At 35.7% G+C, this 288,358-nt stretch overlaps 1 protein-coding gene and 2 long non-coding RNA genes across 7 annotated transcripts; 2 read left to right on the top strand and 1 right to left on the bottom strand.

The window, feature by feature from the left end:
- The first annotated feature begins 27,313 nt into the window (after window positions 1-27,313).
- LOC308650007 lies at window positions 27,314-93,302 on the top strand. 4 transcript variants are annotated; one of them, XR_014022211.1, is made up of 7 exons: window positions 27,314-27,575; window positions 30,933-31,054; window positions 54,901-55,011; window positions 56,995-57,137; window positions 57,871-58,027; window positions 92,057-92,273; window positions 92,410-93,302. It is a non-coding gene; the product is annotated as an uncharacterized lncRNA (long non-coding RNA). The 4 variants fall into 4 exon arrangements; XR_014022212.1 differs by having other exon boundaries at window positions 57,024-57,137; XR_014022213.1 differs by lacking the exon at window positions 30,933-31,054 and having other exon boundaries at window positions 57,024-57,137.
- Window positions 93,298-144,134, bottom strand: LOC308650009. Of its 2 annotated transcripts, none has more exons than XR_014022216.1 (3): window positions 143,945-144,134; window positions 143,009-143,081; window positions 93,298-94,468 (listed from the first exon to the last, which is right to left on the bottom strand). It is a non-coding gene; the product is annotated as an uncharacterized lncRNA (long non-coding RNA). The 2 variants fall into 2 exon arrangements; XR_014022217.1 differs by lacking the exon at window positions 93,298-94,468 and adding an exon at window positions 119,801-120,065.
- Window positions 144,135-210,947: 66,813 nt separating this feature from the next.
- On the top strand, window positions 210,948-256,465 carry LOC308650419 (thyroid receptor-interacting protein 11-like; the record flags this gene model as incomplete). The annotated part of the gene is given in 6 exon segments (XM_081296437.1): window positions 210,948-211,143; window positions 219,660-220,081; window positions 220,248-221,123; window positions 254,614-256,027; window positions 256,030-256,184; window positions 256,187-256,465. Coding segments are annotated over 6 exon segments (3,342 nt in total).
- Between the last annotated feature and the right edge of the window lie 31,893 nt (window positions 256,466-288,358).

Raw genomic sequence — 288,358 nt, forward strand, 5'->3', positions numbered from 1 at the left:
AATTCAGGTGAAAAGCTAAGCATAGTTACTCTTTGCATTTCTGCTTTCTAATTGAATTGAACCCCTCCACTTACTTAGGAATGAACGATATCATCAATATTATTGGGGAGAAGTGTTTAAATTACTAGGGACTAACTTACTAGTATAAAATTGAATTCATATTCAAAGGCAAGGATGAGCTAGTAAAAGTGGGAAAAACTGAGAATCGATGTCTAAGACTCAGTCTAGTGTCACCTCCAGCACATTTTCCTTGATCTCCTGCTGCTAATTTTATTAAACTTCTTCTAAGGACACTTTTAGTGTTTTGTACTATGATTGTATTTTTTTTCCTTATCCATCTTTGGAATTTTTTTTGAGGACTGAGTTATTCACACTCTCGAATTTATATCATATAACTACCAGCATTCTACAGAAATTCCACTCTCATCTTACTTATTTATTCAATCCTTTTTACCAGAAGTTTCCTTTGCTCCTCTACACCACAGACTGTCTTTGTAAATGCATTTATAGGTATGCTTTTATTTGTATGGTCAACAGGCACAACGACTGAGTGTGCAAGTATTATAACTTACACATATGGTAGTATCATAGATTATTCTCTGCTCTTTCCATTTCAATTTGTATTGTATTATTTTTAAAATATATTTATGCTATTTTGTTATGTCTAGTTATTTGTTTCTAACTGTAGGAAAGCATTTCATACCAAACTTCCAGGAGGACAGAACCTATATTGCACCCAAATCCTTGCTCACATGTAAAGGATTGAACTAAAAATCTCAGTGTCTGGGCCATAAAGAAGTTAGGTGAGAATTTCTCTGGCTTGGATACTGAGAGAAAGATTGCTCATTTATACTAATTTGATTATATATTGCCTAATTACTCTCCAGAATGGTATGTTTTCAATTCATGTATTTTGATGGCCTATATATTCCTTGAAGGCGAGGAGAGAATTTTACTCTGTATTTCTACAGTGTCTAGCTCAATGCAGAGAAAGTGATTAATGCATATTTGTTGAATAAATATATGGGACCAGATATTCTAGTGTTTAATTTCAAAGGCATTTGCGTGGTGGGATATAAATGAGACCCACATCACACAATTGACCTACATGGAGAGTCCTGTTTCAGTTTACCAGTGTGTGGGGAGAAACACTATTTAAAAGCTGCCAGAGCTTAGGGACTCTGTGTCCTGTCTTTGAACTGCTGTTTCCGCAGAGGAGTGGAAGTGCTTTCCATTATTCTGAGTAAAAAGGACATGCTCTGTGGGGCTTCCCATAATTGTTCCAAGAGCCAGCAAACTGGACTTCCAACACCACTTCTCCCAGAAATCAACATTGTTTCCTCTCTCACTCTACCTTCCGGTTTAAAAAAAAATAAAAAATGAAAAGAAAGTTCCTGTTTGTGATGAACAGAGGTCAGGTTCTCCGTGGGAATGTTCACAAAGAATGAACATCCTTGTCCAGACAATGTCACGGTGTCATGGAGCACGTTTTACCCATGTGGAATGTGCACAGCCTGGGATATCATTAGGGGATGACAGACTTGTGGCCACACCATGGGTCAATGCCAGACCAATTGGAAGATGATCATTGGTGACTATTTAAAATAAAATGATGTAGGTTCCTGGTATGAAATCAAGGTTGCAGTAGTAAGAGAGTAGTGTTATTGCTTAAAATAAAACTTAAGTATTCCCAAGCATTAGACTACAACCTAAAGCAGCCCAGTTAAAAAATATGTTTTTTCAATTTTTTTCTGCTTTGAAGACAAATAAGGTAAGATTTCAAATAGTAAAATCCATCATTTAGTGTTATCTCCATTTTTTTATTTTTTAAAAAGGGATTGAACCCAAGACCTCACACATGCTAGGCAAGTTGTCTACCTCTGAACTACATTCCAGCCCTTGATCTCTAATTTTTAAGTTTTCTACCTGTTTTGAAATTTTAAACTTCACATTTAGTGTCTAAAATATTTTGTCTGAAGCAGTAAAAGAAAATGTTTAATACTAAATGATGAGATGTTAAAATAAACACATGTAGCATCAACAACTAACATTTTCATTTGATAACTGCGAACTTGAGAGTACCTGAGAAACTGGGGACCTATATTCCAGAATCAGCCTTGATGAGTGGCTGTGTGATCTTAGACTTTGTCTCACTGAACAGGGCTTCTGTCTCCATAAAATAAAGAGGGTACACTGAACAATATTTAAACCTATTCTTGTGAATTTGGAAAAACTATGGAAACTTCATTAAATCTTACTTATTTCCTACAAGAGGGATTGGATCAAACTAAATATTTAACTTAGAATTTTGCATTAGTTTTCAAATTACAATGATCTCCAGGAACGTTTACCAAAGAATGGGGAGTTTTAACTTTTCCATCCATCAGCAGGTTATATTTTCTAATAAGAGTATTTGTTCATAGAAAAAATGAAAATAAAAACTCTCTGCAGCAATGGGTACAATTAAATTACAAAGGATAACTTTCCTACAATATATAAACATGGTCTCTATAACCTTCTCTTAATAAGAATTGACTTACCACCTGATCAAAAGAGTCATTAACAAGAAATATCTCAAAGGTGCCCGCTGACAAATCATTAATCTCTGAAGTTGTAATTAGTCATCCCATATTCTTTGGCACTAAATGATGGCGCCAACATCTGAACTATAATCTGGCTGCATTTCTTATGCTATGTACATTTGGGTCGTTGCTCTGTACCCTGTCTTACTGACACACTAAGGTGGGAAGAACAGAAGAATAACAGGACTGGGTCTCTTACCTCTGATGCATCCATGAGTCACTATACCAAGCTATACTATTATAAGATTTCTTGTTCTATGATGGAAACCCATTTGTTTAAAAAATGACTAAGTCAAGTAGAAAGTAATGGATAATTATTTAAAACAGAGATCTGACTTCACTTGATGTAATATTTCTGAAGTATTGTCTTTTTTCTCTACTCATAGTTATCTGCCAAAATACTTTCATTAGCCATGTTAAGAAAAATTCTCTATTTAAAGGAGGATGAGAAGGAGGAAGAGACAATATGCTGTGAAATGTTTTGTCAACTTGGGCTGTTGTAAAAAAAAAGAAATACTACAAAGTGACTTAAATTACAGAAATTTGTTTCTCACACTTCAAGGACTGGGAAATCTAAGATCAAGGTGCCAGCTATGTAGGTTTCATTCTGAGATCTTCCTTCAGGGCCGGTAGGTGGCTGCCATCTTGTATGCTCATATGACCTCTCTTTTTTGTTTGACTGGGGTGAGAGCGGCACTAATTGCATCCTGAGAGCCCTAGCTTCATAACCAACTCTAACCCTTGTTACTTACCAAAGGCTTCATCTCCAAATATCATCACATTGAGGATTAGCACTTTAACATGAATTTTTGGGTGACACTTTTAGTCCAAAGGAAAAGACAGTTTTTTATGAGTCTCTTACAGTTCTGCATGCTTTCATGAAAAGAAGAACGGATGCACTTTTTTTTTTTCTTTTTCTTTTTCCCCTTGATTGTCCTTTCAAAGATGTTACAAAGCAAACAGATTTGGAAAACAAGTAACATCTTTCTCTGGACAAAAGGGCAGATTTGGTTTTTGTGCAGCTTAATAAGGACAATATATTTCCTGAAGCAAGACAGTCAGATTTGCTGCAGTCCATTTCTAAAGACAGAGGTTTCCTAAACTCAGGATTTGTCTCCTTACATCTGCTATGTTGGTCTTTGTCATGTTACTCTCTGGGAATTGGGACTTGGGGGAATTAGAGCAACAAAATACTGATATCTTGGCTATGGCTACTGCTGTGAGCAATAAAACTGTCTTTTGTCACACTCGGGTCTCTTGTCTCCTGCTAATCCCTAAATTTATGGTAGGCTAAGTTGTAAGTAAGGTAAAATCTAAGACCCTTCACAGGTCTTGATAGTATCTAAAGCAGAAAATAAAAACTAAACAAACCAGACACATACTGAGATGTGATAAGTAAAAAAGAAAAAAAAATCTACATACCGATATATAAGTCCTAAGCTAAAATGAAGGGTAGTATTAATACAACATTAAACATTTTAATGTTCCACTTGTTATTGCATCCAAGGCTCTTATGTAACATCATAGTCATTAATTATCTCAGAATAATTCAGAGCCAAACCAAATTATCAAGGAAAGCCATATCATAGGGAGAACATATTCACTTCAGTGGAAATAGAATAAATGTCAATAAAACACTCTTCATGATTTTAATCTAAACTAATTCAATCAAGTATCATATATTAATGAATTAAACAATTATTTTATTGGGTAAAGTTTATTTGTCATGTATGTATATATTACTGACAGTGAAATCAGGTATTTCTCCTGGCACCAAGAACTATACTAATGTAAAGGACAGGAAAAGTCTCTGTGTGAAGGAAGAGTAAATTCTCACCTGAAAGATGGTAAATAGTAAACAAATGTATATGGCTTCAGGTAGTGAAAAGTATTTTTACAGAGAAAGAAAAATCACCAGGGGGTAGAGAGTGGAAAGGGCCTATGGGGAAGACTTATGAATGTCCTAAAAAGAGTAAGACTTGGAAGTGTGGGGGAGGGCCTTTCAGACAGACAAAATACAGCCAGTCAAGGACAGGCATGAACATAGCTTGCTTCCAGAAAAGCGAAGAAAACAGTATGACAGAATCAAATAAACCAAGTGAGCAAGTGGTAGGAGATAAAATCAGAGCAGAAGGCATAACACATTCATGTGTGACCCTGTCAGCCACAGGAGGCTTGCACGTTACCCTAAGTGTTGTTGGAAGTCCTTCAAGTGTGTCAACAGGGGATGCTTGTCCAGTGAACAGACTGCAGTGAGGTAAGCATGGGAAGCACTTTAGAAGGCTATTGTGCTAGTCCAGGCTTTACAAGAGGTGATGGTGACGATGATTATAAGAGGTGACCCGAGGCAGTTAGAAACAGCCCTAATCTTAGAGGAACATTTTGCAGGTAGTCTCTGAAGATGTGCTCATAGGCTGGAGGAGTACTGAAAAAGAATTTTTTAAAGGATGATTCCCAGGTTTTTGCCTGAGTAATGAACTGAGCAATGGTGACTGACAAAGGAAGAGGAAATGGAAGAAGAGTAGGTTTTTGAGGAGAATTCTGAGTTACTTTTTGCTATGTAATGTTGACTTTGCTGTAATGCACTGAAGCTGGGTTGTTGAGTGGGCAGGTTATGTATAAGTGCATTGTTTCAGTTGTCAAACGATATTAAATCTGTTTTTATTTTTAAGCAGAGGAGAAAACAAATAGTTAAGAATGGTTCTTATTAAAGAAAGCACTATCTTACCCAACAGGATTTAAGTCTAATTTTTATCCTTTAAACTGCACTAAAAATGTTAACCAATGCTTAGATAGTGTCTGCTTTCTTCTCATCACTGATGTAAACTTACTCTTTCTAATCACTCTTTTTAAGACCTAATATTTAATTATACCATAAAGCTTTGAGATGGGTTTGTCCTACCCATGAGGAAATGAGGCTCCGAGGAATTAAGGCTTGCTCACAGTCAGGCAACAAGAAACTGGTGGAGTGAGACTTCCTCCTGAGCAATCTGGCTCAGAGCCTGGGCTTCTAATGACTGGGCAATCACAGGCCCCCTTCAGAAACACAATGTCTTACCAGAAAAGGCAAGCGACCTGCAATGGCTTTATAAGCTTTCTTGTTATTGTTGTTTTAAGTGGCCCAATAAAATTTTATTGGGGGAGGAAAGAGGGACATCTCTTAGTTAAGAAGAGAATGTGAAATCTTCATTCCTGTGTATGATTTTTTTAATTAAAAAAATAGCTTAGGGAATAAAAATAAATACAACCACACTGCAATGCTCTAGTTAAAAATACAGCCACACAGAGGGGAATGCTAATCAACTCTGAATTTTCAGAGAGCAGAGCTCTGTTTCTGAAAGAAGTTTTGTTTGAAAGACAAAGACTAAGAAGGAAAGTAGTGGTAAAGTTTCTTCAGGAGGCAAGTACTATTCATTGAGCCAAGGGCAATCCACCAGTTCTCAAAAAAGTTTAGGATACCCGCCATTCTCCAAATTCAAGATAAAGAAAAGCCATCTGAATAAAAGATGTCAATCATATGACGGGGGCCAAAACCTTATGGGATTGGGATGAGGGCCCTGATATGGCTGGTTTCTTTGTCTACCCACTCATTGTCCTCCAGCTAGAAAAAAAATTAAGCTTGATTCCATGAAAATATACTGAGCAGCTACTATGTACTGGCACTATTCGTGGCCTTGAGGATATGAGATGAAAGAAATCAAGACCCCCAAGACTGAGTATCTTCTTTCTAATAGGAAAGACAAGTGAACAGATAATTAAACTGTATGGCAGCTACAGTTATTATGATTTGGGGGTCAGACAGGGGATAATTAAAGGAGAGATGATAGTTCAGTTGGGCTTTGAATGATGAATATTGATGCTCTGTAGCAGTTAAACAAGATAGAGTCATTAACAGACATTTTAAGCAAAAGAAAACACATAAGAAGGTTTTGAATGACAAAATACTAGAGATACCTGAAAATTGATGTTTTAGTTAAAATGAATGTTCAGTTTAATATAGTCAAAAATAAACATACATGAAAGTAAGAAAATTAAAAATCCTAATATCTCTAATCACTCCCTTGTTCCCACTAGGTTATGGTCAGGAAAGCTACTGGAAAGAGCAACTCTTTCCTATAAAATGTGAATTGTTTCATCTGATCAGTGGGGGATAGAGCCTTCAATAGCATTTACTTTTTTTGTGCAGGTGTGTTCAGTTCTGTTCCTGTGTCCATGTGGGAAGTACCCTAGAACATGTGGAATGTCACTGTCTGCTTTCACTTCTAGAGCCTGATGAGTACAGATGTCTTGGTAGCAGTCAGTTTGCAGATGTCCCCTTGGGATGGATTATCTGGAAGTGAGATCTTGATGGAAATATTGGGAAATACATTTGGTTTCACAATCAATGCACAATATCTAACATAGAACTAGCAGCATGAAAGCTGTTAACATTGTCATTTCTATCTGCTTTCTGTATTTATTTGCCAGTTAAGTTTCATCAAAACTTGCCATGAGTAGGACACAAATAATCACGCCTTCCTCAAGAGAGTGGATACAAACATTATTTGACACTAAACACTAAATTTTTTTTAAACAATACTTAATACACACTTGGTGAAGAGTAAGCGTTAATTTCTCTTCATATTCCTGCTTCTAAAAGCACTTCAGAATCTTAGATGGGGAGGTTTGCAAAGAGATTTCGATCTCCATTTGCCTTTTATTAATGCAGGGACTGTGTCCCAGTTTCCTGTATTTTTGCCTAAGGAAAGGGATTTACTACTAGAATTTACTACTAGTGATTAAATGTCAAATTTTAAAATAATGCAAATTCTTTCCACAGTTATAATTATTGAAAATTTCTACACTGACTAGGGTCTGTAATCTACAAAGTTCCATCAATGTTCAGGAGTCAGCCTTCTAGAGAGACATGAGTTTACCTATCTACTACTTGACAATAGTTCAAACATCATGCCTCCTTCCTCACCCCAATCTATTCCCTATTAAAAACCTCACTTCCCAATGGTTAATGGGTACAGGAGAACAGTTGGATAGTAGGAATAACTTGTAACATTCTATAGCACAGGTGGAAATCACCATGGTTGGATAAGTGTCCCCCAAAGGTGCTGTGTTAAAGGCCTGGTCATCAGTCCGGGGTGCCATTGGAAGCTCGTATAACTTTTAGAAAGTGCCACCTCGTGGGAGGAAAATGGGCCACTGGTGATGTGCCTCTGAAGGGGATATGTGAACCCAGTGCCTTCCACTCTCTCTCTCTTTCTGCTTTCCAGCCACCATGAGGTGAGCAGCTTCCCCTGGTACATGGCCCATCATGATGTACTACCTCCTCACTGGCCCAAAGGCAATGGTGCCAAGCAGCCATAGGCTTAATGCTCTGAAATCATATCACATTATAAGATGTACAATTATTTCATATCAATTAAAAAATTTAAATCCAACTTTTTCTCAGTCCTTCCTTCCTTAGTAATTGGCACCCAGTTCAATATTGATTAACTGAACTCCATATATAGACAAAAACAGATCACCTGTCTACTTGACACTTTACTCCATTTGAAAGGAATTACTCAAATTTAGCATACCCCAAATGGTACTCTTGATTTTTCCTCCAAGCCCCTACTACTGCTTTTAAACTTTTGCATCTCAGGATAAAATATCTTGGACTAGGAATATAGCTCACTGGTAAAATATTGCCTAGCAGGCATGAGGCCCTGTTTGTGTTTGACTTCCAGCACTGCAAAAGTAAATCAACCAATCAATCAATCTCTATGTACCGAACTATTAAGTAAAAGTTTTAAGAGGTATTTTTTTTCTAATATTCCCTTCCCTATTCAACATGTCATCCAAGAGCAAATTTTCGTTATACTTCTAGAATATCTCTCAAATTCATCCACCTATCTCTGAATCTTCACCACCTGTACCATAGTTGCAGATACCTTTATATCTGCCTAATACTCTCATAAAGCCCTTTTTATTGGTTTCTTGATGGTACCTTATCTTTCTTCAGTGCAATTTGCATAAAGCAGAGTAATTATTTTAAAAATTAAAAAAAACAGATTATGTTCTCAGCCTAGCATCTTCAAAAACTTTTCATTGTATTTGAAATAAAATCCCCCCCAAAAACCAATTAATATATCATACTAATTTCTTCTTAGTTCTTTCTTTGTATAATTACATTCTTTTCTTTATGTATCTACACTAAGTTTTTCCCATTATATTCCCTTTTTTAAAAAATGAAACTTTTTAGCTGTAGATAGACAAAATGCCTTTATTTTATTTACTTATTTTTATGTGGTACTGAGGATTGAACCCAGTACCTGGTACATGCTAGGTCAGCACTCTAGCATTGAGCCACAACTCCTGTCTTCCCCATTATATTATTAAATCAATATTTGTCCAATTTGTGGCTACTGTACAAGCTGTCTGCCCTCCCTACAGAGCCTTTCCCTCTATTCTTCATGTGGTTCTTTCTACTTCTTTTGTCCTAGCTAATAAGAATTTTCAGAGAGATATGCCCAAACCAATCTAGGTAATGACACCTCTCCCAACATTTTTATATGTCACATCACCTAGTGCCCCATTTCTTCTATGGAACTTATCAATACCAGAAATCATCTTGTTAGTTTGCTTATTGTCTTTCTCTTTTGCTTCATAGCATATTTCTTATTCATTTTATTATCCTTAACATCTATCACTGCTTAGCATATAATACATGTAAAATAAATATTTTTTGAAGCAGTAAATAATTGAGGTTATGTTTAGAGTCTTGAAAGATTGAAACATAAATTTCAGAGATACAAAACATTTAAAGATGATGAAAAGGTCCAAAATATGGTCATAAATGTGGAGAACAATTGCAAGTTATTGGTGAAGGAGGTTAAGGTCTACTGAGACTAAACAGATGGATGTCATCCATATGACAATCACCCACACTGAAGATGTGCCCTGGATGTGAAGAAAGTGTACAACTGGTGTGCTTCTCTTCTTGCCTTTTTTAAAGTTTCTGAAAAAAACTTCCCTGGAATGAGATTCCTCTTGGTATAACAGAGTCAGAGTTATATTGGCCTAAATTCTGTCATAGTTTTTACTTACTAAATTCATGGAGTTTGAGTTCCCATAAACCCAGTGGTGAGCTTATATTAACAACTGGCTTCTTGGGAGAAAGAAGCCCTGAATCATAGCATGTACCAATTTCCAAGTTATAAATATTCTCATCATGGTTGATTTCAAGATACAAACATGGCATCAGCTGAGGCACAAAATTCCTGAAAGTTTAACAGCTGATTCTTGTGAGACTGTATAAGCTTATTTCTGAAAACTATTGTGGATAAATTACATAAGCTATTCCCTCCAACTCTCATCAGTTCTCTCCTTTCTCCCCTGCTTCTTTAAAAAAAAAAATGTTGCCATCTTGACTAGTAGCTGTTCATCCTATCTAATATGCTGAAGAGGATAATTGGGTTTCCTTTAGTATGTGTTTAGTATCACAAGTGGGTTTTCAATGAAGATACTGAAACTGTCAGGATTCTAAATTTGCATGAATATCTTCTTATAACCGAAAGAGGGCTAGTAATTTTATAGTAATAATTTTTAAAAATAATTTTTCTTCAATAATAGGAGGGTCTCCCAAATATTATTAAGACTCCCCAAATTCTGACTTTGTCCCTATATGTAACAGAATTTATTACTATAATAAACAGAAAAAATGAGCATCTTTAATATTCTTCATATGACTACCATAATTACTTTGGGTTTTATGCTTCTTGAATCTCTGCAGGAATTAAACATATACCCACACCATTCACATACTCCTATCATGAATAATGTTCCTGTGGTCATTATTGCTCTGATTTTTTTTTCTCTCTCTCTATAACCTGAACTCATCTATTGGAGGTATTAAAATCTGTACTACTTGGTCTCAGACAATATAGAGTCCAGTCTCTTTCAGCAAATCCAGCTCATACACAGGTATACCTTTGATATCATTATTCCAAAATACTTCACTCATACTGTCTCTTGCCTTTATGGTATCAGGTAATCCCTATAATTTTCCATTGTGGGTGTTCTATGACAATTCACAGTCAATTTGGGGTGATGAAACTCAAAGTTAAAGATGGACATCTTCTAAACAAGGACTACCTTCTGACTCTACTTTTTAAGACCAGAGTCAAATTTTATCTTTGAAACTGAGAGAAAAAACTAAAGACAAGGATTTTACAAAGTAAAATTATACCTGTCAAAGAAGGCATTGACAATACTTTTTAAAGTACATGGTTTTAAAGGCTAAGAACTCTTAAGTGTTTTGGGCCAGATCATGATTGGTCCCATAATATTTTTAACCAAAACTGTGAAAGTCCATAGAAAAATAGATATAGGTAAATGTGAACATTGAAAGCATTGGGTGGGCCAGTCTAGAAAGAAGGAGTATAACCACTGATTTAAGCGTGCAATGCAAATTTCCAACATAATCAGCTGCCTGAATCCCTTGCCTCAGCTTAGCCAATACATTTTCACCTGTTAGTAATTAGGAGTTATTTTGAAAACTTTCCTGATTCTTTTTTCAACAGTACCTATAAATCAAATTGCAGAAAAATAAATCTGATTTTGAAATCATTTTGGAAATATTTCCTTTTTTATGCATTTTGCTGGTATTCAGTGTTTACAGATTTAGAAAAGGGAATATGAGAATTATAACCAACTGTGACAAAACCAAAAGAAAAAGAAAAAAATCTCCAAAAAAAAAAAAGACCACAAAGTAGAAGCAGTACCATGAATTACAAAGAACACTACAAAAGACATGAAAGAACAAGTTCCATTGACTTAAAATCAGAACATAAGAAAAGATAGAATTACTAAGGAGATTTTTTTTTTTAAAAAAAGAAAGAAAAGAGATGATTTTTTTTATACTCTGAAAAAGGATTCTTTTTTCTTTAAAGAGAGAGTGAGAGAGGAGAGAGAGAGAGAGAGAGAGAGAGAGAGAGAGAGAGAGAGAGAGAATTTTTAATATTTATTTTTTAGTTCTCGGCTGACACAACATCTTTGTTTGTATGTGGTGCTGAGGATCGAATCCGGGCCGCACGCATGCCAGACGAGCGCGCTACCGCTTGAGCCACATTCCCAGCCCTGAAAAAGGATTCTTAGCTTTAAAGTTAAGTGATTTAATTTAGTCAATGCCCACGTTAAATTTGAGTTAGTTATAAAAATTCAAATTCCATGCAGCTGTTGAGGAATAATTTAGTTCTGTAAAATAAATCTATAGTATCTGAGTGGGTCCTTCCATGATCCTTCAAGTCTGCTTGTATATCACATGTTTTTTTCTTGTTATGTTTGTCCTACTGTTCTGGAAACCTCCTTTCATCTCTTAATAGTCTTCAAGACTTAATCTTCCTCCCAAAAGTTCCATTTAGAGTTGCTTTTCATTTTTGCTTGATTTCCCTTTTATCAATTTGCTCTACACCTCTAATAGCACTTATTTTACTCTCATATATTTGGGTCAGTTATTTTCATCTTTCTTTCCCAGTAGCTTACTTTTAAAATGGAGGCACTGACTTATGGCTCTTTGTGACCCATAGTGCCTAAAAGCAGTATGAAAATCAAACTCTTAACTTCAACCATGAACTATCTCAATGAGGACTATTAAGAGACATATTTATAGGAAAGTTCTAAATGTTTCTTGATGATCTGATGTTACATGAGGATTTCTCTAGAAATATCTGATATTCCAGGTGTTCATAGGAGTTGGAATTTCAAGCCATTTGTTAAGGATAAACATTTGTGAAAGGAAGAAGAAAGTATAAATGGGTGAGAAGATGAACTATGATGCAGGCCCACAAAGGCCCAGGAAACCTTGTGGGGATCTCAGGGATAAATGTTGTCTATCTGAACCTCCCTAGTCAGGCCATGCTTGCTTAGTTAGTTATTAAATGTGAGGTGCTTTAAGAGATTTATATATATTATCACATTTACACCTAATAGTAACACTTGGAGGTTGTAATGTTATTGGTATTATATTCATTTCATCCTTAAGTTTTCCAGAGAGAAATCTCAGGCACAAAGAAGCTAAATGTCTCAAGATCACAAAACTAGGACATTTAATCCCAAACAGCCTCACTCTAGAGTCCAGTGAATGAAACACTATGTTACTACATTTAAGGAAAGGAAATGCTGTCAAAGCCTTATATAAACTAGGTCATAAAACCTAGTTCAAATTAATTTGAGAGCAGGACACTTTCCTGGCTGCTCCATGGTGTGAAACCAAGAAAGTGAACAGAGAATTTCTCAGCAAGGTGGGTGAACAGAAAAAAAATGTGTGTGTGTGTGGAGCCGGGGTGGAGTGGGGTGGGGAGATTTACTGGAATTTAATACTGGACACTAAAGCAGATTGGGTACTCAGAAGGGTGGATATAACAAAATAAGAAAGAAATCTCCAGTATCAGAGTCACTAACAGGGCCAGAGGCATCAGACACAGTGATCTCTCTGCAAGCACAGTGAACAGATAAGGGAATTAAAGAAAACTGCATTTTTAGGAGGACTGAGGTATGGCTGGATACAGAGAGTTTAGAGATCAAAGACACTACCAGACTAAACTGAAAGACACACTGCACAATAGCCTTGTACAGGCAAGAAACTTCCAGCAGCTTATGGAGAACAGAGGAAGAAATCATTTTACCACCAGGACGCATGGTCTGGCAGCTGAGGAAGCCAAGTCCTGGCAGATCCCAGTCTGGCCTGAAATACAGGCCTGGAAAATGCACACTGTACGACATAAAATGTGCCTACGTGACCAGGCGAAAATTACACGTGGAGAGGGATTTACACAGGAGACAACTGGTCTCGGGCTGCACCCAGCTCTCCTCCTCCCCCTCCAATCTCACTGCTTGCTAGACTGGCTAGGAGAGAGCCAGAATTCAAAAGAGTGGGGAATGGAGAAACTGAGCTTGGAGACTAAACCCCAAACAAGGAAACATGAGGTCCCCAAACCACATGATAGATTAAGAATTGGCTCCTCCACCATCTGAGTGGAATGCAAGGGAGATCCTGGTGTGCAGTCTTCCAGAGTGGACTGTCAATTGCCGGGCCCTGGAGGTGTACTTATTTGGAATCTCCAGGCCTCCAGCAAAGAGCCTGGAGCCCATCTAAGCCTAAACTCCTACTCCAGGAGTTCCACGAATGGGATTACCTCTCTGATTTTAACAACCCGTCCCTGAGAGTGGAGCAAGCATCATACTCCAGACAGCCACACCTGGTGGCTGAGAAGGGAAGCTGAGAATCTTTTCAACTCCAATGGGATCAATTCTTTAACTTGTCATGAAGGAAGATATTTTTTTCCCCTTTCTTTTCTCTGTTTAATTGTGAACTTAATGGTTCATGGACATTTATACATGTTCTGAATGTTTTTTTTCTCTTCTCACTTTTAGCATTTTTGACAACAGTTATTTTTCATGGATCAGTATTTTTACAATCATGAAATTTGATTAGTATATTTTAATTTTGTTTTGTATTCTTTTATTTCTTAAATTTTTACTTTATATATATTTTCTCTCACTTATCTATTTCCCTTGAATCTCTTTCTTTTCTTCTAATAGCCAATGTCTGTTTTTCTTTTACTCTTCCTTTAAATTTTTAACGTCTATCCTTTCTACTGCTCATAATCATCATGCTCTACACTTCTGTTCTCTCCCTAGCCATCATTTGAAAATGTAAAATATTTTGCAAACTTACTGTTTTTATTGTTGGCAATAATTGGACATATCATTTCTGTTTAATGTGACAACTTGGTACACATCATAGCAGGAAATATTTGATTTAATAATGTATAATGTTTGCATTGGTTGTTGTTATTATTTGTCTCCCCCAAAAGAATAAGGTAGTGGAATCCTTTAGGAACACTATAACTGTCTCACATCTATATTGTTAAATGGGTAAATATACAATTTTTACATTGTATACAATAAATATACAATGTAAAAAAGCAAGGGAAAAAAACTACTCCAAACAAACCAAAATGCTTCAATAGCAGAATTCATCACTGCCGCAGTCCGGCTGCAGCAAAATAGCCAGAGGGTGATGAGCAACTTGTGTAGATTGATACAGCAGGAGTGGGAGCCTTTTATTATAGGAAAACAGAGGTATTTATACATTCCACATAGCTTATCTGGCATTTTGCCAGGCGCCATCCAGACTTGTTTACAGACTAACAATTCCCCCTTTTGTTTAATTTAAATAATGACCATAGTGGTTTTTACACAAACACCATAAATAATCTGCTACAAACAGAAAGGGAGGATACAAAATGCCACAATACCAAGCCAATTGATGGCTCCATGCAAGAAGCCCTTGGAAAAATTATACCAGCAATGACACCATTAGCAAAGATACCGAGTTACAATTTGTTGTAGATTACAGTTTGTTGTCTCAGTCCAAGTAAAGCAGTGTCTCAATAGATTAACTCACAGTCCAGGTAAATCACAGTCCAGGTAAGTTCTGCAGGCAGCTAGCTTAAATCCAAAGTCTCGTTCGTTTTTCAGCCGAAGTCTCATCTGGTTTTCAGCAACACTGGAAATTCTTCCACCTTCGTCTTTACCGGCACTGGGATGAAGGCAGGAACTCCAGCAATGATGCTGAAGAAAATCCTGTAGCATTCCACTAAGAAAACAACCTTCTGAACAATTTAGTACATTATCTCCAGGTTTTTTACATTTGAAATAAGCCTTAATGGTGTTCATTACTCATCAGCCTCCAGGTGTGGGAGAACCACTGTAGCTTAGTTATTGGCATTGAAAATGATCAAACTTCAGGGAAGCAGACCGTCTTCTGCCTGCAGCTTCACGGGCAGCCCCAGATGGCCCTGGGGAGAGTCCCGGACCCAAACTGCTTCCAGGCACAGGTTTGGATTTGGGCTCTCGCAATGGCATCCTGCTGGGGGGGGGGGGGAAGAGCTGGTTGCCGCGGCTTGGAAAGCCCTTGCTTCGCCATGACTGGCTTGTGCATGTGCATGTGGCAGCCGCCACTCTGATTTATGCACCCTCCGGTAACGAAAAGTATTTAGTAGTAGCCTTTTGCAATTTTTTTCCTGATAATCCTTCCTCCTCTGAACTTTCTTCTTTCTGACTAGAGTTCCTGGGCTTCTATCAACACATGCCCTAACTATTCTTGGTTCCACTGGGGTGCCTCCTTCCCTTAGTAATTTACTTCTTACCCCTTCCATATTTTCGTCACAAAGACAATACAACATTTTAAGACAAAACAAGAAACAAACATACTGTTTCAATCTTCTCCATTTTCTTAAAATGGCCATTTTTCCTCTCGCTCTATCTGTCTAGAGACGAGCAGATTTGCTCCCATCCTATCTACGGACGGGCAGCTTTTTTTCGTCAACTTACCCCCCGAGTGTCCCGGGGCTCCCCGTACGGGCCACCATCTGCCGCAGTCCGGCTGCAGCAAAATAGCCGGGGGGGTGACGAGCAACTTGTGTAGATCGATACAGCAGGAATGGGAGCCGTTTATTGAAGGACAACAGAGGTATTTATACATTCCACACAGCTTATCTTAATTAACATAAACTCGAAACAGCAGTCAACCAATAAGGAATCTCCACACTTAATGGCTCGCTGGCTTTACTTCACAAACCACTCCCTCTGGCATTTTGCCAGGCGCCATCCAGACTTGTTTACAGACTCTAACACATCACCACCACAGTGCAAGAAATGTTAGGGAAGAAGCTTAGAATGTACACAGTGAAATTAATCTGCAAGATAAAGGGTGATATAAGAGGTTATCAGAGAGAAAATACAAGAAGTGAACAATCACTTCAATAAACAGAGATTTTTAAAAACTCAAGCAGAATTCCTCAAAATGAAGGAATCGATAAACCAAATTAAAATTTCAATGGAAAGCATTACTAGCAGACTACACCACTTGGAAGACAGAGTTTCAGGCAATGAAGACAAAATTTTACTTCGTGTCATTTTGATTTATTTCTGATTTTTAATTTGAATTAATTTCTCTTTGACTATTCTAATGTAGTTCCTCCTTTTGTTGCTTTTCACTTTTATTTTTCATTTCTTCTTCATGAAATACTTTATTGATTATTTTTGAGTACATTGAAAATAAAGACCATGGAGAAAGACCATGGAGAAAAGTCCATGGAGAAAAGATGTTAAAAGACTATGAACAGAACTTCTAAGAAATATGGGATAACATCAAAAGACCTAATTTAAGATTTACTGGGACAGATGAAGGCTCAGAGATACAAATGAAAGGAATGAATAATCTTTTCAATGAAATATTATCAGAAAAGTGTCCAAAGCTAAAGTATGAAATGGAATATCAGATACAGGAGGCTTACAGGACACCAAATATACAAAATTACAACAGAACCATACCAAGGCACATTATTATGAAATGCCTCACATACAGAACAAGGATAGAATTTTAAAGGCTGGTAGAGAAGAAGAAAAAGAGGGAAAGAAAACCAGACTCTCAGCTGATTTCTCAATTCCGACCCTCAAAGCTAGGAGTTCTTAAAATAATATATATCAGCCTCCGAAAGAAAATGGATGCAAGCTAAGAATACTAGACCCAGCAAAATTTAGCTCAGAATTAACAATTATATAAAAACATTTCATGATAAACAAAACTTAAAAGAATTCACAACTAGAAAGCCTGCTGTATAAAACATATTCAATAAACTATTTCATGAAGAAGAAATGAAAAATAAAAGTGAAAACCAACAAAAGGAGGGACTATATTAGAAAAATAGTCAAAGAGAAATTAATCCAAATTAAATATCAGAAATAAATCAAAATGACACGAAGTAAAAATCATATCTAAATAATAACATTGAATGTAAATGGCCTAAATATATCAAAAGATGTAGAATAGAAGATTGGATTAAAAAATAAGACCTAACAATATGCTGTCTCCAAGACATCATCTCATAGCAAAGACTGAAGGTAAAAGGATGGGAAAAACCATGGAACTCATACACAAGCAGGAGTTTCTATCTTCATATCAGATAAGTGAACTTCAAGTCAAAGTTAATTGGAAGGTACAAAGAAGGACATTTCATACTGCTTAAGGGAATAAGACATAATAATAATAAACAGTCATAACAATCATAAATATTTATGCCTCAAACAATGGAGCACATACACATATCAAACAAATCCTTCTCAACTTCAAGAATAAAAGAGACCACAACACAATAATATTGGGTGACTTTAACATCTCTGCCACCACTGGATAGGAACCTCCAAACAAAAACTAAATAAGGAAACTATAGAACTAAAAATTACAAAAATAATTTAGGCTTAAAAGACATATATAAAATATTTTATCCATCAATGACTAAATACACTTTTTTCTCAGCAGCACACAGATCCTTCTCTGAAATAGAACATATCTTAGGCCACAAAGCAGCTCTTAGAAAATACAAAAAAATAGAGATAGTACCTTGCATTGTATCATATCATAATGTAATAAAATTAGAAATCAATGATAAGATAAAAAACAGAAGCTACTCAAAAACCTGGAGATTAAATAATACACTATTAAATGATGAATGGATAGCAGAAGAAATCAGGGAATAAAAGAATGGTGATACAACATATCAAAATGTCTAGAACACTATGAAGGCAGTGGTAAGGGAAGAGTTCATTGTATTGAGTTTATTCATTAAAAGAATAGAAAGGCAACAAATAAATAACCTAACATTACATCTTAAAGCTCTAGAAAAAGAAGAACAAATCAATACCCCAAATAGTAGAATACAGGAAATAATTAAAATCAGAACTAAAATCTATGAAATTGAAACAAAAGAAACAATCTGAAAAGACAACAAAAAAGTTGGTTCTTTGAAAAAATAAAATTGATAAACCCTTAGCCAAGCTAACAGAGAGAAAGAGAGAAAACTCAAATTACTAAAATTAGTAATGAAAAAGAAAATATCACAATGAACACTACTGAAATACAGATGATAATCAGAAACTATTTTGAAAATTTATACTCTAAAAAAATAGAAAATCTTGGAAAATATGGACAAATTTCTAGAGACATATGACCTTTCTAAATTGAATAAGGAGAACATGGAAAATTTAAACAGATCAATTGCAAGAAACCAAATTGAAGACACCATCAAAAACATCAAAAAAGAAAAGCCCAGGAGCAGACAGATTCTCTCTCCACCAAGTTCTACCATCCCTTCAAAGACGAACTAACACTAATTCTCCTCAAATTATTCCATGAAATGGAAAAGGAGAAAATCCTTTCAAACTGATTTTATGAAGCTAGTATCACTCTGATACCAAAACCAGACAAAGACACATCAAGGGAAGAAAATTCTTAATAAAATCCTGGGAAATTGCATACAAAAACAAATTTAAAAAATAGTGCACTATGATCAAGTGGAGTTTATCCCAGGGATGCAACGTTGGTTCAGCATACAGAAATCAATAAACATAATTCATCACATCAATCACATTAAATACAAGAATCATATGATTAACTCAATAGATGCAGAAAAAGCATTTGACAAAATACAGAATCTATTCATGCCCAAAACACTAAAAAAAACTAGGGATAGTAGGAATATACCTTAACATTGTAAAAGCTATATATGTTAAACTTAAGGCCAACATCATTCTAAATGGAGAAAAATTTGAAAACATTCCCTCTAAAACTGAATAAGACAGGGATGTCTTTTTTCACCACTTCTATCCAACATAGTACTGGAAACTTTGATCTGAGCAATTAGAGAAAAGAAAGACATTAAACAATATGAATAGGAAAAGAAGAACTCACACTATCCTTATTTGCCACAACATGATTCTTTATTTAGAAGACCCAGAAAACTCCACCAGAAAGCTTCTACAACTTAAAAATGAATTCACCAAAGTAGCAAAATATAAAATTAACACCCATAAATCAATTGTATCCTATACATCAGTGATAAATCAATTGAAAGAGAAATTAGAAAAACTATCCCATTCACAGAGGCCTACAATAAAAAAAAATATTTGGGAATCAACCTAACAAAAGAGGGGAAAGACCTCTACAATGAAAAATACAGAACAGAAAGAAATTGAAGAAGAACTGAGAAGATGCAAAGATACCCTCTGTTCTTGGATGGGCAAAATTAATATTGTCAAAATGGCCTTACTGACAAAAGTGCTATCCAGATTTAATGCAATTCCTATTAAGTTTCAGATGACATTCTTTATAAAAATAGAAAAAGTGTTCATGAAATTCATTTGGAAAAATAAGAGGCCCAAAATAGCTAAAACAATTCTTAGCAAAAATAAAGCTAGAGGCATCACAATACTATACTTTAAATTATACTAAAGAGTTATAGTAACAAAACACTATGGTATCAGCACCAAAACAGACACAAAGACCAATGGTACAGAAAAGAAGACGTAGAGACAAACCCACATAAATAAAGTTATCTCATATTAGACAAAGGCTCTATAAACGTACATTGGAGAAATGATAGCCTCTTCAACAAATGGTACTGAAAAAACGAAAATCTGTATGTAACAAAATGAAATTAGACCCTATTTCTCACCCTGTACAAAACTTAACTCAAAGTGGATCAAGGACCTAGGCATTAGACCAGAGCCCCTGAGCCTACAAGAAGAAAAAGTAGGCCAACTCTCAATCATGTCAGTTTAGAAACTGAATTCCTCAACAAGAATCCTAAAACAAAAGAGTAAAATCAAGAATCAATAAACAGGATGGCATCAAACTAAAAAGCTTCTTTATAGCAAAGGAAACAATTAAGAACATGAAGACAGAGCCTACAGAATGGGAGAAAATTTTTGTTACTTGTATCTCAGATAAAGCATTAATCTCCAGGATATAAAAAGAACTCAAAATTAACTTAATATAAAAAAAAACCAAATAACTCAATTAATAAATAGGAAAAGTAACTGAACTGATGCTCCATAGAAGAAATATGATCAGTCAACAAATATATGAAACATTTTCAACATCTCTAACAATTAGAGAAATGCAAATCAAAACTATACTGAGATTTTATCTCACTCCAGTCACAATGGCAATTATCAAGAATACAAGCAAGAATAACTGTTGGTGAGGATGTGGGGAAAAAGATATACTCATACTTTGTTGCTGAAACTGGAAATTGGTGCAACCACTCTGGAAAGCAATATGGAGATTCCCAGAAAACTTGGAATAGAACCACCATTTGACCCAGTTATTCCACTTCTTGGTATATATCCAAAAGACTTAAAATGAGCATACTATAGTGATACAGCCATATCAATGTTTATAGCAGCTTAATTCACAATAGCTAAGCTATGGATCCAATCTAGGTGACCTTCAATAGATTAATGGATAAAGAAAACATGGTACATATACACAATGAAATATTAGCCATAAAGAAGAATGAAATTATGGCATTTGCCGGGAAATGGATGGAACTAGAGACTATCATGCTAAGCAAAATAAGCCAATCCCCAAACACCAAAGGCTGAATGTTCTCCCTGATAATGTGGATGCTGACTCACAATAGGCGAGGGATGAGGAGGAAGAAGGGGAGGTTCGTCTAGTTGGACAGGGCAGAGTGAGGAAAAAGGAGGGTGTATGGGAATGGGAAAGACAGTAGAATGAATTGGACATAACTTTCCTATGCTTATATACCAGTGTAACTCCACATCATGCATAACCACAAAAAATGAGAAGTTGTACTCCTTGTATATATGTTATGTCAAAATACATGCTACTGTCATGTATAAATAAAAAGAACAAATAATAAAAAAGAAAATGCATACCAGAAAAAGAAGAAATTAATTTGGAGTTCATAAAATAAAGCACAAACTGAATTCTATGACAGTCTTGGTAATGACTCAGTTTGTGAAAATTCATGGGAAGACAGGGAAGCGATATGGACAGATACTTTAATAGTTTCCCCAAAGAAAAGTGTGCTAGGATTTGTACACATGAACTATAAATTAGAACACTGGAAATGAAAATAATGCTTCTAAATCCAAAATAGGTTCACCAAGAATACATCTAATTTTTTTTTTACCAATATGTTTAATCACTGATAGATAAGTACAGTGGGATTGTGCTGTAAAAAAATTCCTGTATGTTCTCTTGTTAAAAAGACTAAAAACAAAGTTTAGATAAGACTAAATTTAGGCAGAAAACGTAGGACATTTACCTTAGTCTGTTTCTATTGCTAAATTGTAACGTTACAGATAAGATTATACGTGGGTTATTTAGATCATGGTTCTGGAGGCTGCAAGTCCAAAATTGGTCTGCCATTTCCGGAGAAGCCCTCATGTTGTGAAATACCATGGTGAATAGCATAAGGGCAAGAGAATGTGAGCAGAAGGGTCAACACACAAGGGAAAGCCAGGCTTTCTACTAGGACTAGCAATCTACTCTCAAAGTAATTAATAGTTCCCACAGGAACTAACCCATGCATTCAAGAAAGACATAGATCCTTCTTACCAACCTAAAGACCTTTAAAGGCTCCACCTCACAGCACTGCCACAACAGCCATCACATTCTAACATTAGTGTTGGAGGGGACAAATCCTAGTCCACTCATAGCAGATTTTAAGAAAGTCACAGGTGTTACCATTTTTACTGATATTACGATTTTAGGAGCTTTTCAAAGAACCATTCAATTGACAATTATTTGCGGGGAGTATTGGTGATGTATGGGATATCAAGAAGGCCAAAAATCTTATCTGAGTAAAGTTCTTGGTTTTCAATCCCATGGAGTTTGCATTCTCCACACTGGGGAGAAACTAAATAACACTATAGATGTGTTATGGGGCAAAGCCTGTCATGGAGCTGAAGCAGTCATAGCTCAACAATTGTGAATATGCAAGAAGGATTTCAGTAACAGCACTCAAATTAGCACACATAGTTTATTAGAAGGTATAGGAAGAAAGAAAAGAGGACACTCTCATAGTAGAGACTGAGTCCTCTCAGAGAAGAAAAGGATACCATGTCTCTCCTGCCCTCAAATTTTATTGGGGTCCAGGGAAGTTTCCACTGAGTCCTGCCCAGATTTATCTCTTGACTTTTGGCTGGCAGTAGAATGACATCAGATTTTAAGTTCCCACTGTGCCTGGTAAAAGTCCAGGACAACTCAAGCTCACTGAACCATGATGACCAGTTCTGATTAGAACCTGTTCTTACAGATTTTTATGGCTAAGGGGAATCAACCTTATTTCACTGAGTTTCTGAGTTCTGGGATCTGGTCTGTGTAAGGGTCACGAAAGCCTTCCTTCCCCCACAGGTACTGTGTTTTGTTTTATTTTTTAAACTGTTTTTAACTGAAATTTCAAGTCATCAGTTTAACTACAGATAACAGGTTCTTTGCTGAGGAATGTAACATTCCTATTGACTGAAGCCAGCTAGGGATGCAGGTCAAGTGATTTTTAAAAGGTAGCATGTGGGAGCGGCACAGGGGACCCAGATAATAGAACTATTCCCTTTACCTCATATTCCCACCACTCAAGTCTGTCTGTTACCTATCATTCCTGGGGAGCTCATTGTGTAACCGATGGAAATTATGGAAATAATTTACCTGGGAATGCTATCACATTGACTTTTAAAAATGGTTTTCGCATTACCTTCTGCCATCAATCATCAGATACAGTAATATAATTCAGGGTCAGTGAAGCCAGAGTATAATTAACTTTGCTCAGGGATACTAGTACCTAGGTCCTCTTAGGAATAATACTGAAAGAACACAGGGAAGGAAAGAGCAGTTCTGAAGAATCCATAATCTTCAAAAGTAGAAGCAGCATTTTTTCCCCCCAGTTTTGCACTAGGAATCTTTCCCAGTGTGCAATGTGGAAACAAATTATACCTCTGTGATGAAGCATTGAAAGATTTTAAGCTTAATGAAAATACCTGAAGAGTGCTCTATGTGTAGTAATATTTTAAACTTTTGAAAACAGTGGACAGAGTAAGCCTTTCACTGTCATTTAGATCGTATGAAGCATCAACCTTATAAGCAGAGAGAGCATTTACTGACTTGCTGGCTTGTCATAAAGCAAGATTCCAAGAAAATAAAGGAAGCTACATAATGACACATACTCCAAATTTTTTCCAAAATGGATTTTTTTTTCCAGTGTTGAGGATTGAACCCAGGGCCTTGCACTTGCTAGGAAAACACTCTACCACTGAGCTACTTCCCCAGCCCAGAATAGTTTTTTATTTTCTCTTTTCCTTATTGATTAAAACTATTATAATAATTAGGAAAAATAAGAAAGTCTACAGAAGAAAATTTGGCACACCATTCAAGATTTCTTAAAGTTGAATCATCTAAAAAAAATTTTATGTTCACTAACTGACATCTCCAGGATACAATAATTTGAAGTTGAGAGGAAAAAAAAAGGTGATGCTAGGTCGATAAATTGTAGAAAGAATTAACACTTGGTTTCTCTGTGCTTTATTAAAAATGTCTAAATGATGAAAAGTAGACATAGTAATTAGAATGAAACCCTGAATTAGAGGCTATATATTCTTCATGGGGAATAGGGTTTTCCCCTAGCTAATTATTTTTATTTATGTTTATTTTCAACATATCCCCCTATGAATGTGTGAATAATAGAATCTTTTTGTTTTACAAATTAGGAGAGATTAGGAGACACAACAAAACACAAAGGTCAAGTTACCTTCGACCAATCTTCCTCCACAAAGGACATCAAATAGAATGTTACCTTATGGACTGTGTTTTTTACTGAGGAATAATAAAAGTAGCAACGTGTCCTAGTTCTCTCCTATATTCATTGCATATTTTCCTCTTTCCTTCTCCTTCTCCCTGTGCCAATTTTCTTTCTCTTCCCACTTGTAATTTGTACATAAAGAAAATAGTCATTGCTTCATGGAATCCCATGACATTGCAAGATGAGACGAGCAGTGGCCCAGAAGGAATGGCAGTAGTTGCATATAGACCACAGGGTTGACAGTTAAGTATTTAATTAAATTAGAGTTTTCCACAGAAATTGTAGAATGTCTAAAATTGAATCCCAGTGGCGGGGAGTGGGGATGCGGGGGTGGGACTCTTGGGCAATCATAGCAGAAAAATCAAGAGTTAGATATTTTGTTTGTTTTTAAAAAAGGTATTGGGCAAGTAACTTACTAAAAAAAAATAGTATCAAACAGCAATCAGTTTTAGATGTTTTAAATCCAAACACACCCCCCCCCCCACACACACAGAAATCCTTTCAGCACCTGCAATAGCAATACCTGCACTTTTTCTATAGGAATACAACACCATGCATGGGGATAGAAGTCTTGCGTCAGAGATTATGGCAGTCAACAGCTGCATGAGGACACTGGCCACATAAAGACACAGCCTGGGAAAGAGCAAGTTGAAGGAACAAGGGGTTGCCCTTCTTTATCCTCTACTCCCAGAATTACCCCTTATGTGAACCCCTAAAAATACTCTTAGCACTCAAGTTGAATTTCCTATAACCAACTGGAAACAATAAATTATTTTGGCTATCACTTTTGTTATTGGTAGAACTCCCAGGAGGCTTTGCCTAAGTAGTTTTGCCCAGAAGAATACATCTGTGAATAATTGGATTTCAGGTATCATGAACAAAATGGTCATAATATACTTAGAAATGTTTTTATTAGTTGCAGATTATTTTATTTATTGATTTTTATGTGGTGCTGAGGATCAAACTCAGTGCCTCACATATGCTAGGCAAGTGTTCTGCCACTAAGCCACTATCATAGCCCATGATATAGTTTTGATTTTTTTAACTCAAATCCCTTCACATCTTATAGGCCTGATTTTATGTGCACATATATATGTATGTACCTATTTTTTATAGATATGAGCCATACTTGAGTTAGCACAAAGTTTATCCAGTAACTAAATCAATGGTTAAGCCAATGATGATTCCCCTTTCTATTTGTCAGTTTAAATACTGAAGCTTATCTTAGTTTTCTTATTTTTTTCCCTTCTCCCTTGGTGGAGGGTATGTTTAATAGATTTAAATATTCTCCTATGTTCTTGAAGAAGAGTCAAGAGGTGATTTTACTTTGCTGGTATTAGGTAATAATATAGAGTTACATTGCTTTTTTAAAAGTACATATATATTGCATTGGAAGGAACAGAAAATAAACTAATGGAGTAAAACAGAGATGAGAAAAACACTTACATAGGACCTGACATATAATTTCAACAAGAAAAAAACAATGGATTGATTTTTTTTAAGTAGATGATTTTGGAAAAAAAAAAGTTTAATTATTTTTAAAACACTAAAGTTGGGCCCTACCTTCCACTATATACAAAGGACTCCAGTTGAATTGTATGCTTAAATGTGAAAGGTAAGTATAAAAAAAAATTAGAAGGGACTTTTTATTTCCCAGAAGTGGGAAAATATTTCTTAACAAAGTTTTTAAAAGCTCAAATCCAAAAATGAAAAAATAATAGGCTAGTTATATTAAATTTCTCTATAAAAAACAACAGAAAGTGTACAGAGAAACTAGATATTTGGAATTGGTAAATACTATTAAGAGATCATTATTTAGAATATATGATGGATTTCTACAAATCAATAATTAAAGAGAACAAAACCAGTGGAAACAAAAAGCTCAAGATGATGAACAAACAATCTCTGCAAAGGAAAGTCCAAATGCCTGACAAACATATAGAGATGCTCAAATTCACTAATGATGATGAAAGCTCACAGGACCAGGAAGGGAAGTGTCCATGTGCCTTATGAATCTGCAATACTGTCCCTGAAGTGCATTTTTTTCCAGATAATTATCCATAAATGGATATGTAAGAAGAAGTTCATCATAGTAGAGTGTGTGTGTTTGTGTGGGTGTGTGTGTTTTCATAAAATTAGAATCCCCTATGAGTCTACTGCTAGCTAAAGGAATAGATATGTGAAGTGCTCCTTATGGAGAATTCTATGCAGTTTTGGAGGCACTGATTAATGTGGATGGGCTGAAAGCTGAGCGTCGAATGAGAAGATAAAATGAAAATTTTAAACTCAATTTATGCAACATGAACACATAAAATAATGCCACATACTTAAGTATGTAAATCAAGTACATCAGAGGGAGTGGTTGTATCGTGAGGATCAATGGTGAACAAGAGTGAGGATTGAGGGAAAACGTAAAAACTGAAATGGAGAAGGACCTTACCTAGACTGATGCTATGAAGTGAGAATGAAAATTGAAGAACTTCAAAATAAGCAATAAAATATTAATACATGAAAAATTATATTGTTATCTTTCATGAAAATATATTACTTCATTTAATGTAAGCCCCCAGTAGCTTCCTTTCCCTAGTTGCCTCTCTCTGGGGTTTGTCACATGATTTCATACCCCAAAATATTGTTTATTCAATTTCCTTTTCATGGAAGTCTATTTCTCCTCCTTTGGGCTTGCTGAACTGTCACTTCTTAGGGATATTTTATTATACTTTCTGATACTGATAGCCCAATGTCACTGATTGGGCATTTTTAAGAAAAAAGTTTATTTTGACTCAAGGTTCTGGAGATCCAAGGTCTGTCAATGACCTTTTGCTGGCAGAGTCCTGATGTGACTCGGGGCATCTCATGGTAAGAGATAGAGAGTGTACATTGGTATGTCTGCTGGTTTCTCTTTTCTTACAAACAAACCATCATGGGGGCTCAACCCCATGACCTTATTTAATTCTAATCATCTCACCTCTGAATACCTTAGTAGGATTAAGTTTCTACCTTCTTATTCTCTCACAATAAGAATTAAACTTCAGCATGAGTTTTGGAGGTGACAAGCCATAGTCAAACCTGGGCAAGTATGATCCGTATTCATCTTTTTTTAAAGATCCTGTTCCCTTATTTGTTATCAAAGCCTCTACTTTGGTTCCTTGTTTACACTAATAGCAACTTCCAGTTATTGTATTTTCCTTTTCACAAACATTTGTCTTCTACTTGCAGATTATGAACTCCATTGGGGAAGATGCTGTGTCTACGTTGCTCATTGCTACATCTGAAGCTCTAGCACATAGTGAGTGTTGACAACATCCTAGGATGACCAAGGGAGTAAATGAATGAATGAATGAACTGTAGGCACAGAAGTTCATTGTTTTCAGAACTTGGGTGTAATTTTGTTTTTAATCAAATTGAAAGAATATATTTAAAATGTGTAAAGACAGATGTGAGAGAATTTTTATAAGATCATCTTCTGGTCACTTACTATATTAAAAAAAGAATTTATTCATAAGACTTAGGAAGTATTCACTTGTTAGATGTAAATGAATGGTTTTACCTTGCAAATATATACAGTTTATATAAATGGAGCACTATTCTAGTTTATTTTTCATTGCTATAACAGTAGATCTGATGCTGGGTAACGTAAAAAGAAAGGAGGCTTACTTGACTCAGAATTCTGGTGGATGAAAAGTCCAAACCGCATGGCACCACCGTCTGGCTGTCACAATATGGCAGAGAAACAAAGGGAATCAGTCACATGCAAAAGGGGTCAGGAACAAGAGAACAGGGGGGACCCAGGATCACTCTCACAGGAACTCATTAGGCCTGGATGTCAAAACCTACTTTAAGAGACCAGCACTAAACCCTTCCTGAAGGCAGTCATGGCCCATTCACTTCCCTTAGCCTCACTTTTAAAGATCCCCCCACCCTTCCATATCATTACCACACTTAAACATAAGTTTAGGAAGGGACTAATCACATCCAAACCATAGCAGGTGCTAGATTTAATTTAATTATTAATAACATCTTCATTGTTCAATATCTGTATTATATTCAAAATACCAGTATTCTTGATATTATAAAATTATAGGCTTCAAGTAGTGAAAAAAAGAGAAATTAATATTTTAAAATAAATTCTGCTTTGCCTTCTGAGATTTAAAGATTCCCATAAAATCAGCAGAGGCTTATAATACTAACCTCCTTTGTTATGTGAGAACTGTGTTCCTTGGAGAAACTGAGTCACAAGAGGACTGTTTAAGGTCACTCCATGAGTTAATAACTTTGCTCGGAATGAAAACCCCGAGTGCTGACTCACTGCATTCTAGGTGGTAAGCACTTGCCCGCAATCCTCAGCTGCCATGCCCAGGCAGTCTGAGGTCAGCAACTGATTTAAAGAAATCACAACTGTCTTCAATCATAGCAGATGGGAGTCTATAGGTAGTGACATGTGTTCTCTGGTAGATGTATTTTTCTTAAAAAAAAAAAAAAAAAAAGGACAATAAGTAAAACAATCAAAGCAGGAAGAAAGAGAAAAGATTTTTAAAATTTTATTTACATTGCACAAGCTGTATAAAAATCCCAAAGCCCAAAAGCCTTAAAATATCTATGCACAACATCATGTTTTACCAGGATCAAAATTCTCAGTTCCCCACTGCTATAAAGGAACATCAGCATTTTCCTACTTTAGTGTTTTCCTGCTCTTATAAATGCTTTTAATTGTAAATTAAAAGTGGTGGTACTTTTATATTCCAAGATCAATTGTATTCACTCATTTAAGCAGTTATTTATTACTCACATTTTGTGTGTGTGTGTGTGTGTGTGTGTGTGTGTGTGTGTGAGGCAACCTGCTACTGTTAAACATATCCTTGCTGTCATGGAGCTTACCTTTCTCATTCTCTGTGACCATTAACAGAGTAAAGCATGCTTGTCCAGGAGGTGAGCATAAAGGAAGAGACCTGATGCATTTTTTCCTCTTTTCCTACTTCTGAAAAGAAATGTGAATATTATTACACCATTGTGATAAAAATTTAATATTTTCCTTTAAAATTATTATATTTGAAAAGCGTATCATGTCTGCTAAAGTTTAAAAAGAAACAAAAGTTACTTAAAAACATGCAAAATTCTTGCTACATACAATGAAATGAGCTCTAGTTTTTGGTACTGAATTATGTGCTGTGTTTCTTGTCAGAAATGACAAGTCAGACTCATTTAGAAGGATGTAGATGTACATCTTTTAAAAGTCAGACTGTGTACAGCAATGAGAGACCTAAATGGAACTGAAACATTTACTTGATTATGTTCACTCGACCATAGTATATTATTCAGCCATACAAGTTGATATTCAGAATCAATTGATAGATGATCATGTACAAATAAGTGACTTTGATCACAGTTTAGAAAACACACATGCCTTCAAGTGGAAACCTGATCATTAAAAAAGTATAGTCCTTCTGAGGTCAAGGACATATAAATCTGTTTCTCATGATAAATTATGATTCAGGATTTGAAAACTGTTTAGAAATGGTGTCATATTTTCTTACAAATTTGGTTATAAGAACATTTTTTGAAAAAGATAAATATCCCCAAATGGAATAAATTTTACTGAAAAGGAGAATGCCCCCACTTAGGAGTTTCATGCAAATAACTTCAGTGACTAATGGACACAGTATAAAAATATGCTTTGTGGAAATCCATATACACGAATAGAAGTGAGGCCCTGACTCAGAGTTCCCAGCTTTTAATCATTATTTTAGTTCACATTCCCATATCCTATTTGTGAAGAAATTACAATGAATTAAAACCAAAGATAGAAGTCCTCAAACTTCAGCAAACAATTCTGTGAGAGACATGATATGGTGGAAACAGATTTATAGTTAGAAAAACTGATAAAATCCAAGCACATATTTTTCTTCTTTAAGTTTCTTTATCTGTTTAGTAAAGGAGGAATAATAATGCTTAGCCTTTGGAGTAGAATGTGATGATAATGATGATTGAGGATGTTGCTGATGGTAATGATAATGATGCTATTGGTTGACATGGTAGATGTGGTTGGGAGGGTTAATATCATTAAACTAACTTGGCTAGGATAAGACATACCCAGATGACTGGGGAAAAGCTTAATTCTGGGTATTTTGTGAGAGTATTTTTAGAAGAGATTAGCATTTGGATCAGTGACTAAATAAGATCACCATGCCCAATGCAAAGGATCCTCTGTCAATCCTTTGAGAGCCTGATTAGAACAAAAAGGTAGAAGAATGGAAAGATTGTCCTTCTCCTAGATCTCAGAGGTCCATCTTACCCTGCTCCTCAACATCAGTGCTACAGATTCTGGAGCCCCTGGAACTGGGACTTACACCATCAGTCCTCAGTTTTTAGGACCTGAAACTCAGACTGGGACTTACTCCATTGATTCCCTCAGTCTTAGATATTCCCAGCTGGGCTGGAACTATATATACCACCAGCTACCCTGGGTTTCCAACTTTCAAAAGACAAGTTCCAGGACTCCTTAGCCTCCATAATCATATGAGCTGAAGCCTCAAAATGAATTTATTTCTTTATATCTCTTTGTAGCCTGTTGGTTCTGTTTCTCTGGGGATCTCTGACTAATTGAGTGGTGATGACATCTGACATTTGTGTTCTTGTCATGTGGCAGACTCAGTGTTAAGTGATCTCCTTCCCTGCATTGCCTAGTACTGTAGTAAGAATATGAGCTTGGATGGATGTCAGAGAGGACTGGGTTCCAGAAATGGCTCTACAGATACTATATACTCTTAGGTAAGTCAGCTTATGTCTGTAAAAATCAGTTCATCTGTAAAATAGGCCTAATAGTCATAGTGCATTCCTAAATACTTTCTGAAGGGCAAGTAAATATAAATGTATGTACTACCCCTCCACAATGTCTGGCATATGTTAAGTCCCTTCTTTCCTCCTTGATATGACACTGGAACTCATCACCAATTCTGATTCAATGAAGGGGAATTATTAAATCGAACACTGACTTGGATTTCTTGATGCACTGAAAGAATCAATCACTCCTCAAACAAACAAAAAACAAAACAAAACAGAATCAACCCAACCAACACCTTGATCTTGAACTCTAAGCTTCTAAAACAGCGAAAAATACATTCTGTCTAACCCATGGCCTTTCTCTAAGTTCAAGGGGCCAGTTTGCCCGGGCAGTTCTTGTGGCTGACAGCTGTGTCACCAGAGCAATTGCAGGCATTCACCATATAAACTTCACATGACAACTCAGAGGCCTGCTTTTCTTTGGCTAAAAGATTGTATTATTCAAGAGAACATTTGTGTGTTTCATTTTTTACATATGCTGGTGGCTCAGAAAATGCACAATGAGTAAACCCAAGCCCAAAATGTGTTGGCAAGAAAAACAGATAAATATCGCTGGTGAAGGAATGAACAGGAATGCAAGAAATGTGAGAGGTACACATCCTTCCACATAGCACAGGGTGTCTCCCCTATTCAACTCCTGATAGGGGCTTGTATTAATGCTTCTTTGATTGAAAAAGTTTATACTTCGCTAGCTCCTAAAAAAGAAATATATACAGCTTCCACTGTTATTTAAGAAAGTAGTCAGATCACCATATATTTGGAAAAGAAGTTCAACATTTGTATGCAAGCCCCAAGGCATTTGAGCTTTCGCAAGACCCAATACAAAACTAAGCAGGCTACTTTAAAAGAATAACCAGTAATGGAACAAATATGTGGGTAGAGGGGGCAACAGAAGAGCTTCAATTGTGGAAGTCAGGGTTGTTTTACAATGTGAAAAAGTGGCCACTGAAATAGTCCGTAGAAAAGCAGCAGGAAGTTTGAATAATAAGACTTCCCAAAATAAGTTATCAAAGAAGAAGTTGAAGATATTATAGAAATTCTCAATTGTTATTCTAATTTTGCCTGACATTTAGCAGACCTATTAATAACTACCCAGACTCTTACAGATATAATTCAGAGAAGAAAATGATCACTTCACCCCGCCCCCATCTACTCTTACTAACAATTCCTCTTTGTGCCCCTTTGCCTGTGCCGCTTTCTCTTCCAGGAAATGATAAAATGCCCACCTTATCTTTGCTGTCTGAAAAATTTCTCATTTCTTCAAGAGCCAGATCACTGTTACTTTCTCTGTGGTGAATTTCCTCACCTTCACAGATTTGCCCTTCCCTCAACTCTGCCTTCCATCCTTTTGTGTTAGCATAGCTCTGCATGAATCTCCACCAAAACCCAGTGTATAGTAGGTCACAGTTCCATGTGCTAACTTCTCTTGCTCCCTCAGCACAGTGGGAGACACCTGAAGGTGAAGACTATATTTTTAAATCAATGCCTCACTCTGTGCTTGCCACAAGATAGATACTCAAGGAAGATGTGAACAAAAAAAGGTCAACTTCAGATACATATAAAAATATTTCAAATACAATCCATATACATATCTGTTGCATACATCTCGATACATTCTCACTGGGAAAAAAATTCAAACTATGCAGAACTTTAGTGAGCAAAATGGGTGCCATCACTGATCCACCTTTCTCCATCCCCAGCCACTGCAAACACTTTAATTTCCTTCTTTCCCACCATCTTTCAGTTACCTGCAAATTTGTATCTGTATATTTTCTTTTTTACCTAACTAGCATTTTCTAAACCTACTGAAGCTACAATATTCCCTTTTTTTCACTTAATAGTATGTATATGGATATTTTCATGTCAGAAGCTAGTGTTTAATGGTACTAATTATATAGTATTCTGTAATTTGGATTTACTATGTTAAATAACCAATCATCCATTAAGGACTTATTGATTTTGCTAGCATAATTAATAAAGCGTTGATCATCTTTTTGTCTACTTGTGCTAAAGCACATGTGCTAGAATATTTTTAAAATAGACCACCAGTAATGGAATTCCAATAAAGGAGAAATTTAGAAAGGAAACTATGGGTATATTGAAACTATGGGTAGATACGAACGTTTTTTCTTCTTAAGAGGTTACACCAATTTCGACTATATTTGACAGTGAGAAAATGTACTTTTCAGTGAATTCCAAGTAATTGTTCTTATCATCAATCTCTGAATATGTGTTATTCTAATAGAAAATATTATGCACTTTATTTTCCTAATGATTTGTGAGAATGAATATAACTTCCAGTGTCTCTTGGCTGTTATTGTAGTTTGGATCTGTAATGTCCCCCACAGGCTCATGTGTTGAAGAACTGATCTCCAGTGCATTAATGTTCAGAGATGAGACTTAGTGACTTTGTGGAAGTGATTACATCATGAAAGCTTGGATCTTATCATCAGAGTAATTCACTCATATGCACATAATTAAATGGGCTTTTGGGAGGTGATGAAAACTGTAGGAGGTGGAACCTGCTTGCAGGAAATAGTTTACTAAGGCATACCCTGGAAAGGTATCCCTGCTCCCTTCCTCTCTCCATCTCTGCCTCCTGTTCTCCACAAAGTGAGCAGCTTTGCTTTGCTATGCTCTTCGGCCATGATGTTCTGCCTCACCTATGGCCCCAGAACAATGGAACCAGCAGACCATGAATGGAAGTCCTTAAAATCATGAAATAAAATAGTTTTTCCTTTAAGTTGATTTTCTCAGGTTATGGTCATTGTGATGGACAACTGAGTAACACAGGCACTAATATTTTTTTTTAGAATTTTTAAATATTATTTTTGCCCATTTTTCTGAAACTTGAGTTGCTGTTAATTTATTTCCTTAAAGAACTTATTATACAGTTTGATATTATTATCACTATTCTGTTGAATAAGTCATGCACTTTCTCCCAATTTTAACTTGAATTTTAACATTGTTTTATCTCATAGAAGTTTTGTGTGTGTGTGTGTGTGTGTGTGTGTGTGTGTGTGTGTGTGTGTTTGCTGTTTGTAGGGGCAGGTACTGGGGATTAAACCCAGGATCTTGCACATTCTAAGTGAGCACTCTACCACTGAGCTGCATTCTAGGCCTAAAAGTTTTTTTAAAACATATTCTTTTAGCATAGGGTCACATTTGTTAACCTATTCCTTATATTTTCTAGGCTTTTTAAAACCTAGTTTAGGAAGGTTTTTAATATCTTGTTATAAAAAAATTCTCCTATATTTTGTTTGTTTATATTATATGTCTTGATTTTTATGTTCAGTTTTTTTTTGTTGTTTGGAGTATTTTGTCTACCATATAATATGAAACATCTTACTTAGATTTCTAAATGACTAAACCACTGTCACAAACTATTCATTGGATAGCCCTCATCTTTGTGTAGACTTGATTTGAAGCACTGACATCTATTAAACATTAAGTACTTGCATTTATAGGCTAGTTTCTGTGCCACCTTCATTCCACTCATCTCTTTCTTTTTATTTGCTTCAAACATAACAAAGTCTTAATTACTTTAATTTCATAGAGTCTTTCTGAATCTTATAAGGAAAGTCCTCTTTCATTCTTTTTTTTGGGGGGGAGGAGGTAGTGGGGATTGAACTCAGGGGCACTCAGCCACTGAGCCACATCTCCAGCCCTATTTTGTATTTCATTTAGAGACAGGGTCTCACTGAGTTGCTTAGTGCCTCGCCATTGCTGAGGCTAGCTTTGAACTCACTATCCTCCTGCCTGAGTCTCCTGAGCTGCTGCGACGACAGGCATTTGCCACAGTTCTTGGCCTTTTTCATTCTTTTAAAAAATGCTTTTGCTATTAAAGTTTTCTCCCTACCTGTAAGTTGAAGTAATTTATCAAGTTTTATTAAAAAACTTGAAGTAGAATTTTCATTGGCATTCCATGATCTATAAATTAATTTCAGGAGAACTGATTTACTTATGAAATTGAGTTTTCCCATCTAGGAAAATCTTAATGTGATTTTGTGCAGATCATTCAATTTCCCTGTACTTTAATTTCCTCATATATAAAATAGGGATTCTAAAAGTACTGTTATCAAAGAGGTACTATGAGGATGAGGTGAGATAATATAAGGAAAGACTGTAAGAGTCTACCTGATATTTACAGAATGTTGGTAAATTATGCTTGTTGTTATTATAATTATTATTATACTGTTTTCATTAAAATTGTATAATTTTATTCATATTGTTCTTAAATATTACTTATTAGATTCAATTTTAGGTATTTATACTTTCTTATATTTCTGTTATATAAAATATTGATTTTTTTCATTGATATCATTACTGGGCGTGTTTACTGTAACTCATAATTTTTAATATTTGCCAGATGAATTTCTTAGATTTTTCAAGATGAATAATCATACTGCCTATAAAAAATGACTTTCTAAGATTTATACTTCAGATTTTACTTTCTCGTTGAGTTGGCAACCATCACAGACTCAAATGTCTATCAAGGCAAATTAACATCAACCAGTAAAGCAGGAGCTGAGTCAAAGGGGGGAAGGAAAGTAGTGGGAACTGTAGTAAACTGAGGAATGCATTCCCTGTCTAAAAGCATAAAAATATTGTGAGGAGGCCAAGCAGAATAGATCCACAGGCTATGCTTGGTCCAAGGAATGCCATTTTTTGGCTCCTGATTTGCATAGTTATCACACTAGATTAGCAGTTCTCATTATGTGGTCTGGTGACTCCTGGAGTTCTCAACACCCTTTCAAGGTCAAAACTATTCTCCTAATAATACTAAGACATTTTTTTGCCTTTTTCTCTGTTGATATTTACACACACAGACATACTCTTTAGTATAAATCAAAGCAGTGGCTCCCAATGTAATGGCTCCCAGTGATCATTATTGTAGTTTTCATTGCCATATGCTCACAGTAGAGTCAGGGGAAGCCAGTTTAAGAATATTATTGATGCAACAATAAAAACATTTTGATTTTAAAATGTCTTAACCCTCAAGTACATCCTTTTAATATCCTTTATGAAGGAATAGGAGTAGGCATAAAGCACCTCCGGTGCTTGCTGAGTAACAATGGCTATCTGGAGGAGAAGCAGTAGTGTGTGGCTCACCAGCTGAACTATCTCCTTTCTTCATGAATCCCCATGTTTATTTGGAGCTAAGACAGAAGACAAATTATGGATGGTGTTGGCACTTAGGTGTTTAGGATAATTTTTCTCAAAAATAAAGCAAGTCAGACTTTAATGGAAGGAAAGCAACTGACAGTATTTGCTGCCATGTTCATACTTAGGCTCTTAAATAAAAATAGAAATTTGAAAAATCCTCTATCTAAGAGCTTCCCCATAAAAAAGATGTTTCTGCTGCGATCAGTGGTGAGGTTAATGAATTTTATTTTTTGATATTATATAACCAGATGCATCATCATTTATAAGATCTGTGTTACTAAATGACTCAATATAAATGACTCAATATTTTTCCATGATTAACGGACAGTGTTGCAAAACCATGCACAGGTAAAGGGTCCATTCAAAGTGTAAGAAAGACCAACAGATTGTAACGTTCCAGAGTGTGAAAAGTTTATTGACAGGGTTTCAGATTCCACCATTGCAACAAATTCTTAAGAGTGACAGCTTGTTGAATTTGGACATAATATGAAGAATAATTATAGTGATTCAAAAAGGCAACTTTTATTTTTTTCCAACTACATTAACTGTGTGAAGCTGTATTTTCTTCATTTAGCCTAAATAACATAAAATAGAATGCAGAAATCAACATGAGATTCCATTATCTTATATTAAGCTAGATATTATAAACTGTTTCATAATAAAAGAAGGTAAATGATATTTTCTCACTAATTTTTTTCTCTGGAAAATGTTTTTCATAAAATTTTTATTTATATTACTATAAATAGTATATTACTTCTAAGATTACCCGTATGATGAATTTATTGCCATTTTAATGTATTAATCAGCAGGTATTTTTAAATTCTTTTAATTTCCAAAGCAACAACTATTAACCAAAATAAACTATTTACATAAAAACTCTTGAGTATCCTTAATAATTTTTTTTAAAAGAGGATATTTATTTTTTAGTTTCAGGTGGACACAATATTTTTTATTTTTATGAGTTGCTGAGGATCGAACCCAGTGCCTCATGCATGCTAGGTGAGCACTCTACCACTGAGCCACATCCCCAGCCCAATAATTTTTGAATATAAAAGAGTTTTGAGACTAAAACTTGTGAGAACTATTACACTAGACTCAGTTTACAGACATATACATAGCAAAAGCAATTATTTTAAAATATATAATATCATTTTTTTGTTCCTAAGGATGCTGTTGTCCTTGGTTGAAAAAATTTGTATCCCATGAAAATTATAAAGGAAAAATTTAAAATTGAAGGAGATAATTAGTATAAAATTTTATTGTAGACTTTCGTTTATTGAACTACTGTTAAGGACAATGTTGAACTTTAACAGAGCCCAATGCTTTCAGAAAATAGCAATGATTAATCTTCTTTAAGTTTTCATTTTCTTTGTTCTTTAAATTTTTTAATTGACAGATGACAATTGTGTGTTTTTATGGGATACAATGTGATACTTTCATCTATATACACATTATAGAAAGATATAATCAAGATAATTAACATACCCACCACTTTATTAATTTATCATTTTTGTGTGCAATGATAATATTCAAAATCTATTTTGAAATATGTATTATTATTAACCGTGGTCACTACATTGTGTAATAAATCATTATAAATTATTCTTGACTGAAATTTTGTTCTGTTAACCTAAGTATCATATCGAGAAATATTCCTCCAAGATTAATATACAGCATTATAATGAGTATAAATATGCCATGGTAAATTGTGATTATATTCAAGGAGGTTGGGACCAAAGAAAATTTTTTTTTTTGTGGTGCTGGGAATTGAACCCTGGACCTTGTGTATGCAAGGCAAGCATTCTACCAACTGAGCTACATCCCCAGCCCCCAAAAGATTTTTTTATTAACAAAAGGAGAAATTCATGTGAACTGCTTGAATATAGTTTATTGGTCTTGGAAACCTGAGGCAGGTGTTGGCATTAGTCCTTGGTAGAGGGAGGTGCCACCGCTAGGCAAGTGATCTGTCAAGAACATCTTATCTGCATTGCTGCATTCTTAAAGAATGTTAAAGATAAACTTTGTTACATAAATATGTACATACCTCTGAGGCATGAAAAGCATGGGGTGTATGCAGAATGAGAACAAATTTCTTATAGGGTTTACAGAAAGTCTGAGAAACAGTGGTTACTCATCTCAGTACTGAAATAAAATCATAGTACATGTAAATTTATAAAATTTTCTGAGCACAATCAAATATAGACAGTAAAATTTGAGATTGAAAGTTTTCTGTATAGTTTGAAAAAGTCAGAAAAACTATCAATAGTTTGCAAATTTTAAGGTTTAGTAAATTATTAGAATTGTTAATAGAATGAGTATCTTACTATTGGAGGGCATATCTCTTTCATGCTTTTTTTTTAACTGTGTCTGAAGGAAACGTGTAAACATTTTAGATTCTGCAATGCTATGTAAAAATGTGATATGGAAAATTCTATACAGAGCAAAATCTCATAGTGACATACTCTATACTATTATTCTGCAGCAACTTTTTTTGAATAGAGTACTATTTATGATGTGACAGTCCCTTTCATGAGAGAGAAAATTAAAAAAAAAAAAAGTACTGGACTTAGTAAAACACATTTAGTCAATGTGTTAGTCAGCTTCCCCTCACTATAACGAATATCTGAAATAAATCAGCTCAAAAGTAGGAAAGGTTTTTTTGCTCACAGTTTTGGATGTTTCAGTTCATGATTGGTTGATCTTGTTGCTTTGGGCCTGTAGTAAGATAGCACATGATGGCAGCAGCATGTGGCAAAAACATTCGCCTCATGGCCAAGATGGAAAGACAGAGAGGAAAAAGAGGTATTGGGGTCCTACCATGTCCTTTAAGGGCAACTCTCAGTTATTGGAAGACATTATATGAGGCCCCATCTCCTAAAGTTTCCACCACACTCAACAGTACTAAGCTAGGGAGCAAGCACCTTTATACATGAGATTTGGAAGATACTTTACAGCCAAACTATAGTACCTCATGTGATAACCCTCTGCCACGCAGCTCCAGACAATCTGAGAGAAGCTTTTCAGGACTCTGTGAATCAGTTCTGAGCATTTCAGAATATATAAGATGGAAGGCAATGACTATGAAGCCTTCTTCATGTCTTCATCAATGTTATCCTTTCTTATAAAAGTTAGCTTTTATATAAGGCATCAGGTTAGTTCCAGACAGAAAAGAACCAATCATCTACTCCATACATAGGCAAAATTCTGTCATGAGAAGAGCACTTGCCACGAGTCCCAGGACTTGAAGTCTCAGCTTCCTTATTAATTAACTGTAGTGCTCTGGAAGAGAGTCCCATCCCCCTGGTTTCTTCCGATGCATCATCTAGGTAACAGAAAGATTGAATCAGAGCAACCAGGAGATTTCTTGTGGTGGAATGACAACTACTATGTTCCAGCTGTCATTATTAAAGGAACATTTTTTACTAGTATGAATATCTCTGTTTATAAAAGACAAAAAAAAATGCTGTTAATAGTAGAAAGCAAGCTCAAACTTCTGAAAGCAAAACAAATTGTGATATTTGCCAGATGAAATATATACCCCACACAGAAATACAGAAAATACATTTAAAAGAACATTAACAACAAAACATAGCTAATTCAATTTCTCTCCCATTTTCTCTCTCCAGTAATCCTTCTTTAGTTTTTACCAGGAATGTACGGCATGACCAAAGTTAACAAAAGCTGTTCTCTGCGCATGGTTAACTCCTAGCCAATGATCAAGGGTGAAAGGCAATGACCATGTATTAAAGGGTTAGAGCTGCATGTCAGGGGATGGTCCACTCCCACTGAGAACAAGGCAAAGCCCTGGGACCCTGTGACCCTGGGTCTGTTTCTTTGTAAAGTTCAAAAACAGACTCAGTGAAGTGCTTAATAACAAACTTATCCACAGGCGCCTGAGAATGGATTTACTCTACAGGAAATTAAATCATGGCTATTGAGGGCTTGAGTTCAGCTTCTTCTTCTTTTTTTTTTTTTTAAATCCAGTTTCTTACAACATGACTCAAGGCCCATTTTCATTACACCACTTGCTTCTTCATTTGCACTTATGGAACACTGATCTTAAACCACCAAAATATTAGGTTAAAAAAAAAAAGATGTGTGTCATGAACAAAGTTTTGTTTTTTCTTTGACAAAGTTTTTTGCTCTGAACAACAAAAATAAAACTTAAAGAGCAATGCCAAGACAACAGCACAAGCAAACTTGATTTCTGGTATTGGAAACAGAGAAGAACTAAAATAAAACAGCACGTTTCAAGGTGCTGTATGGCCACAAGTCTCCCTTAAATTAATGTCACACAGACGCAGATGCAGCCCATTTGTTATAGCAGAAATAAGAAGTTGTCCAGCTTGTTCTTTTTAATCTTGGAATTGGAAAGGTAAAGCCAATAAAAATGATAGAGCATAAAATTCTGTGCTGAATAGATTTTACATCCTAATTTACAAGTTTGCTTGGAAACATTTATTCTTCAAAGAGGAGACATTTGGCTGTAATTTTCCAACTCTATTGAGCAAGAACTGATAAAAAGGAGGAAGAGAAAGAGGAGGAGAGGAATTATAAAAAGATCTTCTTGTATCAATAATTTCAAGCAGAATTTAAACAATTTTTTAGGAAGTAAATAGCAAATAATAAAAAAATCCAATAGTTTTTTTTTTCCCCTTGATTTTGAATGAGAAATGCCCTCACCCACAATATGTTCCACAGTTAAAGACCTTTCCTTATTTTCCATTTTATTGGTCTGATTTATTAATTTCAACTACTCTAAACCTTCCTTTCCCAATCTCTTTCCCTGGCCTTCCTCCTCCTCCAGCCTTAGTTTTCTCCTGTAGGCATTCGAAATTAGGACACTGCCTCCAAAGTCCCCAAGGAAACTGTACATGGAAGCCCTGGTGTGGGCGAGTGTGAGTGGGCAGTGTGCAAGGAGAAGTTGGGAAAGCAGCCATGCTTAGACCAAGGTGAAAAGAATTAGACAAACAGCTTCAGAGAAAACAGCGACAGGTGGCTTGGCTTCTAGGTAGTTCTCCTATTCCTGTTCCAGTCTTTAAATATGTGGCCGCACCCTCCATCAGTTGTAAAAGATTCCTTAATTCTCTAGGATAGCCCTTCTCTTCCTGATCTTTCATTTTTAGCTGACTTCATCCAAAGGAACCTTGACAGGTAGCTCCCTGTGCACATCATGCATGTTAATGAGGGGTAGGGGCTCTGCTTCTCAACTTTACAAGATTGGATTCTCAGTTCTTACCAGCTGTGATTCTCCAAAAGTTACTGAATTTCTTATTCATTCCTGCAATTGGAAATGGGCAATAACAATGCTTATTGAATATAATGAGAATAAATTGACATATGGAATACTGGAAAATGATAGCATTTCTCTGCATAAACAGGCATAGAATAGAATTTAATTAAAACTTGCTATAGACATAGATACCAAGGCTCAGGAGAGTTTGGAATATGGGCAACAGAATCTGAACCCCGATTAGCCTGACTTTAGCCCTCATATTTTCTTTGTTCCATGCTAATTGTGCTAATTACCCAAGACACTCGAGGTATGTTTAAGTCAGGGAAAGAAGAATAGAAGAGAACCTTGAAACATGTGGAAAGTGGAAGGCATCCTTTTGAAAATGAAATAGGAGAGTCTCTCTATGGACAACTTTTTCTGAATTTCCTGAGAAAGTGTGGGATGTGTGGGCACTTTTGACTGGAGATGTTCTATGTGAACATTTATGTAAACGTTCTATGTAACCTACATGAGCTACTTTTTTGAATTGCAGTGTATATTTAAATGACATAGCTCATTATTTCTGGAGTCAGAAGAAATTTGTCCACTGTTCTCTCCCTGACCCTCCTAGTTTATTACAGGAGAGGTTATGAGGCAGAGAACATACCCTGCTCCTTCCTGGCCCTGCACTGTGAGGTAAGCCCTTATTTCTGTCCCCTGTCCCATATGATGCCAGGGGCTTGGGAATAGCACGCCCAGATCCCCATTTCAACTTTACAATCTCTACCTTAGTGCATGCATTAATTGAAGCCACCCTCGAGAAACATTCTGCTCTCTTAATAATTTTTTTTTTTTTCAGAACCTGAGATCCTTAACGATCTTTTGGTCTACTTAATGTGCTCACAGGTATCCGGAAGGTCATCTGTCACCATTTATATCTTATTGATTTCTTTGCATACCCTTCAGTTTTTGTTTTATTTTGCTACTCTGTTCTTTGTTTATAAACATTCAGAGTTGTTTTAAATTTGTGGTAGGTTGTTTTCATCAACCTTACATAAAATGACATATTTTGGACCTTTAATACCTTTTGTTTTTAATTCATACTCTTAAATGTTATTATTAAAACCATAACTGTAATTTTCATATCTCTGACACGTTTGCCTATACTTTGACTTTAAAACTGTTTTTTTCATAAATGTATCTCTTATTTAACATTTAGGTTTTTTTTAAGTTTTGTTTTCTTAAATGACAGGGTATTTTGTGTGTTAATAAAATATTTTATCCAATTTTTAAAATAGTTACATGAGACATGATCTTCTATAATTTTTTTAGGCTAATACTTATTAGTATGGTTCTTAAGTCAGAAAAGCATTTCAAAATATCTGATAATTTTATAAAATTCAAGTTACAATGTCCACATGTAAAGCTTTATTAGAACATAGTCATAGTCACTTGACTATAAATTTTGCTACAACAGCAAAATTTAGTATTGGCAATGGTTTTCAGAACTTAAAATATTTACTATATGGATCTTTATGGAAAACATTTGCCTACCACATTCTCTGTGTCAGCTTGGAGTTTTTAAAAGCTAAAATAAGCCTGGCATTTTGCCACATGCCTGTAATCTCAGCTAAACAGGAGGCTGAGGCAGGAAGGTCACAAGTTCTGTGGAGACCCCTTCTCTATGACTTGCAGATGGCTGCCTTCCTGCTGCATCCTCAAATGGCCTTTTGCCTGTTTGCCCCTATGGTGTCACTCTTCCCAAATTTCCTCTTATAAGGATACTAGTGAGATAGGACTAGGGCCCATCCTGCTGCCCTCATTTTCACTTAGTCACATCTTTAAAGCCCTATCTCCAAATAAACTCATATTCTGAGATGAGGGGTCTCTCTCTCTCTCTCTCTCTCTCTCTCTCTCTTCTGTCTTCTTCTTTTCTTCATTTCTTTAATGAGCTGCTATTGAATAATAACATTTCATTGTGCATTGTATCATTCTATTGCCTTCTTTGTAAAAGAATTTTCTCATTTTAGTTTTTACTGTAAACATTTCTATGAAACTTCTATTACCATAATATCAAAAACACAAATTTGGAAAATCAGTCTCTCTCTCTCTCTCTCTCTCTCTCTCTCTCTCTCTCTATATATATATATATATATATATATATATATAAAACCATCCCTAGAAGTGCAGTTCTTTGATAGAAACGTTGATAGGAACTGAACAGGAAAAGTCTGCACAGGAAACCAATACTTCTAATTATTATAAAGGCCTTTATCTTTTCCATCTGTCCCCCAAGCTGCCTTTTAAGGAAATAAAATATATTTGGGATAATTTAAGAAATGCTTCTGATTCAAGGAAAAAAATCAGGCCTCATGTGTTTTCCATAAAACAGCAATTTAAGCTCTATTCCAAGAGGATAAAAATATTTGTGAAAGAAAATTATAATTTTAATTACTAAAATCAAAGGAATTATATAGGAGAACGATTATTTTTTCCTAAAGGAGGATATTTAAGAACCGATGATTTTTTTCCTGACAATTTCCAAAAATCATTGAGTGATTATTCACAAATGAAAAACACACATTATTATATAGGGTCTGAGGCCAGACAAGTTTGTTTACAGAGATGTCATTGCATTTCAAATGTATGATGCTTATCACATGCATAGGCTCCAAAGTAGGCAGAGGGGTTAAAGGAGACTTTTTCTTCTAAAGCTGACCAGAAAGCAATCTTGAAAGCATAGCTAAGATTTTTTTCAGATAAGGAAGAAGAAGTACTTGGTGCCCTTTTACAAAGGTTGTGGTGACCCTGATTTTTCAGGAGCTTTTTTTTTTTCTTTGTACAAATGTCCAGGACCCACCCCAGAGTTTGAAATCCATTAGCAGAGATGGGCAAGGTGTACTTTAAAAACTAATGATAACTGGCTAGTTCCCCTGTACCTGTACTCAAACACTCTAGCTATATTTTAGACTCTTGGCCCAAATTTCATCTGTTGGAATTCTGGCCTTAATTTGATTCTGTTTTCTGTAGTCCCCAGATGAATGGTATAAATTAGAAGAGTTAATGATAATTGTGGAATGCTTTAAAAGCAAACTAATTAAGTTTGCAATAATAGCTAAATTTTTGATTTTTTTTTCTCTCTTGGAAATAATAGCTCAGTATTATATTTGGCTTTTGAAAGTTTCTATTGTATTTATTTATGCTATTCTCTTTTTCTGAAAAATTTATAATTAGTCATCTGAAGAAACATCAAAGGATTTCTGACTGAAGGAATTTTAGAGATAATATAACCAAAGCACCAGTCCGTAAGAGTTGAAGAACCTGATAAATGAAACACTGAGATAATGTCACATATAAGTAATCTCAGAGCATGAACCTGAAGCCATGTCTGCTAATTTTCCTCATACTCTCCTAATGTACCATGAAAAATATAAACATTCAGATAACATGTCTATATGTGTCATCTTTCTGTTACTGAAACAAAATGCCTTAGATCAGCAACTTATAAGGAAAAAAAGTTGCTTTGGAATCAGTTTTGGAGGTTTCAGTCCATGGTCAGCTAGCCTTGTTACTTTTGGGCTGTGGTGAGGCAGTGCAACATAACTGAGGAGTGTTCAGTGAACAGTTCACCTTATGGCCAGGAACCAGAAGGGGGCAGGGGGGAAAAAGGGGAAGGATCCCACTATTCCCTTCAAGGGCATTCCCCCAATGATCATAAGACTTCCCACAACACACCATTTCTTGATGTTTCTGATGCCCTCCCCCTCCTAGTGCCAAGCTGGGGAGTAAACCTTTAACATGTGGGGCTTTGGGGGATATTTCAGACCCAAATCATAGCAATTTCAATTATCTTTAAGAGAAAATACAGCACCCTTTGGAAATGTTGATCCTTATTTGATGTAGTTTAATTTTATTCAAAGTACAATGAAAAAATTATCAGGAGGGTTACCATTATGTCTTGGGAGGTCAAATGGACATTCAGACAAGACTTTGGCAAAGGAAACAGCTTCAACATGCTCAGAGATTCCAGAGATTTCTTTTCCAGTTTTCCAAATACTTGGAATTTTTTGTCAGTGTACTTTAAGAAAGAAAAGAGAGTGAACTTGCCCTTATGATTTGGTTTCATAGTGTTACTCTCTAAGCACACGGAAGACAAGAACTGCAGTTTGTTCATCTTTATATTTTAGTAATCTGAACTAGTTGAGAAGTTGCCATGATAATTGATCTTTTTTTATTTTCCTATGACAAAATCTCAGAGTCGAACTAGCTAATTATTGTAAAGGCCTTTATCCTTTCCATCTGTCCCCCAAGGTATTTATAAAATGCCTGCATTTTTCTCTCTCCCAAATTTCCACATTAGGTAGCATTAGGTTGCAGTTTTAGGAAATTGTGAAAGTTCCTTTCACTTTCCCTCTCTCTGTCTCCTTATCTCTCCCTTTTCCTTCCTCTCTTCCTTTCTCCTTCTTTCTCTCTGCCTCTGTCCCTCTTGTCTTCTACCTTTTTTTCAAATGACTAAGGACAGAACGGAGGAAGGTTCTTTAAATATACATATTTTTTTTTAAAATTTCTAATAAGTAGTAGTGTATCTATCTATCTGTCTATCTATCTATCTATCTATCTATCTATACTTTTTAGTTGTAGTTGGACACAATACCTTTATTTTATTTATTTATGTTTATGTGGTGCAGAGGATTGAACCCAGCGCCTTGCACAAGCTAGGCAAACACTCTATCTCTGAGCCACAACACCAGCCCCAAGTAGTAGTTTTAAGTGCTTAATATATACGTCTTTTTCTCCCCTACTAAGTATAAACATTTCTCTCCTGTTGAAAGCAAAGTTAAGAAGATTGTTTCAGTTTTTTGCTCTTTAGGTATAAAAATAAAAAGCATTTGCTGTTAACAGGATAATAGGTGAAGGATTTTAGTTTATAGCAATTGCTGCTTTATGATAAGCATTGGTAATGATCTTGAAAATATTATGACTTTTTCTCTATGTAAAAATTTTGTCGTTTGGAAGCTGTACCAGTCAGGGTTCTTCAAAGAAATAGAATGAGTAAAAAGCATATATAAGGATGTCTATAAGAAGATTTATTTAAAGGAATCAATTCATGCTGTTGTGGGGACTGGCAATCTGTAGGGCAGCCATGCAGGTTGAAAACTGTTGGTCAGACAGAAGCTGATGCAGTCTTAGCTGATGCATTTCCCTCAAGGATATGTCACTGTTTATCTTCAAGACCTTTCAACTGAAAAAGACAGGTCCACCACATTATGGAAAATAATCTTCTTTACTTAAAGTCAGTTGACTGCAGTTGCCAACCACATCTACAAAATACAAAATAAAGCAACACCTAGATTAGTGTTTGAATAACTGAGTATTCTAATCTAGCCTTGTTGACAGATAAACCCAGCCATCAAACCATCAAAGAAAGTAAGTATTTAGAACTAGCCATATAGTTTTTATTAATTATAGAAATTATAAATTTCCAAAGCAAGAATAGCACAATAAAAATGCTTCTAAAAGCATTCAAAGAAATCAACTACCCACTGATATTTTTTATGGTGAGTAATTGAAATACTAATTTTAAAATCAGCTAGAAGGTTTGAGTGTTAGCACTGTATCTGAAAAGTGGTCTTGTGTCATAGATTTTCAACTTTTACATTAAATTCCTTCCATTTCTGGAAGTAAAACAAGCAAGGGGCTTTGGTGCATAATCTGAGTGAGAAGAAGAAAAAATGAGGCTTGCAGGATTCCTATAGCATATACAGTTTTCTCTTTTTACCTGCCACAGTTTCTCCACTGTTGTTAAGTTTTTGTGTAACTTTAATCAACATCACCTGCTTTAGGCAGAGGCTGTGTATGCAAAGACATCATGTACACCATTGTAAGAACTTCCATTTTCAGACGAGAATAAAACAAAATAGGAGTGGGATGCCTTGGGATTCCATTTCCATTCCTTAGTTTTATTTAAGAATCCATTTACCTAATATGATTCTTCCCAGCGGCTAAGGAAACAACTCTGTCACTTCTGAAGCCCTGAAAAAAACAGTGTCAGGCCCCAGGGTAAGCTTGTCTTTTGCTTTCTATCCAGATATGCAAATTGCTTATCTCAGGGCAGAGTTGTTTACACAACCTCCAAACAAATGTGCTTATCTTTATCATTAGTTCCACCAACAACAAAAATTACTCATAGTCACTGACCTATCTTTGGCAACCTGCCCTTCCAATAGGCTGCCAAAAAGATATTAAAAAGTTTGTAACTTCTGCTAACATTTCCGAACCACTTGAAATCCAACTGAAAACTCTGATCCCTTGCCCTGCTGAGATGTGAATATTTGTCACCTGCTGTCGCTTAGCTTCTATCATTTATTATGGTAGAATGGCCTGATGGATTATGTATTTCTAAAAGGATGACTCCACACTAAAGTGAACCGAAACTAGAAAGGCAATATATTTATGTTACATTCTGTGCTCAGCATAAATAAATTTAGACATGCATATGACAGTTCTGATAAGCCAAAACAAACATTGGAACTTCTTTAATAATATGTTTTTAGGAAAAAAAAAGTTCAAAGTTTTGGATGGGTAATGAGGCTATTTATAAGGAAAGTTATTTTTAAAGACCACTGATAAAAGACTGAACTTGGCTGGGTTCTAGGTTGGTGCTGTAACTGACACGATACTGAAGAAGGTATTTGAGATCTCTGGGCCTTAATTTCTTCCTCTGCAGAAGTGAGAGTAATGCAGTGGCTCTTGGACTTGTATTCATGGATCAGTAAAGAAAAAAAAAAGGATTTGGCATACTGCTTCCAACTTTTTTTGGGGGGGGGGCGGGTCATATAAGGACACTTTTAAAATATAAACATCCAACTAGTGTCCTCATCATTATAGAAAAAAAATTGAATAACTTAAGGTGGGAGTAACACAATATCAGAATATCAGTCTTTTGGATGCAATAAATCTAAATTGAAGAAAAAAATGACTGTTTTATCCTTGTTTATTTCATTTCTCCATAGAGTTGTAAAAACTCTATGCAAGTTGAGCACCTGCTTCCAGCAGTGTTTTGGAAAAACCAATGAGAACGGTCTCCAAGATCAACTGTCCCAGGTGCTGCATTGTGGCCTAGAATCCTAGAATCACATTACTGGCTTCCTTTGTTGTTGATGTTGTTTATTTACAATCCATTTTCCAACATAGACACTTACTTACTTGAATTTTTATGTAAGTATGTAATTATATACTGTAGGTGAGGCTATGGATATACAAGTCACTCTTCTTTGTAGCTGTGTCTGTGTGAGAAGGTAATAGCCATACATGGTGAGAGACCTTTTTTATGAAGGTTATCATCATGGTGCATGAATATCAGCAAGTAGACTTCAAGAAGGACCCAGATTCTCTCAGGTTAATATTGTGTCTGACCTTGGAGAACTCCATGATTTGCTACCTATGTACAGCTACATAAATAATCTACCTGGCATTTGCAGAAATGGCATGCTTTTCCTAAAAGCATTTTATACGTAAATAAAATCTAGCTTTAACAGTTCTTTAAAATTAAAGAAAGAAATCACACTTGCATTTTTTTCTGAAAGAACAATGTACAAACTTTAGCTGCTTTCAATAACTGGGATCATGCTTATAAACCCCAAATTCTGTGACTTGGATCCCCAATGAAGGGAACAGTGTGAACTGTTGACCTACTGAATGCCCTTACACTACCATGTTGGACTTCCATAATTAACATTGTATGTAGTAGAAATTGGACGATTTTGCAAGCTTTATCTGATGTCATCTTTAACAATAAACATCTTTGAGATTCATTATTCTGCCTAGCAAAATTACCCAGTTTTGTTAAAAAACAAGAAGACCTGGTAAAATAATTTGCATGATGTAGAAGAGTTAAACCTGAAAGCAGACCTGCTACCTACCTCACAACCCATCTAACTGCCTACTGATCTGCCCACCATTTCTATGATTGTCTGCTCCATCAATATTCTTGTCTCATTTATCTCCTCATTTATTTTGTCACCACTGCATCAAGGCATACACGACTAATTAATAACTCTAACACATAGGTGGTCCAAACCAGAAAAATCAAGGCTTTAGAATTAGGGTTTAGAAAGAAAAAAGCTTTGAGTGAATCTTGAAAATTTTTTCCTTCAACACAGTTTATGATTTGAAGATTTGATTTCATAACATGTTCTGTGTCTCTTGGGATTTTGTTTTGCTTTGCTGGGGATCAAGTCCAGGGCCTTGCACAGGCCAGGCAAGCACTCTCCCATTGAGCTACACTGCCAGCCCTGTGTCTTCTTAGAGATCGTCTTTCTTATATGCAGACTTTTATCCATTTGGGGACAGCTTTGCTCTGAAATGCTAGATGATGTGGGACTGCACATGATATAAATTTAGTGCCTATGTAATCAATTTGACTGTCTATTATTTTATGTCCCTTCTACTTATCTAGCCATGTTCCACAGCTGTATCATACTGATACCTCTTCAACAAAGTGAAAGGGAGTCAACTCTTCAGTATTGGTTACTCTACATCTTGTTTATTCCTACATGAGATCAACACTTAATTAGGGTGTTCTCAGACCAAAAAAAAAAAAAAAAAAAGGATAGTCACAACCACTCAAAGCAAAACTAAATTCCTTAAATTAACATTGCTTTAATAATGGCATGGGCCAGGTTTGCTTAGAAGCGGATTCAGAGATGACAATTTCCCTGTAGACAGCTTATCCATGAATTCCCTTGTAATTACCCACTTTGATGGGTAAGAGAAGCAGGACTAGATACAAATAGTAGTTGTGAGAATCTTCAGCCAATCCCACAGAAGTCTCTGAAAGTAGGATTGCACTTCCAAGAAGTTCTGAATTGAGGAGACAGGGCTGGCCTTTGTACTCCTGCCTTGGTCATTTATTGGGTGTAGGCATTCCTAGAGGCCTCAGTTGAGAGCCACCAGAATCTTCACTATCAGCAGGTGTGGGAATGAGTGCCTTGAACTTTAATGGGGCCATGGATGGTGCCCCAAGGCGTTCACAGCAGTCTAGCCTTGCTCAGATCCATTTTAGTTTGAAAATAAGAGTTCATTCCTTAGAACAGCTTCTCTTTGCTGTGTTGTAAGGCAGGGACTTCATCATTTTTAGGCATTCACTTTGAACAGGAATAGCAGTTTTCTTCTGCAGGCGCACAAGGCCGTAAAGAAATATGGAGATACAAAACTGTTCAAGTACAATTGACCCCAAAGTTCCCCTGCCAATTTTCAGGGCCTATTCCTTCCCAACTAGTTCCCCATAGGACATAGTTGAGGACTCACCCTTCTCTGAAATATGCATATTTAAAGCTTAGGCCTGATTTTCAGCTTTATGTGCCTCTGGCTACAAGAATGAGTCTTTTTTATATGTTGCCAAGAAGGCCTCTGGCTTTCAGATTTCACTTTAATTGGCAATTAATCACCCTCAACATTTTATTGTCTTTTCCAAATGTCTCAGTAGCTTCTGGCAATGAATGTATGACTCCATAATCTTTATAATTACTACTTTTCCTGAACCTCTCAGACACCTGAGATGGTTCCATCATCAGCATATTCTGTCCCACTTGTATCTTGCTCCAGGTCATCACTGGTAAAAGTTGTAGCATTTGTACACTGAGAACTCATGTGTGGGTGGGGCTGTCTAAACTCCACGTAATATCAGGTCCTCATTGTCACTGGGTTGATTCAACTCCAAAATTTGAATTGAAAACTGATTCTTAGGAATTAGCTCTCTCAGAGGAATAGACTCTGATAGAGACTTAAGGGCAAGAAGGACACCTTTCAAGTAAAGAGGGAAGCCAGAGGAACATGTATATGAGAATGAGATTTTAAGTAATCTCATGTTGAAGCAGGAGATTGTGCCTTATACCCCGTACCTAAAAATTACTGATTGTGAGCAACATCACCTTGAGCAAGGCAGCTCCTTTGGGCAGATGGAGATTTCTTGGAAAATGATTCTGAACATCATCAGTAGGCAAAGATCTGAACAACTAAGAGATTGAATACTTTAGTCTGGAATGAGAACCCATACTTACTGTACCAGATACATATTTAAAAGTAAATTCTTCACCATCTTCCCTTCCACTAGGTTGCCAAAAGATACTAAAAAGAGTTTTAATCTCTGCTACCCCAATACCAATTTCAAATATGTAGTGTTTTGAAGCCTAGAAATATTTAACATCTATTTTCTTCTTCAGACTGAGTCATTTATTTATCTTGGATTCAACAAATGTATTAAAAAATAACTATGAGTATTTATCAAGTATTGGAATAAGTGATAGAGACAGCAATGTGTTTGTGACAAGAGGACACCAAGATAGGGTAAGGTCCTTTCCTTACCCTTTTGTGAGGAAGGAAGGCATGAACCTTTGTTTAATCCATTAAGCAAATATTTATATTAAATATCTACTGTTTTGATAGAGTAATACTCTGACTACTAGATACACAATAAATAATATCCTACTCTCAAAGATACAATACATTCATGGGAAAGACAGAAAATGTGAAAATATAAAATAACAAGATCATTTTAAGTAGTGATAAGTGCTATAAATAAAATAACAGAAGTAATGTGTTAGAAAGTGGTGGGGGGGGCAGAGGAAGGTCTAGAAGGACATTGCAAAACAGGTAGCATTTGAGATGAGATGGATGATGAGAACCAATGAGTCATGTGAAGGCCACAGAGACATATGTTCAAGCACAGGCAACCCCCGAATGCCCTATGGGGACCAGAGGAAGGCCCATGGATGTATGGCTGGACAGAGTGAGAAGGGAAGGCAAATGGCTGGGTTGGTGGCTTACTTTGTAGATCATGCTAATGAGTTTGGATCTCTTTCTAAGTACTGGAAAATCTTGGAGGATTTTAAGTAGGCACGCTAAATCTAACATAAGTTTTTAAGAGAGATTGTTATGGCTAGGGTGAAAAAAAATTTTGTTGCTGCCAGCATGGATTAAATTTTAAGGAAAAGGGATTATTTTATTTTATTTATTTATTTTTGGCGGGGATGGGTCATGTTTCTGGAGAACCAAAATTGAGGGACTGTGTGATGTGATGAACTCTTGCAAACAAGCCCTGAGGCAGCTCAGGGATCACATGACAAGAGACAGGAATCACATGTGTGTGTGTGTGTCCTCTGGTCTCTCTCCTCCGGCTCATACAATCACATCCTGTTTAACCATGGAGGCTTCACCCTGATGAACTTTTCTAATTCTTACAGTCTCCACAAGCTGCACCTCCAGATGCTGGGTAGATAAGTTTCCACCCTCTTAGTACATCCCGATGGGGATTAAACTGCAGCATGAGTTTTAGAGGGCACAAATCATGCTGAAACCATGGGGATAGATGGGAAAGCAGATTCTCCAAATGGAGGGATATTGCAGGGTCATTTGTACATTAATGATATTGGAAATGGAGATTATTGAACATTTAATGAATATATTTTGGAGATTGAGATGAGTAACTGATAGACTGGGTTCAGGGGTGAAGAAAAAATAAAGGTCAAAGATGATTCTATTTTCATTGGAGCATACAATTAACAAATAGAATTATTATGAAAGTACCACTTCTTACAAGGATGATGCAGTTGAGAGTATTGGGAAGATACTACTCTCTCCCTGGAGGAAATGTTCATGGAAGGCATTTTGTGAAGGTAATACTGGAGCAGAGATCTGCTGCAGCATAAGAATGGACTGGTCCTGTGAAGATATGGGGCAGTGGGAGTACATTAAAGGGAAAAGTCCTGACACCAAGATGAGAGGTTGGTAGAAACAGGAACCTGTTACGGCTGGAGCACAGGGAGTGGGAAATGATCTGAGATGTGGTTGAACAAAGAAGCAAGAACCATAAAATAGCTACTTATTACTTTGTTACTAAATCTGCATTTAAATAAGAAAAATCATTGATTATATAAAAATGTCTGAGTGGGAACTGGAAGACAACCAGGATGACTGGGGGCAGAGTGAGGTTTTCAGAACTCTCAGTGTCTGGCAGAGCTGATTTGTTTTACCACTTCTTATTTCATAGGGCCACTTAAAGATCTTTTAATTGTGCTTCAGAGTTCCATATGACTGAATAAATAAAAAATTTACTTGTGGTTTATAATTTTAAATTTAGAATTAATATTTGGCAGGTTTACTCACAATAATAAAGGTCGCTATTTTGAACATTTTTGTGAGGTAATGCAAACATTATGCTCATTTTATCAATGAGTTAAAATGAGTCATGGAGTTGAACCCACTTTTAAGAATTAGAAACAAAACAAAACAAACTCTGTGATACTCAATACACCATATTTTATAGTAAGTTCATCTAAACAGTTCAGTGGACTTGGTCAGAATGAATTCCTAAACAATGGAGAAATTAGGATTAGCATTTAGGTTCCTTGTTTCTTAGCCCAGAGTCCCTCTGATGCACCCTCCCTTCCCTGTAAATGATGAGCTCTCACAGACAATAATGCTTAGCAGAATGTAGTCTTGGGCTCTACTTAGGGTGAACCAGAGTACATGCAGTAATGCAGAGCACAGCATTCTCTGTGGTAAGAAATGTCTAAAGGTAAAGTGAGGAGGAAGAAGGAAGCAGGAAGTTTGCCAGATACTTAAAGGAGAATGTTGTTTAAGCCTATCTTCCCTACTCTCATTTCTAATCTGTCCATTTTCTGGAAAATGTCCACTTTCCTATGACTGAGACAAAAATTCAACTTCTGGTGTCTCACACATTTATTTTACAAATGAGGAAGTTGGTCTTTATACTGCCTCTTTTTCCCCATAATTCTTTCTGTTTTAGGTTGAGAATTAATTAATTAATTAATTAATTAATTAATTAATTAATTTCAGCAGTTAGGTCTTAAGCATTTGGAATGTAGAAATGACATCTTCATGCATTTGGTACAGGACACATTATGTTGTATGAATACTCACATTTGGAGAGGTAATTTAGTGTTTTTTTTTCCTCTTAAGGAAACAATTATAAAGTCATAGCAATTATTAGTTAATAAATGCTCATCAAAAGAATATGAGTGTCCCACTGAAGTTGAATCTCAGCATGTTCAAATGGGTGCACATGGGCTGGAGAAATTAAGTTGCACAAATATTGTAGCCAACTTGGTAGAAAGGAGTGTAGACTAAAGTATGTAACAAAAACAGAACTTCTTCCACTTCTCTTGAAATTATTCTTTAAAAACATTAACTTGAAACTCAGCTGAATAATTCTGCATTACTTTGTCTATACCAGCATTAGAACGATTTGTATTGATTTGCCTTTCTGGCAGTAAAGTTGTTTGTGTTAAGTTAGCTTTCCATTACTCTTACAAAATGCCTGAGATAAATCAGCACATAAAAAGGAAAAGTTTATTTTGGCTCTTGGTTTCAGGTCATGTGGCTTGGCCCCATTCATTGTCTTTGGACCTGAGATGGCTTGAATACATGGTGGAGGAAGCCATTTACCTTATTGCAACCAAGAAGCAAAATGAGAAAGAATACGGTAAGTGTCCCACAATTTCCTTTGAGGGCATTCTCCCCAATTACCTAACATGCTTCTACTAGGCCCCACCTCCTAAGGGTTCCATCACCTCCCAATGGCATCAGAGGCTGTGGACCAAGTCTTTAACTCATGGGCTTTTGAGGGACATCTCAGTCTAAACCATGGCAATGTCTTACTTCAAAGTAATCTAATGCCTTGTAATAGAAAATCAACTTGACTCTTTTCAGTTGTCTGTTTAGGTATATGTAGATTCTTCTGCAGTATAAATTTTTGGGACATTTGTGAATAATCACAAAATTTCCTTAAGATCTTTGGTTTTCTTATATGAAACAAACAAACAAACAACAACAACAACATAGTCCTTTGTCATCTCAGTGATAAATTAATTGCTACTATTAGATGGAAGATACTCAAGTCAATGATTAAAAAAAAAAGAGATCATTCAGATTTAATTCCAAGAATAAATTTTAATAGCAGAGGTAGGAAAGTTAGATGTGTATTTAAAACACGTTGATTCTAGTAGTTTATGATAATGGCATGATAGCTAGTATTAACAGCATGTGGTTATTCATTTTCAACATCTATTTGATGTGGTTGAAACAAACTATACAATGGAAGCCAATAATTTCCATTTATTTGTTCTCTTCCCAAAACCTTCCCAATTGATCATAGCTTCTCAGCTGACATCCTCCTATAGTCCCCCCCCCCCCCCGGAATCCTGATCAGACACATTTGAAAACATCTTTTCTTTGAGGTTTACAAAATTTCACATGCTGTGTAGCTTTGTGCTCATTCTCACTCTGTTTGATGAGTGATAAAAATCACAGTGGATGCTTTGTTATCCTGAGATTATGAAAAATATTAATTTATTAAACTAAACATTTTTCAGACATGGGTTATTAAGAAAGGGGTGGGTAGAGTTTGAAGTTTTCCACACAGAGAATTGATAATATTTGAGAAATTGGAAATGCAAATTATCCTGATTTAATCTTTGAACATTGCATTGAATTATAATACTCTATCTCATAAATAAGCATACATATTATGCCAATTTTTTTTAAAATTAGATTTTTCAATTTGAGGTTTATTTTGAAGGGGGTTAAAACTAAAAAAAAAAAACCCAAATATAGTATGCTAAGCATCAATAATGTAGCAGATAACACTTTGTATGCATCTTCTGTTATATCATATCATCTGTGCATTATACATGCATTCGTACCTCTTACCCTGCTTTGAAGACTAAAATAGTTTGCATAATTCATTTTTATTAAACAACTAGCTCAAAATATGCATTATAAAAAGTAAGAATGAGCTTCATTCAACTCACTGTAATGACACTCCAGGAAATAACTTTGAACTTCACTAAGAATATTGTCAGAAGTCAGTGAGATTCTTTCTGGTCATAACAGAAAATGCAAAAATTGAAACTTCTTGCACAAACTTAAAACCAAAACATCATATAGACTTTCTGTGTTTTGGACCCAACTCGACTCTGTCTATTTGGATAAAAAACTATTGGATGAACATTTTTTTGGTAAGTTGTCAACAGTGGAACGTGCAAACAGATGTGTTTCTGCTATTTTCATTATTTTAGGGAAATAAAAGCAGCTGTGCTGGGCTTGTGTGCTAGGGCTCAGGGAGTTGGGAAATCTAGCAGTGTAGACCAGGATTGATATCATGAACATCTTCAAATAAGGTCATTGAGTGTGAATCCTGGGTACTGTTCAAGAATTCACTTCTTCTGGAATTTTTGGTTTAGTTTTTCCTGTATCAAATTCCATGTGGAAATGCATGCTGAAGCTGGGTACAGTCTCTATGTCTTTGATTTGCATGAGACTATAAGGAAGATGATTCCAGGAGCTGCACTTTTTTAGAATTTGAGATTCTTTTACATAAAATAGTGAATATTGCTTATTATATTTGCGGGGCAATAGGTAGAAACTAATGATAGTGATTTGATATAGTTCTGTCATGACTTTCCAGACTAGGAGGACTAAATATGTGTTTTCTAGACACAATACACACGGTGGGGAAGAAATCCAGCCTATTTGGTGAAAGAAAAATAAATCAAAGTATAAAAACAGAGCCTCCTTTTATGCACTTGCAGAACTGACAGTAACCAGATGGTAAGTTTTTTTTTTTTTTTTTTTTTTTTTGCATCAAATTGGTGTTTTATGTGTAGAAGGACTATTTTGGGTCCAGTTTGGGAAATTTGTCACAGAAATTCACTTGTCTCAAGTTTTATTTCCATCTGTAGGAGTCTGGTGTTTGTGTTTGTGTGTGTGCTTGTGTATCGGGGGAACTTTTCTGTGTGTCTGTGTGTATGTGCAGGGCTATTTTTGCACATGGTTGTGGGCTTTTGCTGCCTTTCTGTGTAGCAGAAGTTATCCCTTGGCAGAGAGAACGGAGACAAGATGTGAGAATGATGAAATTGGATTTCTTTTGTTGTGATCTAACATTTGACCTAGGATTATATCCATAATTGCAGTAAGAAAAGATTAAAGTGAAGAGACTGATAAAAGGGAAAAGTGACATGTTTATGCAGATTTTTCTAAGCACTATATTTAAATATTGACAACATGGAGATATTTTCTCAAAGGGAGGATTTTGAAAAGACAATTAAAAAATCACTAAATTCAAGAATGTATCTTTTACTTTAAAATAAAGATACTATGCTTTCTTTCAGTAACTATGAGAGTAGGTCCCTGCTGTAGGCTTACCCAAAATTTCCAAGTGAGATATAGTTACAGGTATTTCTAATAAGAATAAAATTCTGTTGTGTCTTTGTGTTCATTTTCATAAACTGCTTGTGAATAGAATCTCCTAAAACCCTTTAATTTGTTTTTCTTCTTTTCATAGATGTCAAAAGTCTCAGTTTGTTAAGTAATTTTAAGAGGGGATAGGAAGAAGAGCAAATTTGTGGCTGGGTTCCAAAAAAGCCTTGGCATGAGCTCCAAATCTTCTGCCCACACTTGCAGTTGTGGAGAGCTACTCAGGAAGAGCATTTCTTTCACAGGTGAATATTTTTGATTCTACAAGTTCCGTTCAAATGTTCATTTTAATTTTTATAACGTTCTCTTTCCCTCCTTGTTCTCTGTTTTCTCTTTTATTTCTGGCTTTAAAATGACATTAACATAAGCTGATATTTGACCAGATCCAGATAAATTAAGTGTAAGAAAATGGTTTAAACACTTCAATCACAAAATGGTTATTAGGAATGCTGGTTAACAAGGGATTTATTATGTTTCCAGCTTTAAATCAGATAATTCCGTAAACCAGTCTGCAACAGGTGAGCAGTCATCATATATCTTGCCACTACTGAGAACAACAGATTGAAAAGAACTTCACAAAGACCAAAGCCATGGGACTATAGAGGATGGTGGGCTATATTCTTCATATATAGAAGAATCTGGACCACCCGACTATGTAAGGAACTTACTCTAAGGCAGGGGATCTTTGCATTTCATACACAATAGCCCTTGAAAATCACTATGGACAGATTACTGTTTAGTGTTGCCCATTTCTCCCTGTTTTAAGTTACAGATTTTAGGACGCTTACTGTCATCTGATTCAACTCTTTTAAACTTAGTGTATATGGAGGAAGACACAGACTTGTCTTTCATTTTATAGATTGCCAGATGCTGAGCAGGACTCAGAGGGGATTTAATGTGCTTTGTGTATAAAAGCAGTTAACACAGTAAAAGAAAGGATGAACTAAGGGAGAGATGACTAATAATGCTCTCCTCACCCATGATAATAGCATTTTACCTCTTAAATCACCATTGGACATAGCATGCATTTTTCTAGCCTCTGCTGTGGCTACGTAGGGTTGTATAACTTGGTTCCAGCTTCTAGAGCAGAAACAGCATATGCACTTCCATATTTTTCTATTCAGGGGCTGCCTTCTCCCTACTCCATTTCTCTTTCTCATCTATGGGAAGGTAGGTGTTGGGGCATCCATTGACAAAGCAGATACCACCCATCATGAAGTTGAGAGCACTAAAGTATATGGTGTCTTTGGTCATTGATGCTTTGGAGTTACCATATGTGTCAAGTGACTTATTTGGGGGTCTGTACATCAAATATCAAGCTGATATCATATTCAAGGTAATCTAAATGAAGAAAAAGTGTCTAACTGACCCAACATGATTAAATCACTTTTGTTATTAAATCATGTTCATTTGAAGAGTTTTGGGCTTTTTACTTTCTTCAGAGTGGTTCCAAACTTCCTCTGGAGTCTACAATGGCAGAGTCACACATACACAGCTATCTCCCCCTTTCCCTATGCTCATGTCACTTGAGGACTGAGGTGGGATATGGGATGGAAGTGGGAAAAATTGGAGGACAGGAAAAAAATGAGTTAACTTATTTATATCCTCTATGTATTTCTCATGTGTCATTTGAATTGAGGTGGCAAGTACTTACATCATTGCATATTTTGGTAAATATCAGTTTATAGTGGACAAGATCATCAAGAGCTTAATTTCAAATGAACATAAAAATGGTAAAAGGAGACCTTCACTTAACAAATCTAGGCAAAGTTTAGTAGTAACACACTATGAGAGAGCTAGAACAATGAGGGCCAGAGATTTTTCTGGTCATGGAAATACAGAAATTTCTAAAGGCCAATTCTTTTGACCATGGTGGATATCATGCCAGGAAATTAGATATTCTTCTTCTTGTTTGTGTCCTCTCCTTTTCTGGCCTGGAGATTATCTTGGATTACGTGGGTGAGATTCAAATGCTACTACATATCTCCTTACAAGAAGTAGGCAGAGGGAGATCTGATACACAGGAATGCTGATGTGAAGATAAAAGCCGAGGTTGGAGGGACATATCCACATGCCAATATATGATGGCAGCTACCAGAAGTTAGGGGTGAACCTTTAGAGGGAACATGGTATTGCTCGCCTCTAGATTTTGAAATTCTAGTCTCCAGAACCATAAAAAAATACATTTCTGTTGTTTTATGCCACCATGGTAATTTTTAATAGCAGCCATAGGAAATGAATACAGTAAACAAATTATAATCATATCAAACACATTGAATTATCTTCTTTTTACCTAAGTGTACGCAGCAAGGTTACTCCTTCATTCTTTACTTTAACCAATAATTAGGGTTCTCTTCAGGTTATTGACTATTACATTTGTGCGTGTGCACGTGTGTGTGTGTGTGTTTGTGTGTGTGTGCAAGCATGTGTGTTTTTGTATTGCTGCTGACTTTGCCTTGTCAATAGTTAGGCATACAGGGTGGTGCTATAGCAATCTTTTCTACACGTATAATTCTTTCTGGCTCTTCACAACGTCAGTTTTTGTAGCCAATTTTTAAAAGAAAAAAAAAGCTATGAGTAAGTTAATTATTTGAAGTGATTTCATCTATTAGCGTTATTATTTGCTGATACATGCAAACACAATTATCACCCCACCTGGCCTGGCAGTATGACAGATATTTGATGGATGAAATGTTTTACAATGCATCTCATTCTTCTAAGTATTGCATAGGCCTTATTAAGGGTCGTTTCCTATGATTTAAGAAAGCAAACTCCTGAGATTTAGAAGTCAGCAAGCTGGTGTACTGACAGGGTCATTTAAAATCTTTGCTGTCATTAAACCTATATTCTTCTGGGGGAGACAATCAAGTGAGGTAGGAATAATATTTGACAAGTATTAAACTAATGTGATTGAATCTCTCTCACTTACACATCATGTTCCATAATAGTGATCTTCTTGGTGTAGCCCTTGGAAATTAGATAATGACAAATGTTTCTTCAGAAAAAGAAAGACAAATGGTAGTGAAAATTGAGTTGCAAAGCAGGCAGGCAGAATATGTCCTTGAGTCAGTGGCTGATGAACAGAACAGGATAGAGAAGACCAAGACATGGGGCTGGGGATGTGGCTCAAGCGGTAGCGCGCTCGCCTGGCATGCGTGCGGCCCGGGTTCGATCCTCAGCACCACATACAAACAAAGATGTTGTGTCCGCCGGGAACTAAAAAATAAATATTAAAAAAAAATTCTCTCTCTCTCACTCTTTCTTTAAAAAAAAAAAAAAGAGAAGACCAAGACATGTTGGGTGGCAGGGGAGAGTCAGACATGGAACACATGCCCATGAAGGAAAACAAAGAGAACAACGGATTTGTCCCCAGTCCCCATTGGCTCTCTAGGAGGAGTCCACTGAAGAGTGTCCACACAAAAAGTGGAGGAGTCGTACTAGGTAAGTTGGTGAATTGGTATAGACAGGCTGATCCAGTGTGTTGTTTACTCTCCTGAAGCTTCCTCAGGCCTGCTGCAATATGAATGCTGAGTTGACAGCCCTGTCCCTGGCCAAGCCAAGTAGTCTCAACCACAATTCTTCAAATACAGATGTCAGCAGCAAACAGTTCCAGAAAACCCAAGGGTGGGACCCAGCCAACCATAGATCACTGGATCCCAGCCAGTATAAAAACAGGCAGCATAGGATGGTGGTTATGGGGCAGACTGACTGGGCACAATTCTTGCCCCTGCCATTTACAGGGGTTTAATTTTATACAAAAAACATTTCCTCTGTCTGCCTCATTTTCTTCATAAAATAAGACTGATAAAAGTATTTACCTCATGGAGCTGTTACAATGATTGAATTAAACAATGCTTGTGACCAATTTAGAATAATAGGATCATAATAAACATTGAACATAGTTGAGTTACCCCAGAACCAGCATGAGGACGGGGAATCTCCTTTCCATGTTGCTACAGTGATGTATGAATTCCTCTTCCAACTTGAGGAAAGCAAGGTGTTGAGGAAATATTTAAAAGATGAAATATTTATTCCAAATCAAACTGGAAGAGGCAATTTAAATCCTTGGATTAAATTAAATTTCAAAGTGAAATATATTACATATAATTTCTATTATTTTTCCTTACTACTAGCTGGTTAATAGATTAGTTAATAGACCATGGAAAGAAATTCTATCTTCTTTGCCTCTATAAATTGTTGTATGAGTAAAAGCCTGGCCTTGGTTCCCAGTAAATGAATGAAACCTTTCTGATAGCAATTATTTTTGACAAAAGCCAATAACTAGGAATGAGGTAGCAACATTAGGTCCAGGGAAAAACTCCTTGAAAAGATAACATTGGGATTTAGACTTGAAGTTAAGAAGGACCCATGATGACATATTTGGAAGAAGAGCTTTTTCAGACAGAAGGCAAGAAATGCCTTCTATTTCACATGTCCACACTGTAAGCTCTGGAAGCTGTTGTAAACTTATATTCTTGTATTCAATAGCATGTACTGAAATGACCTTTTGGTGTTGGGTATTCTATTTGGAATTGTAGGTAAACTTGGGACTCCAGTATATTTTGGGATCTGGCTGTACAACCCTGTGATGAGAGCTGAGGGCACAGGGTGAAAGGTGACAAGATACAGGCCTCCAAGATAGAGGAACCCCATGATGAACTGCTGTGTTTTAGGAATAGAAGGAGAACCAAAATGACAAGGTTGAGAAGATGGAGCACACACCATGGAGGGATTTGTAGATCATGATCAAGGGTCTAGGTTTTATTCTCATTAGTTAATGAGAAACCACTGGATATTTTTGAGAGTAAGGTAATCTGATCTACATTTTTACAAATCAATTGTTTTTCTGGAAATATTATAAGGGGAACTTCAATGGAAGGGTTGTAAATTAGGAGGTCATCCAGGCAAGTGAACATGATGCTTTGGACTAAGGTGATGGCAAAAGAAATAGTTAAAATGTCATATATATATATATTGTTTTCTTTTTTCAACTGATGTCAGTTACAAATGCATCTAATACACCTGCCTCTGAATATCACAGTTCAGCAACACAGTGCACTGTAGATTACGGGTTATTTTACCCCATGATTGTGCATGACTGACTGGGACTTGTGGCTTGCTGCTGTTGCTCAGCACTGCAAAAGCATATTATAGCTAACTTGGGAAAAGATCAAAAGCCAAAATTTGAAGTAAGGTTTCTACTGGATGGGTATCACTTTTGCACAATTGTAAAGTCCAATTATCATTAAGTCAAATCATTATAATTTGGGGACAGTCTACATGGAAAATGGCACATGGTAACAGAGTAGTCACATGTAGTAGTCACATGTGGCTGGTGTCTATTGTTTTAGACAGCATGCATCTAACATCTGTAGAGAAGATGGGACATTTGGAGTAGGTTTGGGTATCACTGTGTTGTCACTGGATGAACAGCATCTACCCAAAAGCTCAAGTGTGAGAGATTTAGGAAGGTGAGTTTTATCTGCCTGTGGTTGGGACTCAAGATGAATCAGAGAACTTGAAAACAATGGTGAGAGTAAAAGAGAAATTTCATAGTGAAGAGTGGCAATAATAGTCCGGATGCAGAAATGGGAAGTCCTAAACAAATAATTGAGTTATTGTGGTAAAAGAAAAGGAAACATATCTGCTTCAGGATGATTATTAAAAGTTTATTCAGGTTTTGCTCAAGGCTGAGGGGATTTGCTATTTTCTCCCAATTTCCTGTAACAGTTTCAGTGGGAAAAAAAAAATTACCCTTTCAGAGGTTCTTATAATCTATGATATATTTAACAACACTTGCCATTTGTTACAACTCAAAATCCAAAGCAGTGGTTTCCATTTTTGTTACCTTGAAATGTGAACGAGTCAAAATCTTTAAAATAGTACAGGGAGGCAGCCATCACCAAGCAGTGTTGGGAACAGTACTCTGCCCTTTCTTCTAATAAATATAGTGTGAGCTCAGAAGGCACATGAAACAGAACCCAATGCCTTTGTTAGATAAGAACACTAATTTTAGTGAGGCGGGGCAGTATTCATTTACATTCTGGGTACTTCTGAAGAAGCAGGAGTTGGGATGTGTCAGAACTGATAAAAGGCACACAGAAACAGGCTGCCTGTTTTTTGTCTGTAGGGGAGAACACATCTGTGACTATAGACATTTTAGACTTTCTGGGAAAAACTCAAGACACAATCTTTATATGGAAATTTTGAGTGATTAGATTTAAAATAAGTATAGCACCAGAGTTTTGTCTATGTATTTTATTTTTATGGTGAAATATGTCAAATCTTAGAAAGGTGGTATACAAATATTTATAAGTAGAAAAGAAAAATATTAAAAAATTGCATTAAAAGCAGAAAATCCTTTTACATATTTTAATCAATTGTCTATTTGAGAAATGGCCTAATTTCACCATATCTGTTAGCATCTGATGATATCATATGTGACAAAAATCAGCACATGTTTTTCTATATAGTCTTATATTAACCCCTCCTGATTACATTAGCCAATTACCTGAAAAGATAGAACACTTAAGCTATTATTTAGATTTTTTTGTTGTTGTTTTTTATTAAACAGTCAATAAGTATTTAGTGAATTTTGTCGATGTACATTACAATAAAGAAGATAAATATTCTCTCCTTGATTTTGATTCATTGTTTTCTCCCAAATTTGAACATCTTTTCAAATTTAAACACTGAAATTTAGCATTTGTTTCACAAACAGCAAAAGATCAATTCATATGGGCCATAGAGCAAAACTAGGATTTTGGGTCTAGTTATACAAAGTCTCTCTAATGATGTACAGATCTGTATAATTCGTATTTGGTCAAGATTAGCCCCTCTACAGGTGGGGGAAGGTGGGCGGAGAGTGTGGGAACCATTTGGGCTATGATTTGGGAACAGGGTTCAGGGCTCATGAGTGAAGTAACAGCTATTGTGCAACTAATAGGTTTTGAAGGCCATAGACAAAACTGGGTATTTGTTACAGGAAAATAAAATACTTTCCATTTCTGCATTTGTTTCAGGTTAAATAGATGTTTAAATAATTTTTGAAAAAATATGTATAATTATTCATTGAAACTATTAATTTTAGTTTTACTTAAACAATTTCAAGGTAATTTTTGTTTTGTTTTATCTTCAGACAGACTACAGCTTCTCACTTGATTCTAATTTGGGGTCTTTTCTTCATAGGGTTTCAATAGGTCTAGCTCAGGAGTATTCACAGCAAGATCTGAAGTTCATGGTGGAGAATCTCTATGGAGTGGTCACTATTGCATGCCTGGTTCTATGTTCTGGAAACCAGTCCTTAGATGGAATGGTGCCTAATGTCAAACTTCTTAACCCCCAGTCAGGCTTCAGAGAAAGAATGCTTTCTCTTCAAGAACATTCTTTGGAATTTAACTTAGAAAACCTTGACCATATCAGTAGGAAAGGAGCTATAAACCATAAGTAATTAAGATGTTATTTGTTAAGACTTGATTTTGTGCTACCTAACAGGATAGAGATTCATGAAGAGCAGCTAAAGAAACTAAATAACAAAAAGAAAAAGAAAAAAAAAAACAGAGAAAGATGCTTGGGAACCTCAGCTGTCATCATTTTTAAAGTATAATTTTGCTAAAAACCATCTGCTAATGATCTTATACCACTATATACATTTATTTTATTTAAAGAACTGTTTCCTCTGCTTCTTCCAAGTTATTTTCTCAAAATATTTTCCATAGAACCAGAAACAAACAGTTTGGCAAAAATGAAATGTCAAAGCCAGGCCATGATAATGGAAAATGGAGCTTAAATAATTTATATTTGCCCAGGTTTTACTTTTACTTTTTGGTTTTGCTTATAAAAGTTTTGTTGAATTTAGTTTCTTTTATTTTTTTATTTGTTTTGCTCTTTTTAAAGACAAAGATATAGAGGAACTCAACTAAAATATATTTTTAAAAAATATAGAGAAAATGTCTGAGGAATGAAGTAAATAATACATCATGTATTTAAGATAGCTAGTTACTGCATTGGTTAGTCACTCTATTAATACTAAAAAAAAAAAAAGTACAAATCCAGTATGCAATAAGATTCTAAGAAATAATAATGATCAAGGAAAAAAGAAATGAAATTAATTGGTAGCATTTAAACCAGTTACACTTGGTTACTAAAGTTTCTTTTAAAAAGGGAGGGGGAATTATTACTAAGGCCAAAAGAAGAAAACATGTATAGTCAGATTGATGTTCAAAGTTAACATCACCTGTAATTTTTATATGCTCTGATGTAAGCTTCACTGTCAAGTTGTTAAAAAAAAAAAAGATTCTATCTCCATTTATGGGAGTCAGTGGCCTGTGGCAATCTATAAGGGTGAGAGAGAAAAAAGAGCAGGATTAGTGAATGTGTCACTCTCCCATGCTACCAAACCATGGGACCTGCAAATCCCAAGAAAGAGGGAGACTCATACAAGGTCACTTGGGATTAGGCATGCAAACTAATGGCCTTACTAATTGTTCCAAGGGGTCCTGTGATTGGGCTTGAAGCCAGCACACTTCAGCCAACAAAGCCTCTCAATTAGGTACAGTCTCAATGCCAAGTTCTTCAGCAAGAGCATGTGAAAGGGCTTCTTTTGACTTTTGATCAAGTTCATTTAAAATCTTTGCCATGGGACCCTGAAAATCACCATAAAAAATATGTCTGAAATGTCTCATACCTGGGAATGCTAATATTTGGTACTTCCTCTTATAAGTATTGTGGGTTCACAGTACTTTCCCTATGGATTCAAGATTAAATATTGCTGTGGATCTGGGTAGAGACAGGACATCCATCTACCTTTGCCTGTAGTGCTGATCTGTCAGGTTTTAGAGGCAGGGACCTTGCCTTGTACCTTTATGTGTATATAGATCCCAACACACAGTAAACACTTAATGCTGTTTTGGTTGGATGGACAAATTAAACACCAGGTTTCTTGAGTTTGCAAAATATGCACAAAGCTCCCCCGCAAAAACAAAAACAAAAACAAATAGGTAGTCTAAAGTTTGGTATACCCTTTTCTATCTGATTTTCCCGGTACCCATGGTGAGACCTGACATGTTTGTACTTTTAGGATACCAGAAGAGCCTTTTGTACCCTAGGAAATCCAGCCCAATGGCAGTGTGCCTGCTTCATGGAGGTTGTCCAATCCCTCCTGCTTTGAAATGTTCATTTGTATCAGAATGTGAAGTCTCCTGCTTTGGATGCAATCATAGAACTATGGGGAAGGTTTTCACTTCAGCACACTTCATTTTCTCTGAGTATAAGAAAATCAAGGTTTGATTAACATCTAGTACTGGATAATTTGTTTTCAAGTCTTATTTGTATTTTCTATTGAATTATTTATGATAAGTTTTACGATCCAAAAGAAGCATTCAGACTTGTTCTCTCTAAGAGGTGCACTCCCCAATTCCAACTCTACAGAGGTAGACATAATAAGGGAAGAGACTGAACCAAAAGGCAAAAAAGTCAGAACAGACAGGTAATTTCTGTGGCGCATGCACAAAATCCTCAGCCTTTTCTGCTAAGCTACCCCATGTGAAACAAAACATGATCTCAGAGAAAGGAAATAAAGCTGTTGTTTTTTTCTGATGAAGGATGCAGGAATTTAAGAGGTACTGAACACTCAAATCTTCACCATGAAGATTTGGAAAGTATAAAAATGTACTTACAAATTCAAATAATATCTGCCAACTCAAAAAAAAAAGTAGCAAGAATCTATAAAAGATGCCATCTATCAGATGAAAGAAGTAGTAGAGGCTATGGCAGAATGATAAATTTATGCCTATTTCAAAGTCTAAAGTTGTTCAAATTCTTGGACCTAGCCCCCCACCCATATCTTGAGCCAAACATGCTGATCACTATGGGTAGCCCTTGGCCATTATTTTAAATCCATGAATTCTACTGTAGTGTTTTGTTTAGTTTCAGGATATGGGGGCAGGTTAGGACAATATTTCCAAATGGGAGTCAAGCTTGGACCTGCATGCTGTCATGTGGAATTTTAAAAAGGTTTGATTTCCAAAGAACCAAAGATTCAACCATGCTAAGCAGGATCTTATCCCTTCTAATTCAACAAATACTCAGTTCACCACTATGACCCAGCTAAATCCTTAATCTTGACCTTTATTCAGTATGCCTCTCTTGGAGTGCCCCCTGGAGGTGACAGTCCTTTATTAGCAGGCTGGCTGCTGCCACTTACTGTCCTCTGAGAGAAGTGGTCCTGGTGTTACAAGGCTAAGAAAGTAATAACAATAGAAAAATAAGAGCAACATTTATGATTCTTCTTATATATCTTGTTCAATAAATAAGTATTTAGGGTTTATTATTATACATTGAATTGTGATAGGTTGTCTAGAAAATACAGAAATCACAAACATGACCCCCTCTCCCCTCTTTGGGGAAACTAAAAACATACCCAAAGCAACCATTTTCCTGCCTTTCTGATATCTAACAATTCTCTTGCACTAATTTTTCTATTATTACTGCTTAAGTAATGTTATTCTTCAGATTTTTTTCAAATTCTTTTCCCACTTTACATTCCTTTATATATTTACATTCTTTCTTCTGGTTCCAATTACAGCCCAGTAAAGATTTCCACCTTATAATCTCTTTATCTCTACACTGGGTCCTTGTGAGTGACAAACTCTTGCTTTCAATTTTCTGCTGGAATTCTCAACTAGAATGTTTTAAAGTTACTTCAAATCCAACATGTGTGAATGATCATTTGAGGACATAAGCATTTAGTGCCAAATGAGCATTACCAGCATTAAGTGGTTTGATTCTAGAAGATCCCTTTGGCTGAATTATTTGGGAATGTCTAATGCAGAAGTAGGAGTTTGAGAGAGGGCAGAACTTTGAATAAGAGTATTTGGTTGGGTAACTTGGAACAAGATCAAAAGCCCATATATCCCTGTGTCTTTCAGCTCAGCCTTTTTCTGCATACTTCTCCATACTTTTGAGACATAAGCTCAATTTTGACCTCTATTACAACTCAGATTGGAAAAAGAAATATGGAAAAATTGCTACATGGTGTTTTCATTCTCTCATTTTATCTACTTTTTCCCCTTGTAATTGGAGAGACTGGAGATTAGAGACCAGATGAGCAAAGAAGGATCCAACTACATTAAGCTCACGTCAAAAAGACACATACTTTCTCTAACATTTGTAGATTCCTTTACCTCCCAAATCAAAAAGGGTGATCCTGAATCTCAGTGGAGAATCAGCTCTTGGATACCAGGCATGTTCTTTATTCACTCTGCATCCACTTAAGAGCATGGATCCGGCCCTGCATTTGTCCCAGACAAAGGATGAAAGTAGCCTCTCAGTCTCACAGCCCTCTCTGCAGCTCCTGAAAGGGCTGCTGTTCTTCCCAGCCCCTCCCACAGTGTGGAACTTCTAACCTGAGCTACTCTTAGCCCAGTTGGACTCTTATAATCCCACCAGGCAAGCTCTTTTGATGCTTACTTCAAAATAAAATACATGTTTTCTTCTTTTTATCTTATGCAATGTTGCTGTTTAGAAGGAATATGGAGAGGCTTTTTTGTTCCTGGAGTAATCACAGTAGTTGCTTTTCTTGTATAAAATTGTAGATAATTAAGAACATGATTTTTTAAAATCTATGATTGAGTACACCATGCAAATCTTAACTGTGTGGAACTTGTTCATGAGAAAGAAGTATCTTTTTTACTGTGATAGCCTCAGGGGTGAAATGAGTTTTACTGTGAAGACCTACAGAAAGGCAATAAATACAGTGCTGAAAATTCAATAAAAATCAATAGGTTCCATTGAAGAGTTCTAATGTCCTATGTTTTTTTTTTTCTTCCTACATTGACAGTTACAAGATTTTAAAAACATTCATTCATTCTTTGGTAGCCTTTGAATAGAAAATTGTCCATTTGCAAGGCAGGTAAATAAATACCTTTTAACATTTGTCAACCAGGATCGTGAAAGAGATCTTTTGTAATTGCATTGACTGGAGTTAATTGGACAAGACTATATATCATAACTTGCTTGCCATAATACTGGCTTTGTTCTTAATTGAAGTGTTATTTCGTGAGCTTGTTTAATGAAGGCCTATGTATTGTCTTTTGTAATGCCAAAAAAAAAAAAAAAACCCAGGAAAAAAAATTAGCCCCGATGAATGAATGAAGTTAACATATATTTGATGAAAGAGAGGGAGTTTCTCAATTTTCTTTAGTTTAAAAGATGGTGTTTGCTTTGAGAAGTAATAGCACATTTGTTTTGCTATTAAGAGTAAAGCAAGACAATGCTGCAATTGGCTTACGTGTTGATGAGATGATCATTGGCTTTTTGAAATGCTTCCTACAGATACATACAGCTCCTATCTGTAAAGAACAAGTACAGAACAGGAACTTCCATGAACTGTTTCAAACTTTAGGACACAAATATGATTATAATATGATTATCTTTGCCCCTATTTCACCCAATCAATCACTTATTCTGCTATACTTCTTTCTAGAAAGTAAAACAAAATGGTATCGCTCTTTAAGACTTCCCCCACCACCCACAAGAAGAAGAAGAAGAAGAAGAAGAAGAAGAAGAAGAAGAAGAAGAAGAAGAAGAAGAAGAATCATCCAAGAATCTAGGATCTTAGTCTGGAGAAAACAAGTGTGTGGATTTGTCCTGAATCCAACACCAAGCACAGAGAGAACTATCTGTCTGATTAGATTCCTTCTGCCATTGCTCCCTGACATACAATATCAATGCTAAGGACTGAGCCTTTACAGTTTAATGGAGAGTATTGGGTCACCATGGCTAATCCTCATACACACTAAGATAAACACACTGGGCAATTGAGGTACCTTGCATTTTGTGCCAAGATTTTAGCTCTTTGGGGTTCATATAATCATGCTTAGCCACTGTTCTGGAAAGCACATTAAAGTATGGAGAGAGAATTCCAGACAAATAGAACAGCAAGGGTTAGAACAAGAGATAGGAGAGGGGTGGCTATGTCCAGAGAGCAAAACACTGGAAGCTATATCACTTGTTAATGGCAGTTAACTCTGGACTATAGAATTATGAGTGATTTTGTTTTTCTTACACTGTTTTTATTTGATTTATTTTCTTTTTCTTATACTCTTTTCAATTTTCTTAGTTTTATACAAGGAAAACACATTATCTTATTATGTTAAAGTGTTTAAGTATCCAAGAAAGTGAAAAAAATCAGTGACACTGTAAAAAATTAAGACTAGAAGTAATATTATTTTAAAAAGTGGTACAGAGCAGTACTAAAGCTGGATAACAGAAGGGAAGGGAGAACATGAATTTAGGGTGGTTTCTAAAATGTTGATGTAGGAATCCAGGTAGAATGAAGAGATGCCCGAGAGCTGACAGATGCTGAGGAGAAGGTTATAGAGAAACAAGAACAAATACAGGGCTGAATTCAGGGCGAAAGTTTCTCTAGCCTGTCTCCCCATCTCCTAGGTGCCATCCACACTAATGCCTGGGAGTTATCACTAGCCATTCATGCTCTCCTTTCAAGTTTTTCTTTTTGTCTTTGATTTGGACATGATATTTCTAAGTGTACATTTTAAAATTCACTTTCTTGGTGTTTTCTGAGCTTCATGGATCTCTAAAATTTCTTCTGTTTCATTTTCTTTTTTTTTTCACTTCTAGTGTTTCAATTATGTATAGGTTAGATCTTTTGACATTGCCACGGTGTTCTTTGAGATATATATGTATACACATACGCACACATGTACACACACACACACATATGTATATATTTTAATTCATTTATTCTTTCTATGTCAGTTTGGGAAGTTTCTATTGACTTATCTTTAAGCTCACTGATTCTTTCCTCTAGTGTATCGATGAGTCCACCATGCATCTTCATTTCTGTTGAAGTGATTTTAATTTCTACATTTTCCTTTTGATCTCTTTTTAAGAGATTCCATCACATTTATTACATTACCAAGTTGCTTTGTATGCTTTCTACTTTTTCAGTTGAAATTTTTAACATTGTAACCATAGTTAATTTAAATTTCCTGTCTGATTATCCCCAAACTGCTATCATATCCAGATCTGGGTCTGATGCTTATTTCTCTCTTCAAAAATTTTTTGACTTGCCTTTTAGGATGCCTTATAATTTTTTGTGGAATATATGGGATATTAGCTTTAAAGTTCTCTTTTAGTGTAAGGTATCATGTTAATCTGCTGTAAGTTGGTTTGGGCCATGTTTAATATTTGCTGCAGTTATAAGTGCTAGAGGCTTCAAATTCCTCTAGTGTCCTTGATTTTGTCTCTCTTATTGACTCTGGGTTTCCATAGGAACTCTTCCGTAGACAGTCTCTGCATCTGGCAGCTCTTAAATTGCAATCCACTGTTATTTTATCAAAGCCTTCTTGGTATAGTGGTAAAATGTGAGGAAAGTAAGTAGTCAATAATCTTCTGAATAAATCTCAGCTTTTTTACTGGCCCTGAGTTAAGGACTAAGACTTTCACAAGTATTTCTTCACCTTTTCCCTCTCCATATGAGACAAGAAGGCTAGAAAAGGCAGGAGTTGTGGGGAGTGCCCTGTTCACACGATTGATAAGGCTCTGTTGAAGTTTTTTTCTCCTAGAATTTGTCCTATGTTTCGGAGACCACTCTATGGCTCTTCCCTCCCCCCATAGCCAGAGCCACAGGGGGATTCTCTTGGCTTATCAGAGAAGAGCCTAGTGGGATTTCTGGAGGTAGAACCCCTGGAAGTGTGGGCAATTCTCTAATATTCCCTATGGAGTTTATCATTCTCCTGCTAGATTACATTCAGCTTCCAGCAGTTCATTCAGATTACCATTTTAAGTCTCCCTAATAGTGCATGGTTCCAGAGGTTTCTTTTCCATGTGAATATAGCTAGCCTTTCACTCTGGATTTTCCTGTCTTGCTAGATTTGCGAGTGGTGGCTTGCCATATAACCTGTTTTCTGATGGACTCAAGAATAAGTCATTGATTTTCAGTTTCTTTCCTGTTTCTTGTAAGTGTAACAGTGCCTCTTTGAAATTGAAAGCCCCCAATTGCTTTTTGCTTTCTGATTTCCTGATAATCTCTGTTTCTCTGTACCAGCTTCCTTATGCTGCGAATGGAAAGTGAAAAGCTGCCACTAACTCCAGGTTTTGGTGGGCACCAATGAAATTGGCATTGTCTTCTATCTCTGGCTAGCTAGCACAGCCAGACTAAATCTACATATGCCTATTTCCTGGCTTTTCTTCTTATGGATTTTATTGACTCAATAGAACAGGCAGAGGCAGATTAGCTGCATTCCTGGTTTTGGCTGATCTGTGATTAAATTCATTTTCCCTTTTCCTATTGTTTTCTCTTACTTCTGATATGGGAAGGTGACCTAATTCAGTCAGTCCAAAGTCCATCAGGGTTCTAGACTGAAGTGCTATTAATGGGTGGAGAGATGGGATATCTATTTACTTTTTTTTTTTGTTATGAGGTGCTAAGGGTTGAACCCAGTGCCTCATTCATGCTAGGCAAGTGATCTACCACTGAGCCACAACCCCAGCCCAAGATGAGATATCTTCAAAGTTTTAAAAATATCAGGGATGATGGTAGAAGTCCTCTCACTTATCTTCATTCTTTGTAACCATTAATCAAAGCTTCCTGGGTTCATCTTCTTTCAAATTCAACCATTCTTTTTATCCCCACTGATATCACTTTCTTTCAGATTTCTTGGCCTCCAACATAGATCATGTCAGAAATGTCTCAAATGGTTTCTGTGTGCCCAAATCTCCTCAAATAAGGGTGATTATACATCTTAGAATTTTGGGGACACTCCCAGTTTATGCCTGCTTTTCAGTGTTTTTACTTTCAAAGTGTTCCGGTTTGGTAAAAACTTTGTGATCACCCTACCTGGAATCAGCCTTGCCTGATCCACTTGCCTGATCCTTCTGACTTCTGGTTTTTCTAATTTGTAAATATGATCAAATGCTTTCCTATATAAACTACTTAACTTCCTTTCTCAGTCCCTATGGTGAAGTCTTAATGCCTTATCATACAAGAGTATTCATGGTCTTCTATCCATAATACTATAATGTCTTTATTTAAAAAAAAACCTCTTTTAGCTTCTACCACTTTTCTGAAGCCCCATTTGTGTTTATTTTATTTATAATAGAGTATGGAATAACTGTGGTATTCTGAAACATTCTAAATGGAAAACGAGCACAAGAACACAGTAACAAAGAGCCTTTCATGCTGCAGGGAGAGTATCCTGTTGGCATGGAGAACCTCCAGCACTTGGGACCGCTAAACTGCAAATCTGTGAAAAGAAAAAAAGATTTTTATATTCAGAAACTGCAAATCTGTGAAAAGAAAAAGAAGATTTTTATATTCAGAAACACTGAAAACTTTTAAAATAGTCACTTTGCTATATACATGTTTGTGTCCCTGAGTATGTATGTATGTCTTATTTAAAAGTTATGGGTGGAGGCTTTGCTTGATTTATGCAAGTTTGCTCTCTTTAGAGTGCTGAGTCTGTTTCTCTTGCAAAGAATTAGCCAGTCCGTATACTTAAGGGATACACAACAATGTAGACACATTATTTATTAAACATTGAATATTTTTTACTGGTTGGGAAATGGTATAACAGTTAATGTGATAAGCACTAAAATTAATTAATGAATTGCAGCATATGTGGTTTTTCTCAGAAACCACTCACCACTATCATTCCAGCATTTTTTTTCTTAAGTTTAAGCCTAGAGAACAGTACTGGGAGGACTACTGAAGACATCCTATTATTTGGTTCAGGAATTGGGGGAATTCTTTTGTGTTCCAATATCCTTAGCTGGGAGAAGAAAAATGCATGCAACCATGTTGAGAAGAAATTATCCTGCACACTTAAGTAATGGATGAAGAATTTGGGAGAAGCAAGAGGTGTTGATAGTTGTTCAATGGAGGCTTGACATTGAGGTTCTAGTATTGATTACTTTGTTACAATGGAGAAATTTTGCTTTATTCCCCTGGGAGTTGCTGACCATCCCTATGTAATCTGTCAAGGTTTATGAGCAGGGGATCTTCCTAGGATTCCTTTGAAGGGACAGAAGCCTGCATACTGCAGAAGTGACAATGACTGCCTCCTCTCGCAGACAGTTCTCTCAACTGAGAAACCTCAAGAAAACCCCTCAACTGATTGCTGATTGATGCTGCAACTCTTCCAAGATGGTGTTTGCTAAGCTGCTTGGCAATCGTAATTTGTTGATATTTTTTATCCGACTCCACGCCCCCACACTTTGTATTTGTCCTGCTTATTAGTTGGACTTCAACTAGTGGCCTCCACACCAGCTCTACTTGTGTCCTGATTTTGAAAGGAGACAGCCATTGTGTCCTTTTTGGGTGGAATACCACAGACAAAACATGAAGATTCTCTGCCACTCAGATTCAGCTAATACCCACCTTCCTTGTTCTCTCTTCCTGCCTCCACTTTGTTTTAATAGGTGTACTTTTATTCAGGTATGGTAAGACCAACAGTTGAAGAGATAACTGCCACTGAAAACGTAGTTTATTATATTCATTGACCTCAAAAGAAGAATGAGAGGTCATGCTATGGGGGGGAAATGGTGGACACCTGCATGTATCATCAGCAGAAGGAGAAGAAGAAACTGTTGACAAGAGATTTTATCAGAAAGAATGGGCATAAACAGAGTAAGCAGACATAGAATTGGCTAATTTCAGTAGGTTTTGGTATACAGGGGCTGCCTGTCATTGCCTGGCATCTACACTGGGGTGATTAGGGCAGATGTGTAGTGGCCTGGAATATAAGAGCCTGGTAAGGCAGGTGGTTGGAAAAGTAGACTTAAAATGGATCAACTAGTATTTGAAAAGAGGCTCGTCCTAGAGAGAGATGGTACAAGGAAGGCAGAAGGACAAGACTTGATGTCTTAGGCATATTGTCAAGTTGTCCGGACTGATATGTGTCGAACATAAGTAAGGCAGACATTAAAGCATTAAGATATTAACTATAAACTCTGCATCATACATTTTATATTATAAATGATAATCATATATCACAAATATCAAACTAATTTAAGTGACTATGCATTATTACACATGACATTGACCATTCTTGGGAACCTCCTACTGGATAGATCAGGATTCTTTTTCATAATCTATTTAGAGCACCACTTCCTTCTTATGAACTTGCTCATAATCATCATTTGTATCTCTTCTTCCTCCTCAGTCCCTCTGCCACAACTTTCCCAAGTTTCTTTTATTTGTGTTTTCATTCCAGTGCTGGGGTTGAGCCCAGGGGCCTTTTCAAGTTGCTAAGGAGGAATGATCATTAGTCATTCTCCCTATTCAGTCTCTAGAGCAAGTGTACTTTTATAAGGATGGGTGCATGTGAAAATCGCTGGGAAGTTTCCTCTGAGAATGTATTCTTGGATGAATCCCTCACCCAACTTCACGTATAAAATATATCTACCCAGGGGAATATTTGAACCTAAGGTGGCTTTTTTCAAAGCATATAAAATCAATTGTGTAAAATATTGACTTAAAGCAAAAACAAAAACAAAACAAATTAAAAAATCAAAAGCAAACACAAAAGGCAAACAAAAACCTAGGTATTTTCTATCTCTACTTCTTGGGGGTAAGCACTGTTCTTTAACAAAATGACCTTGGTCATGATGCCATAACATGGTTGCATTTGCTAATCTAACCCAGAATCTGAACAGTACTGACACTGGGCTTCTACATTCTTCTTCAAGTCAAGATTTTCCCCACTTCTTACTGATAACAGCACTCCTAAACTTAAGTTTCTATCTTAAGTCTCATCTGTCTTCTCTTCCCACCCAGCCAATTTCACAATATTTTGCACATCGGGCATCAGAAATCTGCCTTGATGTATATTTCAAGTTTGTGCAGTGGTATCCAGCTATTTAGATCTGCTGAACGGTCTCAGCCAGTACAGAAGCCCAGTCTTTGTACATCATGAATTTCCTAAATGGTGACGACAAGCATTGCCTATGCTGCCAAGTAACTCCTTCTGTTATTGGCTGAGTCTGTTGCTGACTAGCTGCAATATTTAGCCCTAATGGTGGAGTCTATCCCTAAATTATTAGCCATTATCTAATTTTAAATCTCACTTTGGGTACCTAGCCATGCCTAGATAATGAGTTATAAGATAACATATTAAACATTCTAACTAGATTTACTCTTTTTTCACACACTTTATCTCAAACAAATTGGTTTTGCAACTAATTGGACACAGGGTATTGCTCCTATTACTTTCAGAGGAGCTGGGTGTCCTTCTATCTACAAATAATCCTTCCACTTGAGCTTTGAATGTTCCTGCTCCTTACTCCTTAGAACTTTCACATATGATGATTTGGTAAATACTTGCCTTCCACAATAGACTATAATTTCTAGTAGAGATCTTATTCTAAATTTGATTCCCATTAAATCCCTTAATGCTTGGTAGAATGCCTGGAGCATAGTAATTGTTCAACAAATATCTGTTAAATAAATGAATGAAAATGTTAATGTTCTTGAAAGTGCAGAACTGTGTAGTGTAAGCTCCATTTTAAAATCTACTATCATGTTACTCAGACTCTCAAAATAATTTAAATGATGAATGAGTATGCTCTTGGGGAAATATATAACTTAACAGCATGTTAGAATTAGTGGGCTTCAGATGATTAATCTTCAATTTTGGAGAAAAGTATTCTGCATTGGTATTGAGACAAATAAAAGAAGACATATCCTTGGATACATGTTGAGACCAACTCTCATTTTTTACATTTCTAACCTCATCTTGATAGTTAGTACCCAATTTCATTATTTGAAATCTGTTTAGATAATTTTTTTCCTTTCCATGTTGGCAACAAAACAGAATCAGATTGATTAAAGAACTCAACACAGTTTCTACTCATTGTACAAGCCAACAAAGGCTCATTCTGGGTGCATTTTTGGGTTGGTGTACATCTCTCTCATTTATTATGGAATTTAACTGTCATTTCCTGCTTCCACCAAGAAACTTAAACTCCAATTGCTACATCAATAACTCAAAAGGTCAGAGCTGTTTCATTCTCTTCATTCATAAACAAGAAATCCTTACTTATTTCCACAAAAAATTTCAAACAAGTCCTGAAAACCTACAGCTGCCTCAATTTTGTTTGTTCCATTAACAGTGCTACCCAGTAGAACAGCACTAAATAGTAGCCCCTTTAATGGCAACCCTAAATGCATCCACATATGTAATTTCAATTTTCTATTAGTCATATAAAAAGATATGCCAAATAGTTGAAAATAACTAAGTAATATATTTAATTTCAATATTAAAAATATACTGATAATTACTATGAAAAGTCATTGAGATATTTTATGTTTTTTCCTCACTAAATCTTTGAAATCTGGTGTGCACTTTACACTAATAGTATGTTTCAGTTTTAAGAGCTTAATAGCCACATGTGACTGATGGTTATAGATTGAGCAATAGAGTTCTACAATATGCTTTTGTGCTATTGTTTCCCATCAGCCAGAAGAGATGCCCACATTTATCTCTACTGCAGCCATTGGTACCCTAGTGAAAAAAGGCCAACTGTGAAACTTCTGACAAGTGTTAACAGATTCAGTAAGTTAGACTTTTCCAAATGCTTCAGTTTTCTGCAGAGCCCTGCTAACAGCTTTGATTCAGAGTTGCTGGGGTCAGGCTGCTCTTTTTGTTACAGTTACCACTGTACATCCCTGTCCAGTTCAGTGTGACCCTAGCACATGGGGAATTCTTCTCCCTTTTGTGTTCAGCACAGCCATGAGTGATCTTGCCCAAACGGATTCTGCACCTTAATCCTACAGTTCTTTGTAGATTGACTCAAATTTGTTTTTGTTTTTCTTACTTTGGGTAATTCAACAGATCAGATAGCATCCTCCCAGGCCAAGCACCTATAGATATTAATACCTACAGTGATACACTTTAAGGTTTTAATAGGATGAATGTATTTGTGAAGAATTAATGAACCAAGCTGGGCATGATGGCATATACCTGTAATCCCAGCAATTTGGGAGACTGAGGCAGGACAACTGCACGTTTGAAACCAGTCTTAGCAACTGATTGAGATCCTGTCTTAAATTTTAAAAAAGAATTAATGAATCAACCTATATTATGAGAACTGTATACATTTTCTTATACTTTTCTGAGTAATAAATGCTGAAGATTGTAGTGTGGATTCTGACCTTAGTCTTAGATAATTTTCTTGATTTTCAGACTGTGTTATTTAGACCTAATGGCTCCTCAGAACCTGCCCCAGGGACACTGTGTGTGGGGAAGTAGACAGTCTGGATAAAGGGTGTCAGGCAGCAGGCTCCAACCTGTCCTTCCCCATCCTCCCATCCCAAGCCCATTCTTTGTCTTCAATTGTTTTTCTTTTAATGTTTCTGGGCAAGACCTATTATGAATAAATGTTTTCTGTGCCAGATTTTTAGAAAACCATCCACCTCAGGGAATTGTCTCTGTTTTGATTCAGTCTGAGTCTTTTTTTGTTTTTTCATGTTTCCCATATTGCATTTTTATCCTAACATCTGGGCTGAGATGTCCACTTTCTCCTTAGGGGCTTTACTACTAAGTACTTAGTCTTTTCTTGTGCAGTTGCTCAAAGAAAAAGTCTTTTAGTACGGCATCATTTAAGCTCATTTTTATTGTTTTCTGTTTATTAAAATAATGCATACCTACTGTGGGAAAATGAAAAACAAATTAAAAAAATAAAATAATAAAAATCACCCACAATTGCATCACATGGAGATAAATGGTGTTAATATTTTGATATATTTCCTTGTGAATTTTAGTTTGTATATAACTAAATTAGAATCGTGTTTTACTTGTTTTTCATTATTGTGATCTTGTTTTTATTCCATTAAAGCACAAATAACTCTTATTAGCTTTTTAAATTCCTAATTTTATGTATGTCTCTTAATTTACTTAACGATACATCTATTTTTGGAGGTAGCAAGTGTTTGTGACTTTTCTGGTTTTCTAAATTTATTTTCTAGGAATGGAATTACTAGGTAAATAACTTTCTAAATGCTTGCCGTATATATATATTGCCAGAATATTGCCCTGCACTTTCAAATATAACCCCAGGAGGCTAGGTATGTACCAAATTAGCCTCATTCTTTGTGCTTGGAGTTCAATACTTTTGAAGTGTTGAAGTCATTTCAACAGCAATTAGCTTTTTAAAAATTGACAATTCCTTTTTAAAATTGACATGTCATTATAGCTTACTATGGGATATAATAAAAGAGAGTTCAGACTGCTATAACACAATACCAAAGTACCATAGATCAGATGGCTTATAAAAAATAGGAATCTGTTTCTTACTGCTATAGAGGATGGATGTTCAAGATCAGGGTCATAGCATACTTGAGTTCTGGTGATGACTGTTGTCAAGTTGTAGACCTTTGACTTCTCACTGTATTTTCATATGGCAGAAAGAAATCATGAGGGAACTCTCTGAGGCTCCTTTTAAAAAGTACAAATCCTGTTTATAAGGGCTTCACCCTAATGATCTAATCACCTCTCAAATGTCTCTCCTAATTCCCATCACACTGAGGAGTAGGATTTCAAAATATGAATTTTGGAGGGACACATACATTCAGTTTATAACAATTAGACATTTTGTCTAATTTTGTTTTTAAGAACATTTTATTTATTAATATTATTGAGTGTTGGTCTATCATATTCATTAATAAATACAAGTAACCCAATTTGTGTTCACTTTTTAATTTTGTTAGTTATTTTGTTTGTTTGTCTTGGTTGTGTGTGTGTTTGTGTGTGTGTGTGTGTGTGTGTGTGTGTAACAGCACAAGTTTGGTCATAAGCACTGTTTGAATCCACTTTATTTCTTCACATTAGCCAGACTTAAACCACATGCACAACTTCTATTACATTGAAGTCTCATAAACTTACATCTCCAGCTCAGGGAGCCCAAAATAGAGAAAGACTGTCTTGAAGATACACGTTGAACATATTTTTATCTAATAGAAGGGAAAATAGATTTTAAGGATAAAACCCATCAAATTAAAAAAAATTAAAGAAATTTATTAACAGATTGAACTAAGAGAGACAGAGACAGTACAAAATTAAGAGGCCTTTGGAACTCCTAAAACTACTATGGAAAAAAGAAAGGTAGAAAATATTACTCAAATGCAAATATAGGTCACATTTTATGGAGAAAGAGAGATGACTCAGAGGGCAGAGCTAAGAGCCTAGAAGATAGTAAAGACAAAAATTCCTAGAGAATAAGACTAAGTCCTAATCAAAGGAATGTAAGCATGTTCCTTGATATATTTCAAGTGCTAGGGACCAGGGGCTGCCTCGAACTTCTTTTGATTAGGAATGTTTGTTGCAGGTATCCTGTGCTTATCTCATCATTGTTCGGTGCTGGGGGATGATGGCTAATTGTGTGTCAGTTTGGGCCACAGGGTGTTCAGTTATTTGGTTAAACATTGTGCTGAATGTTTCTGTGCTGGTGTTTTGGATAAGATTAACATTTAAATTGGTAGACAAAGTAAAGTAGATTGCCCTTCCTACTTCCAGAGAATAAGAGAGAATTCTCTCTGATTACCTTTGAGCTGGGACATTTTTTTCCTTACCCTCAGACTTGAACTGAAATATCAGGTCTTCCTGAGTCTCAGGCTTGCTGGCCATCGAACTAGAACTACATGGTTTTCCTGATTCTCGTGGCCTTTGGACTTGAACTGGAACTATACCATTGGTAATGGAACTAGAGCTTGCTAACTGCAGATCTTGGTATTTGTCATCCTCTATAATCATGAGCCAATTTTTACACATCTTTTAACACACACATACACATACCCTATTGGTTCTATTTCTCTGGAGAGCCCTAATACAGGAAATAGATGACTTGTGACTTTTCTTCATGGATCTTCAACTGAGAGAAACTGTGTCTAAGGAACTGTACCCAAAGGACTGCACTTGAGGTGCCACTTGTGAAACTAGGCCTGATTTAGAGGAGTTTCCATTTTGTTTGCTAAAAAGATTCTCTTTTTGAGCTGTATGTAAACTTATAAGAAGTCTGGCTTCCCTGAGGCTATCATGTTATGAGGGCGCAAAGGCACTTCATAAGGCTAGTAGGTAATTTCTCAGGCTGAAAGTCTCAAATGGTTCCAGCTGGCCATCAGATATGTTGAGTTAAGACATGTCCCAGGGATTCTATCCCTGAACTATTGAGTTATCTCCAGGTTCCAAGTCATCCAAGCAGAAGACCCAGACATTGTAGGGCAATAAAAAGCCATATCTGCCATGCTCTATATGAATTATTGACATATAAAATCTATGAGCAAATAAAAAGGTCATTTATGTTATTTAAATTTTTGAGGCATTTGTTATACAACAGCAGCAAATGGAGTACTTTTCACAATGCACATGGCTAATATCAAACATGAGACTCAATTTTCTAATCTATTGTCAATTTCGGCATTCTTTTTTTTTTTTTTTTTGGCTTCCATCCAATTTTCTCTACATTTACTACAGCAACTTTCATTTAGACTACAAATTTTCTGTGTAGATCAGTTCCTTCCTAACTGATCATTCATTTTCTACACTAAATCAGATGATTGTTTTCAATATAAAAATTTGATTGTTTCCTCTTCTCATTCCTTACCCCAGTCTTACATACCTCTGTTTCCCTATTGTTCTTATGGTAAACTAATATATTAGTATATTAGTTATAATTATTCCTTATCCTACCTGCTTCTCCAGATTCATGGTTTCATACACCGACTCTTGAGCTCCACACTCTAAATATACTCCCTTTTCCTACCTAGTTTCCATCATTTAATTTGTAAAAAATATCCTATTGCTTCTGTTATTCAAGTAATTCAATTACTGGTTTAATATGTTAGTGCTTCAAACCTATCATGCTCTCCCTTCCTTTTGCTCACCAAAAAAAAAAAAAAAAAAAAAAAAAAAAAATGCCACTTGTTCATAGAAACAGAAAGGAAAGCTGCCACGGTGCAATATACTGAAGGTACTCGGCATCCAGGCTCTGAGGGAAGAAAGGGTTGGCTATGGGGTAAAAGTTAAAGGTTTTGGTCTATGGTATAAATGTCTACAAGGTCAGGTCTTGTCCACTATAGGATTTGTGGAGGAAGAAAGAGAAGGACCAGGGGAGAGAAAATGGACTGAGTCAGCTACTGCCTACTAGAAATGACCTTTGCCTTACCTGTCCATACCCAACCATAATATTTGCACCTTAAGCTGAGAAGGCAACCCATAAATCAGGGATCTCTGAGGTGGGGAGGCCCAAAATCCTAAGAGAAAAGGTGAATAATCTCTGCATCTAGGTATCTCCAGGGAGACAGAAAGACCTAGGCATCCCCTGATCCTCACACTCTGGAACAAAGATGAGCTCTGAGGCTCAGTCCATGATTATAATAGATGTAAATATGACCAATAAATTCTTCAGAAAAAAAAAGCCCAAACAAATAAATACACAAAGAGAAAGAGTTGGTCATGATGAAAGCAAGGGTTAAAGGCTCATCGCACTCTTAGAAATCACCCCTGTTAACCAACATATTTTTCATTCATCCTTCAGCTAGCAGCTCAGTCACTGCTTGCCCAGAAAAGTGTTTCCCTAATCCAGAAGTTAGGTCAAATCTCTGCATTTTATGCTATTGTAGCACTATTTACCTCCCTGGAAATCACTGATCATATTTTTAACTTTATTCTTTAATTTATATCTAATCCTATTCTTTCTCCTAATTCCCACCCCCACTAGATTATAAATTCGGCGAAGGCACAGCCTTAATCTGTTTTTGTTTTTCTTTGTGCTTCTAATGCCTAGCAATCAGTAAAAACTGATAAATCCTTATTGATTATAGGAATTCAGACACAAAACTGTATATAGTAAGCATATAGATCTTTTGCTTTCTTAATTGTTTTGGATAATTTAATGCTTAAAAATTGACAGATGTTCTTTTAAATGTTTTTGTAATTCTTGTATATGCATACACATGTGTTCCTTCACACACACACACACACACACACACACACACACACACACACACACTCTCAAGCCATCTGGGGGTACTGTGCTGCTTTCAAGATGAACAAATAACCCATATTTTTTATAAATATTTAATTATTCCTTAAAATATCTTTTTTGGACAAATCTACTTCTTATCCACTAGTTTGAAGGTCTTCCTTTAATTAAAATAAATAATAATACCTTCTAACTTGGAATGATCTCTCATTGTGCATTGGTTTGAGCCATGAATAGCTCTCACCCTACCCATGCTTGATTTCTCCTTGACCATTTTATGAGTTTTGCCAACCAAACTCTCAACTCCATTACTTTTTGTAAGCTACATAATGTTTTATTTGGGCCCAGTTTTGTTCTCATAGACTTCCGAGACTACTTAACCAGCTATTTGGTCCATGACCACAGGCAAGGACCAGCCCCACTCACTTTCATATTGAACAACTAGCCCTGGAATTTCAGGTTTCATTATAGGCCAAAAGAAAAGAAGACTCAGTAACATAAACATAAAAATGAATTAAAGAAAATCTTTGTTATGCCTTATATAATTTATAGAACTTTTAAGTTATACTATGGTTATGAATGCTTTGTGTAGTAAATCTGTGTAGAAAATCTTTCATATTTTTGAGATATTCACATCCATCTACATAAACATATTCATGGTGATTTCTCATATTTCATTGCTCATTCTTTTCCCATTTCTAACTTTGTTTTCTCCATGGTTTTAAAATTTGATTTATAAAATTTTCTAACTTTTCCTTCAAGATTCTTACCTTGAGTTTATTAAGTCTACCATCTTTGGATTGTCACATGATGTATTTCTGCTTTAATATTCATATTTTTCTTTCCTAGAGTTTATGTTTGTTTTGTTTTTCACATGACTTTTTAAGTTGGATATGTTAATACATCTGGTTGGTGTATTTAAATTTATCCTCTTAAATACTACAAATATTATATATACATATATATATATATATATATATATATATATATATATATTTCTATTACATATTTTTAATTGACAAAAATTATATGTTTGTGGTGAACAACATGATATTTTGAAATATGTACACATTCTTAAATGGCTAGAATTAACATAGGCATTACCTAACATATTTATCATTTTTTGCGTGTGTGTGTGTATGTGTGTGGTAAGAACTCTTCACATCTAATCTCTTAGCAATTTTGCAGTGTGCCACATATTGTTATCAGCTGTAGTCAACATGTTATACAATAGATCTCTTGAATTTATTCCCCCTGTGTACCTGAAATTTTGTATCCTTTGACCAACATCTCCCTCCTTATACCTCCCTTCAAGTCTCAACACTTGGTCTCTACCACTCTACTCTGTGCTTTTATGAGTTAGACTTTTCAGATTCACATGTAAGTGAAATTCTGTGGTGTTTTTCTTACTGTGCTTAACTTTTTTCACGTCACATAATGTCCTCTGAGCTCATTCACATTCTTGAAAACATACAGAATAGGGGAATGTATTGGTAGATCACACATCTGAAAAGGAATTTATATCTAAAATATATAAAAACACACACACAACTTGATAGAAAGAAAAAAAATAACTGATTTAAAAAGTAAGCAAAAGACCTGAGTAGACATTTCACAAAAGCAGACATACAACTGTCCAACAGGTGTATGAAAATGTTAATTGTCACAAATCATCAGCAAAATTAAACATAAAGTGACAATGAGCTATCACCTTGCACCTGTTAGAATGAATATTATCAAAAAGATAACAAGTGTTGGTGAGGACACGGAGTTAAAGAGACTCTTGGACACTGTTGGTAGGCATGTAAATCAGTACAGCCATTATGAAAAACAGTGTAGCAGACCCTCAAAAAATTAAAATGGAACAATCTCATTATTAAGTATATATCTAAAGGAAGTTAAATTAATGTGTTAAATGAAATTAATGTGTTAAAAGAAATATGTGCAATCCCATGATTTTTCAGCACTATTCATAATAACTAAACTATGGGATCAGTTTAAGTGTCCATCAGTGGATGAATAGCTAAAGAAAATGTGGTATATATACACAATGAAATACTATTCAGCCTTAAAAAACAAAAACATCTGTAGTTAAAACATAATTATTGTTTAGGTACCTATTTTGTTACATACCATGTTCCCATTGTTTTAATGTTTAAAATTACCTGTATTACCATCTTAATATTTACCTTAATCCAAGTTTTTTTTTTTTTTTTTTGGCAGGGGGCGCGGAATATTGTAAAACTTCAAAAAGGTTTTTGTGCTTTGGGTAGTTTGTCACTTAATTTAAATTACATATGTGGTTTAGTACTATTATAGTCAACTACTTTGGTCTATTCATTCTCAACTTTTGGGAATATATAGTTTTCCTTATGTTCTCGTATATGAATAGCTGTTACACAGAGAGTCCACTGGATTAATTATTTTATTCTAACTATATTCATTTTAAATTTTCCAAATTTGATTTCAAAGGCTGAGAAAGGAGTGTAAGAAACTTTCATTAGTCATGTTTTCCCTTTACTTGTCTGTATTTTAAAATGTTAGCTTCTTATAGTTGGATGCTTTATGTCCATGTTTATCATGACTGTTGATATTTTTGCTATGGATTGTATATTTTTCAAAATATGAAACAAATTCTTGATTGATAAGTGATTTCTCTTTTGCAAAATGATCTTTTAATTTTAGAATAGTTTTAGATTTTTAGAAAAGTTTAATGGTAATTGTTCTCCCCCAGTTCCTCTATTTTTAACATCTTACATTATCATGACACACTAATTACATTAAAAAACCAATATTAGTACCTTACAACTAACTAACTATCACTCTGTTCAGACTGCACAAGTTTTTTCAACTAATGTCTTTTTTTGCATTTCAAACTTTCATCCAGGATACCACATTATATTTTTCTGTTGTGTCCCCTTAATCTCCTCAAGTTTGTGAGAGTTTCTCAGTCATCCTTTGTTTTATATGGCCTTGAAAATTTTAGAGTGCCCCTGGATTTGGTTAGACTGGAGACATGACATTATTGTGATGTTAATCTTTATCACCTGAGAAGACTTATATTGCCCAGTTTTCTCCTCACTTAAGTTTTCTTCCCCCTTTCACAGTATATCATTTGGAAGCAAATTATTAGGAACAATCCATATTTAAGATGGGTGTGGATGGGTTATGTACCATCTTCTTGAAGGGAGATGTTTTTCACATTTAATTTTTTTTGAGATTTCCTTAATTTGTACTTGATTTGTGAATTTCCCTGTCTAGCTTTTTCTAATTTTTATTGATTTGTATTCTTTCATTTTTAGTATTCTGCTTTTATGTTTGGGTTTTATGTGTTGTTTATCAAAGGGATTTCTAAGGCCTTTATTGACTGAATTTTAAGGGATGCTGCTTGCTTCTAGCATGTTCATCAGAAATGCAAACCCTGACACAGCTCACGGACACGGGGAGTAGCATGGAGTTGCTCTGTGTAACAGTGGAGCACTCAGCTGTCTTCTGCTGACAGATGAATTTTTCTGGAGAGGATCAGCCTTTTTCACATATCACTGAAGAGAAAGGGGCACTTTAAGCCTCTTTTGGCAGAGTGAGTCATTCCGAAGCTAAGAATGTGACCTAAAAAGAAATCTCTTATTTTGTAACACAATACTCTTTCAGGTTCAAATTTTAATAGCTACCATTTGTGTGTCTGGTATTACCCTGGAAGCTGTACACATAACATCTTATTTTATCTTCCCAACATTTCTAAGGGTAAGCCTAGTTCTTCCCATTTTACAGATGACACACCAATGTTGGTGAAATAATTGAATGTAACTTTCCTTTGCTTGTACATGAATACACCATCAGTGAAACTCCACATAATGAACAATCTCAGAATGGAATCCTAATTAGAATAAGTAATACTCCATGTATGTCTGATATATTAAAATACACTCACCTATAATATATATCTAAAAAGAACCAATAAAAAAATTTAAAAAGTGTCATTTCAGGCTCAGAGACAAATAGCCTTCATAGTACTATCTTGCACCAGTTAAGTCATACAAAAATCATCAAGGAATGGTTAATGTAGACACACCAAAGAAAACAGAGTTGAAATTACAGCATGAGATGATAAGGAGTGAAGAAAGTTTACTTACCTTAAATGAATTCATTTTGACAAACACTGGATCAGTCTCTGCTATTTGGAAATCCATGAGGCGTTATAAGAGTAAATTGAACAAAACTTTGCACATCACGAGCTCTCAGATTGTGATTAATAACCACAATTTTACATTTTGTAAGAATGGGAATCTACAAAACATGAGATTGTATCATGAAAATGAGAGTTACAGTGCAGAAGACTGACTACATTGGCATTTAAATAGCATTTTCTGCCCCTGAATTAGTGATTCAGAAGAAATGGACTCAAGTGGCATATTGTTTTTAATCAGTAAATTTTAAGTTTCAAAGGACTTAAAAAATTTATAGATTATTCAACTTCTAATTAGTATATAAGCAATATTTTTTAAATCTTAAAATTAGTCTACTTGCACAAACTTTTGTAGAAACTTTCCAAACCTTTCAGAAAATTACCAAAAATTAACATGGCATGGTAAAAGATTTCTAATAATTAATAATTACCTTTCTAACATGATTATACGAGGAGATACTGTGAGGAATATCTTTAAGAAATTATGTTTTCTTATTTAAAAACATAGTGTATTTTAAGGAAATAAATATATTGTTGATGGGTCAGTCAGTGTTTGCAGTGCACAAGTTTACTTGAAAAAGTTAAAACTTGCTATAATATTTTCCAAAACTTATGTAACCAAAATATGTTTAAGTCTTAGCTTTCAAAATGCATTTGAAGATAAAACATTGCAGATTTTTTAAGATCAAAACTTCATATGCAATCTTTTATCTGATATGGAATAGTGTATTTCGGATTTCAGTGAGATTATTTTCAAATCTGGTATTTGTTGAAATGGTATTTGCTGAAAAAATTCAACAGTCTGCACACATTATCTAATTTAGTAACATTAGAAGTTATGCCAAGTTTCCTGCATGCAGTCTCTGTCCCTCTGCAAAACTTGTAAGGGGAATCCTGGCAGACGCAGGCAGTAGTGTACTGAACTTTAAAATTTTTTACGTTTGATTCATGAAGGTCCATAGAAAAGTATCGTATTTAGATTATGGGATGTGATATTAAGCTCTACCGCATGTTTTTATTATACCCCAATTTACAACAAATCAAAAAAGATAAAACTTTATGAGACTACAGTTAATTCTTGTAAGATGCTTGCTAGTAAAAAAAAAAAAAATCATTCTCTGCTTTCATTTATTTTTATTTTTATTTTAAAATCTAAAGCCATGCCAGGAAGAGAAAGACAAGATGAGAAACCCAAAATCAAGGTCAGCATTATTGTAGTCAAGGGCAGCATATAAAATAAACCAGAAAGAACATTGTCATGCCTGTCATCCAGGTGTATCCCCCTTTTCCTAAAACAAAAACCCTTTATTTGTCTTAGGGATATTATCTTTATGAAATAGAATTCAAAGAAATTGTCTCTGCTTATTTGTCTTCCAAAAATGTGCTTCATATGGAATCTGTTTCTTTTTCTCATTTCTATCCTCCGATAAAAATATGAAAGAGATTTAGATCTTGCCTAGACACCGAACACTTAGTTAATATGAGAAAGGCTAAAAAGAAAAAAAAATTTAAAAAAGGCTTAAATTTGACAAGCACCCACACATTTATTAATGCACATACCTGCGGTATCAAAACCTTTTGAATTTTAACTCATTGGAAAGTAGTTTTAAACTCCTAGGAAAGTAAAACTCATAGTTTTAAACTCATAGTTTAAACTCATAGGAAATTATTATGAAGCTTTCAAAAAAGATTCTCTATTTTTTTCTAATTTTCAGCTGAGTGGAAGGTATTTCAAGAGCTTTAAAAACACAAAGGTAGCATTTTGACATTGCTTTCAGCACTAGATACCCAAAGAGCCTCTTAAATAATTCTGCTAACTGTGCATTTCTCGGAAATGTTTTTTAAAAATGCGAGGAATGTTAGAGAGGAAACAAAAACATGCAGAATATTTTTATTGTAGTCCATTCTAGAAAAAACAAGCTGATAGCCCCAAAAGCAAAGAAAACTATCGAATGACACTAAGCATATCTTCAGTTAAGCTCCATTTAAAAAATTATCTTAATGAATGAATCAAGTGAATAGACAAAATTAACACAAATAATTGTTCTCTATTACAGAGATAAAAAAGAAGAAATTGAATTAAAAATAGTTGAGATGGGAATGGTAAAAAGAAAGTTTAACTATAATTCGTCAGGATTATAAAATATGAACTTATTGAATAAAAACAGAAAATGATAAAATAAAATAAAATCACCATAATAATTTTGTAACATTGTGCCTTAAAATTAATTAAAACAAAAAAAGGTCCCTCCCTCAAGTTAAAGGCTTGTAATAAGCAACAGAATTGAGGCCACTCAAATTAAATACTTAACTAGTATATCCTGCATTTCCTCTCAAGTAAGCCTGATCCAGCCAGATCTTTGAAAAATGAATGAATAGCATAACAGTAAATCCATGAATCTGAATTCAATTCACTCATCTGATGGAAGCAAAGTTGAGTTCTAAGAAACCTTTAATACCTACCAATTTACAATGAATTATAGAATCCAATTGTTTCCTACAACCCAGTTCAGTTCATCATGTGTATCTACCACCAGCCACTTTGCAGTTTTGCTGTGATCCAATGGTCCACACAATAGTTGTGGGTCAAAAAAACGGAAGAAGAGAAAAAGACTTTTCTATATCAACATAACTTTTCTATATGAACACAGTAGCTTAACAAATTATTAATGCAATAATAAAAAAGACATGATGTTAAACTGCCTAAGATACTGGCAAAGGGAAGAGTGACTGTACTTAGGTGATTTTGGTTGGATTTTGCCTTGTGTTTCCTGCTTTTTCTTTCTCTACCCTCCTGCCGCTTCATCCCCTATGGACCACATACAGGCAGCAAGATTAGCATGGTAGGTTATGAAGTATATGTGGAAGCACAGTCCATCATTGAGTAGCACTTAAAATGACATCATGTCACCACCAAGACATGATGTTTTGTGTGCCAAACATGAGACTTGTTTGAGAAATAGTGTGTGAGTTTTAGTGTTTTTGTTTTAATTTCCCTGGATACCTTCCTGCTCTGTAAAATAAATCCCTCAACACTAAGTCTGATTCAAATCAGATTTTCCTCTAGCTTTCCTTTTCTTAGAGCTTCATCCTGGTGTCACACACTGCTGTGATTAGACAGATCTCCCAGAAATCAGAATGCACATTTCACTGTCCCCAGGGAAATAATAAGCCAAAGAATTTTTCACTATGGTTCCTCCTTCATTCATTTATTCATTCCTCCATCTACGAATTTATTTATATATTTATTCAGTATGTTCAGGAGAAATTTGCAATACAGAGCCTCCAGAGTTTAGTAACTGGATGTAAGTGGATGCAAGGAAAGCCTATTCCAATTCTGGTTTTGATAAAAACTTGACTTTGCCAAAAAAAAAGTATCAGCAACCAGAAAGAAAGTCAGATGGTCTCCTTTGCACCCCTCTGTCACCCTGACTCCACCAAACTTACTAAAGGGTCCCTGTGTTGGGGCCTGCTATCCTCTCCTCCCCAGTCCCTTTTTCTACAGTCTTGTCTTTAGTGCTGCTTAGGAGGTTGCTCCTACTCCAGCAATTTCACTTACAATTTGTTTGAGAGTGATAATTTCAAATTAGAAGCTAAAACTACACAATGTTCTTTTTACTATGTAAATGACTGTTTTAACTCTGTATTCCAAAAGATGCCCTTAAAAGAAAGTGGTTGGATAAGCGAAATGTCTTTAGGTATTTTACGATGCACAGTGAAATGTTTAATAAGCAAATTGAATTTGGCATGTAATTTTCATCCTAAGGAAAGACTTCTTTCTATGAAAATATGTTATTTTATTATGTCATACCTTATAGCAGAAAGGAAATACGTAATTTGTAGAATAATGAAATAAAATGGGATGAAGAAATGATATTTTTGAAAAAGGTGAGCCACTGTTTAAAAGGTATGAAACCAAGACAATGTCGAGCTATTTTCAATGCACACATTGTATTTTTACAAAGTATATTAAAGCAAGTACATTATAGGTAAAACAAGCTGCTTCCTATGGAGGGTATGTGATTGTTTGCCAGACAAGTGATAAAAATAAGTTTTGACTTGGTGTTGTTTCTTCTTTTTTTCATAGATGAACAAACTCCGCACTTGAACTCAATAGTTCAAAGCCCACTTTTTTTTTGAGTTACCAACTGGTGATCAGAGCAGACTTAATTCCAAGAAACCTTGAGTGGCATGTAGGCAAAAAGTAAATACTGGTGATTCTGTGCTGCCTTCTCATGAAAAACTATTGTGGAAGGATAAATAAAATCTTTCAATCCCCATATCTTTTGGAGACTTTAGAAATGGTAAATATCACCCTTTTATTACAAATTTGTAAACAAATACTAAATGAATAATGATTATTTTCTCTGCTTGTTTATGTTCAGACAAGGCATAATCTTATTATATTGTCTGTCTCTAAATTTTCTTCATTTCTTTCAGAACACATTGAAGCTAAATAGAAGACACGAAGAGTTTCAGAAGAAATAACTCGTGGTTTTATAAATGCAGTTTATTAGGCTCACACCATGTTCTTAAATGACAACCACATTGGCCAGTATCATCTTCTAACATTGATATTATCACAAATTACTAAGTGTTCTCTATGTCAACAGGGTAAACAAACTGAAACATGGGCTTAGAGCAAACATATGGTTTTCCTACAAATATGGGGGGAAAAAACCACACACACACACACACACACACACACACACACACACATATACAGAAAGCCATCATAAGGACAAATGAGCAGGGCACGGTTGGCAAACGCCTGTAATCTCAGTAGCTCCGCAGGCTGAGACAGGAGAATTGCAAGTTCAAAGCCAGCCTCAGCAACAGCGAAGCACTAAGCAACTCAGTGAGATCCTGTCTCTAAATAAAATACAAAATAGGGCTGGGGATGTGGCTCAGTGGTCGAGTGTCCCTGAGTAGTTCAACCACCCCCCTCCACCCTCCACCCCAGAATAAAGAAGGACAAATGAATGATAGTGTTCCAACATCTGGGAGGCACAGCATGGTGATGGTGGCCCCACTGCTGGATGTTTAAGATGACTGATTTCCATTAGAACCTGCTTCCTTCTCAGAATTATTTTTAGATACATATGATTGTGTAACATGAGAAAAGAATTTGGCACATCATGAAACAATAATCTAAGGGGAATTCATGACTACCAATGCTCTAAACAATCAGGAATAATAAAAATAGATTAGAATTAAAATACAAGGCAATTATTATGGATGCATGCAAACATAATTTTACATTCCATAAGAAATTTGTGAGTGTGTGTGTGTGTGTGTGTGTGTGTGTGTGAGAGAGAGAGAGAGAGAGAGAGAGAGAGAGAGAGAGAGAGAGAAAGTACTGGAAATAGAATCCAGGATTATCATTGAGCTCCATTCCACCCTTTTTTACTTTTCATTTTGAGACAGGGTCTCACTAAGTTGCTTAGGGCCTCTCTAAGTTACTCAGGCTGACCTTGAACTTGGATTGAACTTGCAATCCTCTGGTGTCAGCCTTCCAAGTGGCTGAAATTACAGGGTGCACTGGCAAGAAATATTTTTTAATGACATTACAAAAACAAACAAACAAACAAACAAACTGTTAATTCCTCTTCTCTAGACTATCTTAAAATATATCTTAACTTTTAAGAGAAAACAATCTTGTATTTCCTTTAGCAACAATAGTACTTTCTGTGTTATTAGTAATATGGGAGTATTCAATGTTCTAAACACTTTATTTCTAAGTTGCTAAGTTCTCATTCCTTTAGTGTGTAAAAGTCTTATTTTCTTAAAGATATAAAATGAATGAAAATGTTTGCAGAAAAAAATAAGAGAGCTAGTCTAGTGATCTCTTCTCAATTGCAAACTTTTTTTTTTCCTTCATAAGTAATTTGAAAACAAATAGTAAATGTTTCCCCCACACAATATTTTGCAAATGTTAATTAATCAATAAGAAAATAGTTTTTAAAATGTAGAAATTGTAAAAAGCATGAATTTTAAAATAAATAAATATAGTCACTGCTGAAAGATCAAGAAAAAAGATGTGAGACAAGTATAAAAGTGAAATAAATATTCATTGCTGAAAAATCAGAAAGGAAAAATGATTAAAGAATAAAAACAAAATAATTGATGACCCATGACCCAAAGATAACTGATATTAATGTGGGTTCAATGTATGCATTACTCAGTGTCTACTTTTAGCAACTCTGGAAGTAAAATAATGTATTACATTTCTTTATTAGTTCAATTGACAGAACTTAACTTTGATTCATCTTTCCTAAGTTTTTTTTAAAGGGATTTCTTTAAAAAATCCCTGACCAGTTCTAACCATAAGAGATTCAGGTTTCATGGTAGCTTCTTCTGTCTTCTAGGTCTATCTCAGATATGGTCCTTGTAGCCAATCTCTTTCCCTGGAGTCCTTTAGAGACAGCTGTCTGTTTGACTTTCCAGGTCTCTGACCTCTGGCATGTTCTTTCCACCATCAGCTTCCTCTGTGCTTCTCCTGTGGAACCAGAATTCAAATTTGTGCCATTCAGATAAGGAGTCAGCAGCCAACTGTTTTTGTAAAGGTTCATATAATACTTATGTTAAGCTATGTGAGCTAAGATTCAAGATCATGAGAATCATGTAGGTACTTATATAATGAGGGAGAAAACAATTTTCTGCACACTTTTTAGTTGATAAAATTTAAATACAATAATAATAGTAATTTAGTACTACAGTATTTAAATTATTTCAACTACGACAAAAATATTTTAATACAACTCTACTAATGAGAAAATAAATCTTGTGTTTTGAGAGAGGGTTATAACATTTTGCTTGACTAGAATTCAAACTTAGTGTTCCCTATCATTAAAACTAATTACAAATATTTATCTGCTAATATTGTCTGTAATAAAATTTTATGTATTTCATCTTTCAAAATGTCTTTCCACACAAATTGTATTGCCAAATGCTGTTATCACTCACTAGCATATGATTTTAATCATATTTAAAACTTGCAACACACTAACAAAATTCTATAGATTCTTCTTTTGTTATCTGGCTGTTAGCATGTCATTACATTTCAGATGAATCATTTACACTTGAAGGTTAGGTGAAAGCTTCTCAACTGCATAATAAATGGATTTTGAAATATGAAATTTCCTTTCTACTTGCATGGAAATATGAAAAGTGCTCCTGGAACTGTAGTTTGAGCTCAGAAAATATGCCCACTGCAAAATTTGTGTTGTGATGGAAATCTTGACTCTTGTTTTAACTTTTGCCAGTACATAATTTATAATCTTCATTCAAGAAAACATTAGTTGCCAAAATGACTGTACCTCAGTATAAATTTCATATATAAACTCTATATTGGTTTGTAATTTTAGAACAATTCATTAAGCAATGATCAGGTCTGCAGCAAAAGTTAATTTAAAAAGCTATTTGGAATTAAAGGGCAGTTCATCTTCTTTAAAATAATTTTGCAAGCTTAGGAAATTTGTACAATTGAGCCATTTTCTGCTCCACATGTATTTTTCCCACCATTACTTTTTACACATCATAGCAGATTCCATATCAGATCATAACAGATTAGAACTTTTTCAATTGTTTTGAAAATATTTTGTCTTGTAAATCGAATGTAGACTATTCACAGACCATCATTTTTCAGTTGTGTCAAACTTGGCAAGAATACCTCAAATAAGTAACAACTGAGCAGTGTTGGTAACATCTGCTAAGTCATCAAAATAAGAAAAACCACTAAAAATATTTTTTTTTAGTTTTAATTCATTTTTCAATTGCTATAATTAAATATGAATTAATAAATTTACATTTGTAAATGGGTTTCCTTGCTTGGATAACAAATGAGCAACTGGATACTTACTTTGTTGCATTATGAAGAAATCCTGCTGTGATGAAATAATCCACACAGAATTTTCTAATTTTTTGATTATTGTTTTTTTTTCTTTTTTTTTTTTGAGTTGAATATATTGTAGCACAAGCTTAGCTTGATAACACTGAAGTATACTGCTTTTGTCTAGCATAGCTGTAGTGTCATTTCATAATAAATTCAATTATTCACTATCTAATTCAATAATAAAATCACCTATACTCCTCTGTGCCTTTTTTAAAGGTGCAACTTTCAAAGTCTGATTTTCTCCTCTTTGTTTTCACAAGGCTATTGTGCACTTGCAATTTATAAAATATTATGTAAAATAGAAGTATGAATGGCATTTGAGATGCTGTTACATCTCTGTAATTTGTAGAATTACTGAATGGGTGTGAAGTGATACTGATGTCACATATGGTCTTTATTGCAAGTACTTATCATTGTCAGTGTAGCACAAAAAGCAAAAGAATATAATCAATAAACAAATGAATGTGATATGTGGTAAACATCTAAAATATAGTTGTGTCCCAATATTATTTTATTTATATACTAAAATTTGAATTTCATATGATTTTCATGTTTAATGAGGTATTATTCTTTAGAATCAATTTACTTGTTTAGACCGAATGCTTCATATTGATGTCATTTTTCTTTCCATCCATCAAAAAGAAGAAGGGGAAGAGTTACTTATGGTATAGCCCTCTAAAGCTTGTGACTTGTGGTCAAAACTATCCTGTTTTGTCTCTTTGGCTTCCTCATGATTCTAATTTTGCACTGATAATAAGAAGGAAGAGCTTCTGTAGTTCCCAGTTCAGATTTAGGATTAATAATATTTTAGGATTATTGGTGAGAAAATTTAATGACTTATTCTCCATAAAAAATTATGAAATAAAGTAGTATGATGATGGAAAAATTTTAAGTATCTGGGTTACTCAATCTTAGTCATGTTCAGTGGTGTTGGTATAAACTTTTGCATGTATTATGTATAGAATTAAAGCTCTCTACATCTCTGTCTCCCCACTTCCAAGTGCTTACTTTTAGAAGAGAAAATTCTAAATGATTTAATTGGAGACACTGCTTCTCAGGAAAGGATTTAAGACTAAGTCACTTGAACCTAGTAAGATGTCTTTGGAATGACATCACATTCAATTGGCATAAAAGGGTCAAATTCCCTTTAGAAGAATGATAGAGAATAATGATATTATTAGAATAATGATGATAGCTTATTTCTAAGAAAAGGATAGGCTGAAATAAATAAAGATGAAAATAAAATAGCTTTTATTTCATAAATCACGCATGCCTATATGTATGCATGTGTACATGTGTTTGCAACATGAAATTTGGTTTAGTGATCTTACTGTCCATCTTGATGAAGATTATCTTCTTGAAGATCTAGTGTGAGAAGAAGGAAATTTTCCTGTGAAGGACATACTAAAGCAAATTGAATTAACTTTTATTTATAATCATGCAGTTAAACTGCATCCTGACTTCCTGAACAAAAGAGAATCTCAGAAACATTTGTTATGGTTTAAATATGAGATGCCCCCCCCCAAATCATGTATGAGACATTTGAAGAAAGATCATAGGTGAAATGACTGAGTTACAAGAGCCTTCGTCTAATCAATGTATTTGACCACTTGAATAGATGAACTGAGTGGAAACTGTTGGCAAGTAGGGTGTTGTTGGAGGAGGTGGGTCACTAGGGTTGTGGCTTTTGGGTATATATTTCGTCCCTTGTGATCCAAGTTTAGTCTCTCCTTTTATTAATTTTCATGTTCTGAGCTGCTTTCTTCCTTCAGGCTCTTCTGTCCTATGTTCTATCTCATCTTGGGCACAGAGCAATGGAGCTGGCCCTCTATGGACTGACACCTTTGAAATGGTGAGCCCCAAATAAACTTTTCCTTCCTTCTGTAACATGGTTCTTGTCAGGTCTTTTGGACACAATGGCAAAAACAAACAAACAAACAACACACTTAACTAAAACAATTTTTGACCTAAATCAGGTTTGCTATTTGAGTTGCAATTGAATGGGCCAAAAGGAGAAGCTTCTACTTGCTGAGGAAAGCTTACAAAACTAGCCAGGAGGAAAAGAACTGAAATGAAGAACACGGAGAATTTATTTATGAAAATTGATTCTAAAGAAAGAGTGAGGGTAGAAAAGAAGGAATTTTGTGAGGATTTTGAGTCTGAAAGTATACAGGAGTAACTACTCCTCTAACGATATCAGGAGCTCCAATTTTCCTTTCCTCTCGTTGTATTACCGCCCAGAAATTTGCCCATTTCATCATGATCTCTGCATATCAGCATGTTTAATGAGGTAGAATCTATTGAGACAAGGGGATTAGGGAGGAAGACTGAGAAATGGTCAGAACAGTTCACAGAGTATGTTTTCAGTGGAGGGTAGCAATATTTCAGACCTTTCAGGAGATTTTTTCAATGCTTTGAGTGTACATCATTGATTTTCGGGCTATTCTGCAATCTATATGGGTAGGAAACTACAGGGAATGCAGATGAATCTTGTCTATAGCAAGGAAAATGAAATTTGTCCCTTAGAGATACAATCAACTTAAAATTTCACAAAATATTTCATTGGCCTTCATCAGTGGTTCCCAAAGTGTGATGCAGAGACCACAAACATCCCAGGGACCCACTCCAGAGGTCCAAAAGGTCTCAAGTGTTTTCACGATAATACTAAGACATATCTGCCTTTTTCACTTTTATTCTATCACAAGTTTATAGTGGAGTTTTCCAGCTACATGACATATGATATCACCACATATGAATGCTGAAGCAACTCTGAGATTCCAGATGTTTTCTGTTAAGCCAGACATTAGAGAGATTTGCAAAAATGTAAAACAATGCCACTCTTCTCACTAAATTTGTGTTTGTTTTGGAAAATATGGCTAATTTTCATAAATATGTTACTTACGTTATGAGTTAAAGTATTATCTTCCACTTCAAAATTGTATAAGTATTATATTTCTTATAGTATTTCAGGGTTCCACCTTTTGTACTTAGTCTCTAATGTATTTAGCATTTATTTTGCTGCATAACATGAAGTAGGAGTCTTTCTTTTTTTCCTTAAGTGATTAGCTAGCTCATTCACTAAATAATCTTTCTTTTATTAATCATTTAAAAAGCCATCAGTACTACAAATTAGAGTTGCATGTATACATGGTTGTTTGGGGTCTTGTGTATTACGTTGATCTGTCTATTTTAGTGATAGTAACGGAATTTAAAATTTATTAAGATTGTGTAAGGTGTTTAAATGTGTGGTGCTATCAATGCACCCTCACTATTTTTTTTCACGTTTCTTTTCCAAAATAAAATCCTTCTAAAGAAAAGCTTATAATGTTCAAAATTGCAAGTAAATATATGAATTCTATGTAAATTGTCAGAGTTGCAACTCTACTATAACCATGCTGAATAATTACTACAGAGTGCTTTTCATTGATATGTTAGTTTAGGTATGACTTGTCTTAGTCAAAGTCTCAACTTGTCTCGCGTAATACAAGATGTTAACAAAAGTATTCATGTATTTTTCAAAGATTTATCTGTACTTACTGCTTTCCCCCCAAATCACTAACCTCTTTTTTTTTTAAAGAGACAGAGACAGAGAGAGAGAGACAGAGAGAGAGAGAGAATTTTAATATTTATTTTTTAGTTTTCGGCGGATACAACATCTTTGTTTGTATGTGGTGATGAGGGTCGAACCCGGCCGCACGCATGCCAGACAAGCGCGCTACCGCTTGAGCCACATCCCCAGCCCCCACTAACATGTTTTTTTACAAAGAATTATTACTTTTAAAAAATTGTAAATTTTTAATTTTTAGCAAGATTGGTATCTAACGTGCTGATTAGAAAAACAACCACTATTGTCCAAAATTTTCTCTGTTGTTATGAGTTGTTGGTTTCCATGAGTATGTAGGAATTTGCCTTGGAAGTTTATTCTACTGCTGTTCTGTGAGAGCAGTGAAGAATGGCATCATAGAGACAACACAATTTGCCAATGCCATTAAAGATCGAATTCTCTAAAATTGGGTTCTTTGCCTAAAAGATAAAACATTAACACACATGAAACTAACTACCTTTGGTATTAGCAAATTAAGGCAAGCAGCAACAGCTGTAGAATTTTAGGCACATATTTGAGTAGCTACTCCATACTTCCTTGTCATTGTAATTATTCATTCATTTATTTGTGCAAAATATTTCCTAAAGGCCTCTTTTAAGATGTTTTAATTTTTTTCTTTTTCAGTTTAATTTATGTAATATGAAACTACATCTATAATGTCTATATAGCTCTTCACATGAGTGTTTCTATTCTTTACTCAGTTCTTCAGGCTTTTCTATGTCTTGGCATAGCTAACTTATTCCACATTTCACCGCTTTTGAAATTCTAAGAAGGGTTTCCTGTGCTTTGTTGGCCTCTTCCCACTTTCTTTCTTCTCTTTTTCTCCCCAGATTCTTCTGGGCAGTAATATCAAATAACTATGAGGACATCTGATATTTCCAGAGAGAGGATTTTCTTGTTGAAAAAAAAAAAAAACTTTTTGGAAACAGGAAATCATTTTAAGTTGACCACATTTAGAGTTCCAAAACTAAAAGCTTTGGAAAGTTTTATTGCTTTTTGATGTTAGCATCATGTAGGCTCCCATAAATTTGTCTGGATATCTTTCTTAGAATTATTACTTTTAAAAATTGTATAATATAAAAATATTCTGCAGAATATAGCTTCACATATGTGCTGATAGTTTTATCTATCTATCTATCTATGCAATTAACTGTATATAAAATAACAGATATATATGGCAAAAAATTAAAACTAGAGTGATAATTTGCAGTAATATATAATGCTAGATACAGGTGCTCCATGGGGGATTTTTAAAATATGTAATACATTTGGATTTGTGCACTTGCTTCAGAGGATATAAAATTTTTTTTTAATAAAACATAGTTTAGAAGAAGGTAAGGAATGTAACAATACAATTGTAATCTGTTAGTTTATATGGAAACAATTGACAATTGAACCACATTGGCTCAAGTAATCCATTCCTAAGTCAGAAACTGCATAGAAAACGGATTTAAATATAATGAAATCAAAGGGAGTTGGATAACATTCCCTTTCTACTTCATTTGCCTCTTCCTAATCAAATGTAAATTTTCAAGCAAAAGGGACAAAAAAATGGTAAATTACCTTTCACAATTCTCTACTCTTGGTTGCTGCGGGCAGGACTCATCAGGAAGATTGTAATACAAGCTAAAAGTTCATTTTTTGGAAGGTCATATCTTATGCACCGCCATGTCATTTTGAGCTCCTTTTACATGACCAAACTTGAGAAACTGAAGGAAAACGAAATGTGCATCAGTATTTATTTTCTGTATGTGTCACATATAAATGAGACACATGAAGAGCAAGAACCACCTTCTCTGGTGACCTAAGTTTGGATCTGCCTAAGAGAATGAATGACTCTGCACCAGACACTCTAAGGCTTGAGCAGCCGAGCAACCACAGCCCATGAGAGCTCACTCTAAGGGACAGTGAAATCCAGGGCAGTGTATTCTGCTTCCAGGCTCTGAGAGGCACTGAAGAAAATATGATCCCCTCTGTCATTATACAGATCAAATTCTCAGCCTTCTGAAGGGGAACACTGAACACAATGATTGTTTGGAAGAATTCCTAGGACAAGCACCCCTCCTTTCTCCACTGGTAATTTCCAGTCATGGAGTTCCCATGGACAGTATTCACTACTGTATGCACAGTGTGTACACTGTCATGTCCAACGAATAATTAGACAACTGTAACAATTGTTATGAACTGCCCCATACCATAGGTATCATCATACTGAACATTCCAGCTTCAAAGAGTCATGGGACCAATCTGAGGGTTTTGGAGGCTAGCAGATGTGTAGGGAGCTCTGCTGGGAGATGAGTGTCATTGGAGCTGTTGCTTAGTCAGAAACCACTAGTAACCATAAGTCACTGAGAGCAGAGGAAAGTATGGGAAGCAGTGGAAGGAGACCCGTTTTGCCTTACATCATTCCCTAAATGGAATTTCCATTGAAAAATGTAAAAACAAAGCATAACTCCCAGCTTTTTGCTGTGTCAGAGTTTATAAGTGGCAGATTTAGAATTGAAGGTCAAAGGGGAAAAGCATAAATCAAGGAGGTGACTCATGATTTATCATTTGTTTTAGTACAGTCAAGCTTGTACTTTGGTGTATTTACCGTGAGCTTGGCATAATGCTAAATTTCATCTGTTTGTGGCTCAATTTTAAATATCTAGAACTTAAATTGTCATCTTTTTAGGGTTTGGGAGGAAGAATTGATTCAAATGAGTTCAGTTCACCTAAACCTGGATTATATCAGAATCGAGGCTTCTACACTGAAGAACTTTTAGCACCTAATGAGTGCTCAGTAAATTATACTTGACTAATCACAAAAGGGAATGCCTAAACATGATTCAGAGTTCCCATTTCATAATTTGTCTCTGAAGGATTCCTCTAGCTGGGAACTCTACTTATGTTCATTTTTTCCAGCTCATTACCTTATCCTAGATATTTCCATTCAGAAATTCTAGTAAGGGTGATTTTAATCATATTACATTGAAATTCATGCCAGGACTAGCTGGTATTCTCAGGGTGCTACAGCAGGTATTGTATGTGTATAAAAGCCATATTTTAAAAGAAAGTTTCCAATTATAAGGAAAGCAAGTGCTGCTGCCAGCTAAACTGACAGTCCCTGCAAATATAATTTGCCAGGTAAAACAGTCTTCTTCATCCTAGACCACTGCTTACGAAATGGCTTGGACCGTCTGTTTAAAATTATAGCCTCAGAGTTTCCTTGAACTGTGTTGGGGATATCTTTTCCAAGTTTGGTATTCTCAGTGTGCCAACTTAACCTAAGTCCTTTATACTTAGCTACTACTTTTCACCAAAATATCCAGGATCTTTACGTTTAAAAAACAAGTTTAGGATATTGAAAGCTACTTGCACACTGGTAGTTTGTTGTCAGAACTAATTGGATGATATAAAATTGTTTGTTACTGAATTTAAAACCTCAGGAGGTTATGTCTAATTCTTCCTAGTGAATTGAGATGGATACCAATGCCAAACTTTGTGTGCTAAGATTTCTTGCTATTGCCATTAAGACAATGTCTTTCCTTAGCTACGGACAGTGGCAAAATTCTAAAATTTTTTTTTAATTAATGAAAATTCTGAAAGACTCAGACAACTATATTGAAAAAAAGAAAGCAACCATATCTTATATTCTCCAACAACTATGTTGATATATGTATTTTTGTCAGTCTAGCAAAATCTATTTTACGTATCTGTTCTGTGCTTTTGTTGTAGTTATCTGTGAAGCAGATATTTAGGGAGCATATGTTAGCCTAACTCCTAGATTGCTCACTTCTTACTTTATGTTATCCTCACCCAAATTGCATAAATTAGGAATCATAATTTATCGATGAGGAAACTAAAGTTAAGATGAGTTCAGGATAGGCATCGTGTCCCAATGCCTATAATCCTAGTGGCTCAGAAGGCTGAGATAGGAAGAGCTCAAGTTCAAAGGCAGCCTTGACAACCCAGTAAGACCCTTTCTCAAAATAAAAAATAAAAAGGGCTCAGCGGTTAAGCCCCCTTCGTTCAATCCATGGAATGAAAAAATAGAATAAAATAGAAAAAAAAAATAAAATAAAGTTGAGTTCAGTAAGTCACAAGCCATACAATTAGTAAAGGATGGATTGAGATTCACATCCAGGTCTGTCTGATTTCAATGGCTATTTTTAAGTATATTTTTCCTATATATTGTTAATATTGCAAAGAAAGTCCAAACACAAAAATGTTTGGGGATAGATCATGCACAAGGGTAACAAACACTTTTCTAAGAGAGAGGAGGGAAAAATAAACCCTTAGTTACTTTTCATGGATCCTAGTAATCTGGGCATTTACATTTAAATTCAACACAGCTCTAGACTATTGAGACCTAAAGCAAATGTCACCTTTGTCACAGACATTTGTCAACCCTAATTGAACCACTATGTTCATTTCTCACGTGTGTAGAAGCAAACAGATGTGCAGACCCTGCAAAGCACAGAGGAGCTTATGTTGGAGACTGTTTTGTCCCAAACTTAACATTCAAATTCTCTGGGGAAATATGAAGTCACTGAAGTTGTAGGCAGTTCTAATAAGATCTCAAAGGGTTTTTAATATTTTTCTCCAACATATGGACAACTATTAAGAAACAGGCTATAGTCCAAATATATTCATTTTGATTTAAAATGAACTGGAATCGATGGATTCAGATTTCCTTACTACAAGGGTAATTATATACAATTTTAGCTTGGACTCAGGAGTCAGGTGGCACATGTTGAAAATCTCACCTATATCAACAAGTATTCTTTTCCTTCATTTCTTTGAAAAGGTAGGATGATAATATCTCTAACACGGCTGTGACAGTGGATAATACATGTGAAACTCAGGACTGTGCCTGACTAATTGTTTGCATTTGAGAAATGTCATCAGTTCAACACTGGAACAGATTAATTAATGGACTCCATAACTTGTGAATATATTTTCTTTATTTTTTAATAGAATTATCTACATTTCATCCTGCTGAAGCTGATTTAAAATTTAAAAAATCTTCAAATACAATCAATTTAAGAACATTGTTCCTAGACTTTCATCACATTGTTCCCCGTAGTACACGTACTTCTGATGATTTGATTCAACATTAATAGCTCTCATGTTCTTATTTTGCATCAGTTGCCATAATTTAAAATACTAATCATATCTCATAGTATCAAGTTATTTTAATAATGTACCCAGAAGATTTCAAATTGCAGTGTTGAAACTACAAAATAAGAACCATCCAGCAATGAACAAATAATGAAGTCAAATGTGCATTGGTGAGTCAGAAAAGATGGTTCTAAGACCTTGTCCCTTAGTTGGTTTTTGACCTTGGGAAAAATGTTGGGAAAACCACTCACAGTCTCTCACAGTCTCGGGTCTCTGACTCAGCTTTCTCAAGTGTAAAATAAAGATCATAATATCTGCTAGGCTTTTCTCCAAGGGTATTGTGAAATAAGATAAAATATGTGAAAGCCCTCTGTAAGCTCTATAGTTTGAAAGCATTAAGAACTTGTTTATTTAATTCTTCATTGTGTGAGATAAGATAAAATAAGCACAAGGTCCTGTAAACTATATAGTGTGAAGTGCACCTGAGGGTGTAGGTAAGCTTATTAATTAATCCTTCCTGATGCGGGCACTGGGTGATGATCTGGGGTTTTGCCACAGTATAGTGATTTTCCAGGAAAGATAGTACACAACACCAAGTGAAATCAGATAAAGGTCAAATAAATGGTCTTGGGAGTATACACTGTAGGTGTCCAGAGTAGGAAGGAAAGTCAGGGAGTGGCTGGAAGCTTCAGGAAACACAAAGAAAATGGGCGGTTTGACCCCAGCAGGGAGGCTGATTGGATGAAATTAGCCTAAAACAGAAGCTGCTTAGGGTTCTGGTGGGGGTGGGGGTATCCCTGTGGGATGAACAGCCCAGTGATCAAACATCACCAGTACTGAAGACCACAAAGGCTGCAGAATGTGGAATGGACGTTCTGGATGTGACAGAGCCTTCCTGCCGAGAAGCAGTAGGAGATGGAACTTGCAAGCTGAGGCAGTCTAAATGGAATGCCAAGAGAATGACGTGCTTTGTTAGCACATCACATTTAACAGGAAGGCCACTGAAGGGTTTTTGAGCAGAATGATGTGGTAAAAACTGTGAACTCTTGCTTCAGACAAACCTATTACTAGTCCAAATTGGCCAATGCTTTCAGCCAATATTTTTTTAGGCAACGAGCATGGTGCAGTGGAAAAAGTGTTCGACTGGGAGTCAAAGAAGGACCTTTGGAATGTGAGGTCATTTTTCTGGACCTACCATTGGGCCAGCGGGGCAGGCAAAGCCATCCCTTATATCCTGACTCTTTCCTGACACTTCTGGAACTGTATCTGCTACATTTTTGCTTCATTGAATTCCTATCAGTGTTACTTCAGGTCACACAAAAGCAGATGAAAAGGGGTTTTCACCTTAAAGTGCTCAAAGGGATTTGAAACTGCCTTGACTGCTATTAATTCTTTTTTTCCACTTTGATTGCTCAATCTCAGTTGGTCACATTGCCTTTCAGTATTGAGTGTGTTACCACATCACAATTAGAAGCACATGATTACATTTTAAAGTGACGATTTCCTGCGCAGATTCATCACTGAAGTGGCCTTTGTGGCCAGCAAATTCCAATTCATACTTAATGCTGTTTTAACCTTAGATAGATTCTTACTATTCAAATTATCTTAAGTCAACTTTTGTGTAGAATCTGAAAATAATTTCTGTATTTGCTAAGGATTATGTCAATACTATTTCTGGCCCTTTCTGGGCCAAAAGCATTTGGTTCAAAGACTATTGGTGGATCCCATATTGACTACTGATTATTTAGGGAGGATGTGCTAGCAGTAATATTTTTCTTTTCTTTGTTTCTTTAACCAGGAAAAGTAAAATTATTCTGCCATCTGTCTTCAGTTTGTCAAAACTGAGAAGAGGAGTGAACTGATGTTTTCACATATTCTTAATTTTTATCTCAGCTTCTAGAGAGTGGCAGAAACTTGACCTCTCATACAAGTATTGAGATTTGGAATCACCATTGTGTAAGCCATGCTCTGCACAAACTAATTAGTACACAAACTACAAATCTGCTACAACTCTTCAGTCAATACATAGGACTGAGGAGAGTACACTAGTGAAATTATTAATAAGGTATGAAATAGAAGTATGAAATAAACCCACGGCCATGGTAAAGAATCAAGAATCACAATTACTTTCTAGTTTATTCTTCTTACTAAAAATGCTCAGAAGTGAAATTATTTGGAATTGGGCATCAAGATGATCATCATATATTCTTAGGTTTTCAACTAAACATAGTAATTCTGCTATGATATCTCTTTGGAGAATTACTTACATAATTTCTTGTCTTTTAGATAAGTTCGAGGTAATTAAAAGGGTTTTTTTTGGGAAAAAAAAAGTCTAAATCCTGTTAAGAAAATCAGGAACTGTTACTGAAACAAGATAACAAAAACAAAAACAAACAAGAAAAACAAACAAAACCTCATGGACTCCTAGTGATCCTAAAAATATCTCCTGTCACTTTGTCACTTTTTGAAAATCATACTTTTGTAAATTGCATTTCAAAGCCAGCACTTCTCCAAGATGATGAAATAAGTTGAAAACTGAATGTTTTCAACCAAAGAAACAATGTTTTTGCTGGAGGGGAGAAGAAAGGGAAAGATAAAATACTTAGAACTATACTTATTTCCAGGTAAAGTTATGAATTCTCACTTTTTAAACTCAAGAGGTTCCTAATTTTGTGCTTATCTATGGCAAGATCTAGTGGTAAAAAAAAAAAAAAAAAAAAAAAAAAAACAAAAAAACAAAAAAAAAACAACATGGTACTGTTTGTATTCAAATGGGGGGGAAGGCATGCATATATTTTCATATATATATGAGTATGATTATGGATTTGTGAATCATAAAGCATGTTTAGGAAACAAAAGAGAAAGGGTGTATTTTAATAGATTGTCACAGAAATCTGAACACAGATGAGAAACTAGACTGTGGATTAATTAAGCCAAATAGTTCATAAAAAGACAAGGCTGCATAGTTTAGAAGGAGGATAAGAGAGTGGAAGAAAACAATTACCCTTGTGTCATATGCCTGTGTGACCCTCCAGAACCACTCTCCTCCTCCTCCATCTGCCCCCAGTCTCAAAAATGGATGGGCATTGACACCATCCACAAGCTCCATTGTAATCTGGCTTCTGGATGAGTTCGGGAACTAGTTACCTTTCAGGTTCTGTTAACTCCTTCTTTTCCTCAGCACTGTGAGTGCTCACAGTGGATGGCAGCTGGCCTGCATTCCTGCCCTATCTGTGGTGGTTGTCTTCCACTACACTCAAACACTTTTAATCTGTCACTTTATAGACAAATATTCATACAATTATCTCTTTTCTGCTGGGACCTTGGTTGATACTTTAATTGGTACCAGAAATTTCTTCAGGAAACAGACTTCTTGAAATGTAATCTTGGATTGGTGCATCATATATTTGAGGAATGTGTGACGAACTCATTTTGGGGGATAGAAGGAATCAGATAGGGTCTACGGCATATGGTGGCATAATAAATATTCAGGCATTCAATAGGGTTCACTTGGGATAATGTGCTAGCAGAAATCCAGTGCTCTGACAGTTATGATTAAAGTCACTTAACTTCTTAGAGTCCTAGAGAATACAAAACCATGAACACATAATTAAGAATGTACACAGAAGTTTTCCTGAGTAACTTGGAAGAGACTCTTCTGTCCTATAGTTGCAGGGAAGATGGAACTGACAACTAAGCTCAGGGTATGATTATAAATGTTGCAGAGCTGTAGAACTAATTATAAACCTGACCTTCCAGATTTCTCTCTGTTAAGGGAAAGGTAGTTGTCAAGAAGCAATGAAATCCTGCCTCATTAGATGGGAACATTTTGGTAGATATGGATGAAGGAACAAACTATGACTCTTCAAATTCTCTTTAAACTTCCTTGTCTCCCAAGCAAATATTGATGCTTTTCCACCTCATACCTACAGACCTATAATAAAAACCAGAGCCAGCAGGGCTTAAACTGAAGATATAGGACCTATCCATTCACTACTAGAGGAATTAGGATTCAAGTCACCCCATTGGCCAAAAAAGTCCTCATCCAGCGGAAGTATCTGCAGAGGCTAAGGGAACATGGAATTGGTGGTAGAAGCAGGAGTTGTGATTCTCAGTTTATCCTGTTGGCTAGGTGTAGAGGCAAATTTAGAAGCTGCGTTTTATGGCCCCCATTATTTTCTTCTTCCCTTTTCCCCACTTCTGTGAAGAAAGCAGTAGTAGTAGCTTCAGGAGGAAATGTGACTGAAGTGATATTGCCCCGTGATGAGACTTCTCTTTCTCAGGTTGCAGACATAGGATTTCCACCCAGAAGAAAAGAATATCATACACAAAGTGACAAAAGGGTTGACTCATCTGGTACTACAACAAAAAGCCTCCATGTCCTCTGACTTCTGGACAGCAGGGAGACAGGAGAGGTGGGAAGTAGGGAAAAGAGACACTAGGGACTTCATCTGTGGCTCCCTTCTGATGGAGTTCCCTAGAGCTGGTCATATCCTCCATGGAAACTTCTGCTTCTCTCCGTGTGGACTGTTTTCACCTCTTTCCTCCCCATATCCCATGGTGTGGAGAGGAGAACAAGGTCTCTAATCCTGCTGGTTCTGGGTCCCAGTATGATCCGATCTGTTTCTTAAACTACATTCAAATCTTGGTCATTTGTCTCTTTGTAAATAAACCCTAAGTTACTCTGATGTGAGTGGACCATCTGTTTCCTGTGAGGAAGGTCCCTAACTGACACTTAGATGACTGATAACAAACATGCCAAAACCAACTTTAAAACATGTGGAGGCTGACTTGGCAAGCTTCACTATAAAAGGAAAAAAAAAAAAAGAGTTCACTAAGAATTTTCCTCTATTGTGAATTTTTTTTTTTTTGTGAAAAAGACATCACTGGGTCATCTAAGAGGTCATAGGTTTTGGCCTCCAATCACTTCTGAAATCATGCTGTGCTACTGCTGACGTCTTCTATGAGTGTTGCTAAATGTCCTGGCCAAGGAGAAACTGGGGTCCAATGTGACACTGTGGAGAAAGAGACCATGTCTTTAGCTGCTTTGCTTCTCTAATACCCAACAATACACTCTCATTAGTGAAGGTAACATCTTGATGAAACTTTAAAAGGTCTAACTCACACAGTTTGCCATCAGTAAAAAACCATGAACCATAATGATCTTTCCAATTCCTCCTCTTCTCCTTTCACATCTAAACACTCAGTCTAAATAAGTTTGACACTGTTTTGCAAATCATGTTCTCTAAGAACTTTCAAATAAGATGCTAAATTTTACTGATTTATTTAATGTCCTTCATGTATTTCTCTGGTGACTAATGGCAAATAATAAGAGAAGGTAAGTCATCAGCAATTAAGTTTGCTATCTGGTTACCTATCTACTAATGGGTTAATAAGCTCTACCTAACTGTGGAAACACATTCCCAGTAATTAAAATCCATTAGGTTTTCTGGCTCTTACCTAAAACCCCAAAACAAAACAAACAAAAATAAAGGAAAATGTTGTCTTGTGCTAGAATTAGATACGATGTTTTTCTTTTATTGCCTAATATTTTCCTTAATTCAGCCAACATTTGAACACTGACACATGCTAGCTTAGGTAGTGGTGATGAAAAAGAAAAATGATAAAAAAAAGAAATAACATGAATCCTCCTTTTAGTGAGTTTCTAATCCAGTTGGTAGGAAGCAATTACACAATGGGCCATATACTGTGGCAAGATGAGCCAGGGACATGTGTAGGACGGGCATCTAAGTCTGATGAGAGATGATCCAAAATGCCTTGGGACATCACATAGGATGAAAGCATAAACAGAGTTAGGTCAAGAAAGGAGACAGGGATATTCAAGGAGAGGAATGAACACATACAAAGTTGCAAAGAATTGAAAACAGCATAAAATGTTCAGGACACTGTCTGAGGTACAACAGGAGAAAGGGGGTATTATGGGAAGATGACTCATCATGAAGCAAGTAGAGGGGGCAGAAATCAGACCACAAAACTTGGAGCAGGCTAACATGTTTACATTTTATTAGGAAATTTATAGGGGGGCCTGTCATTTAGAATACTGTTTGCTGCAAGCATCAGAACATCTTATGGTAAGCGGCTTAAAAATAAAGAAATGCACTGGTTTGTATAACTGACAACCCAGGATGGAATTGGATTTAGAATTAGCTAAATCAAGGAGCTTCCTGTGACTTCCTGAAGATTTCTTTGCCCTGTATTCTGTTCAGTCTCAGACTTTGGAAATGCCCCAATGGAGCAAAAACTCTCAGTCCTTGAACTCCCATGTGTACACTACAAGGTCCAGGGAAAGAAAAGAAGTTTCTATCCTAGCATTTGAGCAAGTGTTCCAATAATAACCCAGATTCAAACTTTTTGGGTCACTTGTTCACCCTTAAACCAACCTGATTCCCCCAGGGAGTGGGGAAATTTCTCATGAGGCACAAATGTCAAATTCTCAAAACTTGCACATTTCCCATTAAAAAAATGATGCATTATAGTTGTACATACTGATAAGGTTTGTATTATTTGCACATGCACACAAAATACAATATGATAATATAATTTGGCCAATATCACTTTCCATCACTTTTTCCCTCCCTCCCTCCCTCTTAACCCTTGGTCTTTTTCCTCTACTGATCTCCCTTTGATTTTTAGGAGATACTCCCTACTTTTCTTTTCCTTTTTCCTCTCTAGCTTCTGTGTGTGTGAGAGAGAACATACAACCCTTAACTTTCTGAGTTTGACTTATTTCACTCTTGTTTCATCTATTTTCTTGTAAATGACAAGAATTCATTTTTCTTTATGAATGAAAAAAAAATCCATTGTGTATCTATACCACGTTTTATTTATTCATTCATCTGTTGATGGACACCTATGCTGGTGTCCATATGAATTGTGAATTGTGCAGCAATAAACATGTGTATGCATGTATCACTGTAGTGTGATGACTTTGATTCTTCAGGATAAATACCAGCAAGTCATATAGCTGGGTCATATGGTGATTCCATGCCAACTCTTTACATTTTAATAAAAAGCACAACTAATTCTCTCCTAAAGGAAGGCTTTACTTCTTTCCACATAACTTTTCTCTTTTGCACATAGCTCACTCATCTGATTATACATTAACTGCATTATCTTCTTCATTAGATTTCATATTCTTTAAGGATAATATTAGTGCTTTTTTTCTTGGCTATCCTAATATACCTTCTACTGCTTGCAGGACCAGAAGTTCAGTGAATATTCTATATACAAGTAAGATATGCTTTCCAAATTAAGTTAGAAAAAGTGCTTTCATCATAGTCATTTTATTTAAATAAATGAGGAAAACTGTGTCTTGTCTAAAAGTTATTGGGGTCCACTGACGATGTTCTTTCTATAGAGATCATCTCCATTCCCTATCTCGATTAATGTCTTAAACTATGGAGTTGAGAATTTGCTTATAAAATTTGTAGACAATTCTTAATTTGCAGGGGTAACAGATACTTGGCTAGATGCAACCTGGTCTTAATAATTTAGAAAAATTACCCCAAAAAATCTAATGAAGTTTATTATGTTTATTTAGGCAGCTGTGACCAAAAAACCTGACAAGAACAATTTAGAGGAGTAAACATTTATTTTGGGCTCACAATTTCAGAGTTTCAGTCTATGGTTGGCCAGTTCCATTGCTATGGACCTTAGGTAAGGCAGCATCCCATGGTAAAAGGGTCTGGTGAAGGAAAGCTGCTCAGCTCTTGGCATCTTGGAGAGAGAAGGGAGGTGGGGGGAGGAAGGAGAAATAATCCCAAAAGGCATGCAGCCATAATTTATTTCCTTTAGGAATGTCCCACCTGCAGTTACCACCCAGTGATTCATTCAAATTGTTAATATATCAAAATGAATTAATCCACTGATGAGGTTACAGTTCTTATAATCTAAGCCTTTCACTTCTGAATATTCCTGCATTGCCACATGATCTTTTCAGGACCCATCTCATATCCAAACCATAACAATGCTTAAGTAAGTAAAAAACATGTTAAGGGTAAAAATCACAAGATTTTTGTGCTAATATAATAAGTAGCAGAGTACAGAATCAAAATGAGCAATATTTTTTTCTCATTATTGGTTGTTTAAAAACAATATTTATCTATATGCTATTACTTAGAGTTTTTAACAAAATAGATATTACTTTAGGATAATTTTTTTGTAATACCAATTTTATCCCTCATAGTTCAATAAGTATACCTTGAGCTCTGAAAAGTCACATGTTCTAGGGCATGAGTTGATCACCCTTTAGTTGGATAGTTACCTATTAAATTAAACAGATTTTCCTTAGGTCACTATTCTATTTTCAAGTCACTGTTTATTATAGTTGTGAAAAAGAAATCATTGTTACTTAAAGAGAAACTGTGGCAAAATTTACCTCCTGGTCTTTTGAACCCCATAGAACATTTTATTTTATGTGCTTTGCATATGTTTAGATTTACATTTGCATTTTTTTTCAAAATACCATCTTTTAAAGGTGGGGACTGTGGTTTAGTATCTTCTCTTCTCTTGTGTAAGACCAGTTTCTTTCACATAAAACCAAAAGCTGGATTAATGCATTTGGTTATCAGGACACAACACTATAATCCTGCTATTAACTAGTTATGCGATATTTGAAGTGTCAATCCCTCTGGACTTCAGTTTCTTCATATGTAAAATGAAGAGGTTCAACTAGCTGATTTTGAAGATCCTCCCACCTTTAAAATGCTATAGAGTGTATAATAGTAATAACCAGTCATTACTCATCCCATCAGCAAAACAACACTAGGGGTGTATGCAACATGTTTATATCTCAAGATACTTGGGTTTCATATGCTACTAATTATCCACATTCTACAAGGTTTGGATTCCACAGTTTTCTTTAGGCTCTTTTCATTAGGAAATTGCTGAGTTCTATTTGTTTAATCAGTACTGATACCTACTAATTGGTGCCCACTCTGAGAAAGGAATTTTTTTCTGCAGGTCAAGGTACTACAGAGATGTAATAACTTGTTTAAGAATTTTTTTTTTTTTTTGGACTCTGGTATTTACATTACTTTGCCAGGTTTCATCAGAGACAGAGTCTGGTTTGGTGGGTGCAAGTAAAATAATTCAAATTGAAAGTTTTGTTTTCGATTCCTATTTCTTCTCCTGACTTTTGAAGCAAGTGACTCAGCACTTTTTCCCCAGTTTACTTAATTAAAAAAAAAAAGAAGAAGAAGAAGAAGAAAGAAAGGGAAAAAAATGAGGGAGTTTACCAGTTACTAATGTATGATGTATGTACTAAATATCAAATGTTATTAAGAGTTCACCATGGAGTAAATGTATTCTGAAATAATGTTTCCTCAATTTTTCAAACTCTATATTTTCTTTAGCTCTACCTTCTGAAACAAAGCACACCTCTACCTTTTCCCTCACATACTTTGTGCTGAGTTGCACTTTGTCACAGAGGGGGAGGGTGTGACTGTAAAGTCATAATAAACAGGGGAGCCAACAAAAACCACTTAAGTAGGCCCCCACCTATACCATATGACCCAGCTTGGGATAAACTGCACTGAAGTATTCCACCTGGCATCTGTGCAAGTTTTGGGGTTGAATGAGTCTGCTTTTGTTTCACACTAAGCCCTTAAGAAAAGGGACTTGTTAGGGAGGAGGAGGGAAGGGAAGGCAGGAATGAGTTAAAGCCTCAGCATCTTTAGTTCTTTTTCTCTACTTCTTTCAAACAAGCACACCACATTGAATAGCATGTGGAAAATTGGCATTTCCACTGAATAAAAACTAACTGGCAAAGAACAAAAGAGAAAGCAGAGGAATGCAGCTAGATGCTGTTTGGCTTGTCTTGTCAGAAAAAGGACACACAAGAATCCAATGGCTTACCATGGATTTTACCTCCATGTCTGGCTCCTGTTCAGATGTTTTTGGTTTTTTAGTGACTTTGTTTACTTGGCAAGATTTTTAAAAGTAGGATTCCTCTGTAAGTTAAGGATTTAAAAAAAAAAAAGTGACTATAAAAGTAGTATGGGAGAACAACTGTTTAAATGTTCCACTTCAGAAAACCTGCTCACTTTTGGGGAAACACACGCATACCATATGCTCGCACGCACAGTTATTTAAAAAGCCAGAAAACCAACATAAATCTCCATGTAGTTTTGGACTTTGAAGGAGATTGCTAATCTGTTATTTTCAAAAGAGCATATCTTTTTATAAGAAAAAAATATATCATTTTCAACATTATAATGCTTTTATTCATACACAATAGTTTTGTCTCCCTTTACAACATACTGCTTAAAATCTTTGAAACTAAAATCTTACTTTATTCTAGTGTATGTAAAGAATTCACTGTGAACACACTGAACTGTGTGAAATGTTTAGTTTTAGCAAAACGCCAGAAGCCAAGCTCTCTGCTATTTCCCTTCAGAACAAAACAAAAACAACAACAACAAAAAAACACCTGACACAAACCACAAATTATATTTTCATTCAAATCAATGACTCTCTGAACACAGAACAGAGAGCATTTGCTGTGCCAACTCTAACATGACTTGTGATTGAAGCAATTCATCCGGGGAAGGTATCTGGTAAGAGAACATATGTTCAGTAACAGATCAACTTTCATCTTTCATGGAAATTACTCTAGAAAATGTTTTGTGGCTTATGATTTAGTGACAAGGATGTCGAACAACTCTTCTCACATGTGAAGTAACACAGGATGGAGACCTTTCCAACAATACCAAGGTCATGGAGTTTCCACTACTTTCATACTCTGACATTAGACTATAGTGGCTGTTCAAACAGTGTTTAGCTTTCAAAGAAATTGAACATTAGCTTTGGGGGACATATGTCATGAGGAAAGAAATTACTACAAATAATGCTATTCAGTAAGACCGACTTTATAATTTTATATAGAGTTGTAGTATCTGAATGATAGGATTGGGCAGGAGACCAACATCACTTAATACACTGTATTACTTTATGCATGAGGAAACTTTGGTTCAAAGGTATCAAGGAACTACACAGCAAGTTATGGCCAGTTTTCCTGACCTCCCAAGCCCTATGCACATTATGTTCTAGCACATTTCATGTACTTCAGGCTAATGTGCTCATCTTTATTGCATGTTAGTGCCTCTGGCATCTAGAATTCCAAAGAATGAGGTATTTAGTTAGGGACTGAGGAGATCAGTGTGAGTATCATACCAAGTTTTCTTGGGAAATGGAGGCAGTACCTCTTCTGAGCCAGGAAACACCAGACAGCTCACTTCAAATAAGTACAGAGTGAAAAGAATATTCTTCTCTCCTTTGAACTGAAAGAGAAACTCAATTCCTGAGAAAGAAATGAAAATCTTTCCTCCGGTGATTTTATCATTTTGATGAGTTTCTGCCAGGAGTTGACATTATCTTTCAGAAGACAAATATTCCTAAAAAAACGAAAATAATAAAGGAAATTGCTGATATAGGTTTTTTTCCCCCCTGTGATCTCTTTTCCAATTGCACTTTTGTGCCTGCACACTTGCATATAAACTATGTTAGAGTATTTTGAATTATTTGGCCACAAGTGAAGAAGGCAAAGTTTAGAAATACTCATTAAATAAAAAGTCCCAACTATAATTGTTGCATTCTGAACCGGATTTACTCTGTAACTGTTTTGTTAGCTTTTGTTAGATAAAAAAAATTATGATTTTTAAGGCAGAGAATGTTTATCAAACCTTGAAAGGTGAATAATAATTGACTGCAGCAGCAGGTTATTGAGAAAGTATTCAAAAACTATTTTGCATGGACCTCTAAATCATTCACCATGTGAATTGGTCCAATGTGTTCAGTTTTCACAGACCAGCTTAGCATCCCTGCCAAGTTAAAGTTGGCATCCTAAGAGCTTACTGAATCGTCTTGACTGAATGTTTTTGTTGTTGTTCAGAATTTTTCAAAGTAAGTTAGAATAATTATTCAAGATAGAAATGTACTTTCTCATGAAATTAAGTTTTTAATATGGTTTCTCTAAGAATAGTGCTCTATTTTGATACCTCATATTTCTTTTTTATCTAAGCAACTATATAGCTATGCCTTGACACCCATATTATTGAAAACTTTTTCTGTCTTGCTCTGGCTCATACAAGTTAATTCTCAGCACTATAGAATAGGGTAATTCAACCCTCCCAGAAAGTAATACTGAAAGTAATATCTCTAATCAGATTGTTCTTGGAGCTCACCTTGAAAGGTTCTTTATCAAACCCAGTTAAAAAAGTTCCTACTTTCCCTTTGTTGTTTTACTAGTTTAATTTTTCATAAAAGTGTATTTTCATAATGTTAATATAATGAATTATGTCTTGGGTGGAAAATTGTGATTTACTTTTAGAAAATAAAACATGCGCAAATTGTGTAGTATTTACAAACTACAAATTTCCCATAACACACTGTATGTTCTTCAAGGATCATGAAGAAGGCTATCTGTCTATCTCATTTTGCTCTAAACATGAAGAAGAAGTCAGATGGCATCTTCCACACTCTGCCTAGAAATCTCTTTAGCTACATCACATAGTTCATCAGGTACATTTTCCACTTTCTATATTAGTATAGGGAGCAGTGTTGCTAAGTTTCTGTCACTGCATAAGGATGGCTTTCTCCCCGACTCCAAAAATATTCCTTCTTTTGGTTCTCCCAGCAAACTCCACAATAGTGGTCAGGCTTTTACTGAAAGTCTCTTATGTTTTCTCCAAAGTCCTCTGCAGCTTCTTTCTACATGTTATTCCCAAAGTCTCTGATATATTTTGAAATTTGGTTGTGATAGTACCCCACTTGCAAGCACAAAAGTTTGTGTTATATATTACTGTGTAACAAATCACCTCAAAACTTAACAGTACCAAATAATGGCATTATCTCTTATAATTTCCTGGGCCACTCTAGCTTCAGGTCCTTTGTAAGGTTAGATCCAGCTAGGAAAGCAACTATCTGAAGGTTTATTTGGGGCAGGAGTACCACTTTCATGGTGGCTCCATCCCCTAATGGTTGCTGGAATAAGTCTTCAGATCATCACCTCATCCATCTTTTTCCAGGCCTGCTTGAGTGTCTCATGGATTTGCAATGTTGGAAGACAAACCCCCCACAACCCCATCTTTCACATCTTGTAAGTAGAGCAACTGAAAACTTCCTTTGTTCTAAGTAATCTTTTAAAGGATGTTTGTATAGCAAATAACCTTGGCAGATAGAGATAGTTCCCCCCCCACACACCCCAGAGCAAAGGGCAAGGTTTATTTATTTCACCTATTATATGATAAAGATAATGTATTCTTAAAGAAAAGATTAGGCAAGTTTATAGCCCATTATAAAAAAATTGGACTCCCTAAACTTGAAGCTCACTTCTTTTAACACCACCCACTGCATGTGAAGTCATCTTTTGGCCAACTGTGCACTGACCTGTGGGAACTTGGTCTCAAAGAATTGGCACTTATTTTATGTTCTGGTTATTTCTATTGTTTTGAGCATTCAACTGCCCTTTAACTTACCCAATAGTCTCATGTCTTCTACTACTATCCATGAAACTGTGACAAGGTAACTTGTTTGTTTGTAAATAGGATAAAATCTCAGATCTCTTATAGTGCTTGACAGGCAGCTGGCTTTCCTCAGAGCGAGTGAAGGGCAAGGCAGATGACTTTTTGAACTAGCCAAGAAAGTCACAAATCATTTTCACAATATTCTATTGTTCAGCGTTGGGTCTATGTTGGAAGGGAATATACAAAGTTGGAAATATCAGAAAAGTTCATTGAGAGGTGTCTTAAAATGTGATTACCACAGCTCTGGTAAAAACTGTAAAACCCTGAGCTCAGATTGATCCTCTTCATGTTCCCTGCAAAACTCAAACTAGTGTCTTTATATAATATCTACTCAAAAGATATTATTTGTTGAATTTCTTCACTCTAAAAATATTACATGTGATTTAGGAGCTACATTTCTGCATTAACTATGATGAGTAGACCTATGAACATAGAAAATATTTCTTAGTTTATCATTCATTACTTCATAAACAAAAGCCTCGAAATAGAATCAAAACTGATACACCAGCCTTGTGTAGACCTACTACAAAAAATATTACTGGCTAATTTTAGTTACCTATTTTTTTAATCAACATTTTCTGAACATTATAGAACAAGACCAAAAAAAAAAAAAAAAAGACTTCTGTGAATTTATAAACAAAATTCAATATGAATTTTTCAAGAGTAGGGGAAGAAAGAACAAAATAGTCCAAGTCATTCAAATAACTTAATTAGAGATAAATCAGTAAAATCAGAGATTTTCTTTTAAATAAAAAAATTAAATTCATAATATATTTTTCTTTCAAATATTATAGAAGTAATAGTTTAACTAGGGAAAATGATTTGTGCTAATCTTTGAATTGCTCACAGTTATATATATGGAATTATTTATTTATTTTTTTAGAAGAGCACTATAATTCCTGAAAGCAAGAAAATTGGGAACGTGTGAATGGGGAATGTGACACAAGGTCATATTTCCTTTAATGTAAATTTAACCTTGTATTTACAAGGAATTAACAGGAAAAAAAAAACAACAAAAATGATTTTCATGACATAAGACCCTTAGCCATAAGTAAATTACTTCCTCTGATACCCAACCAAAGAAACAATAATCCATCCCTACTCCAGGGAAAAATAATTTACTATTGTGCACTTCTTGGGAGGGATCAATACTGAAACCATGTTTACTCTATTTCTTGAACAGTTTAAAGTACTTTCAAGGTTGATTTAGACATAAGCATTCCTTCCTCAATAAATACATTTAGAACCAAACCAAGGAAAATACCACAACTACATTGTGCAAAAACTGGGGAAAAAGAGATTTGAGTATGGTGATGTTTTCCCTCTAATTCAAACTGCCCTCTTCAAGTCCTGTCATATTTGGTTTATGAAATCAGTTCAGCTAATAGCATAGGCTTCTTTGAAACAGTGACTAAAATTCATCAAAAAAAAAAAAAAACCCTGCCATGATCTCGGTGGAAACAATTTCCAAATTCTTACGTAGTTATTATATTTCCTGGCCTGGGAGCATAATGAGGTTAAAGCATTAATTAGGAACACATTCCATTCCATCTTTTGCCTCCCATGGTTAGACTGTTTAATTAAAGGCCTTGAAGGCTTCTGGGCAAGTCAGCACATGGTGTGATCATCTGTCTCATACTCTCTTTGCTTTGTGCTTCTTCATCACTTGGAACGTAATTCGTTTATTCTGGGACTGTTTGGCACTCTTCATTTTGCCAGCAGTAGACAAAAGAAGTGAGTAGTAGTTCTATTTTGTAGATTCTTGAAGACATTGATGTCTGATGGTTGTAGACAGTCATTCATTGCACAAATATCTGTTGAGCGAGTGCCAACCAAGGATCCTGAGAGTTGCTGGGTGCTTTGAAATAGCTGAAGAATCAGATATAGTTCCTTGTTTACATGAGAAGAAGTGTTCATACAGGAAGGGGAGATGAGGCAGGGCAATACCACTCTACAAACAAAAGCAATAAATATTATGCCATGGTAAAATGTTTTAAGAGTTCAGACAGTGAAGAAATTATTTCTTTATAGAAGAAATTAAGATAAGACACATGGATGAAGTGGGTGGGATTTAGTTTCTACTGATAAGGAGTAACTAATGGGATGAGGGAGAACATGGGAAAAAGAGATCAAGTAGACAGGAGATTGAGACTCATCAAAGCAAACAGGAATAAAAGGGAATAAATTTTGAGGCAGGGTAAGGAATTGAAGCTGGACTTCAAGTCTAAAGGTGACAGGGAATCACTAAAAGGTTTTTTTTTTTTTTTTTTAAGCCGGGTTTTGATGTAGTCTGAAGTTTGCCTCAGGGCAAGAGACTTAAGGCAGTGAAAACATTTACCAGGTCAAATCATGCAGGAGGTTTTGTAAGGTGTTTCTAAGGGTTATGAGCTTTATTTCAAGACCAAAAAGAGTATATTATTAGAGGGTTTAAAATTAAGCAACTGGTTATTTAGATTTGTACTTTAAATAGCTAATTAATTCTGTATTTCAGACTTTAGATTGGAAGAGGATACAGATGAGATAGCACCTAAATTTTTCTATTTCTTGCAGCTCTGAGGATTTGTAGTACCCCTTTTTTACTTGATCATCTATTTTAGACAATGAGAACCTCTCTGGCTTAATCTGGTATTCACCTTCAAGGATTTTTTGATGCTTATGACTAGATAATGTCAAAAGAAATGTCTTTTGATTCAATGGAGTCAGCACATTGGACCCACTTGCTATGTGTTTACCCACCACAGGGAGGCAGGAGATTGGTGAGGAGGAATTAGAGAACATTATTGCTACTTATCATTGGAGTTGTAGATTTTTCTGAGTCACTTTAGCGGTGTGTATGTGTGTATCCAAAATGCAGAGGATATGGAACAAGTTCCCTGAAGCAATGAGATAGAGAAGTGAGCCTTTTTAGGAAGAATTTTCAACAACATGTCTCAGCAGAAATGAAATGGAGTATACATGACTATTTCCCCACTTACTTTTTCCTTTTATAAATTTTATTTTTTTTTATTAAAATAATGATTGTACATATTTATGGGATAGGATAGGCTATTTCCATACCCTGATTTGATCATTACCCACTTACTTTCTTAACACCAGAGAGCAGGGTCTGCCGTTATAATTCTGGCCCCTTTAAATGTTCAATGGATAACATAATTTTTATGCCTTGCAGTTATAATAAAGATAATTGAGCCAGTTGTAAGTAATTTATACTGGTAAGTGATGATTCCTCTTCTGGGAGAGATACGGCTATAATTTAAAGAAATTTCTCTGCCAGCCTCTTTTTAGGTTGTCGTATTGACTCTAGGCTGTTTCATGAATGGCATTGTTTTTATTACTTGCTACTTATACTTGATCCCAAAGCTCTGCATAATGAAATTAAGAAAACATATAGTATGTTTAGCATATGAGAATATATATTTGCTTTCCAAAAATGAATGACATGTGCATTCATGACACTTGGATTCAATGCAACAATTTATTTGTAAGAAATCTATTTTGCAAACTTAACTGTCTAGGCCCAGAGGCCAGTTATAATGTTATAGGTTGCATTCATTGAAAAAAAATTCATGTATCTGATGCTAAATAATCATACACCAAATCTCATAGAAAAATAATTTAACTTATAGTATGAAGTAAAAATGAAACTTTTGAAAAATATTTGTCTCTAATGATTACCTAATATTTATTAATTTATGTGTACAAGAGGTATTTGTCTAGTGTCAAATGTGATAGATCCTTATTCTGAAGTAATTTATAGTTTATAAAGAGGTGAATAAGCCATATTTAGTTATTTCTTTTTTGAGGGCTGGGTACCTGGGATTGAACTCAGGGGTACTTGACAACCGAGCCACATCCCCAGCCATATTTTGTATTTTATTTAGAGACAGGTTTCTCACTGAGTTGCTTAGTGCCTTGACTTTGCTGAGCCTGGCTCTGAACTCACAATCCTCCTGTCTCAGCCTCCCGAACTGCTGAGATTACAGGCATGCACAACTGTGCCCTGCTTTTTAATTATTTCTTTTAAAATTAAAACGTGAGAAAAAGGATATATGGCAGATTTTTCTCCAGATTTTTAAATACATTTGAAGACACATTTTTTAAATTATTATTTGTTTCAGCTTTCAAATTTGGTTAAATTTTTCTTAGTTTAAAATTTAAAAATATTCTCATATATTTTTATAGTATACTATTATTTTAGTTTTACACTTATATAATTCAACTTTATAGAATTAACATGGCATTAAAAGGAATTTTTAAATGTTTAGAATTTTCTCTTAAAATATTAAAATACACAATATTTTTAATGGGAATTTTTATTATTTATCATCTTAAATTAATTTTTATTAGTGTTCTTGGGAATTTTCTAAACTTATATAGTCATTTTATAATCTGACTAACTATTTCAATGAAAATTCCATCAGGTTTTAATGCTATAGTCAACTCCATTGACTATAGCATCAGGGGGGACTCACAGAGTGGCTGGGCAACATTGTCTGTTGTCACACTCTCTTCCCTGCCTTGTGGATAGTCCAAATTGTTACATAGCTCATCAAAACTGCTGTGTATTGATTTGAGAAATATTTATTGAGAAACTATAGTTGGCCAGGCCCTATTTCAAGTTTGGCAGATGTAGAAATGTCTGAACCAGACACTTTTTTTATCCTAGTTGTAGCCAAAACAGCCATAATGTTAGGTAGCAACAAATACTATGAAGTACACCTAAAACACAATCAGAGGAGAAAGTGATGGAAAATGACATTGAGACCATAGCCTTTTTAGGGCCTGAGAAGAGTTTCCCAGGCTGAGGGCAGAGCACAGGCTGCAACTCTGCGCAAAGAACCACAGCTTCTCCTTTGAGAAACTAGGTGCTATCTGGTCAAATGTACCTTAAGAATCTCTTACCACATTTCTCCTATCTTCTCAGTTTTGTTGTTTCTCAGGGTAAGAAATAGTTTTTACAAGTACATGAAAAAATGCTCACCATCTCTAGCAGTCAGAGAAATGCAAATCAAAACCACCCTAAGATACCATCTCACTCCAGTAAGATTGGCAGCCATTATGAAGTCAAACAACAACAAGTGCTGGCGAGGATATGGGATAAAGGGTACACTTGTACATTGCTGGTGGGACTGCAAATTGGTGCAGCCAATTTGGAAAGCAGTATAGAGATTTCTTGGAAAGCTGGGAATGGAACCACCATTTGACCCAGCTATTCCCCTTCTCAGTCTATTCCCTAAAGACCTAAAAAGAGCATGCTACAGGGACACTGCTACATCGATGTTCATAGCAGCACAATTCACAATAGCAAGACTGTGGAACCAACCCAGATGCCCTTCAATAGATGAATGGATAAAAAAATGTGGCATTTATACACAATGGAGTATTACTCTGAATTAAAAAATGACAAAATCATGGAATTTGCAGGGAAATGGATGGCATTAGAGCAGATTATGCTAAGTGAAACTAGCCAATCCCTAAAAAACAAATGCCAAATGTCTTCTTTGATATAAGGAGAGTAACTAAGAACAGAGTAGGGATGAAGAGCATGAGAAGAAGATTAACATTAAACAGGGATGAGAGGTGGGAGGGAAAGGGAGAGAGAAGGGAAATTGCATGGAAATGGAAGGAGACCATCATTGTTATACAAAATTACATATAAGAGGTTGTGAGGGGAATGGGAAAAAAAACAAGGAGAGAAATGAATTACAGTAGATGGGGTAGAGAGAGAAGATGGGAGGGGAGGGGAGGGGAGGGGGGATAGTAGAGGATAGGAAAGGCAGCAGAATACAACAGACACTAGTATGGCAATATGTAAATCAGTGGAAGTGTAACTGATGTGATTCTGCAATCTGTATACGGGGTAAAAATGGGAGTTCATAACCCACTTGAATCAAAATGTGAAATATGATATGTCAAGAACTATGTAATGTTTTGAACAACCAACAATAAAAATTAAAAAAAAAGAATCTTCACTGTGTTTCTGTTTCCATTTTCTGCTCTCTCTTCAACAGTTTTACTGTTGAAGCATTTTCTCTCTCCTTCTCAATTTTCTGTCCTCTCCATTGTCATTCACCTTTAAGCACGCAAACTTGTTGAAATCTCTCACATTTTAAAACAATAATTATGATAAATCCAGAAGACACTCCTTTGATCTTCTAATCTCCAAGCTCTTTGTAAATAACTCTTCAGTCTTCTTCCCAGAAACTTCTTCTTTCTATTTGTACCCCCCCACCGCCCCCAGCCTCCCAATCCACAATCCCTATTCCTATTGCACCAGAAGACTCTACATTTGGGGAAGTCAACAGTCACAGGGAGAAAAGTATGAGAACCGCCACAAAAGGGCCATGCCGGAAACACTAAAAGGAAGAGAGTTTTCTAAAGCATAAAATGATAAAAAAAAAAAAAAAGGTTGGTGCCTGTACGTTCTTGTAAAAATAAGAGCAGAAAAATTGTATCAGAGATCATAGTCAAAAAGAAAAATGTTACCATTCAGCAGGTTAGAGTTTGGTTTAACAAAGGCAAGTTTTACATGAATCCATAGGACAAGGTGACAGAAATGGAATGGAAATTATGATCGATAACATTGTGAACGGTTATTGGATCACTTTTGCCAGCCTCATTCAGATGACTAGAATGCGGGTGAACTAGAAAATAGGTCTTTAACAGTGGTGGAAGAATGACCAAGAACCTGGTGATCAAAAGTCACAAATGAGAGGAAAGAGTAATATGCTTGTGTGGGAGTGTTTGGTGGCTTTCCTCCACATCCTGAGAGCCCCTGCCATCACTCCTACAGCAAAAGAGAGATTATCAAGAGAAAGCACAGCTTCCATTGTTTGAATATTGTCTATTTCCTTTGAAACTTAAGTTGTAGTTTAATCCTCACTGTGAATAATTAAGAGGATAGAGACTTAATCCAACTCTTATATCTAAAGGTGGGGACTTCGGAAGACTATTTGGATTAGATTGAGGTCATGAAGGTAGAACCTCCATGATGAATACTGGTGGTTTGTAAGAAGAGAGAGATCAGAAGGTGGACAAACACACAAGCGCATGTATGCACATGCATGTGCGCACACACACACACACACACACACACACACATATTCCTTGTCTCTTGTCACATGATGCCACATGCCACCTCAGGCTTTTGCAAGCAAGAGAATCATAACCAGATGCAGCCCATTGACCTTGGATCAGAACCATCAGTCAAAATAAACCTCTTTTCTTTATATCTTACACAATCTGTGATGATGTTATTGGTAACAGAAATTGGACTAAGACAATAACAAATTTATTTAATTAAAGTCTCACATGATGTGAGAACCTTCAGAAATGAAGACAAAGACCCAGGGGAGACTATTTCGATGCTTAGGTTTGATAAAGAATGGACAGCTTTGTAGAAATGTGATTGGAAAAGGGATATGGTTGGATGGTAAGGGACTGAGCAGGGAAACCCCAAAAGTTCAGCTCTTCAGATTTTCCTTAACCTTTCTGGGTAGTATTCCTTATTCCAAGTATGAGGCATGACCTCCCTGGAGATGGGATCATATGATCTACTATCAGACAAAGCAGTGTTATGGTGTCACTTAAGAGGGCTGGGTCTGGAGTGTACTTGGATTTGAAGCCTAGCTCCATAGCTGATTGTTTTGTGACCTGGTACACATTGATTAGCCTGTCTGAGACTCAGTTTCCTCATCAGTAAGATGGGGATAATGATAATACTTGCATTACAGCACTGATAAGAGGATTATATTAGATAATATATCTAAAGGACCATCAATTGCATATGTCACATTGTAGTATCTTGATCATTATCATTATTGTTGATTATTATCATTATGGTTCTTCAAATGAAGACCTTCGATGAATTTCTAATAAGTTCTGATGAATTTCTGATGATGCCAAGGCTTGGGAACATCTTGTAAGAGTACTTTGTTATTACATTAAAGCAGCAAAAGTCACTTTATGGAATGAACAAAGTAAGTCTTAAAGCTAGTTTTATGAAAATACTTTGGTCTTTTACAAGTGAAACTGTCAACTCCTTGATTTTTTTTCCATTTTACATTCAATCTGATATGTTAATGTGAAAACATAAGCTGAATGTCCCCTTTTATATTTTTGTCACATAACTTATCTGGCTCTTCAGCCAATATTTGTTTTAAACTTGAACTTTAATTTGTGCATATGTTAGTACTTATGTGTGACTTAGTAGACAAATGATTTAATTATTCTGAACCTGGATATCTTCAGGTCTAAATTACAAATTATAAAAGTCACCTTGCAAGGTCATTGTGAACATTATTTATTATATATTTAAATAGTTTTCAAACTGATAGCACATAACAGATAATAAAATTAAACACAAACAGAAGAAAGGGAAAAATTATTAGCATAATTTTCAATAAAACACAGCATAAAATGAGACATCATTTTCTACTACCTTTGGTTTTTGAAAAAATTTTATGTTTAGAAAGTACCCAGTATGACAGAGGATTGGCAAATAATTCTCACAAACTGACAGTAAGAAGAGAAAAAGGGACAGTTCAGAAGAGGACATAATTTTGTAGTATTTTTCAATGTTTAAATGGCATACAGCACAGTCTTTGACCCCAAAATTCCATGTTTATGAATCACAGGTTAGAGAGGTCAATGAGTGCAACAGGGCAAAAATCCAGGTTAGGCATCAGAAGAGTGTCAATCAAAAGATAAATGTAAGTGGAGGTAGTTTGACACTGCACTAAAGACCATCAGGTAGCATTAGGGCAATGGCTACTCTTTTATCCACATGAGTATGAATTATAAGGGGCTCTTCAAATGAAGACATTCAATGATTTTCTAATCAGTTCCAATGAATTTCTGATGATGTCAAGGCTTGGGTACATCCTGTAAGAATACTTTAAATAGGAGAGTAAAAAGCTGGCCATTTTAGTTACCATCCCCACCTCTTCCCAGCAGAAGCCAATAGCATTTCAACAACTCTTAGCATTTTTTGTTTGTTTGCCTTGATGGCTCCATATTTGTACTTAAAATCTAGCCCAGTGTCTCCTTTTTCAAGTACAAACGGTTTGGTTCTATTTGCAACACATATATTCAAATGTGAAGCCATTTCCCAAACTATTCTGCACTAGGGAGGAAAAAGGTTCACAAATTTAGACATGAATTAGAACCACAGATAGCTTGCCAAAGCACAATTTATTGAGTCTGACATTCAGTTTCTGATTCAGTAAGTCTGAGATGGGGAAGAGAGCTTGAACTTTTAACAAATTCCCAGGTGACACTAATGTTGCCTTTCAGGGACTATATTTTGAAAACCACTCCCTTTGCAATCATTTACATGCAAGAAAACCAAAAATCAAAATCAGAAGCAAATAAGTACATATTGATACCAAGTGATAAAAATGAGAAATTTCAAATAAACTCAAATATTTTTCTTAATTGAGTAAGTCAAGCTGGAAAAGCAGGTCCTTTTAATCTTCCCAGAAGAAAACGGAAGTAGAATTGAAAAGACAACTTCAAAGCCAAGTGTTCTCCCCAGAAAATGCCCCGCATGGAAGTTGAGAGCATTAGACACATGAAAAAAAATCTTACATATCCTCTGAGGTAAGAATAACACTGAATCATAAGATGTGTAAACACTGCTCTTAAAAGTAACACTGGACAAAGACTTATCTTATGAGCCATAGAAGGAAGGAAAATATCTGGTATGCACCCATACGAAACCATTTCATAACTGTTCAGATGTACTACAACTTAGGCTAACCCTTGATGGAACACAGAAAGAAGGAGAATTCCATGGCCTTCTTACTTTCCTCATTCATTTGGAGGATCAAGGGACTAGAGAGAGAAGCAGGGAGAAGCAAATGTAGAAATTTTTTTGGTAGCAATAATTCCTTTATTTGGAGTCTGTAAATATGATTTTTTGAACTGAACCAATACTTCTAGAAATTGTTAAATTTACGTAGAAGGGTTTATCCAGGGGAGAACTGGGGGAAGTTAGTGAGTGTGTATATTATTGCTGTTACTAAAGTGACTTTTTGAATACTTAATATGAACTTTAGTAAGCTTCTGGATGTTTGGGTTATTTTTATTACTAACGTTCGTTGAAATAAAAATGAATCAGGTGCTTTTCCAGAATGATTCATCAGGTCAGTTAGACCTCAGTTTATAATTTTTTTTTCTTGAATTTAAAAATATTGGATTATTTTTAGATGAATTACCTTGAGGAAAAAATCATTTACATTTGGAAATTTGAGAACAAGTTAACCAACGATAATAATAAGTCTGGCCTAAAAAAGTATAAAATATTTCAAGTGACATATTTATAAACTTGTTCTTTATAAAAGGAAATGTGCACTTAATTTAGAATAACATTTCCCAAAGCACAACCTAGGACTCCTAAATTTCTTTTAAGTTCTTTAAGTTTGATACCTTTTTTTTAGTTGTTTTCACCTATCAAGTTAGTATATCAGATAGCTTAATTTTTATTGTTTTCAACTATTAAGAAATGCTGGTATATAAACAGCTAAAAATGAAAATTTCCCCAGCTCTTTTGAGTTTATAGATTTTTTTTCCAGAATTTGTAAGATGTCTATTACTCAATCTGCTTACATTTATGTACATGTGTATATGTGTGTATATGTGAATTTTGAGGGGTTTATATGTACAAATATGCAAATGCTTTCCTTTACACATACCAATACTTATTTGTTTCATGTGATATTATGGACATATTTCTATTATTTATTCAATTATTCTATGTGGACCAATCTCATTTTAATTGTGGTATAGAATTTCAAAATACAGGCAAACACTAATCTATGCTCTTCCTATTAATAGCTTTAAGTTTTTTTGCTACTGAAAATAATGCTGCAATGAATGTTTTTATAAACACAACTTTGTGTATAAATAGTATGGCTTCCTAGAGATATTATTATTAGATCAAAGCGCCTATGCTTTCATACTTTTTATTAATTATGCCAAATTTTCCTCCAAAGAACTTGTATCAGTTTGTCATCCCACCATCAATTAGTGAGTGCTATTTTCCACATTTGCGCTTTCAGTGAATATTATTAGTTTTTTATAAAGTGATACATGAAAACATCACATTCTTTATATATTTTTATAAGTACATTATAGTTATACATGCTATTGTGGTTCATTTTTATAATCATAAATGCATGGAATATAGTTTGCTTCATTTAAGTCCCCAGTGCTTCCCTCTCTCTTTTCTTTCCCTCACTATCCCCTTCCTCTTCTCCACTGATGTCCCTTCTATTTTTATTGTATTCTTCATATCCACTTTTTTCCCCCTTATTTTAACTTCCCCATATGAGAGAAAACATTCAATCCTTGACTTTTTGAGTCTGGCTTATTTCACTTAGTGTGTTGTTCTCCAGTTTTATCTATTAACCAGAGAGTGCTATAATTTCATTCTTTTTATGGCTAAATAAGACTTCATTGTGTATATAAATATCGTGTATATTTCTTTATCCATTCATCTGCTGACAGACATCTGGGCTGGTTTCATAACTTGATTATTGTGAACTGCACTGTTACAAACATTGATGTTTGGCTTGAAACACTAGAGTATACTGATTGTAGTTCTTTAGAAATATTAAGGAGTAAGATAGCTGGGTCTTGTGGTGGTTCCATTGCTAGTTCTTCGAGAATCTCCATACTGCTTTCCCGAGTGGTTGTAGTTATTTGAAGTCCTACCAACAATGTATAAGTGTACCTTTTCCCCACCTTTTTACCAGCATTTATTATTATTTGTATTTATGATGAAATTCTGACTGGAGTGAGATGAAATCTCAATGAAGTTTTGATTTGTATTTTTCTGATTCCTAGAGATGTTGAACATCTTTTTCATATATTCATTAGCCATTTGTATTTCTTATTTTGAAAAGTACCTGTTTAGTTCTTTTGCCCATTTGTTAATTGATTGTTTTTTGGTGTTAACTTTTTTGAGTTCTTCGTATATTCAGATTATTAATCCCCTGTTAGAGGAGCAGCTGGCAGAGATTTCCCATTCAGCAGGCTCTCTCTTCATGCTCTTAATTATTTCCTTTGATGTGCAGAAGCTTAAGTTTATATCTATTTGATTAATAGTTAAGTTGAAGGAGCTATAAAGAATTAATTTAGGAACAGTAAGGGGAAGGGGGGATGGGGCAACAGCAACATTCAGTTTTCAAAGTATAGTAGTTAAGGTAATGTTTAGTTGGAAAAGGCGACTCCCAAATACAAAAGCTTAAATAGTTTGTAAGTTCTCTCTCTCAGCCCCTCCCCCCTCCCTCCTTTAGCCCCTCTCCCTCCCCCTCCCTTCTTCAGCCCCTCTCCTTCTTTTTTCCTCTCCTTCCCTCTGTCCCCCCTCCCCTCCTCCTGCCCCCCCCCCCCCACATCTCTATCTCTATTTCTATCTCTTTTTCATGAAACCTTGACCAGTCTGGACTGGTGGGCCAGCTGTATTCCAGTGGCTATGTAGGGCCTCACATAGCATTTGCAACCCCTTGTGTATTATCCTTATCTGCAGGGTGGAAGATGGGTTTCTGCATAACTATACAAGTTTGTCTGTAGGATACACCTACCTAAAAGGGAGAATGATAAGCATGATTTCCAGCTAGATGTCTATAAATAGATTTTAGTGATGGAGTTTAGGACACACTACCCCAAAATACAGCTTTTGGCATTTGAGAAAACAGCAGAACCAGGCAAGCCAGTCTGGCTTTCTTCCACCTTTCCTTCTGAAGCAGTTTATAAAAGAATCCTCTGCTCTTCCTTTAAAATAGATCATAAGAACCTCAATCTAGAGTGGTCTTTCCTATGCCTAAAAGAGAGGAAGTTCATAGAAAAAAATCTCAACAAAAGTGCAGGCCTTCCTAAGGTCTCCCCCAAGTTGTCTTACCATTAGATCATACCATTTTTGCTTTCAATCATATTTCTGTACAATTGTCCATAAAAATCACTTTTATTTATTTCTTTGGGTCTTAATTTCTGAAGGGGCTCATGAAAAATAAAACTATATTAAATAAATATTTAAGTTTTTCTCTTGTTAATCTGTCTTTTTTTCAGGGGTCTCGGCCATAAATTCTGCAATGAAAAAGGAAAGAAATCTTTTCTCGCTGCATTAGCAACTTTCCATAGTGAAAACATGCTCCAGAAATCTGCTTCTCAAATGGAGATGGTTTCATTGTCCCCAAATTCAATGGCTTCATACAGGACCTTCAGAGACTGAGAAAAAAACATTTTGCCGTGTTAATAATTGCTATGCTAGGAAACTGGGGCTATGATAATTTTCACCAACATATTCCAATAATTTTCATCAACATATTCCAATATATTTGGAATAGTTGCTACAATTATTGAAAGTTTTGGGTAATTCATAATAATTCTGTAAGATCCATATAAACTTATTCCTAGGGGCTGACTTGCATAGTCCTTCTTCAGGAAATTCCTAGGTCTGCAAACTTGAGTGGGAGGCTACAAATTGTGAACTCTCCCTTTGGTGATTCCAGTCATTTTTCTGTTTACCTGACATATACTTTTTCCAATTACACAGATCAAGTAATAGTTGTCAGCTGCCCATCTACTCTCTATTCTGTAGAATTGTCATTAAACAACCAGATTTCTGCACGTCAAAACACTGACTGCCACTCCATTTCAATGGCTAATTATGGTAATTGCAACCACCTTTGCTTTGAAGGGTAAGCATTACCACATGGCCTTTCCCACTCCAAAATTATTCCCATTAAAATGAGAGGTCCTAATAAAAAGTTAGCATCCCACTTTTATTTTCAATTCACTAAAGAAAGCTACCATAGATAGAGCTTTTCTAGGATACTATTTCCTATATTACCCTGATGGAGATTGTCTGTTTTCTGGCAATTCCTGATGGACATGTTGTCTATAATAAATCTACCTGGAGGTTCTCAATTCTTTAAGCTATTGGATACCTTGTTTCACATAAGAATAAAGAAGTTTTGGCATCTTCACATCATGAAATATTGGTTTTCTTTGAATCCAGGATTGAGTAACCAACAAAGGAAAGCACTAGAGATGCTTAAAACTGTTTTGGATGGTACACTAAATTCAGAATACTGGGTAAGTATATCTCCGTGGAAAATTTGGCTCAGTTCTCCAATATGTTTTATCTACTTCAGTATAACTCTTTTAGAAAACATTCCTACACAATTCATCAGGTTCCTGATGATGTAATTTTGAAAGATTTTTTCAATCCTAAGAGGCATACTTTGTTTTCTCTGGAAATAGGCTTAGTAATTTTCCACCTGAAGGATACTGGGATCTAGTTCTCTTGAGAGCTGATGGAGATGGGTCTTGAGAGGATGTGGTATTTCTTTGTGAGTCAGAATATCAAATGAGGTCACTGAAGCATCTTTATGAATATAAAGATTATTTTTTCTTTAAAAAATATTTTTTTTAGTTGTAAATGGATCTTTTATTTTATTTATGTATTTATAATGCGGTGCTGATGGTGGAAATCAGGGCCTCACACCAGGCAAGTGCTCTACCACTGAGCCACAACTCCAGCCTCTAAGATTATTTTCTTATACAGGGAAGAGAGGCTACTTCTTCATGCAAAATGATCTTGGGTTGATTTGGGAAATCAAAGTTCACACTTTCAAATCAACCGAGATATCTTCATTACAAGTCTCACATTGCAACCTCTCAACAAATGCCCTGACTTTATTATAAGGGCCTTGTTAGTGTTGTGTGTTTACCAAATGTAGCAATTCTACCACTGGCACAATTATATTTTTGGCCAATTCTCAGTCATGTCTGTCCTGTAGTTATTAGTATAAATAGATTCTTTTAAGGTCATTATAGGAGGTTTATAGTTTTCTACTAAAACTTTGGTTTTTAAAGTAAGTTCTTCCACTTATCCTTTTTATTTTTTACATCCTCTTTTTTAGGTTAAGTTCTCCAGAATAGTCATAAACAGTGACGCCTACAGTCTTTTTTTTTAAAGTTAAATTTTTTTATATTACTTAAAAGTCAATGAATATTTATTTTATTTATTTATATGTGGTGCTGAGAATTAAAACCAGTACCTCACACATGCTAGGCAAGCATTCTACCACTGAGCCACAATCCTAACCCCACTTCTACAGTCTTTTAAATTCCTATATTTCCATAGAAACCAAATCCAAAATGTATGATATCTGGCCTTCTGTGCCATGTGGACACTGATAATATCTGAGTAATTATGTCATCATGGCACACCATTTTCTTTGAAGAAGAGCAAGTATTTATCAAATAATTTAACAAACACAGTCTCAGAATATCAAATTGAGGATCTACTTTGTGTGATTCCTGGTATTAAGTACTTTATCAGTCAGAATCCCTATGGGAAATAGAATTTTCCTCAGATTGTTTAAATGAAGAAGCTTTAATAATGGATTACTTATGAATATGTGTATAGGGTGTCAGGGTAGTAAGTCATTCATAGACAAAGGTCAGTAGGAATGCGTACCTCTTCCAAAAGAGTGACCTTTTGATCCAAAAGAGCCCAGAGAGAACTATAATTATAAAGAGGAGGCTGCCTGTGGAAGGCTTGGTTTTGAAAGGTTGGAGCTATTACTAACACACCTGCCACAGCATGTACTCATCAGGGAACAAATACTCTGACCTCTCTCCTCACATATCCCAATTTTTTGTGAGTGATTCCTTAACTAAGCTAAAGTGAATGTTAACCAATAAGGGAAAACAGGAGACGTGCTCCCTGAGGGTCAGCCTTCTGTTGATGGAAAGAGGCAGGAAAAGGGAAAGATGGAGGGACATGGGGTTGGGGAGAACTACAGTAAAATAGCTATCAACAAAGGTAGCTATCTAACATGTCATCTCATTTTATCCTTGTCTGACTGGTATCAGTTTTCCCACATTGTATACAGAAAATTCATTAGTCAACTTCTTGTTACTATAACAAAATACCTCAAAAAGCATACTTAAGAAGAAAGGATTTATTTTGGCTCATGGTTCTGGAGGTTCATGTCCAAAATTGATCAGTTCCTAATGTGAACATTTTTAATTTCTGGAGAAAATGGTACATAATGATGTAAGCATATGCTGAAGTAAGTGTTAATATCTCAAGGTGAGAAGCAGAAGGAAAGATGACAGGTTGAGGTCAGAACAGTGACCCAAATAGCTCCCATGAAGCCCTACTTCTTGAAGATCCATATCCCCTCACAACACTACCACTCTGGAAACCCAACTTTGACCCTTGGGGGACCTTCATCATCCAAACTATAGCAAAAAGTGAGGTTAAACTGGCTAAGTTATTTAAGATCACATACCTAGTAAATGGCCAAGTCAAGAAGGAAACCAGATTTGTCTAGTACATATTTATATATCTTTCTCTGCTTTACCATATCATGACTTCAATATTTGGTTTTGACCATGGAAATTAAGGATAATGGAAATTGATGAAGTTGGAGATAGAAAGGCAAAACCAAAACTTATACTTTTAACATTCTTGAAACAAATAATTTTAAATTTTTCTGTGTGTGTGGTGGTGCTGGGGATTGAACCCAGTACCTCAAGCATACTAAGTTAGCACCCTACTGCTGAGCTGTATTCCCAGCCTAACACTTATTTTCTTAATAGAACTTATCACAACCTGAAATTGTTGACAAATTTATCATCATTTTTCTTCACTAGAATGTAAGGTTCATGAAGGTTTTGTTTTTCTCCATTTTTGCTATAATAAAAAAATGCTTGCTGAACTAAAAAGAAAATGAATAAGTAAACGAAAGGGTAAAAACATATGCATATTTCTTTAGAAATGTTAGAGCATAGAATTATATCCTAACATTTTAATTTGCAAATAAGCTTGAATACCATCCAACTTTTCCTGAGTATTTCCTGGAAAAGAGATATCAAGTATATAAGTATCTATTCCCTTGTTAAACCATCAGTAATAATAGTTATACCTATACAAAAGACAATTGATTCTGGTTTTGTTCCAACTTTTGGCCTCAATAGTAGCAAAGATAATAACTGGACTGCAGTAATCTTTTAAAAACTTATTAAGAAACATTAAATAATCATTATCTCTATTATTTAAGATAAAAACCTTTTATTTTTTTCAATTTTTCTTCATATAAACTGGTTTCCAATTAAGTCATCCTTTTGAATGTATTTTTTCTGTATATAGTTCAAATTTTTAATAGTTTTCTTAAATTGTTAAAAGTTGATGACATAAACTTAATGTAGTACTTCATACTGACTTGTCAAGAACAAATTAGAATAACTGCCTCCTTTATTTGAGGAACAACTTTCTATTAATAAATGTATTAATGAAAATAATTATCTATTCGTAGTCATATTCTGTTGTTGATTCAAATTGAAAAGAGAACTGTTTAACAGCCTCAAAGTCTTAAAAGGCATCATAGATTTGTGCTTGCTTTCATGAATTCCTGTAAGCCACCTTGAGAATGTGCTTTGTGTAGCTCCTGGATCTAGGAGTATGTGTAGACATACAGAGTCCACTTGAAACAACATAAGCCTGGGATCAAGCACATCCCACCTTCAGCTTGCAGCAGAGTCACCCCAGACAAACTACAGACATATGAAAGGAAAAACAAATACAATACATTATATACAAAAACAAATACAATACATTAAACTTATGAATAGTTTTTTTCTAGTCACTATAGCTGATTATAGAGTTAGCTTGGATTTGGGGAACAGAATACATGCCAAAAGAAGAGATAAGACAAAACAAAGAGTGATGTCAGGATAGGTACACAGGAAAAAAACCTCTCTTTTTAAAAGTTGAGAGAGGATGAAAGTCATTAATAATTAGTAATCAATGTCCCCTTGGCCTTCAGTATCTGGAAATCTCTCAAACACTGGATTAAATTCATGGTTATCTACCTATACTAAAATTTTAGTATTTAGGGTGTCCATTAATGTAACTAGGAAATAAAAGCTATCTAGAGCAGAGGAATAGTCTATTTTTCCTAAAGAACATTTGAGAGATGAAGGTTGGATATGCATGGGCCGTGATTCAGTCCGCATGAATCACTCCTTCTGGTGAAAGTCTGTGTGCCCCTCAATCAGGTTTCCATGTTAGAGATCCATTTACAGAGTACAGTGTATCTGGTTTTTATATTCCAATCACGTGCCATGGAAAAATAATATAAACTTGGAAAAGAAATAAAAGGAAAAGATCTTCTCTTGGGAAAAAAAAAAGTTTTCTGAACTGTACTGTGAGAAACCTTCACTGTGAGTTATCTATTTGTTCCCATCCTGCCAGGAGAAGCTGAATGGAAGATCTAATCCACTATTTTTAAAACTGGGAAATTAGAAAGTTACTGGTCAATGCTTTCATGGATGTATAGCTAATGAAAAATAAATCCAGTTATATTCTTTAACTCCTGCCTCCCCCCAAGAGTGATGGCTCTAATTTAGTGTGACCTGCTGTCAGCTCAGGAAATTTCCACCCTGAGATTTTCCTAGCAGAGTCAAAATCAGTCACAGTCAGAAAAAGATAAAGATTGTTTTTATGAGAGTGCCTGAAACTGCATTTAAATTCTGTCTTAAAACGTTGCAAAGTGCTTGGCTAATGATTTTCCATAGTGTCATTTTTAAACTATTTTGGCATGCTCTATGAATAGTACATACATTTACTGTTCAAAAACTAATAAAAAGCATTATAATTCTTGGAATAGAATATCTTTGAGAAAGCAAAAATCTATCTCAGGACGCAGACATTATCCAGCTTATTAGGGTGACAGGCCTGTATAGACCCTGGCAGAGCAATAGATTAGGAATAAAAGAGGAAACAGGCTGGTCTCTCAGGCAAAATAATGATATAGGTTCCAGGTGGAAAGAACACTGGGTGGGTTTTAGAAATGTCTCCACACCTTTTCCCCAGCTGAGTTAATAATACATTCTCCAAAGATGTTCTTTCTATACAATTCTGGGTCTAATATAAGAGTCGTCTCTGGATCCATCTATTCTCTTTTTATTTATTCTCCCTGGTTCTGGAAGACTGTCCAAGGAAGCCCTGTGAAGTAGCAAAGATAACCATTTTGGTGAAGGAGTTGTAAAGGAGGTATGAATTCATTATTAATTACATGGTGGTATGATTTGGATCTGGCATGTCCCCCAAGGCTCACGTGTTAAGGGCTTATTACCCACTGCAGCAATATTCAGGGTGGAGATTTGGGAAAGTGACTGGATCATAATGGTTTTGACCTCATCAGTGAATTAATCTATCACAGGATTCACATTTTTTTTTTTAGAGAGAGAGAGAGAGAGAGAGAGAGAGAGAGAGAGAGAGAGAGAATTTATTTATTTATTTTTTTAGTTTTCGGCGGATACAACATCTTTGTTGGTATGTGGTGCTGAGGATTGAACCCTGGCCGCTCGCATGCCAGGCGAGTGCGCTACCACTTGAGCCACATCCCCAGCCCCAAAGGATTCACATTTGATGGCATTATTGGGAGGTGGTAGAAACTGTAGGAGGTAGGGCCTAGTTGGAGGATGTAGGTCACTGAGGATATACCCTGGAATGGTATATCTTGTTTCTGGCGCTTGTGCGCGCGCGCGCGCGCGCGCTCTCTCTGTCTCTCTCTCTCTCTCTCTCTCTCTCTCTCTCTGTTGCTATGAGATGAGCAATATTCCTCTTCCATGTCCTCCCCCCATGATTTTTTGCCTTGCCTAAGTCTCAAAGTAATGGAGCAGGCCTACCATGGACTGAAACCATGACCCAGATAAATTTTTACTTCTTTTTTTTTGTCATAGAAGTATTATTTATTATAAACAAAAGGTAAAGCATCCCAACTGTACATTGATGGGTGAGTGGATAAATCAAATGTAATACATACATAAAATAGAATATTATTCAGCCTTGAGAAGAAAGGAATTTCTGGGCTGGGGATATAGCTTAGTCAGTAGAGTGCTTGCCTGGTATGCACAAGGCCCTGGGTTCAACCCCAGCTCCAAAAAAAAAAAAAAAAAAAAAAAAAAAAAAGAGAGAGAGAGAGAGAGAAGGAAAGAATTTCTTTTTTCTTGGAGGGTGGTATTTATTATATTTATATGTGCACACAATGAAACAGTGTAATTTGATCAATTTCATTCCCCAGTACCTCCCCTTTCCTTCTTCTCCCCCTAGATCCCCTTCCTTTATTCTACTGGCCTCCCTTCTACTTTTTTTTTTTTGTTGTTGTTGTTCTAATTAGTTATACATCACAGTAGAATGCATTTGGACCCATTATGCACAAATGGAGCACAGCTTCTAATTCCTCTGGCTAAACATGGTGCAGAGTCACACCAGTAGTGTAATCATACATGTATATAGGGTAATAATGTCTGTTTCATGCTACTGTCTTTCCCATCCCCACAGCCCCACCCCTCCCCTCTCTTGACTCTGTACAATCAAAAGTTCCTTCATTTTTTTCAACTCCCCCACCCCCATTATGGATCAGCCTCCACTTATCAAAGAAAATATTTGGCCTTGTTTTTTTTGTAATTGGCTTATTTCACTTAGCATGATGTTCTCTAGTTCCATCCATTTACCTGCAAATGCCATAATTTCATTCTTCTTTACAGCTGAGTAATATTTCATTGTGTATATGTACCACATTATATTTATTCATTTATCTGTTGAAAGGCATCTAGTTTGGTTGCATAGTTTAGCTATTGTGAATTGAGTTGCTATAAACATTGATGTTGCTGTGTCACTGAAGTATACTGATTTTAAGTCCTTTGGTATAAACTGAGGAGTGGGATAGCTGGGTCAAATGGTGGTTTTATTCCAAGTTTTCTGAGGAATTTCCACACTGTTTTCTAAAGTGGTTGCACCAATTTGCAGTCCCACCAGCAATGCACGAGTGTACCTTTTTTCTCCACATCCTTGACAATACTTATTATTGCTTGTACTCTTGATAATTGCCATTCTGAATGGAGTGAGATAAAATTAAGATATTGAGAATCAGAGTTCTGACTTCCTTCTATTTATCAACTAATTCCTCCAGCTTCACAAAAAATATGGTGGCTTTGCCTGGGTTGAGTGCTGACCCACTCAACTGGTTAGACATAAAACAGAACTAAATTAGAGCTGGAACTGAGCCCACACTTTTACCCCAACCAAGCCCTCAAATAGTACTCTACATGTTGCAGAAGCCTCACAAAGATTTGTTGTATGAAAACCATAAATAAAAGGCTAGTTGTCAGAAAGTAAGGGGCAGAGTTGAAGGGACTCATAAAGAATCTCTCTCTACTCTGCTTGATGACTACACTAAATAGGATTCAAGAGTGTAACAGATGGAAAAGAAAATAATTCATAATAAAGCTTATGTGGCTTAAATATGTGGACAAATTGAACCTCCTAAAATCAATTCTCAGAATCAGACAAACTTATCTATCTAGGCACAAAGCAGTGATAGGCCATTGGATATTTTCTTACAAAAAGAGAATGGCCAAAGAAAGAAAATTACTTTGTTTCTTCCAGATTTACTCATCACATTGAATCTTTTGTCTTTTTGAAGAGAAATAAATGAAGGCATGGAGGGGGCTGAGATTATCAGTATTGGGATTCCTCCACAAAATTAATAAAGCAGAAGAGCTGTCCTTCACCTCCAACAGGGACAGCAGTTACAGAGTTGAGGGTGAGAGGCACTTTTGTGACTTAAAAGTGTCCACTGTTTACTTTTAATTTCAGACAGTAAATGTCTTACAAAAGATGGACTTTTTGATCATGTGTAGAAAATTTTAAAGTTCACAAATATATTGTCTCACTGTCTGCCTTCACAAATTAGTATTAACCAATTTCCAGAAAATAAACAGGTGACTCTAATTTCCCAATCTGTACTTCCAGCTCTGAGACAGATCTTGAGTATATCATTGTCCCTTGATGGAGGCATCAATGATGAGGCCACTGATGGAATTGCACATGAAACATGGGGAAAATTCAAATGCCAACTTAAATTAGCTTAAAGCTCTCTCTACTTGTGAAATACAGTAGGTTAATTATGTATATGAATATATTAATACCATGAAACACACCCAGACAAATCTTCAAAACTTGTAAATATGGATTTGTATTTCAGATCTAAGAAAACAGAACCTTAAAAAATCCAACTTTACTGATTTTAGGGTCAAAAGTCTTAGAAACCAAGCAGCACATGATTCCCATCAGAATGTACCAGTCTGATCAGCCAAAAATTCACCTCTGGATTGTCAAATGGCATAAAAGCTACTGAGAACATGTCAAAAATTTAATATCGTACTCAAGGAAAACTTCACACTGTTTCACATTTTATAATGAATATTTTTGTGCTATTTATTTAAAAACAGCTAAAAGAGTGACAAGTGATTGAAAGATGTCAAATGAAATTATCCAAACAAAATGAAAAGTATAAGTTAAACCTACCTGGGAAACTTAGAAACTAAATAGGAATCGTTTAAAAGAGGATGAGAAGAAGTTAAATAGTCAGGTCTACATATTGTATTTATGGATTAAGCTGCCCATGGAATTGTTTTCTTCTTGAATTAAACCTAAGTCAGTGGAAACTTCTGATAAAAATCACATTTGATAAAATTTCGTGCGAAACTCTGTTTCTATTTTTAGCTCTAGTTCTTAGGAAATAAAATTTAAAAATCATTGAGGAACTTTCCAAGTCCAATCACCATAAATTAGTCCTGCTTTCATACGGGTTAATCACAAATGTATATTTCTGCATAGTTTAGAACATCTCTTCCTGGCATTTTTGCTATGCTCTTTTCAGAGGGGACATAATAACATCTTAAAATTTTTGTATTTTTATTAGTTTGTACCATTATGTTTTCAGATAGAATATAATTGCATCCATCCTTTTTTATAAGATAATTTTAGGTAAATTTTATGTGGAGAGTCATGCAAATTCAAAAATACAGCAAAATTCCAGAAATAAAGCTTCTCTATTACTGTATTTCCTTATCCTTTCCATTTTTCTTATCTCTGCCTCTTATTTTTTTCAAAAATATGCTTATGACTACTTGTCCAGTATCCCAATGTTAGAAACAGAACATCCTGGTTAGATGTAGCCCATGAAAGCTTCCACTCCAATCTCGTGCTGATATTTCTGACCTAAATGTTCTCCTCTCACCTGTGGTTAAATCCTGACTTTGTACTAATTTACTTCCTTAGAGAACATTATTTTGAGGGGGAGAAGCCATGTTATCATCTAAAATACTAGAGTTATAAACAAAACTCATTGCTTCTTCCTCACACTGATTTTCCACTCCAATTTTGGACAACAGTCAGAGACAATGTATCGCAGCTGGTTTCTCAAGCCAAGAACTTTGGAGTCATCTTCTTTTCTCCATCTTTCCTTCCATCCATCCATCCTTCTCACTGCATTTATCATCAGTCAACTTTTTTTCCAAGATTTTTCCCCTCCAACATAGTTATTTGGTACACTGTACCTACTACAGGATGCACAAAAAGACAGTTTTTTAAGAGTAAAAATATTAATTACACTAATACAGAGCTCATTCTGAACAGAAACTGGGTTTCTGCAAGTTTGATCTCATTACAATTTTGCCTGACAAAACTTGAAGGTAGATATATGTACTTGGTGCCAAAATAACCATAACCATCCTTACCTTGGATTGTCATTAGCCTGATAAAAAATACTATATATATATATATATATACATACATATACATACACATATATACACACATATATATATATATATACATGTGTGTGTAAAACATATATATATGATATATATATGTATATATATACACATATACATGAAATTACTAATTCATACACCCAAGTATTTGAACCCATTCTGCAGCAAACACTGTGATATCTTTTTAAAAGGGCTCTCAATGCTAATTCTTGTGGCTTTGGGGACTGCTTATGTATTTTGGAGGCAGCATAGTTTATGATACTCTGAGTAGCAAGTTATTAGTATCCATGATTCTTTAACCCTAGTGATCCTGTGACACAAATATAGTCATCTCTAGTTGTTCACGTGCCTTCCTCTGACCACACCTTCTCATTCCTCTTTCTGCCTGTTAAGAGCCAGGCATCTTATAAGACAGCTTTAAATTCACTGTCCTCTAGAAGTTCAGGGATTACTAGAAGTAGCAGGATGGATAAAACAGATTTTAAGATCCTTCCATTTCAAGAAACTTTGCTGATTTATGTATGTATTTTTAAAACATTGGTAAATGAAATGATTCTGTGTTGGTCTCACCATATTAAAGATGAGCACCAGGAAAAATATCATTCCATTAAGAAAGTTTAGCCATGACATGAAGAAGATAGTTACATAAAATTTACATGTCTCAGTTTAGTTTCAACATTTGTAGATTTTTAAATTTTACTTTCAATAATATTTCTTTGCCAAATAACATTCAAATTATTAAGATTATATGAGCTTATTGACATAACTATAATTTAATTAAAAGATGCACAGATGAGTTTAATTGATCAAAATACATGGCCATCATAGTAACTGAACTCATTAATCAGCGAACAGTAGAATAAACCAGTAGTAATTAGCCATCAGCCTTTTTTTCATGGTCACTATACTAGTTAAAATGTTAGCTTTGATTTGAAGCATAGAAAATATAAATTGAAAACTATTTATTATAACTATAGACTACAATAAATTCCAAATGATCAAGTAATCTATTACTGGTTGGTTTGTTGAAATTTTTGTGAGAGAACATTTCAAGGTCTCTTGGGTATTTCCATCTTAAAGGTGAACTGATATTTTGTAAGACTTGCAGGTAAAATTAACTTTAGAACATATAGAAAAGTGAAAAATACATTTAGATCTTGCTCTTAAAACATTTAAGAAAAATAAAGGAAAAATTTTAATTTAAAACATAAACGAGGGCTGGGGATGTGGCTCAAGTGGTAACGCACTCACCTGGCATGAGTGGGGCGCAGGGTTCCATCCTCAGCACCACATAAAAAAATAAAGATGTTGTGTCCACCGAAAACTGAAAAATAAATATTAAAAAATTCTCTCTGTCTCTCTCATTCTCTCTCTCAAAAAAATAAAAAAATAAAACATTAATGACTCTATAGGCTGTCATTAAATATCTTAAGAGTGTCAAAAGAGAATTTCAATCCATCTCAAAGGAGTAAGTTACAAACATAATTTATCTTAGTGATAAGTTTTTCAGTCTCTAACACAAAAAAAGAAAAAAGCCATGAGTGAAAGGGTGGAAAGGAAGGATTGTCATCCTTGGTATCACTGTAATTGACATGGTTATAAACATGTGCAAGAAACTGGAATAGAAGAACAGAAGAAAAAAAATGTAAAAAATTAAAATTTTTACCCTTCATTTAGGTCCATATAACTATGGGCTCTGAGATTACTATAGATGGGGCTTTCAAGGGGCTTTTCTCCTTATTTACCCAAAAGGCTCTGTTGTGACACAGAAAATACTCAGAAAGGAAGCCCTCAGACATTGTTCCTTGAACCCTTTATACTTTCCGCAAAGGTATACACAAATGCCCATATAAGACAAAGGTCTCATTTTTATGGAGAATTCCACAACCTCCATGAGCACCCCATTTCAGTGTTTAACAACAGTCATGAAGTTCTGCCTTATTCTATAAAGTCATTCTTTCTTTCTACTCTGTACTCAGATGAGATTGAGAACATCTGGTCCTCATTCCTAATATAATGACATTTCCTGCTCCAGAGTTCCTTTATAAATCACCCTCAACCTTTTCTTCTTTAGGCAGAATTCCAGATCTGCTCACTCTTCTCCAGTCTCATGTGCCACTCTTTTAAGGATCCTTGTCCCATACTGGGTCGGTGAAGAGCCAGTCTCCTCTAACTTAGACTCAGTACCTTGGCTGGGAAGAGCAGAGGTTCCCATTTCAGCCCTGCTGAGCACTCACAGGCTTGCCACCTCCACCTCTCTGCAGACCCCTGTGCTTTGGTCCCAGTCCTCAAACATGCTCACGCAAAAAGAATGATTGTATTTCAGGGAGAGACATTTCTTTCCTTCAACTTGCTTCCCCTCTCTGTCCCCAGGGAAAACTGCAGAGCAGACTGAGCTTTGGGAGTCAAGTGGCAGACAGCTGTGGCTTCAGCTTCCAGTGGTCACACAACTCCAGAGGGACTGGAAGGTCAAGGGAAGCATGTAGAACCGCAGGCTGTTCACGTGGCTCGGAGGAGGAGATGACCAACCCCTAATAAAACACCGTCTGCCGGACATGCCATTGGGACTGGCATGCTAATTGAAAACAGCAGGCGTGGGTCTGCCGCTCTTTGACTTTAGCACTCAACTTACAACAGCTTTTCCTTCCACAGGAAAGGCAGTGCTCAGCCAGTAAAGCTGTGCTCTTATTAAAAAAAAAAAAAAAAAAAAAAAAAAAAAAAAAAAAATCCGAACAAACCAGCACTCCTGCTTTAGTTGAAGATAAAGAAACATTTCTCTTTATTTTCTTTTTCAGGAAGTTCATCTCTGGTTTCTTTCTTTTCAATTAGGCCAAATCTTGGCATTTTTGCACACAAATATTTTATTATATTGGGATGGAAAATGTGTATTAACTCAACTGATTTTTCAATAATACCAGTGATCTGTTACTTTTACTACAATTTAAGTTTTTTTTTTTCTAAATAAAAAAAGGCACTTTTTTCGACAGTTCTATATTATTTTTATGGAACAGCAATAAACTACCCACCTTATGCCTTTCCATCTTTCTTTCCCAGAAGTAATTACTTAGAGCTTTTTGGGCTGTTCTTTTATTGTCTCTACTTTTTTGAATGACATGCTTAGGGTAAGTTTTGATTTTTTAAATTTTAGCCATTATATTTTGACTCTCTCCTATGGAAAACAAATATCTAACCATGTCATTCTACTACTTTTTTATTCATCCTGTTTCCCTAAACTCAGCTTTGCAATGTAGTTATGTCATAAGTTTGGTTAAATAAATAATAAGGGGTTGGGGTTAGCACTTGGTACCAGAGCCTTGTCTAATGTGCACATCTGTGAGTTTGATTCACACACACACACACACACACACAAATAAAATAAATAAATTACTTAATAAATAGTCACATTACAGTAAACTGAATACATATGATACTATTTATAAATAAATTACATAGTATAATTACTCTTCACCATTTATATAATGTCTTATTTTTCTTGGAGTTTAAATAAATTTTCTCATTTTTCCACTCATTGAATTTCCTTTATGTTTTTTCTCATTTTTCCACTCATTGAGTTTCCATTAATTCATTCTTAACTCCTTCTATCTCTCCTTTTAATGTGTTCAAATACAGTTAAGTGTTTATCGATTTGTGTTTCTGGATTTATTTCTCTGGCAGCTTTTCCATCTGCTCTGATCTGGGCTGATGTCTCTCTACCAGGTCAGCAGCTGCCATCATGGTCTCATTCACCTTTGTACTGAGGGTTCCATTCTTGAGAGGATCTATTGTTTTCTAAATTCCATCTCTTCCTCTTTATGAATTCATCCCTTGTTTTGGTGGAGAACATCCTCTTAATAGCTTCTTGAGAAGTGTATTTGAGTGACGATTTTTATTTCTTTTTTGAGATCTTTCAAATTTGAAAACCTCTTCCTATTTCATGGTTGCTCAATTTGGTTGGCTATAGAATTCTAGGTTGGTTATCAGAGCCACTCTGCATTTTGAAGAATTTGCTTCATTGTCATCTAGTTTCTAGCATTGTTGTTGGAAAGTCTAAAGCCACCCTGTTTCTGAATCACTTATGTGGCCTATTTTGTCTTCTTCTGGATGCTTATAGGATCATCTGTTTGTCCTTGGTATTCTGAATTTCACAACTGTGAACCCAGGTGGAGTCCACTCATTAGCACTGTGCTGAATACCCATTGGGCCCTTTTAATTTTATGAGATTTTCTTGACTTACTTTATGAATTATTTTACTTTATTTGTTCCACTCAGTCTTCTCTGTTCTTTCCTGAAATGTTTTCAAATGTTGAAATTTCTGGGTCTGGGTCAATATTCTAATATTTTTTATTTTTTAAAAAATCGTCTATTCCCTATACCTAATCTGATTCCTATTATTGAGTTTTAAATTTCTACTATCATATATTTTCATTTCAGAATTTTTTTTTAAATTTATTTTTATTATTTTAAGGCAAAATGTCTGATAATTCAGGTTCTATTCAATGGGACATTTTTTCATATCTCTGATGATAGTAATGAATCTCTCTCTCTCTCTCTCTCTCTCTCTCTCTCTCTCTCTCTCTCTGTCTCTCTTTTTAAGCTTTTAATCTTCCTATATAGCTTCTGGATCTACACATTGCTTTTATTCTGTTCCTTTGGAATATCTATGAGTTTAATGCTTGCAGATTTCTTCAAATGTTGACAATCATTGACTACTTTTAAATACTTCAGCTTATGACAAAAATAAACTGATTGCAAACTTAATTCTCCCTGTGTGCTTCATTCTTTATTTGATCTGACTGAGGTGTTTCATTGCAAGGAGACTAGTTATCATTACTGGGTCCTCTGTGTTGTTTTGATAAAAATCCCCTAGACAATAATCTACAATCTTCTGTTTGAATGGTAGTAGTTTGATTGATATTATTCTGAAAGCTATGCAGTAGAAGAAAACTAATTTCTCAAAACTCAGTACAAAATCATTCATTGAATTCCCTCTAAAAATCCACAAATCCTGTTTTGTTTTATATTTGTTTGTTTGTTTTGAGGCTATGTCACTTTTTTGCTCAGGCTGATCTAGAACTCCTGGGCTAAAGAGATCTTTCTGCTTCAGTGTCACAAATGGCTGGGACTACAGGTGTGCACCACTCTGCCAGGTGAGATTCCTAAATCTTGACTCTTCTTAGTATGCCCCAGAGTATATCTGCTTTATCATTTTAGAGGCTCAACATCTCCTATATTCAGCTCTGCTGAAAGAAGAGCAGTTCCAAGGGATGACTGAGAAGCTCTAGGGAGTCGGTTTCTTCAACTTTCAAGCAATTCTCAACTCCACTTCTGATCCATTTCCCCATGTACCTAATACCACTTTACTGAGTTTTGGGGGCATGATGGTGCAAACTGTGCTGCTGCTTAGTTTCCCCCACTCTTGTCTTAAGATTCTGTTTCCTCATTCTTACAATATTTTAATTACCACTTATTCTGCTTTTAAGCTTTCCAAAATTTCTTGCTCTCATATCATTTCTAGTTCTTCTTAATCTTCCAGTCATCATTTAGTAAGCTCTATTTTGTTATTTTAGGGAGTTTTTAGAATGAAAGAAGGAAAACCTATGTGATTAATATGCCATCTTTCACTGGAAATCACCTTGGTTGCCATTCATTCTTTCACTTATCATTTGAAAAGTCTCAACCAGGACATAAATGAGCAGATGACATAGGCCTACTCCTGCAGGAGAAATTAATCTTTAGACCCTGTTACTATATACCATGATACATCTACAAGAGTCACAGACTTTTTTTTTTTTTTAATCTTCTTGAATTTTGTAGAGATTTGAGTCAGTAATCTCTTTGTTGGCAGAAACAGTTTTGGATTGATTTCAGTTATGCAATATATTAGACAGTTGATTCTGACAATTAAACTAATCTCTTAAGTTTTAATTGCTTCATCTTAAAGTAAAGATAAAATAATATCTTCTGGGCCTGGAGTGTAGTTCAGTGATAGAGTGTGTACTAGGCATGCATGAGGCCCTGGGTTCAGTCACCAGCACCAAAACAAACAGACAAACTTTTTTGTATGACTAGGTGGCAAGAATAGATGTATTGTATGGAAAGTTCCTGAGATGTGGCCTTTAGTATTAATTACTTCATGACTTCCCCAATATTATTCTTCTAAACTTTTGCTTTCTCACAAATTCCTAAAATGATTAGGCAATGTGCTTTATTACTTTTTGAATTTCACAGCATTTTTTGATCAAACTCAAATAATAAATCTTCAGTGTTGATTGAAAAAATCACATATTCTGACCTCAAAAATTTGAGGAAAAAAATAGACATTATGGTAGCCGTTCAACAAGACTTTATTTCTTCTTACTCCACTTGCTTAAAAGCTGGGTAATTTTTTGTAAGGTATTTGCCAAAACTAAACTTTGTATTTTCTTCTATAAAATGAGGATAATGACATCTTTTTAAAAAGGTTGTGTTAAATGAAATGGGATATCATATATAAAGTACCTAGTCCTGTGATTTACTTATTAAATAAGACTAAAGGGGGGGAAAAACCTTACTTAGAGTTCTCACATGTTAATACTAGGGAAATTGCCATTCAAGTGTATATCTACTACATTTAATTTCAGGATAATTTATCTTTCTCTAATAAAATTTACTCAGTTTTTGAGAAGATTCATTAATCAGTTTTGTTTAAATATTTTAAATAGCTCCAACTAACAAAATATTTATTCTAGAGAAATTTGAAAGGGACTTACAAAATTTAAATGATATTTCTATTTAGCACAATAATTTAACTTTTATAATTTCCCCAACGCCACCATGTATACATACATGAGTGATATGTTTATGTGTATGCAAATGTGTGAATGCTTATATATAAAAATTGAAAACTCAGAAAATATGCTATCACACCGTTATCTCTGGGAATAGGTTAAACAAAACTACTTTTACTTTCTATTTCATATCTATTGGTTGAATTTTTATGAATATAAATTTTATAGCTTTTTCATAATGAGAAAAATAGGCTCTTAGTAAGTTTTTAAAGATTTCTGTGAAGTAAATTTGGATCTCCTTAGGCACACTCAATTCTGGTAAGTTCTATGACACTTTGAACATTTTTCAGTATCCCAGAAACATGATAAACACTCCTGCTTGCTCATTTATTAAGTCTTTCTTAGCTGTAACAATAGTTTCTCTGAACTCTTAAATATTGGGGAAAGGAGGATATTATTTAAATACTATAGAATCAATCACATAATACTAAAGACTATTAAAGGACTTAAAATCATAAAATTCCACTTTAACTTTATACAATGGCACAATAAATGTACAGTGTCTATTTATTATATAGAAATTTGTGACAGTATGGAAGCTAAGATATTCTAAAATGGGCCTATCTCTGACACCATAAAGAACAAAAATTTCAGAAAAATACGTAAAGTTTAAACATGTATAAATTGATTTCAAGTAAAAGGGAAATTCTAGCTTGGCAAATATAAAAAGGGAACACAAAATGAGATTGGGAAGTAGGAACTGAGACCATATATTGCAAACCACAAGTGTTATGGGTACAGATATTAGATTTAAGGAATGGGAGATGGGTTATTAGTATACAATGCAGGACTTGATATTTTTGAATGGAAAGAAATCTTCACTTTATTGCTTAAAATCATTTGGTGTCTTATAATAATTAGAATTAGGTATATATCCTTTAGCATAGTTTACAAAGTCCTTATTATTCTGTGAATTTATCTACTAGATTTCTAGCCCCATATGTAGTCTTATATAACATATATTAATTGTGCATATTAATGGAGTTCAGTGTGATATTTCCATACAGATATACAGTGTGCAGTGATCAAATCCAACCACCCTATTTCCATCCTCACCCACACAGCCTTCTCAGTCTGTAGTAACCACTATTATATATTTTTAGCTTCTACATGTGAGAGAGAACTCGCAATATTTATCTATTAGTGTCTAGTTTATCATACTTAATATACTGGTCTCCAGTTGCATCCATTTTGTTTCAAATAACATGTTTTTAGTCCTTTTTTTTTTTTTTTTTTTTTTTTTACGGCTGAATAGTATGATAGTATTCCATTTTGTATATCTACCACATTTCCATTCATCTGTTGATAGGCATCTAGATCAATTCCATATCTTAGTTATTGGAAGAAGGACACAATAAACAAGGACATGCAGGTGTCTCTTTGATATACTGATTTCATTTTCTTTGGATATGTATCCAGAAGTGAGATATCTTGGTCAGATGGTAGATCTACTTTTAGTGTTTTGACGAATTTCTCCACTGTCCTCCGTAAATGGCTGCAATAATTTACATTCTTATTAACATTGTACAAGAGTTTTTTTTCTTCACATCCTTGCCACATTCATTATTTGTTTTTATAATAGCCCTTCTAACTGAAACAAGATGATATTTTACTATAGTTTTAATTTGCATTTCATTTGTTGCTACTGACACTAAACATTTTAAAATTCACTTGTTGGCCATTTGTATTTCCTCTTTTGCAAAGTGTCTGTTCAGAAAATTTGCCCATTTGTGATTGGATGATATTCTTTTTTTAAAATTAAGTGTATTGAGTTTCTTATATATTTTGGATATTAACCCTCTGACTGATGAACAGTCGGCAAATCTTTTATCCCATTCTATAGGTTGCCTCTTTACTCTGTTGACTATTTACTTTGTTGTACAAAAAGATTTTAGTTTGATGTAATCTGATATGTCAATTTTTGGTTTTGCTTCCTGCCGCTTTTGGGGTCCTATCCGGAAAGTCATTGCCTTTACCAATGTCTTTAAGAGTCTCCCTTATTTTCTTCCAGTATTTTCTGAGTTTCAAGTATTACATTTAAGTCTTTGATCCATCTTGAGATTTTTTTTTTGTATAGGTTGTGAAGAGTCACTTTTCAGTCTTCTGCATGTGGATATTCAGTTTTCCAGTACCTTTTATTATTGATTTTTGTGGTTTTTCAAAGAAATAATTGACTTTACTTGCATAACTTTGTTTCTGATATCTCTATTTTGTTCCATTAATCTATGTGTCTGTTTTTGTGCCAACACCATGATGTTTTGCTTACTATGTCTCTATAATATGTCTTGAAATCAGGTATTGTGTTCACTCCAATGTTATTTTTGCTCAATATTACTTTGAACATTTATTGAAAAATTCCATCTAACAGCTGCTGCAGAATACATATACATATTCTTTTCATGGAATCTCCTTTAGAATTGACCTTCATTAGGCCACAAAATAATTTCTTAACAAATTTTAAAAATTGAAATCATATTCTATGTTTTTCTTGACCACAATAAAATAAAATTAGAATCAACAATGAGATATTTTTACAAATTTTGTAAATGCATGGGGAATGGATAAGATAATTTGGAGTGAATACTAGAACATCAAAGAAGTGAGAAGGGAAATTTAAAGATTTCCTTGAAACTAATTAAAATGGAAACATACTAAAATTGATGAAATGCAGCAAAAACCAGTAGTCAGAGGGAAATTTACAGCAAGCAGTGCTTACATTAAAAATAAAAAAAGATTTCAACTAAACACCATGATGATGCATCTCAAGAACTTAGAAAACAAGAGCAAGTCAAACCCAAAATTAGTAGAATAAAAAAAAATCAGAGCAGAAATGAATGAAATAGAAACTTAAAAAACAATACTGAAAATCAATAAAACACTGTTGGTTCTTTGACAAGATAAACAAACTGAGAAACCTTTAAACAGACTAATCCCCCCAAAAGAAAGGAAGACAAAGTAAACAAAATTAGAAATGAAAATGGAGATATTGTATCTAATATCACAGAAATTCAAAAGATCTGTAAGGATTTTTATGAAAAAAACTATCTGTTGGCATATTGAAAAATGTAGAAGAAAGGTAGAAATACCCGGATATATAAAACTTATCAAAATTGAACCAAGAGGATATAACACACCTGATTAGACTAATGACAAGTTAATAAGATTGAATCAGTAATAAAAAGTCCACCAACAAAGAACGTCTTAGACCAGATAGCTTCACTGCTGATTTTTTACCAAACTTTTAAAGAACCAATGTCAATTCTTATCAATCTATTAAATTGAAGGGAAACAAAACTACTCTGTTAGCAAAGACAGACATAGACATAACAACAGCAAAAATAAAACAAAACTTGCAGAACAATATCCCTGATTAATGTAGATGGAATATACTCCTAAAAAAAAAAAAAACTTGTATACTGAATTTAACAGCACATAAGAAAGATTATACCACACAATCAAGTTGGTTTTATTCAGGCATCAAAGGATAATTCAACATGCACAAATCAATAAACATTGTACAACACATAGAGACAAGAATAACAATCACATATATGAGGGAAGGGAGCTTGTAATAAAATGCAAAAACATTCAGGATAAAAGCTGTCAACAAATTTAGTAAAGAAGGATCAACTGTAACATAATAAAGGCTACCTACAATAAAACCATAGCCAACATCATACAGAATTTGGAAAAACTGAAAGCATTTTCTCCAAAGTCAAAATCAGGAAAGAGAGAAGGATGTCACTCTTACTTCTCTTTTTCAATATAGTAGTAGAAATTCTAGCCCAAACGATCAGGCAAGTAAAAGTAATAAAAGGCATACAAATAGGCTAAGAGGAAGTCAAATTATAGAAAAACCATATGTACAGACTTATTGGAGTAGGCACATGGTTACAAAGAGGCTATACACTCTTGATTCTTCTTTGTTCACTAGCATATTCTCCCATGCCTAGAACTCACACCTGTTCTCCTTTGCCTGGATAACTTTCATTCTCCCTTAAGATTTACCTCAGGGCCCATTATTTTTCACAAATCCATATCCCTCAAGTCTAGAAAAATAACTCACATAGTAAGGATTCAATGTAATTTTGTAAATTAATATACTAATAACTCCTACCTGCTTTAACAAAAGACTTCTATCATGACATTAATTAATTTGTACTTCAGTATTCTCTTTATGGTCTTTCTGTTCCATTGAGGCATTTGGGGAGCAAGGCTTCTCTGTACTTGGCAGTGTATACATCATTGAACAGGTCTTGAAGGCATACTGAAAAAAAAAAAAAAAAAACTATATCCATGTCGAGAAGAAAATTGTGTCATGGAGATCAGAGGTAACACAACAGCACTAGGTGTGTGTCTGCATGAATATGAGTACAAAGACTCATTGTCCATATTGTTTTAGTCTTATTTTCATCACTTTCTAGCAGTATTGAACTTAAGCAAATCATTTATCCTCCTATGCTGTCATTTTCTTATTAATGAATGCAGGTAGTTAGCCCTATTCTGCTATTTTTAAAAAAGGTATAATGAGGCTTAAAGGAAGTATGTAGAAATTTGTGAGTGATGAAATTATAAGGTGGTTTATGAATATAATACATTAACATTTTTTCAATTTAAGAGAAGTTATCTACTTTAGAGCTTAGAAAAAATATAAGAAGTTAAATCATTGCTAGTAGATATACTTCAGTTGCTAAAGAATCACCACAAGAATATCCAGGTGTGGGCTTTACCTCTGGAAGTGGTAAAGGATAGCATAGCTGATTGGTTGCAAATACCTGAATAATTCTGAAGGTTAAGGATAATTTTGGGAGTGGGACTCCATAAGTGAGAAATGTGACAGGGAGGGAAAAAGGAAGCAGTTTCTTTCATATTGAGCAGAGTAATGCTTGCTTTCATTTGGTGCTGTCTTAATTTAATCTTATGTAATTATCATCAATTAACAGTTTGTCATTTAGTTTAAATGACTTTCAAATTAATAAAATCATTCACACCAATCAGGCTGCTGCTATCTTTCCATGATTCTCAGTAGAGTATCTTATGGTGGGGTGGGGGGTTGTTCAAATTAAACTCTGTGCTTCAAATAGGTTTAAATTTCAGGGGAAGATATATTATCTGAGAAAATGCTTCATTGGTTTTATTTCTGATGATAAACAGTAATGAGCTGTTGTGGGAAGTCTGAGGTTGTGAGTTTTATATGATAGTCTGTTTTGATTGATTCTCATTAATTCAAATAGGTGAGATGTGTTTTCATTAAAACCTAATTAAAGGCTGTGTAAGGGTCAGCTTTAGAGTTATTTGCCAAGAAGAAAAATTTCGCAAGGAAGGTAGCAATAGTTATAATGCATCAGCATGTGCCAACTATGATTCTAGTGCAAGGTCAGCAAACCCCAGCCATAGGAACAAATCCAATATGTTGCCTGTTTTTGTTTTAGTTTGGCCTGTTTCTTTTTTTTTTTTTCCAACTTGTGGTAAAAATACAACATAGCCTATCCATAGATTTTAATGTGAACAATACAGTATTGTGAACTATATACAAATTGTTATATAGTAATCACTCAATGTTTTTAATCTGCAAGACTAACACTGTACCCACTGCCCATTGCATAGAAACTCCCATTTATTTCTCTCTCTAGACCTTGGAAAACAACATTTTTCCTTTCTGTTTTTGTGAATTTCACAATTGTAGATGCCTCATATAGATGGACTCACACAGAACTTTTCCTTCTGTGACTTGCTTATATCACTTAGCATAATTTCCTAAAGGTGTATTTATGTTGGAACATATGACATGATTTCCTTCCTTTCCGACTGAATTATATTCTTTTGGATACCTGCATCACATTTTCTTTATCCATTCATCCATCTGTGGAAATTTAGTTTGCTTCCACTTGACTATTGATTATGCTTCAATAAACATGGGAGTGCAAATACTTCTTTGAGAATGTCTTATTGATTATTTTGATAAATGCAGAGAAGGAGCATTGATAGATGATTTAGTAGTACTATTTTTAATTTTTTCACGGAACTCCAGACTGTTTTTTTCATAATGGCTGTACTGTTTTAGACTCCCAACAACAATGCACAAAGGTCCCATTTTCTCTACATCCTTGCCAACATTTGTTACTTTAAGGTTTTGGTATTTATCAATCTCATGCAAACATATAAAAATGAAAACTATCTCATTATAGTTTTAATTCACATTTCCTGATGATTAGTGAAAATCATTTGTTGAGCATCATTTCATATATTTGTTGGCTATTTGTAAGTTTTCTTTGGAGAAATGTCTATTCAAGTCTTTGATCAATTTTAAAAAATGGATTATTTACTTTTTTGTTATTGTTATTGTTGAGTTATAAGAGTTCCTTATATATTCTAGATATTAACCCTTGATGAGGTATATGGTTTGCAAATATTTTCTTCCATTCCATAGGTTGTCTTTTCAACATGTTGTCTGTTCAATCTGATTGCTTAACTTACTCAACAGAAGTTTTTCAGTTTAATGTAGTCCCACTTGTCTACTTTTGCTTTTATTGCCAGTGCCTTTGGCTTTATATCCAAGAAATCATTGCCAAGATCAATGTTATGAAGCTTTTTTCCCTGTGTTGTTTCCTAAGTGTTTTATAGTTTCAGGTGTTTAAGACTTTAATTCATTTTGAGTTGATTTTTGTGTATGGTGTAGGATAAGTGTCTAATTTTATTCTTTAACGTGTGGCTATCCAGTTTTCTTAAGAGAAATTTTGAAAAGACTATCACTTTCCCATTATGTAGTCTTGCACACTTGTCAAAGATCACTTGATTGTACTTGAATGAGTTCTTTCCTCAGCTATCCATTCTATTCCATTTGTCTATATGGCTCTCTTCATGCCAGCACTATATTATATTGATGATGGGATCTTTATAGTGTGGTTTGAGGAGACGAAGTGTAAGGCCTTCAAAATGTTTTTTCTTCTCAGGATTGCTCTGGCTATTCAGTATCCTTTCTGGTTCCATACAAATCTAAGGATTATTTTTCTATTTCTTCAATAATGTCATTGAAACATTGATAGGGATTGTATTGAGTCTGTAGATCACTTTAGGGAGTATGGATATTTTAACAATACTAAGTATTCCAGTCTATAAACTCAGATGTCTTTCCATTTATTTGCATCTTCTTCAATTTCTTTTGACAATGTTTTATACTTTCAGTATAGAAATCTTTCACCTCCTTGGTTAAGTTTATTCCTAAGTATCATCTTCTTTTTGATGCTGCTGAAATGGTATCTTTTTCTTAATTTTTTTCTCCAGATTATTCACTGTTAGTATATAGAAAGGCAATTGGTTTTTGTATCCTGCAAGTTTGCGGTATGCATTAATTAGTTCTAAATATTTTTGTAGACTTTTTATGGTTTTCTAGTTATTAGATCATGTCATCTGAGAAGAGGGATGATATCATTTGTTCTTTCAGATTTAGATAACTTTTTTTTTTCTTGCTTAATTATTCCAGGTAGGACTTCCATAACTATGTTGAACAGAAGTGATGGGAGGGAGCATTCTTGCCTTGTTCCTGATCTTTGCAGAAAAGTCTTATGTTTTTCACTATTGAGTATCATGTAAGCTGTGGACCTTGCACATGTGGATTCTATTATCTTGAGATGAACTCTTTCCTAGTTTTTGAGTGGTTTTATCATGAAAAGGTGCTGCATGTTGTCAAGGGCTTTTTTTTTTTTTTGCATCTATTTAGATAACCATTTTATTTTACCCTCGGTTATGTTAGTGTGGTGTATCATGTTGATTACTTTTTATGTCAAAGCATTCTAACATCCCAGAAATAGCACCCACTTGATTGTGCTGTATAATCCTTTTAATATGTTGTTTAGTTGGTTTACTAGTATTTGTTGGTGATTTTTACACTTATGTTTATCAGGGATATTGGCCTCAGTTTTCTCTTCTTGTGTCTTCATCAGTCTTGATACAGGATAATTCTGCCTCAGAAAAGAGTTTGGAAATGTTCATTTTTTTTTTCAATTTTTTTGGATGAGTGTAAGAAAAATTCGTTTTACTTCTTTAAATGTTCAGTGCAAGCCTCCAGTGAAAACTCTAGACCTGGGTTAGACTTGGGGAGTTTTTAATTATTGGTTCAATCTCCCTACTACTTTAAGCTGAGTTCAGATTTTCTATTTCTTCATTTTCTGGTCTTGATAGTTTGTATATTTTTATATCTATTACTTGAAGGATATTGCCGCAGCCCTGCTGGCTGGGCAAAATAACGGGGGGGGGGGGGTGACGAGCAACTTGTGTAGATTGATACAGCAGGAGTGGGAGCCCTTTATTGTAGGACGGGGGTTATTTATACATTCCATACAGCTTATCTAATTAACATAAAATAGATACAGCACTCAACCAATAAGAAATCTCCACACTTAATGGCTCGCTGGCGCCACCTCACAAACCACTCCCTCTGGCAAAATGCCAGGCGCCATCCAGACTTGTTTACAGACTCTAACATTTGCCAGGCGCCATCTTGACTTGTTTACAGACTAACAGGATATCTAATTTGTCAGAAAATAACTATATACTGTATATAATTTTTTTTTATTTCTGTGGGATCATTACAGTGTCTCCTCTTTTAGGTTTTTATTTTATTTGAGTCTTACCTTTTTTATTAGTTTTCTTTTCAATTTTCTTGATCTTTTCCAAAAAATAACAAATTCGTTGATTTTTTTCTGTTCTCCCTTTGTTTTATTTCTGTTCTAATCTTTATAATTTCTTTATTTTTTTAAGTGTGTGTTTAGTTTGTATATCTATACCTTGTACCTTGACATGAAAATGTAAGTTGTTTATTTGAGCCCTTTCTTCTGTTTTAACACAGATATTTACCACTATAAACATCTCTGAAGAATATATTTGCTTCATCTTATAAATTCTGCTGTGCTGTGTTTTTATTTTCATTGGTCTCAAGATATTTTTGAATTTCCATTTTGATTTATTCTTTGACTCCTTGGTTGTTCACAAGTATATTTTTTAGTTCCCACATATTTGTGATTTTTCCAAAATTTCTTCTGTTATTGATTTCTTGTTTCATTTCATTGTGGTTAAGAAAGATACTTGGTATGATACAAATCTTAATTTAGTTAAGACTAGTGTGTGATTCACCATGTGTTCCACACAGAAGAATGTTACATGTATGCCTAAGAAGAGTGTGTATAATGCTTTCATTGGATACAATATTCTACATAAGACTGTTTTAGTCAGCTTTTTTTTTTCTGCCCTGACTGAAAGATCTGACAAGAACCAGTAGAAGAGGAGAAGTTCTGGGGACTCACAGTTTTAGAGATTTCAGTCCATAGTCTAGCTAGCTTTATTTCTCTGGGCTTGAGGTAAGCCAGAACATTATGGAGGAAGAGTGTGGTGGAGGGAAGCAGCTCAAGACATCACACCAGAAAGCAGAGAGAACTCTGCTTAACAAAGACAAAATATATATAGCCCAAAGGCATGCCAACCCACCTTCTTTAGCCACACCCCACCGTCTTTCAGTTACCACTCAGTTGATCCCTATTGGGGTAGTAATTTACTGACTGGGTTACGTCTTTTATAACTCAATTATTTAGGGCTGGGATGTGGCTCAAGCGGTAACGCACTCACCTGGCATGTGCGGGGTGCTGGGTTTGATCCTCAGCACCACATAAAATAAAGATGTTGTGTCCACCAAAAACTGAAAAATAAATATTAAAAAATTCTCTCTCTCTTTGAAAGAAAAAATAACTTCAATTATTCCACCCACTAAACCTTCTTGTCTTGCATATGAGCTTTTGGGAGACACCACAAATCTAAACCATAACAATAAAATTAAATTTCTTTTATATACAGTATTCATCAAGCTCTCTATTTCCTTATCCATCATTTATCTACTTGTTTTACACATTACTTAAAATGGAGTGCTTAAATCACCCACTGTTATTGTGTTTCTATTTCTTTCTCAATTTTGTCAAAATATTATAACAATTATATTTATAATTGTTTTATTTTTCTGGCCATTTGACTATTTTATCATTGTATAACATCTTTCTTTGTGACAGTTTTTGAATGAAAGTATATTTTGTCTGATATGTCTATCACTCCTTTCCATTGATTATCATTTGCATAGAAGATCATTTTCCTTTCATTGACTTTCAGCCTATGTCTATACTTAAATCTGAAGAAAATCTCTTGTAGTCAGTATATAGTTGGATGTTTTTTGTCCATCAGTACTCTGCCTTTTGATTGGAAAGTTTAATATACTTACATTTAAAGTAATTGCTGATAAAAAATTACAATTTCATTATTTTTTTCTGTATTATTGCTTTTTGTCATTGCTATCTCCCTGTTTCATTTTATTTATTTATTTACTTTGTGATATCCTTTGATTTCTTCTTATTTGTTTTGTATATCTTTCATAGATAGTTTCTTTGTACTTACAATAAGGTTTTACATAAAACATGTTATATTTTTATAAGAATACATTTCAAGCTGATGACAACTAATCTTCAATCAAATACAAAAACTCGAAATTTTATTTCCTATACATGCTATATGTAATTTATGTCATAAAATGTATTTTTTAATATTTGCATGTATATTTACATGTTTTATAGTTTATTTGTTTTAAATCCTATACTAGAATTGACAGTGATTCATATACTGCCATTACAGTATTACAGTATTTTATGCTTGTCTATATGATTAGCATTTTCAGAAAGTCTCATACTTCTTTATGCTTTTGTGTTTCTGCTTAGTATTCTTCATTTTGACTCCAAGGACTCCATTTAGCACAGGACTCCATTTAGCATGTCTTCTAAGTCGACTCTAGTGATGATGAAAAGTCTTTATTTATTCTTCATCTTTAAACATAGTTTTGCCAAATACGGCATTCTTGATTGGCAGGTGTTTTTAATTATTTTCTTTTCTTATAGCTTTTTCTATGTATTATCCCATTCCTTTCTGGCCTGGAATGTTTCTGATGAAAAATCCATGGATAATTTTATGTTTTCCTGTGCCTGACAGGTCACTTCTTTCACAGTTTTCAATTTTTCTTCTTTTTAAAAAATCTTCAATGATTTAATTTTAATGTCTCATTATAATCTTCTCTGAGTTTATCTTATTCAGGGTTTGTTGGGATTCTTGAATTCAGATGTCTATTTCCTTCCTGAGATTGGGAAGTTTTCAGCCATTAGTTTCTTAAATAAGCTGTCACTGTCTCTGACTTATGTCTCTGGGACTCCTATATGTGTCCTAAAGGGTGTCCCGTAAGTTCACAAGACTTTCTTCTCTCTTATTCCTTCTTTTTTTCTCCCTTCTTTTGATTGAATAATTTCAAATGATCTATGTTTAAATTCACTAATTATTCTAATGGATCAAATCTGCTGTTGAAATTCACTTTGTGAATTTTTCAATTTAGTTATTTAGTCTTCAGTTCCAGATTAGTTCTTTTTAATCTATTCTATCTCTTTATTGATATTCTTATTTTGTTCATGCATCACTTCTCTTCATCTCATTGAGAAATTTTTATGGTTATTTTGGATCCTTTGTCAAGGAATTTATACACTTCTGTATCTTTAGGGTCAGTTTATGGATATTTATATTGTTCCTTTGGTTGGGCCAAGTTTCCTTGTTTCTTTTTGTACCTTGTTACTTTATGTAGGGTTCCATATTTTTTTTTTTAAATCCACCTCTCCCAGTATTTATGGACTGGCTTTATACAGGAAAAAGCCTTCACCAACTGGCCTGGATAAAGATTCTGGGAGCCTATCAAACATTTTCTGGAGATTTGTCATCCTGAATTCAGATATGTAAATTCCCAAAGAGGTTTTGTCAATTTCTTTTTTCAGGAGCATATGATCTCTTGCTCACCCTGGTGTATGCCTATGGTACAACACATTCTTAAGCAACTGAAAATACTCAGCTCTTTCTTTCTCAGTGACCCACCCAGGAACCCAAATTATTCCAGATACTGCCAGTGCTCTTATACTGGTAAGATAGAAATCACTCCCTCAGACAAACCCTTCATCCCTGAAAAGCTACAATGTTGGAATCATATTCCACTCTCCTCTCTGTCCTATCTTCAAGGGGAAAAATATCAAGCTTGTTTTCCTCTGCTGGACTACAGATCCTCAGTAGCATCAGCAAGCTTCCCAACTGTTTTGTTCTTAGCAGTTCCATCATCTAGAGTACGTCAGAACCTACCAGTGCTTAGAGACAGGTGAAACAGAAATCAATACCTCTTGAAGACCCCTTCCTTAAAAGCCAGAACATTGGATGTATGATTAATTCTTTTTCCACTAGCACTCCCTCAATCTCACCCTAAGAAAAAGCTGCTGAGCTACATTGTGTTTTGTATTCTGTATTGCAATTCTTTTGATGCACAGTACCTAGATCATCTTGGTTCTCAGTGGCTCTCAATCATCTAGAGAATTCCAGGTCCCATAAATGCTACAAATTAGGTAATACGGAAACCAGTAGTTAGCACATATCCTAAGAAGTACACAGATAAGCTAGAATATTGGAGTTATGCTGTATTCTTCCCTTTTCTCTTCAAGGAAGAAGCATCTGACTGTATTGGTCTCTGTCTGTTGTACCAGAGTCCTCTGGATAAATAGCAAAGAAACCAACTCTCTCCTATTCTCAGTGGCCCCCATCTAGAGTTTGCCAGATCCCATCAGTGCTCCAAGTCAGGCAAGACTGAAATCTGTTCCTTGTGCAGCCCCTTGAAAATGTGGAATGTTGGATGCATGCTGCAACTCATTCCCTTCCCAGGGAGAAGCTGAGAGTTGCCCTCCCCACTTTCCACTGGGCCTACAGTGAGTTGAGGTGAAGGAAAACAGTGAGAGCTTGCTAGTTCAAACTGTCATCTTTATTCTCAGTGGTCTTAAAGCTGGCGCTCTTTTCTGTCAGTTTAACTTCAAGCAAGACAGAATTCAATCCTGGATCAGTAGTCCCTCCTTAAAAAGTGAATATAAGGAATATGTTCCAGTCTGTTTTTGACTTTTTTTTTCCCCCTGCCCAGGGAAAAGGTGGGAGTCTCCCATCAAATGTGACATAAGCCAGAGGAAGGGCTCTGGCAAGTGAGTGTCATAAAGTTTTCTACTGGCTTTGGTGCACCTGATTTTAATTCACCTGTGATGCACAATCTTCTTAAATTGTTTCTGCATTTATCACAAAGGAAATTCTTCCTTGAGCTGTTGTTGAATCATTTTCTCCATTGGCGAAGAAGGGACTGGGGGCTTCCTATTCTGCTATCTGGTTAATGTTATCTTCTATCTGGTTAATTTTATGTCTTTTCTTCCCTTCATTACTTAGCCTTGAAGTGAGAAAATCATGTATCATATTAGGACTCCTATAGAATAAATGTCAGAACTTTGTGTTAGTAGTTCAGACTGCTTCAGTTCCTCTACCCTCTTTCTTAAATATCTTGCATGGAAAGATGAATCTCAACTGCATAATTTTTATTAGCTTTCAATTTTCCATTGATCAATGGTTCACTTTCTTGTTTAATAGATCACTTCTATTCTACATAGAGGAAGCTTCCTGGTACATTTACAATATAACTAAACAGTTTAACATACTTTACTTCTCCCTGTGTGTTTAAATGAAGATAAGAAAGAAACTCTAAAGTCTTTGCATGTTGAACAGTGGTCAACATCTGACACAATTTGTCAGACTGTCAAAAAACAGTCGAAAACAAAGCATTCTGCTCATCAAATGGAAAAATGAATACATCTATATACAATAGAATGCCAATAATAAACTATTTAGAAATATTTTACAGGTTTTTCCTCTGGCATAAATTACATTAGTATACTAAATTTCTATTGTCTAGGACTCTCATTTACTTTACCTCCATATTTTGAAATTCACCAGGTATAGTGAGAAAGGCAGATAAAACACAGTATATGAATAAAAAATCAAATCTAGACAAAGTGAACAATACAAATACTTAATTTAAAATACCACTGCCAGGTAACTTTCTTTAGATGAACAAACCAACCTACACTAGCCAGCCTAAACAACTATTGGTGGCTATTTGGGGCTCTTTTATCATAATGTTACAAGTAGAATTCCAACCTAATTCTAATTTTAGAAGTAATAAAAGTAAACAAAAAATATTCAAGTAACATTTGTGGAGAATTTAATCTATTGCAGTCGCTGTTCTTAGTTCTTAACATGTATAAACATATTGTCTAATTGTAATGACCAGAGAGGAAGATGTTAAGTAACTCGCCAGAAGTCACACATCGAGCTAGTGGCACAGCTGGAATTGATAGTGAGCAGAGTAACAGCATCTGCTCATAAACATTACATTATTCTCCCTCATTCTTGAAGTTCAATGAGTAAAACACACTCACTCTATAGCCTTAAATAAAAAAGGACTGTGATAGGAAAGGGCAGATTATAATAAAAGCAAGTCTTTTATTACAAAAATATAAATATATGTATATATATTATATGTATAATATATGTTATATATTATATTCTATTTAAAAAATCTCAGTTTTTTTTTGTCAATATGCCCCTCCAAAGACCGAATGCACTACATATTCCCAGAAGTCTATTCAGGAAAGGACAAGAAAGCTTATATGCTTTTTCTTTCTTCGTTCCTAAATGGCAAAAAGCCCAGACTTTTTGTTACTGTTCCACGGTAAACATTTGTCTCTCCAGTCACCCAGATTCATGATTTATTTGTTAGGGGCTTAGTGGGCACATTTTGGCTAGCAGTCTGCCATGTGCCAGGTCCAGCCTTGAGTGAGTTCTGTACTGAGGAGGTGTTTCTTCTTTTGACCATACAAGAGCATGTGCATGGACTTTCTAACCAGATGCAGTTTAGCAATGAGATAGGTATGCGGCCCAGGAAAGGCCTAGGGAGGCACCTTGCCCAGGAATTACCATGGGAGCTGTGCTCCACCTTGAGCATTGTCGACTGTGAACTGCAGTGGTAGAGCAAGAGCATGGTAGCCGAATGGTTTCCTTGTTCCCCTCACCACACTGGACAGGACAGAGAAATGACTGCTCAAAGGTCCTGCCACTCTTTGGAACATGTGGGAAGCAAATATAAGATAGCTACACCATGTGTCCTGTTTCATAAAAATTCATAATGGGCCTTAGAGCTATGCAGCTTCGTTATTTACATCATTTAAAAATAAGGTACTCTTCCATCACCAGCTCTGAAAAATCTGTAGAATATCTGCATTGCTGCCCTCTTAGTCCACCTTTACCACACTTGTTGGAACTCAAGCTCTTGCTCCTAAGGAAGTCATTTCAGAGAACAACAAACGTGAAACTTGAAGAAAAGCTGAGAATGTATGGGTATAGAGAGGGAAGAGGCTGTAACGTGAAGGCTCAGTGAGCACCACATCCTTTTTTTTCTATGTTTCCTTCAATCATTCTTTCAATGAATAATTATTGAGCATCTTCTGTGTTCAAAGCACTTTAGTCGGGGCAAGAGGGGCGGGGATGATCTTGAGACAGAGTATTTAGGTAAATGTGCTGGATAATGTGGCAGTGAGCATGGTTTAAAACTGGAAATAAGTATAGCACACCCCAAAACAAACTAGCAGACAACATTCAGGGGAGAGAGGAATAAATATAAAGAAGTATGAATTCCTGCACACTGCCTATGCCAAATTTTATCCAGAGCCAACTCTGTAGCCAGAGAAGTAAATATATGTTCTCTGCCCCTTTCCTCCCTGAACTCAGAATTCTGTCTCAAGTATAATAACCACAGTTCAACTTAATTACCTTCAATGGGTTTCAGGTGGAGAGAGGCTATAATTTGAAATATTTTCTATGAAAAATTATGTTTTAAGAGCCAAACAATTTACAAGCAGATTTTCAGGGTTGTGTGCACCTACAAGAAACCTTGTTCTTTCCCCTTCACAGGACTTAATTTGTCACATATTTGTAACTCAATATATAGATTTTAAAGACCTACATAAAGACAGGCTGTATATTTCTTTGCAGTTAAAATTTCAAGATCTATTTGTGGCCAGTATCTTTCTACATATTATAGACTCAAATAGTTTTTTTCTGAATCTCTAGTATGAGTATTTTTATATTAAACATTTGCTAATAATATATAAATTACACAGTTAGTGTTTTGCACTTCAGATTAAATTTGTGGTGGAATTCTTTAAACTTTAAAAAGGTATTCACCCAATAATTTCTTGGGTGAAGTTTTTGAAGCAATAAAAAGAACTTTTTCTTAACTTTGTACCAAGATCATTACAGCTAACACTACATACATTCTTTTTTTAAAAAATCGTTTTTTAATTTGTTTTAATTAGTTATACATGACAGTAGAATGCATTTATGCACTTCAATATATCATACATAGATGAGATATAATTTCTCATTTTTTTTCGTGTACATGTTGCAGAATCATATAGGTCATGTAGTTACATATATACATAAAGTAATAATGTCCATTTCATTCCATCTTTCCTATTCCCATATATCCCCTACCTTCCCCTCCTATCACTTCCCTCCTCCTAATCTAAGGTAATACTACTCTTCTCTAGTGCCCCCTGACTACATACATTCTTGAGTGATTTTAATGATTTGCTGCAAGATAGACTTAATTAATTTAATGACTTGAAGTCATTAAATCTGAGGTCTCTGTGCTTGTGACACAAGTATATTCAGAACCAAGCACTTCTTCAGATTTAATTACTTTTTATGAATTATAGAGATATTTTAGTAAAAGTCATGAGACTTCATTCTTTATTTTTATGGGATCTGAATCTGAAGAGATGAATCAGAGTGGTTGTTAAATCTGAATTAGTATTATTGAGATTCCACTGGCTACACAACTGCTGATTTGGATTGTGTTGTGACTCTAGTACACTTTAGTCATGAAGATTGAGTGCAAAATGTAACATTTCATAAAATGTTAGAGAGTTCATTTTGGGTCACTACTGTGGTTCCCATTTGTATTTTCTTGGATACACATAAAACAATGGAGTTAATGCCCAATGTGACTGACTTTCTGAGAAAAAGAATTAACCAAAAGGTTTTTCAAATTTTATGAATGGAAAAAATCACAGTATAATTCAAATATCCCAGAAAAGTTATTAACATATTATAGCAGAAATCTCATCTCACTGTGACAATACCACATGAAGAGGTATTTGAAATAGCAGTCATTCAGAGAAGGGTGGATCATTCTCTGCCGTCTCATAACTTAGAACTTTTGATTTTTATGCAAAATACTTAAACATTCTGGGCCTTGAACCCTATGTATAAAACATGAAGGAAATAAATGATACCATATAGAGTTATGAGAACTAAATGAGATCCTGAATAAAAAGTACCCAAGAAATCAGAATATAACAGCTTTGCAATAAGTGGTAGCTATAAGGTTGCATATACCAGGAAAGGACTGTTGAGCCATAATGAGCAAGTAGATCAGCACAAATGTGTGAATCTTTAGCCTGAGTCCTAAAGAATTGTGAAAAAAAGCATGACTTTCTCATTAACTAGTGTGTGCTTTGTATAGGAAACATTTAAATTCAATTATTATTATTATTATTATTATTATTATTATTATTATTATTATTATTATTTGATACTGGCAATTGAACTCAGGAGCATTTGACCACTGAGCCACATCCCCAGCCTTATTTTGAATTTTATTCAGAGACAGGGTCTCACTGAGTTGATTAGTGCCTCACTTTTGCTGAGGCTGGTTTTGAACTTGCAATCCTCCTATCTCAGCCCCTTGAGCCACTGGGATTACAGGTGTGTGTCACTGTGCCTAGCTTCACTTTCCTATTTTCTTTTACTCATTAGTTTCATGTTTTCAACCTCTTCCTTGGTGCTTATTTGGAGGATTGAGTCTATGCTAAGAATTAAAATTGGTAATAAGAATTAATTGTATAAAGTAGAATCTGGATATGTATTTACTTGAAATTGCTTTACCTTTCTTGGTCTAGAAATGCCTTCCCTCTATTAATGTAACTCCTTAGAAAGTTACTGAGAAATTGTATTGCTGGAAATTGCAGAAAGACAATTGGGGGTCTTTGAGAAGATGTCCTATAAATTATCTTTTCAGACTCTGCCTGCCCTTCTACACACTGTACCAGTCCTACCTGTGGCTTCTCTTGTGTTTTCATGTTCCACGTCAGGCGATTGTGGGGCTTGGTTGTTCAATCACAGCAGCCTTTACAACCTTAGCGTAGTTATAGGATATAATCTCTATGGAACACAATTTAGCAAAATACCCTATGAGTGTTGTTGATATCTAAATATTCATATCCAGTTAAAGTTCAGTAATAATGAGAAATATTATTACATAGAGAAATAATTTAAAGAAAAACATTAGGTGAGAGCAATGTACACAAAAGAATTCACAGTAGTGTTATATATAGTAATGTTGGAAATGACCTACTTTCTCAACAAGATGGAAATTGTTGGATAAATATCAAGTAAGTCAATGAAATATTATGTCATTGGTAAAGTAATAATTATGAACATTATGTAATACTCGACAAAGTCTTGGTATAATGTTAGATTAAAAACAATGGAAATTATATTACTTCATTATTACAATTTCAGAAAATATGTAAGCATGGGTAAGTATTAGAAATTAAAATTTTAAAAATTTGTAATTTGATGATGGAAATTGTGGGTGTCCTTTTAAAATCTTTTCTATTGTCAAAATTGTGTGGGCAAAGAAATAAATATTAGGCAATAAATAATTGAACATAACCTAAGAGATGTACAACTGTCTAAATGTATGTGAAGTCATATATCTACATGTCAATATTTAGCTCGAGACTATTTAAAATACTAATTATATGGATAGTTCAATACATGTAGAGTCACTTTTGTTTTCAGTTAGAATGTCTAGAAAAGTTGTAAATGAAGTGAATTAAAAGTAAAGGATATGGATTATTGTCTGAACTAAACCACTAGCTGAAAATCTAACCAGAGACAATTCCTCTGGAATTGAATTTTGACAATTTTAAAATGTAAGAGTTCTACTGAGAGGTTTTTATAGGTTTGTTTCCAGTCTAATGTTCTGTGACACTGAGCCTACTATTCCTTATTCAAACTCTATTTAATGTTTACCTCCTCTGTTTTAGTCATTAACCTGCATAATAATAATAATAATAATAATTGCTATTATTTTATGTATTTATTTAGAATATCTCATCTGCTGAAAAAGAGACAATTAGGTCTGAAGTAATTGCAAGCATGTTTCATGTTCACAAATGATCCACTATTAAAAATTTCTTTCCAACTGTCTAGCAGTCCTAGGAATTTTATCTTTGGAGCTACAAAAATAATGCATAAACGATCACTCCATCTAAAAATGAAAAATGGAGTGCATTTTTTACACATGCTTATTCTTTTTAAACTGTTTGACATAAGAAAGGCTTGGGGTCCAGTTTTAATTTTGTAATTTAATTAGAAGATCACAGAATCACAAAATTTTCCATAAAATGTTTGGATCACATTTAATTTCCTTATTATAACTGCCAACTAAAATTAGGTATAATTGGTAAGTAAGAATTAAGAGTGATACAATCAATTTATTTATGAATATAGAACAAACCAATAAGGATATTTAAAAATAAACTCCAGCAAGAAACTTCAAAGAAACCCTAAAACAAAACATTCTGATTCCTGCTGCCTTAGAACTAACTAGAATGGTTACAAATGAGCTATAAATTTCAGGCCATTGAGAGGCAGAATGTTATATTGCCTTTTTGACATTTTCAGCGTCAGGAAGGAAACAAATTGCCTCAATCAGGGGCTTTGATAATTACTACAATTCAGGAGCTCACCACCTACAGGAAATGAAAATTGGGAGCATAAAGTCTGTTAAAGCAGTGTACATAGCTTTGATCTTCAATGAAACTCCATTTGTAGCAGTCTCCTGGCAATCTCCACTTTACTGAACTGGAGGGATCATAATGGACACAGCATGTTACCGGCTGATTTCAGGCAGGAAACTCCACCTCTTTCTCTCTGATTCTTATTTTTTATATTGAACAAGAAGCTCTTCCTTCTAGAGATAATCTCATGAAATTGCCTCTGATATGGCAGAAGGCAAACCAGGGGCAATCTGAAAATACAGAGAAGTTTGGATGAACTGCTCAAGCATTAGACTTTGTGGGAACTAACCAAATGTTATTGTGAAATCTTTTCCCAATCAGCTTTCAGAACACACTCCAAGTCACTTATACAGCAAGTACCTCTTCAATATTTATCTGTACCAGTACATACAGTTTTTTTAGCTTCTAGACAAAAATCATAAAACATTCAGCCTTAGCCAACCAAAATTTAAACATTCCATTGGCTTCAGAATTTCATTATTTAGCCCAAACTGTGGGTCAGATGAAAGACATTAGCCAGAGAACTTATAATTTTAGATACTTTATCTCATATGTAATATTTGTGATGTAGAAATTTGGGTAACATGGTCAGGGAAAGAGCAGAGGACATTTTTATCAGAACTCGTAGAAAGCTTGGAGACAGAAATAGAGTAACAGGTAAAATAAAATTTTCCCATGACCTTTGTTTATCAGTTATTCAAGCAACCCATGTCCCAGAGAGCAAGGACAGACTGGTACAAAGCCAGTTTGAGGAATGGCTGCTAATCAAGTTAACATGTATTGAGTCTCTCCCATGCACCAGGCACCGTATCAGCACAGGATTTGGCAGTGACTCCCAGGAGAAAGTCTTATTCTAAAGTCTCAAGGCGAAAATGGTGCCTCTAGTTCTTCATCCACTGACTATTTTATAGAACTCCTTATAGTTCTGCCATTTAGACATCTGGCTTTTATACTAAGACAATTGAAATGAGGTTAAGAACAAAACATTGAAGACTGACAGGGAAAAAAAATGTTAACAAGGACGTTTGGGTTCATCTGCTGAATTTTTCTCAGGAAATGCCACTCAGTGACATTTACCTAAACTAAAATAGCTACAACTAGTTACTTCTAATTGGGGGAAAAAAACATTTTGTGTGGCTTGACCGGGGGTGGCGTGGTAAGGAGAAAATGAGAGTTACTTAAGAATTTTGTCCCATTTTGAGAATTTAATTTTCCCATTTCTCTTTGTAATTAAATGAATGCCAGCCTCTAAGGAATATGTCCCCCCCCCCTTTTTTTTTTTTAACCTATAGTCTCTCTAATTGACCAAAAATGTAGATGTGGAAAATTTCAGAATTAGACGTTCTGTTTTAGCTGTGAGAAATTTTCGAAGAGTTCTCCTGGCTTCTTCCTTGCTCATACTCTAATAAACCCATGATTTCCATGAAGAGCCCTGGAATTTTAGATCCATTTTCTAAAGTTTGGAGGTGATTTTTCAATCTAATTGCTTGTTAAATAATTATTAACATGATGAGTTTTGGAATAGAGTTTTTTAGTTTCATTTGAGTACATGAAGTCAATTCTATTATTTTATGATATGGACATGGGGATTTTTTCTGGAACACACAATTTCTTTCAGTAGGAATAAAGTGGAAATCCAGATTTCTTGACTCTCACATCTTCTTATTCTGGTTTTCGAGATGCAGTATCACATCTATAAATAATATTTACTTAAAAAATGAATATTTCTACTAAAAACTAGAAAAATGAAACCCTGAACCCTCCCTTCTCTCTCTCTCTTTTTCCTTCTTTTTTGGTATCGGGGATTAAACCCAGGTACATTTTACCACTGAGATACATTCTCAGCCCTTTTTTTGGTTTGTTTGTTTAAATTTTGAGAAAGGATTTGGCTAAGTTGCTTAGGGCCTCTGTAAGTTGCTAAGACTGGCCTTCAACTTGAGATCCTCCTGCCTCAGCCTCCCAAATTGCTGGAATTATAGACATGTGCCACTGTTCCTCTCCCAATAACTTCTTAATAAAGATTTTCCTCTACCTGGGTTTGTCTCTTCTGAAGACCAGAGTTTCCTTGTAGGATTGTTTCAAATTATGGATTCAAAATAATCTCTGAGAAACAAGTCAAAAGTAAAATCCTGATGTTTGTCAGGTTTTATTTTAATGGCACCCATAAATTTGGTTATAGAACTATAGAACTCAATAACACAATTAATAACCTAGACTTAATTGACATATATAGAATATACCACCCAACATCAAGCAGTTACACTTTTTTCTCAACAGCACATGGATCCTTCTCAAAAATAGACCATATATTATGTCACAGGGCAACTCTTAGACAATATAAAGTAGTAGAGATAATACCATGCATCTTATCTGATCATAATGGAATGAAACTGAAAATCAAAGATAAAAGAAGGAAGGAAAAATCATGCATCACTTGGAGAATGAACAATAGGTTACTGAATGATCAATGGGTTTTAGAAGACATCCAGGAGGAAATTAAAAACTTCTTAGAGATAAATGAAAATACAGACACAACATATCGGAATCTATGGGACACATTGAAAGCAGTTCTAAGAGGAAAATTCATTGCTTGGAGTTCATTCCTTAAAAAAAGAAAAAAACAACAAATAAATGATCTCATACTTCATCTCAAAATCCTAGAAAAAGAAGAGCAAAACAACAGCAAAAGAAGTAGAAGGCAAGAAATAATTAAAATCAGAGCTGAAATTAATGAAATCCAAACAAAAGAAACAATTGAAAAAATTGACAAAACTAAAAGTTGGTTCTTTGAAAAAATAAATAAAATCGACAGACCCTTAGCCATGCTAACAAAGAGAAGAAGAGAGAGAACTCAAATTACTAGCATACGGGATGAAAAAGGCAACATCACAACAGACACTTCAGAAATACAGAAGATAATCAGAAATTATTTTGAATCCTTATACTCCAATAAAATAGAAGATAGTGAAGGCATCGATAAATTTCTTAAGTCATATGATCTGCCCAGATTGAGTCAGGAGGATATAGACAACCTAAACAGACCAATATCAATTGAGGAAATAGAAGAAACCATCAAAAGACTACCAACTAAGAAAACCCCAGGACCGGATGGGTATACAGCAGAGTTTTACAAAACCTTTAAAGAGGAACTAATACCAATACTTTTCAAGCTATTTCAGGAAATAGAAAAAGAGGGAGAACTTCCAAATCCATTCTACGAGGCCAACATCACCCTGATTCCTAAACCAGACAAAGACACTTCAAAGAAAGAAAACTACAGACGAATATCTCTAATGAACATAGATGCAAAAATCCTCAATAAAATTCTGGCGAATCGGATTCAAAAACATATCAAAAAAATTGTGCACCATGATCAAGTAGGATTCATCCCTGGGATGCAAGGCTGGTTCAATATACGGAAATCAATAAATGTTATTCACCACATCAATAGACTTAAAAATAAGAACCATATGATCATCTGGATAGGTGCAAAAAAAGCATTCGACAAAGTACAGCATACCTTTATGTTCAAAACTCTAGAAAAACTAGGGATAACAGGAACATACCTCAACATTGTAAAAGCAATCTATGCTAAGCCTCAGGCTAGCATCATTCTGAATGGAGGAAAATTGAAGGCATTCCCTCTAAAATCTGGAACAAGACAGGGATGCCCTCTCTCACCACTTCTGTTCAACATAGTTCTTGAAACACTGGCCAGAGCAATTAGACAGACGAAAGAAATTAAAGGCATAAAAATAGGAAAAGAAGAAATTAAATTATCACTATTTGCAGATGACATGATTCTATACCTAGCAGACCCAAAAGGGTCTACAAAGAAACTGTTAGAGCTAATAAATGAATTTAGCAAAGTGGCAGGATATAAAATCAACACGCATAAATCAAAGGCATTCCTGTATATCAGTGACAAATCCTCTGAAATGGAAATGAGGAAAAACACTCCATTCACAATATCCTCAAAAAAATAAAATACTTGGGAATCAACCTAAAAAAAGAGGTGAAAGACTTATACAATGAAAACTACAGAACCCTAAAGAGAGAAATAGAAGATCTTAGAAGATGGAAAAATATACCCTGTTCATGGATAGGCAGAACTAACATCATCAAAATGGCGATATTACCCAAAGTTCTCTATAGGTTTAATGCAATGCCAATCAAAATCCCAAGGGCATTTCTTGTAGAAATAGAGAAAGCAATCATGAAATTCATATGGAAAAATAAAAGACCCAGAATAGCAAAAACAATGCTAAGCAGGAAGTGTGAATCAGGTGGTATACCAATACCAGATTTCAAACTATACTACAGAGCAATAGTAACAAAAACAGCATGGTACTGGTACCAAAACAGACGGGTGGACCAATGGTACAGAAGAGAGGACACAGAAACCAATACACAAAACTACAACTATCTTATATTTGATAAAGGGGCTAAAAGCATGCAATGGAGGAAGGATAGCATCTTCAACAAATGGTGCTGGGAAAACTGGAAATCCATATGCATCAAAATGAAACTGAATCCCTTTTTCTCGCCATGCACAAAAGTTAATTCAAAATGGATCAAGGAGCTTGATATCAAATCAGAGACATGGCGTCTGATAGAAGAAAAAGTTGGCTACGATCTACATACTGTGGGGTCGGGCTCCAAATTCCTCAATAGGACACCCATAGCACAAGAGTTATTAACTAGAATCAACAAATGGGACTTACTCAAACTAAAAAGTTTTTTCTCAGCAAAAGAAACAATAAGAGAGGTAAATAGGGAGCCTACGTCCTGGGAACAAATCTTTACTCCTCACACTTCAGATAGAGCCCTAATATCCAGAGTATACGAAGAACTCAAAAAATTAGACAATAAGATAACAAATAACCCAATCAACAAATGGGCCAAGGACCTGAACAGACACTTCTCAGAGGAGGACATACAATCAATCAACAAGTACATGAAAAAATGCTCACCATCTCTAGCAGTCAGAGAAATGCAAATCAAAACCACCCTAAGATACCATCTCACTCCAGTAAGATTGGCAGCCATTAGGAAGTCAAACAACAACAAGTGCTGGCAAGGATGTGGGGAAAAGGGTACACTTGTTCATTGTTGTTGGGAGTGCAAATTGGTGCAGCCAATTTGGAAAGCAGTATAGAGATTTCTTGGAAAGCTGGGAATGGAACCACCATTTGACCCAGCTATTGCCCTTCTCGGACTATTCCCTGAAGACCTAAAAAGAGCATGCTACAGGTACACTGCTACATCAATGTTCATAGCAGCACAATTCACAATAGCAAGACTGTGGAACCAACCTAGATGCCCTTCAATAGACGAATGGATAAAAAAAATGTGGCATTTATAGACAATGGAGTATTACTCTGCATTAAAAAATGACAAAATCATAGAATTTGGAGGGAAATGGATGGCATTAGAGCAGATTATGCTAAGTGAAGCCAGCTAATCCCTAAAAAACAAATGCCAAATGTCTTCTTTGATATAAGGAGAGTAACTAAGAACAGAGTAGGGACGAAGAGCATGAGAAGATTAACATTAAACAGGGATGAGAGGTGGGAGGGAAAGGGAGAGAGGAGGGAAATTGCATAGAAATGGAAGGAGACCCTCAGGGTTATACAAAATTACATACAAGAGGAAGTGAGGGGAAAGGGAAAAATAATACAAGGGGGAGAAATGAATTACAGTAGATGGGGTAGAGAGAGAAGAGGGGAGGGGAGAGGAAGGGAGGGGGGATAGTAGAGGATAGGAAAGGCAGCAGAATACAACAGACACTAGTATGGCAATATGTAAATCAATGGAAGTGTAACTAATGTGATTCTGCAATCTGTATACGGGGTAAAAATGGGAGTTCATAACCCACTTGAATCAAAATGTGAAATATGATATGTCAAGAACTATGTAATGTTTTGAACAACCAACAATAAAAAAAAAAAAGAACATACAGTTTAACTGATTCTAATTAAGTGAAACTCCCCAAAGCCATTTTGGTAACAGAAACTGCTCTAATCTGTAATTAAATTCAGGGTATAGCTTTTTTTTAAAGGATAAAATTGCTTTGGTAAGGACTTTAGAACTGAAAAAAAGTATTACTGAATCAGACTAGTCAAATGAAGGATGAGTCTTTTGATTCATAATTAAAGCATTTACATCAATTTAATTAGAAATGAGTATGTTTTAAATCTTTTATGCTTACAAAAAGAATGGAAAATTTTTCTGTTTCTTAACCCTGCTTGACAAAGAATAAGTAAGATACAGACATTGATAGATGTTTCTAAAAATATATATTTCTCAGGAAGTATCTATTTTGCTCCTGATTTTTTTGTCACACCTCAATACATAGAAAAATAAATCTAGTGTTTCTGAATTACATTTGACCATTAATGTTAAGGGATTTTTAAAAATCCCTAATAATATAAACAGGATAGGAAAAATTGAAGTAAGAAATAATAAAAGGGAATAAACCAGATAAACAATTATGCTTTCTTCATTTATTTGAAGGAGCATAAGAGAAGTAGGCACTGATTCTCACATTCTTGCACTTGAAGGTGAGATCATGTTGACATGGCCCATTGAGGCCCTCACTCCCATCAGCATTGTTTTGACAAACTTTAAAGCAGATGCTTCTGCCGTACAGTAATGCCTTCTCCTTGGATAAACTTTTCATCTCAGAGCAATCCACAGACATTACATCTTCAGTTATAGGAGACCTCGAGGCGCAAAGTAAAAACAGAATGAATGTCATCATGGGAATAGTCACAGTGAGAGGTTAACATCTATAGCTAAGTATGCCAGCATCAGGCTTCCTGTTGTGCCACCCACTGCTTCACACCCTTAGCTAACTAACTTGTTCATATCTTTAAGGTTAATCAGAATAAATTAATGAGTCATTACTAACAAAGTGGCAAAGGGTAACATAACCCTATTGAGTTCTTGGGAAGCACACACATATCAACTACTTAGTCTTTTAAGCAATTAAGTCTATGTATATTATTTTATGCACTTAGAAAAGACTCAAAGTTTTCAGAGTTCTGGTTTACCACTTGCCAGGCAAGGGAAACTGTAGAAAAGAGATGTACCATATATTTAAGAGGAAAAAGTGAATTGACAAATGGGATGTGTTATGAATCTTAATAACAAATCAGTTTTCTGTGTATGATAGGATGGAACATTCAGAAATCTGATTCTAGCCTCTGTATCCACAAGTTTATAATTCATCCAATGGAGGTATTCAAAGAAAGGCTTTTGTTTAAATCTTTGTTTGAGTGCAGATGTCTTACACTGTGCACAACAGTATTTTTTTTTACTTCTGTCAAAATGTATTTAAGATCAGTAGGTAATACATTATATGCTAATATATTGTAGAATGAATACAAGCCAAAATACTCACTCAAGTGATTGGGAGGAAATGAAATGCTTTAAGAGTCACAATCCCATATAAGAGCTCCTTATTGATTCATGCTTATTTTAATAATACTAATTACTTCCATACATTATTTTCTTTTGATTTGTTCTACTTAGTTAAAATTACTTGACACCTTTATGGAAGTATATTTTATATTCCATAAAATTCACCCACTGGAAGTATATAACTTAGTGATTTTTTTTTAAAGAAAGAGTGAGAGAGAGAGAGAGAGAGAGAGAGAGAGAGAGAGAGAGAATTTTTTTTTAATATTTATTTTTTAGTTCTCGGCAGACACAACGTCTTTGTAAGTGGTGCTGAGCATCGAACCCGGGCCGCACGCATGCCAGGCGAGCGCGCTACCGCTTGAGCCACATCCCCAGCCCCAATAACTTAGTGATTTTGTGTAAAATTTAGAATTGTGCAAGTCTGATCACAATTCAATTTCAGATGACTTTCTTCACTCTAAAAATATCTCTCATGTCTAATTTCAGTGAAATGTGCACTCATCCCTAGTCCCAGACAACCACTGATACAATTTCCATGTATTTAGTTTTGCTTTTTCTAGAAATTTCTTACAAAAGTTTTGGTAGACAGAATGGAAGCCCCCAAAGTAGTTCACTCCTTATGCCTTGTACTTGTGAATGTTATTTCACATGTCAAAGGGCACTTTGTGATGTGAGTAGACTTTCATATAGGAAGATTATCTGGGTAGGCTCAAACAAATCACATCATTCCTAACCACACAGAAACTGTCTCCTCTGGATCAGAGAGATGCAGTAATGGAAGAAGGGCCAAAGAGGTGTAAGGTGGGGAAGACCTTACACTGTTGACATTGAAGATGAAGGAAGGGGCTATAAAACATAGTAGGCAGCTTTTAGAAAGAAAAGCTAAGGGAAAGGAAAGATTCTCCTCTAAACCCCAGAAAGGAACACCACCACCCTTTGGATACCTTTATTGTAGCCTAGTGAGATGTGTGTGAGATTTATGGCTATAGTACTATAAGATAGTGAATTTGGCTGGGCACAATGATGCACACCTGTAATCCCAGCAGCTTGGGAAGCTGAGGCAGGAGAATCATGAGTTCAAAGCCAGCCTCAGCAATGGCAAGGTGCTAAGCAACTCAGTGAGACCCTGTCTCTAAATAAAATACAAAATAAAGCTGGGGATGTGGCTCAGTGGTCGAGTGCCCCTGAATTCAATCCCTGGTCAAAAAAAAAAAAAAGATAGTAAATTTGTGTGGTTTTAAGTCATTAAGTTTGTAAACATTATTATGACAACAGAAGAAAACTCTTCTTTCATTTAGCGGCTGTTGAGATGTATTTTGTTGCTTCCATCAGTCATTCTCTTTTTTTATTATTTTATTCCATTGCCTGCACTCTACATTTTGTTGGCATTTGCATGCATTCTAGTTTTTGACCAAGTGATACTATTATAAACATGCATGTACAAGTCTGTGCAGATATATATTTTCATTTCTCTTTAATAAATGTCTATATTAGAATTGCTCAGTCATATAGTATTGGATGTTTAGCCTTTAAAACCTACCAAGCTGCTCTTCAAAGGGGCTATACCATTTTCAAATCCATCAGCAATGAATGAAGGTTCCAGTTTCTTCAAATATTTGCCAATATTCTGTATGGCCAGTCTATTTTATTATAGATATGGATAATTGCTTTATCCATTATCTTATTATTTGTCCTCTTATTACATACTTTGTTTGATAGCCAGCCTCTAAGATGACCTCACCTTCTGGGATTCATGATTTTGTGTATTGTCTTTCATACTGTTCCAGGATTGATCTGACCAATAGGATCAACAGCACGTGATGGCAGAAATGATGGTTTGTCACTTCCAAGTTTAGGCTATAAGAGATAATGGATTTTTTTTCTTGGATTCCTTATTTATTCTTTTTCTCTTTCTCACTCTTCTGTCACCTCTTTTTATCATTCACTTGGGAAACTCCAGTTGCACATCATGAAGCTGATTAGATGGTCTATGAAGCGGACCACAAGACAAGGAACTGAGAAGTATTTTGTCAACAGTCAGCAAGGACTTGAGGCCTGCCAGCAACCACATGAGTGGACATGGAAGCACACACTCTAACTACAGATGGCTACAGCCTCAGCCAACTTCACAGTAGCCTCTGAGTTAGAGCATTTCAGCTGAGCCACTCTCAGATTCCTGACCCTCAGAAACTATAAGGTTTGTTGTTTTAGATGCTAAATACTAGAGCACTTTAGCACGTGGAACTAGATAACTAAGACTTTCTGAATATAAGTCCATTCTTATATATGACTTGCTGATATTTTCCCCAATCTGTGGCATGTCTTTTTATTTTCTTAATGATGTCTCTTGAAAAACCACAAGTTTTTAATATGGATGAAATCAAATTTATCAATTTTTAATTTTCTACCTCAGGTTTTGTGAAACATGCCTAAGAAGACTTAGATATTGAAAGAACTTAATGATTAACACAAATTTACTATTTTATAGAACTACTGTCATTAGTGATATGACAAAAGTCTCATTAGGCTAAGGTTAAGGGATCAACAAAGCAGTATTTCTTTTTGGAGGTTTTGGAGAAGAATACAGTTTTTTTTTTTATGTTTCCCTTGTAAAAGCTCAAGAAAACAAATAGTTTACCCCATGTTTTCTTCTAAAATTTGTATAGTTTTACTTTTCACACTTAAATCTAAAATCCATGCTTATTTAATTTTTGAGTCTGGCATGATGTATGCATCTAAGTTTGTGTTTGTTTTTGTGGATTTTGCTTACATATAGGTATCTATTTGTTCCAGCACCATTTGTGGTAAATATCCTTTCCCATTGAATGGTCGTGGTACCTTTGTCAAAAATCAATTAACCATAAATTAGTGAGTTTATTTCTAAAGTCTTTATCCTGTTCTATCCTCTTAGATTGCTGTATACTGTATTGATTACTATAAATTATATGAAAGTTTGGAATCACATAAGTCTACTAGCTTTATGCTTCTTTTTCAAAATGTGATTTAAAATCATCACTATTTATAAATTACAAACTTTTCTTTCAACAGCAAAGGATATTTTTGAAATGAACAAGACAGGTGAATCAATAATTTAATTGCTGATTCTTGGAGCCATTGGATCACAATAAAATATTAAGTTGATTTAAATAAGTATTCCTCATATATTATTTTCTCTGTTTCCTAATGTGAGAAATGATTAACACACTGATGTCCAACATGAAAACAATCATATCTTTTGAAATAATTTTGTATTATTTAATGATAGCCTGTGCCTGGAACACCATAAACAGACATATAAAACTCAATTTTTCCTTTTTAGCACTCAAAATAGTAGAACTCAGGGAGGCTGGAAAACATTTTAGCTTTTTACTCTTTCTTCCTGTAAGAACACTTAATAGTTTCTTGCTTTTGATTTCTATTTTGCTTTTGTATCAATGTTATTTGTCAAGGAAAACCCATTTAAAATTCCAGTGAGGCATTGGAGAGTTATTGGCTGGCACACTCATTTTGCAATCTGTATGAACAGTGTTATTACCTCCAGTGCTGGTTTCTCTGTCATTTAGTCAGACCATTCCAAAATGAAAATGTCAAAATCTGAAATATCCCATTTACCTCTGACTCTAAAAGGAGACAATATGGCACACTTGACATTCAGCCTAATCATCACTATTGCAGTAAATCATTTAGGAAAATGTCAATGAACACAAAATAATATCCTTTATTTCACATTAACTAATTTAGTATTTTTTCCAAATCTCTATTTATGGGGTAATGTTTGGAGAGGCCTCTCACTGTCCACTTATGCTTATGTTGGGTTATAGATAAGATGTAGAACAAGAATATATGAATGTTTTTCAAGATAACTGAATTAGGGGTTAGGTTTAATTCCAATGCATCTGCTTGCCATGTGGAATTATATCTTATAACAATAGGTTGTCCGTGTAGACATTGTCATTTGTGTTAATTATAAGAAGAATCCTCTACAAATTATTAGGATATGTGAAATCACACATGTGACTGGTAATAACCCTTTTTCCTATGAGAACTAATTCTGAACTGTGCTTTTTTCAGCTCCATCTGCCACTAGATGAGGCATGTTTGAAACTTCCAGCCAGAGTTCAGACAACAATTGCTATGTTTGGAAATTTAAAAATCAATAAACTATCTTTATTTTATAATATAAAAATAGTTTGGATCTTAATTAAATACAAAGGCAAAGAACAAAGCATAATAATTTCAATACTCATATCAGCTCAGATTTGTGCTGTATAAAGATTCCATGTGAATGAGACATTGGCATGATTTCAGGAAACAGTGATTGTCACCATAATATTAAATTCAGATACCTTGAACTCTATGGACTGATCTGTCACTCATCCTTCTATATTTTTTCTGATACAAAGATTTATTACCTAAACAATTATAAAAATTAAAATCTTGCTGTTAATTTATTTTTATGTATTTATTTAATTTATATTTTATTAGGGAAACAGGAAACAAAGTCAGAAGCTAGTTTTCACTGGTCATGAGAATTTAGAAACTAAATATCCATAATGTTAATCATATAGTAATTATGTAAAGATAAAGAACATTTTATATATTTAAAAATAATATTTTGCTTATTTTTGTTGTATCTATCACTAACTTCTTGTTATTTTCCATTTTTTTTGCTTTTTGTTTTGTTTTTTTATGAAAAAATACAGGTACCAATGGAATTAAACTTTCTTACTTGTTATTTCAAACTATTTAAAATATTATCCAATGGCAATTCTTTAAGTCTGTTTGAAAAATTTACAGCATTATCTGAAAATAGTTTGTTTTTATAATTATAATTTCTACCTATTACTTAAATTGGACCATCTTTAAAATAATCCCAGATAAACAATTCTCCAGTTTGTCATTTATTTTATGTTTTTTTTTTTTACAAAATATTTTACTTTAAAATCACAAATATATGTACCATTCAGTAGCTTGAAATGTAATGCAAGAAAAACATCATTTTCCTCAAAATAAAAAGTGCACTTCATGTTAGGAGAGGGGAGTATGAATGATCAGGGGAACTGTGAGAAACCTTTCCATGTGCAAGAAAATCCAGAGTTCCTTTAAGGACTCTTCTCTGCACTCTATTTTAGCTCTCATTTATTTGAAGTTGATTTTTTTTTCTTTTTTACTGCAAGAAGGAAGACAAGAAGAGAAAAAATTAGTTTTGTTTATATTCTATTCCCATTGTACATTATTGCACTATTTTCCAATACTCTATAGTTTGTGTAATGAACATTTTGATAATGAAAGTCACAAGAAGATATTTCTAGCTATAATGAAATGCTACTTCATCTAAACAGTTTGAGTTTCTACTGTATTAAATCAGTGACTTTTCTTGGTTGCCAAAAAGATACTAAATTATGAATTTCTTTTTATACTTTATCATGTTTTGAGTAAATATTTGAAGATTATGTCATGGTTCACTGGGGTCCACCATAGTTTCTAGTCTTTTCTTTGTAGGTCACAGTAAAAAATACAGTTACCTCTCCATATACAGGAGTTCTGTATCCTGAACTCAGTCAATTACAGATCAAAAATGTTTGGAAAAAATTTTTGTCTATATGAAGACTTTCTTTTTGCGATTATTCTTTAAATAATAAAATATGTCAATTATTTGCACATCATTGACATTGTATTCTTTTTTTTTAAATTTTTTTTATTGATTATTTATCGCATTACATAGTTGACATTGTATTCAATAGAAGGGATATAGAGAACATTTAAAGTACACAGGAGTACATGTATAGATATATGCAAGTACTATGATATTTTATATAAAGGACATGAGCATCTAAGGATTTGGGCATCTGCTGGGGTTCTAGATTCAGTTTCCCACACAGGCTAAACAATGATTGGGTAGCATGAGAAATAGAACGGAAATATGAACAATTATTTTAAAAGCTAAGGAAGGTTTTCTTGGCAGAGCAGCATTAGTAATAAACATAACCCTGTTTTGCATATTGTTTATGGTGACATTCTTAGGCTTCAACAAAAATGAGAAATATAAATACTTACTTTGAAAACTAATGGTTCAAACTACAAAAAATTCTAGAAATGAAAATTTTCACTGCAGTGATCTGTGTATTCCCTGCATTCTTAGCAGGTCAAGGAACCTCACTTCTGGCAATCCAATGTCTGATGCTGTATTCTGGGTCCTCGGGTAAGCAGACGTCTTATTTTGTGTCTCAGATGATGTGCGCTTGTTCTTGGTCTTGCCTGGCATCTTGCTAAGTTTATATGCACAATTTTTGCTCTGCCTTTCTAGTTCATTCTTTTCTCTGTTCACTAAAAAGGCAGTATTGGCATTCCCCAACATTTTCCTAAGACTTCCTTAGAACATTGATGGAAGGAAAGTACTATATATAGACCATACTTACTAAGTGTGATTTTATTGCTTTCATTAAATAGCAGTAGACTCTGTTTTGTGTTTTGTTTTGTAAACTATCACAATGTATTCAATATGTAGGAAGTTTTGTGTTAATACAATGACAAATTAGAAAAAAAATAAAAGGCCATTTTTGTTGTTTTGCATTCATTATGAAAATTTCCAAAACCATTATTCAAAAATAATGCTTCTCAAATATGTTGAATTATAGAATATGCTTGTTGCTGGCATAGGCAAATCTGAATTCGAATGTCAAAACCTACTTTTTGTTGTTTCTCTACAATTCTCAGCAAAATTCCTAGATAAAATCACATGTCAATAATCACAGGGAATAAGAAAATAATGTGACACAGTGTCCTTTAGTTTTTCAAAACCAATTTGGTATTGATAACAATCTTGACTTTTCCTTTTAGTGACTGAGTAGCATTATAAAAATTTTAATTCTATGAAAGAATTTAACAGTGTTGACTTGATGTTAAGATTTGATTTACTTTTTTAAATATATGTGGAAATTAAAGAAAAATGACATATCAGGAAATTTTTATCAGAAAAAAATAGGCTCAAAAGATAGTCTCCTCAACAAATGGTGCTGGGAAAACTGGAAATCCATATGTAATAAAATGAAATTAGACCATTATCTCTTACCCTGCACAAAACTCAACTCAAAGTGCATCAAGGACCAAGGAATGAAACCAGAGACCCTGTGCCTAACAGATGAAAACATAGGCCCAAATCTCCATATGTCAGCTTAGGAACCAAATTCCTCAACAAGACAAGACTCCTAAAGTGCAAGCAGTAAAATCAAGAATCAATAAATGGGGTTTTATCAAACTAAAAAGCTTCTTCATAGCAAAGGAACTCAAAAAATTTACACCCCCGCCAAAAAATAACCCAATCAATAAATGGGAAAAGGTACTGAACAGACACTTCACAGAAGAAGAAATAGAAATGGTCAATAAATATATGACTAGATATTCAACATCATTACAATTAGAGAAATGCAAATTAAAACCACACTGAGATTTCATTTTACTCCAGTCAGAATGGCAATTGTCAAGAAAACAAGTAACAAAAAATGTTGGTAAGGATTTGGGGAAAAAGGTACACCCATACATTGCTGGAGGGAGTGCAAATTGGTGCAAACACTCTACTAAGCAGTATGGAGATTTCTCAGAAAACCTGGAATGGAACCATCATTTGACCCAGTTATCTCACTCCTTGTTTTATGCTCAAAGAACTTAAAATTGGCATATAATAGTGACACAGTCACATCAATGTTTATAGCAGATCAATTCACAATTGCTCTGCTATGGAACCAACCTAAGTGTCCTTTAACAGATGAATGAATAAAGAAAATGTGGTACATATACACAATGCAATATCAGTCATAAAGAAGAATGAAATTATGGCATATGCATGGAACTGAAGACTATCATGCTAAGTGAAATAAGCCAATTCCAAAAACACAAAGGCAGAATGTTCTCTCTGATATGTGGATGCTCACTCACAATAGGGGTGAGGGAAGAGTGGCAGTTCACCTTATTGGACAGAGGGGAATGAAGGGAAGGAAGGGGGGGATAAGAATGGGAAAGACAGTAGAATGAATTGGACATAACTTTCCTATATTCATATATACATGCCAGATATAACTCCACATCATGTACAACCACAAGAATGGTACGTATGATATGTCAAAATACATTCTACTGTCATATAACTAAAAAAAACTATAAAATGGGTTCATTTTTGTTTATATTTATATGTGATTTTATATGTGATGGTATGTACATTTAGTCCTTCCTGTTTACCATTATATAAGTTTATAAAAGATAAGATTATAACTAATTTTTTAACCATGAAAACTTAAATTATGTTTAATTATGGGTTTAAAAGTTCAGGCGATAATGAAAAAAAAAAGGTTTTCTTCTAGATTTACAAATATAAATGACAGTGTCCTTCAAAGTCCTAGAGTTTGTTTCTACTTAGAGTATCATAATGTCCCATTTAACCTACTTGTTTTATCTTCTGTTTCCAAGACAAGTTTCAGTAAGGTGTAGGAAAGATATTTAGGGCAAATAAATGCAGTTTTATAGAGAAACACTTGCCTCTTATAAATATAGTCTTACTGAGAGAATATTAAGATTTGCATCTCCAGCAATAACACTATGTGGTCTTGGAAAACTGCTAGTATTATTGCTTTTATTTGTTCATAATGCAGAATTTTAAAGGCTTGATCAATAATGTAAATCTTAAGATGATATATTATTCAAGTCAAGATGAAAGTTTTGCAACTTAAAAATAATCAGTGTTTGGCTTCAATGTAACATTTCTTTCAAAGTATTGTAGCAGAAATTCTTGCCCAGAGAAAAACAAACAAACAAACAAAAAGCCCACACACTCACACCATAAAGAAGTAGAATTTTAAAGAGTTTGTGTGTTGTCTTATTGGCTACTTTCTAGAATAAGAATTTCATGTATTCTTGTATATATACATATGTATATATATGCATATGTGTGTGTTTATGTATACTATGTATTTGCATGTATATATATATATATACACACACACACACACACAAACACACACACACTTATGTGTGTGTGTGTTTGTGTGTGTGTGTATTGCAATGAATCTTTGCCTAGATCTTATGCCTTCTTGCTCATGATGAATTACAAAGCAGCCATTGCAATGACCCTACCTCTGGTGTTTTCTGTCTGGTAGAAGCTTGTAAGTAAAGATTCCTCACTGCTTGATTTAAGAATACTATTGCAGATACATCATGTAAGGTGAGCTTGCTGAAACAAGCTAGTCAAGAACTATTGCATGATCTTTTGAGTTTTGCATATCTTCCTACGGCCCATAAGTACAAAAACAGTTATTGTTGTCCAGGTTCATATAAGGGTTAAATTTGGAATTCCTGTAACAAATCACATTAATTCTTTGGATGTTTCTTTCTTTCTAAAATAATATTTTTGATGATCATTGCTTTTGTGCAGCTTTCTAAAATGATTATTGCATCCTTACATTCTTAGTATTCATAGTACTACTTTTATTTTCTATTAATTATCAAATATTGAAAGCCCGAGAGCAGTCAGCAAGATAAAAGTCAAGATTTTTCATCATATAATCCCAAATTAAAATTATATTCTGAAACATTCTGCTATAAGGACAAGTTCTTTTCTTCATCCAAAAAAAGAGGGCTGAGTATATTTTAAAGAAGCATTAGTTATCTTTTGTCCTTATCTCTGACTTTAAAATGAAGTTAGCTTGTAAAAAGTTGTGCAAGAAAGATTACATGAAGTACAGTGAAGTACGTGACCTTGAAGCACGTAGTTTGTGTTGTGAAAGAACCCATGGAAACATACTTTAGAAACAGTAATTACCCAGGGATAACATGGATGTCTGTAAAGCAGGGGAAAAGTCAGATCTTACTTATTCACTATCAGTACAGCCTTTGGGGTGGGTGGTAAAGTGGAAGTGCTTGATAAATCTCCTATTTGCTTGTAAACACCTGTTTGAAGGTGTGTGTGGGGGGGTTTGTGCATGTGTGTTGTGGGTTGGTGACTATATAAGCATATAGATTGATTGCTAGTATTCTACAGTCTAGACCCTTAATTGTAATTTCTTTCTATTTTAAAGAGGACAATAATAATTTATTTCTAAATGTCACCAGATTATTATGAAAATCATAAAGAATATGACTATGACTATGTAAAATATGTAAACTCTGAAGTACAAAAATGGGAATCTTTGCTATATAATATCTGCATATCTATACTCAGATAGATAGCAAATGAGTTCAATATCCTACCATCATCTCCTAATTTTGTCACTTATAAAATAAAACAAAAACATAGGAGTCATCTGCAAATGAATGTGTAACTCAATGCATTCTGATAAAGTGAATACACTTGCAAACACCACTTGGGTCAAGAAATAGAACCTTACCAGTTGTCTCAGAAAGCTCCTTATTGATGAATAGATAAAGAAAATGTGATATACACACACACACACACACATATGTACACATAATGTAATATTACTCAGCCACAAAGAAGAATGAAAGGTATACCTGTCGCGTCCCCCTTGCCCGCAAGGAAGACGCAACACCGGGAATCTTCTTCCAGTCGTTTATTCTGGTTCTCGAGATCTCTTACACTCTACTCTCTTCTTCATCTTCCTCTTCTTCATCTTCTTCCCCGAATGCTCCTACCAGCCTTAATAAAGCATCTCAAGCCCCAATGCGAAGCTGCCACGTGGAGCTTTCTCATAGGGTGTTAGAAAACCACGCACCAACTCTCCCAATTAAGGAGTTGTTTGTCACAAACCACAGTCGAGCCAGCGCCATCTTGTAATGGCGACCGCAGTTCGCAGAAACGGCTCACTACAGTTCCCCCTTTTGTTTTCTAAAAACAATACAGGCGAGAGTAGAGGTCCTATCCCACTGTGCAGAAGTGGCTGCATAGTATGGCTCAGCCCCAAGGAGGCGCCTTCCCCAGATCTGAGACCATATCAGCCGACGCTTTTCTCGTGGGACGGGGCGTGGACGCGTCTAACCCGCATGCAATAGGACATGCTCTCCTTGAGGTCCACTTCAAGGATCACTCAAGTGCAGTGCCTTGCCTCGCATCCTGTATCGTGATGGACGGAGGGGGATAGCCGAGGCTGAACTGTGGCTGTTTAGAAATACAACGACAAACAAGTTGGTAACACCCTAAAAGAAAGGCACGGGTAATCTGTGCAAGCCAGACTTGAGGTGAAATGCCATTACTCATACTAATCCTTCAACCAGGAACCTTATCAGACCCAAACAGGTCAGGACGTTCCCACATGACCGTTATTGGCTGAATATGAAAACAGACACCACAAATCTTTCAAGGCCTTGTGAGCTCCTTCAAGGTCTTGTGAGCTGGCCTCTTTGACATGCACAAAAATCAGGGCTGGATCCAAGCCCTGGGGGCCGGGGGGAATCCGTGCCAGCAGTTCCCCCCCTTTTGTTTGTTGCACGTCAAAGGGAATCAAGTAGCCCCTGTCTTAGGTCGTTCACTGCCCCTACACTGCTTACCCGTCTTTGGGGAGGCCCCATTCCCCTGTCTTAGGTTGCAGTGCAAGCGTGAAAGTTGCCCGTCTCTGGGTACTACAAGATCAGCTTGTTGTTGCCAAGGCGTTCAGTGGTATCTATTCAGCCAGTCATTATTGGGTCTTTAATTGGTTCCGGTTCAACAAGGCATAGAGTAAAAATAAAGAAGAAAAAGGGGGCAAAAGGAGGAAGGCATGAAGCAGGGATCATTGTAGAAAAATCATCTTCGAATTGGTCGGAGACAAACTTCAGCAAGATCATCCTTGGTCTGCAGGCGTTGATAATGGATCTGTATTGGCTTAGAAGTCAGAATGTTAATTTGGTCTTTAATAAATTGTGTCATTCTCTTACCTAGGCAGGGGCCTACAGCAGCTATAAGGAGGAGACCGAAAAGCGGTCCCATTACAGTGGATATCAAAGGAGTTAACCATGGGGTATTTTTAAACCACTGTTCAAACCATCCTTGTTGTGCTTCAAACTCCTTTTGTCTTTTAGCCAATCTTTCCGTGACCTTTTCCATAGTTTCACGGATTACCCCAGTATGATCTACATAAAAACAACACTGTTCCTTTAAGGCTACACATAGTCCTCCTTCCCTTAGGAATAATAAATCTAGTCCCCTCCTATTTTGTAACACAACTTCTGAGAGGGAGGTGAGGGACTTTTCCAAAGCAGTAATTGACTTGGCCATGGCTGTTAAATCTTATAGCTGGGTAGAGAATAACATTTAGGATCTGCAGTGGTATTAGAGGATAATTTAGACAGTATTGCTACCCCTTCATAATAGGGCGGCCTGGAGGTCAAGCATAGCCAGCAATCTTGGGTCCTGTTAGGACTAGTGGCATTGAGAGCGAAAAAGGCTCCTTGGACCAAATTAAAAAGACGATCTCCAGTTCCAGGGTGTATGGGCTCAGGGGCACAATCAAAGGTTTGATAGCCCACAGTTATTGTTTGACCGCTGGGGGAAGATATTACTGCTGGGGCTATAGGCTGTTTGGGTCCAGATGGGGCCTTTTGATCTCCGAGCACCTGATTGGGTCCTATTAAACTTCCAGTAGGCTGTTCTGTGGTCAATTTAAGCCGAAAAAGCAGGCCAGGATTGTACTGTCCGGGGGTGTAAATACGCAGCCCCCAGAGATATCCTTAAGTCCAATCTGGCTGCTGTTTTCCATTGGAAGTAAACTGAATAGTAATATCTGATTCTCCCTCTATTGTTTGCCAGAAGTGGGTAACATCAGTTTGCCAGACATCATTGGTGTGTAAGCCTCTAGGATTAACACTTAGACTAGGGGAATGAATGAATGGAGCACACACTGGGCATAAGAAAACAATTTGTAGAGTCTGATCACGTGAGCACCCCGTACAGAAGCGTAAGGATTGTGCATTTAGATGGAATTTAGCATGGAGCTAAGGAGTTGATCCGTTTGTAATTGTTCCATGATAGTAAATTGTCTGCCAATATAAGGGGTTGCCTCAATAACTGAGGCTAAATTAGCAACATAGAGACTATCAGTATACACATCAAGTGGGATGGAATTGTATAGTTTAAGGGCCATAATTAGAGCCTCAACTTCTGATATTTGGGCAGACAGTCTAGGAACAGGGTGTCGAATTACTTGAGATCCATCAAAAACAACAGCAAACCCCCCTCTTGCTCCGTCTGTATAAACAGTCTGAGCTCCCGGGATAGATTCCCCTTTAATAATTTTAGGAGAAATAATAGGACATTTTTTGAGGTCTTCTAGAAGTTTATGTCGGGGAGAGTGATTATCAATTTGACCTTTGAAATTACAAGGGAAGAGACACCAAAGATCATGTTCTTGTTGGAAATTTAAAATCATATCCTGGGTATAAGGTTGAATGAGAATGTCAAAAGTCTTTCCAAACAGTGCATCACCCAAATATTTGGCTTTCCAGATCAGATTCATCACCAGTTCATAAAAGGGAGTTATTACCTGAGAGTTAGAAGCAGGTAAATGGACCCAATAGATGGGACCTATTTGTCAAAACACTGTAGTAGGAGTTAATTTTGATGGCAGGATTATAAATGATAGGGGTATAGAATAGTTTATCTGGGTAACCTGCATATCTTGTAGGGCCTTCTCTATTAGTCTTAATGATTGTAGAGCCTCAGGTGTGGGATTCTCTTGTAGGGCCTTCTCTATCAGTCTTAATGATTGTAGAGCCTCAGGTGTGGGATTCCTGACTGAGCTGGGGGAAGGGTCTCCTTGGAGGAGATCATACAGAGGCTTAAATTCCTGGAAAGAGAGGAGTTGGCACTGTTGTCAAAGTTATAAACATACCTCTTAAGAGAGGGGGAAAGGGAGAAACCTTTAGCAACTTGACGTTTCTCCCAAGAATGATCCTGACAAGGCGTAAATGTTGGGGGGAAACCAAGATTAGGGGTACAGTAAGGAGAGGCCTTAAAATGAGTGGCATTATAAAGACTACTAGAAGAAGGAGGCACTGGGATTAGTACTTCGGAGATAATAGCCAAGGTAGTTATGTTTAAAGCAGAGCTATTTACGGGGGTTCCTGAGCCTGATTGTTCCCCTGAGGCTACTTAGCTCAATACAGCACTGAGAATGCTCCCTGAGACCTGACTGGACCGCAATGGGTCCTTCCAGTTAGTCAAATTCTTGGTCTTAAGGCTAATACAATGAGTGTTCCCGAAGCCAAAACAAGAAACTCCTGTGAGATTAACTTGAGATTGATCAAAAATGCTTTCCACCTGAGTTAGTGTGAAGGCGGCATCCACTCCATAAGTGCGCACAGACTCTGCCAGGGTCTTCAATTTATCATCTTATGAGTTTAACATAGAAACCTGTGGAATCAAATTTTGTCTGAAAAAGATATCTTCCGTTAGCATTTACAGGTAGGCATTTTTAAAAATACAGTTTCTGAGTAGCTCCGGTAGAAATCTGAAACGCAGCAGTACAGGTTAGTGGCTGGAAGGCGGGACTAGAAGTCCTGTCTGAGTGACTGTGGAAGAACCAATCGGTAGCCCCCAAGAGTGTGGGAGGTGGGACCAGGAAGTCGCTCTTCCTCCAGGCAGCCCATGGTTACCATGGTGATGCAAGCAACACGGAGTCCGTCGCTCACCCTCAGGGCAAAAGTTCCCCAAGATTTCCTAGCCGACCGCACCTTGCCTGATTTTGTTTGCATTTTTCCCCGCCTGGCCAAGCTCTTACTGCGGCAGCAGCCTGCTCTGTTTCTGGACCATCCCCGCACACTCCGGCTTCCGGGCCGGGGCGGGCCCCCGCTCCCGTTTCCCGGCTGCAGTGGGCGTCCCTGAGCATAGATCCCAGGGTCATAATTAATTTGCTGCTGCGGCACCCATGGCACAGCAACAAAAGGAACACAGAAAACGAAAGACACAGACGACAAAAAAAGAACACAGAAAACAAAAGTGAAAGTACACATAGCAGCTGCAATAAAATATGAGGCCTACGGGGTCCCGCTCTCGGGGACGAGGAGTCCGCTCCGCTCAGGGACGAGGGGTCCGCTCAGGGACGAGGGGTCCGCTCAGGGACGAGGGGTCCGCTCACGGACGAGGGGTCCGCTCAGGGACGAGGGGTCTGCTCACGGACGAGAGGTCCACTCACGGACGAGGGGTCCACTCAGGGACGAGGGGTCCGCTCACGGACGAGGGGTCCACTCACGGACGAGGGGTCCACTCAGGGACGAGGGGTCCGCTCACGGGACGAGGGGTCCACTCCTGACGACTGAAAGTTCTGATTTTCCCGGGTCTCGGCACCATTTGTCGCGTCCCCCTTGCCCGCAAGGAAGACGCAACACCGGGAATCTTCTTCCAGTCGTTTATTCTGGTTCTCGAGATCTCTTACACTCTACTCTCTTCTTCATCTTCCTCTTCTTCATCTTCTTCCCCGAATGCTCCTACCAGCCTTAATAAAGCATCTCAAGCCCCAATGCGAAGCTGCCACGTGGAGCTTTCTCATAGGGTGTTAGAAAACCACGCACCAACTCTCCCAATTAAGGAGTTGTTTGTCACAAACCACAGTCGAGCCAGCGCCATCTTGTAATGGCGACCGCAGTTCGCAGAAACGGCTCACTACATATACCATTGGCCAGTAAATGTATGGACTTGAACATGTGAAGTGAAATAAGCCAATCCCAAAATACCAAAGGCCAAAGGTTCTCTCTGATATTCAAATGCTAACACACAATAAAGTGGAAGGTGGGGGATATGGAGGAGAGAATAAAAGTTCATTAGATTAGACAAAGAGGAATGAAGGGAAGGAAACAAAGATAGGACTAGGAAAGACAGGGAATGAATTAGACGTAACTTTCCTATGTTCATCATATGAAAACACGACCAGTGTAACTTCACATCATGTACAATCACAAGAATGGGATCACAGAATAAATTGTACTCCATGTATATATAATATGTCAAAGTACACTCTACTGTCATGTATATCTAAAAAGAACAAATAATAAAACAAGAAAGCTCCTTGCTGTGTTCCATCCCAGTCATAACCCTAGCATTCACCCAAAATAAGCACTACTCTGATTTTAAGGTGATTATTTTATTGCATTTTAAAATAATTTTATCTCCCAATTGTGCATCACTAGGTACAATAGTTGAGTATTACCTATCTTTGTTTTAAAGAACTGTCTTTTAATCCTTTATTAATTGACTAGTTCTTTTTTCCATTCCTTTCTCTTTTTCCCAGTTCTGTTGAAGAATCTTCATAATTCCCTCTGGAAGTGTCCCACAGCCTGGATTTTGGTGACGTCCTGATCAGACATAGCATGATTTGTCCATTGTTTCCTGGTGATTGACAGGTGACTCCAGATTTGTGTTAAAAAGGTGTTTATCAATTTGGCAAAGTTAGAATTAATGCTGGGTTTATCAGAATTGGTTGTCTCACCTAGATGTTACCAGCCATTGATGCTCAATGCCTGGATCTTTTAGGTTACCAGAAATTGCAAAACAGTAATATTCATAAAATTTCCCTTTCATGTACTAGCTGAAATAATTTCACAAAGAAATGACTTCCCTCTTATGTTGTTTCACTGCATAGTATGGTTTGTATAGGAAAGCCAAGATAATTACTTGATTATTTTCCTTTTATGTACCAGTTTCCAAGATAATGAATTAAAAGTGTTATGATTTTGAAAATTAAATTCTTCCATGGATACCTATATGATTGGTCTAAACCTTTCTAACATGACCTTAGTATTTTTCAAGTGTTCCAGATTTGACCTCTCTATTTTCCCCTTCACACTTGAAATTATCTATTTCTCATTAAAGCTTTGATTTCTTTAAGTGGCAAGTCATATTTTAAAATCAAAATCTAACTTCCCAGAACTTGTGATTTTTTTTCTCTGGGTGTTTTTATTGAATAGTTATGGGGAAATGTATCTATATCTGTTTATGAACACTGTACTGTGTCTCTTTATCTTCCCACACTTTAATCTAGATTTTCTCTTTTATTTATATCTTTTGCCTGTATCTTATTTAATTTTGTCTCCACTCAGCAGTTTTTTTTTCATTAGGTGCCTTTTCTGGAAAAGAACTTTACCTGATTGGTTTTGCAAGTTCGTTTATCTCAGACTACTCCAATCCTTTCAGAAATTACCACATATCTTAGGACAGGGAGAATTCTAGAGATGACCCACAAAATTTCTGTCAAGTAGTTATATAATCAGACACTAATCTAAATACTCTTGAAAAGGAACCCCACAGATGTGGTTAAGGTTATTAATGGACTAACTTTAAAAATAGGAAGACTATCCTGAATTTTTAAGGTGAACTCAAATCTAATCACAACCACCTTAAAAGCAGAAAAACTTATCAAACTTGAACCAACAGAGATTCAATAGGGGAGAATTTAGAAGTATTTGAAATATGAGAAGATCTGATTTGTGATTGCAATCTTTGAAAACAGAGGAAGGAGATGAAACCAAGGATGTGAGCAGTTTCTAGAAGATGAGAATGACTCATGGCCAGTAGTCAATGAGGAAATGGGGAATTTACTCCAACAGTCACAGGAGATTCTGCCAGTAAACTAAATCAGACAGGAAGTAGAGTCACCCTTGAGAGTCTCCAGTAAGGATGTCAGCCCTTCAAATGCCTTGATTTTGATCACGTGGATCTGGAGTAGAGAAACATCTGAGCCTATAGCATTTTGACCTACAGCTCTGTGGGATAATACGTTTTTTATTATTTTAAACCACTATGTTTGTGATGTTATAGCAGCAACATAAAACTTAACAGAATTCATGTGTTACACTGCTAGTTCACATTGCTGTTCTCAAATTATACCAGTGTCCTTTAAGATTAACATTATGAGCTATTTGGATATTCTCTTGAACTGACATCATTAAATGTTATGTTACCTCTTTCTGCTTCTTCTCATGTAGACTCTGATACAATCTAGGTCTTTTAGCTGTTGGGAATTTGTTCCTTGAACTTTGTGTTTTGTGGTTCATAGAAATACCTTATAAACTAGTTTTGTTGTTAAGGTTCTCCAAAAGTTTTCAGTTTGTATTCAATTGCTTTGCCTGATTTTCTATAGGGATTCGGAGATATTAAATTCTGAGCTGCTGCTTCACAGAATCCATCTGGCCCTTCTATTCGTGTTAGCCTGTGACTCTGACCAAAAGCTGATCTCCTTTTGTAAACATTTGATAATTAACCTCATCTGACCTGTGCCTGACAGAAATAATTTACCTCACCACTCTCAGATCTTTTGATCTTCATTGCGACATACTCTTTGTGTATACTTTGAAAGTGGCATTTGATTGCTCCTTGCTGAATGATATTAAGCATTTCTAGGCTTTTAATGACTATGTTTACTGTATGTTAGTCACTTTCTAGTTATACTTGGGATGGTGTACAACACCCATCAGGCATTTCATATATTAGGTGAAATCTATGAGCCTAATACACATTTTAGTAGCTCAAGAGAAATTTCAGAGAATCTCAAGGAAATCTGTTATGAAATTTTTTGCAACCAATGAAATATTTGGTAATGGTCAACGGAGAGGAAGAGGAATATACAAAAGTATCTATGTATTCCTTAAATTTCAGAAATAATGAACATATTCCATTCATAATAGCAATGAAAAATATACATGACCATATAAGAGACTTACCATAATTATTGTAGTACGTACATTGCAATTCTTTACAAAGTATCAAAAAAGAATATCTAAAAATGGGATATATATGCTGTTAGTTAGTTTTCTGTTATGTAACAAATATTTGAGATAAACAAGCTTTCAGGAGAAAAGGTCTATTTTGTCTCAGTATTAGAGGTTCCAGCCCATGATTGGTTGGCTCCTTGCTTTGAACCTGTGGCAAGGCAGCAAGCACATCATGGTCGAAGCACATGATACTGTAAAACTTCTCCTCATGGCCAAGAAACAAAGAGAGAAAGAGGTAAAGACTGGGTTCTCATAATCTGCTTCAAGTGCACTTTCTGGGTGACCAAAGGACCCACAAGGCTCCATCTCTCAAAGGTTTTACTGCCTCCCAATGGTGTGACCTTGGGGACTCAGACTTTAATACCTGGTCCTCTGTGGGACCTTCAAGATTCAAACAATAATAGATTCCATGATCTTGAATATGACTTATGTGTTAGAAATAATACCACATAAGTACTAAAATAAAATGTAGGGAATATGTATATTAAGGTAAGAAAGACCTATCTAAATATACTATCAAGGGCAGAAGTCATAAAGAAAAAGATGGGAAGATTTCATCCTCACATCCTATCTCCCTCAAAGTAAAACTAGACTTTTGTAAATTAAAAACCAATGTTAAAATTTAAAAAGAAAATAAGTCAAGGAAAAAAATTATATATATGAAGTTTGGTATTCTTTGTTGGTTACAGTATAAGGTGTACTTATTTTGCTTAGTCTAGATATGTTTTGGAAAAAATCCCAACAACTTATTCATTGAAATACATGTACACAAAATTCTGAGAAATTTTCCCTAAAATCATCATGGATCTAGGAAAATATTTCATTGTAAATATATTAATTACATATAATTCACAGTTTACCAAATTGAAAAAATTAGAAAGTCAAAAAATTTCCTAAAATACAGAATTAATTATAAATTATGCTTCACCAAAACTGGGACATACATGTATCAAGCACAAATATGTTGATATGTATATCTATAAGTATATTGAATAGAAAGATGTGTATAGTAATCTAAGATAGCAAGAAAAAAGAAAGTGTACTAGATAATGTTTTTATTAAGGAAAAAAAAGAAGTGCTTTATTGAAAACAAAGTTCTTATACTTTTCACCATTTAATATATTTAACTCATTTTAACCTTTGAAATATATACTATATATATAAAATCACAAAGAAACCCTCTTTGGTATCTTTCCTGTTTGTGTATGCCACATACTGGATAGCTGTTTTTTGTATTCTACTTCCTTTTCTAAAGAAAGATATTGCCATTTTTAATTCCTCATTAGTAAAAACTTTTCATATTTTTAAGTAATTATTTAATTATAATGATTATATGCTTAAAATATATTTACAGCTATCTAATCATCTTATACTAAGTAGAACAAAACTTCAGGTGAAATAATTAAAAGGAAAAAAACCCACCTAAATAGAAACAAACAAAATATTTTGAGCCAATTGTTGCTGCTAATATCTGCCTGTTGTTTAAAACAGGCAGTTTTCAAATAATAAATGAAAAACATAAAGACTTATTATGTGAATATATTGGTGAAAAAGTTTTTAACAAACTTATTCCTCACTTGACATGGATCTAAAACTTTTCCCTCCAGTGACTAGTACATAGTAAAGATTCTCTAGTGTCATGTTCTCCAAATTCTAGTACTCTACCCAACCAACTGAGCATGTTAAAGCAGAATTTGACTCACACATAAATATTCATTTTATGTCAGCAAACTACATTGAGGCAAAAAAAAAGAAAAAATTGAGTCATTTTTAATGCTAAACAGGAATATATTTTATTAATATGAAATGGGTCAAATTTTATCATTTTGTTCTTATCTAACATTTGGACAACTGTCAAAGGTTTCTATTTATGTAGAGACAGTATCAAATACTGGAACAATCTTTGGAAGGAGTCATAAACTTTTCATTCAGAAAAATTATTAAAATGTTTAAACCCATTTAAATCATTCATTTAGCAAAGCACTTGAGGAAAACTTTTGCCTTTTCTTAACTTTAAATTAAAATGGGGTTTCAGTTTGAGGTCATGCTGGTCTCATAAATTAGGATAAGATATATTTCCAAAAAAAAGATTACAAATGATATTCTTCTTAAATTTTTGGAACAATTTCATCAGTAAGAACTTCTGGGCCAAAATGTTCTTGAAGAAAGCATTTTAACTGTAGATTTAAATTCAGAGTTTCTTTTTGAAACTATTATGCAGAAGCATTTTTAAGAAAGTTTTCTTTTTTCATTTAAATTATCAAACTTGCTGGCATATAGTGGTGCATAGTGTCTCACTCTCTTTTCAATGTCTAAAACATTTCACTGATATTTTTACATTCATTCCTGATATTAGTAAGTTGCCTTTTCTCTCTTGTTTTCTGGACTATTTTCTTTAAAATAGCTTATTAATATTATTGATCTTTTCAAAATGCCTATTTGGTTTTGTTGATTATTGGAAACCTATTTCCATTTCACTAAAATTTGCTCTCTTGTTTTTTATCTTATTTCTTTTTTTTTTAAATTTACTTTGAAATTCTCCCAAATTACCTAAATAGAAGTTTACATCATTGAACTATAATCCCCCTTTTTTTATTTGAATTTAGATCTATAAACTTCACAATGTGTACTGCTTTATCTGCCTACCATAGTGTTTAGGTCCTGTTATCATTAGCTTTCAGTTTAAAATATTTTCTACTTTAATTGTGATTTCTCCTTTTATCATGTTTATTTAAAATTGTATTATTAGATTTCCATATATTGGAGAATTTTCTAGTTAAAATTTTATTATTTATTTTTAGTTTATTTGCATTGTAGTCAGAGAATATATTCTGTGTTATTTAAATCTTTTGAAACTATTGAGATTCACTTTATGGGCCAGTAAATGGTCTATTTTGACAAACAACCTATGTGAGCTTCAAAATAATATTAAAAATTCATTTTTTAGTGCAGTGTTCTGTAAATATCAATTAAATAAAATTACTGATCATGTTGCTCAAATCTATATCTCTTATCTACTACTTCTATCAGTCATTGAGACAGGCATATTAAATAAAAATCTCCAATTATTATTTCTATATTTCTTTATATATATATTTTAAGCTATGAGATGCACTTAACTCTGTGATTGATAAATGTCTCTGTTGAATTGTGTTAGATTGATAGAAACATCCTAAGATATTACTTCTATCTTAGATACGGATTTTTCAAAAATATATTTACACACACATTTACTCTTTTCTTTGCTCTATATCCTTCTTGAATATCTTTCCTTTAATATGAATGATTTCATCTTTGTGGGTTTTTTTTTCATAAAACTACTCTGCTTGCAACAAAGTTTTGGCCTTTATTAACTGAAATCATCCTATCTAGTTTTCATTTTTAAAGAATATTTTCCCATGCATAGAACTTTAGTTGGCATTTTATTTCTTCAGTACTTTAAGGATGCTGTTCCATTCTCTTCTGTTTTTATAATTTCTGCTGAATAGTCAACTGTTAATCTTATTTTTATTTCTTCTTTGAAAGTAATATTTCTTTTTGGTCTTCTCTGACTGATTTAAGATTTTCGCTTTACTTTCGTTTTTTCATTGCTATGACTAAAATACACATAGTGTGGTCTTGTTCATATTTATCAAACTTGGGATTTGGGGACCTTCATAAATCTAATGGTTGGTGTTTTTAGGTAATAATTGGCCTCATCTCTTTGAAAACTGCTTTGGTCAAGTTCTCTATTTTTCTTCTGAGACATCAATGACTATATTTTTACCCTTTTGTTATGCTCCCAAATTCTCTTATGTTTCCTTTTTTCCCCTTTATTTTCTTCCTCTGCTCCTCTTTCCCTATGTTCTATTGACTTCTCTTTAAGTTCATTATCCTTGTCTTCTGCTTGTGACACATCTCCTACTCAGCTCATCCCATGACATACTAATGACTGATGGTTTTACATAGGTAGATTTTATGTCTCTGGAATTCTCCATCTCTTTATGCTTTTTAGATTTGTTTTCCTCTATATTGACATATTAATTATACCTATTTATTTACCCCATGCTTCCTATCCACTATATATATATATATATATATATATATATATATATATATATATATATATTTCTGTTTTTATTTTATAATGTCACTTTTTCTGTATGTCTAGGAATATGCAACTGGATGTGTGTTAGAGAATTTTGGTCTCCAAAGGTATATCTATCTGCTAGTTATTCCCATTTACCTGTTGGGTAGATAAGGTGACAGCTTGATTATTTTAACAGAAGGGTTAGCACAATATTGTAGTTACAGCAAGACACAGCAGTCTTTCTTGAATTTGTCAGCGGTCATCAAGGAATGGCTCTTCAAAGATATTAATTGAGAACCTTAAACAAGAGACTGGGTTCTCACCAGAAGCTTTAAGCTTAGTCCTTTAGACCCCTACTCTATGCAACTTTCAATTTCTGGGAGACCAGTGGTACATTTGAGGATGTTTACTTTGCTTTAGTAAAACTTGTTTCCCAATTGCTAATATATTTGGGGAAATTTTACTCAGACTACTAAAATATTTGGCCCAGTCCACTGGCTTCCTGTGTTGTACTAGTCTGCCAAAAACAACTTTGATTACAAATTCTATTTGTGGGTGCCAAATGATGATGACGTTTTTCTCTTTAGAGGATAAAATATTAAAGCTGATATAAAAAATCAGAACTCAGTTTGTTACTAATTGTCTTGATCTACTCATGAATAAATAACAAATATTTACTCACATGTTCTCTCACAATCAATGTTGTTTTCATATTAAAGAACACTTTAAAATCAATAATCTTTAAAAACATTTCAGTCATATTAGTATTCTTAACTATAGAAGACTTTAGTTTTTTCTGTTTCTTTTCATGATATCCATGTAGATTCTCCTGATTAAGTCATTCTCATCTCCTCAGAGTGATCAGGAACTGTAGTTTTTTTCTCTTTCCTGTTAAATATTAAAAGTTGTCAAAAAATAAATATTCAGTAGAGTATTCAGAAGGAAAGGCCAGAAATGATATCTCATTTCTTTTCTCAGGTCAATTATCCTATATACCAGTATGGGTGAGATGGGTAAAGGAGAAGAGTGAAGGTAAGTTTGGAATCTTAAAGTTCATGTTTACTTCATTCTTTGTATCTATAAGCTACTCTCTAAATATGATCATATTCAACACCTGCAATGGCTTGATTAGAAATGTGCTCACCTATGTAGTTGAAAGAGAAACAAGGAAGCTGTAGTTCTCACACAGAATTAAGAAGAGATTGTGAATTTATAGACTAAATATGTTTAAAACAGGACATGTGCTTTTTTAAAAAAGTTATTCAATCCATGTTTGTTTGTCCAAGTCAAGATGATTTTAATGAGAAATTGAGGCTAAAATTAAAATTAATGGGTTGTATTCCAACTAAATGGCACTCAAATATGAGAAGCAATTAAGAGAACATAGAGCAAGACTATTTAAAAAGCCAATGATCTTCTCTGCATTGCAGTACTGTATATCAAAGCAGCAAATTTACAAAAAAAAATCTTCCAATGTTGCAGGTGTTTTAGAAAAACAAAACAGTCTAAGGAAGTTATCAGGACCTTTCTATGTCCCCCCCACTCCTTGGGAGGGGAGTACCAGGATTGAACTCAGAGGTACTTGACTACTGAGCCACGTCCTTAGCCCTATTTTGTATTTTATTTAGAGAGAGAGTCTCACTGAGTTGCTTAGCTCTTGCGATTGCTGAGATTGGCTTTGAATTAGCAATCCTCCTGCCTCAGCCTCATAAGCTGCTGGGACTGCAGCTATGAGCCACCATGCCTGGTTTGTTTGTTTTTTTTATGTTCTTAATACAGTATTAACTTTCATTCTAAGTCTATAAATTGTATTACAAAATTAAAATCACTGAGGATAAGCTCTCTCAGTTGCTGGAAAACTTAATTCATAGAAGTAATTGCATTAAATAAGCGTGTATGTATGAATAGCAGCAAGAAAATGTCTGAAAGGTTGTACCAAGAGTGTTTTTTCAAATGAGAAGAAAACAAACTCAAATAAACTTAAACTAAAAAGATAATGTGTTGGTTTGCATAACAGAAAATCCAGTTTGGAAAAGATCTGGTCACAGACCAGTTCTCTACTCACCACTATGAATTGGGGAATAGGGGGTAAGAGGTAGATGTTCAGGTGCTAGATTGGCTAAACCTGAACCAAGTGCTCTAACCCTGGAATCCTAGACCAAATTATGGCCAATGTGAAGATGAGAGCCAAAATTGGAGGCTGAAGGTTATTTCAAGGATGAGGGAATATGAATTTGGGAAAGTAACAATAAAGAGTAAGTGAGGAAGAGAGGGAGAGAGAGACAGAGACAGAGACAGAAGGGCAGGGAGGTTTTTATCATGTTATTGGGAACTGAAATTGAATATTATGTTGTTCCGGGGTTTTTATCTATATTGTCTGATTTGAAAAAAATAAAAAAATATTTTCTGTTATCCTTACTATGATGTGCAAAAATAATAGAGAAGTAATAAAACCCAAATAAACACAGAAAGCTTCCACCCCAGATGAGATGACATGTGCGAGTGAGTTTTTAGCTCTCTCTACTTATAAAAAATCCTGTATGTCCAAAATTTTGGGGCATTGCAAATACTATAATGATTCTTTGGGTTGTAATGGGAATGCAGTGGTCACTGGGTACCAGACCTTCAGCAACAGCATGCTCAGAAAATGAATTGGTCATGGTTTTTAAGCTCTCCCTTAGATATTTTGTTCCATCCAGTACATGGATCAAGAGAGGCACCATAATTCAAGAAACTGAATGTTGAGAGCCACAGCCGAAGGGGCCCCAGCAAACTTCCAGCTGCCAGCAAACTTCCAGCTGCCAGTTGATGATTGGCTCACAGCGCCCCGCAAACTTCTAGCTGCCAACTGATTGGCTGGGTGCCTGGGCAGAGCGAAAAAAAAGTCCCCCAATGAGCAGCTCCGTGGCCTGAAGGGGGGGGGGGGACAGCCCAATGAGCATCACCGCAGAGGAGCCAATCAGTTGGCAGCTAGAAGTTTGCTGGGGCCGCTGTGAGCCAATCATCAACTGGCAGCTGGAAGTTTGCTGGCAGCTGGAAGTTTGCTGGGGCCCCTTGGACTGTGACTCTCAACACTGAATTTCAGTCTCTGGACTCAGAATCTCAGCATCAAAGTTCTTGCCACATGTATATCTCCCTAATGAAAGAGAGGACATGTGGTTGACACACTTAAGAGTTCAACATATTAGAAATTTTCTAATTTCAAATTAGAATGGTATTCAATAATTTATGAGGTTTGTCTCCTTCTTGGGATGAGTTAGTATGTAAGACTTATGTTCTTCTGCAATTTCTTTTTTCTTGAAATTGAATAAATTAATGAAGAATATAAATTATTGCTTTCAAAACAAGCACAAAAATTAGTTCCAGTCTCCTTTAATCTCAAATACCCACTAACAATACACTTAGCATCATTGTTAGTGATTGGATAAGATAATTAATACAGAATAACAAGTTACCTCCTTGTAAAAGCATACACAAACTGAAACTTATGTAAACTACAAGCTTGATAATAATGTGCCAATGTAGGTCACTAATCCTAAGAAATGCACTGTGCTGGAGAGGGGTGTCATAATGGGGTGGCTGAGTCTCGAGAATGGGGCATTTCTTTACAGGAATTCTGTACTTTTCACTCAGTTTTTTGGTGAAACTACAACTGCTCTAAAAATAAACTCCATTAATATTTGTTTTTAAAAAGTGTGCATTAACAAAATCTTTGCTTTTTTCCTAAATATGTTTCATAAAATTACATGTTATTCTAAATAGCACCTGAGTAATTATATTCACAATAATAGCTTCAGAAATTTGAGCTACACATAAAATATGCTCCAAATTTTTTAACTTTTTTTAGGTACCTCTTTCTCTTTTATCTTATACTGATACAATTAATGTCTTTAAAAATTAATTCCCTATCATAGGTTATATTCAAAGATCTCAACCCACCTTTGTACAAGCATGAAGTGTATGACTTTTGTCCTTCCAGGAATATTACATTCAAGCTTCACATTAGTGGAGAAATTGGTAATAAACCATCCACCCATCTGTTTGCTTAATGGAAATCCTCAGTAAATGGGACTGGTGTTTGGAGCCAGGCAGGCTTGGTGGCACTGGGCTTTAGCCAAACATCTCAAACCATTTTCCTAAATGTTTTAGATCCAGCAAAATACAAAGCTGGTTTTACCAAGTATTTTTTTCTCTTTAATTTTTTAATTTGTGCTCATTGTGAGAGAAATTTAATCCATCTGTTCCACTGGCACTTAATTCGACAAATTATTGTTTTGTAAAAGAAATTTAATGTCCAAGAAGCTTTGTGAGCCTGCTACCCTCACCATTAGAATTCTGTTGAAGTACAGTTTTGCAAAGACAGATGGAACTCAGCATTCAAAGTTTACTAAAACAAATATTGTGATCTAAATACTTTTATACTAGAAAACATGTATCTGATACCACCAGACAGCTTAATTTACAATATAGTCTAGTAAATTTAATAATTAAGATTTTGTTTTCAATTTCTTGACTTTGTTTTAATTCTTTCTAATTCCAACTACCCCTAAGTTGTGGGGTACATGGTTCCCAGCCTATTTAATTTCTTTTTTTCCATGCTCTGAGCATCATAAGGTTATGTTTTTCTACCAAAGGCTTTGATTACCTCTAAGTGATGCCATTTCCCTGGGGCCTGGCTGTGTGTACACTTAGATGTGTTTGCACTTTCCATCCAGGAATGCTCCAAGCAGATTCCGTATCACTAACACTGCAGGATTATCCAGTGTATTACATTTTAAAAGGCTTTATGGACTCATAAAATTTGGAAAAACTGGGTTCAATGGGTTTCTTTGCCTTAGTATTTTGGGGCCTTTATGATTTTAATGAGCATCTTATGTCCCCTGAGAGGACAGTCTATGCAGAACTACAGAGCTGTGTTCCACTGTGGAGTACACTTTTCTTGGAGCATCTGGCTTAACTAGAGTTCTGTGGAAAAAAAATGGGAAATTCTGGCCTACATCTTTCTTTTCTGCCTTTATTTCATTACCCTCCTAGTGTCTATTGTCTAACGACAAACAACAAACTGCCCTTCTTTTAAATTTAATTTAATTTCCTTTTCATTAGAGAAGACAGGATTTTTTCTGTTTGACTGAAGTAACAAGGCTACCATGAATAAAGAATATAAAGTATCAAAGACTATTTTGCAACTATTTGAATGGAAATCCCCACTTTGGGGCTTAGTGGGCGGTGTGGCAACTTGGCTCAGAGGAGCTGGGTTCTTTGATTAATTTCTACCCAATTGTGCTTCTAGAGGCACTTTATCTGTTTTGTTTTTGTTTTTAAACAGAATTCTGTGAGAATTGACCCACATTTATTACCAAACTGGGAAAAAGGGAAGTAGAAGAAAATATATTAACTAGCCTAAGAGTTAAAAAAAAAAAAATTGCAAGTCTTTTCTATAGTGGAAAGTTATATCTATCTGTTGATCTATCTATCTATCTATCATGAGAGAGAGAGAGAGAGAGAGAGAGAGAGAGAGAGAGAGAGAGATCTTTTTTTTCTTTGTTTTCTTTTTGCTTTCCTAAAACATTCTGAGGTGAACCTCTCTAAAATGCCTTTTGAGAATTAGTCTCAATCCCTTGCATCAATTTGCTACCTGTTAAGGAACTTCCTTGGAGATGAGTGGGTAGAGAAACTGCTTGTATGAAAACAGTCATATCCTTTGTAAGAGTTCATATAAATCTTTCAATTCATGGACGCCTTGGGAGTTGTGTGTGTGGCAAGGGTTGGGGAAGTATATGAAGGGGAGGGAGGGAGATCACCAGTTCCTGACTCAAAGGAGAAAAAATAACTTTCACCCTCTTTTCAGGTGAGGCAATTATATCCCAGGAGTGACACCTTGTATTTTAAGAAGCTCCCTTTACCCTAATCCTAACTTTAATCCTCACTGTAAGGGAAAAGAAGCCTCCTAAATATATAATCAATGTGCATAAAAATCATCTGGGTTAGACATGAACCTTCCCTGTCATTCTTTCCTATATTCTCTCCATCCAGTGTGTTCCAGAATGTTCAATAATGATGATTTTTTTTCACTGCTCTGATTTTGTATCTTCCAATGTTGTTCCTATTAACAAACAAAGAAATCATAAAGGGGGACTTGTGATTTTCTTGGTGTTTAGACAAAATATTTTCTGCATTATATATGACACAGTAAATTTATGTATTTATTTATAAACCATTCATAGAACTCTTCATTCACTCATATATTCATTAATGCATGCATTCATCCACTTAACTAACATTTATTCAGCACCTACTACAGAGGTTGAATATTTTCCAAAGTTTCTCACTTTCCAACTAAGTGAAAATCATTCCAGATTTTCTGCAAAAGACTTCCAGATGAAATATAAACTAAACTGAATAAATGTTAAAAGCCCATAGGAACATTAGTAATAGGTATAATTCATTTAGCTTAGAAATCATGTTTTTTTCCCTTGGGCACATATGATAATTACATAATTCTAGGATTATTATTGGGTCCCAAATCACAAGGAATCATATTTCATTTAAATAAAATATTCCAGTAAACTGATTCACATTTTAAATTTTTCTGGGTTTCCACATCTGATTTCATTGTGCATGAAAATTTAATTTTTTAAAAATTTTAGTTAAGTAAAATATCACTTTGGAATGAAAATATCTTGGCGTTAGAATGGCATAGTTTATAGGATAGGCCCCAGAATAGAATTAAATCTGTACTGATATATACTTCTTGATTTTTGTTTGTTAGTTAAAATCTATATGGCTATCATGGGTAGAAGAAAATTATTTCTCTAAGTTTTCAAAAAAATTTTTTAAAACAACAACAACAACAACAACAAAAATCCCTTTTTTACATCACCACTCTCCTAAATATATATTCCTATATATTTCAACAAAAAATTCTGTGTTTCCCAACAAAGCTCTATTTTCTCTGTTTATGTCAAATCTCTCCAGAAGAATTGTCTGTGCTTAGCCTCTTCCTGCATCTCCTTTAGGCCAATTCTCAAGTGTTATCTTCATTGTGAGGCTTCATTTTTTCAGTGGGGTATCCCACTGAAAATTGAAAGTACCTCTTCTCCACGTTTCCTTTCCATTTTTCTCAATTTTAATTTTACTCCCAATAAATCACAACCATCTTATATATGACGTGCTGTACTATCATTTCTTCCCTATCTGTCTTCTCCATTGGTTATAATCTCTATGAGGAAAGAGGTTTTTATCTGAGATTCATTGTCAAACTTCTACCTGTCAGGGCCTACTAAATGAAAGAATTACAAGTTATAAATACATATCTGTAAACAAAGCATTCATTAAATCTCTGGTATTAATAGCACAGGAATCATCTCTCCAGTCAAACACCTGTTGCTTATAAAAACAAAAGTCTTATTTCATAATAACAGGGAAATGCTGAATTTCAAAATCCATGTTGGTTCTGAGCAAACAAATGGGCTATCTGGCTGATGTAGGATTAAGGAAACAATCCCAAACATTCAGAAAAGATCTTTCTTTTAAAATTTGCTTGAAAAACTTGAGCTTTTAGAGTGTAAGCAACCCAAAATTTAGATCATGTTGTCTGTTAAACTGTAAATTGTGTGACACCACAAAATAAGCTCTTCAAATTCCTGCACATGAAGAGTCATTCAGAGTTTAAATAGAGCTTCCCACTGAGGTGACCATGGATGATTTTGTGGAGGACAAACATTGAGGTTGACTTCTGAAGTCACATATCCACCTGCCCATATTTCTGCCTGGGTATCTCCCAGGCATCTCAAATTCATCCTGTGAAACCTGCTACTTCGTTTCCCCCAGACAAAATCTGTGGCCCTTTGAGAATTCTCATCTCATTGAATGGCACCAGCATCCACTTAATTTTTCAAACTAAACCAAACCAAATCCAGAAAACTGAGAATCATCTCTAATGTCTTTTTTCCTTTAGTTCCAGAAACCATCTAAACATCAATTTATTGCAATAAATATTTTTAAGTACTCTAACTTGTTCCTTTTTATCACCATGAACACTACTTTAATGCCACCATTTTTTTTAACCTGGATTCCCATCAAAATGTCCAAATGTACCACCTGTATATTATCTGTTGGATGTCTATATTCTCCATGTAGCAATCAAAGTGAACTTTTGAAAATGCAAAGTATGTTGCTCTTCTGTTGCTTTCCTATTGTTCTTAAAGTTAACTTAACCCCTGAATATCTTTCCAGCCCCAGCACTCACCACACTTTTTCTTGCAGACTGTGTGTACACCAAACTAGACTGCTTTAGAATCTACAGTGGGTCAGGCTGGGTTCTACTGTTCCTTCCAATATAATTTCCTCAGGAAGGGTGCCTCTGACTTCCATGTTTTGCCTCCTACCATACAGATACTACAGGGAGTGAAGTCAAGGATCCTTTTTTCTACTTCACCATATTCTGAACTCCCTCACAGAGTCCTTTTGTTATGGTAGAAGCTTCATTAATCACATCTTTCCTCAAAACTATGATAATAATAAAAAACAGTAATTGAGTGACTGCTGTGTACCAGGTTCTGCTCTAAAACAATATATAAACAAACCTATTTAATAGACAAAATCCTTATGATTTTGTTTTACAGCTGAGGAAACGAAAACACAATAATTTGTCCATTTTCACATATCCTGAAAGAGCAAAATCAGTATTTAAGACCAGAAAATCTGCTCTTAAGTCCTATGATGTCTGTAAGAAAATACAACATGGCACGCACAATTTAAAAAGCATTTAATTGCAAGTAATTCCACAATTAAAAAAGCATACAATGAACCAAAAGACTTGAGCTCCTCTTGAAAAATCCATAATCTGTCTGCACTGGGGCCTATCCTTTCATGGAACAACCCCATTACAAGGGAATTATCTCCTTTTTCTGTTGTCTCCCTGATAGAACAAGCCTCCTCCTTTTTTTTTTTTTTTTTTTTAGAGAGAGAGAGAGAGAGAGAGAGAGAGAGAGAGAGAGAGAGAGAGAGAGAGAATTTTTTTAATATTTATTTTTTAGTTTTTGGCTGACACAACATCTTTGTTGGTATGTGGTGCTGAGGATTGAACCTGGGCCGCATGCATGCCAGGCGAGCGCGCTACCACTTGAGCCACATCCCCAGCCCAAGCTTCCTCCTTTATGATATCTGGTCACTGTGGGAATTAACGTTCATGATTACAGTTTATAAATTTCTTGGAAATAAGGATTATGCCTATCTTATCACCAGATCCTCAACATCAAGTAAAGTTTTCAGGCATAATATAAGCACCTGATGAATATTCATTCAATGAATGAGTTACTGAGTGGTGGAAATTCGAAAAATTGGTGGCAGCAGAGAAAATGTTTTCAGTAAGGAAAATTTCATAAGTAAAGCAATCTCCTAAAGATGTTTTTTTTCATAAAGGTAATATAATTATGTTACCAATTTCTTTGAAAACATGGACTTCTGAAGTTTCTCTCATTATGTTTCTTTCTGGCATTAAATAGTACTTGCTGGGAGTAAGTAAGGACAATTCTAAGCTGAACCCTTTGTGCTTTCTTGAATTAAAACTTGACCATTGACAGATTTTTATCTTTTCTTTGTTATGTGTCAGTGACATGCCATTCAACCAATCAAAGACTACAGTTTATGTGGGTCTGGTTATTAGTATAAAGCAATGAATAGACAAAATCCAAACATTTAAAATCAGTACTATGAAAATGGTTAGTATCAGTGTTGTGGAAAAAACTAAGAACATGTGGCAGAGGTGAATGATTATATTTTGGAGAAATGGCAAGCTTTGCAGTTCTTTGTGAAAGTTGGTCTCTCTCCTCTTTTAGCATGAATTTTCTCTGCCCAGCAGAAATCAATTAATCTTTCTGTGCCCACGTTTATGCCTCTATAAACTGGAGGAAACCCTTGCTACCTATGCTCAGAAGAATGTCCTGATAAATAATGAAGTCATGTCTGAAAAGCACTATATAAAAACAAAGTATGATTATGAATTTCTTTTGGTTGGAATTAGCATGTTTCCCACAGTTTCAAACTAGTTTGTGTTAACTGTAGGATGGTCTAATATTTTCTTTACTTCTTTTTTGGGGGTTACTCAAGCAGCTTCTGGGATTGCTAATGTGCATGTTTACTGCTCCATTTTCATAAGCTACTTCATACATAAAGCGACAGAATACAAGTATAACACAAGCCGTTTCTTTTAAGAAGAAAAGAGGAACTTGCTTCATTTTCCATATTTTCCAATCTAAGCATTGTGGCTTTCCCCTTTATATTCACTTTCTGTAGTAAATGTTCAAAACACAGTTATTGAGTGAGAACAAAAGTATGATACCACTTTCAGCCAGTGTAAAACCTTTGCAGTTTCAAGCCAAACTACATCATAGATCATTAGTGTTTTGAGAAGAAAGTGAGTGTTGATGCAGAAAATTTTAATTAAATGACAAGTTGCTTAAAACACGATCAATCTGACCTTTTTTCACTGGTATTTGTGAGGTACAGTTCCTTTATCAAACATTTTGGGGCTTGGAGTACAATAAATTTCCCCATTTTTAGGCAATTATTCACAGCCTGTGTGAAATCACCATTTTTAAATTTTTATTTTTTATTTTTGGTACTAGGGATGGAACCCAGGAGCACTTAACCACTGAGTCATATTCCCAGCCCTTTTTATTTTTTATTTTGAGAAAGTGTCTCCCTAAGTTGCTTAGAGCCTCACTAAGTTGCTGAAGCTGGTTTTGAACTCGCAATCCTCCAGTCTCCAGTTCCCGAGTTGCAATTGCAGGTGTGCACCGCTGAGTCCAGCTTCGATTATTTTTAATGTTTGGGATACTAGGGAAATGTCTTCATGGTTTTTGTACTTCCAAAATTTAATTGAGTTCTACCACGAAACAAACTCACTCTTCTTTCCAAGCAATGTAATAGAAACGTATCAGAGTATTAGCCAGAGTATTTTTTGCACATTTTTATCTATTTGTTTTTCAATGATCGTTTCCATATTACTCTTCCTACATTAAGAAAATCATTTTTCTTTTGGTTTTTCATTGGAAAGACATTTACTTTGGCAACTCTTCTCTCTTTAATCAACTGTGAAGAAATCTGAGGTTTTGAGGGGGAGAACTTATTCCTAAGAAGATCAAGCCTATTTTCTTAGTAGCCTACTCCTTCTTGGTAGAAAAGACCTAGAGAAGGGGAAAGAAACATGGGGGTCTTAGGTTAACACTGATAAGAAAGTTTGTCCGTGTTGAATCACGTTGTAGGACTGCTAAGAAAGACTTTCAATTTAGAGGTGGAGATGAGCAGGATAGACAGCTGCTTTGTGACACTAAAAACCTCCATGTATATTTTGGAAGGGAGAGCTAAGTATGATTATCTTGCATTTGCCTACGTAATTCAATCATTCCCTGGCATGGGCTCCCCTGGAACTTACTAGGAGCCTCCTCACACCCAGAAACATGTGCTTTCAATTGGAAAGTGTTTACAAAAAGACCACCTGCCAGCAAAGAGAATGTTTTTCCTCTCCCAGTGGGGCTCTTACAGACAGGTTTTAATGTAGTTAAACAGGAACTGAACAAGAAGCTTACAAGAGTGATGTTATGGCCTAGCATGCTTATTGTGATTTTCTCATAAGTACAAAAGGCAAATATATAAGACATCCAGATGATTATTCCCAGTCTATCTTATTGGTCCTCCATCAGAATATTGAGTCCTTTCTTCTCCATCATCTTCTCTTTGTATTTCTTTGTTCAATCATGTCTTGTGATACACCTTCAGAATTTTAACAAAACTTAAAAAATAGTTTCCAATTTTTGAGAGCTATTACTTTAGAGAAAATAAGAAAAGCCTGTGAAAGTAGATGCCAATGAATCCTGTTGTTTATGCTGCACCTACCACAGTCACCTAAGTGCAGAGGGAATCGTGAAAGCTACTGAAGAACCAAGGGCTAAAACATTCAAGTATCAAAATTAACCTCAAGCACCAAATAGCACATTTGTGCACATACAGGGTGAAACTTCTTTAGGGAAGAGCGGTTGATGAGCCAGGGAATGTAAGAGGAAAGAAACTGAATGTCCTCAGGAGTTTAGGAACGGGGCCATTGCTTTCTGCCATTTTCTTTTCACACATACTCAGTCATTCTATGAAGTGTAAACAGATTCTGGGAGACTGATTGCTAGGGTTCTGTGAAACTTTCTTCTTTTTTTCCCTCTTTATTTCAGTGAAAGAAAAACAAACTGGATGAGGATCGCTCAATGACAACTTCGGGTGAGATAAAAAGCTGTAGGTAAATGGTCATTGCTTATTTTATTTTATCAAAGCAAGCTAACGATCAAATGGCTGGAGGGGGTGCTTCCTTCCTTGACATTCTTGGAGTCCTCTTGCACCTCCTCTTCATTGAAGGGCTTTATATTAATCTCACCAATGCAGGGGATACAAGTCAACCAACTCCATCAGCAGAGATCTCTGTGTGGGAGTCTGAGCAGACTGGACTTCATGCAAACACTGCAAGCACATTCCACAGGGATGGAAGTGATCTCAGACACCCAGCTACAGTTGACAAAATCTAGGAGTCAGGTGACAAAGTGGTGACATGGTCCATGATGACAGCCAAAAAGCAGTTCCAACTTAATATCACATACACAGACATGAGCCAGCTTCACTCTGTATCACATTGTTATGTGGTGGAGACAAACCGCAGTGAGGATGAAAGTTAAACACACACACACACACACACACACACACACACACACACACCATTCCACACAGGTCTTCATTCTTGAGTAATAAGATTACAATACTAAGATCTGCTACCCATGGGAAGTCTTTGAGCCATTCACCACCCAGGAACCTATAGTGGACTAAATAAATTCTTAAAATAAAGATGAAAATTCTAAATTATAGTACTTTAGTGCACAAAAGTGATGAGAAGAAATGAGAAGGATATAATAAGGAAACAGGTAAACTTCCTATGGTTACTTTCTCACGACACAGATCTCTGGAAAATTCAAAAGCTAGCATTGTCTTACTTCTTTACAGTTAATGTGATAGGAGCCTGCACTTCAGAGTCACTGACTTGAGAGCAATCGGATAAGTCGATGTAGGTAAGTCCCTGCTCATCCCAGGGTACAATAGTTTTGAAAATAAGTACTGAGAGTATTACAGAAGTATTCATTTCTTTGTTCTGCTTCTTATGAAGTATCTATTTTTAATGTGATATTTTGTTTTGTTTTATTTTTTGTCCCAGAAGAAATATTTTAAGAAAAAAAAAATCATGTGGCTCATTTTATTCTTGCTCTACAAGCAAGGAAATAAAATATTTTATTTCTGCCAAGAAAGTTAGTATAGACGGTATTTATTTTATGTACAGTTTGTAGCCCAGAATGACCCATCTCAACAAGTCCTCTTATTAGATTGCATGTCTACAAGATTAGAATGAAAGAAAAAAGTAACAATTGAAGATAAAATCTTTTATCTTATTTGCATTGTTCACAGAGTGAGACAGAAATGGTCATCATATTTTGGAAAACAGCAAAGGTCTGAAAAATCATTGCCTTTCTCGTCTTCATGACTGTACTTCTTTGAATTCTGCCACTTGACCTTTCTACATGTCACCTTGCCTTCTTGTTCCTGCCTCTCCCTTCCGACCTCCCTGACTTGATCTTTCCTTCCTTCCTTCCTTCCCTCCACAAAAGTTTATTGATGGCCACTTACTCTGTGTCAAGCAATTCTGCTAGACTCCAGACAATTAAAATAAATGAGAAGTTTTCTCTTTCACATTTTACTTTGTATACTTTTAAATTATTTGAAATTTTTCCTAAAGCTGTCACTTTTTAAAGATATTGCAAAGAATTACTTTAAGAACATTATTCTAAAACAGAGGCCAGCAAACCTCTTCTTTATAGAGCTGGATAGTATTTTAGGCTCTGTGGGTCATAGAGTCACATATAGTGACCATACATTGCCACATATGGTGGCAATTCTGCCTTTGTGGTGTGAAAGATAATAACTGAATAAGTGGGTGTGGCTGTGTTCCAAAAGAAAAAGTGTTTATAAGAACAGGTGGCAGATCAGATTTCGCCCATGGGTCACAGTTTGTGAACTCTGGTCTAAAATGATGAGAAAGGGCCCTGAACTGTAGACAAATGCAACCTAGCAATTTGTTCCAGTAGCCTCCCCCATACAGCACAGTAAATATTGGGTTAAATATCAGAGTATACTGATCTTAAGCAAGTTATGAACCATGGCAGGTCTTCAGTCTCCTGTGGACAAATTCACAAGGAAACTTAATTAGATATCCTTCAGTGTTTCTCTAAACTCTCAATTTCGGTTGTCTTCTCATGTGCAATTAAAATTCCCAACAATAGAAGCGGTTTGCTCCAATTTCTCTGAGCCACATATGCAGAGAATAAGCATCTCTCATCATTGATGTGATCTGGAGAGTGGGAGCTGGTGATCTGAGGGAAATTAATTATGAGTTTGATTAAACAAATAAGGTCAGTCACACATCATTTAAGACACACTTCATGTCTCTTTTTTTCATCCAACCCTCATTACAACTACATTATATAGCAAGAATGGATATTATCTCCCTCATCGTCCAAATAGGAGAGCAGGAGATTAAGGAAACTGAATCACTTACCTATTATCCTACACTGAATGCCTAGCTAAGCAGAACACTAATGCCAGCCAGGCTTTAATTCAGAGTTCTTTAAACCATGCCAATCTCCTTCTAAAATAGACACTTTGGAATTCCTTCAAAAAATTGCAATATGATAAAGTGAGAGAACAACAGTACCAAAGGGACCATTGTGCAAAGAAAGGTAGGTATTGTGTAACAAAGTTCCATGAGGTGGCAAAATTGAAATATACCAGCACAACAGAAACAGCATCATACAAAGAAGCTCCTACGTGGCCTTAAGCCACACCAAAGTACCAGTTTCCCACAATCAGAAAGATGAGGAATTTTGGGGCAAGCAGAGCTGTTCTGTTCTGCCCATGTTTACAAACACACCCATTCTTACTTTAGAGGAGAAAGTATAAGAATTAAACTATTACTATCCTTCTAATTAAAATAACTTTCTTTCAAAATACATTTCCAAGTTGGACACTTTAAAATTTTTATTGTCTATTTCTAAAGTTGAAGCTTTGGTCATTCTAAATGACAAAAATAATATCAACTGTTTCTGAAAAACTATATTCTTAATGATTTATTTTTCATTTTTTGTGTTTTCCATGTTCCATCTGATTTTATGCATGCCTTTTCCCTCTTTGCCAAGTTTTTTAAAATGCACATGCATCACTCTGCATCTTCAAATCATTTTACAAACACTACCAAATGGGAATTCTCTAGTGGTTTAAAATTAGCTCCCTTTTGTTTTACTTGTGAGCCTCTAAAATACCTTACTACATGTTTTTACTTTTATTTATTTTCAAAAAAATTTTATTTCCATATTATCTATATTTCATTCAGTACTTACTAGTATTGTCCAGGCTTTTAAGCTAGAAGTAAAAAGGTGAAGAATCCTGTCTTGCTTTTATTTTCCCACTGAATTTAGCACTGGTTTAGCACATTCTAGATGTACACAGTGTATACTGGCACCAATAGAGTGACAAGGATGGTGATGATTATGAGGGCAGGAGCTAGTTAGTGCTGAGTCCTGAGGATACAAGGGGAATTCTAAAGGTTTTTAACACAGTTCATTTGGGTAATGTCACAAACTATGGGGGAAAAAAAACTATTATGGAGTTGCAGTGTGGGGTTAGAAATTTTCAATGGTTTGAATAGTATTCAGTCAAGCTTATGACAACAGCATTTTAAGTACTTTCAAATCTTTCATTTGTCTGTTTGAGACAGTCTTGCCAAGTTGATGAACTGGCCTTGAACTTGTTATCTTCCTGCATTAGTCCCCTGAGTAGATAGGATTACCTGCTTGCCACCAAAGCCAGCTATATCATCTTTCTTTTTATTCCTCACCCAATTTTTTAAAAATGTTGTTGGAATTTTTTTATTCCTTTATTTTGTTTATATATATATAGTACTGAGGATCAAACCCAGTGCCCCACATATGGTAGGCAAACTTTCTACCACTGATCTACAGCGACAGCCTCACACAATGCACACAACGGTTTTTTCAGTTACCTTTATAGTACATTTTTTTTTCATTTTCCTTTTATGATTTTATAATCAGAAAAATTCTCCTGGGATAGGCTGAAGAGTTTTCCCCCAAAATTAATATGTTGGGGTTCTAATACCTAGTGCCTCAGAAGGTATCTGTATTTGGAGAGAATATTTTAAAGAGAGAATTAAATTAAAACAAGGTGATTAGGATGAGTCCTAATTTGATGGATTGGAATCATTATAAGGTGAAATTTGGACATAGATGGGAATAAGGGAAAGACCATTTAAAGACACCAGGAGAAGATGGACATCAACAAGTCTGGGAGACTGGCTTCAAAACAGAGCTGCCCATCTCACGGAGATCAGAGAAATGGTGAAGAGAAGAGAGAACTGAGGAATAAAATGTACCCTTGTAGGAAATCAACTCCAATAACCTACCCTCCAACTAGGCTCTACTGCCTACAGTTTTTACCAACTCCCAATAATCCTGTCAAATTATGAGCCCATCAGTGGATTGATCCACTGATGAGGTTAGAGCTCATGATCCAATTCACCTTTCTATAGAGCCACCTGGGCCACCAACTGCAAGTGCCCTTCACCTGTCTTTTGTCCACCTCTCTATTTGGATTACAGATTAACACTCTCAGCTCTGAGATAGAAGCAAAAATTTGTGTGTACTTTATAATGTTTAAACAACAACAGATAACATTTACATCACTATAGTAAAGCATTTACATAACAGGAAAGAGAGAGGATGTCTTTTTTTAGGCAGGGGTATCAGGGATTGAAGTCAGGAAATCTCCATCACTGCACATCCCAGCCCTCTTTTCTATTTTATTTAGAGACAGGATCTCACTAAGGGTGTTATTTCTCTGAAAACTTTGACTACTAAAACTGTTGCTTAGGACCTGGGTTTGCTGAGTCTGGCTTTGAACCTGTGATCCTTCTGCCTCAGCCACTGGGATTACAGGCAGGCACCACTGCATCTGTGAAAGCCAATGTCTTTTACTCTTTTCTCACTCTTAATTGTAAATGATTATTGATACAGATTTGGAGGCTGTATGATACTTTTGGAAGAATTAATATTAGCTGTAAGTGTAGCCTGGTCTAGGAACATTATTATTTTTAGAAAGTGTGTATAGTCTCAAAAATTATGTAAGTTATCATTAGAATTATTTTTAAATTCTAGGCACCTAGTGGGAAAGAGAACAACTAGATGTTGCTCTTGCTTTCTTTTTACTCATGCAGATCTGACAGATCTAAGCTATGAGAATTTTTTGAATCAAAAATTCTCATAGCATAGATCTAGAAATTCAAGCCTGAACAGAAAGGGCCAAATGACCGTCTGGGTTTTAAAGGTATCAATGTTGAGAAATACCAGTAAATAACATTAAGTTACTTGTTTTTCCACATCAAGTACCTTTTTCCCCATAAACAACTACTCCTTGTTCTGCCTCTGCCTTGGCAGGGATGCCAGCCACTGCTTTCTCTGTCCATGGCACAGAGCATGAGAGCTCACTAACATGCCTAAGGAGGAAAAAATTATCGTGGCCACTTTCTTTATGCACCAGGAACACATGAATTACTTTTTTCTCCTTTTAAAAATTCTACTGAGGGATATATTCCAATTATTATTAACTTTAAATCCTTTTGTGAGCTAGTAGTGTAGGCATCAGGAAAGTATATACATTCATAACTGATTTTTTTTTAAATTAACAATTCAGTTAATCTACATTTAATAAAGCAATGCATTGCTCTGAAGCTGAGTTTCCTGTGATTCTTTCAACTCCTCCTCATTGTTGATGTTTCCCATTTCACTTCTGGCAATTATTCGAACCTTTTTATTTTGATCATACTTGCTAAAGTATCTTATTAATCTTTTAAGTACAGGTTTTGTTTTTATTCGCTAATCCCCTGATGCTTTTTCCTGGGGTTCTTTTATTGTTTAAACTTTATAATAACTCTTTCATACATATTTCTTCTATTCTCTATTCCTGGTTTTCTTGTTGGTGTTTGAGGTATTGAGGATTGAATCCAAAACTGAGCTACATCCTTAGTCCTTTTCATTATATTTTGAAACAGATTCTCACAAATTGCTGAGGTTAGCCACAAACTTGCTATCCTCCTGTCTCAGCCTTCCTAGCAATTGGGATTACAGGTTCATGTCAGTATCCAACTATTTTCTTTTGTTTTTATGTTAAAAGCACATGCCATTTGGTTTCAATCTTCTTTCAAATACATATATCTTAATTCCTGTTGCTTCAGCCATATCCACCAGTTGACTATTACAGTATTTTAATTTAATTCCATCTTGATTTTTGCTTTAATCTAACAATTATTAGGAAATGTTTCTATGGCTGTACTTTCGTTTTATATGAAATTTTGTTTTTGAGGAGTGAAATTTCTTGTAATTTTTGATGCACAAGGAATCGCAGCCTGTGTACGGAATTTGCTAATGTTTTCATTGTGATCTAGGGCATGGTAAATTTTCATGGCTGTAGCTGTGTGTTTGAATATGATATGTAGTTTTGTGTACATGGTACAACTTATTGGTATAGCTACCCAGTCAGGCTTCTTAAGTGCATTACACAGCTCTTCTCTATCCCTCCCTACTTATTAGTGGTTCCTTGTTTGGTTTCTGAGAGAGGGATGTTCAGTTTATGTCTTTTATTCTGCAGGGTTTCCCATGTTTTTGCTCTACATACCCCACTGTGTGGTACCCCAGATAACTATCTTATTGCTGTCCTGGGCTCTGTGATCCCTGGTATCTAATACTGAAAGCATGAAGTAGCCTGTCACCTCTCAGCTTCTGAAGAAATATTTAAACTATCACCTTATACTAAAGCTTTAGATTCTGTGCACCAAACAAATTTTATTGAGTTTAAATTATCATCGTAAGTAAGCATGGCCATAAGAATTGATGGGTGTGTGTCAGTTTCTATTTCTTTGTTAAGGTTGTATGGATGGGTTCTATTTAATACTTTCCAGGGTCCAATTCTGCTATATATTACAATAACAATTCTAGTCACTTTGGGGCATTAAATTATTTCACATAAAGTTGACAAAACTATCTGGATGTTTGACCAAACATCTGGATGACTGATTAAATCAGTGACTACTCCACTGGAACTATAAAATAGTAGGTATATCACACTATTAAAATCACAGAAAGAGCTATCATTGCCTTACTGTGCAAGACAGAAATGGGAAAAATCAATCTTTCCCATTAAGACCTTTCTTCACCTGCTTAATAATCTAAATGTGTATCACAGGGACATTAGCATTGTGTGTGTTACATTCCTATCTTCCCTAGAGGGGTGTTGTTTGTTTAGTTTCTGTGGCTGGATATTGAAATAAAAATGAAGAGAACAACTTGGAAAGATTTTCATAAAAACAATAGACTCATTCCACTCTTATTACAACATTATTTTTATTTAGCCCGTTTTTAAATCAACAGAAGCAATAAAGAAATGATATAAAACCTAGAACCCACTCATGCCTGTGAGAGAGGTTTTATAAATGCATCCTGTGGATTCAGCTCTATAATTGCTTTGGTCCCAATTGGTATGTCTGTTACAGCTCACGTGCTTCATCTCTTTGCTTTGTCCAACTCTACAATGCTGCCTCCTCATTAACTTGTTGGAAATTAAACACTTTGGAAAGTAGGGTCTTACCTTATCTCTTTCTGATCTTTAATTCTAGGTGAAGGATTTAAATTTAGGATTGTTACTCCATAGTAGAAAACTTATCAACTTTTTATTTCACTCTGTACTGTTTAGACCTGTGTTATATTAGGCACTGATAAACAACAACAGGTTAAGTGAACATCAAGTTATTGGCTCAGAAACAAAGTTTGTTAAGTGAACTGTAAGTGGAATTTTTGAGCACTTAAGTAAACTTCAATCAGAAATTCCCAGGACCAGATAATATTAAAATGAACTAAAAAATTTAAAGATTAAGAGCAAAAATTTATTTTTGGAAAGGGTGAAGATGATTCTTTAGTGATGTTTAATCCATATTATAATTTGAATTCTGAGATGATTAAGAATTTGTGACGGTTAATTTTATATGTTAACTCCTCTGGGCTATGATGCCCAGATATTTGGCCAACTTTTATTCTGGGTGTGTCTGTACTGGTGTTATGGGGTGAGATTTACTTTTGAATCGGGGGACTTTTAGTTAAATAGATTGCATTCTGTAATGGAGTGAGACCTCACCTCCTCAATTGAATGCAACAAAAAGTCCACCTCTCCCAGACAAGAGGGAACTCTCCAGTGAACTACTTTTGGATTTCATCTACAACATTGATTCTTCGTGGTTCCACAGCACACTGCCTTTGGTCTCAAACTAGAACACTTTCCTGTATCTCTAGCTCCTCCCAGCCAACCCTGCCCAATCCTGTGAGCCAATAGCAGACAGGCAAGTGCAGGGAAGAAGCAGAGGCCCTGCAGGGGGTGAGTGTGCTACTGGCTGCCAGTCCCTGGTCAAAGTCCAGGACAGGCTTCTGAGTTTTCAAGCAGGAAGGGATGGTTGGTGTTGGCATAGCCCCAGGAAGCCCGTGCTGTGAGGAATTCTGAGCGCTTGGGTCATAATTGACCCCAGCAACTCTGGAGGACATTCGGGGCAGAGAAGTGGATGGTGATGGATGCGGTTTTCGGAGCTGGTCCAATGGATCACTGAAGTGGCAGTGATGTCGTCCTTGTTTGGAGGCCTGGGCTCAGGCTTGGGACACTTCTTGGGTCAGGTGGGGAGCAGCGTGGCTTCCTTCACTGGCCATAGCTCCAGCTTACCAGGGAAATGCTTCTGGATGACTTAGGAGACCTAGAAGCAGCTTCATATCATTGTTGGAGAAAGAAAATGGAAACTACTGATTCCACACTAAGATATGAGAATGAAAGACTGAAAAAGTATTGTATTGATTTGCAAGAAAAGCATAAAGCATCAGAGCTACAAATAAAGCATCAGTCTGTAAGTTACCAAAATCAACTGCAACAGAAAGAGGTAGAGATCAGCCATCTTAAAGCAAGACAGATTGTACTGCAAGATCAAGTGTTCCAACTACAGTCAGCTGCTCAATCGGTACCTTCAGGAGCTGGTGGTGTACCAACAAAAACTGCACTGGCTCCATTAGATTCCCGGATAAGTAGTCATTTTTCAGATTTAGTAGATCAGCTAAATCAGTCACAAAAAAATAGATTAAACATCCAGCAGGAAAACCTTGGGCTTAAGGATCACAGTAGACAAATTGAAGATGAGCTGTCTGGATTTAAGAGTAAGTACCGAAGTTCTCTGAATGAAGACCATAACAGTCATTGTAAGGATGACATGCTTAAAGAACGGGAAGCTGAAGTTAGCAACTTAAGGCAAAATCTTTCTGAAGAGGAACAGCTCAATGAAAATTTAAAGAAAGTTGCTGTTGAACTCAAAACGGAAAATGAAATGTTGATTTTAGCACGTGAAGATGTAAGGCGTAAGTTGGAAGAATCTATTGCTGCTTACAATCAAATCTCTCAAGAAAAAGACACTATCATGGAGACTCTCAAGAGAGACAAAGAAGAGATTGAAGCCAAACTGCACCAGGCAGAAAAAAAGACTGTTGGAAGAAGCAAATAATCACAGGCAGACTATTCAGGAACTCTCCAATACACATAATTTGAATACCTTTGCCTTAAAGCTGAAACACAAATGTGTAGTGCAACTCAATCAAGAGAAGGACTTTGAAATAGTAGGACTCAAAAAGAATATTGAGCGAATGACTGCTGATGAAAAAGAAACTGATGAAATTTTGGCATCTTATGTAGAAGAACAGAAGCAATTGATACAAGTCATAAATGAGAAAGAAGTTTTTATTGAAAAACTCGAAGAAAAAAGTTCAGAACTCCAAAAGGATTTAGATAAGTGTTCTCAGGCCTTAAGAGAAAATGAAACTTTAAGGCAATCCATTGAAGGAAAGGACAGAAGTCTTGCCTACATGAAAGCAGAAAACAAATATCTGCAAGTAGAATTGGAAACACTTAGGGAACAGCACAATCAAGCTGTACCAGTGGCTGAGCCTAAAGCTCTTGATGCTATTACAGAACTAGAATTGGAGGTATCTCAACTGAATATAGTCAAAAATCATCTGGAAGATGAAATTAAAGACCATCTGAATATAATTGAAAATCAAAACCAGCGTAAAATGCAACTACTTCAGTCTTTACAGGAGCAGAAGGAGGAAATGGATGAATTTAAGTACAAATTTGAGCAGATGAATGCTGCGCATAGCCAGTTAATTTTAGAAAAAGAGGAGGAAATTAAGAACTTGCAGAAAACTATTGAAGGACTAAAAGCCCAGTTGCCTGGAGAAAGAGGAGATTCTCAAACTTTGAATTCTGATATTTTTCAAGAGACCAAAGTAAAAATCCTAAGAAAAAAAGAGGTTCAACACGGGACCAAGAATTACGCCTAAACCGGGAGCTAGAAAGGCTACGCAGCCATCTCTTGAAATCAGAAGAGTCTTACACCCAGGAAATATTGGCTGCAGAAGACAAAGAGATTCAACTGAGACAGAAAGTCACACTCTTGGAGGAAAAGCTAGTGTATCTTCTAAGGCAAGTCACCAAGCCAGTGTGCAGATAGAGTCACTGCAGGAACAGTTGAGTCTGGTCTCTCAACAGAGGGATGAGAATGCACTGCAGCTTTCGCTCTCCCAGGAATGAGTCAGGCAGTGTGCCCTGTCATCAAGTAACCTGCAAAGGGTTCTAGAGCACTTCCAACAAGAAGAGAAAGGTATGCATTCTGCTGAATTAGCCAAAGAAAAACAGTTGATAGCTGAATGGAAGAACAAGGCTGAAAAGCTAGAAGGAGAAGTATCATCATTGCAGGAACGTTTGGATGGAGCAAGGAAGCAAGGAAGAACAGATGGAAGAACTGAAAAAACAAAACGAGCTCCGAAAAGAAATGTTGGACCATGCACAACAGAAATTGTCGACTTTGGTCAACAGCGCAGAAGGAAAACTGGACAAAGTCCTCATGAGAAATCTTTTTATTGGTCATTTCCAGACACCAAAAGGCAAACGTTGTGAAGTATTGCAATTGATGGGGAGCATCCTGGCCATTCCAAAGGACAAAATGGAGCAGTTGTTGAATAAAGATTAAGGTGGTGTCAGTAAGTGGATGAGTAGTTGGCTTGGAGGGGCTTCAAAAAGTGTCCCCAACATTCCTTTGAGACCAAATCAACAACCTGTGCTTAATAGTTCTTTTTCAGAACTCTCTGTCAAATTTCTGGAAATGGAATCTCATCCCTCTGTCCAACCACCAAAACTTTCTGCCCATGCCATGGATTGTCTAGACTCACCAGGAAGGAGAGAGCAAGGTATAAATGTACCAGGAAATGTTAAAGATGGAGCCGAATTAAGAGCTGGCAGAAGCACCAACAGGAATCCACTCTTGGTTTCATGTTCGGCAGCTGTGCCTCTTAGTAAGCTAGCTGGAGCTGGACTTGGTGGACCTGGGCATCCTCTTTTCAAACCCATTGCAGATTTCATGCCCACCTTTACACCATTGCCAGTGTCCCCGGACAATAGTGCCAGAGTTGTACTCCAGGATCTCCTAAATATTTAGCATTTTAAAGAAGCCATAACCCTTTTTTATGTTTTACAGCATGGCCTTTTGAAAAAGTACTCATGTATTTGTAGACAAAAAGAGAAAGCAAAAACGCTGGTATGTGTAAGTGGATAGCTACTAGGTATTTTATTTTATTTTTTGAGTTGTTGTTGTGATTTTTTGCTATAGTACTTTTTTAAAAATTTGTTTTGTTTTTTGTAGCACTTTTTGTTTATAGAATTTTATTCCAATGTAGCATTTAATCATCACCAGTCATCAATTCTGATGAATTGACTTTTGTGAGCAATTGTACAGAGCAGCATTCTTGAACCATTAGTTCCAACCTCTCTTTTTAAAAAATGATACTATTTCTTAAATTTAATGGCATTAAGATAAAAATGATACATGTAATTACAGGAAACAAGAAAAATTCAACCCATAAGAAGGAGTTCTCAGATTAAGAGTACATGAAAACCAAATATAATGTTGCAAAAAGGTGAGAATATTTACTTTATCCAAGATAACATTGTACAACTACCAAGCGAAAATTCCAATGGGGAGGACCTAAACATGAAGCTTAGGGGATAAATTCTAAGATGCTTTAAATCCAAATTCTATGACCCCTATACATTTTGCTTATTTCCATTTCTATACAAAAGTCACTTCACATTAACTCAGTTTTCCAGATGTTAAATATGTCCAGAAGGAAGAGTATTTTTATGAGTCAACCCCGAAGTGGGATCACATGATCCATTGCCAATGGAAAAGTTAATTAGTAAGAATGTATCATTAAATATCTGGACTGTTTATCTACATACTATAGGGGGCTCTACAATAATTCTTATAAACACATTTTATAAAACATTTGATCAAAACAAGTTGGGGAGAGAAATAAGCTATCTTCTTTTTTCTCCTCTTTGATTTTACCTAACTTAAGGTAGAAACTTTTGGTTTATCTTTTGTTTTACTTTACAAAAATAAAAAATGGAAGACAAAACACCCAGTAGCTACACACATATCAGCTTTTCCTTTCTTATTTCTAAATTTCACCTGAACATTTACATTATTTTACCAAAATTAAGAAGCCATCAGTTGTTAGGCATGAACAAAATCACTGAAACAACAACTGGAAGACGCATCCCAAAGTCAGATTGGCTAAGTATTCAAAACATATAAATGTCTGAGAACTCATGAGCTCTGATAGTAAAGTTTTCAACCTATGGAAAGTTTCCAAATGCTATGGAAAATGATGACATTTCTCTTTTTGTGTTTTTAAGCCGAGAACCTTCTAAGTACTAAGGTACGTTATCAGAAATTGTATGTAACTCAAGTCTTTAAATTTCATTTTTTTCCTCTACTGTAAACAAAGGGACTCACAATTCCTTGAGCTCTACTAGCATTTTAGCTCTACTAGAATTTTAGTGACAGGAAAAAAATCAGTGATGCGTAGTTGTTTATTTGCACTCAATGTCTATCAATCTTACATACTTTGGGAAGGGTCACAAACCACAGAAAGTATCTGCCTTCTGCTTTATTTTGAAGCTTTCAGCATCAGTTGCAACAATTCTAAGGAACTCCGGGAATACTCTGTGGTACAAAATGCACACTTACTTGTTTTGAAAGCATCCCTAAGACATGAGTCATTAGGTGAATTTCTTGTTCCAAGTAAATTTACTGAATTATTATTAAGTGATAACATATTAAGCCAAAATGAAAAATGAAAGTCCATGCTTCACATCACAGCAAGGAAGAAATAAGAAGGTATGATGTGTGGTAAAAATGGATAAACATGCAAATATTAGGCAGCCTTCTTAAGTCCATTTTCTCTCTTTTTTATTTATTCATTTTTTGGAGGTTACATTCTTGCATGATATGCATGGAACAACTTTTGGGGGGATACAATCAGAAATTCAGCACTAAAATCTGCCTTCCTGCAACATCACATGGCTCACTCCTGAGAAGAATATCAAAGTACATATTTTGCTTCAACTTGCCAAATTACTTGGAATCTTCTTCCAATAGACTTCACATGGTTGGGAAAAGCAGAGTTCAGATTTGTCATAAGTGATTTTTATATATTCTGCTCACTCCATTGTGTCTAGGTGAGCCTTTGGGTTTCAATGCCTGGAAACACACTTCTTATATTTCAGAATTGAAGAGATCTTGGAAACAGCGACCTCACTGCATTCTTGAGAAAAATTTTATACAGGTAGTCAGAAAATTATAAAGATTAATATAGATTCAAGATTTTTTTAAGACAAGGGGTTTAATGGATAAAACCCCAAGAGAGCCTTAGAAGATTTCATACTCCCCAAATTCTTATAAAAAGCTTCTATATTGTAAACAAGATAAAGCCAAACAGAAGAGTTCCTAAGGATATATTGTGCTTTCAGTTTCCTTGTCTCATAAATTTTATTAAAGTTACATTAAAGACCCTGAAATTGCTAGCCTTTTTATTAAATATTTACTTGAAATTGCTATTAATGTCTGTCAGCTGGATTTTATTTGGTCTCACATTAAAATGTGTATATTTTTATGAGCACAGGTGAAATATTATTTGAGAAAATTTGTTGCAAACCTTTAGCAATTTATGGACATGAAAGTGGAGTTTTCTTTCATGTCTATCATAAGTCCTTGTTTCCTCAATTGCTGGGGAGGTACATTAGGATGATTTGCTCAGATTAAGAAATACTAGACCAGACAGAAGGGACTGGAGCAGCTTTGCTGGTTAGCTTGTCCATTTGAAAAACTTTTATTTAGGACAGGCAAAATATTCCAAGTCCAAAATCCATTGAACTGATCAAACTCTGCAACAGTTAACCAGAGTAGCTTCCTCTTCTCTGCCCCAAAATTTGGAGCAATGCTCTGTAGGTAATACCTTCAATGATCCTTGGCATTGAAGAACTGCCATCCAACAATTTATTTCCTTTTATCTTGTCCTTCTCAGAAATCATAATAAGTCCTTCTCAGGAACCATAATAAGTGATTTCCAGAGGCAAGGAGAGGTTGGGTAAGAGAAGGTACTGAGAAATCTAATTGACCCAAATTAGTTTGTGAATGTACAAATGTGTAACAATGAAGGCCAATATTATGTACAGTTATGATGCACCATAAATGATCTTAAGGAAAGAAATAAAAAAGAATATTATGATTACCATAACCTCAAAATAATCTGATATTCAGGAAAAGCATTTTTAAAAGTAGTTTATGCCTACCTATCAGACTTTCGACCTGTTCATCAAGGATTTGTCTTTTGAGGACATGTATTTCTTTAAAAAAAATCTTGTAAACCAAGCAGTGTGTGGTGACACATGCCTTTAATTCCAGGGGTACCAGGCCAGCCTCAGCAATTTAGAGAGAACTTATGGCAAAATAAAATAGAACTAGGGATGTGGCTCAGTGGTTAAGCATCCCTGGGTTGAATTCCCATACCTAAACAAACATCCAACAAATCATGTAAACAATCTTTTTTTTTTTTTTTAACCTAAGCAATTGAGATTGACCACGAAGTCATTACTTCAAGTCACCAGTGGCACAAATTCATAATGAATTTGAACTTGAGTTTTAAATACCAATGAATCATGCCAAAAATGACTGTCCTAACAGAATGTGTGGACTTTCATCTATGGATGTGCAAAAATTTATGTATCTTCAGGTCTATAAAGAATTTCAGTAACCTCATGAGTCAGTTTTTCTACAATCTAATTTCAAAAGTGCTAATCTCTTGCTGTAGTATATGGGCTAAAAAAAAAAAAAAACATTTCTAACTACATTTTCAACCTGTTATGCCTTCCTAGAGTTGCTGAGACTATGTAATTTTATTTATTCAACCTATTAACTACTTAAAAAAAAACAATAACAACTCTGAAGGGATTTTAATTAGGGAACTGGTTGGAAATAATGCTGTATCCTTCCTATCCTGGTAGAGCAAGAGAAAGAGGTTCAATTGTTGCTTTCAAAGATCTAAGTTGGATTCAGGCATAAGAAGCCCTTTGATTTACTTCACTGGTAGCCATGCTGAGAGTTTCCAAGTCATTTATGTGTATACAGAACAAAATCAGATCAAGATGAATAAGCAAATGAGGGTATGGAATCCTGGAGTGCCCATCCACCAGAGGATGTGTGTGGGAGCCACAGGGAGTTCCTCTCATTGACAAACTGAGGGAGTGCTTCATTGAATTCTTGGGTCCATCTGTGTTGACACACCTTGTGGGGTTCAGGCAAGGACAATGATAGAGTTGACAACTGAAAAACTAATCAGGTGACTTTAATTAATGGGACTCAAGAACCAACTAGTAAGCTTTATAGCACTTTCAGTCACTAGTCAAATGTGGACTTATTCTATCTTATTTTTGGAGCCCTGGGCATATTGCCAGACAACAATATTTGAACATATCTTCATCACTGATATTTTAAGATATTCTAGAAAATGCCAAAGCAACAGGACTTCAAACCAATATTTCTATCTATTTCACAGTGCCAATCTCAGCTCTTAGCTAGGGCTGCTTATATAAAGACATGAGCTAATGGTCTTTGGTGGTAATGTGTGTGTGTGTGTGTGTGTGTGTGTGTGTGTGTGTGTGTGCATGAGGATTAAGAGTAGTGGTGGTGGAGAGGTGTGGAATGTCCATTCAGTAGGTTACTTACTTTAGGATTTTTGAGTGATTGTACATAATTTACCTGGCAGTTTCCATTAACCAGTAAGAAAGGGATGATATTCTCCTTCCCATTGAAAGGAAATCTGGGTCACTAAGTTACAAAATACATTTTCTATTTTATGTAAGGCTTAGGGCTAAACGCAGCTATTATTTACTATAAAGAGTGGGCCAGTGCTTAGCACAGGGAGCATATGAAGCTGGAGGTGGCACTTACAGTGAGCAAGGCTGAGCCACACTAAGGAAGGCTGAACCACAGTATTCTTTTGACCTAGGACCTTAACTCACCTTGGCTATAAGTAGAGTACTGTTACATGGCAACACATTTCCTCTCCTTTCATATTCTGGATTAAAGCTTCTAAAGGAAATTTATGGTTTGGGTACAGATTTATACCAATGTCATCTTGAATACCCACCATACAGGCCACTTCATCCTCAGGATTATGGACTCTGAAGATTTGTTCTCATGGAGTTTATTAAGGGGCACATAATATCATAAAAAGAAAGACTGAGAAACAGCTCCAAGAACAATACAGCACTTTAAGCTCCATGTAAAGCATACAATAGACTTGAAGCTGGAAGGAAAAGTATTTGTTGAAATAGTTTTGCTCAAATGTATACTTCTGGACATAGGAATAGCCAAGGAATGAAGAAGATAAAAGTAATAACATACAAATTACTTTAGTATATAGAAAGGGGCCTTAATAAGTTTTAAAAAGATTCTTACAGGAACACTTTTTATATCATCTCATTAAGGCATTATATATATATATATATATATATATATATATATATATATATATATGAGAGAGAGAGAGAGAGAGAGAGAGAGAGAGAGAAGTATGAAAATATTTTTAGAGGAAATGTTCATATGCAAAAATGTTTAACAAATTGGGAGTTCTATCAGAATTCTGAGGATGTTGATTTTTTTTTAGCTTTTGTGAATGACTAAAAGGATAATTGTGACCAAGAGGTGATCCATTAAGCCTTATACGGAAAAATCATAAAGTAATTAGATTTCATGGTATACAGTTGTTAGTTTATTTTCTAAACTTGTGACCTAATCCAAGTATCTCTATGGAAAAATATCTCACTGTTTATTTCAGAAATTTCCACAATCTTTCCTGGATAGTGCTTTCAAGGATCTTTAGCAGTAAAAATAGTAGTTAAAATGTATATCTTCTGCATCACACTGAGAATAATTTATGGTTAGATATCCCAGATTTCAAGTCAAGTTACTTCCAGACACATCTGTGCAACAAATAAAAATGCAAAGCATTTCATGGTATAGTGTTTCATTTGATTGGGAATAAATTGAAAATGTATTCCTTACTGTTTATTTTTCTGTTCATATTTAAATATGTGATATAGAATATGAAAGGAAGTTCTAATTTGGTAGTGTCTTGATTATAACCAACTTGTGAAAAGTAAAGATTTATATTTCTAAAAATAGTTAGCTTTCAATACTTCAGCTAGTTTATACAATATTTTGAATATTTATATTAAAAATAAATATTCCTTCTACCTAAGCATATTTGTTTCCTGAGTGAACATACTATGTTCTGTGTATTATATGGCCTTATAGTTGAGTACAGAGATTGCAAAATTTTTTTCTTCATATCATTATATTTACTATTACAAAAGTAGAAAACATTGCTGAGAAAGCTCAATCAAGTGAGTCCTGAAACCCACAAGAACAGAACAATGGTAGCATAAAATAAAGAAAAATTGCTTTGAGGAAAGAAAGGAAAAATAGTGTATTGCCTGTTTTAGAACTCAATTCAAGATGGGAAGAAATCAATGAAGGTTTTTTGTTGTTTTCAAAAATTATAGAATCACAGAAAGTGTTAAAGTAAGTATAGAACAGTAGTATGTATCTTCCACTTGGTTTTCCCCAATGGTTTCTTCTTATACAGCTGTAGTGCAATATCAAAACCAGGAAGGCCAACCAATGTTAGAACAATGTGTTGTAGTTCTATAAAAATACAATGTAAGTAATCTTAGTTCAGGGGAATCAAATGTTGACCTGAAAGCAATTTTAGATTTGTGTTTTGAAAGCTCCTGATAATTCTCCAGAATGACTGACTTAACTTACCTGAAATTATTCATTAATTTATCCAACCAATATTCACTAAGCACTCATGTGTCTTTACTAAGCTAGCTCTGTGTAAGACTCTGGGGATCCATGACACATAAAATATATTTGATGGTCTTTTTTTTTTTTTTTTAGGGAAATGCGTTTATTTTTTGTTGTCTTTACATTTTAGAATGAACACAGTAAGTGTGTATATGTGTATGTGTATCTATCCTTCTTCCCCACCCCACATGCATTAGTTTCTTATTTTTTATATAATTTTTTTTGGATTTAGAAATTCGTAATGAAGTCACATGATAAGAAAATGGGAAGCAAATATGCAATATGATAAGGAAAAATATTAGGCTAACATGATAAATTAATAGCATAAAAATCAGAACTGGGCACACTGTGTTAGGAATCCATCTTTGCCCTTAAGAGACTTAAAATATAGTAGACAAAATTGTAAAAAGCTTAATGTTTCCTTGAAAAATTTAAAGAAATGAAATGATATCTATGGTTCAGGATGGTTAACTCTCTGAACTATTCTAAGTATTTTCTTGATGATAATTCAAATTCATGAATAGAAAACAAAGAAAGAGAAAGATGAAACAATAGTAGTTGAAAGCAACGGTCTATACATAATAGTTACTAACTACATTTTGTTCATTTTGCTCTATCATTTTCTCCAAATGAGGCGATGTGCTTTTGGCCTATGAAACTAGTTGTATCTGTTGTGTACTGTATGTATACATTTACATAGCTTTGTTTCTTAATAACTAACCAGTCCCACACAATGCACACAATGATTCCAGCAATTACCTTTATAGTACATTTTTTAAAATTTCCCCTTTATGATTTTATACTCATAAAAATTCTCCTGGGATGGGCTGAAGAATGTCCCTGCCCCAAATGAGTATGTTGGAGTTCTAATCCACAGTGCCCCAGAAGGTATCTGAATTTGGGGAGAACATTTTAAAGAGAGGTTTAAATTAAAATGAGGTGATTAGGATGAGTCCTAATTTGATAGGATTGAAATCCTTATGAGGTGAAATTTGGACCTAGATGGGTATAAGGGAAAGAGCATTGAAAGACACCAGGAGAAGAAGGCCATCAACAAGCCAGGGAGCCTGGCTTCAAAACAGAGCTGCTTATCATGGAGATCAGGAAAATGGTGAGGTGGAGAAAGAACTGAGGAATAAGATGTCCCTTTCTTGGGAATCAACTCCAATGACCTACCCTCCCATTGGGAGTTGGTAACAAATGTATGCTCTACTGCCTAGTTTTTACCAACTCCCAATAATCATGTCAACTTATGAACCCATCAGTGGATTGATCCACTGATGAGGTTAGAGCTCATGATCCAATTCACCTTTCTGTAGAGCCACCTGGGCCACCAACTGCAAGTGCCCTTCAGCTGTCTTTTGTCCACCTCTCTATTTGGATTACAGATTAACACTCTCAGCTCTGAGATAGAAGCCAAAATTTATGTGTCATTTGTAATGTTTTAACAACAACAGATAACATTTACATCACTATAGTAAAGCATTTACATAACAGGTAAGAGAGCAGATGTCTTTTTTGGGGGCAGGGGTATCTGCCGCCAAAAAAGTCAGGGACTCTGGACCTCTGAGCCACATCCCCAGCCCTGTTTTCTATTTTACTTAGAGACAAGATCTCAGTATGGGTGTTATTTCTCAGAAAACTCTGACTACTAAGACTATTGATTAGCACCTTGCTTTTGCTGAGGATGGCTTTGAACCTGTGATCCTTCTGCCTCAGCCACTGGGATTATAGGCACGCACCACTGCATCTGTGGAAGCCGATGTCTTCTACTCTTTTCTCACTCTTAATTGTAAATGATTATTGATACAGTTTTGGAGGCTGTATGATACTTTTGGAAGAATTAATATTAGCTGTAAGTGTAGCCTGGTCCAGGAACATTAATACTTTTAAAGTGTGTAGTCTCAAAAATTATGTAACTTATCATTAGAATTATTTTTAAATTCTAGGCACCTAGTGGGAAAGAGAACAACTAGATGTTGCTCTTGCTTTCTTTTTACTCATGCAGATCTGACAGATCTAAGACAGATTTTTCGAATCAAAAAATTCTCATAGCTTAGATCTAGAAATTCAAGTCTGAACAGAAAGGGCCATATGACCGTCTGGGTTTTAGAGGTATCAATGTTGACAAATACCAGTAAATAACATTAAGTTACTTGTTTTTTCTGCATCTAGTACCTTTTTCCCCATGATTAACTACTGCTTCTCCTGCCTCTGCCTCAGCAGGGATGCCACACTCTGCCTTCTCTGTCCATGGCACAGAGCATGAGAGCTCACTAACATGCCTAAATAGGAAACAATTATCTTGGTCAGTTTCTTTATGCACCAAGGACACCTGAATTGCTTTTCTCTCCTTTTAAAAATTCTCCTGAGTGTTATATTTCAATTATTATTAACTTTTAACCCTTTGGTGAGCTAGTAGTGTAGGCATTAGGAAAGTATATACATTCATAACTGATTTTTTAAATTAACAATTCAACCATATGATCATCTCGATAGACACAGAGAAAGCATTCAACAAAGTACAGCATCCCTTTATGTTCAAAATATTAGAAAAACTAGTGATAACAGGAACTTACCTTGACATTGTAAAAGCTATCTATGCTAAGCCTCAGACTAGCATCATTCTGAATGGACAAAAGTTAAAGGCATTCCCTTTAAAATCTGGAACAAGACAGGGATGCCCTCTATCACCACTTCTATTCAATATAGTTCTCGAAACACTGGCCAGAGCAATTAGACAGAAGAAAGAAATTAAAGGCATAAAAATAGGAAAAGAAAAACTTAAATTATCACTATTTGCAGATGACATGATTCTATACCTAGAAGACCCAAAAGGGTCTACAAAGAAACGACTAGAACTAATAAATGAATTCAGCAAAGTGGCAGGATATAAAATCAACACGCATAAATCAAAGGCATTTCTGTATATCAGTGACAAAACTTCTGAAACGGAAATGAGGAAAAACACTCCATTCACAATATCCTCAAAAAAAATGAAATACTTGGGAATCAACCTAACAAAAGAGGTGAAAGATTTATACAATGAAAACTACAGAACCCTAAAGAGAGAAGTAGAAGAAGATCTTAGAAGATGGAAAAATATACCCTGTTCATGGATAGGCAGAACTAACATTATCAAAATGGCGATATTACCAAAAGTTCTCTATAGGTTTAATGCAATGCCAATCAAAATCCCAATGGCATTTCTTGTAGAAATAGATAAAGCAATCATGAAATTCATATGGAAAAATAAAAGACCCAGAATAGCAAAAGCAATTCTAAGCAGGAAGTGTGAATCAGGCGGTATAGCGATACGAGATTTCAAACTATATTACAGAGCAATAGTGACAAAAACAGCATGGTACTGGTACCAAAACAGGCGGGTGGACCAATGGTATAGAATAGAGGACACAGAGACTAATCCACAAAGTTACAACTATCTTATATTTGATAAAGGGGCTAAAAGCATGCAATGGAGGAAGGATAGCATCTTCAACAAATGGTGTTGGGAAAACTAGAAATCCATATGCAACAAAATGAAACTGAATCCCTTTCTCTCACCATGCACAAAAGTTAACTCAAATGGATCAAGGAGCTTGATATCAAATCAGAGACTCTGCGTCTGATAGAAGAAAAAGTTGGCTCCGATCTACATATTGTGGGGTCGGGCTCCAAATTCCTTAATAGGACACCCATAGCACAAGAGTTAATAACAAGAATCAACAAATGGGACTTACTTAAACTAAAAAGTTTTTTCTCAGCAAGAGAAACAATAACAGAGGTAAATAGGGAGCCTACATCCTGGGAACAAATTTTTACTCCTTACACTTCAGATAGAGCCCTAATATCCAGAGTATACAAAGAACTCAAAAAATTAGACAATAAGATAACAAATAACCCAATCAACAAATGGGCCAAGGACCTGAACAGACACTTCTCAGAAGAAGATATACAATCAATCAACAAGTACATGAAAAAATGCTCATCATCTCTAGCAGTCAGAGAAATGCAAATCAAAACCACCCTAAGATACCATCTCACTCCAGTAAGATTGGCAGCCATTATGAAGTCAAACAACAACAAGTTCTGGCGAGGATGTGGAGAAAAGGGTACTCTTGTACATTGCTGGTGGGAATGCAAATTTGTCCGGCCAATTTGGAAAGCAGTTTGGAGATTCCTGGGAAAGCTGGGAATGGACCCACCATTTGACCCTGCTATTGCCCTTCTAGGACTATTCCCTAAAGACCTTAAAAGAGCATGCTACAGGGATACTACCACATCGATGTTCATAGCAGCACAATTCACAATAGCTAGACTGTGGAACCAACCCAGATGCCCTTCAATAGATGAATGGATAAAAAAAATGTGGCATCTATACATAATGGAGTACTATGCAGCAATAAATAATGACAAAATCATAGAATTTGCAGGGAAATGGATGGCACTAGAGCAGATTATGCTTAGTGAAGCTAGCCAATCCCTAAAAAACAAATACCAAATGTCTTCTTTGATATAATGAGAGCAACTATGAACAGAGCAGGGAGGAAGAGCAGGAAGAAAAGATTAACATTAAACAGAGACATGAGATGGGAGGGAAAGGGAGAGAAAGGGGAAATTGCATGGAAATGAAGGGAGACCCTCATTGCTATACAAAATTACATATAAGAGGTTGTGAGGGGAATGGGAAAATAAACAAGGAGAGAAATGAATTACAGTAGATGGGGTAGAGAGAGAAGATGGGAGGGGAGGGGAGGGGGGATAGTAGGGGATAGGAAAGGTAGCAGAATACAACAATTACTAATAGGGCATTATGTAAAATTGTGGATGTGTAACCGACACGATTCTGCAATCTGCATTTGGGGTAAAATTAGGAGTTCATAACCCACTTCAATCTAATGTATGAAATATGATATGTCAAGAACTTTGTAATGTTGTGAGCAACCAATAAAAAAAATAAAAAAATATTTTAAAAAAACAATTCAGTTAATCTAGATTTAATAAAACAATGCATTGCTCTGAAGCTGAGTTTCCTATGATTCTTTCAATTCCTCCTCATTGTTGATGCTTCCATTTCATTTCTGGCAATTATTTGAGCCTTTTTATTTTGATCATACTTGCTAAAGTATCTTATTAATCTTTTAAGTACAGGTTTTGTTTTTATTCACTAGTCCCCTGATATTTTTCCTGGGCTTCATTTGTTGTTTAAACTTTATATTAACTCTTTCATACATATTTCTTCTATTTTCAATTCCATGTTTTCTTCTTGTTGTTTGTGGTGTTGAGGATTGAATCCAAAACTGAGCTACATCCTTAGTCCTTTTCATTTTATATTTTGAAACAGATTTTCACAAATTGCTGAGGTCAGCCACAAACTTGCTATCCTCCTGTCTCAGCCTTCCTAGAAATTGGGATTACAGGTGCGTGCTAGTATCCAACTATCCAACTATTTTCTTTTCTTTTTTTATGTTAAAAGCATATGCCATTTTGTTTCAATCTCTTTTCAAATACATATACCTAAATTCCTGTTGCTTCAGCCATACCCACTATTTGAGTTTTATAGTATTTTAATTTAATTCCATCTTGATTTTTGCTTTAATCTAACAATTATTTGGAATTGTTTCTATGGCCATATTTTTGTTGTATATGAAATTCTGTTTTTTGAGGAGTGAAATTTCTTGTAATTTTTGATGCACAAAGAATTGCAGTCTGTGTAATATCACCTTTATGGAATTTGCTGATGTTTTCATTGTGGTCTAGGGCTTGGTAAATTTTTGTGGCTGTAGCCTGTGAGTTTTAACATGTTATTAGTTTTGTGTGCATGGTACAACTTCTTGGTATAGCTACTCAGTCAAGCTTTTTAAGTGCATTACACAGCTCTTCTCTATTCCTCCCTACTTGTGGTGGTTCCTTGTTTGGTTTCTGAGAGAGGGATGTTCAATTTATGCATTTTATTCTGCTGGGTTTCCCATGTTCTTGCTCTTCATACCCCACTGTGTGGTACCCCAGTTAACTATCTTATTGTTGTCCTGGGCTTTGTAATCCCTCATATCTAATAATAAAAGCATGAAGCAGCCTGTTACCTCTCAGCTTCTGCAAGTGAACTCTTTCTTGCACATTCTATATTTGCTTTTGTTTTTCAACTTGATCTACTCTTTCATAATCTATCCTTGTGTTCAGTCCTTGAGAATTCTCATTCTTATTTTTGAACACTGAGCATTTCAAATGTCCTTTTCTAATTTCTATGAGGATTTGTTGGTAGAAGGAGAAAGAGAGGTAAAACATGCTCATTTGCAGCCTTTATGATTGAACTTGAAATCTTAGAATAGTGTTGGTTTTCACTTCTCTAAGTGCTAGTTGTTGGTAGTCACCCCGGCTCCAAAGACTAACTACCCCATACCCCAAGAAGAGCCGTCCAATGGTGATCCCTGCTTGCTCACATGATCCTTACCCACCAATCAGACTAGCCCTGACAGCTCACATGATCCTTACCCACCAATCAGAAAGTACCCCAGCCAACTGTCAAACTGTTCAACCATTAAACTGTCATAACTGTCAAGCCACCCCTGGCTCTATAATTATGCAGAGCTGTTCCTCAATAAATGGGCATTTTCTCTGATGGCAAGCCTCGATTGTTCTTTCATTAGTGACAAAACCAGGGATGGGGAATGCCTCGCTGCTTGAAGGCCCCCTCTCTCAAGTCTTGCCATCCTTGTCCACTCTTTCGAGTGCTGCTACTCACACAACACCGGCTCTTCAGTAGGTGAGTTCCTTTATTGGGTATCCAACTTCAGATGGGCTATGCAGGGGCTTTAACCGTGATCATTCAACAAACCTTTGACGCCCAATCTGGAGGAGAGAACACACCCCACCACGACCTTCATGGTCATGGTGGACTCTCTGGAACCTGGTTCATGAGTGGGAGGTCCTGAGGGGTGGAAGAACAGGCACTCCTCTCCCTCTCTCTCTCTCTGTCTCTCTCTCTCTCTCTCTCTCTCTCAACCACCCTTGTCCCTCTCCTGACCTATGGGGGCCTCTTCTTCCCTCCCTGCAGAGTCCCCCTTATTAAATTCTGCACACAAGATTGGCCTTACTATCAAAGACAATCAAAGTCAATGGACCCCAGGAGGATCTCTAGATCCCGCAATTCTCAGAGATCTGTTTAACTTCTGCGAGCACTCGAAAAAGTGGAAGGACATCCCCTATGTTGAGGCTTTTTCTCTTCTTTGTTCTCACCCTGATCTATCTGGCAGATGAACCCCCTCCCTACCGACCTCCTCTATTGGCTCCGTCCAGCCCCTTAGGTGCTCCCCCTGACTCGGCCAACACCTTTAGTTCCCCCCAAACTAGGTCCCGCCCCTAGTCCCATAAACCATGGCCCCTTTAAGAGAGGTTGTTGGACCTGAGGGCATTATCTGGGTACATGTCCCATTTTCTATGAATGACCTCATGCAACTCGAGAGAAGGTTGGACTCATTCACCACACAAGAGAGTTTCAATGGATCCTCCAGGCTTATAGCCTCTCTTATATGTTATTGGCTAATACTCTCCTTCTTGAGGAACGTACCAGAGTCTGGGAACTTGCCAGAGCCCATGCTGATGAAACTCACTGAGTTAATCCCAATCACCCTCCGGGGCCACTTGGTGCCCCAGATCAAACTCCTGACTGGGATTTTAATACACAAGCTGGCATACAGAGTAGGGACCAATTCTCTGCATGTATTATTGCTGGGCTCAAAAAAGCGGCACGTAAGGCTGTCAATTTCCAAAAATTGCACGAGACCCCATTGGAATTTCTGGATTGGCTTATGAAAGCCCTTCAGCACGAACCTAGATCCCCAAATCCCAGATGGCCGTCAGGTCCTTATGACATATTTCCTTTCGCAGAGCTGCCCTGACATCTTGGCCAAGCTAAAAAAGCTCGAATATGGCCCTGCCACCCCCCAGACTGAGAAATTTCAGATGCTCGCCCAGGCCCTGCAGGGTGCTTCCTTGGGTTGCCGCCCATCACCAAAACCGCCCCCCCCCATGCCTGCTTAGGTGTGGCAAAGAGGGCCATTGGGCCATTGGGCCACACACTCCGTGTACTCTGTGCCCTAAATGTCAACAAGAAGGTCATTGGGGCTCTAACTGTCTTAGATCCTGTAGGAGGCCTAAGGCCAGGGAACCCTCAGACCTTCTGGGCATGGCAATCGATTGACGGCGCCTTGGGTCCTTGTCCCCGGCCGTAATGATCAACAGACAGGAACCCAAGATGCGGATGCAGGTGGATGGACGCAAGGTTGACTTTCTCCTTGACACCAGGGCTACCTTCTCAGTCCTGACAGAATTCTGGGGGCAAACAGTGCCGTCCACCTCTCCTATTGTTGGGGTAATAGGAGAAAAGACCATCTATCCAAGAAAGAATCCCCTATTACTCTGTTCCATAGACAACTTCCCATTCTCTCAGACATTCCTAGTTATGCCCCAATGTCCAGTTCTTTTTATTGGCCAAGATATTCTCTCTAAATTCAATACAACAATCAACATACAGGCTCCTGGCATCAGTCAGGCCCCAGAATAGGCCTGTTCAACTTTTATGGCCCTTTTGGCAGAAGACTAGCCATTCTGCTCCACTTGTGAGGCTGACATGAAATACCATACTAACCTGGTTGACCCGATTGTATGGTATACCCACACCCCCTCCACCGTTTCCTGCCCACCAGTTAACATTCATCTCAAAGATGCTAACACCTTCCCAAATCAGGCTCAACAAAAAAGCTCTTCTGGGCCTACAACCTATTATTCAGGACCTTCTTAGCAAGGGGTACCTCCGCCCTGCTCATTCCCCTTACAATACTCCCATACTAGTGGTAAAAAGCCCAACGGGTCCTACCTACGACTCATCAGCACCTCCGTTAGGCCCATACATCCTTTGGTTCCCAACCCGACACTCTGCTGTCTCAGATCCCCACACTGCCACCCACTTCTCAGTCATAGATTTAAAGGATATCTTTTTGCCTTTAACCTGGACTGCCCTTCCTCAGGGATTTTGAGATAGTCCACACCTCTTTGGACAAACCCTGGTCTCCGACCTCCAATCTTTTCACCCCCAGTGCCCCGAATCCACCCTCTTGCAGTATGTTGATTATCATCCAGGAAATCTCTTTGCCCACCTGCGGGGAAGAAAGCACCCCACTACAGCCTTCAAAGCTACGGTGGCCCTCAGGGACTCCTTCCTTGGGCAGATTCGAAAGTCCTAATCCACTCACCTTAAGACTCGGCCGCTAGAGAGACACTTACCCTCCCTTTCCTCTCCCCTCTTTCCGGCCCTGGGAGTATCCAGCCTCTCCAGGAGGGGTCCCGAGAAGCTTTGGCCAAGGTCTCCCACAGCTCCGGCTCCAGCCAAGACGAGAGCTTCGACTGTCAGGATTCAGTGACGACATCTCTGTAGCTTGAACCTGCCACTTAGGCACTCCTGATTTTTTGGCTCTAGCAGGGATGCCCCCTTTGCCAATAAATCAGTTTCCTCCTTCTCTGTGTCCTCTTCCCTCCTCCTTACATGGGTAATTGTCCTCTCTGCCAGTCGACTCTCCCCTACAATGCCTCTTGGATCAAATATAGCACCCAGGCCTGGCCCACTTATCCCTTAGACAACCAAAGCAGATGGCCCCTTTTTGGGTCCCTGGATTCCTCCATTCTAAGGGATCTCTTCCAGGCTTTCTTCTTACTCTGATCCAATCCTGCTCTCTGCACCCCTTGTAAACCTCTACAAATTCTTATAGCCCATCCAAAGGGCACTCAACAGATGACACAGTTCTCCTACTTAATTTCTTGGCCTTAAAGGGATATCGGGCCTCTCCACAAAAGACCCAAATAGCATGTATCTAGGGTTCTCTATCTGTCAAGGGAAAAAGGCCATTATAGTAGACAGAAAACAGCTTATTGTGTCTATACCTACACCAAAGACCAAAGATGACTCTCCTTCTTGGGTTTGGCTGGGTACTTCAGGGCCTGGATTACTTTTGAATTTCTCCCTCCTTGCCAGGCCACTATATAATCTAGCCAAGGGCCCCCAAGATGAACCCCTACCCTCAATGGTAGGGAAGCCCTTTACAAAAAGACCCTCCTCTGGGCACCTGCCCTACATCTCCCCGACCTCTCCCAACCCTTCACCCTCTATGTAAATGAAAAACAGGGACAAAGTCTGGGCATTCTGGGTCAGGAATATGGCCCCACATTTGCACCAGTGGCCTACCTATCCAAACAGCTCAACCCCACCATCAGGGGCTGCCCCCATGCCTCAGAGCTCTAGCAGCAGCCCATGACCTCCAGAAAAAAGCACACAAGCTTACCTTTTGGCTCCCTGCTAACCATCTCATCTCCTCACCATCTAAAGGATTTCCTCACTTACAAGGGGCTACAGTCACTTCCTCCTTCCAGGGTTCTATCCTTCCTTGTCTCATTCCTTGAAAACCCTGCCTCCCTCCTCCCACCTTCTCCCTCACAAGATCCCATCCACAAATGCCTGGAGGTATTAGAGATGATTTTACCCTGCCCTACCACCATTTATGTGGGACCCCTGCCCTCTTCAGACCTTGTCTGGTTCTCAGATGGTAGCTCCTTTATACATGAAGGGGTTAAAGTGGCAAGGTTTGCTATTGTTTCCCTCTCATCCATCATAGAGGCAAAACCTCTCCCACCCAATACCACCAACCAACAAGCTGAACTCATAGCTGCCACAAGGGCATGCCACAAGGGCATGCGAGCTAGTGGAGGGAAAAACCCTCTCCCTATATACAGATTCCAAATATGTCTTCCATATCCTGATCTCCCATGCAGCCATTTGGAAAGAAAGGGGGCTAACACCAGAGGGACGGCAGTCATTAATTCCACACTTATTTCTGGCCTACTATGAGCCTCCAGGCTGCCTTCCCAACTGGGAATAATACATTGCAAGGCCCACCAAACTGACTCCTCCCTTAATACTATGGGGAATTCCAAGGCCGATCAAGCTGCTCCACCAGCCACCCTACAGAGCTTTACCTCCTCTCTGCTACTCTTCATTACCACCAGGGATTGGCCCAAAGATCCCCAACAACTCTTCCAGTTTCTTCACTCTCTATTCCATTCTAGTCCACAGAGTCTCACTACTTTCCTTCACTCCTTTCCACCCTTTCCCCATGTGATAAGACCCTCCTACAACAGATCCCTTCTGCTTGTCAGATCTGCCAGAGAACCAATACCAATACTCCATTAAAACCTAAACCTTTCCCTTCTCATCAGACCCGTGGTCATACACACAGCTGCAGACTGGCAGATTGATTTCACCAACATGCCCCGAGTAAAAAACAAGCCTTTCCCACTTCTAACAAGCAGGCCTCCACGGTAGTTGACTCACATATTTCCCCATTTTGGGATGCCCACTTCTATCCAATCAGACAATGGCCCAGAATTCACCTCGAAGGTAACTCAGGGACTGGCTCACATGCCATCACTCCCTTGGCATTTCCATTACCCTTACTGCCCTCAGGCTTCTGGAAAGGTTGAAAGGACCAATCGGTCCCTTAAAGAGACCCTTACCAAGCTCACTGGGTAAAGGTGCTCCCCTTGCTCTCCCCTTGCTTTATTGCACATTAGAGCCTTGCCAAAGAAGCCTTCTAATCTCTCACCTTATGAAGTCAAGTATGGCTGTCCCCTCGTTCCTCCTGGATTGCCTACAGAACCCCTACCCATCTCCTAAACCTATGCCCTGCCCCTCCTCTTCCATCTATGCTCTGAACTCTGGCGCTATCAAGACTGGCTCCTTCCTGGCCCATCTCTTTCAAAACCCCACCTCCTTAACACCTGTTCAACTTGTTTACTATTGCCCACCAGGGGAAAAGCCTCCTCTAAACCAAAATGGGAGGGTCCTCCTCAGGTGACTATGTGCACTCCCTTGGCAGCCAAACTCAAGCTGTCTAATAGCCAACTCACCCTGTGGATTCAAATTTCCAGGCTTAAGGCCGGCACTCCTACACCTTCATCAGAAGAGCCAATGATCGTCACCTGCCATTAAGTACTCTTGTCATACCTCCCCACAGATCTTCTCAAGCTCTGCCTCTCCCGTGTCTCTGTTCTTAGGCCAATGTTCCATAAATGGGTTCTGCTAATGCTCCCCCTCATTTCTGGCCCCTCTTGGGTCCTCTCTTTGCCCTACATTCAAGGCAAGTGACCCTAAGGGCCCTCCAAAGCCAGAACCCCTTCTCTTCCTTACAGATCCCCTACTTGCTTGTATCTGGCCAGTAGTGGGACCATTGTGTGTTGTCCTTTTGACAAACCACTTAGGTGTCCAGAGCATGGTGACTCCTGAATAAGTGTGATCATAAGAGAGCACTTTACCAGTTGCCTTTTGGGCCTAAGGAGGAACATGTGTGTTTTGTTTACCCTCCTAGTTTCCTAAGAATTTCAAGTATCAGTATTTAAAGTTGAGGTGTTTCACATAAAACCTGGAGAGAGCTGACTGCTCTCAAAGGGAAATATGGTAACAATGGGCCACCGTCCTCCCTTGGCCCCCTTTGAGAAAAGCAAAGAGAGAAGCAAGCTGGTACAACCAGTTAGGAGAAAATTCGAAGAGCAGCCTTAGTAGAGAGGGGAGGGAGCTAGATTGTACTAGGAATGAAGAGTGGAATTGAGGGTGTTAGGTGCAGAACAGGCTGGTCTACAGGTCATGCCAAACAAAGTTAGCTGCAGGATGACCTGGCTTCTCAAACCCTCTGTTTGGTTCTTTATCACCTATTTGCTTCAAGCCCAAATGCCCAAGCCCCCATTCAAGGCTGAATACTTAACCCCCCTTGTGCCAACAAGGCAGCTTGCACACCCAGAGATCCCATTAGATTTGGGCTATAAAAACTCCCTGTGCCTGTTCCTTCCCTTTATCAGAAAATACATTCAGACTCAGGTGGGTAAAATTTCTAATCAAGCTTTTAACCAGCTTCTCAGGAATTACCAACTCCTGGCTACTGATGATACCTCCAGTCGAGACCTATGCTGAATGGGGACTGACATCATCATGGATCTGTGGTGGCAAGGAACCTTCCTTGATACCAGTCTTCTCTGCCCCCCTGTGGGGGCTCCTTACTTCCCTCCTCTCTTTCTCTCACAATGACCCATCTCAGCAGGAAGCAGCCAGAATGAGTCCATGCCCACTCTCATTTCATAACAAAGAGGGGGGAATGTTGGAAGTCGCCCCTGGCTCCAAAGACTAACTTCCCCATCACCCAAGAAGGTAGCCATCTAATGATGAGCCATGCTAGCTCACATGATCCTTACCCACCAATCAGACCAGCCCTTCTAGCTCACATGATCCTTACCCACCAATCAGAAAGCACCCCAGCTAACTGTTAAACCGTTCATCCATTAAACTGTCATAACTGTCAAACCATCCCCGGCTCTATAAATATGCAGAGCTGTTCCTCAAAAAACGGGCATTTTCTCTGATGGCAAGCCTTGATCATTCTTTCACTAGTGATGATAAACATTTTTTCATATGCTTGTTGATTAATTGTATATCATCTTCTGAGAAGTGTCTGTTCAGGTTCTTGGCCCATTTATTGATTGGGCTATTTGTGTATGTGTGTGTGTGTGTGTGTACGTGTGTGTCTGTGTGTGTTTAGCTTTTTGAATTCTTTATATACCTTAGAGATTAGTGCTCTTTATGATGTGTGAGGGGAAAAAATTTGCTCCCAAGATGTAGGCTCTCCATTCTCCTAACACATTGTTTCTTTTGTGGACAAGAAACTTTTATAGTTTGAATCAATCCCGTTTATTGATTCTTGATTTTAATTCTTGTGCTATAGGAGTCTTATTAAGGAAGTTGGGGCCTAATCCCACATGATGGAGATTAGGGCCTACTTTTTCTTCTATTACATGCAAGGTCTCTGGTTTTATTCCTAGGTTCTTGATTCATTTGAGTTGAATTTTGTGCAAGGTGAGAGATAAGGGTTTAATTTCATCTCACTCCAGTCAGAATGGCAGCTGTTATGAAGACAAACAACAATAAGTGTTGGCGAGGATGTAGGGGAAAAGGTACACTCATACACTGTTGGTGGGACTGTAAATTGGTGCAGCCAATATGGAAAGCAGTATGGAGATTCCTTGGAAAATTGGGAATATAAGCACCATTTGACCCAGATATCCCTCTTCTTGGTCTATACCCAAAGGACTTAAAAACTGAATTCTACAGGGACACAGCGACATCATCATTTATAACTGCAAAATTCATAATAGCTAAATTGTGGAACCAACTTAGATGCCCTTTAGTAGATGAATAGATAAAAAAATGTGGCATTTATATACAATGCAATATCACTTAGCAATAAATGAGAATAAAATTATGGCATCTGAAGGTAAAGGGATGGAATTGGAGGAGATAATGCTAAGTGAAGTGAGCCAATTCCAAGCATCCAAATGCTGAATGTTTTCTCTGATACAAGGAGGCTGATTCATAGTGAAGTAGGGAGGGAGAGCACGGGAGGAATAGACAAACTCTAGATAGGACAGAGGGGTGGGAAGGGAAGGGAGGGGACATGGGGCTAGAAATGATGGTGGAATGTGATGGTCATTATTATCCAAAGTACATGTATAAAGACATGAATTGTTGTGAATATACTTTGTATAGAGCCAGAGATAAGAAAAGTTGTTCTGTATATATGTAATTTGTATTGTAATGCATTCTGTTGTCATATATAAATTTTAAAAATTAACAATTATAAAAAGATGTAAACAATAAATTAAAAAAATAAAAGATTAAACCTGAGCTGGGCACAATCCTGCATGAAAGTAATTCCAGAGGCTCTAGAAGCTGAGAAAAGAGAATCATGAGTTCAAAGCCAGCCTCAGCAATTCAGTAAGTCTTTAAACAATTTAGAAAGATCCTATCTCAAAAGAAAAAGTTAAAAAGGGTTGCAAATATGACTCAGTGTTTAAGTACCCCTGCGTTCAATCCTTCATACCAGGAAAAAAAAATTAAACTTGAGCTACTCTAAATGCCTTTGATGGCCTTTCTTTTCCACTCCCCCGGTCTCCACTCTGATCTCAGATCTTCCTCCCCTTATTCTGACATTCCAATCCACCAGTCTCCTTTCAGTTTCTCAATTCAGAAAGCTCTTCCTGACACAGCTCACACATCAGTTTTCTCTGCCTACAACTTCCAATTTCTTCATGATTTACCTGTTAATCATACTTATGCTGCAAGAAATAAATTACGTTTCATTTACTCAAACTATCTTTGGACAATCTATTGCAAACCAGGCATTTCAGTGCTGCTTTCTTGCAATAATTGTATATTTAGAGTATACTTAATAATATGTTCTTATTCATCTAGTTATTCACTTATTTATTCTTTCTTCTAAATTAGTTTTCTAATTGGACAGAGCTCATGTCCCTTTGTTCCTCACTATGTCCTTTGTCAAGATAGTACCAAGAACTTTGTCAGTGTTAAAAGTATACTTTTTGAGTGAGGTAATACTATTGGCCCTATATAGTTGCACATTCTATGTTTTGGTTAAGAAAGCATAGGAATACTATGAGGCAAAAATTCCAGATAAATATATCATGATGATTTGAAATATCTGTACATATTTTGAGAACTTAGAAAGAGCATAAGAGCTACAAACTATAAAGTACCAGACATTTTATATTCACTATAGTTAATCTTTATAATGACACTGAGCTTTGCAGATGAATTAACTCAAGATTAGAGAAGTCAATAAATTTATCCAAGATCAAGTTATTAACAATAACTTAGTGAAGATTCAAAACCAGATGTGTTTGTTCCCAAGACCTCCCTTTTCTTTACACTACTATCCTGTATTGTATGCAACATTTGTTGACCTAAGAAATACTATTAATTTTATTTTGCAGGTATATTGTTTTGAGGAAATTAAAGTGACATTTATTGCTTTGAACCTGATTTACAGTAAGACAGACATAAAATATTATTACTAATTCACATTATTTTCCAATGTATACAACTGAAGGGATATTCAAAATGTCAGCTTATACTAAAGGTTTAGATTCTGTGGACCAAACAAATTTTATTGAGTTTAAATTATCACTGTAAATAAGCATGACCATAAGAACCAATGGATATGTGAGTGTCAATTTCTATTTCTTTGTTAAGGTTCTATGGATGGGTTCTACTTAATACTTTCCATGGTCCAATTCTGCTATACATTACAATAACAATTCTAGTCACTTTGGGGCATTAAATGATTTCACATAAAGTTGACAAAACTATCTGGATGTTTGAACAAACATCTGGATGGCTGATTAAATCAGTGACTAATCCACTGGAACTATAAAATAGTAGGTATATCACACTATAAAATCACACAGAGAGCTATCATTGCCTTACTGTGCAAGACAGAAATGGGAAAAATCAACCTTTCCCTTTAAGACCTTTCCTCACCTGCTTAATAATCTAAATGTGTATCACAGGGACATAAGCATTGTGTGTGTTACATTCCTATCTTCCCTAGAGGGGTGTTGTTTGTTTAGTTTCTGTGGCTGGATATTGAAATAAAAACAGAGAACAACTTGGAAAGATTTTCATAAAAACAATTGACTCATTCCATTCTTATAACAACATTTTTATTTAGCCCATTTTTAAATAAGTAGTTTTGCAACAGAAGCAATAAAGAAATGATATAAAAACCTAGAACCCACTAGATTATAAACATTTAGAAAGAAAAATCCAAGCAAATTTAATTCATCAGTATAAAATATATCTGCCTAAGATTGATTTCATGATAAACCCATGAGATCAATGCATAACAGGAGAAAACTCAACCATATATCAATTACTGACTATCTTAATGTACATCAACAAAAATTCTTAAGGTAAGAATTAGCAGTTGTCATATATATATATATATATATATATATATATATATATATATATATATATAATTGCTGGTTGTTCAAAACATTACATAGTTCTTGATATATCATATTTCACACTTTGATTCAAGTGGGTTATGAACTCCCATTTTTACCCCTTATACAGATTGCAGAATCACATTAGTTACACTTCCATTACATATTGCCATACTAGTGTCTGTTGTATTCTGCTGCCTTTCCTATCCTCTACTATCCCCTCTCCCCTCCCCTCCCCTCCCCTCTTCTCTCTCTACCCCCTCTACTGTAATTCATTTCTCCCCCTTGTATTATTTTTCCCTTTCCCCTCACTTCCTCTTCTATGTAATTTTGTATAACCCTGAGGGTCTCCTTCCATTTCCATGCAATTTCCCTTCTCTCTCCCTTTCCCTCCCACCTCTCATCCCTGTTTAATGATAATCTTCTTCTCATGCTCTTCATCCCTACTCTGTTCTTAGTTACTCTCCTTATATCAAAGAAGACATTTGGCATTTGTTTTTTAGGGATTGGCTAGCTTCACTTAGCATAATCTGCTCTAATGCCATCCATTTCCCTCCAAATTCTATGATTTTGTCATTTTTTAATGCAGAGTAATACTCCATTGTGTATAAATGCCACATTTTTTTTTATCCATTCGTCTATTGAAGGGCATCTAGGTTGGTTCCACAGTCTTGCTATTGTGAATTGTGCTGCTATGAACATCGATGTAGCAGTGTCCCTGTAGCATGCTCTTTTTAGGTCTTTAGAGAATAGAACAAGAAGGGGAATAGCTGGGTCAAATGGTGGTTCCATTCCCAGATTTCCAAGAAATCTCCATACTGCTTTCCAAATTGGCTGCACCAATTTGCAGTCCCACCAACAATGTACAAGTGTACCCTTTTCCCCACATCCTTGCCAGCACTTGTTGTTGTTTGACTTCATAATGGCTGCCAATCTTACTGGAGTGAGATGGTATCTTAGGGTGGTTTTGATTTGCATTTCTCTGACGTTAGCAGTTGTCTTGAATGTAGCAATTTTCCACACATTGAATTTATTTATTTATATATTTATTTATTTATTAGTTGCTCAAAACATTACAAAGAACTTGACATATCATACATTTGCTTGAAATGGGGTATGTAATCTTATTTTTCCATGTGTTCAGATTGCAGGATTACATTGGTTATACAGCCATGTTTATACATAGGGCCATACTAGTGTCTATTGTATTGTGCTGCCCTTCTTATCCCCCCTCCCCTACTCTCTCCTCCCCTCCCCTCTTTCTATCCAATCTACTGTGACACATTTCTCTCTCTCTTTTATTCCCCCTTACACCATCTTATATGTAATTCTGCATAACAATGAGGGTCTCCTACCATCTTCTGTGCAATTCCCCTTCTCTCTCCCATTCCCATACACCTCTCATTCCTATTTAATAGTAATCTTCTTTTCATACTCTTCCTCCCTGCTCTGTTTTGTGTCACCCCCCCTTATATAAAAGAAGACATTCTGCATTTGTTTTTTAGGGATTGGCTAACTTCACTTAGCATAATCTGCTTGAATGCCATCCATTTCCCTGCAAATGCCATGATTTTGTTATTTTTTAGTGTTGAGTAATATTCCATTGTGTATAAATGCCACATGTTTTTATCCATTCATCTATTGAAGGGCATCTGGGTTGGTTCCACAGTCTAGCTATTGTGAATTGTGCTAATATGAACATTTTTGTAACTGTGTCCCTGTTTTATGCTCTTTTTAGGTCTTTTGGGTATAGTCCTAGAAGGGGAATAGCTGGGTCAAATGGTGGTTCCATTCTCAGGTTTCCAAGGAATCTCCATACTGCTTTCCACATTGACTGAACCAATTTGCAGTCCCACCAGCAATGTACAAGTGTACCTTTTTCCCCACATCCTTGCCAGCACTTGTTATTGTTTGACTTCATAATGGCTGCCATTCTTACTGAAGTGAGATGGTTTCTTAAAGTGGTTTTCATTTGCATTTCTCTGATTGCTAGAGATGGTAAGAATTTTTTTCATGTACTTGTTGATTGATTGTATATCCTCCTCTGAGAAGTGTCTGTTCAGATCCTTGGCCCATTTGTTGATTGGGTTATTTGTTTTCTTGTTTAATTTTTTGAGTTCTTTGTATACTCTGGAGATTAGAGCTCTATCTGAAGTGTGAGGGGTAAATATTTGTGCCCGGGATGTAGGCTTCCTATTTACCTCTCTTATTGTTTCTCTTACTGAGAAAAAACTTTTTGAATACATCCCATTTGTTGATTCTTGATTTTAACTCTTGTGCTATAGGTGTCCTATTAAGGAATCTGGAGCCCGACCCCACGAGATGGAGATTAGGGCCAACTTTTTCTTCCATTAGATGCAGAGTTTCTGGTTTGATTCCTAGCTCCTTGATCCATTTTGAGTTAACTTTTGTGCAAGGTGAGAGAAAGGGATTCAATTTCATTTTGTTGAATATGGATTTCCAGTTCTCCCAGAACCATTTGTTGAAGATGCTATCCTTTCTCCATTGCATGCTTTTGTCACTTTGTCTAATATAAGGTAGTTGTAATTTTGTGGATTGGTCTCTTTGTCCTCTATTCTGTACCATTGGTCTACCTGCCTGTTTTGGTACCAGTACCATGCTGTTTTTGTTACTATTGCTCTGTAGTATAGTTTAAAATCTGGTACCACTATACCGCCAGTTTCACTCTTCCTGTTTAGAATTGCTTTTTCTATTTTAGGTCTTTTATTTTTCCAGATGAATTTCATGATTGCTTTTTCTATTTCTGTGAGTAATGCCGTTGGTATTTTGATTGGCATTGCATTAAACCTATAGAGTACTTTTGGTAATATGGTCATTTTAATGATTAGTTCTGCCTATCCATGAACATGATCTTATTTATTTTTTTCAAAGAACCAACTTTTAGTTTTGTCTATTTTTTTCAATTGTTTCTTTTGTTTTGATTTCATTGATTTCAGCTCTGATTTTAATTATGCCTTGCCTTCTACTACTTTTGCTGTTGTTTTGCTCTTCTTTTTCTAGGGTTTTGAGATGAAGTGTGAGATCATTTATTTGTTTTTTTTTTCTTTTTTGAGGAATGAACTCCAAGCAATGAATTTTCCTCTTAGAACTGCTTTCATTGTGTCCCATAGATTCCGATATGTTGTGTCTGTGTTTTCATTTATCTCTAAGAATTTTTCAATTTCCTCCTTGATGTCTTCTGTAACCCATTGATCATTCAGTAACATATTGTTCATTCTCCAAGTGATATAGTATTTTTCCTTCCATCTTTTATCATTGATTTCCAGTTTCATTACATTATGATCAGAAAGATGCATGGTGTTATCTCTACTCCTTTATAATTTCTAAGAGTTGCCCTGTGACATAATATATTGTCTATTCTTGAGAAGGATCCATGTGCTGCTGAGAAAAAAGTGTAACCACTTGATGTTGGGTGGTATATTCTACATATGTCAATTAAGTCTAGGTTATTAATTGTATTATTGAGTTCTATAGTTTCTTTATTCAACTTTTTAAATGACATGTATTTTGTTCTTCAAAACTACCAATTTATACAAACATAAAAGGGAAGAGTCTCTGACATAAAGAAAATATTCAGAACTACTAGAAGGAAAAATTATTCATTGTTCCATTTTCAGCATTCAGTATATAAATGGATTTTATAAATATTTGCTTAATGAGGATCCAGGATCCAAGGGTCATCATTTTCAGAGAGAGAAACATGGAAGGAAATGACACAGAAGACCACAAAGAGAAAGTTACAAGAGATAAAGTATGAGGGGAAGTAGGTCTTGTTCTGTAGAGTGAAGGGGAAATGAAGGAAAAGGCAGTAACTTTGTCGAATGCTGACTTGCACAATAGACCAACTCACCTTGACTACCTTGAAATCCCACTTTCACTCCACATGAAACACAAAGACCATTAATAACATCTTCCTCAGGTTTCATCCTCAATGTGCCCCTCATGCAGCATCTGACCACGTACACCTACTTTTGCCCCTCTCCTCTTTCCTTTTGCTTTAGATCACAAAACGATGTCATGATTTTTCTTTATCCATTTCTCCTCTCACTCTTTGTTCTCCAATGCCTTCTCTCTCTTTTTTTTCTTCCAGTTCCTCTCCTAGACATTCCCTAAGAATTTTTATACTAAATAAATGAAACAGTGACTAGGAAACAACAAATCCAATGTCTGACATATAAAAAGCAATCGAAAAACTCAAGCTACCTTTTCGTGCCTTTGCCTTCTTTTCTCAGTAATATCATCTTGACTTTAACAATCGCTTCCACATAGGCAAGACTTAACTTTCTTTATGATATTGGAACTACCTTTAATTTTTTGTCCTACTTATAAAAGTCACCAGATGTGAAAGCATCTACTTTCACAGCTTGCCGATCATTTATGGATTCTTTGAAATTCTTATTTTCACCTTGCTTCTTGATGCCAATGAGAGTTCAAATTTATGGGTAATATGTCATTCACTGAATAATGTCTCAGTCCAAATCAGTCCTTCTACTATTGTACTGTCACTACAGTATTACATTAATCTTCCTACAAAAGTGTGCGGAACATTTCATTGATTATGCCAATTCTTAAAAATACAAATCTTCTAAGTACAAACTTAATATCTTGCATAGAATTTATCACCCTCTGTTTATAGACTCAAAAAGCTTTCATGACTTAAATCTTCAACCTGTGTTTTAACAAAGCCACATTTTTAAGGGCTCTCTACATCTGGCTTATTCTTTCTTACTTAGTCTTTTGCCCCATATGAGATCCTCACCACCACAGTCATCAATGATTGACTTGAATTATAATACAAGGATCACTCTATATAGCATCTTCTCTATTGCTTGACTCTATTCAATTTCCAACTTCATAGCAGGAAATGTATATAACACAGCTTTATGTCTTTCACAATATCTAGCACAATGCCTTGTACCTTTAGGCACTGAATATATCTATAAGGACACACTTATGATTCTTGGGTGCTTTTTGTCACATGTGCTCGAGAATAAACCAGGATTTTCCCTCCATTTCCCCCATAGTTTCCAGTAATATTCCAAACATATTTAGAAGGGGAGGTAGAGAGGGAAGATGGGAGGGGAGGGGAGGGGAGGGGGGATAGTAGGGGATAGGAAAGGTAGCAGAATACAACAGTCACTAATATGGCATTATGTAAAAATGCGAATATGTAACAGATGTGATTCTGCAATCTGTATTTGGGGTGAAAATGGGAGTTCAAAGCACAATTTGAGTCTAATGTATGAAAGATGATATATCATGAACTATGTAATGCGATAAATAATCAATAAAAAAAAAAAGAAAAAAAAATTGTTACAGGACAGTTCAAGAACCATAAGTCAGTCACAGCTCCTGACATGCTACAAACTATGTATACAATTTTAATAAAAGTTCTATAATAAATTTCCCTTAAACCTAAAAAAAAAAAAAAAGAAATGCTTTTATTTGGATGGTCAGTTTTGAATACAGTTGGAAGGTATCTCTCTCAGATAGAAATATAAAATGACAAACAGCTGTGGTCAGAGTGAACCATGCTAAAAGACTGAATCTGAGTGATCAGAAATGCCTTTTAGCAGTAGAAGCAACCACCACTGGAACCAGATTCAAGCCAAATGTGATAGGTCTTATAATGAAAAAGGCTCATTATTTGTGATTCAAAACAGTAAACAAGCACAGAAAACCTAAAGAGAAGGAGGCATCCTGCTACAATTTGGATCTGGAATGTTGCCCAAAGGTCATGTGTTGAAAGCTTGGACCCCAATGTAACAGCATTCAGAATGGACTCTACAGAAAGGCAAATTGAATCCTGAGCTCTAACCTCATCTGTGGATCAATCCACTGATGGGTTCATGATTGGACAGGACTATTGGGAGTTGGTAAAAACTGTGGGCGTTAGGGCCTAGTTGGAGGGTAGGTCATTGGAGTTGATTCCCTGGAAGGGTACATCATATTCCTCAGTCCTTTCTTCCCCTCACCATTTCCCTGATCTCCATGAGATGAGCAGCTCTGTTTTGAAGCCAGGCTCTCTGCCATGGTATTCTGCCTCACTTCAGGCCATAGCAATGGAGCCTGAAATTGAACCAAAATAAATATTTACTCATTTAACTTTCTCAGGTATGTTGTCAAAGTGATGAAAAAGTCTACTAACACACACACACACACAAACAAGGAATGGTCAAAAGGCAGAAAAAGGACACTTGGTATTGTTGATGGCTTCTTCAACAGTAGACACAGCTGGGGTACAGTGTGGATTCTCGTTTCAGCAGATGCTAAAAGGGACTTAAATTTTTATATTAGTCTTTTATGAAGAGAGATTGACTAATACAGGGCTGATTTTTCTCTCAGATTTGGAGATGAATAAGAAGGACCAAGAAGATTTCCTTTTCTCGCACAGGACACAAATGCAGTCACTAGTTTCTGATAGCAATCTGAGGAATTATGTCTACTTGCTCTTTTCTTGATGGCAAGAGACTTTGTGAGGTGAAAAATATAGTCCTTAGAATCATTTTACCCATTAATTTTCCTAGAATTCTGCCTTTTTTAAAATTTTTATTTTTACCACCTTGAGTATTTGTTGCCTAAAGAGACATAAAGAAAGAACAGCTCAAGGAAAAGAGTCTCCTGAATATGTGCTCTGGGAAGAGAGTAATGGGAACAAACCCAAACCCTTACTAAAGGGTAATAAGAAAAAATGATCCTAAATAAAACAAAAAGCAAATATGAACAAAGTGGCAGCAGGCTCTATTTGTTGGCCACTTTCTCTGCACCAGCCATCAGGTGAGAACTACACATTATGTTCTCATTTACTCTTCAACTCATGCCTGTGAGAGAGGTTTTATAAATGCATCTTGTCCATTCAGCTCCAAAATTGCTTTGGTCCCAATTTGTATGTCTGTATGGTCCACATGCTTCATCTCTTTGCTTAGTCCCCCAACTCTGCAAAGCTGCCTCCTCATTATCTTGTTGGAAATTACACACTTTGGAAAGTAGGGTCTTACCTTTTCTCTTCCTGATCTTTAATTCTAGGGGAAGGATTTAAATTTAGGATTGTTACTCCATTGTAGAAAATTTCTCAACTTTTTATTTCACTCTGTACTGTTTAGACCTGGGTTATATTAGGCACTGATAAACAACAACAGGTTAAGTGTACATCAAGTTATTGGCTCAAAAACAAAGTTTGTTACGTGAAATGTAAGTGCAATTTTTGAGCACTTAAATAAAAACTTCAATCAGCACTTACCAGGACCATATAATATTAAAATGAACTCAAAAATTTATAGATTAAGAGCAAAAATTTATTTTTGGAAAGGGTGAAGATGGTTCTTTATTGACATTTAATCCATATTATAATTTGAATTCTGAGAATGATTAAGAATTTGTGATGGTTAATTTTATATGTTAACTCATCTGGGCTATGATGCCCAGATATTTGGCCAACTTTTATTCTGGGTGTGTCTGTGCTGGTGTTATGGGGTGAGATTTACTTTTGAATTAGGGGACTTTTAGTTATAGATTGCATTCTGTATTGGAGCCAGATCTTGTCAACTGAATGCAACTTAATGCAACAAGAAGTCCACCTCTCCCAGACAAGAGGGAACTCTCCAGTGAACTACCTTTGGATTTCATCTACAACTTTGATTCTTCATGATTCCACAGCACACTGCCTTTGGACTCAAACTAGAGCACTTTCCTGTATCTCTAGCTCCTCCCAGCCAACCCTGCCCAATCCTGTGAGCCAATAGCTGACAGGCAAGTGCAGGGAAGAAGCAGAGGCCCTGCAGGGGTTGAGTGTGCTACTGGCTGCCAGTCCCTGGTCAAAGTCCAGGACAGGCTTCTACCTTTACAGGTAGGAAGTGATGATTGGTGTTGGCAGAGCCCCAAGAACCCTGCACTGTGAGGAATTCTGAGCCCTTGGGTCATAATTGACACCAGAAACACTGGAGGACGTTCGGGGCAGAGAAGTGGATGGTGATGGATGTGGTTTTCAGAGCTGGTCTGATGGATCACTGAAGTTGCGGTTATGTGGTCTTGGTTTGGAGGCCTGAGCTCAGGCTTAGGCCACTTCTTGGGTCAGGTGGGGAGCAGCTTGGCTTCCCTCACTGGCATTATCTCCAGCTTCACCAGGGAAATACTTCTGGATGCTTTGGAGGCCTAGAAGCAGCTTTTCCTCATTGTTGGAGAAAGAAAATTGAAGCTACTGGTTCCACACTAATATGTGAGAATGAAAGACTGAAAAAGTATTGTACTGTTCTGGAAGAAAAGCATGAAGCATCAGAGCTGCAAATAAAGGATCAGTCTGTAAGTTACCAAAATCAACTGCAACAGAAAGAGGTAGAGATCAGCCATCTTAAAGCAAGACAGATTGTACTGCAAGATCAAGTGTTTCAACTACAGGCAGCTGCTCAATCAGTACCTTCAGGAGCTTGTGGTGTACCAACAACCACTGAACCAGCTCCATTCAGTTCCCTGATCAGTAGTCATTTTTCAGCCTTTCCTGATGATGACATGGACTTTAGTGACATACTTTTATCACAACAAGAAACAAACAGATTGTCAATTGTAAAATGCAACTACTTCAATCTTTATAGGAGCAGAAGAAGGAAATGGATGAATTTAAATACCAATATGAGCAGATGAATGCTGCACATAGCCAGTTAATTTTAGAAAAAGAGGAGGAGATTAAGAACTTGCAGAAAACTATTGACCAAATAAAAGCCCAGTTGCCTGGAGAAAGACGCGATGCTCCAACAGAGAAATCTGATATTTTTCCAGAGACCAAAGTTGAAAGCCTTAATGTAGAAAGTGGCAGTGAAAAACATGACCTGTGGAAAGAAAAGGAGTTGTTGAAGCACACAGTAAGAGAGCTAAAGGAGAGAATACTGATTTTAGAAGTGGACACTTGTACACTCAAAGGGGAAAATGAAAACATAAGAGAAACATGCAAAGAAAAGGAAAGGGAGTATCAAGCATTGCAAGAGACAAACTTGAAGTTATCAGAGATGCTGCAAGAAAAAGAAATGGAATGTCAGTCAATGAAAGAGAAAGCTCTTGCCTTTGAGCAACTGTTAGAAGCAAAAGAAGAGGGAGAAGCTGGGGAATTCAGCCAGCTTTCCAATGCAGTTGAGTCAATGCAGGAGAAGACAGCTACGTTTCAGCGAGAACAAAACCAAGTCATCCTAGCACTAAAACAAGAGCAGATGGAAAACTGTGCCCTCCAGGAGGAGGTTCAACACTTACAGGACCAAGAATTATTCCTAAACCGGGAGCTAGAAAGGCTACGCAGCCATCTCTTGGAATCAGAAGAGTCTTACACCCAGGAAATTTTGGCTGCACAAGACAAAGAGATTCAACTGAGACAGAAAGTCACACTCTTGGAGGAAAAGCTAGTTGCATCTTCTAAGGCAAGTCACCAAGCCACTGTGCAGATAGAGTCACTGCAGGAACAGTTGAGTCTGGTCTCTCAACAGAGGGATGAGAATGCACTGCAGCTTTTGCTCTCCCAGGAACGAGTCAGGCAGTGTGCCCTGTCATCAAGTAACCTGAAAAGGGTTCTAGAGCACTTACAAGAAGAAGAGAAAGCTTTGCATTCTGCTGAATTAGCCAAAGAAAGACAGTCAATAGCTGAATGGAAGAACAAGGCCGAAATGCTAGAAGGAGAAGTATCATCATTGAAGGAACGTTTGGATGAAGCAAATGCTATGTTGGATTCTGCTTCCAGACTGAGAGAAGACTTAGATCTCAAGGAAGAACAGATGGAAGAACTGAAAAAACAAAACGAGCTCCAAAAAGAAATGTTGGACCATGCACAACAGAAATTGTCGACTTTGGTCAACAGCACAGAAGGAAAACTGGACAAAGTCCTCATGAGAAACCTTTTTATTGGTCATTTCCAGACACCAAAAGGCAAAAGTCGTGAAGTGTTACATTTGATGGGAAGCATCCTGAACATTCCAAAAGAGGAAATGGAGCAGTTGTTGAATGAAGATTATGGTGGTGTTACCAAGTGAATGAGTGGCTTGGAGGGACATCAAAAAGTGTCCCCAACATACCTTTGAGACCAAATCAACAACCTGTGCTTAACAGTTCTTTTTCAGAACTCTTTCTCAAATTTCTGGAAACAGAATCTCATCCCTCTGTCCCACCACCAAAGCTTTCTCCCATTTCTCCATGGACTGTCTAGACTCACCAGGAAGGAGAGAGCAAGGTATAAATGTACCAGGAAATGTTAAAGATGCACCCGAATTCAGAGCTGGCAGTAGCACCAACAGGAATCCACGTTCTGCAGCTGTGCCTCTTAGTAACCTAGCTGAAGTTGGACTTGGTGGACCTGGGCATCCTCTTTTTAAACCCATCGCAGATTTCATGCCCACCTTTACACCACTGCCAGTGTCCCCGGACAATAGTGCCAGAGTTTTACTCCAGGATCTTCTAAATATTTAGCACTTTAAAGAAGCGATAATACTTTTTGATGTTTTACATCATGGCCTTTTGGAAAAGAACTCTGTATTTGTAGACAAAAAGAGAAAGAAAATAAGCTGGTATATATAGGTATATAGCTAATAGGTAATTTGTTGTTGTTGTTGTGTTTTTTTGCTATAGAACTTTTTTAAAAATTTGTTTTGTTGGCTGTAGCACTTTGTGCTTAAAAATTTTGTTCCAATGTAGCAGTTAATCATCACCAGTCATCAATTCTGTTGTACATTTGTGAGCAACTGTACAGAGCAGCATTAGTAAACAATTAGCTCCAAACTCTTTTTTTAAAAATGATTATATTTGTTAAATTTAATGGCATTAAGATAAAAATTATACATTTAAATAACAAGAAAGAAGAAAAATCCAACCCAGATGAAGAAGATCTCAGATTTAGAGTATATGAAACCCAACTGTGATGTTGCAAAAAGTTGTGAAATCTTTAGTTTATCCAAGATAATGTTGTACAACTACCAGAAGAATATTTCATTGGGGAGGGCCTGAACACTAAGTTTAGTGCATAAATTCTAAGATGCTTTGAATCCAAATTCTATGAGCCCTATCCATTTTACTTATTTCCATTTCTATACAAAAGTCACTTCACATTAATTCAGTTTTCTAGATGTTAAATATGTCCAGAAGGAAGAGTATTTTTATGAGTCAACCCCAAAGTGGAATCACAAGATCCATTGGCAATGGAAAAGTTAATTAGTAAGAATGTATCATTAAATACCTGGACTGTTTATGTACATACTTTTGGGGGCTCTACAATAATGCTTATCAACACATTTTTTAAAACATTTGATCAAAAAAAGTTGGGGAGAGAAATAAGCTAACATCAATTTTTGAAAGATGAAAAGCTTTCAAACAAGAGTAGTTACAACCTTTTTATAAATTAAGGTAAAAGATGAATCAGAAGTTTCTAGCTTAAGTAGGAGAAATCAAAGAAGAGAAAAACAGATTGCATAGCACATACTTCTCTGACACCTGTCGTTTCTAAAACCATTCAGAACATTTTTATTAAAATTAAGTTAAATAAAATTTAATAAATTTTTAAATATAAATGATATTATCATTTAATATAAATTAACCTAATTTAAATTTATTTTATTAATTAATATTGTTTAAATTTATTTTATTAATATTATTTGATTTAAATTCATTTCATTAATTGATATTGTTTATTAAAGTATGATTCATATTTAAAAATACATTAAATTTTATTTAACTAATACAATTTAATAAAGTCAATTTAAATAACATTTAATATAGATCAAATTATTTAATATAAACTATATAATTTAATATAAATGTTAATAAAGTTAATTTTAATAAAAATGCTCTTAGAGGTTTTAAAAATTACAGGTGGCAGAGAAGTATTAGCTATATAATCTACATTTGTCTCCTGATTTTACCTAACTTAAGCTAGAAACTTTTGGTTTATCTTTTCTCTTAATTTACAAAGATAAAAAAGGGAAACACAAAACACCCAGTAGCTACACATATCAGCTTTTCCTTTCTTTATTTCACCTAAACATTTACATTATTTTACCAAAACTAAGATGCCATCAGTTGTTAGGCATGAACAAAATCACTGAGACAACAACTAGAAGATGCATCCCAATCTCAGATTGGCTAAGTATTCAAAACATATAAATGTCTGAGAACTGATGAGCTCTGATAGTAAAGTTCCCAACCTATGGAAAGTTTCCAGATGCTATGGAAAATGATGACATTTCTCTTTTTGTGTTTTTAAGTTGATAACCTTCTAAGTACATTATCAGAAACTTTATGTAACTCAAGTCTTTAAATTTCTTATTTTTCCTGTACTGTAGACCAAGGGACTCACACTTCCTTGAGCTTTATTAGCACTTTAGTGACAGGAAAAAATTCAATGATGCATAGTTGTTTATTTATATTCAATGTCTATCAATTTTATATACTTTGGGGAAGGGTCACAAACCACAGAACTTTGCCTTCTGCTTTATTTCAAAGCTTCCAGCATCAGTTGCAACAATTCTACGAAACTCTGGGAATACTCTAGGATTCAAAATGTGAACTTACTTTTTTTTTAAACCATCCCTAAGACATGAGTCATTAGGTGAATTTTTAGTTCTATTTAAAATTAATGAATTATTATTAAGTGATAACATATTAAGCCAAAATGAAAAATGAAAGTCCATGCTTCACATCACAGCAAGGAACAAATATGAAGGTATGATGTGTGGTAAAAATGCATGAACATGCAAATATTATGCAGCCTTCTTAAGTCTAAATTTCTTTTTTATTTATTTTTTGGAGGTTACATTCCTGCATGATATTCATGGAATAACTTTTGGGAGGATACAATCAGAAATTCAGCAATAAAATCTGCCTTCCTGCAACATCACATGGCTTACTCCTATCAAATCATATATTTTGCTTTGGTTTGCCAAATTGCTTGGGATCTTCTTATAATAGGCTTCATATGGTTGGGAAAAGCAGAGTTCAGATTTGTCATGAGAGATTCTTATATGATCTTCTCATTCCTTTGTGAGCCTTTGGGTTTCAATGCTGGGAAACACACTTCTTATATTTCAGAATTGAAGAGTTCTTGGAAAGAGCAACCTCACTGCATTCTTGAGAAAAATGTTATACAGGTACTCTGAAAATTACAAAGATTTATATAAATTCAAGATTTTTTTAAGACAAGGGGTTTAATGGAGAAAACACCAAGAGAGCCTTAGAAGATTTCATATGCCCCACATTCTTATAAAAACCTTCTATATTGTAAACAAGATAAAGCCAAACAGAAGAGTTCCTAAGGAAATATTGTGCTTTCAGTTTCCTTATCTCATAAATTTTATTAAAGTTTCATTAAAGACCCTGAATTTGCTAGCCTTTTATTAAATATTTATTGGAGATATGCTATTAATGTCTATCACTAGATTTTATTTGGTCTCACATTAAACTGTGTATACTTTTTATGAGCACAGATGAAATATTATTTGAGAAAATTTATCGCAAACCTTTAGCAATTTATGTACATGAAGAGAGTATCAAATGATATCAAAAGTGGAGTTTTCTTTCATGTTTATCATGAATCCTTGTTTCTTCAGTTGCTGGGGAGGAACATTAGGATGATTTGCTCAGAGTAAAAAATACTAGACTGGACAGAAGGGACTGGAGCAGCTTTGCTGGTTAGCTTGTCCATTTGAAAAACTTTTATTTAGGACAGGCAAAATATTCCAAGTCCAAAATCCATTGAACTGATCAAACTCTGCAACAGTTAACCAAAGTAGCTTCATCTTCTCTGCCCCCAATTTTGAAGCAATGCTCTGTAGGTAATACCTTCAATGATCCTTGGCATTGAAGAACTGCCATCCAACAATTTATTTCCTTTTTTCTTGTCCTTCTCAGGGATGATAATAAGTGAATTCCAGAGATGAGGAGAGGAAGGAGTAAGAGAAGGTACTGGGAAATCTAATTGACCCAAATTAGGTTATGTGAATGTACCAATGTGTAACAATGAAGGCCAATATTATGTACAGTTATGATGCACCAAAAAATGATCTTAAGAAAGAAAGAAAAAGAATAATATGATTTCCATAACCTCAAAATAATCTGATCTTCAGGAAAAGAATTTTGAAAATAGTTTATGCCTACCTATCAGACTTTCTACCTGTTCATCAAGGATTTGTCTTATGAGGACATGTATTTCTTTAAAAAGAAAAATCTTGTAAACCAAGCAGTGTGTGGTGACACATGCCTTTAATTCCAGGGGTTCCAGGACAGCCTCAGCAATCTAGAGAGACCCTGTCACAAAATAAAATAGATAGAACTAGGGATGTGGCTCAGTGGTTAAGCATCCCTGGGTTGAATTCCCATACCTAAGCAAATATCCAAAAAATCATGTAAACAATCTTTTTTTTTTTTAACCTAAGCAATTGAGATTGATCACAAAGTCACAGCTTCAAGTCACCAGTGGCACAAATTCATAATAAATTTGAAGTTGAGTTTTAAATACCAATGTATCATGCCCAAAATGACTGTCCTAACAAAGAATTTGTGGACTTTCATCTGTGTATGTGCAGAAATTTATATATCTTCAGGTATATAAAGAATTTCAGTAACCTCATGTGTCAGTTTTTCCACAATCTAATTTCAAAAATGCTAATCTCTTTCTGTAATATATGGGCTAAAAAAAACATTTCTAACTCCATTTCAACCTGTTATGACTTCCTAAAGATGCTGAGACTATGTAATTTTATTTATTCAACCTATTAACTACTTTAAAAAAACAATTCTGTAGGGATTTCAATTAGGGAACTGGTTGGAAATAGTGCTGTATCCTTGGTATCCTAGCAGAGCAAGACAAAGAGGTTCAATTGTTGCTTTAAAAGATCTAAGTTGGATTCAGGCATAAGAAGCCCTTTGATTTACTTCTCTAGCAGCCATGCTGAGAGTTTCCAAGTCATTTATGTGTATACAGAACAAAATCAGATCAAGATGAATAAGCAAATGAGGGTATGGAATCCTGGAGTGCCCATCCACCAGAGGATGTGTGTGGGAGCCACAGTGAGTTCCTCTCACTGACAAACTGAGGGAGTGCTTCATTGAATTCTTGGGTCCATCTGTGTTGACACACCTTTTGGGTGTCAGGCAAGGACAATGATAGAGTTGACAACTGAAAAACTAGTCAGGTGACTTTAAATAATGGGACTCAAGAACCAACTGGTAAGCTTTATGGCACTTTCACAGTCACTAATCAAATGTGGACTCACTCTATCTTATTTTTGGAGTCCTGGGCAACTTGCCAGACAACAATATTTGAACATATATTCACCACTGACATTTTAAGATGTACTGGAAAATGCCAAAGCAACAGGACTTCAAACCAATATTTCTATCTATTTCACAGTGCCGATCTCAGCTCTTAGCTAGGGCTATTTATATAACGACACGAGCTAATGGTCTTTGGAGGTAATGTGTGTGTGTGCATGCGGATTAAGAGTAGTGGGGGTGGAGAGATGTGGAATGTCCATTCAGTAGGTTAAATTACTTTAAGATTTTTGAGTGATTACATGTACTTTACCTGGCAATAACCAGTAACCAGTAAGAAAGGGATGATATTCTTTTTCCCATTGAAAGGAAATCTGGGTCACTACGTTAAGAAATACATTTTCTATTTTATGTAAGGCTTAGGGCTAAACACAGCTATTATTTACTATAAAGAGTGGGCCAGTGCTTAGCACAGGGAGCATATGAAGATGGAGGTGGCACTTACAGTGAGCAAGGCTGAGCCACACTAAGGAAGGTGGAACCACAGTAGTCTTTTGACTACAAGTAGAGTATTGTCACATGGCAACACATTTCTTCTCCTTTCATATTCTGGATTAATGCTTCTAAAGGAATTTGATGGTTTGGGTACAGATTTATACCAAAATCATCTTGAATATCCCCCATACAAGCCACTTTATCCTCAGGATTATGGACTCTGGAGCTTTGTTCTCATGGAGTTTATTAAGGGGCACATAATATCACAAAAAGAAAGACTGAGAAACAGCTCCAAGAACAATACAGCACTTTAAGCTCCATGTAAAGCATACAATAGACTTGAAGCTGGAAGGAAAAGTATTTGTTGAAATAGTTTTGCTCAAATGTATACTTCTGGACATAGGAATAGCCAAGGAATGAAGAAGATAAAAGTAATAACATAAAAATTGCTTTATTTTATAGAAAGGGGCCTTAATAAGTTTTAAAAAGATTCTTACAGGGACACTTTTTATATCTTATCTCATTAAGGCATTTTATATATATAAAGAGAGAGAAAGAAGTATGAAAATATTTTAGAGGAAGTGATCATATGCAAAAATGTTTAACAAATTGGGAGTTCTATCAGAATTCTGAGGATGTTGAATTTTTTTAGTTTTTGTGAATGACTAAAAGGATAATTTTGACCAATGAGGTGATCCATTAAGCCTTATAAGGAAAAATCATAAAGTAATTAGATTTCTTCTATACATATGTTAGTTTATTCTCTAAACTTGTGATCTAATCCAAGTATCTCTATGGAAAAATATCTCACTGTTTATTTCAAAAATTTCCACAATCTTTCCTGGATAGTGCTTTCAAGGATCTTTAGCAGTAAAAATAGTAGTTAAAATGTATATCCTCTGCATCACACTGAGAATAATTTATGGTTAGATATCCCAGATTTCAAGTCAAGTTACTTCCAGACACATCTGTGCAACAAGTAAAAATGCAAAGCATTTCATGGTATAGTGTTTCATTTGATTGGGAATAAATTGAAAATGTATTCCTTACTGTTTATTTTTCTGTTCATATTTAAATATGTGATATAGAATATGAAAGGAAGTTCTAATTTGGTAGTGTCTTGATTATAACCAACTTGTGAAAAGTAAAGATTTATATTTCTAAAAATAGTTAGCTTTCAATACTTCAGCTAGTTTATACAATATTCTGAATATTTATATTAAAAATAAATATTCCTTCTACCTAAGCATATTTGTTTCCTGAGTGAACATACTATGTTCTGTGTATTAATTGGCCATATAGTTGAGTACAGAGATTGCAAAATTTTTTCTTCATATCATTATATTTACCATTACAAAAGTAGAAAACATTGCTGAGAAAGCTCAATTTAGTAAGTCTTGAAACCCACAAGAACAGAACAATGGTAACATAAAATAAAGAAAAATTGCTTTGAGGAAAGAAAGGAAAAATAGTGTATTGCCTGTTTTAGAACTCAATTCAAGATGGGAAGAAATCAATGAAGGTTTTTTGTTGTTTTGAAAAATTATAGAATCACAGAAAGTGTTAAAGGAAGTATAGAACAGTAGTATGTATCTTCCACTTGGTTTTCCCCAATGGTTCCTTCTTATACAACTGTAGTGCAATATCAAAACCTATCAAAAATATCTATTTAGTTGTGTGTATGTGTTTGTGTGTGTGTGTGTGTAGTTTACATAGGGTAATCATAGCATTTAATATATGTACACAATGGTGTTTCAATATATAAATACAATGCATAGTGTTCACATCTTTGGCATATCTGTCACAGAAGACATGTCATTTTTTGTTTTGGGAACATTAAAAATTCTCCTTATTAGCTATTTTGAAATATTAATTATTGTCTTCCATAGTTATCCTACATGTTATAAAAAGTTAGAACACCACCCCCATCACTATCTATTTCTTCTGGAGCCACTAATTTTTTCTCCCTCTCAGTAATTTTGTCATATCAATAATGTTTCATAAATGGAATCATGCAATACCTGACTTTTGGAGATTGGCCTTTTATCATGCAGCATGATGCCCCTGAGATTCACCTAAGTTGCTGCACGGGTGGACATTTCATTCCTTTTTATTGGAATAAACATCCACCAGAGTCAGAGCTGAGCCCTGTGATAAGGGTAGGTTTACTTGTTTAAGAAGCTATTGACTGTTTTCAGATTGGCTGTACCATTCTCAGGATTCACCAGCAAGGAGTGAGAGATCCAGTTTCTCTGTGTCCTCATCTGTTTCTGGTATTACCACTTTGGTTACCTTTGGTTAATCTATTAAGTGTGATGATGCCTCAAGATGGTCTCAGATTGCATCTCCCTAATGCTAATGAATCTTTTCAGGAATATTGTCATCTTTATATTGTCTTCAAAAAGACTATATGTCTTCTTATTTTAACTATATTCATAGGTAACAAGTGGTATTGCCAAACTCCAAGTGATTTCTTCAAGTAGTAAGAGCATTTTTAAATTAAATATTAGTTTTCCTACAGAGGACCCTTTAGCAAGATACTTATAGGAAGTGTATAGAATAAAATTACAATGCATATACCATTCTATAGTTAACGATTATGAGTAAAGTTTAAGAAACACTTTCAAATAGCCAAAGGTACAAATAATATAAACTTCTCAGACAAAATGAAACAAAAGAATACACCATATTTTTCAAATAATTTAAAACAGTAAGATTATAATTGTAATAGAATACAATGGAAATCCTTATAATATTTTTTCTGGGAGAATCTGTATAGAATAATATCATGTAAGGAATATGGTTATAATAATCAGAAAGTGGCTGGGGATATAGCTCAGCTGGTAGAGTGCTTGACTAGCATGCACAAGACCCTGGGTTCAATGCCCAGCACCACCAATAATGATAATAATAATCATCAGAAAGTAAGAAAAGATAACTAAGCACATGTCTTTATATATGATTAATTGTTCTAGTGGCTTCTCTTTATTCTCCTTTTCACTTTTTGTTCATAACACAAAGAAAACTACTGACTGAAAAATACAATGTAAGTAAACTTAGTTCAGGGGAATCAAATGCTGTCCTGAAAGCAATCAAAATTGTGTTTTGAAATCTCCTGATAATTCTCCTGAATGACTGATTTTACTTACCTGAAATTAATTTATCCAACCAATATTCTCTAAGCACTCATGTGTCTTTACTGAGCTAGCACTGTATAAGACTCTTGGGATCCATGACACATAAAATATATTTGATGCGCTGAAGAGACTTAAAATATAGTAGACAGAGACAAAATTGTAAGAAGCTTAATGTTTCCTTGAAAATATTAAAGAAAAGAAATGATCTTTGTGGTTCAGGAGGGTTAACTCTCTGAACTATTCTAAATATTTTCTTGATGATAATTCAAATTCATGAATAGAAAGCAGAAATTAAGAGAAAGGTGAAGAGATAGTAGTTGAAAGCAATGGTCTATACATAACAGTTACTAACTACATTTTGTTCATTTTGCTCTATCATTTTCTCCAAATGAGGCCATGTGCTTTTGGCTAATGAAAATGGTTGTATTTGTTGTGTATTGTATGTATGCATTTGCATGTCTTTGTTACTTAATAACTAACCATATTTATAGTTACTAGATTAGAGTGTGACATGAATGGCACATTCAGATTCAGAAAGGCATTATCTAATGTCTTTCTTAGGTCCCAGGGAAGAAAAAATGCCTGTGTAAAATAATAATGCTCCCTAAAAACCTAGAGGGATTTTTCAGGGAAGGAATGAAAAGAATTTTTCTGCATTTCACTCAGGACTAAATACAAGAACATGAAGAAAAGATGTGATTTGGATAGAGGATTTCATAAGTGTTTCAAATTTGAAAGGGGCAAATGAAGTGTGTTAAAAATATAGTTCCCTGAAAAACATCTAAAATAGAATTTTGCTTTTGAAGAGTCAGGAAAATGAACTGGATTTTTTTTTCTCAAGGTCAGTTTAACCTCAGAAATCCATGTGTTCTCCTCTGCAAAAACAAGCTGCCCTCTTCTCCTACCCCCATCCTGATCAGGTGAGGTAACTGGCAATTCTATGTGATGCTTCTCTAATCATAATAATACCATAATAAACAGTGCCATCTACTGACTAACTTACACTATCTGCTATATCTCAGAAGCAAATATTGATGTGATAGCAAATTCTACGTTGATATTTCTTACAGGCTGACCGCAGTTCTGTGTCATGCTTACTCAAAGCCATAGGGAATATAGATATCATCTGATTTGATCTTCTTGATTTTTTAACAGATGAAGCAATTGAGAACGGAAAAGGTGGATCAATGTGCCCCAAATTTTGACATAGTATTTTTCAGTGAGTACCATTGTGAACTGAACCCTGGGAATGGAAGGAATTTAACACTTAGGAGATCGAAATCAATCTTCAAAGTTATCCAACCATTGGGGAAAAAGTTTGACAGAGATGATTAATGAAAAAAGTATGAAATTCATGTAGCACAGCAAGTTGGAAAACGGCTAATGGAAAGTTTGGGGGAAAGAAAATGCTCATATCAGGCTTAAGAAAAAAGAATGAAAGAGGAAACAATAAGTTAATGCGATTTTGCTCTTTCCTATTTAGCAACAGAGGATTACAACTATTTATCGTTGCTATGGAAGCCAGCTTTGTCCCCACAAAAGCAAGAGTTATAAAATGAATTTATTCTGCTTTATGAGGCATCATGTCAATACCAGCTTACAGCATGAAAACTGAAACAAGTATAACCATATTGTATAATCATCAAATTAATGCAATCAGGCTGAGCAAAGTAGTCTACTCATCAATATGTTCCTATATTTTAATTATCAAAAATTAAAAAAAATTAAGCCACGTTCAGTTTCTATTTGTATCCACGACATGACTTATTTGTCTGAATAGTAGATAACATCTAAATATTACATTCAAGTAGGTTCATAGTTGTATCATTATAGCATTTTAGTACTGAGTCTTTTTTCTGTAAGTAGATTAACAAATATTTGTGGAATGGAATATTGGTAAAAGGCTACTGTACCTTCTCATTTAAAATAATAAATTGTTAAGCTGTTTATTCTAATAGGCCCAGGATTTTTATTTTGTTGTTGTTGCTGTTGTTGTTTTTAGGCCTTTGCAACTTTATGTAACATATATTGTCATATTAGAAAATATACACCAAATTGAGAAATTCGGGGTTAACTAAGAACAAAATGAATCATGTTAGAGAAATATTTCCAAGCATAATATTCAATTTTATCATATTTCCCATCTTTAAATTTAGAAGAAATTAAAAACACTGAAAACCCAGGTTTAACCATAATTTGAGACCATGCAAGCATATAGGGTTTCAGAAGGCCACATTCTCTGCTTCCCATATCCCAAGTACCTTCCACTGAGTCAAACTAGAGTCTTCTGAAGAACCAGAATCCACCAGAACTACGATGCCAATTGTAATAACAACAAAAGCACTGGGGGATTGTGCTTTCATAAGGGTTACAGTGCCTTGCAGGAGGTACATGGCATTGAAAGTGGTTTTGAAACTAAAGACAGGAACTCAAGCTGAGGGCACACTGCAAGTTGTCACACAGATGTCCTCTTGGCACAGGATCATGACAGAGCTTAGAAATGTTGACTGCAACACTGGAGCACATCCCCAACCCACAGGGCCATTCAACAGAACACACAGATACTTGTTCTCTATGCATGTATATTGGGGTTTGAATAGAATTTCAAAATAATTCACACTCAGCATCTTCTGTTTCCAGGATCTAATTTGATGACTCTCTCTTTTTCCATTGTTTTGATCAGAAGATTTGGAAAGCATGTGTGAGTGTATATGTAAGTATAGAAGAGAAGAAGAAAGAGGAAATGAGACAGAAGCCTGTACACTTTTATAGATACAATTGTACAACTAATGAGGAATATTCATTGATTCATTGTGAGAAGGTATACAAACTTCAGCCTAATAATTTACTGTTTTCATTTTAAGCATAGATAGGTAGCAAGGGAATTTGAAGTGCAAAATGCTTTATAGACAAAGAAGAGCACCACACATCCTGATCCTTTAGTGAAATTCTTATTGAAGAGTGTACCTATGTCATTGTATGGAGAATAATAATACCACCTGTTCATTTCTGTAGGTCACGATTGCTTCAGTTTAAAATAACATTAAGGTAGAAAGAAAAATCTTATTTCCCCTATTTTATTCTATTATCCCTAAAAAGTTAATTCAAGGTCAAATCTATTGAGAAGACTAGTTTAAATTCATATGTGTGAAAATTCTCTGATAATGAAAGAGAGGAATCTAAATATACTTCATGTCCCTTATGAAATAACTCCTTTACTAAACAAATTCTCTATTATTGTCCAGGGTTATTCCTCAAGTTAGAAAATACCCTTCATGAAATAATTCAAAGTGAAGTTCAAATATGTGCATCAATTATTTTTTGTGGGCCATATAATGAGACCTACCCAATTAGCAGATCTACCCAATTAGCTATGTAGACAACAGATTCCAAAAACCATATTCTGTATTTGCTTCATATATTTTCTCATATTTTGAAGGAAATCTTAAAAGTTATTTAACATCACCAACAAGAACCTGCACGTAACTATGATCATAAACCAGGCCTGTGAATCTTTGATTCATTTTAATTCACATGGATTTGGGGGAGGGGAGACCTATCCTGCCTACCAGCATGCTCTCCTAATTAATCACCTTTCTAACCTGTCCTTATCCTTCAGGTCAAGAACAGTCCCTGATATAGCTACATAGACACTCCAGTTGCTTAAAGTCCAATCCATGGTCCACCTGCCTCTGAATAGATCTCCACAAGGATAGGCAGATATTAATCAGCAGCTTCCTCAATCCTGCCAAGTAGAGCTTGGAAGTAAGTCAATTTTCAATCCATAGAATCCAGTGACCCGATCAAAATTGTGCTCCAACATGCCATGCCCATGTTACCCTTCATGAGGACACACCTGTGTTTCCAAGTACATCTGGGATAAAGAAAAAGCAGAGGAATGCTAAGGAAACCCATGCAGGGGATATGGATGTGATGCCTTTCAGCTTAAGTTTTTATCTCCCTAATTCCTTAATTTTCCCACCTAAAAGAGTTGGGCTTGAAGACCTGCCCGAGTTTGACATTTCCCATTTCAGAGGCTCTGCTTCATATATTTCTCATTACAACAGAAGGTCTTTTATAAATAGGATGGAAATATTATTTCATATCTTTCCAGACACCTTTTGAGAGTAAATGGGAAAGGTTTTAATAATGACATCAAGACAATAGGCATAAATCAGGATTGAAGGAGAAAATGAGGATATATGGACACATCAGTTATAAGCCTCTAGGATTTTAGGAAAGAAAAGAAGACAATAGTTGGGTCAAATGATCCTTGATAAACACTTTCCCAAGATCCCAGCCCCTTTTCTTTTTGATTTTTTCTTGTCTTTCACTTTAAATGCTCCTTGACAAAGGGATCATCTGCTTGATACACCTCTCAGTTTTGCAATCAATCCATCTAACATTGACCACAAGTACATTAACACACACTGTCTCACAAGCAGGAGGAAGACCCAGTAGGGATGAATGAGAAATCGAGTAATAGTGCTGTTTTGTCAAAAACACGGGTGTATAAAATATCCGTCTTCAGAAATATATTTACCTAAAGTTTATGTGCAAATACTTATCATAATCTGGCAGTATTCCTTATGTTCACTCTGGTAAAATGTCTTATGCAAACTCAAGAATGGTTATCATATCATTTATTCAGAGAACCAGCATTATCATCACACAGTTTATTATAATTTTTTTTTTATTTTGTCATGAGTGTATTTCAAATATTAATTTTCAACTTCACAAAGTTTCCCATTCTAATTTTTTAAAAGCAGGTTTGGAAATATATGTGTATTTTCCACTGTGATTTTTTTCTTCCCTTTAGTTTCTAATCCTTAGTTGCTGCATATCCTTTGTAGATATTTTGAACTTCTTTAATAAGTACTTTTACTATTTTTAGAAGCTATGTTAAGAAAAGAAATGCAAATCAAAACCACCATGATATGCCACTTCACACCCATTAAGATGGCCGAAATAAAAAAGATAATGAGTGTTGACCAGGATGTGGAGAAATCAGACCTGTCCCACACTGCTGCTTGCTGGTGGAAATAGAAAATGAGGCAGCAACTTTGGAAGATCATCTGGCAGTTTTTCAAATAGCTAAATATAGAGTTACTTTATGGTTTTCTAACTCTACTCCTAGGCATATAACCAAGAGAAATTAATTAAAATGACACTTTAATTTATAAAAAAACATTCATAGCAGCATTATTTGTAAAAGCCAAAAAAAAAAAAACCCAAACAAACAAATATTCATCAACTAATGAATGGATAAATCAAATGTGCTATATACATACAGAGGCATGTTATTCATAAAAAAAAAAAGAAAGACTGGCGTACATTGTCACCTAGATGAACCTTGAGAACATTATGCTAAATTAAAGAAACCAGTCACCAAACACACACACACACACACACACACACACACACACACACATTATTCCAATTATAATGGCCAAATCTATGAGGACAGAAAGCAAACTCATGGCTGTTTAAACATAAGGTTTGGGGAAAGTTAGGGAGTTAGGAGAGGTCAGCTACAGGGTATCTTTTGGGTTAATGAAATTGTTCTAAAATTTATTGTGCTGATGGGCTGATGGACGCTTAGTTCTGTGAATACACTAAAAGTTAGTGAGATATAATCTTTAAAGGAGTGGATTATATGCCAACTAACTTGTATCTCAATGAAGCTGAAAGGTTGGTAGAATTTTTTTTCTTGCACAACAATAGATCAAAGACACATTCACATTTAAGAGATGGGCTCACACAAAAACAAAAACATAGAAATGCATAAGCAATGTAAGAAATTACTAGTTAAATCCTTCCATGAAACATAACTAACTCAGTGAAAGTTGATTTCTAAAAGACCTACACAGAAAGAAGGGTTCAAGTCCTTGGACATTAAAATCTCTTAGTTTTTTAGTGCTATACAGACAATTTTTCAGAGATACAGAGATGGATTATTACCACTGAGAAGACCCTACTGGATAAGATCTCTCCAATAAGCCAATAGGCATGAATAGTAGTTGGAAAAAAAAACTGGTAAAGAGTATTCATTTGGAATTCAAAGCAGCTTGGCCTTGAATCATCTATAATTTAATAGCCATGTGACCCAAAGCAATGTACTCCACTTCTCTAAGCATCACTCTCCACATTTCTAAAATTGTATGCACTGTATAAGTTGCTGTAGGATAAACAGAAATGCTCTCAGTATCCAACAATTTATAAATATTGTATACAAATTCTTTTATAAATATCCCAACTTTCTGGCTTTATTACTTCCTTTTTTCCTTCTACTTTTTAAAAAAATAGATATAGTTGAAGCTTGAGGTTATCTCTTCACTAATAATAAATTTTAAGCAAACATAAGGAAAAAAGCACAAATATCCTCTTATGAGAGTAAACTTTAGTGTTAAATTGCCTTATGACGCTATGAATGAGGTTGAAAATCTAAAAAGTACTTGTTAAGTTGCAAAGGTTACAGTGTCTCATTCAGTGGAAAATTATACCAGTTACTTTGACATTGGAGAGCCATGAAGCAGGGCCATGAAAACTTTTAAATTCTCTGTGGATTGAGTGAACATTTGTATATTCTTTCACTATTTGTTGTGCGTTTTAAATTTTAAAGTGATTAATTTTATGTTCTTTTGTGCTTCAGTTTTATATCAGAAAGTACTGTTTAATTTTTGCTCCTTTCCCAAGTATTAGTTTTGGAAGAAAATCTGGGACAATCTCCATTATATCCTCAGAAATAACTGATTATAGTGCTTTCAAGTTCTTGAGATGACTAATAAAAACTATGCGTAAGGCACACAGTGATACCATCAAGTTATAAATTACTTTAATGAAGAATATATTGCTTTTCATTTTACAAAATAGTTGAACTGAATATGGGCATAGAAAAATATTTATTGCTGCAAAATGAAGAGATTTTCACATATGTATACACACACACACACACACAGATACCTTATGAAGTCCTTGTAGGAAGGGAACTCTAAGAACAGTAAGGAGAAGTTTCAATGTAATACAACAGGTCAAGAGTGTGAGATCTGACATTAGACTGTCGGGGTTTAATTTCTACCTCTCATCCTTGCTAACTGTGATGCTGGAAGATCACCTACTCTGTGCCTTGGTTTTAGATACTATTAGATAATAATAATAATAATAATAATAATAATAATAATAATAATAATAATAATAATAATACCTTCCCTTATAGGATGTCTATTAGTATATGAAAATTGTTTAAAAGAAGATCTGGCACATAGTAAGTGCTCAGTAAAAGCATCAAATTTTGTAAACAGTCCTATCGGGGGGATAATTGCAATACCTAGATTCCCTTACAGTAAACATCCCAATTATTTATTACTGTAAGAAATGTTTTTTTTTTCCTTAGAGGCAAGAGTTGCATAAAACCAGTCTTTATGTACTCCAATGCCTACGTATAATCTCCACTTGATAAACATACATGGACTACCCCTTCCAAGACTTAGGCATGGCTGGATGCTCTCACCATTTAATCTCAACTTAAAAAGTCCTTGCTTTAAAGCCCCTTGGGACCATACTGTTTAGAGCAGCCAATCAATCCCCATCTCAGGCCACTATGTAGTTCATTTTCCTCACATCTCTTATCCTGTCCATGGATTATCTTTCTTTTGTTTAGCTATTTGCTAATTTATTTTAGAATATAAGATTTAGGAAAATAGTTGGGGGCTGGGGATATAGCTCAGTTGGTACTGCTTGTCTTGCTTGCACAAGGCTCTGGGTTCAATCCCCAGCACCACCAAAAAAAAGTTGATATTTTAATTTTCAACACATCAGTACCCTAAACAGTCCCAGAAACATGCTATATTCTCCCCAAGAACCTGCCAAGTAAGGAATTTATATTTGGAAGAAAATAATGTCTTATAAAATAGAGCAGTAAATTATAAAGAGGAAAAAGCTCTCCCGTTTTTCACCCTCTGGGTTTTCCAGGAAGTAGTTTCATATGTCCTTGGAATCAGTACCTGTGGAAAGGGAGAGGAAATATAAGATCAATCAAGGGAGATAATGGGTTATAATGAGGTCTGGTAGCCTCTGTCCCCACCCTGCACCACTCTGGGAAACTCTGGAGCTGATATGGCTCACCAGAGTTTTCCTATGTTGAATCCAAATGGCTTCAACTGTACACCTCTGCCTCAGTCAGTCCTTGTCCAAGGAGCACCCACAAAAGGGTGTGAGCTTGGCCAGGGGGCTCTCTGCAGCTGAGGAAATCCTGGGGCCAACGACTGCAGGAAACGAGGCAAGAACTTCTCTGGGGGCTGGGGATGTGGCTCAAGCGGTAGCACGCTCGCCTGGCATGCATGCGGCCCGGGTTCGATCCTCAGCACCACATACCAACAAAGATGTTGTGTCCGCCGAGAACTAAAAAATAAATATTAAAAAAAAAATTCTCTCTCTCTCTCTCTCTCTCTCTCTCTCTCTCTCTCTCTCTCTCCTCTCTCACTCTCTCTTTAAAAAAAAAAAAAAAAAAAGAACTTCTCTGTCCCGATAGAAGGATCTTGTTGGTTCATCTTCATGTCCACCACACAGTCTCAAGTTCTGGGAATTTAACACTGAACACAACAAAGCCCTTGCCCTCATGGAGTTAATATTCCAGAATGGTAAGATAAGCAATGAGCACACACTCATACAAGTCAGGATATAGTAAGAGTTATGATGAAAAAATTCTTCTGGAAATAAATAAGGAAGTGCTATTTTAGCTGACATCTGCAAAACGTGAGGGAGAAAGCCATGTTTAATATGGACAAGGAACACAGGAGGCTGTAGGTCCAGCCAGTCAGAAGCCCCAGGGTATTCAGACAGCAGGAGGGGCCCATGCCGGAGGATGGCTGGCTATGAGGTCAGAGAAGTAGTTGGGGGCTGATTTATGAGATTCTAAAGTTGAACTTTTGAAAACATGGGTTGTTCCTCACTCCCAGTAGTTTCCTGAATTTCTTTCCAAAAGTTACTCTTTTATCCTAAGAAGGGATATTTAGTTTGGGATTTGCTGATTCCTCCTATTTAAATACTTTTCGGTGGACTTATTTGACTGTTTACAAGCAAGGGGCAAGAAAAATCTCTGTAACCAATAATTGTAATTTTAGTTCACAGCTGAAATCTCCCAGATGTTTGCTCTGTTTTTTCACTATTCTGAGAGGGTTTTAAATGCATCTGCTTGAGGAATTAATATGTTACTTCTCATTTTCCTTTCCTTGGAGAATTTCTATTCTTTTGAGAATTTTCATTTGTAATTAGTTTTCCCTTACGTTGTGAGTATTGGTTATTTGAGATGGCTATCACATCTGTCCTGATGCCTATTTCCCCAGGTAGCAAGAGAAACAGATGCAAAATTGAAGCCTATGAAGCACTTCCTGATACAGGATTTGTCAAAATAGAACTTCTGCTAGACAGAAACAACAATTAAAAAGTAATGCAATGCACTCTAATCAAGGGAGAAAATGAGCCATTCCTCCTAGAATTCTTTAGGAGAACCAGGTGTTTTTATCATAAATAGTCTACTTAACATGTGTAAGCCATTATGCATCACAAAGTAGAAAGGCAAACAAAATCAAAGTTCAAATCTTCAACTGGTATCGATCAAGAGAAGCAAGGACAGAACATGAAGTGGAATCAGCATCCACAGAACCCAGACGGAGCTAATTCACTGAATTGCAGAATTGAACACCTAGTCCCCTAAACTTACTGTTGCACAACAACAAAGAACAAACTTCAGCCAACCCTCCTTGGAGCAGCTTTTCCAGCATCTGAGTTTACAATTTATTGCATTCTCAATGTGTCCTTACAGTCCTCAGGAGGATGGTTCTGGGATCAAGGATGACTTCTCAGGCTCTGCTCAAAATTTGCAGTTATGCCAAGTGAATTTTAGAATTACTCTCCTTTAGCTAGAGATAAGGAAAGTAGTCGAAAAGGAAGGGAAATATTGCACAGGATCAAATTGAAATTAAAATCCACAGAATCTTTTCTTACAAACCAGATTGATCTTCTTCTTTCAAGTTAGCAAAGGGTACACTGGGATTCTATGCACTCTCATGGATCTTCCATAAAGGAAAGAATAGAAAACCCATCTTCCTTTGAGGAAAGAGTAAGCACTTTTTGATACACCCTCGAGGGCCCGATATAGGCTGGGGAATAGTCAGGGTCCACATAAGGATAGGACATTCTTCAGCATCTACCCTGCAAGTGGCCTTCTAGCTGCTGACATTTGACACATTTTCTTTGTTCTTTTACCAGGAAGAGGAATATAAGGTTGTACTAATATCCTCCATCCATCTAAGAAATGAATGGTACCATGAAAGCATTAAAAGACACTCAAACTAAACAGAAAGCCCAGAGCCTGTAGCCAAGACAACAGTTCAATGAGGTCTCAGAAATCCCAAAGTTTTATTTCTCGTGCTTTCCATGTTTGTCTTTCTTTTTAACTTTGTACTTGAGGGTGACTTTTAAATCTTATCTTGCCTCTAGCATCTGATAAAATGTTAACAAGATGATACAAAGAAATGAGATACTGATACTATTATGGCCTGCAAAATTAGGAGGAATGTTATTGAGAGGTAGGACCCAAAGCAGAAGTGAATTTGATAGGTAGAAAGGCAATGTGTATGATGGCCAGAAATAAAGATAAGAAGTGTGCAGTATACGTTGAATAGCTTTTGCTGAGAAAAAAATATGTATGTGGCAAAACTGGGAGCTGGTGAAAGAGTGTGGGGCCATACAGTTACTATGGCTGTTGCCAGGAGCGTTAGATAGATGACTACGTTGTCTCTTTATATGTCCTTACCTCCATCTCTGTACATTTCCCTCTTTTCAACATTCAATGTAGTATAACCTATGCAGTTCTATTTGAGAGATCAAATAATTTCCACCTTCTCTGAAAGGTGTAAAAAGTTTGGAATGAGAATGGAGAAAAAAAATAAACAAGGATCTTCTTCTGGTTTCTGGACTACAAAGGGTAGAACTCATGCATCATTAAGAATTCTCTGAAACCACTGAGATAGTTCTATTAAGCAAAGATGGAATTTATTAGGATATAGAATATTGGAGACATAACAAAATCTTAGGAACAGATGAATCAACTTTGGGAAACACAAGAACCTGAATCAGAACCTCATATGAAGATTTCACAGATCACTTCTGTAGAGTGCTGCAAATGGAATGCTTAGATTCGATCACCTTCGTTTTCCTTTTCTCTTTGCTTAGGATGTAAATTTCTTCAGAGACAGTATGATTGACCAAGTTTATATCACATTTAACCACTTGGGGTGAGACGAGGGATGGGGAGTGAAGGGGGATCCTATGATCGGCATCCCAACAAAACCATGTGAAATGAGAGAGGGTTGGACATTCTTCCAAAGGAAGGAATACCAAAGGAAGATCAAAACCAGACGGATTTATTATAATTTGGAAACTGACGATGTTCATGTTTTCTGTCATGATAAGACCACCACCACCACCACCAACAACAACAACAACAAAATTGCAGAAGAAAGACTGGAGAGGAGAAGATGAGAGAAAGAAAGAAAAATTAATTGAAAAGTCAAGAATTTCAAAAGATGTCAAGTTTGCAACCCAAGAAATCACTGTAAATTCCTGGAACACATCTATGAAACAGAAAATGAATGATATATCCACTGCTCTTTGAAATAGAATACTGAGTATGGCTTTATGTTGTGGAAAACTCTCTTGAAACTTATCCGGGTAATACTGTTTAATTACATAGTCTGCATGTCTTTTTCCCCTTTTGCATGTTTTACAATTCTAAATTTAATACTTCAACTGGATTAATGGCAAAAGACTAGTCATTTAGTAAAGATATTTTTCCATTCCTACAGAGTTAATTGAAAAGGAAGCCCATCTTCAGTTCTCCTCAAAGGCAGAAAACACATGGAATATATTTGAAAATTCCTCATTGAAAGCCACTCGTGAATTCTGGTGCCCACAGTTACTCTATCATGAACTAGAGATTTGTTTTATTTTACTTTTCCACTGAAGGACTTTTAAACTATAATTATTAATGCACATTAATTGTACAAACTAATGGGCTAGACTGTGACATCTCCATTCATGTATATAGCTTTGATCATATCTACCCTCCCTATGTCCCTCTCCACTATTCTCTCCCCCACTCTTTGATCACCATCCTACTTTCCACATATGAGAAAAAACACACAACACTGTTTCTGGCTTATTCCACTGAATGTGATGACCTTCAGTTCCACCCATTTTTTTTCTGCAAATGATAGGATTTCATTTTTATTTATGATTGAATGAATAGTACATTGCTATATATACATAGAGCTTTTAAAAGTTTTATTTTTATTAGCTATGTACCAGTTAAAATAATAGATTCATACAACTTTGGTAGAAGATTTATCCTATTTTAAGAGAAACAGTTTAATTCTGTTTTCATTTCACTTTTTCCCCATTATTACTTTTTATATGAAAAAGGTAGTTACAGTTTTACCAGACTTATTACTAGTTTTTGCTGAGAATTATAATACAAAGGAAAAACAAATATGTTCATCAATTAGATAGTGTTTAAGTAAACTATGGATTATGCATATGTGGAATACTATACAGCAGCTAAAAATGAGGCAGTTCCATACGTACTGTCAAGAAATGCTATTAAGTGAAAAAGAACAAGCTGAAGAACATATAGTATATTATATAATTCATGAAAAAAATAAGCAAAAGCAAAATTACAAATATATGAAGAGATTCTAGGAGAGCCTCTGAGGATATGCATCTAGGGAAGAAATTAGATTTGCCACAATAGAAATATGAGCAGTTGCTTCTTGTTATGTTATCATTTGACTTTTAAAAGAGATATATTATTAACACAATTAAAAATAAGTTTATACAGTTTTAAAGAGTCATTGTCTAAAAGGGTTTAAGAAACTAATAAAAACAATGTGGATAGTTGCCTTTATTATCATACTCAATTTAAACTCATTCTGATCAGGATAAGCATGCTGTCTTCCCAATTAGTAAGTTTTATCAACAGAATAGCAATAACCTCACTGTGCTTTTGTAGAGATTAAAAAAGATACATATGCAGCATGGTGGCAGCTCAATGTACGATAGTTACTATGATGAATACCGAGACATCAGTTTTATTAACAAGCTCTGATAGCTGAATAGAAAAAAATTGTGCCTTGCCAGAATTTGCTTATTTCCTCCATGCTATGAATTGTTGCCCCCCCACACACATGTATATTTCATTAGCAAAATATAGTGTTATAATTTGGGTGCTACTTATCCTAACCTGGAAGTTTAAATTCATGTCATTTAAGTATTAATTTGAAAGCATTAAACAAGAATACAATTTAGGCCAAGTCTGGCACTGCAAATGAGATAGACAGCCCACTCTGTGGAAAGCATCTTCAGGACAAATAACTTGTGTCTTGACACAAGTGCTACATCACCCACTGATGTAATCAGAATTTTCCTTGCTTTTATTAGTTTCAGTCTGAACTTTCATAAAATGAATCTCTTTTGCTTCCATTAATTTATTTGGAAGATAATGTGGTCTGAGTGCTAGACCTGGAGCCAAGAAATGTCGTGCTTCTAATCTCAATTCTATCATTGATCCTCACTGTGGTCCTTGAAAACTAATAACTCTAAGATTTGCACCTACAAATTGAATCAAAGACCATAGCAATCCTGGAAATATTCTTAGAAATAAGGGACAAAAAGGAGAGATCACGAATGAAGTATTTATATATTTACTTTCAGTGTCGTACTTCCAAGGTCAGTTCATCTTAGAAAAGCTCCTATTCAGAAAGAACTAACTAGTCTTCATATCAATAAAAGAAGCTCTGAAAAATAAAAAAAAAAAAAACACTGGATCTTAAGAAAAAAAATCACTTTAGATGTGTCTGGGAATAGAGATGTATATGTGTAGCTTAGAATAATACACAACAGGAACAAACATAAAGAGAACAAAGGTTAGGTGAAGACATCCATCACCAGCCTTAATTTAACTGAAGCACTGATTCATTGAGTATTTTGGATGCTTTTAACTACACACATTCTGTTTAGTTTCAACAAAGTGAGGAAAAATCAAATGATAAAAATGATGTTCTTCGGGATTCCAACATGGCGGCGGGCGCGGAGAGATCAAGTCTCTGACCTCTTCAGCTGTGCAGGCATAGGGAGTCGTAAACAACCTAAATCTGTTTGCTCAGGATCACTAGGCAATGCTGAGCTGACGTGGATCTGGGGCGAACAGTCTGGGCCTCTCAGAACACACACTGAGCCCGGATCGGCTGAATTCAAGCTCCCGTTCGCCTGCTTCCCGCAGACAAACAGCTGTGACTCAGCACTAATCCATCCGGCTGAAACAACTGGTCAGCCCTTCTCATCCTACGGAGGTAAATGCCTACTGAGCCCTCATAGGTAGTGGCACAGGTTTGAAACGGGGCTTGGGAGAGACAGTAAGGACCCACCCGCTGCATTGGTCGCCCGGCAAAGGGAAACAAACTGTCGCCATTTGCAAGAGATACCACCATGGCAGAGAACTGACATCATCAGACTGCAGCACAGGAGATAACTTCACTGAAACCTGCGGCTACAGGTGTGTAATTCCCTAGCCTTCCCTCTCCACACATCGGGGAAACCTTTAGGGCCCCTCCCAGCTCTCCTGTAAGGGCCCCTCCCAGCTCTCCCATGAGCACGATAGCCAGCCCGAGGGAATCAGAGGTGGCGCGGAACTACCGCTCCCACCAGTGCTGACAGCTGAGGTCTCTTGCACCAGCTACCGGGGGCGTGGGTACCAGAGGGCAAGTAAAATTCGCTGAGGATTCTCAGCCCCAAGCTCTACAAACTTAGGGTCTGAGGGAATGGCAAACTGGAAGAGTGTGCCCAGTCGTTCATGGAAACAGGGCTCCGGGGAGCAGCACACCTGGCGTGTAGCCAGTATTGCGGTGACCGGCACCCGTGAGAGGGGCTTGGCAAGAGGAAAAGTGGGAAGTGACTAGACACAAGAGGAGGCCCTAGGCACTCAGGATTGGAGACTCACCCAGTCTGGGAGGAGGAGCTGCTGCACAGTGATTGGTTCCCGCGTATTGACAGGAGAAACTTGGCCTGGTGGGCACAGCGCCACCTACTGGAAGAGAAGTTAATCAAACTCTAAGAGTGCATTTATTAGTTTTTTTTTTCTTTTTTTCTTTTCTCTTTTTTTTTTGATTTGGGTTTTTATTTAATTTTCATTTTTCTTTCTTGTTGTTTTTTAAAATTTTTTTTAACAATTTTTTAAATTTTTTTTCTTCTAATTTTAATTTTAATTTTTTTTTATTATTTTTTAATTTTTTTTTCTTTTTTATTTCTTATTTTTTTATTTTGTCTTTTCATTTCTTTTCAATTATCTTATCCCCTCTTCCTTGAATTCTACCTGCTTACTCTCATTCTCTTTAGTGACTTCTTCCCTTCCCTTCTAATACCTTTCCTCCCAAGCATCAAATAAATTTATAGAAGTTAACAGTAACTCATCAGTCAAACAGAACAAGAAGTATCATGAGCAGCTTCAAAAAGCAAGGAAGAAAAGGAGTACAAACAATGCAGAACAGCCTAAATATTCAGGAGGACCTAGAGTCATCAGAAAAATGGTCATATAAAGAACTCAAGGAACACCTTAGACAGATGGAATGGAACCTTAAAGAGGATACAAGACAGCAAATTCAAGCAGCAAAAGAACACATTGAGAATGAATTACATAAACAGATAAAAGAAGAAGTTAAGCATCTTTATCAGGAGATAGAGATTTTAAAAAATAATCAAACAATAATTCTAGAAATGAAGGAAATGATAAACCAAATTAAAAACTCAACTGAGAGTGTCACTAACAGAGTGGAGCAAGTAGAAGCCAGAACATCAGATAATGAACACAAAATATATCATCTTCAAAAGAGTCTAGCCAACTCAGAAAGGCTGGTAAAAAATCACGAGAAAAACATCCAAGAGTTATGGGATAACATAAAAAAAAAAACAAACTTACGAGTCACCGGGATAGAAGAAGGTACAGAGATTCAATCCAAGGGAATGAGTAACCTGCTGAATGTAATAATTACAGAAAACTTTCCAGAAATAAAAAAGGAAACAGATATACAAATTGAAGATGCATACAGGACACCGAGCACACAAAATCACAGTACACCAACGCCAAGACACATTATGAAGATATCCAATATACAGAACAAAGAGAAAATATTAAAAGCTACAAGAGAAAGGAGACAGATTACATTCAGGGGTAAACCAATAAGGTTAACAACGGATTTTTCATCACAGACGCTGAAAGCGAGAAGATCCTTGAACAACGTATTTCAAACACTGAAAGACAATGGATGCCAACCAAGAATTCTGTATCCAGCAAAATTAAGCTTCAGGTATGACAACGAAATAAAAATCTTTCATGATAAACAAAAGTTAAAAGAATTTGCAGCCAGAAAACCAGCATTGCAAAGCATTTTGAGCAAAACACTACACGAGGAAGAAATGAAAAACAATAACCAAAACCATCAGTAGGAAGTGCTCGGTAAAGACAGAGGGCGAGGGGAAAGATAATCATGGAGAAACAAACTAAATTTTTTTAAAAAAAGGATAAATAATCAAACATGGCTGGAAGTACAAACCATATATCAATAGTAACTCTGAATGTTAATGGCTTAAACTCTCCAATAAAGCGACATAGGCTGGTATCATGGATTAAAAAAACAAACCCAACAATATGCTGCCTCCAGGAGACACATCTGATTGGAAAAGACATACACAGGCTGAAGGTGAAAGGATGGGAAAAATATACCATGCACACGGTCCTGGTAAGCAAGCAGGGGTGGCCATCCTCATATCGAATAAAATCGACTTCAAGACTAAGTTAATCAAAAGGGATAAAGAAGGACATTATATACTGTTAAAAGGAACCATTCACCAACAAGACATAACAATTATCAATATTTATGCACCAAATAATGGTGCTGCGACATTCAAAATATTCTCCTCAAGTTCAAGAATCAAATAGACCACAACACAATAATTATGGGTGACTTCAACACACCTCTCTCACCATTGGACATATCCTCCAAACAAAAGTTGAATAAAGAAACTATAGAACTCAATATCACAATCAATAACCTAGACTTAACTGACATATATAGAATATATGAACCATCATCAAATGGATATACTTTTTTCTCAGCAGTACATGGATCCTTCTCAAAAATAGACCATATATTATGCCATAGGGCAACCCTCAGTAAATATAAAGGGGTGGAGATAATACCTTGCATTTTATCTGATCATAATGGAATGAAACTGGAAATCAATGATAAAAGAAGGAAGGAAAAATCCTACATCACATGGAAAATGAACAATAGGTTACTGAATGATCAATGGGTTACAGAAGACATAAAGGAGGAAATCAAAAAATTCTTAGAGATAAATGAAAATACAGACACAACATATTGGAATCTATGGGACACAATGAAAGCAGTTTTAAGAGGAAAATTCATTGCCTAGTGGTCATTCCTCAAAAAAAGAAAAAACCAACAAATAAATGAGCTCACACTTCATCTCAAAGCCTTAGAAAAGGAAGAGCAAAACAACAGCAAATGTAGCAGAAGGCAAGAAATAATTAAAATCAGAGCAGAAATCAATGAAATTGAAACAAAAGAAACTATTGAAAAAATTAACAAAACTAAAAGTTGGGTCTTCCCAAAAATAAATAAGATCGACAGACCTTCAGCCTTGCTAACGAAGAGAAGAAGAGAGAGAACTCAAATTACTAACATACGGGATGAAAAAGGCAATATCACAACAGATGCTACAGAAATAAAGAAGACAATTAGAAATTATTTTGAAAACCTATATTCCAATAAAATAGAAGATAGTGAAGACATCGATAAATTTCTTAAGTCATATGATTTGCCCAGACTGAGTCAGGAGGATACACACAATTTGAACAGACCAATATCAACGGATGAAATTGAAGAAGCCATCAAAAGACTACCAACCAAGAAAAGCCCAGGACCGGATGGGTATACAGCGGAGTTTTACAAAACCTTTAAAGAAGAATTAATACCAATACTTTTCAAGTTATTTCAGGAAATAGAAAAAGAGGGAGAACTTCCAAATTCATTCTATGAGGCCAACATCACCCTGATTCCGAAACCAGACAAAGACACCTCAAAGAAAGAAAACTACAGACCAATATCTCTAATGAACCTAGATGCAAAAATCCTCAATAAAATTCTGGCAAATCGAATACAAAAACACATCAAAAAAATTGTGCACCATGATCAAGTAGGATTCATCCCTGGGATGCAAGGATGGTTCAATATACGGAAATCAATAAATGTTATTCACCACATCAATAGACTTAAAGATAAGAACCATATGATCATCTCGATAGACGCAGAAAAAGCATTCAACAAAGTACAGCATCCCTTTATGTTCAAAACATTAGAAAAACTAGGGATAACAGGAACTTACCTTGACATTGTAAAAGCTATCTATGCTAAGCCTCAGGCTAGCATCATTCTAAATGGACAAAAGTTAAAGGCATTCCCTCTAAAATCTGGAACAAGACAGGGATGCCCTGTCTCACCACTTCTATTCAATATAGTTCTCGAAACACTGGCCAGAGCAATTAGACAGACGAAAGAAATTAAAGGCATAAAAATAGGAAAAGAAGAACTTAAATTATCACTATTTGCAGATGACATGATTCTATACCTAGAAGACCCAAAAGGGTCTACAAAGAAACTACTAGAACTAATAAATGAATTCAGCAAAGTGGCAGGATATAAAATCAACACGCATAAGTCAAAGGCATTTCTGTATATCAGCGACAAAACTTCTGAAACGGAAATGAGGAAAAAAATTTAGTTTGTTTCCCATTCACAATATCCTCAAAAAAAAAAAAATAAAATAATTGGGAATCAACTTAACAAAAGAGGTGAAAGATTTATACAATGAAAACTACAGAACCCTAAAGAGAGAAGTAGAAGAAGATCTTAGAAGATGGAAAAATATACCCTGTTCATGGATAGGCAGAACTAACATTATCAAAATGGTGATATTACCAAAAGTTCTCTATAGGTTTAATGCAATGCCAATCAAAATCCCAAGGGCATTTCTTGTAGAAATAGATAAAGCAATCATGAAATTCATATGGAAAAACAAAAGACCCAGAATAGCAAAAGCAATTCTAAGCAGGAAGTGTGAATCAGGCGGTATAGCGATACCAGATTTCAAACTATATTACAGAGCAATAGTGACAAAAACAGCATGGTACTGGTACCAAAACAGGCGGGTGGACCAATGGTATAGAATAGAGGACACAGAGATTAATCCACAAAGTTACAACTATCTTATATTTGATAAAGGGGCTAAAAGCATGCAATGGAGGAAGGATAGCATCTTCAACAAATGGTGTTGGGAAAACTAGAAATCCATATGCAACAAAATGAAACTGAATCCCTTTCTCTCGCCATGCACAAAAGTTAACTCAAAATGGATCAAGGAGCTTGATATCAAATCAGAGACTCTGCGTCTGATAGAAGAAAAAGTTGGCTCCGATCTACATATTGTGGGGTCGGGCTCCAAATTCCTTAATAGGACACCCATAGCACAAGAGTTAATAACAAGAATCAACAAATGGGACTTACTTAAACTAAAAAGTTTTTTCTCAGCAAGAGAAACAATAAGAGAGGTAAATAGGGAGCCTACATCCTGGGAACAAATTTTTACTCCTTACACTTCAGATAGAGCCCTAATATCCAGAGTATACAAAGAATTCAAAAAATTAGACAATAAGATAACAAATAACCCATTCAACAAATGGGCCAAGGACCTGAACAGACACTTCTCAGAGGAGGATATACAATCAATCAACAAGTACATGAAAAAATGCTCACCATCTCTAGCAGTCAGAGAAATGCAAATCAAAACCACCCTAAGATACCATCTCACTCCAGTAAGATTGGCAGCCACTATGAAGTCAAACAACAATAAGAACTGGCGAGGATGTGGGGAAAAGGGTACACTTGTACATTGCTGGTGGGACTGCAAATTGGTGCGGCCAATTTGGAAAGCAGTTTGGAGATTCCTGTGAAAGCTGGGAATGGAACCACCATTTGACCCTGCTATTGCCCTTCTCGGACTATTCCCTGAAGACCTTAAAAGAGCATGCTACAGGGATACTGCCACATCGATGTTCATAGTAGCACAATTCACAATAGCTAGACTGTGGAACCAACCCAGATGCCCTTCAATAGATGAATGGATAAAAAAAATGTGGCATCTATACACAATGGAGTACTATGCAGCAATAAAAAATGAAAAAATCATAGAATTTGCAGGGAAATGGATGGCACTAGAGCAGATTATGCTTAGTGAAGCTAGCCAATCCCTAAAAAACAAATACCAAATGTCTTCTTTGATATAATGAGAGCAACTATGAACAGAGCAGGGAGGAAGAGCAGGAAGAAAAGATTAACATTAAACAGAGACATGAGATGGGAGGGAAAGGGAGAGAAAAGGGAAATTGCATGGAAATGAAGGGAGACCCTCATTGCTATACAAAATTACATATAAGAGGTTGTGAGGGGAATGGGAAAATAAACAAGGAGAGAAATGAATTACAGTAGATGGGGTAGAGAGAGAAGATGGGAGGGGAGGGGAGGGGGGATAGTAGGGGATAGGAAAGGTAGCAGAATACAACAATTACTAATAGGGCATTATGTAAAATTGTGGATGTGTAACTGACGTGATTCTGCAATCTGCATTTGGGGTAAAATTGGGGGTTCATAACCCACTTCAATCTAATGTATGAAATATGATATGTCAAGAGCTTTGTAATGTTGTGAACAACTAATAAAAAAAAATGATGTTCTTCGCTGTGCAGGCTGTATAAAAATATAACCACACGTATTGCTATTCCAATACCACGTCTCTGTGGTTGTTAGATAAATAGACATAACTGCTTATGAAGAGAGAAAAAAAGTAGCCATCAATCTATCTCAACACCATAAACTAAAGTTTATTGTTTCAAACCAAGATGCCTCTATCAAACATTTGAAAGTTATAAAATCTGATTTCTTCAATTATTCTAAGTATCTACTATTTTACTATAAATTTAAATTAGAAAAAAAAGTGTTTAAAAATATTTTTTTTAATTAACAAGTTTACATCCTATAAATTTAATTAGGTTGTAGTTAATGTCATTTGTATTTATGTACTAAAGACATTATATTAATAAATGTACCAAATTATTATTATTATTTTGGTATTCATTGGTTAAAATGAGATCACATGTTATTTTTAAAATTGAAGAATCAAGTCATTCCTCTCATCCTTTCTTGTTTCCCTAAGCTTCTACTAAAATTGCTTCAAGGACATCATCTATCTTTGTAAAATAATGTTTTACTGATACAGAAAACAGTAATTCAAACAAACTAAATTCCACTTTCAAATCTTAAGGACCTTTAAAAAAAAAATTGAAGTTTGTTTGGAAAGTAAGAGTTTGGTACTTACTGAATCTCAAACTTTCAGAAGGAATCTTCGAACTCCCATTCTCTCATAAATCTCCCAGCAACAAACCATATTGCAGTAACATAAAAACCCAGGATTACAACCCTGCCCTTGACCGCTCAGAGAAATTTCTCTCTGCTAGGACTTTTTAAAAGATCATCTCCTCTAAAACTGTGCAACGTCTTCCTAGAGTTAAGTATCACAGTGCTTAAGCCTTCAGGATAAGCAAGAATATAAAAATGAGTCAGCAAAAGGGGTTTAAAAATGAAAGGAAAAAAATGATTTTTAAGATGTTTTTTCTGGTAGTTTTATTTAATAAAATCAATTCATTTTAGAAAGTAATTTCTTATTCATCTTCTTCTTCTTTTTTTTTTTTTTTTTTGGCGTGGGAGAGCCTGGTATGTAAGATTGACTAATTTTTTTTCCACTTATTTTTCTGCCATGAATCTGGGTTTTTCCTGTGCAGAACTAATGAAATACAATCAAATATTATTGCAATATTCCCTGATAATTTTGGAAAAAAGGCACACAAAACTAAACCATTCTGTAAGCTATGTTGGACAAACAACAGATGATATCACATGTATGGCTTTCTTTCTTTTGCCCTTTTGGGCAACTATGCCCCTTGTTTTCTTCTCAACAGCTCCTGACAGTACTCCCTGTCCCCACTGTGGCTGTGTCCCAGGGGCACATGCAGTACACCTGAGCAGGTCCACAGGCAGGGATTATTTCTAATGTGTGTGTATTTACCTATTTTCACAAGTTTTGAGTAAATAGATGTAAGAAATCAAATATTGATTTAGGTAGGAAACTGGAATAGTTTCTGAAAGCTTTTTTTTTTTTTTTTTTGTTTCTTCTCCTCCTCCCTTGTCAGTATCATCTTTTTATTTTTTTTTAATTTGGTTGCTTTCATAAGTGGTTGATTAAGTAATATCACAGCTATATACTTCCATCAGCTTTGGGGATTTACTTTATGACATTTTTGAGGAACTCATGGCTATTATCTAAGAATTTTATTCATCATTTGTTTCCTGGTTAAAAGCAACTAACAATTAATTACTCGGATAAGAAGTGGGAATCAGTTGGAATCAACGATTTGTTCTTTGAAGGGGGTCGTGAGATATTTCATGTCCATGTTATAATGAAATGACGTCTCAGTGATTATTGTGAAAAAATGTTACATCAGCACATCAAACATTGCATTTTAGAATGTCTCCCAAGCAAAGGAGGACCAACCAACCAAACAACGAAACAAAAACAAAACAAAAATGAGAAGGGTGAACATTTTTAAAGTGGTATTGCTCCATTTCAGTATTTTTAAAATGCTCTATTTCATAGTTCATATATTATCGATTTCCTTTATTTGTAATATATCAGTGTCCCTATGTCCATTCCAGAAAAAAAAAGTCAAAATCAAATGGAAGATATTTTTCCTTAGCTCTTCACAAAAAAAGTCAAATAGGGGAAGAGGTACTACAGGTTTTGCGTAAATAACACACGTGGCAAAGGAAACCAATCTGTGATGAAGCAAATTGTTTTCATGTGTGGCTTTATCTTTGTGGCCAAAATGGCTTACTCAGTCCAATATGTAAGCCAAACCTGGCTCCTAGAGCCTGTGTTCTATTGCCCACTCTGCAAGAACAATTTAACTCTGTATGCTTCTATATGCTGTGCTAAGTTCTCATTTAGACTCTGCAGATGATGCCGAGGTAAAACATATCTAGAGGGCTCACAGGACAGGCACCGCAAGTAATGATAAAACCAGATAGGGTAAAGCATAATTTATAAAGTTTATAGGGATGCAAAGATCAGAAAGATTCTACACCAATTTAAGAGGATAAGGGCACAATCAAAGAGTTCATGGAGGAACTTTTCAAGGAGATACAGGATTGCAAGTGATGGAGATAAT

This window comes from Spermophilus citellus, assembly GCF_964194105.1.
Source record: "Spermophilus citellus genome assembly, chromosome: 5".
NCBI classification, from domain to species: domain Eukaryota; kingdom Metazoa; phylum Chordata; class Mammalia; order Rodentia; family Sciuridae; genus Spermophilus; species Spermophilus citellus.